Source organism: Salmo salar, chromosome ssa11, assembly GCF_905237065.1.
Source record: "Salmo salar chromosome ssa11, Ssal_v3.1, whole genome shotgun sequence".
Taxonomy (NCBI): Eukaryota; Metazoa; Chordata; class Actinopteri; order Salmoniformes; family Salmonidae; genus Salmo; species Salmo salar.
In genome coordinates, this window is record NC_059452.1 from 45,225,131 (window position 1) to 45,513,488 (window position 288,358).

General features: G+C 40.4%; 2 protein-coding genes and 1 long non-coding RNA gene across 6 annotated transcripts; 2 read left to right on the top strand and 1 right to left on the bottom strand.

Annotated features, from left to right (window-relative positions):
- Positions 1–28,565: 28,565 nt before the first annotated feature.
- Positions 28,566–46,586, top strand: LOC106561751 (uncharacterized). Its single transcript, XR_001318888.2, has 3 exons — positions 28,566–28,838; positions 30,475–30,550; positions 46,197–46,586. It is a non-coding gene; the product is annotated as an uncharacterized lncRNA (long non-coding RNA).
- On the bottom strand, positions 28,578–235,517 carry LOC106561749 (homer protein homolog 2). Of its 4 annotated transcripts, none has more exons than XM_045689657.1 (9): positions 235,275–235,517; positions 205,943–206,099; positions 186,252–186,383; positions 185,446–185,538; positions 55,618–55,757; positions 54,271–54,427; positions 50,300–50,410; positions 39,249–39,329; positions 28,578–28,862 (listed from the first exon to the last, which is right to left on the bottom strand). In XM_045689657.1, coding segments are annotated over exons 1-9 (1,062 nt in total). In that variant the 5' UTR covers positions 235,277–235,517; the 3' UTR covers positions 28,578–28,673. The 4 variants fall into 4 exon arrangements, with proteins under 4 accessions (XP_045545613.1, XP_045545611.1, XP_045545610.1 ...); XM_045689655.1 differs by having other exon boundaries at positions 205,937–206,099; XM_045689654.1 differs by lacking the exon at positions 235,275–235,517 and adding an exon at positions 234,392–234,964 and having other exon boundaries at positions 205,937–206,099.
- A 15-nt stretch (positions 235,518–235,532) lies between these two features.
- LOC106562865 (uncharacterized protein DR_0269) lies at positions 235,533–238,300 on the top strand. The gene is made up of 3 exons (XM_014127905.2): positions 235,533–235,690; positions 235,925–236,095; positions 236,840–238,300. The coding sequence occupies exons 2-3, from the start codon at positions 235,926–235,928 to the stop codon at positions 237,075–237,077; spliced, it is 408 nt and encodes a 135-aa protein (XP_013983380.1). The 5' UTR covers positions 235,533–235,690; position 235,925; the 3' UTR covers positions 237,078–238,300.
- Positions 238,301–288,358: the final 50,058 nt, after the last annotated feature.

A 288,358-nucleotide genomic window follows, 5' to 3' on the forward strand; every position in this document is an offset into this window, starting at 1 on the left:
TCAGGTTATAGAACATGTAACTCGGACTAGGACCCCTAGACACATGTTCACTCAGGTTATAGACCATATAACTAGGACCCCTAGACACATGTTCACTCAGGTTATAGACCATGTAACTAGGACCCCTAGACACATGTTCACTCAGGTTATAGAACATGTAACTAGGACTAGGACCCCTAGACACATGTTCACTCAGGTTATAGACCATATAACTAGGACCCCTAGACACGTTCACTCAGGTTATAGACCATGTAACTAGGACCCCTAGACACATGTTCACTCAGGTTATAGACCATGTAACTAGGACTAGCGCCCCTAGACACATGTTCACTCAGGTTATAGACCATGTAACTAGGACCCCTAGACACATTTTCACTCAGGTTATAGACCATGTAACTAGGACTAGGACCCCTAGACACATGTTCACTCAGGTTATAGACCATTTAACTAGGACCCCTAGACACATGTTCCCTCAGGTTATAGACCATGTAACTAGGACCCCTAGACACGTTCACTCAGGTTATAGACCATGTAACTAGGGCCCCTAGACACGTTCACTCAGGTTATAGACCATGTAACTAGGACCCCTCGACACATGTTCACTCAGGTTATAGACCATGTAACTAGGACCCCTAGACACGCTCACTCAGGTTATAGACCATGTAACTAGGACCCCTAGACACATTCACTCAGGTTATAGAACATGTAACTCGGACTAGGACCCCTAGACACATGTTCACTCAGGTTATAGACCATATAACTAGGACCCCTAGACACATGTTCACTCAGGTTATAGACCATGTAACTAGGACCCCTAGACACATGTTCACTCAGGTTATAGAACATGTAACTAGGACTAGGACCCCTAGACACATGTTCACTCAGGTTATAGACCATTTAACTAGGACCCCTAGACACATGTTCCCTCGGGTTATAGACCATATAACTAGGACCCCTAGACACGTTCACTCAGGTTATAGACCATGTAACTAGGACCCCTAGACATGTTCCCTCAGGTTATAGACCATATAACTAGGACCCCTAGACACATGTTCACTCAGGTTATAGAACATGTAACTAGGACCCCTAGACACATGTTCACTCAGGTTATAGATCATATAACTAGGACCCCTAGACACGTTCACTCAGGTTATAGACCATGTAACTAGGATCCCTAGACACATGTTCACTCAGGTTATAGACCATGTAACTAGGACTAGGGCCCCTAGACACATGTTCACTCAGGTTATAGACCATGTAACTAGGACTAGGGCCCCTAGACACATGTTCACTCAGGTTATAGACCATGTAACTGGGACTAGGACCCCTCGACACATGTTCACTCAGATTATAGACCATGTAACTTGGACTAGGACCCCTAGACATGTTCACTCAGATTATAGACCATGTAACTAGGACCCCTAGACACGTTCACTCAGGTTATAGACCATGTAACAAGGACTAGGGCCCCTAGACACATGTTCACTCAGGTTATAGACCATGTAACTAGGACCCCATAGACACATTTTCACTCAGGTTATAGACCATGTAACTAGGACTAGGACCCCTAGACACATGTTCACTCAGGTTATAGACCATTTAACTAGGACCCCTAGACACATGTTCCCTCAGGTTATAGACCATGTAACTAGGACCCCTAGACACGTTCACTCAGGTTATAGACCATGTAACTAGGACTAGGACCCCTAGACACATGTTCACTCAGGTTATAGACCATGTAACTAGGACCCCTAGACACATGTTCACTCAGATTATAGACCATGTAACTAGGACCCCTAGACACGTTCACTCAGGTTATAGACCATGTAACTAGGACTAGGGCCCCTAGACACATGTTCCCTCAGGTTATAGACCATGTGACTAGGACTAGGGCCCCTAGACACATGTTCACTCAGGTTATAGACCATGTAACTTGGACCCCTAGACACATGTTCACTCAGGTTATAGACCACGTAACTCGGACCCCTAGACACAAGTTCACTCAGGTTACTGAACATGTAACTAGGACCCCTAGACACATGTTCACTCAGATTATAGAACATTTAACTGGGACTAGGACCCCTAGACACATGTTCACTCAGGTTATAGACCATGTAACTAGGACCCCTAGACACGTTCACTCAGGTTATAGACCATGTAACTAGGACTAGGGCCCCTAGACACATGTTCACTCAGGTTATAGACCATGTAACTGGGACTAGGACCCCTCGACACATGTTCACTCAGGTTATAGACCATGTAACTAGGACCCCTAGACACGCTCACTCAGGTTATAGACCCTGTAACTAGGACCCGTAGACACATTCACTCAGGTTATAGATCATATAACTAGGACCCCTAGACACATTTTCACTCAGGTTATAGAACATGTAACAAGGACTAGGACCCCTAGACACATGTTCACTCAGGTTATAGACCATATAACTAGGACCCCTAGACACGTTCACTCAGGTTATAGACCATGTAACTAGGACCCCTAGACATGTTCCCTCAGGTTATAGACCATATAACTAGGACCCCTAGACACATGTTCACTCAGGTTATAGAACATGTAACTAGGACCCCTAGACACATGTTCACTCAGGTTATAGACCATGTAACTAGGACCCCTAGACACATGTTCACTCAGGTTATAGACCATATAACTAGGACCCCTAGACACGTTCACTCAGGTTATAGACCATGTAACTAAGACCCCTAGACACATGTTCACTCAGGTTATAGACCATGTAACTAGGACTAGCGCCCCTAGACACATGTTCACTCAGGTTATAGACCTTGTAACTAGGACCCCTAGACACATTTTCACTCAGGTTATAGACCATGTAACTAGGACTAGGACCCCTAGACACATGTTCACTCAGGTTATAGACCATTTAACTAGGACCCCTAGACACATGTTCCCTCAGGTTATAGACCATGTAACTAGGCCTAGGGTCCCTAGACACATGTTCACTCAGGTTATAGAGCATGTAACTAGGGCCCCTAGACACATGTTCACTCAGGTTATAGACCATGTAACTTGGACTAGGGCCCCTAGACACATGTTCCCTCTGGTTATAGACCATGTATCTAGGGCACCTAGACACGTTCACTCAGGTTATAGACCATGTAACTAGGACCCCTAGACACATTTTCACTCAGGTTATAGACCATGTGACTAGGACTAGGGCCCCTAGACACATGTTCACTCAGGTTATAGACCATTTAACTAGGACCCCTAGACACATGTTCACTCAGGTTATAGACCATGCAATTAGGACCCCTAGACACATGTTCACTCAGGTTATAGACCATGTAACTAGGACCCCTAGACACATTTTCACTCAGGTTATAGACCATGTAACAAGGACTAGGGCCCCTAGAATCATGTTCACTCAGGTTATAGACCATGTAACTGGGACTAGGACCCCTAGACATGTTCACTCAGGTTATAGACCATGTAACTAGGACCCCTAGACACATGTTCACTCAGGTTATAGACCATGTAACTGGGACTAGGACCCCTCGACACATGTTCACTCAGGTTATAGACCATGTAACTAGGACCCCTAGACACGCTCACTCAGGTTATAGACCCTGTAACTAGGACCCGTAGACACATTCACTCAGGTTATAGACCATATAACTAGGACCCCTAGACACATTTTCACTCAGGTTATAGAACATGTAACAAGGACTAGGACCCCTAGACACATGTTCACTCAGGTTATAGACCATATAACTAGGACCCCTAGACACGTTCACTCAGGTTATAGACCATGTAACTAGGACCCCTAGACACATGTTCACTCAGGTTATAGACCATATAACTAGGACCCCTAGACACATGTTCACTCAGGTTATAGAACATGTAACTAGGACCCCTAGACACATGTTCACTCAGGTTATAGACCATGTAACTAGGACCCCTAGACACATGTTCACTCAGGTTATAGACCATATAACTAGGACCCCTAGACACGTTCACTCAGGTTATAGACCATGTAACTAGGACCCCTAGACACATGTTCACTCAGGTTATAGACCATGTAACTAGGACTAGCGCCCCTAGACACATGTTCACTCAGGTTATAGACCATGTAACTAGGACCCCTAGACACATTTTCACTCAGGTTATAGACCATGTAACTAGGACTAGGACCCCTAGACACATGTTCACTCAGGTTATAGACCATTTAACTAGGACCCCTAGACACATGTTCCCTCAGGTTATAGACCATGTAACTAGGACCCCTAGACACGTTCACTCAGGTTATAGACTATGTAACTAGGGCCCCTAGACACGTTCACTCAGGTTATAGACCATGTAACTAGGACCCCTCGACACATGTTCACTCAGGTTATAGACCATGTAACTAGGACCCCTAGACACGCTCACTCAGGTTATAGACCATGTAACTAGGACCCCTAGACACATTCACTCAGGTTATAGAACATGTAACTCGGACTAGGACCCCTAGACACATGTTCACTCAGGTTATAGACCATATAACTAGGACCCCTAGACACATGTTCACTCAGGTTATAGACCATGTAACTAGGACCCCTAGACACATGTTCACTCAGGTTATAGAACATGTAACTAGGACTAGGACCCCTAGACACATGTTCACTCAGGTTATAGACCATTTAACTAGGACCCCTAGACACATGTTCCCTCGGGTTATAGACCATATAACTAGGACCCCTAGACACGTTCACTCAGGTTATAGACCATGTAACTAGGACCCCTAGACATGTTCCCTCAGGTTATAGACCATATAACTAGGACCCCTAGACACATGTTCACTCAGGTTATAGAACATGTAACTAGGACCCCTAGACACATGTTCACTCAGGTTATAGATCATATAACTAGGACCCCTAGACACGTTCACTCAGGTTATAGACCATGTAACTAGGACCCCTAGACACATGTTCACTCAGGTTATAGACCATGTAACTAGGACTAGGGCCCCTAGACACATGTTCACTCAGGTTATAGACCATGTAACTAGGACTAGGGCCCCTAGACACATGTTCACTCAGGTTATAGACCATGTAACTGGGACTAGGACCCCTCGACACATGTTCACTCAGATTATAGACCATGTAACTTGGACTAGGACCCCTAGACATGTTCACTCAGATTATAGACCATGTAACTAGGACCCCTAGACACGTTCACTCAGGTTATAGACCATGTAACAAGGACTAGGGCCCCTAGACACATGTTCACTCAGGTTATAGACCATGTAACTAGGACCCCATAGAAACATTTTCACTCAGGTTATAGACCATGTAACTAGGACTAGGACCCCTAGACACATGTTCACTCAGGTTATAGACCATTTAACTAGGACCCCTAGACACGTTCACTCAGGTTATAGACCATGTAACTAGGACTAGGACCCCTAGACACATGTTCACTCAGGTTATAGACCATGTAACTAGGACCCCTAGACACATGTTCACTCAGATTATAGACCATGTAACTAGGACCCCTAGACACGTTCACTCAGGTTATAGACCATGTAACTAGGACTAGGGCCCCTAGACACATGTTCCCTCAGGTTATAGACCATGTGACTAGGACTAGGGCCCCTAGACACATGTTCACTCAGGTTATAGACCATGTAACTTGGACCCCTAGACACATGTTCACTCAGGTTATAGACCACGTAACTCACCCCTAGACACAAGTTCACTCAGGTTACTGAACATGTAACTAGGACCCCTAGACACATGTTCACTCAGGTTATAGAACATTTAACTGGGACTAGGACCCCTAGACACATGTTCACTCAGGTTATAGACCATGTAACTTGGACTAGGTCCCCTAGACATGTTCACTCAGGTTATAGACCATGTAACTAGGACCCCTAGACACGTTCACTCAGGTTATAGACCATGTAACTAGGACTAGGGCCCCTAGACACATGTTCACTCAGGTTATAGACCATGTAACTGGCACTAGGACCCCTCGACACATGTTCACTCAGATTATAGACCATGTAACTTGGACTAGGACCCCTAGACATGTTCACTTAGATTATAGACCATGTAACTAGGACCCCTAGACATGTTCACTCAGGTTATAGACCATGTAACAAGGACTAGGGCCCCTAGACACATGTTCACTCAGGTTATAGACCATGTAACTGGGACTAGGACCCCTCGACACATGTTCACTCAGGTTATAGACCATGTAACTAGGACCCCTAGACACATGTTCACTCAGGTTATAGACCATGTAACTAGGACCCCTAGACATGTTCCCTCAGGTTATAGACCATGTAACAAGGGCTAGGACCCCTAGACACATGTTCCCTCAGGTTATAGACCTTGTAACTAGGGCCCCTAGACACGTTCACTCAGGTTATAGACCATGTAACTAGGACCCCTCGACACATGTTCACTCAGGTTATAGACCATGTAACTAGGACCCCTAGACACGCTCACTCAGGTTATAGACCATGTAACTAGGACCCCTAGACACATTCACTCAGGTTATAGAACATGTAACTCGGACTAGGACCCCTAGACACATGTTCACTCAGGTTATAGACCATATAACTAGGACCCCTAGACACATGTTCACTCAGGTTATAGACCATGTAACTAGGACCCCTAGACACATGTTCACTCAGGTTATAGAACATGTAACTAGGACTAGGACCCCTAGACACATGTTCACTCAGGTTATAGACCATATAACTAGGACCCCTAGACACGTTCACTCAGGTTATAGACCATGTAACTAGGACCCCTAGACACATGTTCACTCAGGTTATAGACCATGTAACTAGGACTAGCGCCCCTAGACACATGTTCACTCAGGTTATAGACCATGTAACTAGGACCCCTAGACACATTTTCACTCAGGTTATAGACCATGTAACTAGGACTAGGACCCCTAGACACATGTTCACTCAGGTTATAGACCATTTAACTAGGACCCCTAGACACATGTTCCCTCAGGTTATAGACCATGTAACTAGGACCCCTAGACACGTTCACTCAGGTTATAGACCATGTAACTAGGGCCCCTAGACACGTTCACTCAGGTTATAGACCATGTAACTAGGACCCCTCGACACATGTTCACTCAGGTTATAGACCATGTAACTAGGACCCCTAGACACGCTCACTCAGGTTATAGACCATGTAACTAGGACCCCTAGACACATTCACTCAGGTTATAGAACATGTAACTCGGACTAGGACCCCTAGACACATGTTCACTCAGGTTATAGACCATATAACTAGGACCCCTAGACACATGTTCACTCAGGTTATAGACCATGTAACTAGGACCCCTAGACACATGTTCACTCAGGTTATAGAACATGTAACTAGGACTAGGACCCCTAGACACATGTTCACTCAGGTTATAGACCATTTAACTAGGACCCCTAGACACATGTTCCCTCGGGTTATAGACCATATAACTAGGACCCCTAGACACGTTCACTCAGGTTATAGACCATGTAACTAGGACCCCTAGACATGTTCCCTCAGGTTATAGACCATATAACTAGGACCCCTAGACACATGTTCACTCAGGTTATAGAACATGTAACTAGGACCCCTAGACACATGTTCACTCAGGTTATAGATCATATAACTAGGACCCCTAGACACGTTCACTCAGGTTATAGACCATGTAACTAGGATCCCTAGACACATGTTCACTCAGGTTATAGACCATGTAACTAGGACTAGGGCCCCTAGACACATGTTCACTCAGGTTATAGACCATGTAACTAGGACTAGGGCCCCTAGACACATGTTCACTCAGGTTATAGACCATGTAACTGGGACTAGGACCCCTCGACACATGTTCACTCAGATTATAGACCATGTAACTTGGACTAGGACCCCTAGACATGTTCACTCAGATTATAGACCATGTAACTAGGACCCCTAGACACGTTCACTCAGGTTATAGACCATGTAACAGGACTAGGGCCCCTAGACACATGTTCACTCAGGTTATAGACCATGTAACTAGGACCCCATAGACACATTTTCACTCAGGTTATAGACCATGTAACTAGGACTAGGACCCCTAGACACATGTTCACTCAGGTTATAGACCATTTAACTAGGACCCCTAGACACATGTTCCCTCAGGTTATAGACCATGTAACTAGGACCCCTAGACACGTTCACTCAGGTTATAGACCATGTAACTAGGACTAGGACCCCTAGACACATGTTCACTCAGGTTATAGACCATGTAACTAGGACCCCTAGACACATGTTCACTCAGATTATAGACCATGTAACTAGGACCCCTAGACACGTTCACTCAGGTTATAGACCATGTAACTAGGACTAGGGCCCCTAGACACATGTTCCCTCAGGTTATAGACCATGTGACTAGTACTAGGGCCCCTAGACACATGTTCACTCAGGTTATAGACCATGTAACTTGGACCCCTAGACACATGTTCACTCAGGTTATAGACCACGTAACTCGGACCCCTAGACACAAGTTCACTCAGGTTACTGAACATGTAACTAGGACCCCTAGACACATGTTCACTCAGATTATAGAACATTTAACTGGGACTAGGACCCCTAGACACATGTTCACTCAGGTTATAGACCATGTAACTAGGACCCCTAGACACGTTCACTCAGGTTATAGACCATGTAACTAGGACTAGGGCCCCTAGACACATGTTCACTCAGGTTATAGACCATGTAACTGGCACTAGGACCCCTCGACACATGTTCACTCAGATTATAGACCATGTAACTTGGACTAGGACCCCTAGACATGTTCACTTAGATTATAGACCATGTAACTAGGACCCCTAGACACGTTCACTCAGGTTATAGACCATGTAACAAGGACTAGGGCCCCTAGACACATGTTCACTCAGGTTATAGACCATGTAACTGGGACTAGGACCCCTCGACACATGTTCACTCAGGTTATAGACCATGTAACTAGGACCCCTAGACACATGTTCACTCAGGTTATAGACCATGTAACAAGGACTAGGACCCCTAGACACATGTTCCCTCAGGTTATAGACCATGTAACTAGGGCCCCTAGACACGTTCACTCAGGTTATAGACCATGTAACTAGGACCCCTCGACACATGTTCACTCAGGATATAGACCATGTAACTAGGACCCCTAGACACGCTCACTCAGGTTATAGACCATGTAACTAGGACCCCTAGACACATTCACTCAGGTTATAGAACATGTAACTCGGACTAGGACCCCTAGACACATGTTCACTCAGGTTATAGACCATATAACTAGGACCCCTAGACACATGTTCACTCAGGTTATAGACCATGTAACTAGGACCCCTAGACACATGTTCACTCAGGTTATAGAACATGTAACTAGGACTAGGACCCCTAGACACATGTTCACTCAGGTTATTGACCATATAACTAGGACCCCTAGACACGTTCACTCAGGTTATAGACCATGTAACTAGGACCCCTAGACATGTTCCCTCAGGTTATAGACCATATAACTAGGACCCCTAGACACGTTCACTCAGGTTATAGACCATGTAACTAGGACCCCTAGACACATGTTCACTCAGGTTATAGACCATGTAACTAGGACTAGGGCCCCTAGACACATGTTCACTCAGGTTATAGACCATGTAACTAGGACCCCTAGACACATTTTCACTCAGGTTATAGACCATGTAACTAGGACTAGGACCCCTAGACACATGTTCCCTCAGGTTACAGACCATGTAACTAGGACCCCTAGACACATGTTCACTCAGGTTATAGACCATGTAACTAGGACCAGGACCCCTAGACACATGTTCACTCAGCTTATAGACCATGTAACTAGGACCCCTAGACACATGTTCACTCAGGTTATAGACCATGTAACTGGGACTAGGACCCCTCGACACATGTTCACTCAGGTTATAGACCATGTAACTAGGACCCCTAGACACGCTCACTCAGGTTATAGACCATGTAACTAGGACCCGTAGACACATTCACTCAGGTTATAGACCATATAACTAGGACCCCTAGACACATTTTCACTCAGGTTATAGAACATGTAACAAGGACTAGGACCCCTAGACACATGTTCACTCAGGTTATAGACCATATAACTAGGACCCCTAGACACGTTCACTCAGGTTATAGACCATGTAACTAGGACCCCTAGACATGTTCCCTCAGGTTATAGACCATATAACTAGGACCCCTAGACACATGTTCACTCAGGTTATAGAACATGTAACTAGGACCCCTAGACACATGTTCACTCAGGTTATAGACCATGTAACTAGGACCCCTAGACACATGTTCACTCAGGTTATAGACCATATAACTAGGACCCCTAGACACGTTCACTCAGGTTATAGACCATGTAACTAGGACCCCTAGACACATGTTCACTCAGGTTATAGACCATGTAACTAGGACTAGCGCCCCTAGACACATGTTCACTCAGGTTATAGACCATGTAACTAGGACCCCTAGACACATTTTCACTCAGGTTATAGACCATGTAACTAGGACTAGGACCCCTAGACACATGTTCACTCAGGTTATAGACCATTTAACTAGGACCCCTAGACACATGTTCCCTCAGGTTATAGACCATGTAACTAGGACCCCTAGACACGTTCACTCAGGTTATAGACCATGTAACTAGGGCCCCTAGACACGTTCACTCAGGTTATAGACCATGTAACTAGGACCCCTCGACACATGTTCACTCAGGTTATAGACCATGTAACTAGGACCCCTAGACACGCTCACTCAGGTTATAGACCATGTAACTAGGACCCCTAGACACATTCACTCAGGTTATAGAACATGTAACTCGGACTAGGACCCCTAGACACATGTTCACTCAGGTTATAGACCATATAACTAGGACCCCTAGACACATGTTCACTCAGGTTATAGACCATGTAACTAGGACCCCTAGACACATGTTCACTCAGGTTATAGAACATGTAACTAGGACTAGGACCCCTAGACACATGTTCACTCAGGTTATAGACCATTTAACTAGGACCCCTAGACACATGTTCCCTCGGGTTATAGACCATATAACTAGGACCCCTAGACACGTTCACTCAGGTTATAGACCATGTAACTAGGACCCCTAGACATGTTCCCTCAGGTTATAGACCATATAACTAGGACCCCTAGACACATGTTCACTCAGGTTATAGAACATGTAACTAGGACCCCTAGACACATGTTCACTCAGGTTATAGATCATATAACTAGGACCCCTAGACACGTTCACTCAGGTTATAGACCATGTAACTAGGACCCCTAGACACATGTTCACTCAGGTTATAGACCATGTAACTAGGACTAGGGCCCCTAGACACATGTTCACTCAGGTTATAGACCATGTAACTAGGACTAGGGCCCCTAGACACATGTTCACTCAGGTTATAGACCATGTAACTGGGACTAGGACCCCTCGACACATGTTCACTCAGATTATAGACCATGTAACTTGGACTAGGACCCCTAGACATGTTCACTCAGATTATAGACCATGTAACTAGGACCCCTAGACACGTTCACTCAGGTTATAGACCATGTAACAAGGACTAGGGCCCCTAGACACATGTTCACTCAGGTTATAGACCATGTAACTAGGACCCCATAGACACATTTTCACTCAGGTTATAGACCATGTAACTAGGACTAGGACCCCTAGACACATGTTCACTCAGGTTATAGACCATTTAACCTGTTGGGTCTAGGGGGCAGCATTTGCACGTCTGGATAAAAAAAATGTACCCGATTTAATCTGGTTACTAATCCTACCCAGTAACTAGAATATGCATATACTTATTATATATAGATAGAAAACACTCTAAAGTTTCCAAAACTGTTTGAATGGTGTCTGTGAGTATAACAGAACTCATTTGGCAGGCAAAACCCTGAGACATTTTCTGACAGGAAGTGGATACCTGATGTGTTGTATTGACTTTAAACCTATCCCATTGAAAAACACAGGGGTTTAGGAATATTTTGGCACTTCCTATTGCTTCCACTAGATGTCACCAGCCTTTACAAAGTGTTTTGAGTCTTCTGGAGGGAGATCTGACCGAACAAGAGCCATAGAACGATGATGGCCCATTAGACACCTTGCGCGCGAGTTCATCTTGGGTACCCTCGTTCCAATACGTTGTAAAAGAGTATGCATTCGTCCACCTTGAATATTATTCATGTTCTGGTTAAAAAAGGCCCTAATGATTTATGCTATACAACGTTTGACATGTTTGAACGAACGGAAATATATTTTTTCCCCTCGTTCATGACGAGAAGTCCGGCTGGCTTACATCATGTGCTAACGAGACGGAGATTTTTGGACATAAATGATGAGCTTTTTTGAACAAAACTACATTCGTTATGGACCTGTGATACCTGGAAGTGACATCTGATGAAGAGAATCAAAGGTAATGGATTATTTACATAGTATTTTCGATTTTAGATCTCCCCAACATGACGTCTAGTCTGTATCGCAACGCGTATTTTTCTGGGCGCAGTGCTCAGATTATTGCAAAGTGTGATTTCCCAGTAAGGTTATTTTTAAATCTGGCAAGTTGATTGCGTTCAAGAGATGTAAATCTATAATTCTTTAAATGACAATATAATATTTTACCAATGTTTTCTAATTTTAATTATTTAATTTCTGACGCTGACTTGACTGCCGGTTATTGGAGGGAAACGATTTCCTCAACATCAATGCCATAGTAAAACGCTGTTTTTGGATATAAATATGAACTTGATAGAACTAAAAATGCATGCATTGTCTAACATAATGTCCTAGGAGTGTCATCTGATGGAGATTGTAAAAGGTTAGTGCATCATTTTAGCTGGTTTTATGGTTTTGGTGACCCTGTCTTTGACTTGACAAAACATTACACACAACTCTTGTAAATGTACTGTCCTAACATACTCTAAATTTATGCTTTCGCCGTAAAACCTTTTTGAAATCGTAAAACGTGGTTAGATTAAGGAGATGTTTATCTTTCAAATGGTGTAACATAGTTGTATTTTTGAAAAATTTGAATTTTGACATTTATTTGGATTCAAATTTGCCGCTCTTGAAATGCACCTGCTGTTGATGGAGTGCACCACGGGTGGCACGCTAGCGTCCCACCTAGCCCCAAGAGGTTAACTAGGACCCCTAGACACATGTTCCCTCAGGTTATAGACCATGTAACTAGGACCCCTAGACACGTTCACTCAGGTTATAGACCATGTAACTAGGACTAGGACCCCTAGACACATGTTCACTCAGGTTATAGACCATGTAACTAGGACCCCTAGACACATGTTCACTCAGATTATAGACCATGTAACTAGGGCCCCTAGACACAAGTTCACTCAGGTTACTGAACATGTAACTAGGACCCCTAGACACATGTTCACTCAGGTTATAGAACATTTAACTGGGACTAGGACCCCTAGACACATGTTCACTCAGGTTATAGACCATGTAACTTGGACTAGGTCCCCTAGACATGTTCACTCAGGTTATAGACCATGTAACTAGGACCCCTAGACACGTTCACTCAGGTTATAGACCATGTAACTAGGACTAGGGCCCCTAGACACATGTTCACTCAGGTTATAGACCATGTAACTGGCACTAGGACCCCTCGACACATGTTCACTCAGATTATAGACCATGTAACTTGGACTAGGACCCCTAGACATGTTCACTTAGATTATAGACCATGTAACTAGGACCCCTAGACACGTTCACTCAGGTTATAGACCATGTAACAAGGACTAGGGCCCCTAGACACATGTTCACTCAGGTTATAGACCATGTAACTGGGACTAGGACCCCTCGACACATGTTCACTCAGGTTATAGACCATGTAACTAGGACCCCTAGACACATGTTCACTCAGGTTATAGACCATGTAACTAGGACCCCTAGACATGTTCCCTCAGGTTATAGACCATGTAACAAGGACTAGGACCCCTAGACACATGTTCCCTCAGGTTATAGACCATGTAACTAGGGCCCCTAGACACGTTCACTCAGGTTATAGACCATGTAACTAGGACCCCTCGACACATGTTCACTCAGGTTATAGACCATGTAACTAGGACCCCTAGACACGCTCACTCAGGTTATAGACCATGTAACTAGGACCCCTAGACACATTCACTCAGGTTATAGAACATGTAACTCGGACTAGGACCCCTAGACACATGTTCACTCAGGTTATAGACCATATAACTAGGACCCCTAGACACATGTTCACTCAGGTTATAGACCATGTAACTAGGACCCCTAGACACATGTTCACTCAGGTTATAGAACATGTAACTAGGACTAGGACCCCTAGACACATGTTCACTCAGGTTATAGACCATATAACTAGGACCCCTAGACACGTTCACTCAGGTTATAGACCATGTAACTAGGACCCCTAGACATGTTCCCTCAGGTTATAGACCATATAACTAGGACCCCTAGACACGTTCACTCAGGTTATAGACCATGTAACTAGGACCCCTAGACACATGTTCACTCAGGTTATAGACCATGTAACTAGGACTAGGGCCCCTAGACACATGTTCACTCAGGTTATAGACCATGTAACTAGGACCCCTAGACACATTTTCACTCAGGTTATAGACCATGTAACTAGGACTAGGACCCCTAGACACATGTTCCCTCAGGTTACAGACCATGTAACTAGGACCCCTAGACACATGTTCACTCAGGTTATAGACCATGTAACTAGGACCAGGACCCCTAGACACATGTTCACTCAGGTTATAGACCATGTAACTAGGACCCCTAGACACATGTTCACTCAGGTTATAGACCATGTAACTGGGACTAGGACCCCTCGACACATGTTCACTCAGGTTATAGACCATGTAACTAGGACCCCTAGACACGCTCACTCAGGTTATAGACCATGTAACTAGGACCCGTAGACACATTCACTCAGGTTATAGACCATATAACTAGGACCCCTAGACACATTTTCACTCAGGTTATAGAACATGTAACAAGGACTAGGACCCCTAGACACATGTTCACTCAGGTTATAGACCATATAACTAGGACCCCTAGACACGTTCACTCAGGTTATAGACCATGTAACTAGGACCCCTAGACATGTTCCCTCAGGTTATAGACCATATAACTAGGACCCCTAGACACATGTTCACTCAGGTTATAGAACATGTAACTAGGACCCCTAGACACATGTTCACTCAGGTTATAGACCATGTAACTAGGACCCCTAGACACATGTTCACTCAGGTTATAGACCATATAACTAGGACCCCTAGACACGTTCACTCAGGTTATAGACCATGTAACTAGGACCCCTAGACACATGTTCACTCAGGTTATAGACCATGTAACTAGGACTAGCGCCCCTAGACACATGTTCACTCAGGTTATAGACCATGTAACTAGGACCCCTAGACACATTTTCACTCAGGTTATAGACCATGTAACTAGGACTAGGACCCCTAGACACATGTTCACTCAGGTTATAGACCATTTAACTAGGACCCCTAGACACATGTTCCCTCAGGTTATAGACCATGTAACTAGGACCCCTAGACACGTTCACTCAGGTTATAGACCATGTAACTAGGGCCCCTAGACACGTTCACTCAGGTTATAGACCATGTAACTAGGACCCCTCGACACATGTTCACTCAGGTTATAGACCATGTAACTAGGACCCCTAGACACGCTCACTCAGGTTATAGACCATGTAACTAGGACCCCTAGACACATTCACTCAGGTTATAGAACATGTAACTCGGACTAGGACCCCTAGACACATGTTCACTCAGGTTATAGACCATATAACTAGGACCCCTAGACACATGTTCTCTCAGGTTATAGACCATGTAACTAGGACCCCTAGACACATGTTCACTCAGGTTATAGAACATGTAACTAGGACTAGGACCCCTAGACACATGTTCACTCAGGTTATAGACCATTTAACTAGGACCCCTAGACACATGTTCCCTCGGGTTATAGACCATATAACTAGGACCCCTAGACACGTTCACTCAGGTTATAGACCATGTAACTAGGACCCCTAGACATGTTCCCTCAGGTTATAGACCATATAACTAGGACCCCTAGACACATGTTCACTCAGGTTATAGAACATGTAACTAGGACCCCTAGACACATGTTCACTCAGGTTATAGATCATATAACTAGGACCCCTAGACACGTTCACTCAGGTTATAGACCATGTAACTAGGACCCCTAGACACATGTTCACTCAGGTTATAGACCATGTAACTAGGACTAGGGCCCCTAGACACATGTTCACTCAGGTTATAGACCATGTAACTAGGACTAGGGCCCCTAGACACATGTTCACTCAGGTTATAGACCATGTAACTGGGACTAGGACCCCTCGACACATGTTCACTCAGATTATAGACCATGTAACTTGGACTAGGACCCCTAGACATGTTCACTCAGATTATAGACCATGTAACTAGGACCCCTAGACACGTTCACTCAGGTTATAGACCATGTAACAAGGACTAGGGCCCCTAGACACATGTTCACTCAGGTTATAGACCATGTAACTAGGACCCCATAGACACATTTTCACTCAGGTTATAGACCATGTAACTAGGACTAGGACCCCTAGACACATGTTCACTCAGGTTATAGACCATTTAACTAGGACCCTTAGACACATGTTCCCTCAGGTTATAGACCATGTAACTAGGACCCCTAGACACGTTCACTCAGGTTATAGACCATGTAACTAGGACCCCTAGACACATGTTCACTCAGATTATAGACCATGTAACTAGGGCCCCTAGACACAAGTTCACTCAGGTTACTGAACATGTAACTAGGACCCCTAGACACATGTTCACTCAGGTTATAGAACATTTAACTGGGACTAGGACCCCTAGACACATGTTCACTCAGGTTATAGACCATGTAACTTGGACTAGGTCCCCTAGACATGTTCACTCAGGTTATAGACCATGTAACTAGGACCCCTAGACACGTTCACTCAGGTTATAGACCATGTAACTAGGACTAGGGCCCCTAGACACATGTTCACTCAGGTTATAGACCATGTAACTGGCACTAGGACCCCTCGACACATGTTCACTCAGATTATAGACCATGTAACTTGGACTAGGACCCCTAGACATGTTCACTTAGATTATAGACCATGTAACTAGGACCCCTAGACACGTTCACTCAGGTTATAGACCATGTAACAAGGACTAGGGCCCCTAGACACATGTTCACTCAGGTCATAGACCATGTAACTGGGACTAGGACCCCTCGACACATGTTCACTCAGGTTATAGACCATGTAACTAGGACCCCTAGACACATGTTCACTCAGGTTATAGACCATGTAACTAGGACCCCTAGACATGTTCCCTCAGGTTATAGACCATGTAACAAGGACTAGGACCCCTAGACACATGTTCCCTCAGGTTATAGACCATGTAACTAGGGCCCCTAGACACGTTCACTCAGGTTATAGACCATGTAACTAGGACCCCTCGACACATGTTCACTCAGGTTATAGACCATGTAACTAGGACCCCTAGACACATGTTCCCTCAGGTTGTAGACCATGTAACTAGGACGCCCTAGACACATGTTCACTCAGGTTATAGACCATGTAACTGGATAGGGCCCCTAGACACATGTTCACTCAGGTTATAGACCATTTAACTAGGCCTAGGGTCCCTAGACACATGTTCACTCAGGTTATAGAGCATGTAACTAGGGCCCCTAGACACATGTTCACTCAGGTTATAGACCATGTAACTTGGACTAGGGCCCCTAGACACATGTTCCCTCAGGTTATAGACCATGTATCTAGGGCACCTAGACACGTTCACTCAGGTTATAGACCATATAACTAGGACCCCTAGACACATGTTCACTCAGGTTATAGACCATATAACTAGGACCCATAGACACATGCTCACTCAGGTTATAGACCATGTAACTAGGACCCCTAGACTCATGTTCACTCACGTTATAGACCATGTAACTAGGACCCCTAGACAATGCGAGTGCCACAGTATCCATAGGGTAGTTATAGGTTTTGTAACTGTGAGGATGCTTTTCAGCATCATCTTACTTACAGCAGGGCTCTACTGCTCTGTGCCTCGCTACATCCTCTTAGCTGTTAACTGTGTGTGTGTGTGTGTGTATATATATACACACATGCCTCCTGGTGACATCCTGGCACCTCTGGGTGACAGAAGGGACACACACACTCCTCGAGAGGAACTCACCGCAGGTGTTGGGCAAACCCCGACCGAGCTAGCGTCAATGAGAAATCCCGGCTGCCGCCGTAACTATGGCAACAGCGAGTCTCGGCGGTGGCTAGACCACAGTGCCATCTCTGCAATCAAACACATACACACACAATCATGTTTCACCAAGTCGCCCACACACCACCCATCACACATAGATACTGTAGAAAGAGGGGGAGGAGAGAGACAGACCACTAAAAAGAGAGTTAGCTGCTAGTGTAGGTTATGTGTGAAAGCCCTGGCATGAATAGGAGAGGTCAGGGGTCAATGAGAGTGTAATTAGAAACAATGGGCGTAGTGAGGAGAACACTGGTCTACATTATATCCACTGATAGCGTCAGTTAGTGGGACGTAAACATTACTGTACTGATCTGTACTGTACTGATCCACTTCAGGCTAACCCACCTCTACCACCACCACTACTATCACCACCACCACCACTATCACCACCACCACTACCATTACTATCACCACCACTACTATCACCACCACCACTACTATCACCACCACCACCACTACTATCACCACCACCACTACTATCACCACCACCACTACTATCACCACCATCACCACCACTACTATCACCACCACCACTATCACCACCACCACTACTACTATCACCACCACCACTACTATCACCACCACCACCACTATCACCACCACCATTATCACCACCACTACTATCACCACCACTACTATCACCACCACTACTATCACCACCACCACCACCACTACTATCACCACCACCACTACTACTATCACCACCACCACTACTATCACCACCACCACTATCACCACCACTACTACTATCACCACCAACACCACTATCACCACCACCACCACTATCACCACCACCACTATCACCACTACCACTACCATTATTATCACCACCACTACTATCACCACCACCACTATCACCACCACCACTACTATCACCACCACCACCACTATCACCACCACCACCACAATCACCACTACTATCACCACCACCACTACTATCACCACCACTATCACCACTACTATCCCCACCACCACCACCACTACTATCACCACCACCACTACTACTATCACCACCACTATCACCACCACCACTACCATTACCACCACCACTACCATTACCACCACCACTACTATCACCACCACCACTACTATCACCACCACCACTACCACTACAATCACCACCACCTCCACCACCTCCACAACTACAGTGAGGGAAAAAACGTATTTGATCCCCTGCTGATTTTGTACGTTTGCCCACTGACAAATAAATGATCAGTCTATAATTTTAATGGTAGGTTTATTTGAACAGTGAGAGACAGAATAACAACAAAAAAATCCAGAAAAACACGTCAAAAATGTTATAAATTGATTTGCATTTTAGGAGTGTGAAGGTGAACGGAAAGGCTGGAGCAACGAACCGCCCTTGCTATCTCTGCCTTGCCGGTTCCCCTCTTTCCACTGGGATTCTCTGCCTCTAACCCTTTTACAGGGGCTGAGTCACTGGCTTACTGGTGTTCTTCCATGCCGTCCATGGGAGGGGTGCGTCACTTGAGTGGGTTGAGTCACTGACGTGGTCTTCCTGTCTGGGTTGGCGCCCCCCCTTGGGTTGTGCCATGGCGGAGATCGTTGTGGGCTATACTCGGCCTTGTCTTAGGACGGTAAGTTGGTGGTTGGAGACATCCCTCTAGTGGTGTGGGGGCTGTGCTTTGGCAAAGTGGGTGGGGTTATATCCTGCCTGTTTGGCCCTGTCCGGGGTATCATCGGATGGGGCCACAGTGTCTTCTGATCCCTCCTGTCTCAGCCTCCAGTATTTATGCTGCAGTAGTTTATGTGTCGGGGGCTAGGGTCAGTCTGTTACATCTGGAGTATTTCTCTTGTCTTATCCGGTGTCCTGTGTGAATTTAAATATGCTCTCTCTAATTCTCTCTTTCTCTCTTTCTGTCTTTCTCTCGGAGGACCTGAGCCCTAGGACCATGCCTCAGGACTACCTGGTATGATGACTCCTTGCTGTCCCCAGTCCACCTGGCCGTGCTGCTGCTCCAGTTTCAACTGTTCTGCCTGCGGCTATGGAACCCTGACCTGTTCACCGGACGTGCTTGTTGCACCCTTGACAACTACTATGATTATTATTATTTGACCATGCTGGTCATTTATGAACATTTTAACATCTTGACCATGTTCTGTTATAATATCCACCCTGCACAGCCAGAAGAGGACTGGCCACCCCTCATAGCCTGGTTCCTCTCTAGGTTTCTTCCTAGGTTTTTGGCCTTTCTAGGGAGTTTTTCCTAGGGAGTTTTTCCTAACCACCGTGCTTCTTTCACATGCATTGCTTGCTGTTTGGGGTTTTAGGCTGGGTTTCTGTACAGCACTTTGAGATATTAGCTGATGTACGAAGGGCTATATAAATAAATTTGATTTGATTTGATTTAATGAGGGAAATAAGTATTTGACCCCCTCTCAATCAGAAAGATTTCTGGCACCCAGGTGTCTTTTATACAGGTAACGAGCTGAGATTAGGAGCACACTTAAAGGAAGTGCTCCTAATCTCAGCGTGTTACCTGTATAAAAGACACCTGTCCACAGAAGCAATCAATCAGATTCCAAACTCTCCACCATGGCCAAGACCAAAGAGCTCTCCAAGGATGTCAGGGAAAAGGTTGTAGACCTACACAAGGCTGGAATGGGCTACAAGACCATCGCCAAGCAGCTTGGTGAGAAGGTGACAACAGTTGGTGCGATTATTCGCAAATGGAAGAAACACAAAATAACTGTAAATCTCCCTCGGTCTGGGGCTCCATGCAAGATCTCACCTCGTGGAGTTGCAATGATCATGAGAACGGTGAGGAATCAGCCCAGAACTACACGTGAGGATATTGTCAATGATCTCAAGGCAGCTGGGACCATAGTCACCAAGAAAACAATTGGTAACACACTACGCCGTGAAGGGCTGAAATCCTGCAGCGCCCGCAATGATTCAGTGGACAACTGGGTGAAAGTGTTGTGGTCAGATGAGACCAAAATGGAGCTCTTTGGCATCAATTCAACTCGCTGTGTTTGGAGGAGGAGGAATGCTGCCTATGACCCCAAGAACAACATCCCCACCGTCAAACATGGAGGTGGAAACATTATGCTCTGAGGGTGTTTTTCTTCTAAGGGGACAGGACAACTTCACCGCATCAAATCGATGATGGACGGGGCCATGTACCGTCAAATCTTGGGTGAGAACCTCCTTCCCTCAGCCAGGGCATTGAAAATGGGTCGTGGATGGGTATTCCAGCATGACAATGACCCAAAACACACGGCAAGGCAACAAAGGAGTGGCTCAAGAAGAAGGACATTAAGGTCCTGGAGTGGCCTAGCCAGTCTTCAGACCTTAATCCCATAGAAAATCTGTAGGGGGAGCTGAAGGTTCGAGTTGCCAAACGTCAGCCTCGAAACCTTAATGACTTGGAGAAGATCTGCAAAGAGGAGTGGGACAAAATCCCTCCTGAGATGTGTGCAAACCTGGTGGCCAACTACAAGAAACGTCTGACCTCTGTGATTGCCAACAAGGGTTTTGACACCAAATACTAAGTCATGTTTTGCAGAGGGGTCAAATACTAATTTCCCTCATTAAAATGTAAATCATTTTATAACATTTTTGACATGCGTTTTTCTGGATTTTTTGTTGTTGTTATTCTGTCTCTCACTGTTCAAATAAACCTACCATTAAAATTATAGACTGTTAATTTCTTTGTAAGTGGGCAAACGTACAAAATCAGCAGGGGATCAAATACTTTTTTCCCCCTCACTGTATCACCACCACCACTACCACCACCACCACCACCTAGTAGATAATTCTTGATACGCACAGGAAACTGTTGAGCCTGAAAAACCCAGCAGCGTTGCAGTTCTTGACACAAACCGGTGCGCATCTACTACCATACCCCGTTTAAAGGCACTTAAATAGTTTGTCTTGCCCCTTCACCCTCTGAATGGCACACATACACAATTAATGTCTCAAGGCTTAAAAATGCTTATTTAACCTGTCTTCTCCCCTGTATCTACACTGATTGAAGTGGATTTAACAAGCTACATCAATAAGGGATCATAGCTTAGACCTGGATTCACTTGGTGAGTCTGTCATGGAAAGAGCAATATTAATGTTTGGTAGCCAGACGAGGTAGTTTATTATGTAAATCCAGGTGCATGGAGGAATAAAAAAAGTCAATATTTGAGAAAATGTGGAGCATAAAATATTACTGGTGTGCTGCAATTTGTATTTCAAATACTCTTTGCTTAGAACATAACATAACACTTACCTCCCTAGAAGTGTTGGCAATAAAAGAAAAAAGGATTCTGTGTTCTAGGACTGTACAGTTGACCTCCTACACATTTGCCATGACAACACAACCACAACTGACCTCTCCCTGTGTGTTGGAGTGTTGGGGGCAATACAAGGGAAACAAACATCCATGAGTCTAATTTGTTGTGAAAGGATGATTGATTTTCAGAGCTAATTAAATATATCCAAGAGAGGGGGCAGAGAAAGGGAGAGAGAAAGAGGGAGAGCGTGGAGAGGGGGGAGAGAGATCCCTGGACAGAGGTGTCTGTACGACAGTCGATCATTTCCACATAGCCACTTTACAACAAGAGTTAAATCAATACGCGAGTGAGTGGATCAAGTTGCCTAGGCAACCTTTCCTCTGATTCCACCACTGCAACCATTTCCACGATGAGAAGACGTGGGAGAGTAGCTAGGAGCCGCGACCCAGTAATCTAACATGGATCCTCACCTCCTCTACCTGAAGGATCCTCTACCTGAAGGATCCTCACCTCCTCTACCTGAAGGATCCTCTCCTCCTCTACCTGAAGGATCCTCTACCTGAATGATCTTCTCCTCCTCTACCTGATGGATCCTCTACCTGAATGATCTTCTCCTCCTCTACCTGAAGGATCCTCTACCTGAAGGATCTCTCCTCCTCTACCTGATGGATCCTCCACCTGAAGGATCCTCTGCTCCTCTACCTGATGGATCCTCACCTCCTCTACATGAAGGATCCTCTCCTCCTCTACCTGATGGATCCTCTACCTGAATGATCCTCTCCTCCTCTACCTGATGGATCCTCACCTCCTCTACCTGAAGGATCCTCACCTCCTCTACCTGAAGGATCCTCTCCTCCTCTACCTGAAGGATCCTCTACTTGAATAATCTTCTCCTCCTCTACCTGAAGGATCCTCTACCTGAAGGATCCTCACCTCCTCTACCTGAAGGATCCTCTCCTCCTCTACCTGATGGAACCTCTACCTGAATGATCCTCACCTCCTCTACCTGAAGGATCCTCACCTCCTCTACCTGAAGGATCCTCTCCTCCTCTACCTGAAGGATCTTCTCCTCCTCTACCTGTTGGATCCTCTACCTGAAGGATCTTCTCCTCCTCTACCTGATGGATCCTCTACCTGAATGATCTTCTCCTCCTCTAATTAATGGATTCTCTACCTGAAGGATCCTCACCTCCTCTACCTGAAGGATCCTCTACCTGAATGATCCTCTCCTCCTCTACCTGAAGGATCCTCACCTCCTCTACCTGAAGGATCCTCTCCTCCTCTCCCTGATGGATCCTCTACCTGAAGGATCCTCACCTCCTCTACCTGTATCAGTCTGTGAAAGAACTGGATGGGTGAAAGTGACTGCCCTGGTGAGAGACAAGGGAAAAGTAGAGGAAGCTACTGAAGACTTGAGATGAACCCTTGTCTTTCTTGCACTAACACTCACAGGAGGAGAGGGAGAGGAAGCCACTGGAAACGTACAGCGGGACCAAGCTGTGGTAGAGACAGGTACTGTGCTGCAGTACTAAGCTGTGTTACAGTCAGGTACTGTGCAGCGGTACCAAGCTGTGTTACAGGCAGGTACTGTGCAGAGGTACCAAGCTGTGTTAGACAGATACTGTGCAGCGGTACCAAGCTGTGTTACAGACAGATACTGTACAGCGGCACCAAGCTGTGTTACAGACAGATACTGTACAGCGGCACCAAGCTGTGTTACAGGCAGGTACTGTGCAGCGGTACCAAGCTGTGTTACAGGCAGGTACTGTGCAGCGGTACCAAGCTGTGTTACAGACAGATATTGTACAGCGGTACTAAGCTGTGTTACAGGCAGATACTGTACAGCGGTACCAAGCTGTGTTAAAGGCAGGTACTGTACAGCGGTACCAAGCTGTGTTAAAGGCAGGTACTGTGCAGCGGTACCAAGCTGTGTTACAGGCAGGTACTGTACAGCAGTACCAAGCTGTGTTAGAGAGAAGCTGAGTTGTCAGTTTCCATTTTCCTGGAGAGCTTCCAGGTAGGCAGCCTGTAGTTCTATCCCAGCAATAAGATCAGAGTTGGAGAAACCTACTCTAGCTGGTTAGATTTCAGAGTTGATCCGTTTGCTAAGCACAACACAAACAGATCTGGGATCAGGCTAGCTTCACAATGACCAGATGACACAGAATGATTAGTTAGTGTTTATAAACTGGGTGGGTCGAACCCTGAATGCTGAATGCTGATTGGGTATGACAAAACATGTATTTTTACTGCTCTAATTACATTGGTAACCAGTTTATAGTCTGTTCAACCTCTCTTTCGTAACGTCGGAGATCCCCAAAGATTGGAAAGCTGCTGCGGTCATCCCCCTCTTCAAAAGGGGGAGACACTCTCGACCCAAACTGTTACAGACCTATATCTATCCTACCTTGCCTTTCTACGGTCTTCGAAAGCCAAGTTAACAAACAGATCACCGGCCATTTCGAATCCTACCGTACCTTCTCCGCTATGCAATCTGGTTTCCGAGCTGGTCACGGGTGCACCTCAGCCACGCTCAAGGTCCTAAACGATATCATAACCACCATTGATAAAAGACATTACTGTGCAGCCGTATTCATTGACCTGGCTAAGGCTTTCGACTCTGTCAATCACCACATTCTTATCGGCAGACTCAACAGCCTTGGTTTCTCAAATGATTGCCTCGCCTGGTTCACCAACTACTTCTCAGACAGAGTTCAGTGTGTCAAATCGGAGGGCCTGTTGTCCGGACCTCTGGCAGTCTCTATTTGGGTGCCACAGGGTTCAATTCTCGGGCCGACTCTTTTCTCTGTATACATCAATGATGTCGCTCTTGCTACTGGTGATTCTCTGATCCACCTCGACGCAGACGACACCATTCTGTATACTTCTGGCCCTTCTTTGGACACTGTGTTAACTAACCTCCAGATGAGCTTCAATGCCATATAACTCTCCTTCCGTGGCCTCCAACTGCTCTTAAATGCAAGTAAAACTAAATGCATGCTCTTCAACCAATCGCTACCAGCACCTGCCTGTTCTGACCTAGAATATGTGGAAAATTACAAATACCTAGGTGTCTGGCTAGACTGTAAACTCTCCTTCCAGGCTCACATTAAAAATCTCCAATCCAAAATTAAATTTAGAATTGGCTTCCTATTTCACAACAAAGCATCCTTCACTCATGCTGCCAAACATAACCTCGTAAAACTGGACTATCCTACCGATCCTTGACTTCGGCGATGTCATTTACAAAATAGCCTCCAACACTCTACTCAGCAAATTGGATGCAATCTATCACAGTGCCATCCATTTTGTCACCAAAGCCCCATATACTACCCACCACTGCGACATGTATGCTCTCGTTGGCTGGCCCTTGCTTCATATTCGTCGCCAAACCCACTGGCTCCAGGTCATCTATAAGTCTTTGCTAGGTAAAGCCCCACTTTATCTCAGCTCAGTGGTCACCATAGAAGCACCCACCCGTAGCAAACGCTCCAGCAGGTATATTTCACTGGTCACCCCCAAAACCAATTCCTCCTTTGGCCGCCTTTCCTTCCAGTTCTCAGCTGTGTTGCGTCGTATACCACACCTCCTCGAGCATTATTAAGGATACAATATGCTTCAGTGTCTTGTTGAAATGTATGGAGACAGAAGAAACACCGACCACAAAACAGATCTGGGATCAGGCTAGCTTCACAATGACCAGATGACACAGAATGATTAGTCAGTGCGTAAACAATATGCTTCAGTGCCTTGTTGAAATGTATGGAGAAAGAAGAAACATAGACCACATATTTGTAATTAAACTATATTTTAACAACTGTCAATTCTATATGGAACAATATTAACCAGGAGTTACAGAAGTGGAGTCATTTGATTGACAGGAAGGAGAAGGTGCTATATTGATCAGGTTCAGCCTATTGGAAGTCTGTACACACAGAGGATGTAGTGGTTACATGAGGAACAAGGGAAAGCTATATAGTCCATCCGTAGACACACTCCCATCTTGTGAAAACATTTCTCAAAACAGTGATAGAAATATATCCACTTGCATCATGGTGTTACTCACAGATATCCCACAACAAGATGTCTCTGTTGGTGTATCAGTGGCTGTAGTACAATATTCAAATACAGTTCTTCATGGCATGGCTGCGTTCTATAAAAGGTAGACTTCTGTTGTTTTTTTTTTTAAACGGAGGGACTATATAATATCATCACACCATACCCGCTCCCAAAATATTATATTATATAAAAGTTGAGCCCAGAAAAATGGGTCCATATATTATATCTGTAGCGAAACATCCACACGTTAAGGTAATGTCATATATACTGGGGCCATTTCCATAGAGAGAAAGACTAAATGTAATAGGCACAAACAAACACAAAGAAAATCAGCTAAATAACTCACAGGGTTGATTTAAAGACCCAGATCATGTGTTGTTCTCATAAAGTATTCTTTCCCATAGTTCCTAGTTTATAGTTCACCCAGCCAGCAGCAACAACCAAGTCCCCACTAAAATATCCCCACTGACCATACTAACAAAACAAACAGACCAAAGTAGTGGAGGAAGCACATATCCTATATGAACAACAGATTTTAAAGACATACTTCATACTTTTGTTCTCTAAAACTGACAGAAAGCAATCTGAAGTATTATTCATGCAAAATCCTCATTAAACATTGCACTCGTTACAAACAGGTTGTCTAGCATAGTTTAGGGTTTCTCTGCCTCCTCGGACTATAAAGTCCTGGTTTCATCTATTCACATTTCTAAAAGGAGCCTCGTCTTCATTTCTTATGCGCATTACATTACAGTCCTGCAGACTGACTGCAGATTCAAAAGGCTGATGTTTACTGAAACCCTTTAAACCCTTTAAACTTCTGTTATTGAACCAAACATCTGTTCATTCCCTTCACAGTCTCATGTCATCATTATGACATCATCAACATAACTACTTTTTCAAACAAGATTTTTCTCCTTTTTTCTCCTCTTCTTCTTCTTTCTCATTTTGTCCTGTTGTTGTTATTGTCATGTTGTTGACGTTATTGTCCTGTCGTGGATGTTGTCCTGTCGTGGTTGTTGTTGTTGTCCTGTCGTGGTTGTTGTTGTTGTCCTGTCGTGGTTGTTGTTGTCCTGTTGTGGTTGTTGTTGTTGTCCTGTCGTGGTTGTTGTTGTCCTGTCGTGGTTGTTGTTGTCCTGTCGTGGTTGTTGTTGTCCTATCGTGGTTGTTGTTGTCCTGTCGTGGTTGCTGTTGTTGTTGTGGTGGTTGTTGTCCTGTTGTGGTTGTCACACTACTAGGATTCCTTAAATAATGTTTAAACATTTTTAATTTTCATAGCAATATTTAATTAGTGTGTTACTACGGTGATGCATGGTCATCATCCGTCTAGTTTGGCCGGTTCTCCTGAGGCACTTGATGACACCGCCGTGTCATGTATTTGTCGTGTATGCGCATATTAACTAACAAGTAACAAACTGTCTTTAAACACACCTGAGATCGACATGAAGCAACAATATATAAGGACAAGTCTTAAAAAGTATATATCTTCTATATTTCCCTCATGTCATAAAGAGGCCAGTAGGATAACCTGTGATTATTACTTAACTGTTGCTGTACTGCATTAGTTGATGTAGTTTAAATACATGTAGCCCTTTTAAACCCTTTCTTAGTTCAGCCTGTAGAAACAACAGACAGAACTATAGAACCTGTCACCTGTTCTAGAACTGGAACCTGTCCCCCCTCACAGAGACAGAGCAGTAACCAGAGAGAGACTCTAGGTTCTAGTTCCAGAACACTGACTGACTGATACACCAGATGGAACCATCAGGTGATCCCCTGCCTGCCCTGGCCTCTCTCTACCCCCCCTCTCCATCCCTCCCTCCCTCTCTGTACTGTGTAGTGTAGTGTGTTTACAGCTGATTGGTTCAGTGTGGTCTCCACTTTGGGGGAGTGGCGCCACAGAGTCCTGTCCTGAAGGTATTTATAACCCTCCATCACTAACTAGTCATCCCTCCATCCCTCTCTCCTCTCCTCTGTCCCTTCCTCCCTCAGTTATCCACCCCTAGTTTGGACAGGCCCTGCCGGAACTCGTGCAGCTCATCAATCTTCCCATCCAGGACGTCCATGAACTTCTTCAGCTCTCCCTTCACGTTGCCCTGCTTGGACTGGCTGTCCTCGATGTCGGCCTGAAGACCCTCTATCCTATCCTCCAGGTCCTTGTTCTTCACCTCAGCAGCCTAAAGAGACAGAGATTATGGAGTTAGATTACTGATATAATAACGTTTTAAATTCACCTCAGCTGTCTAAAGAGATTGGAAATATGAAGTTAGTTATTTATAAAGTTATGGCAGTATATCACTTTCACCTCAGCCTACAGATAAGAGACAATACCGTATATTAGTCGCTAATTTAGCAAGTTTATTAGGTTGAGAGAATATGGAGGGGGAGAAGGGGAGGAGAGAAAGAGCGAAAGGGAGAGGGGGAGCGAGCGAGAGGGGGAGGGAGAGCGAGGAGGAGGGAGGGAGGAGGAGGGAGGGAGAGGGAGGGGGAGGGAGAGCGAGGAGGAGGGAGGGAGAAGGAGGTAGGGGGAGGGAGCGAGCGAGCGAGAGGGGGAGGGAGAGCGAGGAGGAGGGAGGGAGAGGGAGGGAGGGCGCTAAAATAGGAGGTCTACGCTGGTGCCTGGTGGCATTTCTCAGCTGACTGTTGAAACCTGATCACTGTGTGGGAGACCTGCTTTAAATAGAGAGACCACTGGACCAGACAATACTGATTCTGTCTGGTATAGAGCTAGAGTTAATAGAATGGATATAACCCGCTTTAAATAGAGAGACCACTGGACCAGACACTACTGATACTGTCTGGTATAGAGCTAGAGTTAATAGAATGGATATAACCCGCTTTAAATAGAGAGACCACTGGACCAGACACTACTGATACTGTCTGGTATAGAGCTAGAGTTAATAGAATGGATATAACCCGCTTTAAATAGAGAGACCACTGGACCAGACACTACTGATACTGTCTGGTATAGAGCTAGAGTTAATAGAATGGATATAACCTGCTTTAAATAGCGAGACCACTGGACCAGACACTACTGATACTGTCTGGTATAGAGCTAGAGTTAATAGAATGGATATAACCCGCTTTAAATAGAGAGACCACTGGACCAGACACTGCTGATACTGTCTGGTATAGAGCTAGAGTTAATAGAATGGATATAACCTGCTTTAAATAGAGACCACTGGACCAGACACTACTGCCTGGTATAGAGCTAGAGTTAATAGAATGGATATAACCCGCTTTAAATAGAGAGAGCACTGGACCAGACACTACTGATACTGTTTGGTATAGAGCTAGAGTTAATAGAATGGATATAACCCGCTTTAAATAGAGAGACCACTGGACCAGACACTACTGATACTGTCTGGTATAGAGCTAGAGTTAATAGAATGGATATAACCCCTTCAGACCATGGAGCTTTAGTGTGATACAATACATCCAATATGGTGGAGATGCTAACGTGCGATCATCACGATGGTTGTTACCATTGTTGCTGCATTTGTTTGACAGAGAAGAGAGCAGCATTCTGCGCTGCTCAGTGGTGTTCTGAGCTATTCTGCCATGACAACCACTAGTGAATATTGCTTTGAACAGGAATGTCAGTGCTATTTGAGTCTATGTCTAATAGCTTGCTGAGGGGGTTCTCTGATCCATTGTGTCTAAAGGGAGAGGAGGCATCGGAGCCAAGACATTGTTGGTTTTATTCCCCTCCCTACTCTATCTAGCTGGGTTGGACCTGAAGCTGAAGTATTTGAGGCATGTCATTGTTGGTTTTATTCCCCTCCATAGTCGGGCTACATGCCACCGCACCGATGACAGCTTGGCTGAGGAAATACGCTGTGAGGCTGTCAGATGACCGAGGGAGGTGAGTTACTACCGATATATATATATAACATCATTACTGATATAGCTTCACTACTCATATAGATCACATCAGAACCACAACAACAACACAGCTCCTATCCACACAGCATCACTACCGATACATACAGCTCACATCTCATTCAGAAACATATACTATTACCTTGTCACTACCGATACATACAGCTTCACATCTCATTCAGAAACATATACTATTACCTTGTCACTACCGATACATACAGCTCACATCTCATTCAGAAACATATACTATTACCTTGTCACTACCGATACATACAGCTTCACATCTCATTCAGAAACATATACTATTACCTTGTCACTACCGATACATACTGCTTCACATCTCATTCAGAAACATATACTATTACCTTGTCACTACTGATACATACAGCTTCACATCAGAACCACAAATATATACTATCCATACAGCGTTGCCACCGATACAGCTTTACCCTGTATTACTCAGGTTTACAGCAGCAGTCTAAACAGAAAAGAGTCTGGTTAGATATATTATGTACAGTGCCTTCGGAAAGTATCCAGACCTCTTGACTTTTCCCACATTTTGTTATGTTACAGCTGTACTCTAAAATGTATTAAATACATTTTTCCCATCATCAATCTACACTGTCACGTCCTGACCAGTATAAGGGTTATTTGTTATTGTAGTTTGGTCAGGACGTGGCAGAAGGTGGCAGAAGGTATTTTGTTTATGTGGCTCGGGGTGGTGATTTATTTAGTAGGGTGTTGGTTTAGTTAGTTCCAGGTTTTTGGGGTTATGTTCTATGTTTGTATTTCTATGTGGTCTCTAGTCTTTTGTATTTCTACGTCTAGTTTATTGGGGTTGGACTCTCAATTGGAGGCAGGTGTTTTCTAGTTGCCTCTGATTGAGAGTCCTATATATGGGTATGTGTTTGGTTACGTGTTTGTGGGAGATTGTTCTTGGATTGCTGTGTTGCCTTCAAGACTGTTATTTTGTCGTTCATCGTTTTGTTATTTTTGTATACGTGTTTGTTTGGTTTTTTCCTTCTTTTCCCGTCAATAAAGAAGATGAGTATACATGTCCCGGCTGCGTTTTGGTCCTCTCCTTACGAAAACTATGACATACACACAATACCCCATAATGACAAAGCAAAAATAGGTTTTTAGAAAAGTTTGCTAATTTATAAAAAATAAAATATCACATTTACTTAAGTATTCTGACCCTTTACTCAGTACTTTGTTGAAGCACCGTTGGCAGCGATTTCAGCATCGATTCTTCTTGGGTATGATGCTACAAGCTTGACACACTTGTATTTGGAGAGTTTCTCCCATTCTTCTTTGCAGATCCTCTCAAGCTCTGTCAGGTTGGATGGGGAGCGTTGCTGCACAGCTATTTTCAGGTCTCTCCAGAGATGTTGGATCGGGTTCAAGTCCGGGCTCTGGCTGGAGCACTCAAGGACATTCAGAGATTTGTCCTGAAGCCACTCCTGCATTGTCTTGGCTGTGTGCTTACGGTCGTTGTCCTGTTGGAAGGAGAACCTTTGCCCCAGTCTGAGGTCCTGAGTGCTCTAGAGCAGGTTTTCATCAAGGATCTCTCTGTACTTTGCTCCATTCATCTTTACCTCGATTCTGACTAGTCTCTCAGTCCCTGCCGCTGAAAAACATCCCTACAGCATGATGCTGCCACCACCATGCTTCACCGTAGGGATGGTGCCAGGTTTCCTCCAGATGTGACGCTTGGCATTCAGGCCAAAGAGTTCAATCTTGGTTTCATCAGACCAGAGAATCTTGTTTTTCAAGGTCTGAGTCTTTAGGTGCATTTTGGCAAACTCCAAGTGGGTTGTCATGTGCCTTTTACTGAGGAGTGGCTTCTGTCTGGCCACCCAACCATAAAGGCCTGATTGGTGGAGTGCTGTAATGATGGTTGTCCTTCTGGAAGGTTCATTGGAAACAAGGATGCACCTGAGCTCAATTTTGAGTCTCATAGCAAAGGGTCTGAATACTTACGTAAAGTATTCAGACCCCATAAGTATCTTTAATACATTTGCAAAAATTCCCCAAAACCTGTTTTCGCTTTGTCATTATGGGGTATTGTGATGTCATTATGGGGTATTGTGTGTGGATTGCTGGGGATTTTTATTTATTTAATCCATTTTAGAATAAGGTTGTAACGTAACAAAATTTGGAAAAAGTCAAGCGGTCTGAGTACTTTCCGAAGGCACTGTATATTGCTGATATGATTCCTCTGTCTACATAGCAGCTAATCATGTTCTCTCTACACCGGGGGGTCCAATGAAAAATGATTTCTCCCCAATTTCAATCTTGTTTTATTGCTGCAACTCCCCAACAGGCTCGGGAGGCGAAGGTTGACTCATGCATCCTCCGAAACATGACCCATCAAAACCCCACTTCTTAACACCCGCCCACTTAGGAAACACCGTTCACCTGACGTGCGGCCTGCCACAAGGAGTCGCTAGAGCGCGATGAGCCAAGTAAATCCCCCCCAGGTCAAACCCTCCCCTAACCCGGACGACACTGGGTCAGTTGTGCACCGCCCTATGGGACTCCCGATCACAGCCGGTTGTGATACAGCCTGGGATCGAACCTGAGTCTGTAGTGATGCCTCTAGCACTGCGATGCAGTGCCTTAGACCGTTGTGCCACTCGGGAGGCCCAATCCCAATCAAATTCTAAATCTGGCCCTCCGATATTCTAAATCTGGCCCTCTGATATTCTAAATCTGGCCCTCTGATATTCTAAATCTGGCCCTCCGATATTCTAAATCTGGCCCTCCGATATTCTAAATCTGGCCCTCCGATATTCTAAATCTGGCCTTCCAAGCCAGTCCCGCTGCTCTTTAACTTTTCATTCTTCCCCTCTAATCAGGGACTGATTTAGACCTAGAACACTAGACGGGAGCAAAGAATTATCAGGTACGACAGACAACCAGAAGTAGTCTGGACCTCATAGGGTCAGAGTTCAATACCCCCGTTCTACTATCTGAATGTGCCATAACTCTTTCACCTGGTTGACAGATCTGTCTCTACTGGAGACCAGCTACCATACCACAGAGACCAACGTGCATATCAAGACCATCTCTCAGTAGCACAAGTTTGAGTTCACTTAAGGCAATGGTGTTGGGTTTACATTAACCTTTGCTAGAGGCGGTTAGTTTGATGGCTTTCATGGGTTCTTCAGTCCCTTTAATCTAGCATGATATCTAAAATGATATTGTATTATGGACACTTACATGTAAACAGTACTTATGCACTCAGCGATGAAGAAATAGCAATGGAACATCAGTCATCATAACAAGAACTAGCACTGCCTGGTCCTCAATTTCCTGTTACCCTACCTGCATGCTGAGCACGGGCGGCCCCTGGCTAACCCCTGTTCAACACGGATGCTGGCAACCAATGACAGGATCCTGGAACTCGTCACGGCTCTGGTTCCTTTGTCAGCGTTTGAGGGCCAGGTCTGAGCTATGGGCCGCCCACTCCTGCATCGGCACGGATTCTCAAATCAGTCACGGCTCAAATCGGTCACGGATCAAATTGGTCACGGATGATGAGCCATAATCCTCTACTGCTTACGATGTTACACTCGATTGGAATTCTGAATGTGGAGCCTACATTAGTTCCATCAGTATTGGAATTCTGAGTGTGGAGCCTACATTAGCTCCATCAGTATTGGAATTCTGAGTGTGGAGCCTACATTAGCTCCATCAGTATTGGAATTCTGAGTGTGGAGCCTACATTAGCTCCGTCGGTATTGGAATTCTGAGTGTGGAGCCTACATTAGTTCCATCAGTATTGGAATTCTGAGTGTGGAGCCTACATTAGTTCCATCAGTATTGGAATTCTGAGTGTGGCGGCTACATTAGTTCCATCAGTATTGGAATTCTGAGTGTGGAGGCTACATTAGTTCCATCAGTATTGGAATTCTGAGTGTGGAGGCTACATTAGTTCCATCAGTATTGGAATTCTGAGTGTGGAGTCTACATTAGTTCCATCAGTATTGGAATTCTGAGTGTGGAGTCTACATTAGTTCCATCAGTATTGCTAACATGATCATGATTGTGTCAGCCTAACGTTCCAGTAGCTATGTTGCTTCTGTTCTGCATCGCATCTGATACAGTATATAACACCGGCGCTGCATTTATTTTGCAGGTGGCTGGCTGGGCTCATTGGTCAAATATTCTCATGTACCAAGATGACAGCTCATCTTGCTCAGCAAGGCCACACGTCGGTGCAGCTACAGTATATTGCAGGTGGTTGACTGTGTTCATAGGTAGAATATCCTCATGATCCACCCGACATGATGTCACTATGGCAGGTCGGTTCATACTAGTATATTTCCCATGTTCCAAGAGTGTCATATGGCTGCATTAGCTCACACTACACATAGTATTCACACACTGGCTAGTAGTCAGTCCTGTATGGTAGAATGACCTGGTCTATTGAGAGTCTTAAACAACGCATTCTGACTTCACATAGTTAATTGCCTGGCTTGGGGGATTTGATAGAGCATATCGTCCTCACTGCCTGTAGTTATATTATCATCTTCATATGACGCTTGGTTCTGGCAGTGAGCTACCCTGAAGGAGCAGAGTCCTAACGTCTAACACTTGGTTCTGGCAGTGAGCTACCCTGAAGGAGCAGAGTCCTAACGTCTAACACTTGGTTCTGGCAGTGAGCTACCCTGAAGGAGCAGAGTCCTAACGCCTAACACTTGGTTCTGGCAGTGAGCTACCCTGAAGGATCAGAGCCCTAACGCTTGGTTCTGGCAGTGAGCTACCCTGAAGGAGCAGAGTCCTAACACTTGGTTCTGGCAGTGAGCTACCCTGAAGGAGTAGAGTCCTAACGCCTAACACTTGGTTCTGGCAGTGAGCTACCCTGAAGGATCAGAGCCCTAACGCTTGGTTCTGGCAGTGAGCTACCCTGAAGGAGCAGAGCCCTAATGCTTGGTTCTGGCAGTGAGCTACCCTGAAGGATCAGAGCCCTAACGCTTGGTTCTGGCAGTGAGCTACCCTGAAGGAGCAGAGTCCTAACACTTGGTTCTGGCAGTGAGCTACCCTGAAGGAGCAGAGCCCTAATGCTTGGTTTTGGCAGTGAGCTACCGTGAAGGAGCAGAGTCCTAACGCCTAACACTTGGTTCTGGCAGTGAGCTACCCTGAAGGAGTAGAGTCCTAACGCCTAACACTTGGTTCTGGCAGTGAGCTACCCTGAAGGAGCAGAGTCCTAACACCTAACACTTGGTTCTGGCAGTGAGCTACCCTGAAGTATCAGAGCCCTAACGCTTGGTTCTGGCAGTGAGCTACCCTGAAGGAGCAGAGTCCTAAAGCTTGGTTCTGGCAGTGAGCCACCTGAAGGAGCAGAGTCCTAACACTTGGTTCTGGCAGTGAGCTACCCTGAAGGAGTAGTCCTAACACCTAACACTTGGTTCTGGCAGTGAGCTACCCTGAAGGAGCAGAGCCCTAACACCTAACGCTTGGTTTTGGCAGTGAGCTACCCTGAAGGAGCAGAGTCCTAACACCTAATGCTTGGTTTTGGCAGTGAGCTACCCTGAAGGAGTAGAGTCCTAACGCCTAACGCTTGGTTTTGGCAGTGAGCTACCCTGAAGGAGCAGAGTCCTAACGCCTAACACTTGGTTTTGGCAATGAGCTACCCTGAAGGATCAGATCCCTAACGCTTGGTTTTGGCAGTGAGCTACCCTGAAGGATCAGAGCCCTAACGCTTGGTTCTGGCAGTGAGCTACCCTGAAGGATCTGAGCCCTAACGCTTGGTTTTGGTAGTGAGCTACCCTGAAGGAGCAGAGTCCTAACGCTTGGTTCTGGCAGTGAGCTACCCTGAAGGAGCAGAGTCCTAACGCTTGGTTTTGACAGTGAGCTATCCTGAAGGACCAGAGCCCTAACGCTTGGTTTTGGTAGTGAGCTACCCTGAAGGAGCAGAGTCCTAACGCTTGGTTCTGGCAGCGAGCTACCCTGAAGGACCAGAGCCCTAACACCTAACGCTTGGTTTTGGTAGTGAGCTACCCTGAAGGAGCAGAGTCCTAACGCTTGGTTCTGGCAGTGAGCTACCCTGAAGGAGCAGAGTCCTAACGCTTGGTTCTGGCAGTGAGCTACCCTGAAGGACCAGAGCCCTAATGCTTGGTTTTGGCAGTGAGCTACCCTGAAGGAGTAGAGCCCTAACACCTAACGCTTGGTTCTGGCAGTGACCTATCCTGAAGGATCAGAGCACTAACACCTAACGCTTGGTTTTGGTAGTGAGCTACCCTGAAGGAGCAGAGTCCTAACGCTTGGTTCTGGCAGTGAGCTACCCTGAAGGAGCAGAGTCCTAACGCTTGGTTCTGGCAGTGAGCTACCCTGAAGGACCAGAGCCCTAATGCTTGGTTTTGGCAGTGAGCTACCCTGAAGGAGTAGAGCCCTAACACCTAACGCTTGGTTCTGGCAGTGAGCTACCCTGAAGTATCAGAGCACTAACGCTTGGTTCTGGCAGTGAGCTACCCTGAAGGATCAGAGCCCTAACGCTTGGTTCTGGCAGTGAGCTACCCTGAAGGATCAGAGCCCTAACACCTAACGCTTGGTTTTGGCAGTGAGCTACCCTGAAGGAGCAGAGTCCTAACACTTGGTTCTGGCAGTGAGCTACGCTGAAGGAGCAGAGCCCTAACGCTTGGTTTTGGCAGTGAGCTACCCTGAAGGAGTAGAGCCCTAACACCTAACGTTTGGTTCTGGCAGTGACCTATCCTGAAGGATCAGAGCACTAACGCTTGGTTCTGGCAGTGAGCTACCCTGAAGGATCAGAGCCCTAACACCTAACGCTTGGTTCTGGCAGTGAGCTATCCTGAAGGATCAGAGCCCTAACGCTTGGTTCTGGCAGTGAGCTACCCTGAAGGATCAGAGCCCTAACACCTAACGCTTGGTTTTGGCAGTGAGCTACCCTGAAGGAGCAGAGTCCTAACACTTGGTTCTGGCAGTGAGCTACGCTGAAGGAGCAGAGCCCTAACGCTTGGTTTTGGCAGTGAGCTACCCTGAAGGAGTAGAGTCCTAACGCCTAACGCTTGGTTTTGGTAGTGAACTACCCTGAAGGATCAGAGCCCTAACGCTTGGTTTTGGCAGTGAGCTACCCTGAAGGATCAGAGCCCTAACTCCTAGACATGCATTGTAATCTTTTCTAATGAATGGTTAAACGTACAGGTGGTGTTTCCTTTCTGAAGTAAGTATGTAGCCAGAATGGCTCATAGGGCAGGAGCCCATCTCCTGTTTCTGTAGCATGACGCAGCTTGATGTACCAGTACACCCCCTAGACAGAATGCTAGTCTATCGCAGGGCTTTACCTTCAATCTATCTTCTTAATGCCGAGTGCCAAGCAGAGACGCATCAGGTCCCATTTTTACAATCTTTGGTACGACTCGGCTGGGGATGGAAATCCTAACCTTCCAATCTCAGGACGGACACTAAAACCACAAGGCCACTGAGTAGTGCACTATAAAGGGAATAGGTTGCCATTTGGGATGCGTCCCATGTCTTTATGAGAAGAATGCTCTTCATATTCAAGAGGAGAGATCTGTAATTACAATACTGTGATCAAATAGAACTGTGATCAAATAGAACTGTGATTCAATAGAACTGTGACGCAACAGAACTGTAATCAAATAGAACTGTGATTCAATAGAACTGTGATCAAACAGAACTGTGATTAAACAGAACTGTGATCAAACAGAACTGTGATTCAAATAGTTTCCATTGTTGAAAATGTAACTCTCCACTCTAGTCTATTCTCTAGGAGAGAATACCTTTTAATAACAGTGTGGATCATAGCAACCATTTAACACGATATACAGGACACTCATCATAGTTCTAAATAGAACACTAATGGACCTGTTATTAATACAGAACCATGTGGAACATAATGGACCTGTTATTAATACAGAACCATGCGGAATATAATGGACCTGTTATTAATACAGAACCATGCGGAATATAATGGACCTGTTATTAATACAGAACCATGCGGAATATAATGGACCTGTTATTAATACAGAACCATGCTGAATATAATGGACCTGTTATTAATACAGAACCATGCGGAATATAATGGACCTGTTATTAATACAGAACCGTGCGGAATATAATGGACCTGTTATTAATACAGAACCGTGCAGAATATAATGGACCTGTTATTAATACAGAACATATACATACAAATAAATACATAAATACAGAGAGAGAGAGTGTGTCACTCACAGTTCCAGCTTATTGGCTTAGGGTTCAGTACCTATAGTTTCTCTGTGATACTCTCACACTCTGCCATGAGTTGAGGGGTTAGTGTTTAGGGTGTAGGGGTTAGGGTTCAGTACCTGTAGTTTCTCTGTGATGCTCTCACACTCTGCCATGAGTTGAGGGGTTAGTGTTTAGGGTGTAGGGGTTAGGGTTCAGTACCTGTAGTTTCTCTGTGATGCTCTCACACTCTGCCATGAGTTGAGGGGTTAGTGTTAGGGTGTAGGGGTTAGGGTTCAGTACCTGAAGTTTCTCTGTGATTCTCTCACACTCTGCCATGAGTTGAGGGGTTAGTGTTTAGGGTGTAGGGGTTAGTGTTTAGGGTGTAGGGGTTAGGGTTCAGTTCCTGTAGTTTCTCTGTGATGCTCTCACACTCTGCCATGAGTTGAGGGGTTAGTGATTAGGGTGTAGGGGTTAGGGTTCAGTACCTGTAGTTTCTCTGTGATGCTCTCACACTCTGCCATCAGTTGAGGGATGATCTCTGCTTGCTTCCTCAGGTTCTCCAGTTCCTGGGAGGAACACACATCACATATTAATATCCTCATCAGTCCTACTGTACCTCAGTCCTCATCAGTCCTACTGTACCTCAGTCCTCATCAGACCTACTGTACCTCAGTCCTCATCAGACCTACTGTACCTCAGTCCTCGTCAGACCTACTGTACCTCAGTCCTCATAACCTACTGTACCTCAGACCTACTGTACCTCAGTCCTCATCAGACCTACTGTACCTCAGTCCTCATCAGACCTACTGTACCTCAGTCCTCATCAGACCTACTGTACCTCAGTCCTACTGTACCTCAGTCCTCATCAGACCTACTGCACCTCAGACCTACTGTACCTCAGTCCTCATCAGACCTACTGCACCTCAGACCTACTGTACCTCAGTCCTCATCAGACCTACTGTACCTCAGTCCTACTGTACCTCAGTCCTCATCAGACCTACTGTACCTCAGTCCTACTGTACCTCAGTCCTCATCAGACCTACTGTACCTCAGTCCTCATCAGACATACTGTACCTCAGTCCTACTGTACCCCCAACCCCTCCACCCCTGGCTCAGCCCCCCAACCCCTCCACCCCTGCCTCAGCCCCCCCAACCCCTCCACCCCCTGCCTCAGCCCCCCAACCCCTCCACCCCCCTTCCTCAGCCCCCCAACCCCTCCACCCCTGCCTCAGCCCCCCAACCCTGCCACCCCCTGCCTCCGCCACCCAACCCTGCCACCCCCTGCCTCCGCCACCCAACCCTGCCACCCCCCTGCCTCCGCCACCCAACCCCTCCACCCCCTGCCTCCGCCACCCAACCCTGCCACCCCCTGCCTCCGCTACCCAACCCTGCCACCCCCCTGCCTCAGCCCCCCAACCCCTCCACCCCTGCCTCAGCCTCCAACCCTGCCACCCCCCTGCCTCAGCTTCTCCTTGTCCACTGTGACTGAAGCTACAGATGAACCACAGTGTTATGAACCTCTTCTCTTCTCTCTTCTTGTTACTCTCTTACCCCATCCCTCTCTTGGTCTCTTTCGCTCTCAAACTGACTTATATTCTCTTACTCTCCATATCTTTCTAACATGATCTAGATGTAAAGCATGGATGTGTCTAAACTAGCTGTGAAGATTACAGACACTGTCACGATGCTTCTAAACTAGCCGTGAAGATTACAGACACTGTCATGATGCTTCTAAACTAGCCGTAAAGATTACAGACACTGTCACAATGCTTCTAAACTAGCCGTGAAGATTACAGACTGTCATGATGCTTCTAAACTAGCCGTGAAGATTAGACACTGTCACGATGCTTCTAAACTAGCCGTGAAGATTCAGACACTGTCATGATGCTTCTAAACTAGCCGTGAAGATTACAGACACTGTCATGATGCTTCTAAACTAGCCGTGAAGATTACAGACACTGTCATGATGCTTCTAAACTAGCCGTGAACATTACAGACACTGTCATGATGCTTCTAAACTAGCCGTGAAGTTTACAGATTATCATGATGCTTCTAAACTAGCCGTAAAGATTACAGACACTGTCATGATGCTTCTAAACTACCCGTGAAGATTACAGACACTGTCATGATGCTTCTAAACTAGCCGTGAAGATTACAGACTATCATGATGCTTCTAAACTAGCCGTAAAGATTACAGACACTGTCATGATGCTTCTAAACTACCCGTGAAGATTACAGACACTGTCATGATGCTTCTAAACTAGCCGTGAACATTACAGACACTGTCTTGATGCTTCTAAACTAGACGTAACGATTACAGATTATCATGATGCTTCTAAACTAGCCGTAAAGATTACAGACACTGTCATGATGCTTCTAAACTAGCCGTGAAGATTACAGACACTGTCATGATGCTTTTAAACTAGCTGTGATGATTACAGACAGTCATGATGCTTTTAAACTAGCTGTGATGATTACAGACAGTCATGATGCTTCTAAACTAGCTGTGACGATTACAGACAGTCATGATGCTTCTAAACTAGCCGTGAAGATTACAGACACTGTCATGATGCTTCTAAACTAGCCGTGAAGATTACAGACACTGTCATGATGCTTCTAAACTAGCCGTGAAGTTTACAGACACTGTCATGATGCTTCTAAACTAGCCGTGAAGTTTACAGACACTGTCACGATGCTTCTAAACTCGCCGTGAAGATTACAGACACTGTCACGATGCTTCTAAACTAGCCGTGACGATTACAGACACTGTCATGATGCTTCTAAACTAGCCATGAAGATTACAGACACTGTCATGATGCTTCTAAACTAGCCGTGAAGATTACAGACACTGTCATGATGCTTCTAAACTAGCCGTAACGATTACAGACTATCATGATGCTTCTAAACTAGCCGTGAAGATTACAGACATAGTCATGATGCTTCTAAACTAGCCGTGAAGATTACAGACACTGTCATGATGCTTTTAAATTAGCTGTGAAGATTACAGACAGTCATGATGCTTCTAAACTAGCTGTGAAGATTACAGACACTGTCATGATGCTTCTAAACTAGCTGTGACGATTACAGACAGTCATGATGCTTCTAAACTAGCCGTGAAGATTACAGACACTGTCACGATGCTTCTAAACTAGCCGTGAAGATTACAGACACTGTCACGATGCTTCTAAACTAGCCGTGACGATTACAGACACTGTCACGATGCTTCTAAACTAGCCGTGACGATTAAAGACACTGTCATGATGCTTCTAAACTAGCCATGAAGATTACAGACACTGTCATGATGCTTCTAAACTAGCCGTGAAGATTACAGACACTGTCATGATGCTTCTAAACTAGCCGTAACGATTACAGACTATCATGATGCTTCTAAACTAGCCGTGAAGATTACAGACATAGTCATGATGCTTCTAAACTAGCCGTGAAGATTACAGACACTGTCATGATGCTTTTAAACTAGCTGTGAAGATTACAGACAGTCATGATGCTTCTAAACTAGCTGTGAAGATTACAGACACTGTCATGATGCTTCTAAACTAGCTGTGACGATTACAGACAGTCATGATGCTTCTAAACTAGCCGTGAAGATTACAGACACTGTCACGATGCTTCTAAACTAGCCGTGAAGATTACAGACACTGTCACGATGCTTCTAAACTAGCCGTGACGATTACAGACACTGTCACGATGCTTCTAAACTAGCCGTGAAGATTACAGACACTGTCACGATGCTTCTAAACTAGCCGTGAAGATTACAGACACTGTCACGATGCTTCTAAACTAGCCGTGAAGATTACAGACACTGTCACGATGCTTCTAAACTAGCCGTGACGATTACAGACACTGTCACGATGCTTCTAAACTAGCCGTGAAGATTACAGACACTGTCATGATGCTTCTAAACTAGCCGTGAAGATTACAGACACTGTCATGATGCTTCTAAACTAGCCGTGAAGTTTACAGACACTGTCATGATGCTTCTAAACTAGCCGTGAAGTTTACAGACTATCTTGATGCTTCTAAACTAGCCGTAACGATTACAGATTATCATGATGCTTCTAAACTAGCCGTGAAGATTACAGACTATCATGATGCTTCTAAACTAGCCGTGAAGATTAAAGACACTGTCACGATGCTTCTAAACTAGCCGTGAAGATTACAGACACTGTCACGATGCTTCTAAACTAGCCGTGAAGATTACAGACACTGTCACGATGCTTCTAAACTAGCCGTGAAGTTTACAGACACTGTCACGATGCTTCTAAACTAGCCGTGAAGATTACAGACACTGTCACGATGCTTCTAAACTCGCCGTGAAGATTACAGACACTGTCACGATGCTTCTAAACTAGCCGTGACGATTACAGACACTGTCATGATGCTTCTAAACTAGCCATGAAGATTACAGACACTGTCATGATGCTTCTAAACTAGCCGTGAAGATTACAGACACTGTCATGATGCTTCTAAACTAGCCGTAACGATTACAGACTATCATGATGCTTCTAAACTAGCCGTGAAGATTACAGACATAGTCATGATGCTTCTAAACTAGCCGTGAAGATTACAGACACTGTCATGATGCTTCTAAACTAGCCGTAACGATTACAGACTATCATGATGCTTCTAAACTAGCCGTGAAGATTACAGACACTGTCACGATGCTTCTAAACTAGCCGTGACGATTACAGACACTGTCACGATGCTTCTAAACTAGCCGTGAAGATTACAGACACTGTCATGATGCTTCTAAACTAGCCGTGAAGATTACAGACACTGTCATGATGCTTCTAAACTAGCCGTGAAGTTTACAGACACTGTCATGATGCTTCTAAACTAGCCGTGAAGTTTACAGACTATCTTGATGCTTCTAAACTAGCCGTAACGATTACAGATTATCATGATGCTTCTAAACTACCCGTGAAGATTACAGACTATCATGATGCTTCTAAACTAGCCGTGAAGATTAAAGACACTGTCACGATGCTTCTAAACTAGCCGTGAAGATTACAGACACTGTCACGATGCTTCTAAACTAGCCGTGAAGATTACAGACACTGTCACGATGCTTCTAAACTAGCCGTGAAGATTACAGACACTGTCACGATGCTTCTAAACTAGCCGTGAAGATTACAGACACTGTCACGATGCTTCTAAACTCGCCGTGAAGATTACAGACACTGTCACGATGCTTCTAAACTAGCCGTGACGATTACAGACACTGTCATGATGCTTCTAAACTAGCCATGAAGATTACAGACACTGTCATGATGCTTCTAAACTAGCCGTGAAGATTACAGACACTGTCATGATGCTTCTAAACTAGCCGTAACGATTACAGACTATCATGATGCTTCTAAACTAGCCGTGAAGATTACAGACATAGTCATGATGCTTCTAAACTAGCCGTGAAGATTACAGACACTGTCATGATGCTTTTAAATTAGCTGTGAAGATTACAGACAGTCATGATGCTTCTAAACTAGCTGTGAAGATTACAGACACTGTCATGATGCTTCTAAACTAGCTGTGACGATTACAGACAGTCATGATGCTTCTAAACTAGCCGTGAAGATTACAGACACTGTCACGATGCTTCTAAACTAGCCGTGAAGATTACAGACACTGTCACGATGCTTCTAAACTAGCCGTGACGATTACAGACACTGTCACGATGCTTCTAAACTAGCCGTGACGATTACAGACACTGTCATGATGCTTCTAAACTAGCCATGAAGATTACAGACACTGTCATGATGCTTCTAAACTAGCCGTGAAGATTACAGACACTGTCATGATGCTTCTAAACTAGCCGTAACGATTACAGACTATCATGATGCTTCTAAACTAGCCGTGAAGATTACAGACATAGTCATGATGCTTCTAAACTAGCCGTGAAGATTACAGACACTGTCATGATGCTTTTAAACTAGCTGTGAAGATTACAGACAGTCATGATGCTTCTAAACTAGCTGTGAAGATTACAGACACTGTCATGATGCTTCTAAACTAGCTGTGACGATTACAGACAGTCATGATGCTTCTAAACTAGCCGTGAAGATTACAGACACTGTCACGATGCTTCTAAACTAGCCGTGAAGATTACAGACACTGTCACGATGCTTCTAAACTAGCCGTGACGATTACAGACACTGTCACGATGCTTCTAAACTAGCCGTGAAGATTACAGACACTGTCACGATGCTTCTAAACTAGCCGTGAAGATTACAGACACTGTCACGATGCTTCTAAACTAGCCGTGAAGATTACAGACACTGTCACGATGCTTCTAAACTAGCCGTGACGATTACAGACACTGTCACGATGCTTCTAAACTAGCCGTGAAGATTACAGACACTGTCACGATGCTTCTAAACTAGCCGTGAAGATTACAGACACTGTCACGATGCTTCTAAACTAGCCGTGAAGATTACAGACACTGTCACGATGCTTCTAAACTAGCCGTGAAGATTACAGACACTGTCACGATGCTTCTAAACTAGCCGTGAAGATTACAGACACTGTCGTGATGCTTCGAAACTAGCCGTGAAGATTACAGACACTGTCATGATGCTTCTAAACTAGCCGTAAAGATTACAGACACTGTCATGATGCTTCTAAACTACCCGTGAAGATTACAGACACTGTCGTGATGCTTCTAAACTAGCCGTAAAGATTACAGACACTGTCGTGATGCTTCTAAACTAGCCGTAAAGATTACAGACACTTTCATGATGCTTCTAAACTAGCCGTGAAGATTACAGACACTGTCATGATGCTTCTAAACTAGCCGTGAAGATTACAGACTATCATGATGCTTCTAAACTAGCCGTGAAGATTACAGACTATCATGATGCTTCTAAACTAGCCGTGAAGATTACAGACTATTATGATGCTTCTAAACTAGCCGTGAAGATTACAGACACTGTCATGATGCTTCTAAACTAGCCGTAACGATTACAGACTATCATGATGCTTCTAAACTAGCCGTGAAGATTACAGACATAGTCATGATGCTTCTAAACTAGCCGTGAAGATTACAGACACTGTCATGATGCTTTTAAACTAGCTGTGATGATTACAGACAGTCATGATGCTTCTAAACTAGCTGTGAAGATTACAGACAGTCATGATGCTTCTAAACTAGCTGTGAAGATTACAGACAGTCATGATGCTTCTAAACTAGCTGTGAAGATTACAGACAGTCATGATGCTTCTAAACTAGCCGTGAAGATTACAGACACTGTCATGATGCTTCTAAACTAGCCGTGAAGATTACAGACACTGTCATGATGCTTCTAAACTAGCCGTGAAGATTACAGACACTGTCACGATGCTTCTAAACTAGCCGTGACGATTACAGAATATCATGATGCTTCTCAGAGTAATCATGATCTCATCTCCTGTCTTTGTAGGACTACACCACCCTAGAGACATCATTACAGCCACTCCTGGTTAGCATAATCATCTCTCCATTCAGAGAGAGAGAGAGGAAGTGAGAGAGAAGAGACCACTTAGCAGGAGTCTGATCTGTCAGAATGTTCATCTGACCCAGCAGGACACAGAGGAAAGGACCCACTTACAGCAAAAGCACCTGGGCTGTGTGTGTGTGTGCATCAGACAGGTTCTGTCTCCATCTCTCTGTCATCGCGTACCTCTGAGTTCAATCAGGGTTCATGAAATGATGATCAAAACAGGATCAACAGAAGGAAATAAATCCAAGGTGTAAATCAAACTGGTTTCAGCTTTAAAGTCTTTGTCAGTGTGATTTACTGCCCAAACCAATAGGTTTCTAATAGTCCCACACACACACACGGCTGAATAAATCCCCCTGTCAAGAGCATGAAAGGAAAACACGCTGACAAACCTGCCACCGGAGAGAGAGGGAGAGAGAGAGAGAGAGAGAGCAAGAGAGAGCAGGGTGGAGAGAAAGAGCAAGGGAGAGAGCAAGAGGGAGGGAGACAGGGCGAAAGAGAGAGAGAGAGAGAGAGAGAGCGAGAGGGAGAGAGAGAGCAAGAGAGAGAGCAGGGTGGAGAGAAAGAGCAAGGGAGAGAACAAGAGGGAGGGAGACAGGGCGAAAGAGAGAGAGAGAGAGAGAGAGAGAGAGAGAGAGAGAGAGAGGATAGGGAGTGACCAAGAGAGAGAGAAACCAGACAGACCATCAGCTCTAGAGTGGGAGATTAGAAGGATCCGGGGCAGGGAGGGGGGGGGGTGTAGAAAGAGAGAACAACAGGGTGAGAGAGAGGGAGAGACCAAGAGAGAGAAACCAGACAGTTCCAGGGGAGGGGAGGGGGAGTAGAAAGAGACAGAGAGAACAACAGGGTGAGAGAGGGAGAGACCAAGAGAGAGAAACCAGACAGGTCCGGGGGAGGGGCAGTAGAAAGAGCGGTTTCCATCCAATCGGTGACATATTTTCATGAGAATATTAATAATGAAAATATGCACATTTTCCCACCAGTGGTGTTTCCACCAAACTGACTTGTTGCTGATACAAATCAGTGTGTGATGACGTAGTGCACACAAAATATTTTCATGTACAGAATAAAAATCTAAAAGTTCAATGTGTTTCCATGGCATTCTCAATTCTACCGATAGTTTAGTTAAAAACTGTTGTGTTAAACAGCTCATGTCTCTACTCTGGTCTGGGCACATGTACTCTAGCCAATAGCTGGCAGATACAGGGAGGCTAGTCTACATGATGACATTATTATGGAGAAGAGAGAATATTTTTTATTTGTGAAACTGCAATCAAGCATCTCACCAGAATCAGACCATCAATATTTATTGGAAAGGACCATCACTGTTCACTTTCATCAACCTGTGAAATTCATCAGGCTGCAAGTCATTTAATCTGTAGTCTAATACACTGTGAAGTCATTTAATCTGTAGCCTAATAAACTGTGAAATCATTTAATCTGTAGCCTAATAAACTGTGAAGTCATTTAATCTGTAGTCTAATACACGGTGAAGTCATTTAATCTGTAGTCAAACTGTGAAGTCATTTAATCTGTAGCCTAATAAACTGTGAAGTCATTTAATCTGTAGCCCAATACACTGTGAAGTCATTTAATCTGTAGCCCAATACACTGTGAAGTCATTTAATCTGTAGCCTAATAGACTGTGAAGTCATTTAATATGTAGTCTAATAAACTGTGAAGTAATTTTATCTGTAGCCTAATAAACTGTGAAGTCATTTAATCTGTAGCCTAAGAAACTGTGAAGTCATTTAATCTGTAGCCTAATAAACTGTGAAGTCATTTAATCTGTAGCCTAAGAAACTGTGAAGTCATTTAATCTGTAGCCTAATAAACTGTGAAGTCATTTAATCTGTAGCCTAATACACTGTGAAGTAATTTAATCTGTAGGCTAATAAACTGTGAAGTCATTTAATCTGTAGCCTAATAAACTGTGAAGTCATTTAATCTGTAGCCTAATAAACTGTGAAGTCATTTAATCTGTAGCCTAATAAACTGTGAAGTCATTTCATCTGTAGCCTAAGAAACTGTGAAGTCATTTAATCTGTAGGCTAATAAACTGTGAAGTCATTTAATCTGTAGCCTAATACACTGTGAAGTAATTTAATCTGTAGCCTAATAAACTGTGAAGTCATTTAATCTGTAGCCTAATAAACTGTGAAGTCATTTAATCTGTAGCCTAATAAACTGTGAAGTCATTTAATCTGTAGCCTAATAAACTGTGAAGTCATTTAATCTGTAGTCTAACAAACTGTGAAGTCATTTAATCTGTAGCCTAATAAACTGTGAAGTCATTTAATCTATAGCCTAATAAACTGTGAAGTCATTTAATCTGTAGCCTAAGAAACTGTGAAGTCATTTAATCTGTAGCCTAATAAACTGTGAAGTCATTTAATCTGTAGCCTAAGAAACTGTGAAGTCATTTAATCTGTAGGCTAATAAACTGTGAAGTCATTTAATCTGTAGCCTAATAAACTGTGCCGTTTCCCGGGTCGTAGTGGGAGGACCACACACCACATCATGGCGTGAGACTCCCAAGTTTACTTGAAAATGATGGTTACTATATAAATATTTGTGCATAAATGTGTTTCCACCACCATTCATTTTAGAGACACAAACAGATCCCACCTAAAAGATCCAATTAACAAATGATTTGTCTGCATTTATACAATCCTAGCAAAATGTCCTTTCTATCCCAGCTTTTATATACAGGATGACTTTACTGACATAACTGTGGATGGAAACATGGTTCCAGCTAATGAAATGTGTCTGCAGGCAGAATCAGTATTGATCCATTAATGAACGGAAGTCCTGATCACCACGGCCATGCCGGCTCAAAGCCTCATTGGGACGAACTGGAATAAATGTCAGGGTGCGTATAAACCAGCCATCTTGGGGCCGCAGTTGCTTGGCAGCTGGGCAGAAGTGACATGGGGACGATGTTACTGGCAGACCCAGTGCCTGGGGTTCCTGGTATCATTTAGAATGACTACAGGAGCAGAGAACAGTGGCATTACAGTAACATTATTAATGTGGTCTGAAATAACAGGACCGGGTATAGAGTCAGAGCTGCCATTACCAGAGACATTTTCTATACGCAGTAAATACTATGAATAATACACATTTCTCCCCTTTTCTCTGCGTGTTCTTGAACGAGAAGATAGAATACCTATAAAACACTGAAGTCAGCAATAAACTGATAGATAATAGGTATTGATGTGACATTACACACAGAGAGGAGAGAGAGAGGGTTTATTTCACATGCTGTGCAAATGTAAATGTTTCTCATGCCAATAAATTCCTTTGAACTGAAATTGAATTGAGAGCTGAGAGCTGAGAGACAGAGAGAGAGAGAGAGGAGGAAGAGAGAGAGAAGGAAGAGAGAGAGAGAAGGAAGAGAGAGGAGGAAGAGGGAGAGCGGAGGAAGAGAGAGAAGAGAGAGAGAGAGAAGAGAGAGAGACAGAGACAGAGACAGAGAGAGAGAGAGAGAGAAGGAAGAGAGAGACTAATACTTCCACAGATAATTGTTCTGACATCAAAGGTCCCACAACAATACCCACCTTCTATTGGACTATAATCCCCTCCTTAGGGACAGAGACAGGTAGAGAGGAGGGGTGGAGATTGAGAGAGAGGGGGAGAGAGGTAGAGTGGGGGAGAGACAGGTAGAGTGGGGGAGAGACAGGTAGAGTGGGAAAGAGACTGGTAGAGTGGGAAAGAGACAGGTAGAGTGGGAAAGAGACAGGTAGAGTGGGAAAGAGACAGGTAGAGTGGGAAAGAGACAGGTAGAGTGGGAAAGAGACAGGTAGAGGGGGAGAGAGACAGGTAGAGGGGGAGAGAGACAGGTAGAGGGGGAGAGGCAGAGTGGTAATAGAGATAACATGTCCCTTAGGGATAATGGGGTTGTATTTGCATATTGTCTGTCAGCAAAACTACAGGCTTGTCATATGAGACCGTGTGTGTGTCTGTGGGAGTTTTGTGTGTGTGAGAGCGCATAAGTGAGTGTGTGTGTGTGTGTGTGTGTGTGTGTGTGTGTGTGTGTCCACCTGTTCCTTGTCCTGCAGCTCCATCTCCAGCTCCTGAACTCGTACAGTCAGCTTAGAGTTCCTCTCCTTCTCCACATTGGCCTTTTCACACTGAGACTCCAACTCTGCTATCTACAGGAGAGAGAGGAGGAGGAGATATAGAGCAGGAGGAGATATAGAGGAGGAGGAGAGAGGAGCAGGAGGAGATATAGAGGAGGAGGAGGAGAGAGGAGCAGGAGGAGATATAGAGGAGGAGGAGAGAGGAGGAGGAGAGAGCAGGAGGAGATATAGAGGAGGAGGAGATATAGAGGAGCAGGAGATATAGAGGAGCAGGAGGAGATATAGAGGAGGAGGAGGAGATATAGAGGAGGAGGAGAGAGGAGGAGGAGATATAGAGCAGGAGGAGATATAGAGGAGGAGGAGAGAGGAGCAGGAGGAGATATAGAGGAGGATGAGATATAGAGGAGGAGGAGAGAGGAGCAGGAGGTGATATAGAGGAGGAGGAGAGAGGAGGAGAGAGGAGGAGGAGATATAGAGGAGGAGGAGATGAGGAGGAAGAGATATAGAGGAGGAGGAGAGAGGAGCAGGAGATATAGAGGAGGAGGAGAGAAGAGGAGGAGATATAGAGGAGGAGGAGAGAGGAGCAGGTGGAGATATAGAGGAGGAGGAGAGAGGAGCAGGAGGAGATATAGAGGAGGAGGAGAGAGGAGGAGGAGAGAGGAGGAGGAGATATAGAGCAGGAGGAGATATAGAGGAGGAGGAGAGAGGAGCAGGAGGAGATATAGTAGAGGAGGAGATATAGAGGAGGAGGAGATATAGAGGAGGAGGAGAGAGGAGCAGGAGGAGATAGAGAGGAGGAGGAGATATAGAGCAGGAGGAGATATAGAGGAGGAGGAGAGAGGAGGAGGAGATATAGAGGAGGAGGAGATATAGAGGAGGAGGAGAGAGGAGCAGGAGGTGATATAGAGGAGGAGGAGAGAGGAGGAGGAGATATAGAGCAGGAGGAGATTATAGAGGAGGAGGAGAGAGGAGGAGGAGATATAGAGCAGGAGGAGATTATAGAGGAGGAGGAGAGAGGAGGAGGAGAGAGGAGCAGGAGGAGAGAGGAGCAGGAGAGAAAGGAGGAGATATAGAGCAGGAGGAGAGAGGAGGAGGAGAGAGGAGCAGGGGAGAGAGAGGAGGAGGAGGAGAGAGGAGCAGGGGGAGAGAGAGGAGGAGGGGGAGAGAGGAGGAGGAGGAGAGAGGAGCAGGGGGAGAGAGAGGAGCAGGGGGAGAGAGAGGAGCAGGAGGAGAGAGAGGAGCAGGAGGAGAGAGAGGAGCAAGAGGGAGAGAGAGGAGCAAGAGGGAGAGAGAGGAGCAAGAGGAGCAAGAGGAGAGAGATCGTACATTTTGTGCACAATTGTGTTTACATCCCTGTTAGTGAGCATTTCTCCTTTGCCAAAATAATCCTTCCATCTGACAGGTGTGGCATATCAAGAAGCTGATTAAACAGCATGATCATTACACAGGTGCACCTTGTGCTGAGGACAATAAAAAGACAGTCTAAAATAGGCAGTTTTGTCACATCACAACACCAAAGATGTCTCAAGTTTTGAGAGAGCGTGCAATTGGCATGCTGACTGCAGGAATGTCCAACAGAGCTGTTGTACGAGAATGTAATGTTCATTTCTCTACCATAAGCCGCGTCCAACCTGCCTCACAACCGCAGACCATGTGTAACCACGCCAACCCATGACCTCCACATCCAGCTTCTTCAACTGAGGGATCGTCTGAGACCAGCCACCCAGACAGCTGATGAAACTGTGGGATCATCTGAGACCAGCCACCCGGACAGCTGATGAAACTGTGGGATCATCTGAGACCAGCCACCCAGACAGCTGATGAAACTGTGGGATCGTCTGAGACCAGCCACCCAGACAGCTGATGAAACTGTAGGTTTGCACAACCCGAAGAATTTCTGCAGAAACTGTCAGAAACCGTCTAAGGGAAGCTCATCTGCGTGCTCGTCGTCCTCACCGGGGTTTTGAGCGGACTGCAGTTCGGCGTCGTAACAGACTTCCGTGGGCAAACTGGAGAATCTGCGAGGACCCTACATAGAGCTATCTACATAGACACTATAGAGGACCCTACATAGAGCTATCTACATGGACACTATAGAGGACCCTACATAGAGCTATCTACATGGACACTATAGAGGACCCTACATAGAGCTATCTACATGGACACTATAGAGGACCCTACATAGAGCTATCTACATAGACACTATAGAGGACCCTACATAGAGCTATCTACATAGACACTATAGAGGACCCTACATAGAGACACTACAGAGGACCCTACATAGAGCTATCTACATAGACACTATAGAGGACCCTACATAGAGCTATCTACATAGACACTATAGAGGACTCTACATAGAGCTATCTACATAGACACTATAGAGGACCCTACATAGAGCTATCTACATAGACACTATAGAGGACCCTACAGAGAGCCATCTACATAGACACTATAGAGGACCCTACATAGAGACACTATAGAGGACCCTACATAGAGCTATCTACATAGACACTATAGAGGACCCTACATAGAGCTATCTACATAGACACTATAGAGGACCCTACATAGAGCTATCTACATAGACACTATAGAGGACCCTACGTAGAGCTATCTACATAGACACTATAGAGGATCCTACATAGAGCTATCTATATAGACACTATAGAGGATCCTACATAGAGCTATCTATATAGACACTATAGAGGATCCTACATAGAGCTATCTACATAGAGACACTATAGAGGACCCTACATAGAGCTATCTACATAGAGACACTATAGAGGACAACACATAGAGCTATCTACATAGAGACACTATAGAGGACCCTACATAGAGCTATCTACATAGAGACACTATAGAGGACCCTACATAGAGCTATCTACATAGAGACACTATAGAGGACCCTACATAGAGCTATCTACATAGAGACACTATAGAGGACCCTACATAGAGCTATCTACATAGAGACACTATAGAGGACCCTACATAGAGCTATCTACATAGAGACACTATAGAGGACCCTACATAGAGCTATCTACATAGAGACACTATAGAGGACCCTACATAGAGCTATCTACATAGAGACACTATAGAGGACCCTACGTATAGTAACTATAGTGCAGAAAAGGAATGTGATTTTTGAGTCCAGTAGCCATGCCTCAGCAGCCATGCCTCAGCAGCCATGCCTTAGCAGCATCCCACACTCTGATCTGAAAGTGAAATTAGCTGTAATTGACAGGAGTCCTACTGTTCCCTGCCTCCCTGCAGACAGTACAACAGATCATCATTCTAATGTACAGTTTATCTGTATGGTGGCTTTTGAGACAGTAAGAGAAACTGGAGTTAGATATGTGACCAAAGGAACTAGCTCAGCATGCTAACTGCTATAACTTCTGTTTGGTTTAGAATCAGACATGATTCAGAACATTCTACAACTCCAAAAGCTTCCATTAGAATTATTGGAACTTATATCCATACATTTTCATTCATCAATGTTCTTTTTGAGACAACTAATGAATGTTTTCCCTGTTATTAGTGCTGCTCTATGTAGATCTGTAGCTCTAGATCAGAGGAGATGTGACCTCTATAGTGTCTATGTAGATAGCTCTACGTAGGGTCCTCTATAGTGTCTCTATGTAGATAGCTCTATGGTAGGATCCTCTAGTGTCTATGTAGATAGCTCTATGGTAGGGTCCTCTATAGTGTCTATGTAGATAGCTCTATGGTAGGATCCTCTATAGTGTCTATGTAGATAGCTCTATGGTAGGGTCCTCTATAGTGTCTATATAGATAGCTCTATGGTAGGGTCCTCTATAGTGTCTATATAGATAGCTCTATGGTAGGGTCCTCTATAGTGTCTATATAGATAGCTCTATGGTAGGGTCCTCTATAGTGTCTATATAGATAGCTCTACGTAGGATCCTCTATATTACCTTTTCCCTCAGTGTGTCGCTCTCCTCCTTGCAGGTGCTGAGTTGTTTCTTCCACATCTCTACGTTAGCGGAGGACTCTGTTAGCGCATCTACCAGCCGAGCATTACTGTCCCGTAGAGTCTGGAGTTCTGTCTCCAACTTCTTAGCATTGGTGTTACTGGGGGGGAGATAAAATAGAGAGAGAGAGGGGGGAGAAAAAAGGGGAGAGAAGAGAGGGGAGAGAAGAGAGGGGAGAGAAGAGAAGAGAGAGGGTAGAAAAGAGAGAGAGTTGGGGAGAAGAGAGAGAGTTGGGGAGAAGAGAGAGGTTGGGGAGAAGAGAGAAGAGAGAAAGGGGGAGAAGAGGGAGAGGGGGAGAAAAGAGAGATAGTTGGGGAGAAGAGAGAGGGGGAGAGAAGAGAGAGAAGAGAGAGAGGGGGAGAAGAGAGAGAGGGGGAGAGAGAGAGAGAGAGGGGGAGAGAGAGAGTGGGAGGAGAGAGATTGTTTTCGACATAATTTACAGTCAAAACCTACCAATATGCATATAAAGTCACATGGTTCTTGCTTTGTGAATGGCTGTTTCTTTCAGTGTGCATGGCTGTTTCTTTCAGTGTGCATGGCTGTTTCTTTCAGTGTGCATGGCTGTTTCTTTCAGTGTGCATGGCTGTTTCTTTCAGTGTGCATGGCTGTTTCTTTCAGTGTGCATGGCTGTTTCTTTCAGTGTGCATGGCTGGTTGGTTGGGTTAAATCTAGCTCCATACTAACGAATGCAGACAAACCCGTACCACCGCTTTCTACATCATGTGTCAGATCATTCCCTGGCAGTTGGTTTACGTAACAGAATCTGTCTTCGCTGCTCTAAGCAGTCTGTAGTCCATGGACTAATACCTTCCATCTCTCTGCAGCAAGCTGATGTTGTTAGAGATTTGTAAACTACCTGGAAAGCCTCAAACTTGGCCTTCCATTACCACCACCTACTAGGGTATTGAAGGTCTTTTAACTTCACCTGAACTCAATGTTCTGTGGGTTCTCCACGTTCTATGATGTGTGTTGAACTGTTTACTGACCTCTGTTCCACGGTGGTCTTGAGTCTGTTGGTAACTCCCTACCCCCTCTCCTTACCTACCTCTATCCCTCCCTCCTTATCTACCTCTCCCCCTACCTCCTTACCCCTACCTCCCGCCCTCTCTCCCTCCCTCTTTACCTCTCCCCCTACCCCTCTTTACCTTTCCCCCTCCCTCCCTCCTTCCTTACCTCTCCCCCTCCCCTCCCTCCCTCTATCCTCCCTCCCTCCTTACCTCTCACCCTACCTCCCTCCTAAACTCTCCCACACCCCTTCCTCCCTCCTTACCTCTCCCCCTCCATCCTTACCTCTGTTCCACAGTGGTCTTGAGTTTGTCATTCTCGCTCATCAGCACTGCGGTCTCCGGTCCTCCGTGGGAGATCTTCTCATCGTCCGTCCCGTTGATGCTGGAGGCCTGGGTGGACGAGGGGGTCTCACGACCCGACTCCTGGATGAGGGGGAGGAGAATTTATCATGTCAGATACCAGAGGATGATTCTGCTTCATAGAGCTGAGTCTGACTCCTGCCATCTGTAGTCATAGTAACAGTCAGATAGTAACAGCTAGTTAGTACTGAATAGCTCTGAAACACCATGTAGTTATAGTAACAGTCAGATAGTAACAGCTAGTTAGTACTGAACAGCTCTGAAACACCATGTAGTTATAGTAACAGTCAGATAGTAACAGCTAGTTAGTACTGAACAGCTCTGAAACACCATGTAGTAATCGTAACAGTCAGATAGTAACAGCTAGTTAGTACTGAACAGCTCTGAAACACCTTGTAGTTATAGTAACAGCCAGATAGTAACAGCTAGTTAGTACTGAACAGCTCTGAAACACCATGTAGTTATAGTAACAGTCAGATAGTAACAGCTAGTTAGTACTGAACAGCTCTGAAACACCATGCAGTTATAGTAACAGCTAGTTAGTACTGAACAGCTCTGAAACACCATGTAGTTATAGTAACAGTCAGATAGTAACAGCTAGTTAGTACTGAACAGCTCTGAAACACCTTGTAGTTATAGTAACAGCCAGATAGTAACAGCTAGTTAGTACTGAACAGCTCTGAAACACCATGTAGTTATAGTAACAGCTAGTTAGTACTGAACAGCTCTGAAACACCATGTAGTTATAGTAACAGTCAGATGGTAACAGCTAGTTAGTACTGAACAGCTCTGAAATACCATGTAGTTATGGTAACAGCTAGTTAGTACTGAACAGCTCTGAAACACCATGTAGTTATAGTATAACAGTCAGATAGTAACAGCTAGTTAGTACTGAACAGCTCTGAAACACCATGTAGTTATAGTAACAGTCAGATAGTAACAGCTAGTTAGTACTGAACAGCTCTGAAACACCATGTAGTTATAGTAACAGCTAGTTAGTACTGAACAGCTCTGAAACACCATGTAGTTATAGTAACAGTCAGATGGTAACAGCTAGTTAGTACTGAACAGCTCTGAAATACCATGTAGTTATGGTAACAGCTAGTTAGTACTGAACAGCTCTGAAACACCATGTAGTTATAGTATAACAGTCAGATAGTAACAGCTAGTTAGTACTGAACAGCTCTGAACCACCATGTAGTTATAGTAACAGTCAGATAGTAACAGCTAGTTAGTACTGAACAGCTCTGAAACACCATGTAGTTATAGTAACAGCTAGTTAGTACTGAACAGCTCTGAAACACCATGTAGTTATAGTAACAGTCAGATGGTAACAGCTAGTTAGTACTGAACAGCTCTGAAACACCATATAGTTATGGTAACAGTCAGATAGTAACAGCTAGTTAGTACTGAACAGCTCTGAAACACCATGTAGTTATAGTAACAGTCAGATAGTAACAGCTAGTTAGTACTGAACAGCTCTGAAACACCATGTAGTTATAGTAACAGTCAGATAGTAACAGCTAGTTAGTACTGAACAGCTCTGAAACACCATGTAGTTATAGTAACAGTAAGATAGTAACAGCTAGTTAGTACTGAACAGCTCTGAAACACCATGTAGTTATAGTAACAGCTAGTTAGTACTGAACAGCTCTGAAACACCATGTAGTTATAGTAACAGTCAGATAGTAACAGCTAGTTAGTACTGAACAGCTCTGAAACACCATGTAGTTATAGTAACAGCTAGTTAGTACTGAACAGCTCTGAAACACCATGTAGTTATAGTAAGTCAGATAGTAACAGCTAGTTAGTACTGAACAGCTCTGAAACACCATGAAGTTATAGTAACAGTCAGATAGTAACAGCTAGTTAGTACTGAACAGCTCTGAAACACCATGTAGTTATAGTAACAGCTAGTTAGTACTGAACAGCTCTGAAACACCATGTAGTTATAGTAACAGTCAGATAGTAACAGCTAGTTAGTACTGAACAGCTCTGAAACACCATGTAGTTATAGTAACAGCTAGTTAGTACTGAACAGCTCTGAAACACCATGTAGTTATAGTAACAGTCAGATAGTACCAGCTAGTTAGTACTGAACAGCTCTGAAACACCATGTAGTTATAGTAACAGTCAGATAGTAACAGCTAGTTAGTACTGAACAGCTCTGAAACACCTTGTAGTTATAGTAACAGCCAGATAGTAACAGCTAGTTAGTACTGAACAGCTCTGAAACACCATGTAGTTATAGTAACAGTCAGATAGTAACAGCTAGTTAGTACTGAACAGCTCTGAAACACCATGTAGTTATGGTAACAGCTAGTTAGTACTGAACAGCTCTGAAACACCATGTAGTTATAGTAACAGTCAGATAGTAACAGCTAGTTAGTACTGAACAGCTCTGAAACACCATGTAGTTATAGTAACAGTCAGATAGTAACAGCTAGTTAGTACTGAACAGCTCTGAAACACCATGTAGTTATAGTAACAGCTAGTTAGTACTGAACAGCTCTGAAACACCATGTAGTTATAGTAACAGTCAGATGGTAACAGCTAGTTAGTACTGAACAGCTCTGAAATACCATGTAGTTATGGTAACAGCTAGTTAGTACTGAACAGCTCTGAAACACCATGTAGTTATAGTATAACAGTCAGATAGTAACAGCTAGTTAGTACTGAACAGCTCTGAAACACCATGTAGTTATGGTAACAGGCTAGTTAGTACTGAACAGCTCTGAAACACCATGTAGTTATAGTAACAGTCAGATAGTAACAGCTAGTTAGTACTGAACAGCTCTGAAACACCATGTAGTTATAGTAACAGTCAGATAGTAACAGCTAGTTAGTACTGAACAGCTCTGAAACACCATGTAGTTATAGTAACAGCTAGTTAGTACTGAACAGCTCTGAAACACCATGTAGTTATAGTAACAGTCAGATAGTAACAGCTAGTTAGTACTGAACAGCTCTGAAACACCATGTAGTTATAGTAACAGTCAGATAGTAACAGCTAGTTAGTACTGAACAGCTCTGAAACACCATGTAGTTATAGTAACAGCTAGTTAGTACTGAACAGCTCTGAAACACCATGTAGTTATAGTAACAGTCAGATAGCAACAGCTAGTTAGTACTGAACAGCTCTGAAACACCATGTAGTTATAGTAACAGTCAGATAGTCGCTAGTTAGTACTGAACAGCTCTGAAACACCATGTAGTTATAGTAACAGTCAGATAGTAACAGCTAGTTAGTACTGAACAGCTCTGAAACACCATGTAGTTATAGTAACAGTCAGATAGTAACAGCTAGTTAGTACTGAACAGCTCTGAAACACCATGTAGTTATAGTAACAGCTAGTTAGTACTGAACAGCTCTGAAACACCATGTAGTTATAGCAGTAACAGCTAGTTAGTACTGAACAGCTCTGAAACACCATGTAGTTATAGTAACAGTCAGATAGTAACAGCTAGTTAGTACTGAACAGCTCTGAAACACCTTGTAGTTATAGTAACAGCCAGATAGTAACAGCTAGTTAGTACTGAACAGCTCTGAAACACCATGTAGTTATAGTAACAGTCAGATAGTAACAGCTAGTTAGTACTGAACAGCTCTGAAACACCATGTAGTTATAGTAACAGCTAGTTAGTACTGAACAGCTCTGAAACACCATGTAGTTATAGTAACAGTCAGATAGTAACAGCTAGTTAGTACTGAACAGCTCTGAAACACCATGTAGTTATAGTAACAGCTAGTTAGTACTGAACAGCTCTGAAACACCATGTAGTTATAGTAACAGTCAGATAGTAACAGCTAGTTAGTACTGAACAGCTCTGAAACACCATGTAGTTATAGTAACAGCTAGTTAGTACTGAACAGCTCTGAAACACCATGTAGTTATAGTAACAGTCATCGCTAGTTAGTACTGAACAGCTCTGAAACACCATGTAGTTATATGTAACAGCTAGTTAGTACTGAACAGCTCTGAAACACCATGTAGTTATAGTAACAGTCAGATAGTAACAGCTAGTTAGTACTGAACAGCTCTGAAACACCATGTAGTTATAGTAACAGTCAGATAGTACCAGCTAGTTAGTACTGAACAGCTCTGAAACACCATGTAGTTATAGTAACAGCTAGTTAGTACTGAACAGCTCTGAAACAACATGTAGTTATAGTAACAGTCAGATAGTAACAGCTAGTTAGTACTGAACAGCTCTGAAACACCATGTAGTTATAGTAACAGCTAGTTAGTACTGAACAGCTCTGAAACACCATGTAGTTATAGTAACAGTCAGATAGTAACAGCTAGTTAGTACTGAACAGCTCTGAAACACCATGTAGTTACAGTAACAGCTAGTTAGTACTGAACAGCTCTGAAACAACATGTAGTTATAGTAACAGTCAGACAGTAACAGCTAGTTAGTACTGAACAGCTCTGAAACACCATGTAGTTATAGTAACAGTCAGATAGTAACAGCTAGTTAGTACTGAACAGCTCTGAAACACCATGTAGTTATAGTAACAGTCAGATAGTAACAGCTAGTTAGTACTGAACAGCTCTGAAACACCATGTAGTTATAGTAACAGCTAATAGTACTGAACAGCTCTGAAACACCATGTAGATAGTAACAGCTAGTTAGTACTGAACAGCTCTGAAACACCATGTAGTTATAGTAACAGCTAGTTAGTACTGAACAGCTCTGAAACACCATGTAGTTATAGTAACAGCTAGTTAGTACTGAACAGCTCTGAAACACCATGTAGTTATAGTAACAGTCAGATAGTAACAGCTAGTTAGTACTGAACAGCTCTGAAACACCATGTAGTTATAGTAACAGTCAGATAGTAACAGCTAGTTAGTACTGAACAGCTCTGAAACACCATGTAGTTATAGTAACAGCTAGTTAGCACTGAACAGCTCTGAAACACCATGTAGTTATAGTAACAGCTAGTTAGTACTGAACAGCTCTGAAACACCATGTAGTTATAGTAACAGTCAGATAGTAACAGCTAGTTAGTACTGAACAGCTCTGAAACACCATGTAGTTATAGTAACAGTCAGATAGTAACAGCTAGTTAGTACTGAACAGCTCTGAAACACCATGTAGTTATAGTAACAGCTAGTTAGTACTGAACAGCTCTGAAACACCATGTAGTTATAGTAACAGTCAGATAGCAACAGCTAGTTAGTACTGAACAGCTCTGAAACACCATGTAGTTATAGTAACAGTCGATAGTACAGCTAGTTAGTACTGAACAGCTCTGAAACAACATGTAGTTATAGTAACAGTCAGATAGTAACAGCTAGTTAGTACTGAACAGCTCTGAAACACCATGTAGTTATAGTAACAGCCTAGTTAGTACTGAACAGCTCTGAAACACCATGTAGTTATAGTAACAGTCAAGCAGCTAGTTAGTACTGAACAGCTCTGAAACACCATGTAGTTACAGTAACAGCTAGTTAGTACTGAACAGCTCTGAAACAACATGTAGTTATAGTAACAGTCAGATAGTAATATCTAGTTAGTACTGAACAGCTCTGAAACACCATGTAGTTATAGTAACAGTCAGATAGTAACAGCTAGTTAGTACTGAACAGCTCTGAAACACCATGTAGTTATAGTAACAGTCAGATAGTAACAGCTAGTTAGTACTGAACAGCTCTGAAACACCATGTAGTTATAGTAACAGCTAGTTAGTACTGAACAGCTCTGAAACACCATGTAGATATAGTAACAGTCAGATAGTAAAAGCTAGTTAGTACTGAACAGCTCTGAAACACCATGTAGTTATAGTAACAGCTAGTTAGTACTGAACAGCTCTGAAACACCATGTAGTTATAGTAACAGCGCTAGTTAGTACTGAACAGCTCTGAAACACCATGTAGTTACAGTAACAGCTAGTTAGTACTGAACAGCTCTGAAACACCATGTAGTTATAGTAACAGTCAGATTCAGCTAGTTAGTACTGAACAGCTCTGAAACACCATGTAGTTATAGTAACAGTCAGATAGTAACAGCTAGTTAGCACTGAACAGCTCTGAAACACCATGTAGTTATAGTAACAGCTAGTTAGTACTGAACAGCTCTGAAACACCATGTAGTTATAGTAACAGTCAGATAGTAACAGCTAGTTAGTACTGAACAGCTCTGAAACACCATGTAGTTATAGTAACAGTCAGATAGTAACAGCTAGTTAGTACTGAACAGCTCTGAAACACCATGTAGTTATAGTAACAGCTAGTTAGTACTGAACAGCTCTGAAACACCATGTAGTTATAGTAACAGTCAGATAGCAACAGCTAGTTAGTACTGAACAGCTCTGAAACACCATGTAGTTATAGAGTAACAGCTAGTTAGTACTGAACAGCTCTGAAACAACATGTAGTTATAGTAACAGTCAGATAGTAACAGCTAGTTAGTACTGAACAGCTCTGAAACACCATGTAGTTATAGTAACAGTCAGATAGTAACAGCTAGTTAGTACTGAACAGCTCTGAAACACCATGTAGTTATAGTAACAGCTAGTTAGTACTGAACAGCTCTGAAACACCATGTAGTTATAGTAACAGTCAGATAGTAACAGCTAGTTAGCACTGAACAGCTCTGAAACACCATGTAGTTACAGTAACAGCTAGTTAGTACTGAACAGCTCTGAAACAACATGTAGTTATAGTAACAGTCAGATAGTAACAGCTAGTTAGTACTGAACAGCTCTGAAACACCATGTAGTTATAGTAACAGTCAGATAGTAACAGCTAGTTAGTACTGAACAGCTCTGAAACACCATGTAGTTATAGTAACAGTCAGATAGTAACAGCTAGTTAGTACTGAACAGCTCTGAAACACCATGTAGTTATAGTAACAGCTAGTTAGTACTTAACAGCTCTGAAACACCATGTAGTTATAGTAACAGTCAGATAGTAACAGCTAGTTAGCACTGAACAGCTCTGAAACACCATGTAGTTATAGTAACAGCTAGTTAGTACTGAACAGCTCTGAAACACCATGTAGTTATAGTAACAGCTAGTTAGTACTGAACAGCTCTGAAACACCATGTAGTTACAGTAACAGCTAGTTAGTACTGAACAGCTCTGAAACACCATGTAGTTATAGTAACAGTCAGATAGTAACAGCTAGTTAGTACTGAACAGCTCTGAAACACCATGTAGTTATAGTAACAGTCAGATAGTAACAGCTAGTTAGTACTGAACAGCTCTGAAACACCATGTAGTTATAGTAACAGCTAGTTAGTACTGAACAGCTCTGAAACACCATGTAGTTATAGTAACAGTCAGATAGTAACAGCTAGTTAGTACTGAACAGCTCTGAAACACCATGTAGTTATAGTAACAGCTAGTTAGTACTGAACAGCTCTGAAACACCATGTAGTTATAGTAACAGTCAGATAGTAACAGCTAGTTAGTACTGAACAGCTCTGAAACACCATGTAGTAACAGTAACAGCTAGTTAGTACTGAACAGCTCTGAAACAACATGTAGTTATAGTAACAGTCAGACAGTAACAGCTAGTTAGTACTGAACAGCTCTGAAACACCATGTAGTTATAGTAACAGTCAGATAGTAAAAGCTAGTTAGTACTGAACAGCTCTGAAACACCATGCAGTTATAGTAACAGCTAGTTAGTACTGAACAGCTCTGAAACACCATGTAGTTATAGTAACAGTCAGATAGTAACAGCTAGTTAGTACTGAACAGCTCTGAAACACCATGTAGTTACAGTAACAGCTAGTTAGTACTGAACAGCTCTGAAACAACATGTAGTTATAGTAACAGTCAGATAGTAACAGCTAGTTAGTACTGAACAGCTCTGAAACACCATGTAGTTATAGTAACAGTCAGATAGTAACAGCTAGTTAGTACTGAACAGCTCTGAAACACCATGTAGTTATAGTAACAGCTAATTAGTACTGAACAGCTCTGAAACACCATGTAGTTATAGTAACAGCTAGTTAGTACTGAACAGCTCTGAAACACCATGTAGTTATAGTAACAGCTAGTTAGTACTGAACAGCTCTGAAACACCATGTAGTTATAGTAACAGTCAGATAGTAACAGCTAGTTAGCACTGAACAGCTCTGAAACACCATGTAGTTATAGTAACAGCTAGTTAGTACTGAACAGCTCTGAAACACCATGTAGTTATAGTAACAGTCAGATAGTAACAGCTAGTTAGTACTGAACAGCTCTGAAACACCATGTAGTTATAGTAACAGCAGTAAACGCTAGTTAGTACTGAACAGCTCTGAAACACCATGTAGTTACAGTAACAGTAGATAGTAACAGCTAGTTAGCACTGAACAGCTCTGAAACACCATGTAGTTATAGTAACAGCTAGTTAGTACTGAACAGCTCTGAAACACCATGTAGTTATAGTAACAGCTAGTTAGTACTGAACAGCTCTGAAACACCATGTAGTTATAGTAACAGTCAGATAGTAACAGCTAGTTAGTACTGAACAGCTCTGAAACACCATGTAGTTATAGTAACAGCTAGTTAGTACTGAACAGCTCTGAAACACCATGTAGTTATAGTAACAGTCAGATAGTAACAGCTAGTTAGTACTGAACAGCTCTGAAACACCATGTAGTTACAGTAACAGCTAGTTAGTACTGAACAGCTCTGAAACACCATGTAGTTATAGTAACAGTCAGATAGTAACAGCTAGTTAGTACTGAACAGCTCTGAAACACCATGTAGTTATAGTAACAGCTAGTTAGTACTGAACAGCTCTGAAACACCATGTAGTTATAGTAACAGTCAGATAGTAACAGCTAGTTAGCACTGAACAGCTCTGAAACACCATGTAGTTATAGTAACAGTCATAAGCTAGTTAGTACTGAACAGCTCTGAAACACCATGTAGTTATAGTAACAGTCAGATAGTAACAGCTAGTTAGCACTGAACAGCTCTGAAACACCATGTAGTTATAGTAACAGCTAGTTAGTACTGAACAGCTCTGAAACACCATGTAGTTATAGTAACAGCTAGTTAGTACTGAACAGCTCTGAAACACCATGTAGTTATAGTAACAGTCAGATAGTAACAGCTAGTTAGTACTGAACAGCTCTGAAACACCATGTAGTTATAGTAACAGCCTAGTTAGTACTGAACAGCTCTGAAACACCATGTAGTTATAGTAACAGTCAGATAGTAACAGCTAGTTAGTACTGAACAGCTCTGAAACACCATGTAGTTATAGTAACAGCTAGTTAGTACTGAACAGCTCTGAAACACCATGTAGTTATAGTAACAGTCAGATAGTAACAGCTAGTTAGTACTGAACAGCTCTGAAACACCATGTAGTTACAGTAACAGCTAGTTAGTACTGAACAGCTCTGAAACAACATGTAGTTATAGTAACAGTCAGATAGTAACAGCTAGTTAGTACTGAACAGCTCTGAAACACCATGTAGTTATAGTAACAGAAACAGCTAGTTAGTACTGAACAGCTCTGAAACACCATGTAGTTATAGTAACAGTCAGATAGTAACAGCTAGTTAGTACTGAACAGCTCTGAAACACCATGTAGTTACAGTAACAGCTAGTTAGTACTGAACAGCTCTGAAACAACATGTAGTTATAGTAACAGTCAGATAGTAACAGCTAGTTAGCACTGAACAGCTCTGAAACACCATGTAGTTATAGTAACAGTCATTACAGCTAGTTAGTACTGAACAGCTCTGAAACACCATGTAGTTATAGTAACAGTCAGATAGTAACAACTAGTTAGTACTGAACAGCTCTGAAACACCATGTAGTTATAGTAACAGCTAGTTAGTACTGAACAGCTCTGAAACACCATGTAGTTATAGTAACAGCTAGTTAGTACTGAACAGCTCTGAAACACCATGTAGTTATAGTAACAGCTAGTTAGTACTGAACAGCTCTGAAACACCATGTAGTTATAGTAACAGCTAGTTAGTACTGAACAGCTCTGAAACACCATGTAGTTATAGTAACAGTCAGATAGTAACAGCTAGTTAGCACTGAACAGCTCTGAAACACCATGTAGTTATAGTAACAGCTAGTTAGTACTGAACAGCTCTGAAACACCATGTAGTTATAGTAACAGTCAGATAGTAACAGCTAGTTAGTACTGAACAGCTCTGAAACACCATGTAGTTATAGTAACAGTCGATAGTACAGCTAGTTAGTACTGAACAGCTCTGAAACACCATGTAGTTATAGTAACAGTCAGATAGTAACAGCTAGTTAGTACTGAACAGCTCTGAAACACCATGTAGTTATAGTAACAGCTAGTTAGTACTGAACAGCTCTGAAACACCATGTAGTTATAGTAACAGTCAGATAGTAACAGCTAGTTAGCACTGAACAGCTCTGAAACACCATGTAGTTATAGTAACAGTCAGATGGCTAGTTAGTACTGAACAGCTCTGAAACACCATGTAGTTATAGTAACAGCTAGTTAGCACTGAACAGCTCTGAAACACCATGTAGTTATAGTAACAGCTAGTTAGTACTGAACAGCTCTGAAACACCATGTAGTTATAGTAACAGTCAGATAGTAACAGCTAGTTAGTACTGAACAGCTCTGAAACACCATGTAGTTATAGTAACAGTCAGATAGTAACAGCTAGTTAGTACTGAACAGCTCTGAAACACCATGTAGTTATAGTAACAGCTAGTTAGTACTGAACAGCTCTGAAACACCATGTAGTTATAGTAACAGTCAGATAGCAACAGCTAGTTAGTACTGAACAGCTCTGAAACACCATGTAGTTATAGTAACAGTCAGATAGTAACAGCTAGTTAGTACTGAACAGCTCTGAAACACCATGTAGTTATAGTAACAGTCAGATAGTAACAGCTAGTTAGTACTGAACAGCTCTGAAACACCATGTAGTTATAGTAACAGCAGATAGAAGCTAGTTAGTACTGAACAGCTCTGAAACACCATGTAGTTATAGTAACAGTCAGATAGTAACAGCTAGTTAGTACTGAACAGCTCTGAAACACCATGTAGTTACAGTAACAGCTAGTTAGTACTGAACAGCTCTGAAACAACATGTATTTATAGTAACAGTCAGATAGTAATATCTAGTTAGTACTGAACAGCTCTGAAACACCATGTAGTTATAGTAACAGTCAGTAGTAACAGCTAGTTAGTACTGAACAGCTCTGAAACACCATGTAGTTATAGTAACAGTCAGATAGTAACAGCTAGTTAGTACTGAACAGCTCTGAAACACCATGTAGTTATAGTAACAGCTAGTTAGTACTTAACAGCTCTGAAACACCATGTAGTTATAGTAACAGTCAGATAGTAACAGCTAGTTACCACTGAACAGCTCTGAAACACCATGTAGTTATAGTAACAGCTAGTTAGTACTGAACAGCTCTGAAACACCATGTAGTTATAGTAACAGCTAGTTAGTACTGAACAGCTCTGAAACACCATGTAGTTACAGTAACAGCTAGTTAGTACTGAACAGCTCTGAAACACCATGTAGTTATAGTAACAGTCAGATAGTAACAGCTAGTTAGTACTGAACAGCTCTGAAACACCATGTAGTTATAGTAACAGTCAGTTACAGCTAGTTAGCACTGAACAGCTCTGAAACACCATGTAGTTATAGTAACAGCTAGTTAGTACTGAACAGCTCTGAAACACCATGTAGTTATAGTAACAGTCAGATAGTAACAGCTAGTTAGTACTGAACAGCTCTGAAACACCATGTAGTTATAGTAACAGCTAGTTAGTACTGAACAGCTCTGAAACACCATGTAGTTATAGTAACAGTCAGATAGTAACAGCTAGTTAGTACTGAACAGCTCTGAAACTCCATGTAGTTACAGTAACAGCTAGTTAGTACTGAACAGCTCTGAAACAACATGTAGTTATAGTAACAGTCAGATAGTAACAGCTAGTTAGTACTGAACAGCTCTGAAACACCATGTAGTTATAGTAACAGTCAGATAGTAACAGCTAGTTAGTACTGAACAGCTCTGAAACACCATGTAGTTATAGTAACAGTCAGATAGTAAAAGCTAGTTAGTACTGAACAGCTCTGAAACACCATGTAGTTATAGTAACAGCTAGTTAGTACTGAACAGCTCTGAAACACCATGTAGTTATAGTAACAGTCAGATAGTAACAGCTAGTTAGCACTGAACAGCTCTGAAACACCATGTAGTTATAGTAACAGCTAGTTAGTACTGAACAGCTCTGAAGCACCATGTAGTTATAGTAACAGCTAGTTAGTACTGAACAGCTCTGAAACACCATGTAGTTACAGTAACAGCTAGTTAGTACTGAACAGCTCTGAAACACCATGTAGTTATAGTAACAGTTCAGCTAGTTAGTACTGAACAGCTCTGAAACACCATGTAGTTATAGTAACAGTCAGATAGTAACAGCTAGTTAGTACTGAACAGCTCTGAAACACCATGTAGTTATAGTAACAGCTAGTTAGTACTGAACAGCTCTGAAACACCATGTAGTTATAGTAACAGTCAGATAGTAACAGCTAGTTAGTACTGAACAGCTCTGAAACACCATGTAGTTATAGTAACAGCTAGTTAGTACTGAACAGCTCTGAAACACCATGTAGTTATAGTAACAGTCAGATAGTAACAGCTAGTTAGTACTGAACAGCTCTGAAACACCATGTAGTTACAGTAACAGCTAGTTAGTACTGAACAGCTCTGAAACAACATGTAGTTATAGTAACAGTCAGATAGTAACATCTAGTTAGTACTGAACAGCTCTGAAACACCATGTAGTTATAGTAACAGTCAGATAGTAACAGCTAGTTAGTACTGAACAGCTCTGAAACACCATGTAGTTATAGTAACAGTCAGATAGTAACAGCTAGTTAGTACTGAACAGCTCTGAAACACCATGTAGTTATAGTAACAGCTAGTTAGTACTGAACAGCTCTGAAACACCATGTAGTTATAGTAACAGTCAGATAGTAACAGCTAGTTAGTACTGAACAGCTCTGAAACACCATGTAGTTACAGTAACAGCTAGTTAGTACTGAACAGCTCTGAAACAACATGTAGTTATAGTAACAGTCAGATAGTAATATCTAGTTAGTACTGAACAGCTCTGAAACACCATGTAGTTATAGTAACAGTCAGATAGTAACAGCTAGTTAGTACTGAACAGCTCTGAAACACCATGTAGTTATAGTAACAGTCAGATAGTAAAAGCTAGTTAGTACTGAACAGCTCTGAAACACCATGTAGTTATAGTAACAGCTAGTTAGTACTTAACAGCTCTGAAACACCATGTAGTTATAGTAACAGTCAGATAGTAACAGCTAGTTACCACTGAACAGCTCTGAAACACCATGTAGTTATAGTAACAGCTAGTTAGTACTGAACAGCTCTGAAGCACCATGTAGTTATAGTAACAGCTAGTTAGTACTGAACAGCTCTGAAACACCATGTAGTTACAGTAACAGCTAGTTAGTACTGAACAGCTCTGAAACACCATGTAGTTATAGTAACAGTCAGATAGTAACAGCTAGTTAGTACTGAACAGCTCTGAAACACCATGTAGTTATAGTAACAGTCAGATAGTAACAGCTAGTTAGCACTGAACAGCTCTGAAACACCATGTAGTTATAGTAACAGCTAGTTAGTACTGAACAGCTCTGAAACACCATGTAGTTATAGTAACAGTCAGATAGTAACAGCTAGTTAGTACTGAACAGCTCTGAAACACCATGTAGTTATAGTAACAGCCTAGTTAGTACTGAACAGCTCTGAAACACCATGTAGTTATAGTAACAGTCAGATAGTAACAGCTAGTTAGTACTGAACAGCTCTGAAACACCATGTAGTTACAGTAACAGCGAGTTAGTACTGAACAGCTCTGAAACAACATGTAGTTATAGTAACAGTCAGACAGTAACAGCTAGTTAGTACTGAACAGCTCTGAAACACCATGTAGTTATAGTAACAGTCAGATAGTAACAGCTAGTTAGCACTGAACAGCTCTGAAACACCATGTAGTTATAGTAACAGCTAGTTAGTACTTAACAGCTCTGAAACACCATGTAGTTATAGTAACAGTCAGATAGTAACAGCTAGTTAGCACTGAACAGCTCTGAAACACCATGTAGTTATAGTAACAGCTAGTTAGTACTGAACAGCTCTGAAGCACCATGTAGTTATAGTAACAGCTAGTTAGTACTGAACAGCTCTGAAACACCATGTAGTTATAGTAACAGCTAGTTAGTACTGAACAGCTCTGAAACACCATGTAGTTATAGTAACAGTCAGATAGTAACAGCTAGTTAGTACTGAACAGCTCTGAAACACCATGTAGTTATAGTAACAGTCAGATAGTAACAGCTAGTTAGTACTGAACAGCTCTGAAACACCATGTAGTTATAGTAACAGTCAGTAGGCTAGTTAGTACTGAACAGCTCTGAAACACCATGTAGTTATAGTAACAGTCAGATAGTAACAGCTAGTTAGTACTGAACAGCTCTGAAACACCATGTAGTTATAGTAACAGCTAGTTAGTACTGAACAGCTCTGAAACACCATGTAGTTATAGTAACAGTCAGATAGTAACAGCTAGTTAGTACTGAACAGCTCTGAAACACCATGTAGTTACAGTAACAGCTAGTTAGTACTGAACAGCTCTGAAACAACATGTAGTTATAGTAACAGTCAGATAGTAACATCTAGTTAGTACTGAACAGCTCTGAAACACCATGTAGTTATAGTAACAGTCAGATAGTAACAGCTAGTTAGTACTGAACAGCTCTGAAACACCATGTAGTTATAGTAACAGTCAGATAGTAAAGCTAGTTAGTACTGAACAGCTCTGAAACACCATGTAGTTATAGTAACAGCTAGTTAGTACTTAACAGCTCTGAAACACCATGTAGTTATAGTAACAGTCAGATAGTAACAGCTAGTTAGCACTGAACAGCTCTGAAACACCATGTAGTTATAGTAACAGCTAGTTAGTACTGAACAGCTCTGAAACACCATGTAGTTATAGTAACAGCAGTCCTAGTTAGTACTGAACAGCTCTGAAACACCATGTAGTTACAGTAACAGCTAGTTAGTACTGAACAGCTCTGAAACACCATGTAGTTATAGTAACAGTCAGATAGTAACAGCTAGTTAGTACTGAACAGCTCTGAAACACCATGTAGTTATAGTAACAGCTAGTTAGTACTGAACAGCTCTGAAACACCATGTAGTTATAGTAACAGTCAGATAGTAACAGCTAGTTAGTACTGAACAGCTCTGAAACACCATGTAGTTACAGTAACAGCTAGTTAGTACTGAACAGCTCTGAAACACCATGTAGTTATAGTAACAGTCAGATAGTAACAGCTAGTTAGTACTGAACAGCTCTGAAACACCATGTAGTTATAGTAACAGTCAGATAGTAACAGCTAGTTAGTACTGAACAGCTCTGAAACACCATGTAGTTATAGTAACAGCTAGTTAGTACTGAACAGCTCTGAAACACCATGTAGTTATAGTAACAGTCAGATAGTAACATCTAGTTAGTACTGAACAGCTCTGAAACACCATGTAGTTATAGTAACAGTCAGATAGTAACAGCTAGTTAGTACTGAACAGCTCTGAAACACCATGTAGTTATAGTAACGGTCAGATAGTAAAAGCTAGTTAGTACTGAACAGCTCTGAAACACCATGTAGTTATAGTAACAGCTAGTTAGTACTTAACAGCTCTGAAACACCATGTAGTTATAGTAACAGTCAGATAGTAACAGCTAGTTACCACTGAACAGCTCTGAAACACCATGTAGTTATAGTAACAGCTAGTTAGTACTGAACAGCTCTGAAGCACCATGTAGTTATAGTAACAGCTAGTTAGTACTGAACAGCTCTGAAACACCATGTAGTTACAGTAACAGCTAGTTAGTACTGAACAGCTCTGAAACACCATGTAGTTATAGTAACAGTCAGATAGTAACAGCTAGTTAGTACTGAACAGCTCTGAAACACCATGTAGTTATAGTAACAGTCAGATAGTAACAGCTAGTTAGTACTGAACAGCTCTGAAACACCATGTAGTTATAGTAACAGCTAGTTAGTACTGAACAGCTCTGAAACACCATGTAGTTATAGTAACAGTCAGATAGTAACAGCTAGTTAGTACTGAACAGCTCTGAAACACCATGTAGTTATAGTAACAGCTAGTTAGTACTGAACAGCTCTGAAACACCATGTAGTTATAGTAACAGTCAGATAGTAACAGCTAGTTAGTACTGAACAGCTCTGAAACACCATGTAGTTACAGTAACAGCGAGTTAGTACTGAACAGCTCTGAAACAACATGTAGTTATAGTAACAGTCAGACAGTAACAGCTAGTTAGTACTGAACAGCTCTGAAACACCATGTAGTTATAGTAACAGTCAGATAGTAAAAGCTAGTTAGTACTGAACAGCTCTGAAACACCATGTAGTTATAGTAACAGCTAGTTAGTACTTAACAGCTCTGAAACACCATGTAGTTATAGTAACAGTCAGATAGTAACAGCTAGTTAGCACTGAACAGCTCTGAAACACCATGTAGTTATAGTAACAGCTAGTTAGTACTGAACAGCTCTGAAGCACCATGTAGTTATAGTAACAGCTAGTTAGTACTGAACAGCTCTGAAACACCATGTAGTTACAGTAACAGCTAGTTAGTACTGAACAGCTCTGAAACACCATGTCGTTATAGTAACAGTCAGATAGTAACAGCTAGTTAGTACTGAACAGCTCTGAAACACCATGTAGTTATAGTAACAGTCAGATAGTAACAGCTAGTTAGTACTGAACAGCTCTGAAACACCATGTAGTTATAGTAACAGTCAGATAGCAGCTAGTTAGTACTGAACAGCTCTGAAACACCATGTAGTTATAGTAACAGTCAGATAGTAACAGCTAGTTAGTACTGAACAGCTCTGAAACACCATGTAGTTATAGTAACAGCTAGTTAGTACTGAACAGCTCTGAAACACCATGTAGTTATAGTAACAGTCAGATAGTAACAGCTAGTTAGTACTGAACAGCTCTGAAACACCATGTAGTTACAGTAACAGCTAGTTAGTACTGAACAGCTCTGAAACACCATGTATTTATAGTAACAGTCAGATAGTAATATCTAGTTAGTACTGAACAGCTCTGAAACACCATGTAGTTATAGTAACAGTCAGATAGTAACAGCTAGTTAGTACTGAACAGCTCTGAAACACCATGTAGTTATAGTAACAGTCAGATAGTAACAGCTAGTTAGTACTGAACAGCTCTGAAACACCATGTAGTTATAGTAACAGCTAGTTAGTACTTAACAGCTCTGAAACACCATGTAGTTATAGTAACAGTCAGATAGTAACAGCTAGTTACCACTGAACAGCTCTGAAACACCATGTAGTTATAGTAACAGCTAGTTAGTACTGAACAGCTCTGAAGCACCATGTAGTTATAGTAACAGCTAGTTAGTACTGAACAGCTCTGAAACACCATGTAGTTACAGTAACAGCTAGTTAGTACTGAACAGCTCTGAAACACCATGTAGTTATAGTAACAGTCAGATAGTAACAGCTAGTTAGTACTGAACAGCTCTGAAACACCATGTAGTTATAGTAACAGTCAGATAGTAACAGCTAGTTAGCACTGAACAGCTCTGAAACACCATGTAGTTATAGTAACAGCTAGTTAGTACTGAACAGCTCTGAAACACCTTGTAGTTATAGTAACAGTCAGATAGTAACAGCTAGTTAGTACTGAACAGCTCTGAAACACCATGTAGTTATAGTAACAGTCAGATAGTAACAGCTAGTTAGTACTGAACAGCTCTGAAACACCATGTAGTTATAGTAACAGCTAGTTAGTACTGAACAGCTCTGAAACACCATGTAGTTATAGTAACAGTCAGATAGCAACAGCTAGTTAGTACTGAACAGCTCTGAAACACCATGTAGTTACAGTAACAGCTAGTTAGTACTGAACAGCTCTGAAACAACATGTAGTTATAGTAACAGTCAGATAGTAACATCTAGTTAGTACTGAACAGCTCTGAAACACCATGTAGTTATAGTAACAGTCAGATAGTAACAGCTAGTTAGTACTGAACAGCTCTGAAACACCATGTAGTTATAGTAACAGTCAGATAGTAACAGCTAGTTAGTACTGAACAGCTCTGAAACACCATGTAGTTGTAGTAACAGCTAGTTAGTACTGAACAGCTCTGAAACACCATGTAGTTATAGTAACAGTCAGATAGTAACAGCTAGTTAGTACTGAACAGCTCTGAAACACCATGTAGTTACAGTAACAGCTAGTTAGTACTGAACAGCTCTGAAACACCATGTAGTTATAGTAACAGTCAGATAGTAATATCTAGTTAGTACTGAACAGCTCTGAAACACCATGTAGTTATAGTAACAGTCAGATAGTAACAGCTAGTTAGTACTGAACAGCTCTGAAACACCATGTAGTTATAGTAACGGTCAGATAGTAAAAGCTAGTTAGTACTGAACAGCTCTGAAACACCATGTAGTTATAGTAACAGTCTAATACTAGTTAGTACTGAACAGCTCTGAAACACCATGTAGTTATAGTAACAGTCAGATAGTAACAGCTAGTTACCACTGAACAGCTCTGAAACACCATGTAGTTATAGTAACAGCTAGTTAGTACTGAACAGCTCTGAAGCACCATGTAGTTATAGTAACAGCTAGTTAGTACTGAACAGCTCTGAAACACCATGTAGTTACAGTAACAGCTAGTTAGTACTGAACAGCTCTGAAACACCATGTAGTTATAGTAACAGTCAGATAGTAACAGCTAGTTAGTACTGAACAGCTCTGAAACACCATGTAGTTATAGTAACAGTCAGATTGTAACAGCTAGTTAGTACTGAACAGCTCTGAAACACCATGTAGTTATAGTAACAGCTAGTTAGTACTGAACAGCTCTGAAACACCATGTCGTTATAGTAACAGTCAGATAGTAACAGCTAGTTAGTACTGAACAGCTCTGAAACACCATGTAGTTATAGTAACAGCTAGTTAGTACTGAACAGCTCTGAAACACCATGTAGTTATAGTAACAGTCAGATAGTAACAGCTAGTTAGTACTGAACAGCTCTGAAACACCATGTAGTTACAGTAACAGCGAGTTAGTACTGAACAGCTCTGAAACAACATGTAGTTATAGTAACAGTCAGACAGTAACAGCTAGTTAGTACTGAACAGCTCTGAAACACCATGTAGTTATACTAACAGTCAGATAGTAAAAGCTAGTTAGTACTGAACAGCTCTGAAACACCATGTAGTTATAGTAACAGCTAGTTAGTACTTAACAGCTCTGAAACACCATGTAGTTATAGTAACAGTCAGATAGTAACAGCTAGTTACCACTGAACAGCTCTGAAACACCATGTAGTTATAGTAACAGCTAGTTAGTACTGAACAGCTCTGAAGCACCATGTAGTTATAGTAACAGCTAGTTAGTACTGAACAGCTCTGAAACACCATGTAGTTACAGTAACAGCTAGTTAGTACTGAACAGCTCTGAAACACCATGTAGTTATAGTAACAGTCAGATAGTAACAGCTAGTTAGTACTGAACAGCTCTGAAACACCATGTAGTTATAGTAACAGTCAGATAGTAACAGCTAGTTAGTACTGAACAGCTCTGAAACACCATGTAGTTATAGTAACAGCTAGTTAGTACTGAACAGCTCTGAAACACCATGTAGTTATAGTAACAGTCAGATAGTAACAGCTAGTTAGTACTGAACAGCTCTGAAACACCATGTAGTTACAGTAACAGCTAGTTAGTACTGAACAGCTCTGAAACAACATGTAGTTATAGTAACAGTCAGATAGTAACATCTAGTTAGTACTGAACAGCTCTGAAACACCATGTAGTTATAGTAACAGTCAGATAGTAACAGCTAGTTAGTACTGAACAGCTCTGAAACACCATGTAGTTACAGTAACAGCTAGTTAGTACTGAACAGCTCTGAAACACCATGTAGTTATAGTAACAGTCAGATAGTAACAGCTAGTTAGTACTGAACAGCTCTGAAACACCATGTAGTTATAGTAACAGTCAGATTGTAACAGCTAGTTAGTACTGAACAGCTCTGAAACACCATGTAGTTATAGTAACAGCTAGTTAGTACTGAACAGCTCTGAAACACCATGTCGTTATAGTAACAGTCAGATAGTAACAGCTAGTTAGCACTGAACAGCTCTGAAACACCATGTAGTTATAGTAACAGCTAGTTAGTACTGAACAGCTCTGAAACACCATGTAGTTATAGTAACAGTCAGATAGTAACAGCTAGTTAGTACTGAACAGCTCTGAAACACCATGTAGTTATAGTAACAGCGAGTTAGTACTGAACAGCTCTGAAACAACATGTAGTTATAGTAACAGTCAGACAGTAACAGCTAGTTAGTACTGAACAGCTCTGAAACACCATGTAGTTATAGTAACAGTCAGATAGTAAAAGCTAGTTAGTACTGAACAGCTCTGAAACACCATGTAGTTATAGTAACAGCTAGTTAGTACTTAACAGCTCTGAAACACCATGTAGTTATAGTAACAGTCAGATAGTAACAGCTAGTTAGTACTGAACAGCTCTGAAACACCATGTAGTTATAGTAACAGCTAGTTAGTACTGAACAGCTCTGAAGCACCATGTAGTTATAGTAACAGCTAGTTAGTACTGAACAGCTCTGAAACACCATGTAGTTACAGTAACAGCTAGTTAGTACTGAACAGCTCTGAAACACCATGTAGTTATAGTAACAGTCAGATAGTAACAGCTAGTTAGTACTGAACAGCTCTGAAACACCATGTAGTTATAGTAACAGTCAGATAGTAACAGCTAGTTAGTACTGAACAGCTCTGAAACACCATGTAGTTATAGTAACAGCTAGTTAGTACTGAACAGCTCTGAAACACCATGTAGTTATAGTAACAGTCAGATAGTAACAGCTAGTTAGTACTGAACAGCTCTGAAACACCATGTAGTTACAGTAACAGCTAGTTAGTACTGAACAGCTCTGAAACACCATGTAGTTATAGTAACAGTCAGATAGTAATATCTAGTTAGTACTGAACAGCTCTGAAACACCATGTAGTTATAGTAACAGTCAGATAGTAACAGCTAGTTAGTACTGAACAGCTCTGAAACACCATGTAGTTACAGTAACAGCTAGTTAGTACTGAACAGCTCTGAAACACCATGTAGTTATAGTAACAGTCAGATAGTAACAGCTAGTTAGTACTGAACAGCTCTGAAACACCATGTAGTTATAGTAACAGTCAGATTGTAACAGCTAGTTAGTACTGAACAGCTCTGAAACACCATGTAGTTATAGTAACAGCTAGTTAGTACTGAACAGCTCTGAAACACCATGTCGTTATAGTAACAGTCAGATAGTAACAGCTAGTTAGTACTGAACAGCTCTGAAACACCATGTAGTTATAGTAACAGCTAGTTAGTACTGAACAGCTCTGAAACACCATGTAGTTATAGTAACAGTCAGATAGTAACAGCTAGTTAGTACTGAACAGCTCTGAAACACCATGTAGTTACAGTAACAGCGAGTTAGTACTGAACAGCTCTGAAACAACATGTAGTTATAGTAACAGTCAGACAGTAACAGCTAGTTAGTACTGAACAGCTCTGAAACACCATGTAGTTATACTAACAGTCAGATAGTAACAGCTAGTTAGTACTGAACAGCTCTGAAACACCATGTAGTTATAGTAACAGCTAGTTAGTACTTAACAGCTCTGAAACACCATGTAGTTATAGTAACAGTCAGATAGTAACAGCTAGTTACCACTGAACAGCTCTGAAACACCATGTAGTTATAGTAACAGCTAGTTAGTACTGAACAGCTCTGAAGCACCATGTAGTTATAGTAACAGCTAGTTAGTACTGAACAGCTCTGAAACACCATGTAGTTACAGTAACAGCTAGTTAGTACTGAACAGCTCTGAAACACCATGTAGTTATAGTAACAGTCAGATAGTAACAGCTAGTTAGTACTGAACAGCTCTGAAACACCATGTAGTTATAGTAACAGTCAGATAGTAACAGCTAGTTAGTACTGAACAGCTCTGAAACACCATGTAGTTATAGTAACAGCTAGTTAGTACTGAACAGCTCTGAAACACCATGTAGTTATAGTAACAGTCAGATAGTAACAGCTAGTTAGTACTGAACAGCTCTGAAACACCATGTAGTTACAGTAACAGCTAGTTAGTACTGAACAGCTCTGAAACAACATGTAGTTATAGTAACAGTCAGATAGTAATATCTAGTTAGTACTGAACAGCTCTGAAACACCATGTAGTTATAGTAACAGTCAGATAGTAACAGCTAGTTAGTACTGAACAGCTCTGAAACACCATGTAGTTATAGTAACGGTCAGATAGTAAAAGCTAGTTAGTACTGAACAGCTCTGAAACACCATGTAGTTATAGTAACAGCTAGTTAGTACTTAACAGCTCTGAAACACCATGTAGTTATAGTAACAGTCAGATAGTAACAGCTAGTTACCACTGAACAGCTCTGAAACACCATGTAGTTATAGTAACAGCTAGTTAGTACTGAACAGCTCTGAAACACCATGTAGTTATAGTAACAGTCAGATAGTAACAGCTAGTTAGCACTGAACAGCTCTGAAACACCATGTAGTTATAGTAACAGCTAGTTAGTACTGAACAGCTCTGAAACACCTTGTAGTTATAGTAACAGTCAGATAGTAACAGCTAGTTAGTACTGAACAGCTCTGAAACACCATGTAGTTATAGTAACAGTCAGATAGTAACAGCTAGTTAGTACTGAACAGCTCTGAAACACCATGTAGTTATAGTAACAGCTAGTTAGTACTGAACAGCTCTGAAACACCATGTAGTTATAGTAACAGTCAGATAGCAACAGCTAGTTAGTACTGAACAGCTCTGAAACACCATATAGTTACAGTAACAGCTAGTTAGTACTGAACAGCTCTGAAACAACATGTAGTTATAGTAACAGTCAGATAGTAACATCTAGTTAGTACTGAACAGCTCTGAAACACCATGTAGTTATAGTAACAGTCAGATAGTAACAGCTAGTTAGTACTGAACAGCTCTGAAACACCATGTAGTTATAGTAACAGTCAGATAGTAACAGCTAGTTAGTACTGAACAGCTCTGAAACACCATGTAGTTGTAGTAACAGCTAGTTAGTACTGAACAGCTCTGAAACACCATGTAGTTATAGTAACAGTCAGATAGTAACAGCTAGTTAGTACTGAACAGCTCTGAAACACCATGTAGTTACAGTAACAGCTAGTTAGTACTGAACAGCTCTGAAACAACATGTAGTTATAGTAACAGTCAGATAGTAATATCTAGTTAGTACTGAACAGCTCTGAAACACCATGTAGTTATAGTAACAGTCAGATAGTAACAGCTAGTTAGTACTGAACAGCTCTGAAACACCATGTAGTTATAGTAACAGTCAGATAGTAAAAGCTAGTTAGTACTGAACAGCTCTGAAACACCATGTAGTTATAGTAACAGTCAGATAGTAATATCTAGTTAGTACTGAACAGCTCTGAAACACCATGTAGTTATAGTAACAGTCAGATAGTAACAGCTAGTTACCACTGAACAGCTCTGAAACACCATGTAGTTATAGTAACAGCTAGTTAGTACTGAACAGCTCTGAAGCACCATGTAGTTATAGTAACAGCTAGTTAGTACTGAACAGCTCTGAAACACCATGTAGTTACAGTAACAGCTAGTTAGTACTGAACAGCTCTGAAACACCATGTAGTTATAGTAACAGTCAGATAGTAACAGCTAGTTAGTACTGAACAGCTCTGAAACACCATGTAGTTATAGTAACAGTCAGATTGTAACAGCTAGTTAGTACTGAACAGCTCTGAAACACCATGTAGTTATAGTAACAGCTAGTTAGTACTGAACAGCTCTGAAACACCATGTCGTTATAGTAACAGTCAGATAGTAACAGCTAGTTAGTACTGAACAGCTCTGAAACACCATGTAGTTATAGTAACAGCTAGTTAGTACTGAACAGCTCTGAAACACCATGTAGTTATAGTAACAGTCAGATAGTAACAGCTAGTTAGTACTGAACAGCTCTGAAACACCATGTAGTTACAGTAACAGCGAGTTAGTACTGAACAGCTCTGAAACAACATGTAGTTATAGTAACAGTCAGACAGTAACAGCTAGTTAGTACTGAACAGCTCTGAAACACCATGTAGTTATACTAACAGTCAGATAGTAAAAGCTAGTTAGTACTGAACAGCTCTGAAACACCATGTAGTTATAGTAACAGCTAGTTAGTACTTAACAGCTCTGAAACACCATGTAGTTATAGTAACAGTCAGATAGTAACAGCTAGTTACCACTGAACAGCTCTGAAACACCATGTAGTTATAGTAACAGCTAGTTAGTACTGAACAGCTCTGAAGCACCATGTAGTTATAGTAACAGCTAGTTAGTACTGAACAGCTCTGAAACACCATGTAGTTACAGTAACAGCTAGTTAGTACTGAACAGCTCTGAAACACCATGTAGTTATAGTAACAGTCAGATAGTAACAGCTAGTTAGTACTGAACAGCTCTGAAACACCATGTAGTTATAGTAACAGTCAGATAGTAACAGCTAGTTAGTACTGAACAGCTCTGAAACACCATGTAGTTATAGTAACAGCTAGTTAGTACTGAACAGCTCTGAAACACCATGTAGTTATAGTAACAGTCAGATAGTAACAGCTAGTTAGTACTGAACAGCTCTGAAACACCATGTAGTTACAGTAACAGCTAGTTAGTACTGAACAGCTCTGAAACAACATGTAGTTATAGTAACAGTCAGATAGTAATATCTAGTTAGTACTGAACAGCTCTGAAACACCATGTAGTTATAGTAACAGTCAGATAGTAACAGCTAGTTAGTACTGAACAGCTCTGAAACACCATGTAGTTATAGTAACGGTCAGATAGTAAAAGCTAGTTAGTACTGAACAGCTCTGAAACACCATGTAGTTATAGTAACAGCTAGTTAGTACTTAACAGCTCTGAAACACCATGTAGTTATAGTAACAGTCAGATAGTAACAGCTAGTTACCACTGAACAGCTCTGAAACACCATGTAGTTATAGTAACAGCTAGTTAGTACTGAACAGCTCTGAAACACCATGTAGTTACAGTAACAGCTAGTTAGTACTGAACAGCTCTGAAACACCATGTAGTTATAGTAACAGTCAGATAGTAACAGCTAGTTAGTACTGAACAGCTCTGAAACACCATGTAGTTATAGTAACAGTCAGATAGTAACAGCTAGTTAGTACTGAACAGCTCTGAAACACCATGTAGTTATAGTAACAGCTAGTTAGTACTGAACAGCTCTGAAACACCATGTCGTTATAGTAACAGTCAGATAGTAACAGCTAGTTAGTACTGAACAGCTCTGAAACACCATGTAGTTATAGTAACAGCTAGTTAGTACTGAACAGCTCTGAAACACCATGTAGTTATAGTAACAGTCAGATAGTAACAGCTAGTTAGTACTGAACAGCTCTGAAACACCATGTAGTTACAGTAACAGCTAGTTAGTACTGAACAGCTCTGAAACAACATGTAGTTATAGTAACAGTCAGACAGTAACAGCTAGTTAGTACTGAACAGCTCTGAAACACCATGTAGTTATAGTAACAGTCAGATAGTAAAAGCTAGTTAGTACTGAACAGCTCTGAAACACCATGTAGTTATAGTAACAGCTAGTTAGTACTTAACAGCTCTGAAACACCATGTAGTTATAGTAACAGTCAGATAGTAACAGCTAGTTACCACTGAACAGCTCTGAAACACCATGTAGTTATAGTAACAGCTAGTTAGTACTGAACAGCTCTGAAGCACCATGTAGTTACAGTAACAGCTAGTTAGTACTGAACAGCTCTGAAACACCATGTAGTTACAGTAACAGCTAGTTAGTACTGAACAGCTCTGAAACACCATGTAGTTATAGTAACAGTCAGATAGTAACAGCTAGTTAGTACTGAACAGCTCTGAAACACCATGTAGTTATAGTAACAGTCAGATAGTAACAGCTAGTTAGTACTGAACAGCTCTGAAACACCATGTAGTTATAGTAACAGCTAGTTAGTACTGAACAGCTCTGAAACACCATGTCGTTATAGTAACAGTCAGATAGTAACAGCTAGTTAGTACTGAACAGCTCTGAAACACCATGTAGTTATAGTAACAGCTAGTTAGTACTGAACAGCTCTGAAACACCATGTAGTTATAGTAACAGTCAGATAGTAACAGCTAGTTAGTACTGAACAGCTCTGAAACACCATGTAGTTACAGTAACAGCGAGTTAGTACTGAACAGCTCTGAAACAACATGTAGTTATAGTAACAGTCAGACAGTAACAGCTAGTTAGTACTGAACAGCTCTGAAACACCATGTAGTTATAGTAACAGTCAGATAGTAAAAGCTAGTTAGTACTGAACAGCTCTGAAACACCATGTAGTTATAGTAACAGCTAGTTAGTACTTAACAGCTCTGAAACACCATGTAGTTATAGTAACAGTCAGATAGTAACAGCTAGTTACCACTGAACAGCTCTGAAACACCATGTAGTTATAGTAACAGCTAGTTAGTACTGAACAGCTCTGAAGCACCATGTAGTTATAGTAACAGCTAGTTAGTACTGAACAGCTCTGAAACACCATGTAGTTACAGTAACAGCTAGTTAGTACTGAACAGCTCTGAAACACCATGTAGTTATAGTAACAGTCAGATAGTAACAGCTAGTTAGTACTGAACAGCTCTGAAACACCATGTAGTTATAGTAACAGTCAGATAGTAACAGCTAGTTAGTACTGAACAGCTCTGAAACACCATGTAGTTATAGTAACAGCTAGTTAGTACTGAACAGCTCTGAAACACCATGTCGTTATAGTAACAGTCAGATAGTAACAGCTAGTTAGTACTGAACAGCTCTGAAACACCATGTAGTTATAGTAACAGCTAGTTAGTACTGAACAGCTCTGAAACACCATGTAGTTATAGTAACAGTCAGATAGTAACAGCTAGTTAGTACTGAACAGCTCTGAAACACCATGTAGTTACAGTAACAGCGAGTTAGTACTGAACAGCTCTGAAACAACATGTAGTTATAGTAACAGTCAGACAGTAACAGCTAGTTAGTACTGAACAGCTCTGAAACACCATGTAGTTATAGTAACAGTCAGATAGTAACAGCTAGTTAGTACTGAACAGCTCTGAAACACCATGTAGTTATAGTAACAGTCAGATAGTAACAACTAGTTAGTACTGAACAGCTCTGAAACACCATGTAGTTATAGTAACAGCTAATTAGTACTGAACAGCTCTGAAACACCATGTAGTTATAGTAACAGCTAGTTAGTACTGAACAGCTCTGAAACACCATGTAGTTATAGTAACAGCTAGTTAGTACTGAACAGCTCTGAAACACCATGTAGTTATAGTAACAGTCAGATAGTAACAGCTAGTTAGCACTGAACAGCTCTGAAACACCATGTAGTTATAGTAACAGCTAGTTAGTACTGAACAGCTCTGAAACACCATGTAGTTATAGTAACAGTCACATAGTAACAGCTAGTTAGTACTGAACAGCTCTGAAACACCATGTAGTTATAGTAACAGTCAGTAGTAACAGCTAGTTAGTACTGAACAGCTCTGAAACACCATGTAGTTATAGTAACAGTGATAGTAACAGCTAGTTAGCACTGAACAGCTCTGAAACACCATGTAGTTATAGTAACAGCTAGTTAGTACTGAACAGCTCTGAAACACCATGTAGTTATAGTAACAGCTAGTTAGTACTGAACAGCTCTGAAACACCATGTAGTTATAGTAACAGTCAGATAGTAACAGCTAGTTAGTACTGAACAGCTCTGAAACACCATGTAGTTATAGTAACAGCTAGTTAGTACTGAACAGCTCTGAAACACCATGTAGTTATAGTAACAGTCAGATAGTAACAGCTAGTTAGTACTGAACAGCTCTGAAACACCATGTAGTTATAGTAACAGTCAGATAGTAACAGCTAGTTAGCACTGAACAGCTCTGAAACACCATGTAGTTATAGTAACAGCTAGTTAGTACTGAACAGCTCTGAAACACCATGTAGTTATAGTAACAGCTAGTTAGTACTGAACAGCTCTGAAACACCATGTAGTTATAGTAACAGTCAGATAGTAACAGCTAGTTAGTACTGAACAGCTCTGAAACACCATGTAGTTATAGTAACAGCTAGTTAGTACTGAACAGCTCTGAAACACCATGTAGTTATAGTAACAGTCAGATAGTAACAGCTAGTTAGTACTGAACAGCTCTGAAACACCATGTAGTTACAGTAACAGCTAGTTAGTACTGAACAGCTCTGAAACACCATGAAGTTATAGTAACAGTCAGATAGTAACAGCTAGTTAGTACTGAACAGCTCTGAAACACCATGTAGTTATAGTAACAGCTAGTTAGTACTGAACAGCTCTGAAACACCATGTAGTTATAGTAACAGTCAGATAGTAACAGCTAGTTAGCACTGAACAGCTCTGAAACACCATGTAGTTATAGTAACAGCTAGTTAGTACTGAACAGCTCTGAAACACCATGTAGTTATAGTAACAGTCAGATAGTAACAGCTAGTTAGCACTGAACAGCTCTGAAACACCATGTAGTTATAGTAACAGTCAGATAGTAACAGCTAGTTAGTACTGAACAGCTCTAAAACACCATGTAGTTACAGTAACAGCGAGTTAGTACTGAACAGCTCTGAAACAACATGTAGTTATAGTAACAGTCAGACAGTAACAGCTAGTTAGTACTGAACAGCTCTGAAACACCATGTAGTTATAGTAACAGTCAGATAGTAACAGCTAGTTAGTACTGAACAGCTCTGAAACACCATGTAGTTATAGTAACAGTCAGATAGTAACAGCTAGTTAGTACTGAACAGCTCTGAAACACCATGTAGTTATAGTAACAGCTAGTTAGTACTGAACAGCTCTGAAACACCATGTAGTTATAGTAACAGCTAGTTAGTACTGAACAGCTCTGAAACACCATGTAGTTATAGTAACAGTCAGATAGTAACAGCTAGTTAGTACTGAACAGCTCTGAAACACCATGTAGTTACAGTAACAGCTAGTTAGTACTGAACAGCTCTGAAACACCATGTAGTTATAGTAACAGTCAGATAGTAACAGCTAGTTAGTACTGAACAGCTCTGAAACACCATGTAGTTATAGTAACAGCTAGTTAGTACTGAACAGCTCTGAAACACCATGTAGTTATAGTAACAGTCAGATAGTAACAGCTAGTTAGCACTGAACAGCTCTGAAACACCATGTAGTTATAGTAACAGCTAGTTAGTACTGAACAGCTCTGAAACACCATGTAGTTATAGTAACAGTCAGATAGTAACAGCTAGTTAGTACTGAACAGCTCTGAAACACCATGTAGTTATAGTAACAGTCAGATAGTAACAGCTAGTTAGTACTGAACAGCTCTGAAACACCATGTAGTTACAGTAACAGCGCCGATAGATAGTAACAGTCAGCGTAACAGCTAGTTAGTACTGAACAGCTCTGAAACACCATGTAGTTATAGTAACAGCAACAGCTAGTTAGTACTGAACAGCTCTGAAACACCATGTAGTTACAGTAACAGCTAGTTAGTACTGAACAGCTCTGAAACAACATGTAGTTATAGTAACAGTCCGGTAACAGCTAGTTAGTACTGAACAGCTCTGAAACACCATGTAGTTATAGTAACAGTCAGATAGTAACAGCTAGTTAGTACTGAACAGCTCTGAAACACCATGTAGTTATAGTAACAGTCAGATAGTAACAGCTAGTTAGTACTGAACAGCTCTGAAACACCATGTAGTTATAGTAACAGCTAGTTAGTACTGAACAGCTCTGAAACACCATGTAGTTAAAGTAACAGCTAGTTAGTACTGAACAGCTCTGAAACACCATGTAGTTATAGTAACAGCTAGTTAGTACTGAACAGCTCTGAAACACCATGTAGTTATAGTAACAGTCAGATAGTAACAGCTAGTTAGCACTGAACAGCTCTGAAACACCATGTAGTTATAGTAACAGCTAGTTAGTACTGAACAGCTCTGAAACACCATGTAGTTATAGTAACAGTCAGATAGTAACAGCTAGTTAGTACTGAACAGCTCTGAAACACCATGTAGTTATAGTAACAGTCAGATAGTAACAGCTAGTTAGTACTGAACAGCTCTGAAACACCATGTAGTTATAGTAACAGTCAGATAGTAACAGCTAGTTAGCACTGAACAGCTCTGAAACACCATGTAGTTATAGTAACAGCTAGTTAGTACTGAACAGCTCTGAAACACCATGTAGTTATAGTAACAGCTAGTTAGTACTGAACAGCTCTGAAACACCATGTAGTTATAGTAACAGTCAGATAGTAACAGCTAGTTAGTACTGAACAGCTCTGAAACACCATGTAGTTATAGTAACAGCTAGTTAGTACTGAACAGCTCTGAAACACCATGTAGTTATAGTAACAGTCAGATAGTAACAGCTAGTTAGTACTGAACAGCTCTGAAACACCATGTAGTTACAGTAACAGCTAGTTAGTACTGAACAGCTCTAAAACACCATGAAGTTATAGTAACAGTCAGATAGTAACAGCTAGTTAGTACTGAACAGCTCTGAAACACCATGTAGTTATAGTAACAGCTAGTTAGTAATGAACAGCTCTGAAACACCATGTAGTTATAGTAACAGTCAGATAGTAACAGCTAGTTAGCACTGAACAGCTCTGAAACACCATGTAGTTATAGTAACAGCTAGTTAGTACTGAACAACTCTGAAACACCATGTAGTTATAGTAACAGTCAGATAGTAACAGCTAGTTAGCACTGAACAGCTCTGAAACACCATGTAGTTATAGTAACAGTCAGATAGTAACAGCTAGTTAGTACTGAACAGCTCTGAAACACCATGTAGTTACAGTAACAGCGAGTTAGTACTGAACAGCTCTGAAACAACATGTAGTTATAGTAACAGTCAGATAGTAACAGCTAGTTAGTACTGAACAGCTCTGAAACACCATGTAGTTATAGTAACAGTCAGATAGTAACAACTAGTTAGTACTGAACAGCTCTGAAACACCATGTAGTTATAGTAACAGCTAGTTAGTACTGAACAGCTCTGAAACACCATGTAGTTATAGTAACAGCTAGTTAGTACTGAACAGCTCTGAAACACCATGTAGTTATAGTAACAGCTAGTTAGTACTGAACAGCTCTGAAACACCATGTAGTTATAGTAACAGCTAGTTAGTACTGAACAGCTCTGAAACACCATGTAGTTATAGTAACAGTCAGATAGTAACAGCTAGTTAGTACTGAACAGCTCTGAAACACCATGTAGTTATAGTAACAGCTAGTTAGTACTGAACAGCTCTGAAACACCATGTAGTTATAGTAACAGTCAGATAGTAACAGCTAGTTAGTACTGAACAGCTCTGAAACACCATGTAGTTATAGTAACAGTCAGATAGTAACAGCTAGTTAGTACTGAACAGCTCTGAAACACCATGTAGTTATAGTAACAGCTAGTTAGTACTGAACAGCTCTGAAACACCATGTAGTTATAGTAACAGTCAGATAGTAACAGCTAGTTAGTACTGAACAGCTCTGAAACACCATGTAGTTACAGTAACAGCTAGTTAGTACTGAACAGCTCTGAAACAACATGTAGTTATAGTAACAGTCAGATAGTAATATCTAGTTAGTACTGAACAGCTCTGAAACACCATGTAGTTATAGTAACAGTCAGATAGTAACAGCTAGTTAGTACTGAACAGCTCTGAAACACCATGTAGTTATAGTAACAGTCAGATAGTAACAGCTAGTTAGTACTGAACAGCTCTGAAACACCATGTAGTTATAGTAACAGCTAGTTAGTACTGAACAGCTCTGAAACACCATGTAGTTATAGTAACAGTCAGATAGTAAAAGCTAGTTAGTACTGAACAGCTCTGAAACACCATGTAGTTATAGTAACAGCTAGTTAGTACTTAACAGCTCTGAAACACCATGTAGTTATAGTAACAGTCAGATAGTAACAGCTAGTTACCACTGAACAGCTCTGAAACACCATGTAGTTATAGTAACAGCTAGTTAGTACTGAACAGCTCTGAAGCACCATGTAGTTATAGTAACAGCTAGTTAGTACTGAACAGCTCTGAAACACCATGTAGTTACAGTAACAGCTAGTTAGTACTGAACAGCTCTGAAACACCATGTAGTTATAGTAACAGTCGATAGTAACAGCTAGTTAGTACTGAACAGCTCTGAAACACCATGTAGTTATAGTAACAGTCAGATAGTAACAGCTAGTTAGCACTGAACAGCTCTGAAACACCATGTAGTTATAGTAACAGCTAGTTAGTACTGAACAGCTCTGAAACACCATGTAGTTATAGTAACAGTCAGATAGTAACAGCTAGTTAGTACTGAACAGCTCTGAAACACCATGTAGTTATAGTAACAGTCAGATAGTAACAGCTAGTTAGTACTGAACAGCTCTGAAACACCATGTAGTTATAGTAACAGCTAGTTAGTACTGAACAGCTCTGAAACACCATGTAGTTATAGTAACAGTCAGATAGCAACAGCTAGTTAGTACTGAACAGCTCTGAAACACCATGTAGTTACAGTAACAGCTAGTTAGTACTGAACAGCTCTGAAACAACATGTAGTTATAGTAACAGTCAGATAGTAACATCTAGTTAGTACTGAACAGCTCTGAAACACCATGTAGTTATAGTAACAGTCAGATAGTAACAGCTAGTTAGTACTGAACAGCTCTGAAACACCATGTAGTTATAGTAACAGTCAGATAGTAACAGCTAGTTAGTACTGAACAGCTCTGAAACACCATGTAGTTATAGTAACAGTCAGATAGTAACAGCTAGTTAGTACTGAACAGCTCTGAAACACCATGTAGTTATAGTAACAGCTAGTTAGTACTGAACAGCTCTGAAACACCATGTAGTTATAGTAACAGTCAGATAGTAACAGCTAGTTAGTACTGAACAGCTCTGAAACACCATGTAGTTACAGTAACAGCTAGTTAGTACTGAACAACTCTGAAACACCATGTAGTTATAGTAACAGTCAGATAGTAACAGCTAGTTAGCACTGAACAGCTCTGAAACACCATGTAGTTATAGTAACAGTCAGATAGTAACAGCTAGTTAGTACTGAACAGCTCTGAAACACCATGTAGTTACAGTAACAGCTAGTTAGTACTGAACAGCTCTGAAACAACATGTAGTTATAGTAACAGTCAGATAGTAACAGCTAGTTAGTACTGAACAGCTCTGAAACACCATGTAGTTATAGTAACAGTCAGATAGTAACAACTAGTTAGTACTGAACAGCTCTGAAACACCATGTAGTTATAGTAACAGCTAATTAGTACTGAACAGCTCTGAAACACCATGTAGTTATAGTAACAGCTAGTTAGTACTGAACAGCTCTGAAACACCATGTAGTTATAGTAACAGCTAGTTAGTACTGAACAGCTCTGAAACACCATGTAGTTATAGTAACAGCTAGTTAGTACTGAACAGCTCTGAAACACCATGTAGTTATAGTAACAGTCAGATAGTAACAGCTAGTTAGTACTGAACAGCTCTGAAACACCATGTAGTTATAGTAACAGCTAGTTAGTACTGAACAGCTCTGAAACACCATGTAGTTATAGTAACAGTCAGATAGTAACAGCTAGTTAGTACTGAACAGCTCTGAAACACCATGTAGTTATAGTAACAGTCAGATAGTAACAGCTAGTTAGTACTGAACAGCTCTGAAACACCATGTAGTTATAGTAACAGCTAGTTAGTACTGAACAGCTCTGAAACACCATGTAGTTATAGTAACAGTCAGATAGTAACAGCTAGTTAGTACTGAACAGCTCTGAAACACCATGTAGTTACAGTAACAGCTAGTTAGTACTGAACAGCTCTGAAACAACATGTAGTTATAGTAACAGTCAGATAGTAATATCTAGTTAGTACTGAACAGCTCTGAAACACCATGTAGTTATAGTAACAGTCAGATAGTAACAGCTAGTTAGTACTGAACAGCTCTGAAACACCATGTAGTTATAGTAACAGTCAGATAGTAACAGCTAGTTAGTACTGAACAGCTCTGAAACACCATGTAGTTATAGTAACAGCTAGTTAGTACTGAACAGCTCTGAAACACCATGTAGTTATAGTAACAGTCAGATAGTAAAAGCTAGTTAGTACTGAACAGCTCTGAAACACCATGTAGTTATAGTAACAGCTAGTTAGTACTGAACAGCTCTGAAACACCATGTAGTTATAGTAACAGTCAGATAGTAACAGCTAGTTAGCACTGAACAGCTCTGAAACACCATGTAGTTATAGTAACAGCTAGTTAGTACTGAACAACTCTGAAACATCATGTAGTTATAGTAACAGTCAGATAGTAACAGCTAGTTAGCACTGAACAGCTCTGAAACACCATGTAGTTATAGTAACAGCTAGTTAGCACTGAACAGCTCTGAAACACCATGTAGTTATAGTAACAGCTAGTTAGTACTGAACAGCTCTGAAACACCATGTAGTTATAGTAACAGTCAGATAGTAACAGCTAGTTAGTACTGAACAGCTCTGAAACACCATGTAGTTATAGTAACAGTCAGATAGTAACAGCTAGTTAGTACTGAACAGCTCTGAAACACCATGTAGTTACAGTAACAGCGAGTTAGTACTGAACAGCTCTGAAACAACATGTAGTTATAGTAACAGTCAGACAGTAACAGCTAGTTAGTACTGAACAGCTCTGAAACACCATGTAGTTATAGTAACAGTCAGATAGTAAAAGCTAGTTAGTACTGAACAGCTCTGAAACACCATGTAGTTATAGTAACAGCTAGTTAGTACTTAACAGCTCTGAAACACCATGTAGTTATAGTAACAGTCAGATAGTAACAGCTAGTTACCACTGAACAGCTCTGAAACACCATGTAGTTATAGTAACAGCTAGTTAGTACTGAACAGCTCTGAAGCACCATGTAGTTATAGTAACAGCTAGTTAGTACTGAACAGCTCTGAAACACCATGTAGTTACAGTAACAGCTAGTTAGTACTGAACAGCTCTGAAACACCATGTAGTTATAGTAACAGTCAGATAGTAACAGCTAGTTAGTACTGAACAGCTCTGAAACACCATGTAGTTATAGTAACAGCTAGTTAGTACTGAACAGCTCTGAAACACCATGTCGTTATAGTAACAGTCAGATAGTAACAGCTAGTTAGTACTGAACAGCTCTGAAACACCATGTAGTTACAGTAACAGCTAGTTAGTACTGAACAGCTCTGAAACAACATGTAGTTATAGTAACAGTCAGACAGTAACAGCTAGTTAGTACTGAACAGCTCTGAAACACCATGTAGTTATAGTAACAGTCAGATAGTAACAGCTAGTTAGTACTGAACAGCTCTGAAACACCATGTAGTTATAGTAACAGTCAGATAGTAACAACTAGTTAGTACTGAACAGCTCTGAAACACCATGTAGTTATAGTAACAGCTAATTAGTACTGAACAGCTCTGAAAAACCATGTAGTTATAGTAACAGCTAGTTAGTACTGAACAGCTCTGAAACACCATGTAGTTATAGTAACAGCTAGTTAGTACTGAACAGCTCTGAAACACCATGTAGTTATAGTAACAGTCAGATAGTAACAGCTAGTCAGCACTGAACAGCTCTGAAACACCATGTAGTTATAGTAACAGCTAGTTAGTACTGAACAGCTCTGAAACACCATGTAGTTATAGTAACAGTCAGATAGTAACAGCTAGTTAGTACTGAACAGCTCTGAAACACCATGTAGTTACAGTAACAGTCAGATAGTAACAGCTAGTTAGCACTGAACAGCTCTGAAACACCATGTAGTTATAGTAACAGCTAGTTAGTACTGAACAGCTCTGAAACACCATGTAGTTATAGTAACAGCTAGTTAGTACTGAACAGCTCTGAAACACCATGTAGTTATAGTAACAGTCAGATAGTAACAGCTAGTTAGTACTGAACAGCTCTGAAACACCATGTAGTTACAGTAACAGCTAGTTAGTACTGAACAGCTCTGAAACACCATGTAGTTATAGTAACAGTCAGATAGTAACAGCTAGTTAGTACTGAACAGCTCTGAAACACCATGTAGTTATAGTAACAGCTAGTTAGTACTGAACAGCTCTGAAACACCATGTAGTTATAGTAACAGTCAGATAGTAACAACTAGTTAGTACTGAACAGCTCTGAAACACCATGTAGTTACAGTAACAGCTAGTTATTACTGAACAGCTCTGAAACAACATGTAGTTATAGTAACAGTCAGATAGTAACAGCTAGTTAGTACTGAACAGCTCTGAAACACCATGTAGTTATAGTAACAGTCAGATAGTAACAGCTAGTTAGTACTGAACAGCTCTGAAACACCATGTAGTTATAGTAACCGTCAGATAGTAACAGCTAGTTAGTACTGAACAGCTCTGAAACACCATGTAGTTATAGTAACAGCTAGTTAGTACTGAACAGCTCTGAAACACCATGTAGTTATAGTAACAGCTAGTTAGTACTGAACAGCTCTGAAACACCATGTAGTTATAGTAACAGCTAGTTAGTACTGAACAGCTCTGAAACACCATGTAGTTATAGTAACAGTCAGATAGTAACAGCTAGTTAGCACTGAACAGCTCTGAAACACCATGTAGTTATAGTAACAGTCAGATAGTAACAGCTAGTTAGTACTGAACAGCTCTGAAACACCATGTAGTTATAGTAACAGTCAGATAGTAACAGCTAGTTAGTACTGAACAGCTCTGAAACACCATGTAGTTATAGTAACAGCTAGTTAGTACTGAACAGCTCTGAAACACCATGTAGTTATAGTAACAGCTAGTTAGTACTGAACAGCTCTGAAACACCATGTAGTTATAGTAACAGCTAGTTAGTACTGAACAGCTCTGAAACACCATGTAGTTATAGTAACAGTCAGATAGTAACAGCTAGTTACCACTGAACAGCTCTGAAACACCATGTAGTTATAGTAACAGCTAGTTAGTACTGAACAGCTCTGAAACACCATGTAGTTATAGTAACAGCTAGTTAGTACTGAACAGCTCTGAAACACCATGTAGTTATAGTAACAGTCAGATAGTAACAGCTAGTTAGTACTGAACAGCTCTGAAACACCATGTAGTTATAGTAACAGTCAGATAGTAACAGCTAGTTAGTACTGAACAGCTCTGAAACACCATGTAGTTATAGTAACAGCTAGTTAGTACTGAACAGCTCTGAAACACCATGTAGTTATAGTAACAGTCAGATAGTAACAGCTAGTTACCACTGAACAGCTCTGAAACACCATGTAGTTATAGTAACAGCTAGTTAGTACTGAACAGCTCTGATACACCATGTAGTTATAGTAACAGCTAGTTAGTACTGAACAGCTCTGAAACACCATGCAGTTATAGTAACAGCTAGTTAGTACTGAACAGCTCTGAAACAACATGTAGTTATAGTAACAGTCAGATAGTAACAGCTAGTTAGTACTGAACAGCTCTGAAACACCATGTAGTTATAGTAACAGTCAGATAGTAACAGCTAGTTAGTTCTGAACAGCTCTGAAACACCATGTAGTTACAGTAACAGCTAGTTAGTACTGAACAGCTCTGAAACAACATGTAGTTATAGTAACAGTCAGATAGTAACAGCTAGTTAGTACTGAACAGCTCTGAAACACCATGTAGTTATAGTAACAGCTAGTTAGTACTGAACAGCTCTGAAACACCATGTAGTTATAGTAACAGCTAGTTAGTACTGAACAGCTCTGAAACACCATGTAGTCATAGTAACAGCTAGTTAGTACTGAACAGCTCTGAAACACCATGTAGTTATAGTAACAGTCAGATAGTAACAGCTAGTTAGCACTGAACAGCTCTGAAACACCATGTAGTTATAGTAACAGTCAGATAGTAACAGCTAGTTAGTACTGAACAGCTCTGAAACACCATGTAGTTATAGTAACAGCTAGTTAGTACTGAACAGCTCTGAAACACCATGTAGTTATAGTAACAGTCAGATAGCAACAGCTAGTTAGTACTGAACAGCTCTGAAACACCATATAGTTACAGTAACAGCTAGTTAGTACTGAACAGCTCTGAAACAACATGTAGTTATAGTGACAGTCAGATAGTAACATCTAGTTAGTACTGAACAGCTCTGAAACACCATGTAGTTATAGTAACAGTCAGATAGTAACAGCTAGTTAGTACTGAACAGCTCTGAAACACCATGTAGTTATAGTAACAGTCAGATAGTAACAGCTAGTTAGTACTGAACAGCTCTGAAACACCATGTAGTTATAGTAACAGTCAGAGAGTAACAGCTAGTTAGTACTGAACAGCTCTGAAACACCATGTAGTTATAGTAACAGCTAGTTAGTACTGAACAGCTCTGAAACACCATGTAGTTATAGTAACAGTCAGATAGTAACAGCTAGTTAGTACTGAACAGCTCTGAAACACCATGTAGTTACAGTAACAGCTAGTTAGTACTGAACAGCTCTGAAACAACATGTAGTTATAGTAACAGTCGGATAGTAATATCTAGTTAGTACTGAACAGCTCTGAAACACCATGTAGTTATAGTAACAGTCAGATAGTAACAGCTAGTTAGTACTGAACAGCTCTGAAGCACCATGTAGTTATAGTAACAGCTAGTTAGTACTGAACAGCTCTGAAACACCATGTAGTTACAGTAACAGCTAGTTAGTACTGAACAGCTCTGAAACACCATGTAGTTATAGTAACAGTCAGATAGTAACAGCTAGTTAGTACTGAACAGCTCTGAAACACCATGTAGTTATAGTAACAGTCAGATAGTAACAGCTAGTTAGTACTGAACAGCTCTGAAACACCATGTAGTTATAGTAACAGCTAGTTAGTACTGAACAGCTCTGAAACACCATGTCATTATAGTAACAGTCAGATAGTAACAGCTAGTTAGTACTGAACAGCTCTGAAACACCATGTAGTTATAGTAACAGCTAGTTAGTACTGAACAGCTCTGAAACACCATGTAGTTATAGTAACAGTCAGATAGTAACAGCTAGTTAGTACTGAACAGCTCTGAAACACCATGTAGTTACAGTAACAGCGAGTTAGTACTGAACAGCTCTGAAACAACATGTAGTTATAGTAACAGTCAGACAGTAACAGCTAGTTAGTACTGAACAGCTCTGAAACACCATGTAGTTATAGTAACAGTCAGATAGTAAAAGCTAGTTAGTACTGAACAGCTCTGAAACACCATGTAGTTATAGTAACAGCTAGTTAGTACTGAACAGCTCTGAAACACCATGTAGTTATAGTAACAGTCAGATAGTAACAGCTAGTTAGTACTGAACAGCTCTGAAACACCATGTAGTTACAGTAACAGCGAGTTAGTACTGAACAGCTCTGAAACAACATGTAGTTATAGTAACAGTCAGACAGTAACAGCTAGTTAGTACTGAACAGCTCTGAAACACCATGTAGTTATAGTAACAGTCAGATAGTAACAGCTAGTTAGTACTGAACAGCTCTGAAACACCATGTAGTTATAGTAACAGTCAGATAGTAACAACTAGTTAGTACTGAACAGCTCTGAAACACCATGTAGTTATAGTAACAGCTAATTAGTACTGAACAGCTCTGAAAAACCATGTAGTTATAGTAACAGCTAGTTAGTACTGAACAGCTCTGAAACACCATGTAGTTATAGTAACAGCTAGTTAGTACTGAACAGCTCTGAAACACCATGTAGTTATAGTAACAGTCAGATAGTAACAGCTAGTCAGCACTGAACAGCTCTGAAACACCATGTAGTTATAGTAACAGCTAGTTAGTACTGAACAGCTCTGAAACACCATGTAGTTATAGTAACAGTCAGATAGTAACAGCTAGTTAGTACTGAACAGCTCTGAAACACCATGTAGTTATAGTAACAGTCAGATAGTAACAGCTAGTTAGTACTGAACAGCTCTGAAACACCATGTAGTTACAGTAACAGTCAGATAGTAACAGCTAGTTAGCACTGAACAGCTCTGAAACACCATGTAGTTATAGTAACAGCTAGTTAGTACTGAACAGCTCTGAAACACCATGTAGTTATAGTAACAGCTAGTTAGTACTGAACAGCTCTGAAACACCATGTAGTTATAGTAACAGTCAGATAGTAACAGCTAGTTAGTACTGAACAGCTCTGAAACACCATGTAGTTATAGTAACAGCTAGTTAGTACTGAACAGCTCTGAAACACCATGTAGTTATAGTAACAGTCAGATAGTAACAGCTAGTTAGTACTGAACAGCTCTGAAACACCATGTAGTTACAGTAACAGCTAGTTAGTACTGAACAGCTCTGAAACACCATGAAGTTATAGTAACAGTCAGATAGTAACAGCTAGTTAGTACTGAACAGCTCTGAAACACCATGTAGTTATAGTAACAGCTAGTTAGTACTGAACAGCTCTGAAACACCATGTAGTTATAGTAACAGTCAGATAGTAACAGCTAGTTAGCACTGAACAGCTCTGAAACACCATGTAGTTATAGTAACAGCTAGTTAGTACTGAACAACTCTGAAACACCATGTAGTTATAGTAACAGTCAGATAGTAACAGCTAGTTAGCACTGAACAGCTCTGAAACACCATGTAGTTATAGTAACATCTAGTTAGTACTGAACAGCTCTGAAACACCATGTAGTTATAGTAACAGCTAGTTAGTACTGAACAGCTCTGAAACACCATGTAGTTATAGTAACAGCTAGTTAGTACTGAACAGCTCTGAAACACCATGTAGTTATAGTAACAGCTAGTTAGCACTGAACAGCTCTGAAACACCATGTAGTTATAGTAACAGCTAGTTAGTACTGAACAGCTCTGAAACACCATGTCGTTATAGTAACAGTCAGATAGTAACAGCTAGTTAGTACTGAACAGCTCTGAAACACCATGTAGTTATAGTAACAGTCAGATAGTAACAGCTAGTTAGTACTGAACAGCTCTGAAACACCATGTAGTTACAGTAACAGCGAGTTAGTACTGAACAGCTCTGAAACAACATGTAGTTATAGTAACAGTCAGACAGTAACAGCTAGTTAGTACTGAACAGCTCTGAAACACCATGTAGTTATAGTAACAGTCAGATAGTAAAAGCTAGTTAGTACTGAACAGCTCTGAAACACCATGTAGTTATAGTAACAGCTAGTTAGTACTGAACAGCTCTGAAACACCATGTAGTTATAGTAACAGTCAGATAGTAACAGCTAGTTACCACTGAACAGCTCTGAAACACCATGTAGTTATAGTAACAGCTAGTTAGTACTGAACAGCTCTGAAGCACCATGTAGTTATAGTAACAGCTAGTTAGTACTGAACAGCTCTGAAACACCATGTAGTTACAGTAACAGCTAGTTAGTACTGAACAGCTCTGAAACACCATGTAGTTATAGTAACAGTCAGATAGTAACAGCTAGTTAGTACTGAACAGCTCTGAAACACCATGTAGTTATAGTAACAGCTAGTTAGTACTGAACAGCTCTGAAACACCATGTCGTTATAGTAACAGTCAGATAGTAACAACTAGTTAGTACTGAACAGCTCTGAAACACCATGTAGTTATAGTAACAGCTAGTTAGTACTGAACAGCTCTGAAACACCATGTAGTTATAGTAACAGTCAGATAGTAACAGCTAGTTAGTACTGAACAGCTCTGAAACACCATGTAGTTACAGTAACAGCGAGTTAGTACTGAACAGCTCTGAAACAACATGTAGTTATAGTAACAGTCAGACAGTAACAGCTAGTTAGTACTGAACAGCTCTGAAACACCATGTAGTTATAGTAACAGTCAGATAGTAACAGCTAGTTAGTACTGAACAGCTCTGAAACACCATGTAGTTATAGTAACAGTCAGATAGTAACAACTAGTTAGTACTGAACAGCTCTGAAACACCATGTAGTTATAGTAACAGCTAATTAGTACTGAACAGCTCTGAAACACCATGTAGTTATAGTAACAGCTAGTTAGTACTGAACAGCTCTGAAACACCATGTAGTTATAGTAACAGCTAGTTAGTACTGAACAGCTCTGAAACACCATGTAGTTATAGTAACAGTCAGATAGTAACAGCTAGTCAGCACTGAACAGCTCTGAAACACCATGTAGTTAAAGTAACAGCTAGTTAGTACTGAACAGCTCTGAAACACCATGTAGTTATAGTAACAGTCAGATAGTAACAGCTAGTTAGTACTGAACAGCTCTGAAACACCATGTAGTTATAGTAACAGTCAGATAGTAACAGCTAGTTAGTACTGAACAGCTCTGAAACACCATGTAGTTACAGTAACAGTCAGATAGTAACAGCTAGTTAGCACTGAACAGCTCTGAAACACCATGTAGTTATAGTAACAGCTAGTTAGTACTGAACAGCTCTGAAACACAATGTAGTTATAGTAACAGCTAGTTAGTACTGAACAGCTCTGAAACACCATGTAGTTATAGTAACAGTCAGATAGTAACAGCTAGTTAGTACTGAACAGCTCTGAAACACCATGTAGTTACAGTAACAGCTAGTTAGTACTGAACAGCTCTGAAACACCATGAAGTTATAGTAACAGTCAGATAGTAACAGCTAGTTAGTACTGAACAGCTCTGAAACACCATGTAGTTATAGTAACAGCTAGTTAGTACTGAACAGCTCTGAAACACCATGTAGTTATAGTAACAGTCAGATAGTAACAGCTAGTTAGTACTGAACAGCTCTGAAACACCATGTAGTTACAGTAACAGCTAGTTAGTACTGAACAGCTCTGAAACAACATGTAGTTATAGTAACAGTCAGATAGTAACAGCTAGTTAGTACTGAACAGCTCTGAAACACCATGTAGTTATAGTAACAGTCAGATAGTAACAGCTAGTTAGTACTGAACAGCTCTGAAACACCATGTAGTTATAGTAACAGTCAGATAGTAACAGCTAGTTAGTACTGAACAGCTCTGAAACACCATGTAGTTATAGTAACAGCTAGTTAGTACTGAACAGCTCTGAAACACCATGTAGTTATAGTAACAGCTAGTTAGTACTGAACAGCTCTGAAACACCATGTAGTTATAGTAACAGCTAGTTAGTACTGAACAGCTCTGAAACACCATGTAGTTATAGTAACAGTCAGATAGTAACAGCTAGTTAGCACTGAACAGCTCTGAAACACCATGTAGTTATAGTAACAGTCAGATAGTAACAGCTAGTTAGTACTGAACAGCTCTGAAACACCATGTAGTTATAGTAACCGTCAGATAGTAACAGCTAGTTAGTACTGAACAGCTCTGAAACACCATGTAGTTATAGTAACAGCTAGTTAGTACTGAACAGCTCTGAAACACCATGTAGTTATAGTAACAGCTAGTTAGTACTGAACAGCTCTGAAACACCATGTAGTTATAGTAACAGCTACTTAGTACTGAACAGCTCTGAAACACCATGTAGTTATAGTAACAGTCAGATAGTAACAGCTAGTTACCACTGAACAGCTCTGAAACACCATGTAGTTATAGAAACAGCTAGTTAGTACTGAACAGCTCTGAAACACCATGTAGTTATAGTAACAGCTAGTTAGTACTGAACAGCTCTGAAACACCATGTAGTTATAGTAACAGTCAGATAGTAACAGCTAGTTAGTACTGAACAGCTCTGAAACACCATGTAGTTATAGTAACAGTCAGATAGTAACAGCTAGTTAGTACTGAACAGCTCTGAAACACCATGTAGTTATAGTAACAGCTAGTTAGTACTGAACAGCTCTGAAACACCATGTAGTTATAGTAACAGTCAGATAGTAACAGCTAGTTACCACTGAACAGCTCTGAAACACCATGTAGTTATAGTAACAGCTAGTTAGTACTGAACAGCTCTGAAACACCATGTAGTTATAGTAACAGCTAGTTAGTACTGAACAGCTCTGAAACACCATGTAGTTATAGTAACAGCTAGTTAGTACTGAACAGCTCTGAAACAACATGTAGTTATAGTAACAGTCAGATAGTAACAGCTAGTTAGTACTGAACAGCTCTGAAACACCATGTAGTTATAGTAACAGTCAGATAGTAACAGCTAGTTAGTTCTGAACAGCTCTGAAACACCATGTAGTTACAGTAACAGCTAGTTAGTACTGAACAGCTCTGAAACACCATGTAGTTATAGTAACAGTCAGATAGTAACAGCTAGTTAGTACTGAACAGCTCTGAAACACCATGTAGTTATAGTAACCGTCAGATAGTAACAGCTAGTTAGTACTGAACAGCTCTGAAACACCATGTAGTTATAGTAACAGCTAGTTAGTACTGAACAGCTCTGAAACACCATGTAGTTATAGTAACAGCTAGTTAGTACTGAACAGCTCTGAAACACCATGTAGTTATAGTAACAGCTAGTTAGTACTGAACAGCTCTGAAACACCATGTAGTTATAGTAACAGTCAGATAGTAACAGCTAGTTAGCACTGAACAGCTCTGAAACACCATGTAGTTATAGTAACAGTCAGATAGTAACAGCTAGTTACCACTGAACAGCTCTGAAACACCATGTAGTTATAGTAACAGCTAGTTAGTACTGAACAGCTCTTAAACACCATGTAGTTATAGTAACAGTCAGATAGTAACAGCTAGTTAGTACTGAACAGCTCTGAAACACCATGTAGTTATAGTAACAGTCAGATAGTAACAGCTAGTTAGTACTGAACAGCTCTGAAACACCATGTAGTTATAGTAACAGCTAGTTAGTACTGAACAGCTCTGAAACACCATGTAGTTATAGTAACAGTCAGATAGTAACAGCTAGTTAGTACTGAACAGCTCTGAAACACCATGTAGTTATAGTAACAGTCAGATAGTAACAGCTAGTTAGCACTGAACAGCTCTGAAACACCATGTAGTTATAGTAACAGCTAGTTAGTACTGAACAGCTCTGAAACACCATGTAGTTATAGTAACAGTCAGATAGTAACAGCTAGTTAGTACTGAACAGCTCTGAAACACCATGTAGTTATAGTAACAGCTAGTTAGTACTGAACAGCTCTGAAACACCATGTAGTTATAGTAACAGTCAGATAGTAACAGCTAGTTAGTACTGAACAGCTCTGAAACACCATGTAGTTACAGTAACAGTCAGATAGTAACAGCTAGTTAGCACTGAACAGCTCTGAAACACCATGTAGTTATAGTAACAGCTAGTTAGTACTGAACAGCTCTGAAACACCATGTAGTTATAGTAACAGCTAGTTAGTACTGAACAGCTCTGAAACACCATGTAGTTATAGTAACAGTCAGATAGTAACAGCTAGTTAGTACTGAACAGCTCTGAAACACCATGTAGTTATAGTAACAGCTAGTTAGTACTGAACAGCTCTGAAACACCATGTAGTTATAGTAACAGTCAGATAGTAACAGCTAGTTAGTACTGAACAGCTCTGAAACACCATGTAGTTACAGTAACAGCTAGTTAGTACTGAACAGCTCTGAAACACCATGAAGTTATAGTAACAGTCAGATAGTAACAGCTAGTTAGTACTGAACAGCTCTGAAACACCATGTAGTTATAGTAACAGCTAGTTAGTACTGAACAGCTCTGAAACACCATGTAGTTATAGTAACAGTCAGATAGTAACAACTAGTTAGTACTGAACAGCTCTGAAACACCATGTAGTTACAGTAACAGCTAGTTATTACTGAACAGCTCTGAAACAACATGTAGTTATAGTAACAGTCAGATAGTAACAGCTAGTTAGTACTGAACAGCTCTGAAACACCATGTAGTTATAGTAACAGTCAGATAGTAACAGCTAGTTAGTACTGAACAGCTCTGAAACACCATGTAGTTATAGTAACCGTCAGATAGTAACAGCTAGTTAGCACTGAACAGCTCTGAAACACCATGTAGTTATAGTAACAGCTAGTTAGTACTGAACAGCTCTGAAACACCATGTAGTTATAGTAACAGCTAGTTAGTACTGAACAGCTCTGAAACACCATGTAGTTATAGTAACAGCTAGTTAGTACTGAACAGCTCTGAAACACCATGTAGTTATAGTAACAGTCAGATAGTAACAGCTAGTTAGCACTGAACAGCTCTGAAACACCATGTAGTTATAGTAACAGTCAGATAGTAACAGCTAGTTAGTACTGAACAGCTCTGAAACACCATGTAGTTATAGTAACCGACGATAGTAACAGCTAGTTAGTACTGAACAGCTCTGAAACACCATGTAGTTATAGTAACAGCTAGTTAGTACTGAACAGCTCTGAAACACCATGTAGTTATAGTAACAGCTAGTTAGTACTGAACAGCTCTGAAACACCATGTAGTTATAGTAACAGCTAGTTAGTACTGAACAGCTCTGAAACACCATGTAGTTATAGTAACAGTCAGATAGTAACAGCTAGTTACCACTGAACAGCTCTGAAACACCATGTAGTTATAGTAACAGCTAGTTAGTACTGAACAGCTCTGAAACACCATGTAGTTATAGTAACAGCTAGTTAGTACTGAACAGCTCTGAAACACCATGTAGTTATAGTAACAGTCAGATAGTAACAGCTAGTTAGTACTGAACAGCTCTGAAACACCATGTAGTTATAGTAACAGTCAGATAGTAACAGCTAGTTAGTACTGAACAGCTCTGAAACACCATGTAGTTATAGTAACAGCTAGTTAGTACTGAACAGCTCTGAAACACCATGTAGTTATAGTAACAGTCAGATAGTAACAGCTAGTTACCACTGAACAGCTCTGAAACACCATGTAGTTATAGTAACAGCTAGTTAGTACTGAACAGCTCTGAAACACCATGTAGTTATAGTAACAGCTAGTTAGTACTGAACAGCTCTGAAACACCATGTAGTTATAGTAACAGCTAGTTAGTACTGAACAGCTCTGAAACAACATGTAGTTATAGTAACAGTCAGATAGTAACAGCTAGTTAGTACTGAACAGCTCTGAAACACCATGTAGTTATAGTAACAGTCAGATAGTAACAGCTAGTTAGTACTGAACAGCTCTGAAACACCATGTAGTTACAGTAACAGCTAGTTAGTACTGAACAGCTCTGAAACAACATGTAGTTATAGTAACAGTCAGATAGTAACAGCTAGTTAGTACTGAACAGCTCTGAAACACCATGTAGTTATAGTAACCGTCAGATAGTAACAGCTAGTTAGTACTGAACAGCTCTGAAACACCATGTAGTTATAGTAACAGCTAGTTAGTACTGAACAGCTCTGAAACACCATGTAGTTATAGTAACAGCTAGTTAGTACTGAACAGCTCTGAAACACCATGTAGTTATAGTAACAGCTAGTTAGTACTGAACAGCTCTGAAACACCATGTAGTTATAGTAACAGTCAGATAGTAACAGCTAGTTAGCACTGAACAGCTCTGAAACACCATGTAGTTATAGTAACAGTCAGATAGTAACAGCTAGTTACCACTGAACAGCTCTGAAACACCATGTAGTTATAGTAACAGCTAGTTAGTACTGAACAGCTCTGAAACACCATGTAGTTATAGTAACAGTCAGATAGTAACAGCTAGTTAGTACTGAACAGCTCTGAAACACGATGTAGTTATAGTAACAGTCAGATAGTAACAGCTAGTTAGTACTGAACAGCTCTGAAACACCATGTAGTTATAGTAACAGCTAGTTAGTACTGAACAGCTCTGAAACACCATGTAGTTATAGTAACAGTCAGATAGTAACAGCTAGTTAGTACTGAACAGCTCTGAAACACCATGTAGTTATAGTAACAGTCAGATAGTAACAGCTAGTTAGCACTGAACAGCTCTGAAACACCATGTAGTTATAGTAACAGCAAGTTAGTACTGAACAGCTCTGAAACACCATGTAGTTATAGTAACAGTCAGATAGTAACAGCTAGTTAGTACTGAACAGCTCTGAAACACCATGTAGTTATAGTAACAGCTAGTTAGTACTGAACAGCTCTGAAACACCATGTAGTTATAGTAACAGTCAGATAGTAACAACTAGTTAGTACTGAACAGCTCTGAAACACCATGTAGTTACAGTAACAGCTAGTTAGTACTGAACAGCTCTGAAACAACATGTAGTTATAGTAACAGTCAGATAGTAACAGCTAGTTAGTACTGAACAGCTCTGAAACACCATGTAGTTATAGTAACAGTCAGAAAGTAACAGCTAGTTAGTACTGAACAGCTCTGAAACACCATGTAGTTATAGTAACCGTCAGATAGTAACAGCTAGTTAGTACTGAACAGCTCTGAAACACCATGTAGTTATAGTAACAGCTAGTTAGTACTGAACAGCTCTGAAACACCATGTAGGTATAGTAACAGCTAGTTAGTACTGAACAGCTCTGAAACACCATGTAGTTATAGTAACAGCTAGTTAGTACTGAACAGCTCTGAAACACCATGTAGTTATAGTAACAGTCAGATAGTAACAGCTAGTTAGCACTGAACAGCTCTGAAACACCATGTAGTTATAGTAACAGTCAGATAGTAACAGCTAGTTAGTACTGAACAGCTCTGAAACACCATGTAGTTATAGTAACAGCTAGTTAGTACTGAACAGCTCTGAAACACCATGTAGTTATAGTAACCGTCAGATAGTAACAGCTAGTTAGTACTGAACAGCTCTGAAACACCATGTAGTTATAGTAACAGCTAGTTAGTACTGAACAGCTCTGAAACACCATGTAGTTATAGTAACAGCTAGTTAGTACTGAACAGCTCTGAAACACCATGTAGTTATAGTAACAGTCAGATAGTAACTGCTAGTTACCACGGAACAGCTCTGAAACACCATGTAGTTATAGTAACAGCTAGTTAGTACTGAACAGCTCTGAAACAACATGTAGTTATAGTAACAGCTAGTTAGTACTGAACAGCTCTGAAACACCATGTAGTTATAGTAACAGCTAGTTAGTACTGAACAGCTCTGAAACAACATGTAGTTATAGTAACAGTCAGATAGTAACAGCTAGTTAGTACTGAACAGCTCTGAAACACCATGTAGTTATAGTAACAGTCAGATAGTAACAGCTAGTTAGTTCTGAACAGCTCTGAAACACCATGTAGTTACAGTAACAGCTAGTTAGTACTGAACAGCTCTGAAACAACATGTAGTTATAGTAACAGTCAGATAGTAACAGCTAGTTAGTACTGAACAGCTCTGAAACACCATGTAGTTATAGTAACCGTCAGATAGTAACAGCTAGTTAGTACTGAACAGCTCTGAAACACCATGTAGTTATAGTAACAGCTAGTTAGTACTGAACAGCTCTGAAACACCATGTAGTTATAGTAACAGCTAGTTAGTACTGAACAGCTCTGAAACACCATGTAGTTATAGTAACAGCTAGTTAGTACTGAACAGCTCTGAAACACCATGTAGTTATAGTAACAGTCAGATAGTAACAGCTAGTTAGCACTGAACAGCTCTGAAACACCATGTAGTTATAGTAACAGTCAGATAGTAACAGCTAGTTACCACTGAACAGCTCTGAAACACCATGTAGTTATAGTAACAGCTAGTTAGTACTGAACAGCTCTGAAACACCATGTAGTTATAGTAACAGTCAGATAGTAACAGCTAGTTAGTACTGAACAGCTCTGAAACACCATGTAGTTATAGTAACAGTCAGATAGTAACAGCTAGTTAGTACTGAACAGCTCTGAAACACCATGTAGTTATAGTAACAGCTAGTTAGTACTGAACAGCTCTGAAACACCATGTAGTTATAGTAACAGTCAGATAGTAACAGCTAGTTAGTACTGAACAGCTCTGAAACACCATGTAGTTATAGTAACAGTCAGATAGTAACAGCTAGTTAGCACTGAACAGCTCTGAAACACCATGTAGTTATAGTAACAGCTAGTTAGTACTGAACAGCTCTGAAACACCATGTAGTTATAGTAACAGTCAGATAGTAACAGCTAGTTAGTACTGAACAGCTCTGAAACACCATGTAGTTATAGTAACAGCTAGTTAGTACTGAACAGCTCTGAAACACCATGTAGTTATAGTAACAGTCAGATAGTAACAACTAGTTAGTACTGAACAGCTCTGAAACACCATGTAGTTACAGTAACAGCTAGTTATTACTGAACAGCTCTGAAACAACATGTAGTTATAGTAACAGTCAGATAGTAACAGCTAGTTAGTACTGAACAGCTCTGAAACACCATGTAGTTATAGTAACAGTCAGATAGTAACAGCTAGTTAGTACTGAACAGCTCTGAAACACCATGTAGTTATAGTAACCGTCAGATAGTAACAGCTAGTTAGTACTGAACAGCTCTGAAACACCATGTAGTTATAGTAACAGCTAGTTAGTACTGAACAGCTCTGAAACACCATGTAGTTATAGTAACCGTCAGATAGTAACAGCTAGTTAGTACTGAACAGCTCTGAAACACCATGTAGTTATAGTAACAGCTAGTTAGTACTGAACAGCTCTGAAACACCATGTAGTTATAGTAACAGCTAGTTAGTACTGAACAGCTCTGAAACACCATGTAGTTATAGTAACAGTCAGATAGTAACTGCTAGTTAGCACGGAACAGCTCTGAAACACCATGTAGTTATAGTAACAGCTAGTTAGTACTGAACAGCTCTGAAACACCATGTAGTTATAGTAACAGCTAGTTAGTACTGAACAGCTCTGAAACACCATGTAGTTATAGTAACAGTCAGATAGTAACAGCTAGTTAGTACTGAACAGCTCTGAAACACCATGTAGTTGTAGTAACAGTCAGATAGTAACAGCTAGTTAGTACTGAACAGCTCTGAAACACCATGTAGTTATAGTAACAGCTAGTTAGTACTGAACAGCTCTGAAACACCATGTAGTTATAGTAACAGTCAGATAGTAACAGCTAGTTACCACTGAACAGCTCTGAAACACCATGTAGTTATAGTAACAGCTAGTTAGTACTGAACAGCTCTGAAACACCATGTAGTTATAGTAACAGCACTAGTTAGTACTGAACAGCTCTGAAACACCATGTAGTTATAGTAACAGCTAGTTAGTACTGAACAGCTCTGAAACAACATGTAGTTATAGTAACAGTCAGATAGTAACAGCTAGTTAGCACTGAACAGCTCTGAAACACCATGTAGTTATAGTAACAGTCAGATAGTAACAGCTAGTTAGCACTGAACAGCTCTGAAACACCATGTAGTTATAGTAACAGCTAGTTAGTACTGAACAGCTCTGAAACACCATGTAGTTATAGTAACAGTCAGATAGTAACAGCTAGTTAGTACTGAACAGCTCTGAAACACCATGTAGTTATAGTAACAGTCAGATAGTAACAGCTAGTTAGTACTGAACAGCTCTGAAACACCATGTAGTTATAGTAACAGCTAGTTAGTACTGAACAGCTCTGAAACACCATGTAGTTATAGTAACAGTCAGATAGTAACAGCTAGTTAGTACTGAACAGCTCTGAAACACCATGTAGTTATAGTAACAGTCAGATAGTAACAGCTAGTTAGTTCTGAACAGCTCTGAAACACCATGTAGTTACAGTAACAGCTAGTTAGTACTGAACAGCTCTGAAACAACATGTAGTTATAGTAACAGTCAGATAGTAACAGCTAGTTAGTACTGAACAGCTCTGAAACACCATGTAGTTATAGTAACCGTCAGATAGTAACAGCTAGTTAGTACTGAACAGCTCTGAAACACCATGTAGTTATAGTAACAGCTAGTTAGTACTGAACAGCTCTGAAACACCATGTAGTTATAGTAACAGCTAGTTAGTACTGAACAGCTCTGAAACACCATGTAGTTATAGTAACAGCTAGTTAGTACTGAACAGCTCTGAAACACCATGTAGTTATAGTAACAGTCAGATAGTAACAGCTAGTTAGCACTGAACAGCTCTGAAACACCATGTAGTTATAGTAACAGTCAGATAGTAACAGCTAGTTAGCACTGAACAGCTCTGAAACACCATGTAGTTATAGTAACAGCTAGTTAGTACTGAACAGCTCTGAAACACCATGTAGTTATAGTAACAGTCAGATAGTAACAGCTAGTTAGTACTGAACAGCTCTGAAACACCATGTAGTTATAGTAACAGCTAGTTAGTACTGAACAGCTCTGAAACACCATGTAGTTATAGTAACAGTCAGATAGTAACAACTAGTTAGTACTGAACAGCTCTGAAACACCATGTAGTTACAGTAACAGCTAGTTATTACTGAACAGCTCTGAAACAACATGTAGTTATAGTAACAGTCAGATAGTAACAGCTAGTTAGTACTGAACAGCTCTGAAACACCATGTAGTTATAGTAACAGTCAGATAGTAACAGCTAGTTAGTACTGAACAGCTCTGAAACACCATGTAGTTATAGTAACGTCATATAACAGCTAGTTAGTACTGAACAGCTCTGAAACACCATGTAGTTATAGTAACAGCTAGTTAGTACTGAACAGCTCTGAAACACCATGTAGTTATAGTAACAGTCATAGCTAGTTAGTACTGAACAGCTCTGAAACACCATGTAGTTATAGTAACCGTCAGATAGTAACAGCTAGTTAGTACTGAACAGCTCTGAAACACCATGTAGTTACAGTAACAGCTAGTTATTACTGAACAGCTCTGAAACAACATGTAGTTATAGTAACAGTCAGATAGTAACAGCTAGTTAGTACTGAACAGCTCTGAAACACCATGTAGTTATAGTAACAGTCAGAAAGTAACAGCTAGTTAGTACTGAACAGCTCTGAAACACCATGTAGTTATAGTAACCGTCAGATAGTAACAGCTAGTTAGTACTGAACAGCTCTGAAACACCATGTAGTTATAGTAACAGCTAGTTAGTACTGAACAGCTCTGAAACACCATGTAGGTATAGTAACAGCTAGTTAGTACTGAACAGCTCTGAAACACCATGTAGTTATAGTAACAGCTAGTTAGTACTGAACAGCTCTGAAACACCATGTAGTTATAGTAACAGTCAGATAGTAACAGCTAGTTAGCACTGAACAGCTCTGAAACACCATGTAGTTATAGTAACAGTCAGATAGTAACAGCTAGTTAGTACTGAACAGCTCTGAAACACCATGTAGTTATAGTAACAGCTAGTTAGTACTGAACAGCTCTGAAACACCATGTAGTTATAGTAACCGTCAGATAGTAACAGCTAGTTAGTACTGAACAGCTCTGAAACACCATGTAGTTATAGTAACAGCTAGTTAGTACTGAACAGCTCTGAAACACCATGTAGTTATAGTAACAGCTAGTTAGTACTGAACAGCTCTGAAACACCATGTAGTTATAGTAACAGTCAGATAGTAACTGCTAGTTACCACGGAACAGCTCTGAAACACCATGTAGTTATAGTAACAGCTAGTTAGTACTGAACAGCTCTGAAACACCATGTAGTTATAGTAACAGCTAGTTAGTACTGAACAGCTCTGAAACACCATGTAGTTATAGTAACAGTCAGATAGTAACAGCTAGTTAGTACTGAACAGCTCTGAAACACCATGTAGTTGTAGTAACAGTCAGATAGTAACAGCTAGTTAGTACTGAACAGCTCTGAAACACCATGTAGTTATAGTAACAGCTAGTTAGTACTGAACAGCTCTGAAACACCATGTAGTTATAGTAACAGTCAGATAGTAACAGCTAGTTACCACTGAACAGCTCTGAAACACCATGTAGTTATAGTAACAGCTAGTTAGTACTGAACAGCTCTGAAACACCATGTAGTTATAGTAACAGCTAGTTAGTACTGAACAGCTCTGAAACACCATGTAGTTATAGTAACAGCTAGTTAGTACTGAACAGCTCTGAAACAACATGTAGTTATAGTAACAGTCAGATAGTAACAGCTAGTTAGCACTGAACAGCTCTGAAACACCATGTAGTTATAGTAACAGTCAGATAGTAACAGCTAGTTACCACTGAACAGCTCTGAAACACCATGTAGTTATAGTAACAGCTAGTTAGTACTGAACAGCTCTGAAACACCATGTAGTTATAGTAACAGTCAGATAGTAACAGCTAGTTAGTACTGAACAGCTCTGAAACACGATGTAGTTATAGTAACAGTCAGATAGTAACAGCTAGTTAGTACTGAACAGCTCTGAAACACCATGTAGTTATAGTAACAGCTAGTTAGTACTGAACAGCTCTGAAACACCATGTAGTTATAGTAACAGTCAGATAGTAACAGCTAGTTAGTACTGAACAGCTCTGAAACACCATGTAGTTATAGTAACAGTCAGATAGTAACAGCTAGTTAGTTCTGAACAGCTCTGAAACACCATGTAGTTACAGTAACAGCTAGTTAGTACTGAACAGCTCTGAAACAACATGTAGTTATAGTAACAGTCAGATAGTAACAGCTAGTTAGTACTGAACAGCTCTGAAACACCATGTAGTTATAGTAACCGTCAGATAGTAACAGCTAGTTAGTACTGAACAGCTCTGAAACACCATGTAGTTATAGTAACAGCTAGTTAGTACTGAACAGCTCTGAAACACCATGTAGTTATAGTAACAGCTAGTTAGTACTGAACAGCTCTGAAACACCATGTAGTTATAGTAACAGCTAGTTAGTACTGAACAGCTCTGAAACACCATGTAGTTATAGTAACAGTCAGATAGTAACAGCTAGTTAGCACTGAACAGCTCTGAAACACCATGTAGTTATAGTAACAGTCAGATAGTAACAGCTAGTTACCACTGAACAGCTCTGAAACACCATGTAGTTATAGTAACAGCTAGTTAGTACTGAACAGCTCTGAAACACCATGTAGTTATAGTAACAGTCAGATAGTAACAGCTAGTTAGTACTGAACAGCTCTGAAACACCATGTAGTTATAGTAACAGCTAGTTAGTACTGAACAGCTCTGAAACACCATGTAGTTATAGTAACAGTCAGATAGTAACAACTAGTTAGTACTGAACAGCTCTGAAACACCATGTAGTTACAGTAACAGCTAGTTATTACTGAACAGCTCTGAAACAACATGTAGTTATAGTAACAGTCAGATAGTAACAGCTAGTTAGTACTGAACAGCTCTGAAACACCATGTAGTTATAGTAACAGTCAGATAGTAACAGCTAGTTAGTACTGAACAGCTCTGAAACACCATGTAGTTATAGTAACCGTCAGATAGTAACAGCTAGTTAGTACTGAACAGCTCTGAAACACCATGTAGTTATAGTAACAGCTAGTTAGTACTGAACAGCTCTGAAACACCATGTAGGTATAGTAACAGCTAGTTAGTACTGAACAGCTCTGAAACACCATGTAGTTATAGTAACAGCTAGTTAGTACTGAACAGCTCTGAAACACCATGTAGTTATAGTAACAGTCAGATAGTAACAGCTAGTTAGCACTGAACAGCTCTGAAACACCATGTAGTTATAGTAACAGTCAGATAGTAACAGCTAGTTAGTACTGAACAGCTCTGAAACACCATGTAGTTATAGTAACCGTCAGATAGTAACAGCTAGTTAGTACTGAACAGCTCTGAAACACCATGTAGTTATAGTAACAGCTAGTTAGTACTGAACAGCTCTGAAACACCATGTAGTTATAGTAACAGCTAGTTAGTACTGAACAGCTCTGAAACACCATGTAGTTATAGTAACGGTCAGATAGTAACTGCTAGTTACCACGGAACAGCTCTGAAACACCATGTAGTTATAGTAACAGCTAGTTAGTACTGAACAGCTCTGAAACACCATGTAGTTATAGTAACAGCTAGTTAGTACTGAACAGCTCTGAAACACCATGTAGTTATAGTAACAGTCAGATAGTAACAGCTAGTTAGTACTGAACAGCTCTGAAACACCATGTAGTTGTAGTAACAGTCAGATAGTAACAGCTAGTTAGTACTGAACAGCTCTGAAACAACATGTAGTTATAGTAACAGCTAGTTAGTACTGAACAGCTCTGAAACACCATGTAGTTATAGTAACAGTCAGATAGTAACAGCTAGTTACCACTGAACAGCTCTGAAACACCATGTAGTTATAGTAACAGCTAGTTAGTACTGAACAGCTCTGAAACACCATGTAGTTATAGTAACAGCTAGTTAGTACTGAACAGCTCTGAAACAACATGTAGTTATAGTAACAGTCAGATAGTAACAGCTAGTTAGCACTGAACAGCTCTGAAACACCATGTAGTTATAGTAACAGTCAGATAGTAACAGCTAGTTACCACTGAACAGCTCTGAAACACCATGTAGTTATAGTAACAGCTAGTTAGTACTGAACAGCTCTGAAACACCATGTAGTTATAGTAACAGTCAGATAGTAACAGCTAGTTAGTACTGAACAGCTCTGAAACACCATGTAGTTATAGTAACAGTCAGATAGTAACAGCTAGTTAGTACTGAACAGCTCTGAAACACCATGTAGTTATAGTAACAGCTAGTTAGTACTGAACAGCTCTGAAACACCATGTAGTTATAGTAACAGTCAGATAGTAACAGCTAGTTAGTACTGAACAGCTCTGAAACACCATGTAGTTATAGTAACAGTCAGATAGTAACAGCTAGTTAGCACTGAACAGCTCTGAAACACCATGTAGTTATAGTAACAGCTAGTTAGTACTGAACAGCTCTGAAACACCATGTAGTTATAGTAACAGTCAGATAGTAACAGCTAGTTAGTACTGAACAGCTCTGAAACACCATGTAGTTATAGTAACAGCTAGTTAGTACTGAACAGCTCTGAAACACCATGTAGTTATAGTAACAGTCAGATAGTAACAACTAGTTAGTACTGAACAGCTCTGAAACACCATGTAGTTACAGTAACAGCTAGTTAGTACTGAACAGCTCTGAAACAACATGTAGTTATAGTAACAGTCAGATAGTAACAGCTAGTTAGTACTGAACAGCTCTGAAACACCATGTAGTTATAGTAACAGTCAGATAGTAACAGCTAGTTAGTTCTGAACAGCTCTGAAACACCATGTAGTTACAGTAACAGCTAGTTAGTACTGAACAGCTCTGAAACAACATGTAGTTATAGTAACAGTCAGATAGTAACAGCTAGTTAGTACTGAACAGCTCTGAAACACCATGTAGTTATAGTAACCGTCAGATAGTAACAGCTAGTTAGTACTGAACAGCTCTGAAACACCATGTAGTTGTAGTAACAGCTAGTTAGTACTGAACAGCTCTGAAATACCATGTAGTTATAGTAACAGCTAGTTAGTACTGAACAGCTCTGAAACACCATGTAGTTATAGTAACAGCTAGTTAGTACTGAACAGCTCTGAAACACCATGTAGTTATAGTAACAGTCAGATAGTAACAGCTAGTTAGCACTGAACAGCTCTGAAACACCATGTAGTTATAGTAACAGTCAGATAGTAACAGCTAGTTACCACTGAACAGCTCTGAAACACCATGTAGTTATAGTAACAGCTAGTTAGTACTGAACAGCTCTGAAACACCATGTAGTTATAGTAACAGTCAGATAGTAACAGCTAGTTAGTTCTGAACAGCTCTGAAACACCATGTAGTTACAGTAACAGCTAGTTAGTACTGAACAGCTCTGAAACAACATGTAGTTATAGTAACAGTCAGATAGTAACAGCTAGTTAGTACTGAACAGCTCTGAAACACCATGTAGTTATAGTAACAGTCAGATAGTAACAGCTAGTTAGTACTGAACAGCTCTGAAACACCATGTAGTTATAGTAACAGTCAGATAGTAACAGCTAGTTAGCACTGAACAGCTCTGAAACACCATGTAGTTATAGTAACAGCTAGTTAGTACTGAACAGCTCTGAAACACCATGTAGTTATAGTAACAGTCAGATAGTAACAGCTAGTTAGTACTGAACAGCTCTGAAACACCATGTAGTTATAGTAACAGCTAGTTAGTACTGAACAGCTCTGAAACACCATGTAGTTATAGTAACAGTCAGATAGTAACAACTAGTTAGTACTGAACAGCTCTGAAACACCATGTAGTTACAGTAACAGCTAGTTATTACTGAACAGCTCTGAAACAACATGTAGTTATAGTAACAGTCAGATAGTAACAGCTAGTTAGTACTGAACAGCTCTGAAACACCATGTAGTTATAGTAACAGTCAGATAGTAACAGCTAGTTAGTACTGAACAGCTCTGAAACACCATGTAGTTACAGTAACAGCTAGTTAGTACTGAACAGCTCTGAAACAACATGTAGTTATAGTAACAGTCAGATAGTAACAGCTAGTTAGTACTGAACAGCTCTGAAACACCATGTAGTTATAGTAACAGTCAGATAGTAACAGCTAGTTAGTACTGAACAGCTCTGAAACACCATGTAGTTATAGTAACAGCTAGTTAGTACTGAACAGCTCTGAAACACCATGTAGTTATAGTAACAGTCAGATAGTAACAGCTAGTTAGCACTGAACAGCTCTGAAACACCATGTAGTTATAGTAACAGCTAGTTAGTACTGAACAGCTCTGAAACACCATGTAGTTATAGTAACAGTCAGATAGTAACAGCTAGTTAGTACTGAACAGCTCTGAAACACCATGTAGTTATAGTAACAGCTAGTTAGTACTGAACAGCTCTGAAACACCATGTAGTTATAGTAACAGTCAGATAGTAACAGCTAGTTAGTACTGAACAGCTCTGAAACACCATGTAGTTACAGTAACAGCTAGTTATTACTGAACAGCTCTGAAACAACATGTAGTTATAGTAACAGTCAGATAGTAACAGCTAGTTAGTACTGAACAGCTCTGAAACACCATGTAGTTATAGTAACAGTCAGATAGTAACAGCTAGTTAGTTCTGAACAGCTCTGAAACACCATGTAGTTACAGTAACAGCTAGTTAGTACTGAACAGCTCTGAAACAACATGTAGTTATAGTAACAGTCAGATAGTAACAGCTAGTTAGTACTGAACAGCTCTGAAACACCATGTAGTTATAGTAACCGTCAGATAGTAACAGCTAGTTAGTACTGAACAGCTCTGAAACACCATGTAGTTGTAGTAACAGCTAGTTAGTACTGAACAGCTCTGAAATACCATGTAGTTATAGTAACAGCTAGTTAGTACTGAACAGCTCTGAAACACCATGTAGTTATAGTAACAGCTAGTTAGTACTGAACAGCTCTGAAACACCATGTAGTTATAGTAACAGTCAGATAGTAACAGCTAGTTAGCACTGAACAGCTCTGAAACACCATGTAGTTATAGTAACAGTCAGATAGTAACAGCTAGTTACCACTGAACAGCTCTGAAACACCATGTAGTTATAGTAACAGCTAGTTAGTACTGAACAGCTCTGAAACACCATGTAGTTATAGTAACAGTCAGATAGTAACAGCTAGTTAGTTCTGAACAGCTCTGAAACACCATGTAGTTACAGTAACAGCTAGTTAGTACTGAACAGCTCTGAAACAACATGTAGTTATAGTAACAGTCAGATAGTAACAGCTAGTTAGTACTGAACAGCTCTGAAACACCATGTAGTTATAGTAACAGTCAGATAGTAACAGCTAGTTAGTACTGAACAGCTCTGAAACACCATGTAGTTATAGTAACAGTCAGATAGTAACAGCTAGTTAGCACTGAACAGCTCTGAAACACCATGTAGTTATAGTAACAGCTAGTTAGTACTGAACAGCTCTGAAACACCATGTAGTTATAGTAACAGTCAGATAGTAACAGCTAGTTAGTACTGAACAGCTCTGAAACACCATGTAGTTATAGTAACAGCTAGTTAGTACTGAACAGCTCTGAAACACCATGTAGTTATAGTAACAGTCAGATAGTAACAACTAGTTAGTACTGAACAGCTCTGAAACACCATGTAGTTATAGTAACAGTCAGATAGTAACAACTAGTTAGTACTGAACAGCTCTGAAACACCATGTAGTTACAGTAACAGCTAGTTATTACTGAACAGCTCTGAAACAACATGTAGTTATAGTAACAGTCAGATAGTAACAGCTAGTTAGTACTGAACAGCTCTGAAACACCATGTAGTTATAGTAACAGTCAGATAGTAACAGCTAGTTAGTTCTGAACAGCTCTGAAACACCATGTAGTTACAGTAACAGCTAGTTAGTACTGAACAGCTCTGAAACAACATGTAGTTATAGTAACAGTCAGATAGTAACAGCTAGTTAGTACTGAACAGCTCTGAAACACCATGTAGTTATAGTAACCGTCAGATAGTAACAGCTAGTTAGTACTGAACAGCTCTGAAACACCATGTAGTTGTAGTAACAGCTAGTTAGTACTGAACAGCTCTGAAATACCATGTAGTTATAGTAACAGCTAGTTAGTACTGAACAGCTCTGAAACACCATGTAGTTATAGTAACAGCTAGTTAGTACTGAACAGCTCTGAAACACCATGTAGTTATAGTAACAGTCAGATAGTAACAGCTAGTTAGCACTGAACAGCTCTGAAACACCATGTAGTTATAGTAACAGTCAGATAGTAACAGCTAGTTACCACTGAACAGCTCTGAAACACCATGTAGTTATAGTAACAGCTAGTTAGTACTGAACAGCTCTGAAACACCATGTAGTTATAGTAACAGTCAGATAGTAACAGCTAGTTAGTTCTGAACAGCTCTGAAACACCATGTAGTTACAGTAACAGCTAGTTAGTACTGAACAGCTCTGAAACAACATGTAGTTATAGTAACAGTCAGATAGTAACAGCTAGTTAGTACTGAACAGCTCTGAAACACCATGTAGTTATAGTAACAGTCAGATAGTAACAGCTAGTTAGTACTGAACAGCTCTGAAACACCATGTAGTTATAGTAACATTCAGATAGTAACAGCTAGTTAGTACTGAACAGCTCTGAAACACCATGTAGTTATAGTAACAGCTAGTTAGTACTGAACAGCTCTGAAACACCATGTAGTTATAGTAACAGCTAGTTAGTACTGAACAGCTCTGAAACACCATGTAGTTATAGTAACAGCTAGTTAGTACTGAACAGCTCTGAAACACCATGTAGTTATAGTAACAGTCAGATAGTAACAGCTAGTTAGCACTGAACAGCTCTGAAACACCATGTAGTTATAGTAACAGTCAGATAGTAACAGCTAGTTAGTACTGAACAGCTCTGAAACACCATGTAGTTATAGTAACCGTCAGATAGTAACAGCTAGTTAGTACTGAACAGCTCTGAAACACCATGTAGTTATAGTAACAGCTAGTTAGTACTGAACAGCTCTGAAACACCATGTAGTTATAGTAACAGCTAGTTAGTACTGAACAGCTCTGAAACACCATGTAGTTATAGTAACAGTCAGATAGTAACTGCTAGTTACCACGGAACAGCTCTGAAACACCATGTAGTTATAGTAACAGCTAGTTAGTACTGAACAGCTCTGAAACACCATGTAGTTATAGTAACAGCTAGTTAGTACTGAACAGCTCTGAAACACCATGTAGTTATAGTAACAGTCAGATAGTAACAGCTAGTTAGTACTGAACAGCTCTGAAACACCATGTAGTTGTAGTAACAGTCAGATAGTAACAGCTAGTTAGTACTGAACAGCTCTGAAACACCATGTAGTTATAGTAACAGCTAGTTAGTACTGAACAGCTCTGAAACACCATGTAGTTATAGTAACAGTCAGATAGTAACAGCTAGTTACCACTGAACAGCTCTGAAACACCATGTAGTTATAGTAACAGCTAGTTAGTACTGAACAGCTCTGAAACACCATGTAGTTATAGTAACAGCTAGTTAGTACTGAACAGCTCTGAAACACCATGTAGTTATAGTAACAGCTAGTTAGTACTGAACAGCTCTGAAACAACATGTAGTTATAGTAACAGTCAGATAGTAACAGCTAGTTAGTACTGAACAGCTCTGAAACACCATGTAGTTATAGTAACAGTCAGATAGTAACAGCTAGTTAGTTCTGAACAGCTCTGAAACACCATGTAGTTACAGTAACAGCTAGTTAGTACTGAACAGCTCTGAAACAACATGTAGTTATAGTAACAGTCAGATAGTAACAGCTAGTTAGTACTGAACAGCTCTGAAACACCATGTAGTTATAGTAACCGTCAGATAGTAACAGCTAGTTAGTACTGAACAGCTCTGAAACACCATGTAGTTGTAGTAACAGCTAGTTAGTACTGAACAGCTCTGAAACACCATGTAGTTATAGTAACAGCTAGTTAGTACTGAACAGCTCTGAAACACCATGTAGTTATAGTAACAGCTAGTTAGTACTGAACAGCTCTGAAACACCATGTAGTTATAGTAACAGTCAGATAGTAACAGCTAGTTAGCACTGAACAGCTCTGAAACACCATGTAGTTATAGTAACAGTCAGATAGTAACAGCTAGTTACCACTGAACAGCTCTGAAACACCATGTAGTTATAGTAACAGCTAGTTAGTACTGAACAGCTCTGAAACACCATGTAGTTATAGTAACAGTCAGATAGTAACAGCTAGTTAGTTCTGAACAGCTCTGAAACACCATGTAGTTACAGTAACAGCTAGTTAGTACTGAACAGCTCTGAAACAACATGTAGTTATAGTAACAGTCAGATAGTAACAGCTAGTTAGTACTGAACAGCTCTGAAACACCATGTAGTTATAGTAACAGTCAGATAGTAACAGCTAGTTAGTACTGAACAGCTCTGAAACACCATGTAGTTATAGTAACATTCAGATAGTAACAGCTAGTTAGTACTGAACAGCTCTGAAACACCATGTAGTTATAGTAACAGCTAGTTAGTACTGAACAGCTCTGAAACACCATGTAGTTATAGTAACAGCTAGTTAGTACTGAACAGCTCTGAAACACCATGTAGTTATAGTAACAGCTAGTTAGTACTGAACAGCTCTGAAACACCATGTAGTTATAGTAACAGTCAGATAGTAACAGCTAGTTAGTACTGAACAGCTCTGAAACACCATGTAGTTACAGTAACAGCTAGTTAGTACTGAACAGCTCTGAAACAACATGTAGTTATAGTAACAGTCAGATAGTAACAGCTAGTTAGTACTGAACAGCTCTGAAACACCATGTAGTTATAGTAACCGTCAGATAGTAACAGCTAGTTAGTACTGAACAGCTCTGAAACACCATGTAGTTGTAGTAACAGCTAGTTAGTACTGAACAGCTCTGAAATACCATGTAGTTATAGTAACAGCTAGTTAGTACTGAACAGCTCTGAAACACCATGTAGTTATAGTAACAGCTAGTTAGTACTGAACAGCTCTGAAACACCATGTAGTTATAGTAACAGTCAGATAGTAACAGCTAGTTAGCACTGAACAGCTCTGAAACACCATGTAGTTATAGTAACAGTCAGATAGTAACAGCTAGTTACCACTGAACAGCTCTGAAACACCATGTAGTTATAGTAACAGCTAGTTAGTACTGAACAGCTCTGAAACACCATGTAGTTATAGTAACAGTCAGATAGTAACAGCTAGTTAGTTCTGAACAGCTCTGAACCACCATGTAGTTACAGTAACAGCTAGTTAGTACTGAACAGCTCTGAAACAACATGTAGTTATAGTAACAGTCAGATAGTAACAGCTAGTTAGTACTGAACAGCTCTGAAACACCATGTAGTTATAGTAACAGTCAGATAGTAACAGCTAGTTAGTACTGAACAGCTCTGAAACACCATGTAGTTATAGTAACAGCTAGTTAGTACTGAACAGCTCTGAAACACCATGTAGTTATAGTAACAGTCAGATAGTAACAGCTAGTTAGTTCTGAACAGCTCTGAAACACCATGTAGTTACAGTAACAGCTAGTTAGTACTGAACAGCTCTGAAACAACATGTAGTTATAGTAACAGTCAGATAGTAACAGCTAGTTAGTACTGAACAGCTCTGAAACACCATGTAGTTATAGTAACCGTCAGATAGTAACAGCTAGTTAGTACTGAACAGCTCTGAAACACCATGTAGTTGTAGTAACAGCTAGTTAGTACTGAACAGCTCTGAAATACCATGTAGTTATAGTAACAGCTAGTTAGTACTGAACAGCTCTGAAACACCATGTAGTTATAGTAACAGCTAGTTAGTACTGAACAGCTCTGAAACACCATGTAGTTATAGTAACAGTCAGATAGTAACAGCTAGTTAGCACTGAACAGCTCTGAAACACCATGTAGTTATAGTAACAGTCAGATAGTAACAGCTAGTTACCACTGAACAGCTCTGAAACACCATTTAGTTATAGTAACAGCTAGTTAGTACTGAACAGCTCTGAAACACCATGTAGTTATAGTAACAGTCAGATAGTAACAGCTAGTTAGTACTGAACAGCTCTGAAACACCATGTAGTTATAGTAACAGCTAGTTAGTACTGAACAGCTCTGAAACACCATGTAGTTATAGTAACAGCTAGTTAGTACTGAACAGCTCTGAAACACCATGTACTTATAGTAACAGCTAGTTAGTACTGAACAGCTCTGAAACACCATGTAGTTATAGTAACAGTCAGATAGTAACAGCTAGTTAGCACTGAACAGCTCTGAAACACCATGTAGTTATAGTAACAGCTAGTTAGTACTGAACAGCTCTGAAACACCATGTAGTTATAGTAACAGTCAGATAGTAACAGCTAGTTAGCACTGAACAGCTCTGAAACACCATGTAGTTATAGTAACAGCTAGTTAGTACTGAACAGCTCTGAAACACCATGTAGTTATAGTAACAGTCAGATAGTAACAGCTAGTTAGCACTGAACAGCTCTGAAACACCATGTAGTTATAGTAACAGCTAGTTAGTACTGAACAGCTCTGAAACACCATGTAGTTATAGTAACAGTCAGATAGTAACAGCTAGTTAGTACTGAACAGCTCTGAAACACCATGTAGTTATAGTAACAGTCAGATAGTAACAGCTAGTTAGTACTGAACAGCTCTGAAACACCATGTAGTTATAGTAACAGCTAGTTGGTACTGAACAGCTCTGAAACACCATGTAGTTATAGTAACAGTCAGATAGTAACAGCTAGTTAGTACTGAACAGCTCTGAAACACCATGTAGTTATAGTAACAGCTAGTTGGTACTGAACAGCTCTGAAACACCATGTAGTTATAGTAACAGTCAGATAGTAACAGCTAGTTAGTACTGAACAGCTCTGAAACACCATGTAGTTACAGTAACAGCTAGTTAGTACTGAACAGCTCTGAAACAACATGTAGTTATAGTAACAGTCAGATAGTAACAGCTAGTTAGTACTGAACAGCTCTGAAACACCATGTAGTTATAGTAACAGTCAGATAGTAACAGCTAGTTAGTACTGAACAGCTCTGAAACACCATGTAGTTATAGTAACAGCTAGTTAGTACTGAACAGCTCTGAAACACCATGTAGTTATAGTAACAGTCAGATAGTAACAGCTAGTTAGTACTGAACAGCTCTGAAACACCATGTAGTTATAGTAACAGTCAGATAGTAACAGCTAGTTAGTACTGAACAGCTTTGAAACACCATGTAGTTATAGTAACAGCTAGTTAGTACTGAACAGCTCTGAAACACCATGTAGTTACAGTAACAGTCAGAAATGAACAGCTAGTTAGCACTGAACAGCTCTGAAACACCATGTAGTTATAGTAACAGCTAGTTAGTACTGAACAGCTCTGAAACACCATGTAGTTATAGTAACAGCTAGTTAGTACTGAACAGCTCTGAAACACCATGTAGTTATAGTAACAGCTAGTTAGTACTGAACAGCTCTGAAACACCATGTAGTTATAGTAACAGTCAGATAGTAACAGCTAGTTAGTACTGAACAGCTCTGAAACACCATGTAGTTATAGTAACAGCTAGTTAGTACTGAACAGCTCTGAAACAGCATGTAGTTATAGTAACAGTCAGATAGTAACAGCTAGTTAGTACTGAACAGCTCTGAAACACCATGTAGTTACAGTAACAGCTAGTTAGTACTGAACAGCTCTGAAACAAAATGTAGTTACAGTAACAGTCAGATAGTAACAGCTAGTTAGTACTGAACAGCTCTGAAACACCATGTAGTTATAGTAACAGTCAGATAGTAACAGCTAGTTAGTACTGAACAGCTCTGAAACACCATGAAGTTATAGAAACAGTCAGATAGTAACAGCTAGTTAGTACTGAACAGCTCTGAAACACCATGTAGTTATAGTAACAGCTAGTTAGTACTGAACAGCTCTGAAACACCATGTAGTTATAGTAACAGTCAGATAGTAACAGCTAGTTAGCACTGAACAGCTCTGAAACACCACGTAGTTATAGTAACAGCTAGTTAGTACTGAACAACTCTGAAACACCATGTAGTTATAGTAACAGTCAGATAGTAACAGCTAGTTAGCACTGAACAGCTCTGAAACACCATGTAGTTACAGTAACAGCTAGTTAGTACTGAACAGCTCTGAAACACCATGTAGTTATAGTAACAGTCAGATAGTAACAGCTAGTTAGCACTGAACAGCTCTGAAACACCATGTAGTTATAGTAACAGCTAGTTAGTACTGAACAGCTCTGAAACACCATGTAGTTATAGTAACAGTCAGATAGTAACAGCTAGTTAGCACTGAACAGCTCTGAAACACCATGTAGTTATAGTAACAGCTAGTTAGTACTGAACAGCTCTGAAACACCATGTAGTTATAGTAACAGTCAGATAGTAACAGCTAGTTAGTACTGAACAGCTCTGAAACACCATGTAGTTATAGTAACAGTCAGATAGTAACAGCTAGTTAGTACTGAACAGCTCTGAAACACCATGTAGTTATAGTAACAGCTAGTTGGTACTGAACAGCTCTGAAACACCATGTAGTTATAGTAACAGTCAGATAGTAACAGCTAGTTAGTACTGAACAGCTCTGAAACACCATGTAGTTACAGTAACAGCTAGTTAGTACTGAACAGCTCTGAAACACCATGTAGTTATAGTAACAGTCAGATAGTAACAGCTAGTTAGTACTGAACAGCTCTGAAACACCATGTAGTTATAGTAACAGTCAGATAGTAACAGCTAGTTAGTACTGAACATCTCTGAAACACCATGTAGTTATAGTAACAGCTAGTTGGTACTGAACAGCTCTGAAACACCATGTAGTTATAGTAACAGTCAGATAGTAACAGCTAGTTAGTACTGAACAGCTCTGAAACACCATGTAGTTACAGTAACAGCTAGTTAGTACTGAACAGCTCTGAAACAACATGTAGTTATAGTAACAGTCAGATAGTAACAGCTAGTTAGTACTGAACAGCTCTGAAACACCATGTAGTTATAGTAACAGTCAGATAGTAACAGCTAGTTAGTACTGAACAGCTCTGAAACACCATGTAGTTATAGTAACAGTCAGATAGTAACAGCTAGTTAGTACTGAACAGCTCTGAAACACCATGTAGTTATAGTAACAGCTAGTTAGTACTGAACAGCTCTGAAACACCATGTAGTTATAGTAACAGTCAGATAGTAACAGCTAGTTAGTACTGAACAGCTCTGAAACACCATGTAGTTATAGTAACAGTCAGATAGTAACAGCTAGTTAGTACTGAACAGCTCTGAAACACCATGTAGTTATAGTAACAGCTAGTTAGTACTGAACAGCTCTGAAACACCATGTAGTTACAGTAACAGTCAGATAGTAACAGCTAGTTAGCACTGAACAGCTCTGAAACACCATGTAGTTATAGTAACAGCTAGTTAGTACCGAACAGCTCTGAAACACCATGTAGTTATAGTAACAGCTAGTTAGTACTGAACAGCTCTGAAACACCATGTAGTTATAGTAACAGCTAGTTAGTACTGAACAGCTCTGAAACACCATGTAGTTATAGTAACAGCTAGTTAGTACTGAACAGCTCTGAAACACCATGTAGTTATAGTAACAGCTAGTTAGTACTGAACATCTCTGAAACACCATGTAGTTATAGTAACAGCTAGTTGGTACTGAACAGCTCTGAAACACCATGTAGTTATAGTAACAGTCAGATAGTAACAGCTAGTTAGTACTGAACAGCTCTGAAACACCATGTAGTTACAGTAACAGCTAGTTAGTACTGAACAGCTCTGAAACAACATGTAGTTATAGTAACAGTCAGATAGTAACAGCTAGTTAGTACTGAACAGCTCTGAAACACCATGTAGTTATAGTAACAGTCAGATAGTAACAGCTAGTTAGTACTGAACAGCTCTGAAACACCATGTAGTTATAGTAACAGTCAGATAGTAACAGCTAGTTAGTACTGAACAGCTCTGAAACACCATGTAGTTATAGTAACAGCTAGTTAGTACTGAACAGCTCTGAAACACCATGTAGTTATAGTAACAGTCAGATAGTAACAGCTAGTTAGTACTGAACAGCTCTGAAACACCATGTAGTTATAGTAACAGTCAGATAGTAACAGCTAGTTAGTACTGAACAGCTCTGAAACACCATGTAGTTATAGTAACAGCTAGTTAGTACTGAACAGCTCTGAAACACCATGTAGTTACAGTAACAGTCAGATAGTAACAGCTAGTTAGCACTGAACAGCTCTGAAACACCATGTAGTTATAGTAACAGCTAGTTAGTACCGAACAGCTCTGAAACACCATGTAGTTATAGTAACAGCTAGTTAGTACTGAACAGCTCTGAAACACCATGTAGTTATAGTAACAGCTAGTTAGTACTGAACAGCTCTGAAACACCATGTAGTTATAGTAACAGCTAGTTAGTACTGAACAGCTCTGAAACACCATGTAGTTATAGTAACAGCTAGTTAGTACTGAACAGCTCTGAAACACCATGTAGTTATAGTAACAGCTAGTTAGTACTGAACAGCTCTGAAACACCATGTAGTTATAGTAACAGTCAGATAGTAACAGCTAGTTAGCACTGAACAGCTCTGAAACACCATGTAGTTATAGTAACAGTCAGATAGTAACAGCTAGTTACCACTGAACAGCTCTGAAACACCATGTAGTTATAGTAACAGCTAGTTAGTACTGAACAGCTCTGAAACACCATGTAGTTATAGTAACAGCTAGTTAGTACTGAACAGCTCTGAAACACCATGTAGTTATAGTAACAGTCAGATAGTAACAGCTAGTTAGTACTGAACAGCTCTGAAACACCATGTAGTTATAGTAACAGTCAGATAGTAACAGCTAGTTAGTTCTGAACAGCTCTGAAACACCATGTAGTTATAGTAACAGCTAGTTAGTACTGAACAGCTCTGAAACACCATGTAGTTATAGTAACAGCTAGTTAGTACTGAACAGCTCTGAAACACCATGTAGTTATAGTAACAGCTAGTTAGTACTGAACAGCTCTGAAACAACATGTAGTTATAGTAACAGTCAGATAGTAACAGCTAGTTAGTACTGAACAGCTCTGAAACACCATGTAGTTATAGTAACAGTCAGATAGTAACAGCTAGTTAGTACTGAACAGCTCTGAAACACCATGTAGTTACAGTAACAGCTAGTTAGTACTGAACAGCTCTGAAACAACATGTAGTTATAGTAACAGTCAGATAGTAACAGCTAGTTAGTACTGAACAGCTCTGAAACACCATGTAGTTATAGTAACCGTCAGATAGTAACAGCTAGTTAGTACTGAACAGCTCTGAAACACCATGTAGTTATAGTAACAGCTAGTTAGTACTGAACAGCTCTGAAATACCATGTAGTTATAGTAACAGCTAGTTAGTACTGAACAGCTCTGAAACACCATGTAGTTATAGTAACAGCTAGTTAGTACTGAACAGCTCTGAAACACCATGTAGTTATAGTAACAGTCAGATAGTAACAGCTAGTTACCACTGAACAGCTCTGAAACACCATGTAGTTATAGTAACAGCTAGTTAGTACTGAACAGCTCTGAAACACCATGTAGTTATAGTAACAGTCAGATAGTAACAGCTAGTTAGTACTGAACAGCTCTGAAACACCATGTAGTTACAGTAACAGCTAGTTAGTACTGAACAGCTCTGAAACAACATGTAGTTATAGTAACAGTCAGATAGTAACAGCTAGTTAGTACTGAACAGCTCTGAAACACCATGTAGTTATAGTAACAGTCAGATAGTAACAGCTAGTTAGTACTGAACAGCTCTGAAACACCATGTAGTTATAGTAACAGTCAGATAGTAACAGCTAGTTAGTACTGAACAGCTCTGAAACACCATGTAGTTATAGTAACAGCTAGTTAGTACTGAACAGCTCTGAAACACCATGTAGTTATAGTAACAGCTAGTTAGTACTGAACAGCTCTGAAACACCATGTAGTTATAGTAACAGCTAGTTAGTACTGAACAGCTCTGAAACACCATGTAGTTATAGTAACAGTCAGATAGTAACAGCTAGTTAGCACTGAACAGCTCTGAAACACCATGTAGTTATAGTAACAGCTAGTTAGTACTGAACAGCTCTGAAACACCATGTAGTTATAGTAACAGTCAGATAGTAACAGCTAGTTAGTACTGAACAGCTCTGAAACACCATGTAGTTATAGTAACAGTCAGATAGTAACAGCTAGTTAGTACTGAACAGCTTTGAAACACCATGTAGTTATAGTAACAGCTAGTTAGTACTGAACAGCTCTGAAACACCATGTAGTTACAGTAACAGTCAGATAGTAACATCTAGTTAGCACTGAACAGCTCTGAAACACCATGTAGTTATAGTAACAGCTAGTTAGTACTGAACAGCTCTGAAACACCATGTAGTTATAGTAACAGCTAGTTAGTACTGAACAGCTCTGAAACACCATGTAGTTATAGTAACAGCTAGTTAGTACTGAACAGCTCTGAAACACCATGTAGTTATAGTAACAGTCAGATAGTAACAGCTAGTTAGTACTGAACAGCTCTGAAACACCATGTAGTTATAGTAACAGCTAGTTAGTACTGAACAGCTCTGAAACACCATGTAGTTATAGTAACAGTCAGATAGTAACAGCTAGTTAGTACTGAACAGCTCTGAAACACCATGTAGTTACAGTAACAGCTAGTTAGTACTGAACAGCTCTGAAACAAAATGTAGTTACAGTAACAGTCAGATAGTAACAGCGAGTTAGTACTGAACAGCTCTGAAACACCATGTAGTTATAGTAACAGTCAGATAGTAACAGCTAGTTAGTACTGAACAGCTCTGAAACACCATGAAGTTATAGTAACAGTCAGATAGTAACAGCTAGTTAGTACTGAACAGCTCTGAAACACCATGTAGTTATAGTAACAGCTAGTTAGTACTGGACAGCTCTGAAACACCATGTAGTTATAGTAACAGTCAGATAGTAACAGCTAGTTAGCACTGAACAGCTCTGAAACACCATGTAGTTATAGTAACAGCTAGTTAGTACTGAACAGCTCTGAAACACCATGTAGTTATAGTAACAGTCAGATAGTAACAGCTAGTTAGTACTGAACAGCTCTGAAACACCATGTAGTTATAGTAACAGTCAGATAGTAACAGCTAGTTAGTACTGAACAGCTCTGAAACACCATGTAGTTATAGTAACAGCTAGTTGGTACTGAACAGCTCTGAAACACCATGTAGTTATAGTAACAGTCAGATAGTAACAGCTAGTTAGTACTGAACAGCTCTGAAACACCATGTAGTTATAGTAACAGCTAGTTGGTACTGAACAGCTCTGAAACACCATGTAGTTATAGTAACAGTCAGATAGTAACAGCTAGTTAGTACTGAACAGCTCTGAAACACCATGTAGTTATAGTAACAGTCAGATAGTAACAGCTAGTTAGTACTGAACAGCTCTGAAACACCATGTAGTTATAGTAACAGCTAGTTAGTACTGAACAGCTCTGAAACACCATGTAGTTATAGTAACAGTCAGATAGTAACAGCTAGTTAGTACTGAACAGCTCTGAAACACCATGTAGTTATAGTAACAGTCAGATAGTAACAGCTAGTTAGTACTGAACAGCTCTGAAACACCATGTAGTTATAGTAACAGCTAGTTAGTACTGAACAGCTCTGAAACACCATGTAGTTATAGTAACAGTCAGAAATTAACAGCTAGTTAGCACTGAACAGCTCTGAAACACCATGTAGTTATAGTAACAGCTAGTTAGTACTGAACAGCTCTGAAACACCATGTAGTTATAGTAACAGCTAGTTAGTACTGAACAGCTCTGAAACACCATGTAGTTATAGTAACAGCTAGTTAGTACTGAACAGCTCTGAAACACCATGTAGTTATAGTAACAGTCAGATAGTAACAGCTAGTTAGTACTGAACAGCTCTGAAACACCATGTAGTTATAGTAACAGCTAGTTAGTACTGAACAGCTCTGAAACACCATGTAGTTATAGTAACAGTCAGATAGTAACAGCTAGTTAGTACTGAACAGCTCTGAAACACCATGTAGTTACAGTAACAGCTAGTTAGTACTGAACAGCTCTGAAACACCATGTAGTTATAGTAACAGTCAGATAGTAACAGCTAGTTAGTACTGAACAGCTCTGAAACACCATGTAGTTATAGTAACAGCTAGTTAGTACTGAACAGCTCTGAAACACCATGTAGTTATAGTAACAGTCAGATAGTAACAGCTAGTTAGTACTGAACAGCTCTGAAACACCATGTAGTTACAGTAACAGCTAGTTAGTACTGAACAGCTCTGAAACACCATGTAGTTATAGTAACAGTCAGATAGTAACAGCTAGTTAGTACTGAACAGCTCTGAAACACCATGTAGTTATAGTAACAGTCAGATAGTAACAGCTAGTTAGTACTGAACAGCTCTGAAACACCATGTAGTTATAGTAACAGCTAGTTGGTACTGAACAGCTCTGAAACACCATGTAGTTATAGTAACAGTCAGATAGTAACAGCTAGTTAGTACTGAACAGCTCTGAAACACCATGTAGTTACAGTAACAGCTAGTTAGTACTGAACAGCTCTGAAACAACATGTAGTTATAGTAACAGTCAGATAGTAACAGCTAGTTAGTACTGAACAGCTCTGAAACACCATGTAGTTATAGTAACAGTCGATAGTAACAGCTAGTTAGTACTGAACAGCTCTGAAACACCATGTAGTTATAGTAACAGTCAGATAGTAACAGCTAGTTAGTACTGAACAGCTCTGAAACACCATGTAGTTATAGTAACAGTCAGATAGTAACAGCTAGTTAGTACTGAACAGCTTTGAAACACCATGTAGTTATAGTAACAGCTAGTTAGTACTGAACAGCTCTGAAACACCATGTAGTTACAGTAACAGTCAGATAGTAACAGCTAGTTAGCACTGAACAGCTCTGAAACACCATGTAGTTATAGTAACAGCTAGTTAGTACTGAACAGCTCTGAAACAACATGTAGTTATAGTAACAGCTAGTTAGTACTGAACAGCTCTGAAACACCATGTAGTTATAGTAACAGCTAGTTAGTACTGAACAGCTCTGAAACACCATGTAGTTATAGTAACAGTCAGATAGTAACAGCTAGTTAGCACTGAACAGCTCTGAAACACCATGTAGTTATAGTAACAGCTAGTTAGTACTGAAAAGCTCTGAAACACCATGTAGTTATAGTAACAGTCAGATAGTAACAGCTAGTTAGTACTGAATAGCTCTGAAACACCATGTAGTTATAGTAACAGTCAGATAGTAACAGCTAGTTAGTACTGAACAGCTCTGAAACAACATGTAGTTATAGTAACAGTCAGATAGTAACAGCTAGTTAGTACTGAACAGCTCTGAAACACCATGTAGTTATAGTAACAGCTAGTTAGTACTGAACAGCTCTGAAACACCATGTAGTTAAAGTAACAGTCAGATAGTAACAGCTAGTTACCACTGAACAGCTCTGAAACACCATGTAGTTATAGTAACAGCTAGTTAGTACTGAACAGCTCTGAAACACCATGTAGTTATAGTAACAGCTAGTTAGTACTGAACAGCTCTGAAACAACATGTAGTTATAGTAACAGTCAGATAGTAACAGCTAGTTAGTACTGAACAGCTCTGAAACACCATGTAGTTATAGTAACAGCTAGTTAGTACTGAACAGCTCTGAAACACCATGTAGTTATAGTAAAAGTCAGATAGTAACAGCTAGTTAGTTCTGAACAGCTCTGAAACACCATGTAGTTACAGTAACAGCTAGTTAGTACTGAACAGCTCTGAAACAACATGTAGTTATAGTAACAGTCAGATAGTAACAGCTAGTTAGTACTGAACAGCTCTGAAACACCATGTAGTTATAGTAACAGTCAGATAGTAACAGCTAGTTAGTACTGAACAGCTCTGAAACACCATGTAGTTATAGTAACAGTCAGATAGTAACAGCTAGTTAGTACTGAACAGCTCTGAAACACCATGTAGTTATAGTAACAGTCAGATAGTAACAGCTAGTTAGTACTGAACAGCTCTGAAACACCATGTAGTTATAGTAACAGCTAGTTAGTACTGAACAGCTCTGAAACAACATGTAGTTATAGTAACAGCTAGTTAGTACTGAACAGCTCTGAAACACCATGTAGTTATAGTAACAGCTAGTTAGTACTGAACAGCTCTGAAACACCATGTAGTTATAGTAACAGTCAGATAGTAACAGCTAGTTAGCACTGAACAGCTCTGAAACACCATGTAGTTATAGTAACAGTCAGATAGTAACAGCTAGTTAGTACTGAACAGCTCTGAAACACCATGTAGTTATAGTAACAGTCAGATAGTAACAGCTAGTTAGTACTGAACAGCTCTGAAACACCATGTAGTTATAGTAACAGCTAGTTAGTACTGAACAGCTCTGAAACACCATGTAGTTATAGTAACAGTCAGATAGTAACAGCTAGTTAGCACTGAACAGCTCTGAAACACCATGTAGTTATAGTAACAGCTAGTTAGTACTGAACAGCTCTGAAACACCATGTAGTTATAGTAACAGCTAGTTAGTACTGAACAGCTCTGAAACACCATGTAGTTATAGTAACAGTCAGATAGTAACAGCTAGTTAGTTCTGAACAGCTCTGAAACACCATGTAGTTACAGTAACAACTAGTTAGTACTGAACAGCTCTGAAACAACATGTAGTTATAGTAACAGTCAGATAGTAACAGCTAGTTAGTACTGAACAGCTCTGAAACACCATGTAGTTATAGTAACCGTCAGATAGTAACAGCTAGTTAGTACTGAACAGCTCTGAAACAACATGTAGTTATAGTAACAGTCAGATAGTAACAGCTAGTTAGTACTGAACAGCTCTGAAACACCATGTAGTTATAGTAACAGTCAGATAGTAACAGCTAGTTAGCACTGAACAGCTCTGAAACACCATGTAGTTATAGTAACAGCTAGTTAGTACTGAACAGCTCTGAAACACCATGTAGTTATAGTAACAGCTAGTTAGTACTGAACAGCTCTGAAACACCATGTAGTTATAGTAACCGTCAGATAGTAACAGCTAGTTAGCACTGAACAGCTCTGAAACACCATGTAGTTATAGTAACAGCTAGTTAGTACTGAACAGCTCTGAAACACCATGTAGTTATAGTAACAGCTAGTTAGTACTGAACAGCTCTGAAACACCATGTAGTTATAGTAACAGCTAGTTAGTACTGAACAGCTCTGAAACACCATGTAGTTATAGTAACAGTCAGATAGTAACAGCTAGTTAGTACTGAACAGCTCTGAAACACCATGTAGTTATAGTAACAGCTAGTTAGTACTGAACAGCTCTGAAACACCATGTAGTTATAGTAACAGCTAGTTAGTACTGAACAGCTCTGAAACACCATGTAGTTATAGTAACAGTCAGATAGTAACAGCTAGTTAGCACTGAACAGCTCTGAAACACCATGTAGTTATAGTAACAGTCAGATAGTAACAGCTAGTTAGTACTGAACAGCTCTGAAACACCATGTAGTTACAGTAACAGCTAGTTAGTACTGAACAGCTCTGAAACACCATGTAGTTATAGTAACAGTCAGATAGTAACAGCTAGTTAGTACTGAACAGCTCTGAAACACCATGTAGTTATAGTAACAGTCAGATAGTAACAGCTAGTTAGTACTGAACAGCTCTGAAACACCATGTAGTTATAGTAACAGCTAGTTAGTACTGAAGAGCTCTGAAACACCATGTAGTTATAGTAACAGTCAGATAGTAACAGCTAGTTACCACTGAACAGCTCTGAAACACCATGTAGTTATAGTAACAGCTAGTTAGTACTGAACAGCTCTGAAACACCATGTAGTTATAGTAACAGCTAGTTAGTACTGAACAGCTCTGAAACACCATGTAGTTATAGTAACAGTCAGATAGTAACAGCTAGATAGTTCTGAACAGCTCTGAAACACCATGTAGTTACAGTAACAGCTAGTTAGTACTGAACAGCTCTGAAACAACATGTAGTTATAGTAACAGTCAGATAGTAACAGCTATTTAGTACTGAACAGCTCTGAAACACCATGTAGTTATAGTAACCGTCAGATAGTAACAGCTAGTTAGTACTGAACAGCTCTGAAACACCACGTAGTTATAGTAACAGCTAGTTAGTACTGAACAGCTCTGAAACACCATGTAGTTATAGTAACAGCTAGTTAGTACTGAACAGCTCTGAAACACCATGTAGTTATAGTAACAGCTAGTTAGTACTGAACAGCTCTGAAACACCATGTAGTTATAGTAACAGTCAGATAGTAACAGCTAGTTAGCACTGAACAGCTCTGAAACATCATGTAGTTATAGTAACAGTCAGATAGTAACAGCTAGTTACCACTGAACAGCTCTGAAACACCATGTAGTTATAGTAACAGCTAGTTAGTACTGAACAGCTCTGAAACACCATGTAGTTATAGTAACAGCTAGTTAGTACTGAACAGCTCTGAAACACCATGTAGTTATAGTAACAGTCAGATAGTAACAGCTAGTTAGCACTGAACAGCTCTGAAACACCATGTAGTTATAGTAACAGTCAGATAGTAACAGCTAGTTAGTTCTGAACAGCTCTGAAACACCATGTAGTTACAGTAACAGCTAGTTAGTACTGAACAGCTCTGAAACAACATGTAGTTATAGTAACAGTCAGATAGTAACAGCTAGTTAGTACTGAACAGCTCTGAAACACCATGTAGTTATAGTAACAGCTAGTTAGTACTGAAAAGCTCTGAAACACCATGTAGTTATAGTAAAAGTCAGATAGTAACAGCTAGTTAGTTCTGAACAGCTCTGAAACACCATGTAGTTACAGTAACAGCTAGTTAGTACTGAACAGCTCTGAAACAACATGTAGTTATAGTAACAGTCAGATAGTAACAGCTAGTTAGTACTGAACAGCTCTGAAACACCATGTAGTTATAGTAACAGTCAGATAGTAACAGCTAGTTAGTACTGAACAGCTCTGAAACACCATGTAGTTATAGTAACAGTCAGATAGTAACAGCTAGTTAGTACTGAACAGCTCTGAAACACCATGTAGTTATAGTAACAGTCAGATAGTAACAGCTAGTTAGTACTGAACAGCTCTGAAACACCATGTAGTTATAGTAACAGCTAGTTAGTACTGAACAGCTCTGAAACAACATGTAGTTATAGTAACAGCTAGTTAGTACTGAACAGCTCTGAAACACCATGTAGTTATAGTAACAGCTAGTTAGTACTGAACAGCTCTGAAACACCATGTAGTTATAGTAACAGTCAGATAGTAACAGCTAGTTAGCACTGAACAGCTCTGAAACACCATGTAGTTATAGTAACAGCTAGTTAGTACTGAAAAGCTCTGAAACACCATGTAGTTATAGTAACAGTCAGATAGTAACAGCTAGTTAGTACTGAACAGCTCTGAAACAACATGTAGTTATAGTAACAGTCAGATAGTAACAGCTAGTTAGTACTGAACAGCTCTGAAACACCATGTAGTTATAGTAACAGCTAGTTAGTACTGAAAAGCTCTGAAACACCATGTAGTTATAGTAAAAGTCAGATAGTAACAGCTAGTTAGTTCTGAACAGCTCTGAAACACCATGTAGTTACAGTAACAGCTAGTTAGTACTGAACAGCTCTGAAACAACATGTAGTTATAGTAACAGTCAGATAGTAACAGCTAGTTAGTACTGAACAGCTCTGAAACACCATGTAGTTATAGTAACAGTCAGATAGTAACAGCTAGTTAGTACTGAACAGCTCTGAAACACCATGTAGTTATAGTAACAGTCAGATAGTAACAGCTAGTTAGTACTGAACAGCTCTGAAACACCATGTAGTTATAGTAACAGTCAGATAGTAACAGCTAGTTAGTACTGAACAGCTCTGAAACACCATGTAGTTATAGTAACAGCTAGTTAGTACTGAACAGCTCTGAAACAACATGTAGTTATAGTAACAGCTAGTTAGTACTGAACAGCTCTGAAACACCATGTAGTTATAGTAACAGCTAGTTAGTACTGAACAGCTCTGAAACACCATGTAGTTATAGTAACAGTCAGATAGTAACAGCTAGTTAGCACTGAACAGCTCTGAAACACCATGTAGTTATAGTAACAGCTAGTTAGTACTGAACAGCTCTGAAACACCATGTAGTTATAGTAACAGTCAGATAGTAACAGCTAGTTAGTACTGAACAGCTCTGAAACACCATGTAGTTATAGTAACAGTCAGATAGTAACAGCTAGTTAGTACTGAACAGCTCTGAAACACCATGTAGTTATAGTAACAGTCAGATAGTAACAGCTAGTTAGCACTGAACAGCTCTGAAACACCATGTAGTTATAGTAACAGCAATACCTAGTTAGTACTGAACAGCTCTGAAACACCATGTAGTTATAGTAACAGCTAGTTAGTACTGAACAGCTCTGAAACACCATGTAGTTATAGTAACAGCTAGTTAGTACTGAACAGCTCTGAAACACCATGTAGTTATAGTAACAGTCAGATAGTAACAGATAGTTAGTTCTGAACAGCTCTGAAACACCATGTAGTTATAGTAACAGCTAGTTAGTACTGAACAGCTCTGAAACACCATGTAGTTATAGTAACAGTCAGATAGTAACAGCTAGTTAGCACTAAACAGCTCTGAAACACCATGTAGTTATAGTAACAGTCAGATAGTAACAGCTAGTTACCACTGAACAGCTCTGAAACACCATGTAGTTATAGTAACAGCTAGTTAGTACTGAACAGCTCTGAAACACCATGTAGTTATAGTAACAGTCAGATAGTAACAGCTAGTTAGTTCTGAACAGCTCTGAAACACCATGTAGTTACAGTAACAGCTAGTTAGTACTGAACAGCTCTGAAACAACATGTAGTTATAGTAACAGTCAGATAGTAACAGCTAGTTAGTACTGAACAGCTCTGAAACACCATGTAGTTATAGTAACAGTCAGATAGTAACAGCTAGTTAGTACTGAACAGCTCTGAAACACCATGTAGTTAGAGTAACAGTCAGATAGTAACAGCTAGTTAGTACTGAACAGCTCTGAAACACTATGTAGTTATAGTAACAGTCAGATAGTAACAGCTAGTTAGTACTGAACAGCTCTGAAACACCATGTAGTTATAGTAACAGCTAGTTAGTACTGAACAGCTCTGAAACACCATGTAGTTATAGTAACAGCTAGTTAGTACTGAACAGCTCTGAAACACCATGTAGTTATAGTAACAGTCAGATAGTAACAGCTAGTTAGCACTGAACAGCTCTGAAACACCATGTAGTTATAGTAACAGTCAGATAGTAACAGCTAGTTAGTGCTGAACAGCTCTGAAACACCATGTAGTTACAGTTACAGCTAGTTAGTACTGAACAGCTCTGAAACAACATGTAGTTATAGTAACAGTCAGATAGTAACAGCTAGTTAGTACTGAACAGCTCTGAAACACCATGTAGTTATAGTAACAGCTAGTTAGTACTGAACAGCTCTGAAACACCATGTAGTTATAGTAAAAGTCAGATAGTAACAGCTAGTTAGTTCTGAACAGCTCTGAAACACCATGTAGTTACAGTAACAGCTAGTTAGTACTGAACAGCTCTGAAACAACATGTAGTTATAGTAACAGTCAGATAGTAACAGCTAGTTAGTACTGAACAGCTCTGAAACACCATGTAGTTATAGTAACAGTCAGATAGTAACAGCTAGTTAGTACTGAACAGCTCTGAAACACCATGTAGTTATAGTAACAGTCAGATAGTAACAGCTAGTTAGTACTGAACAGCTCTGAAACACCATGTAGTTATAGTAACAGTCAGATAGTAACAGCTAGTTAGTACTGAACAGCTCTGAAACACCATGTAGTTATAGTAACAGCTAGTTAGTACTGAACAGCTCTGAAACACCATGTAGTTATAGTAACAGTCAGATAGTAACAGCTAGTTAGTTCTGAACAGCTCTGAAACACCATGTAGTTACAGTAACAGCTAGTTAGTACTGAACAGCTCTGAAACAACATGTAGTTATAGTAACAGTCAGATAGTAACAGCTAGTTAGTACTGAACAGCTCTGAAACACCATGTAGTTATAGTAACCGTCAGATAGTAACAGCTAGTTAGTACTGAACAGCTCTGAAACACCATGTAGTTATAGTAACAGCTAGTTAGTACTGAACAGCTCTGAAACACCATGTAGTTATAGTAACAGCTAGTTAGTACTGAACAGCTCTGAAACACCATGTAGTTATAGTAACAGTCAGATAGTAACAGCTAGTTACCACTGAACAGCTCTGAAACACCATGTAGTTATAGTAACAGCTAGTTAGTACTGAACAGCTCTGAAACACCATGTAGTTATAGTAACAGTCAGATAGTAACAGCTAGTTAGTACTGAACAGCTCTGAAACACCATGTAGTTATATAACCAGTAACAGCTAGTTAGTACTGAACAGCTCTGAAACACCATGTAGTTATAGTAACAGCTAGTTAGTACTGAACAGCTCTGAAACACCATGTAGTTATAGTAACAGTCAGATAGTAACAGCTAGTTAGTACTGAACAGCTCTGAAACACCATGTAGTTATAGTAACAGTCAGATAGTAACAGCTAGTTAGTACTGAACAGCTCTGAAACACCATGTAGTTATAGTAACAGTCAGATAGTAACAGCTAGTTAGTACTGAACAGCTCTGAAACACCATGTAGTTATAGTAACAGCTAGTTAGTACTGAACAGCTCTGAAACACCATGTAGTTATAGTAACAGCTAGTTAGTACTGAACAGCTCTGAAACACCATGTAGTTATAGTAACAGTCAGATAGTAACAGCTAGTTAGCACTGAACAGCTCTGAAACACCATGTAGTTATAGTAACAGTCAGATAGTAACAGCTAGTTAGTTCTGAACAGCTCTGAAACACCATGTAGTTATAGTAACAGTCTAGTTAGTACTGAACAGCTCTGAAACACCATGTAGTTATAGTAACAGCTCAGATAGTAACAGCTAGTTAGTACTGAACAGCTCTGAAACACCATGTAGTTATAGTAACAGTCAGATAGTAACAGCTAGTTAGTTCTGAACAGCTCTGAAACACCATGTAGTTATAGTAACAGCTAGTTAGTACTGAACAGCTCTGAAACAACATGTAGTTATAGTAACAGTCAGATAGTAACAGCTAGTTAGCACTGAACAGCTCTGAAACACCATGTAGTTATAGTAACAGCAATTCAGCTAGTTAGTACTGAACAGCTCTGAAACACCATGTAGTTATAGTAACAGCTAGTTAGTACTGAACAGCTCTGAAACACCATGTAGTTATAGTAACAGCTAGTTAGTACTGAACAGCTCTGAAACACCATGTAGTTATAGTAACAGCTAGTTAGTACTGAACAGCTCTGAAACACCATGTAGTTATAGTAACAGTCAGATAGTAACAGCTAGTTAGCACTGAACAGCTCTGAAACACCATTTAGTTATAGTAACAGTCAGATAGTAACAGCTAGTTACCACTGAACAGCTCTGAAACACCATGTAGTTATAGTAACAGCTAGTTAGTACTGAACAGCTCTGAAACACCATGTAGTTATAGTAACAGTCAGATAGTAACAGCTAGTTAGTACTGAACAGCTCTGAAACACCATGTAGTTATAGTAACAGTCAGATAGTAACAGCTAGTTAGTACTGAACAGCTCTGAAACACCATGTAGTTACAGTAACAGCTAGTTAGTACTGAACAGCTCTGAAACACCATGTAGTTATAGTAACAGCTAGTTAGTACTGAACAGCTCTGAAACACCATGTAGTTATAGTAACAGTCAGATAGTAACAGCTAGTTAGTACTGAACAGCTCTGAAACACCATGTAGTTATAGTAACAGTCAGATAGTAACAGCTAGTTAGTACTGAACAGCTCTGAAACACCATGTAGTTATAGTAACAGTCAGATAGTAACAGCTAGTTAGTACTGAACAGCTCTGAAACACCATGTAGTTATAGTAACAGCTAGTTAGTACTGAACAGCTCTGAAACACCATGTAGTTATAGTAACAGCTAGTTAGTACTGAACAGCTCTGAAACACCATGTAGTTATAGTAACAGTCAGATATTAACAGCTAGTTAGCACTGAACAGCTCTGAAACACCATGTAGTTATAGTAACAGTCAGATAGTAACAGCTAGTTAGTTCTGAACAGCTCTGAAACACCATGTAGTTACAGTAACAGCTAGTTAGTACTGAACAGCTCTGAAACACCATGTAGTTATAGTAACAGTCAGATAGTAACAGCTAGTTAGTACTGAACAGCTCTGAAACACCATGTAGTTATAGTAACAGTCAGATAGTAACAGCTAGTTAGTACTGAACAGCTCTGAAACACCATGTAGTTACAGTAACAGCTAGTTAGTACTGAACAGCTCTGAAACACCATGTAGTTATAGTAACAGTCAGATAGTAACAGCTAGTTAGCACTGAACAGCTCTGAAACACCATGTAGTTATAGTCGTATAGTAACAGCTAGTTAGTACTGAACAGCTCTGAAACACCATGTAGTTATATACAGTCAGTAGTAACAGCTAGTTAGTACTGAACAGCTCTGAAACACCATGTAGTTATAGTAACAGTCAGATAGTAACAGCTAGTTAGTACTGAACAGCTCTGAAACACCATGTAGTTATAGTAACAGCTAGTTAGTACTAAAGCTCTGAAACACATGTAGCCTATAGTAACAGCTAGTTAGTACTGAACAGCTCTGAAACACCATGTAGTTATAGTAACAGTCAGATAGTAACAGCTAGTTAGTACTGAACAGCTCTGAAACACCATGTAGTTATAGTAACAGTCAGATAGTAACAGCTAGTTAGTACTGAACAGCTCTGAAACACCATGTAGTTATAGTAACAGCTAGTTAGTACTGAACAGCTCTGAAACACCATGTAATTATAGTAACAGTCAGATAGTAACAGCTAGTAAGTTCTGAACAGCTCTGAAACACCATGTAGTTACAGTAACAGCTAGTTAGTACTGAACAGCTCTGAAACAACATGTAGTTATAGTAACAGTCAGATAGTAACAGCTAGTTAGTACTGAACAGCTCTGAAACACCATGTAGTTATAGTAACCGTCAGATAGTAACAGCTAGTTAGTACTGAACAGCTCTGAAACACCATGTAGTTATAGTAACAGCTAGTTAGTACTGAACAGCTCTGAAACACCATGTAGTTATAGTAACAGCTAGTTAGTACTGAACAGCTCTGAAACACCATGTAGTTATAGTAACAGCTAGTTAGTACTGAACAGCTCTGAAACACCATGTAGTTATAGTAACAGTCAGATAGTAACAGCTCGTTAGCACTGAACAGCTCTGAAACACCATGTAGTTATAGTAACAGTCAGATAGTAACAGCTAGTTACCACTGAACAGCTCTGAAACACCATGTAGTTATAGTAACAGCTAGTTAGTACTGAACAGCTCTGAAACACCATGTAGTTATAGTAACAGCTAGTTAGTACTGAACAGCTCTGAAACACCATGTAGTTATAGTAACAGCTAGTTAGTACTGAACAGCTCTGAAACACCATGTAGTTATAGTAACAGTCAGATATTAACAGCTAGTTAGCACTGAACAGCTCTGAAACACCATGTAGTTATAGTAACAGTCAGATAGTAACAGCTAGTTAGTTCTGAACAGCTCTGAAACACCATGTAGTTACAGTAACAGCTAGTTAGTACTGAACAGCTCTGAAACACCATGTAGTTATAGTAACAGTCAGATAGTAACAGCTAGTTAGTACTGAACAGCTCTGAAACACCATGTAGTTATAGTAACAGTCAGATAGTAACAGCTAGTTAGTACTGAACAGCTCTGAAACACCATGTAGTTATAGTAACAGCTAGTTAGTACTGAACAGCTCTGAAACACCATGTAGTTATAGTAACAGTCAGATAGTAACAGCTAGTTACCACTGAACAGCTCTGAAACATCATGTAGTTATAGTAACAGCTAGTTAGTACTGAACAGCTCTGAAACACCATGTAGTTATAGTAACAGCTAGTTAGTACTGAACAGCTCTGAAACACCATGTAGTTATAGTAACAGTCAGATAGTAACAGCTAGATAGTTCTGAACAGCTCTGAAACACCATGTAGTTACAGTAACAGCTAGTTAGTACTGAACAGCTCTGAAACAACATGTAGTTATAGTAACAGTCAGATAGTAACAGCTAGTTAGTACTGAACAGCTCTGAAACACCATGTAGTTATAGTAACCGTCAGATAGTAACAGCTAGTTAGTACTGAACAGCTCTGAAACACCATGTAGTTACAGTAACAGCTAGTTAGTACTGAACAGCTCTGAAACAACATGTAGTTATAGTAACAGTCAGATAGTAACAGCTAGTTAGTACTGAACAGCTCTGAAACACCATGTAGTTATAGTAACAGTCAGATAGTAACAGCTAGTTAGTACTGAACAGCTCTGAAACACCATGTAGTTATAGTAACAGTCAGATAGTAACAGCTAGTTAGTACTGAACAGCTCTGAAACACCATGTAGTTATAGTAACAGTCAGATAGTAACAGCTAGTTAGTACTGAACAGCTCTGAAACACCATGTAGTTATAGTAACAGCTAGTTAGTACTGAACAGCTCTGAAACACCATGTAGTTATAGTAACAGTCAGATAGTAACAGCTAGTAAGTTCTGAACAGCTCTGAAACACCATGTAGTTACAGTAACAGCTAGTTAGTACTGAACAGCTCTGAAACAACATGTAGTTATAGTAACAGTCAGATAGTAACAGCTAGTTAGTACTGAACAGCTCTGAAACACCATGTAGTTATAGTAACCGTCAGATAGTAACAGCTAGTTAGTACTGAACAGCTCTGAAACACCATGTAGTTATAGTAACAGCTAGTTAGTACTGAACAGCTCTGAAACACCATGTAGTTATAGTAACAGCTAGTTAGTACTGAACAGCTCTGAAACACCATGTAGTTATAGTAACAGCTAGTTAGTACTGAACAGCTCTGAAACACCATGTAGTTATAGTAACAGTCAGATAGTAACAGCTCGTTAGCACTGAACAGCTCTGAAACACCATGTAGTTATAGTAACAGTCAGATAGTAACAGCTAGTTACCACTGAACAGCTCTGAAACACCATGTAGTTATAGTAACAGCTAGTTAGTACTGAACAGCTCTGAAACACCATGTAGTTATAGTAACAGTCAGATAGTAACAGCTAGTTAGTACTGAACAGCTCTGAAACACCATGTAGTTATAGTAACAGTCAGATAGTAACAGCTAGTTAGTTCTGAACAGCTCTGAAACACCATGTAGTTACAGTAACAGCTAGTTAGTACTGAACAGCTCTGAAACACCATGTAGTTATAGTTAAAGCTCGTTAGTACTGAACAGCTCTGAAACACCATGTAGTTATAGTAACAGTCAGATAGTAACAGCTAGTTAGTACTGAACAGCTCTGAAACACCATGTAGTTATAGTAACAGTCAGATAGTAACAGCTAGTTAGTACTGAACAGCTCTGAAACACCATGTAGTTATAGTAACAGTCAGATAGTAACAGCTAGTTAGTACTGAACAGCTCTGAAACACCATGTAGTTATAGTAACAGCTAGTTAGTACTGAACAGCTCTGAAACACCATGTAGTTATAGTAACAGCTAGTTAGTACTGAACAGCTCTGAAACACCATGTAGTTATAGTAACAGTCAGATAGTAACAGCTAGTTAGCACTGAACAGCTCTGAAACACCATGTAGTTATAGTAACAGTCAGATAGTAACAGCTAGTTAGTTCTGAACAGCTCTGAAACACCATGTAGTTACAGTAACAGCTAGTTAGTACTGAACAGCTCTGAAACACCATGTAGTTATAGTAACAGTCAGATAGTAACAGCTAGTTAGTACTGAACAGCTCTGAAACACCATGTAGTTATAGTAACAGTCAGATAGTAACAGCTAGTTAGTACTGAACAGCTCTGAAACACCATGTAGTTATAGTAACAGCTAGTTAGTACTGAACAGCTCTGAAACACCATGTAGTTATAGTAACAGTCAGATAGTAACAGCTAGTTACCACTGAACAGCTCTGAAACACCATGTAGTTATAGTAACAGTCAGATAGTAACAGCTAGTTAGTACTGAACAGCTCTGAAACACCATGTAGTTATAGTAACCGTCAGATAGTAACAGCTAGTTAGTACTGAACAGCTCTGAAACACCATGTAGTTATAGTAACAGCTAGTTAGTACTGAACAGCTCTGAAACACCATGTAGTTATAGTAACAGCTAGTTAGTACTGAACAGCTCTGAAACACCATGTAGTTATAGTAACAGCTAGTTAGTACTGAACAGCTCTGAAACACCATGTAGTTATAGTAACAGTCAGATAGTAACAGCTAGTTAGCACTGAACAGCTCTGAAACACCATGTAGTTATAGTAACAGCTAGTTAGTACTGAACAGCTCTGAAACACCATGTAGTTATAGTAACAGTCAGATAGTAACAGCTAGTTAGTACTGAACAGCTCTGAAACACCATGTAGTTATAGTAACAGTCAGATAGTAACAGCTAGTTAGTTCTGAACAGCTCTGAAACACCATGTAGTTACAGTAACAGCTAGTTAGTACTGAACAGCTCTGAAACACCATGTAGTTATAGTTACAGCTCGTTAGTACTGAACAGCTCTGAAACACCATGTAGTTATAGTAACAGTCAGATAGTAACAGCTAGTTAGTACTGAACAGCTCTGAAACACCATGTAGTTATAGTAACAGTCAGATAGTAACAGCTAGTTAGTACTGAACAGCTCTGAAACACCATGTAGTTATAGTAACAGTCAGATAGTAACAGCTAGTTAGTACTGAACAGCTCTGAAACACCATGTAGTTATAGTAACAGCTAGTTAGTACTGAACAGCTCTGAAACACCATGTAGTTATAGTAACAGCTAGTTAGTACTGAACAGCTCTGAAACACCATGTAGTTATAGTAACAGTCAGATAGTAACAGCTAGTTAGCACTGAACAGCTCTGAAACACCATGTAGTTATAGTAACAGTCAGATAGTAACAGATAGTTAGTTCTGAACAGCTCTGAAACACCATGTAGTTACAGTAACAGCTAGTTAGTACTGAACAGCTCTGAAACACCATGTAGTTATAGTAACAGTCAGATAGTAACAGCTAGTTAGTACTGAACAGCTCTGAAACACCATGTAGTTATAGTAACAGTCAGATAGTAACAGCTAGTTAGTACTGAACAGCTCTGAAACACCATGTAGTTATAGTAACAGCTAGTTAGTACTGAACAGCTCTGAAACACCATGTAGTTATAGTAACAGTCAGATAGTAACAGCTAGTTACCACTGAACAGCTCTGAAACACCATGTAGTTATAGTAACAGTCAGATAGTAACAGCTAGTTAGTACTGAACAGCTCTGAAACACCATGTAGTTATAGTAACCGTCAGATAGTAACAGCTAGTTAGTACTGAACAGCTCTGAAACACCATGTAGTTATAGTAACAGCTAGTTAGTACTGAACAGCTCTGAAACACCATGTAGTTATAGTAACAGCTAGTTAGTACTGAACAGCTCTGAAACACCATGTAGTTATAGTAACAGCTAGTTAGTACTGAACAGCTCTGAAACACCATGTAGTTATAGTAACAGTCAGATAGTAACAGCTAGTTAGCACTGAACAGCTCTGAAACACCATGTAGTTATAGTAACAGTCAGATAGTAACAGCTAGTTAGCACTGAACAGCTCTGAAACACCATGTAGTTATAGTAACAGCTAGTTAGTACTGAACAGCTCTGAAACACCATGTAGTTATAGTAACAGTCAGATAGTAACAGCTAGTTAGTACTGAACAGCTCTGAAACACCATGTAGTTATAGTAACAGTCAGATAGTAACAGCTAGTTAGTACTGAACAGCTCTGAAACACCATGTAGTTACAGTAACAGCTAGTTAGTACTGAACAGCTCTGAAACACCATGTAGTTATAGTACACAATACAGCTCGTTAGTACTGAACAGCTCTGAAACACCATGTAGTTATACTAACAGTCAGATAGTAACAGCTAGTTAGTACTGAACAGCTCTGAAACACCATGTAGTTATAGTAACAGTCAGATAGTAACAGCTAGTTAGTACTGAACAGCTCTGAAACACCATGTAGTTATAGTAACAGTCAGATAGTAACAGCTAGTTAGTACTGAACAGCTCTGAAACACCATGTAGTTATAGTAACAGCTAGTTAGTACTGAACAGCTCTGAAACACCATGTAGTTATAGTAACAGCTAGTTAGTACTGAACAGCTCTGAAACACCATGTAGTTATAGTAACAGTCAGATAGTAACAGCTAGTTAGCACTGAACAGCTCTGAAACACCATGTAGTTATAGTAACAGTCAGATAGTAACAGATAGTTAGTTCTGAACAGCTCTGAAACACCATGTAGTTACAGTAACAGCTAGTTAGTACTGAACAGCTCTGAAACACCATGTAGTTATAGTAACAGTCAGATAGTAACAGCTAGTTAGTACTGAACAGCTCTGAAACACCATGTAGTTATAGTAACAGTCAGATAGTAACAGCTAGTTAGTACTGAACAGCTCTGAAACACCATGTAGTTATAGTAACAGCTAGTTAGTACTGAACAGCTCTGAAACACCATGTAGTTATAGTAACAGTCAGATAGTAACAGCTAGTTACCACTGAACAGCTCTGAAACATCATGTAGTTATAGTAACAGCTAGTTAGTACTGAACAGCTCTGAAACACCATGTAGTTATAGTAACAGCTAGTTAGTACTGAACAGCTCTGAAACACCATGTAGTTATAGTAACAGTCAGATAGTAACAGCTAGATAGTTCTGAACAGCTCTGAAACACCATGTAGTTACAGTAACAGCTAGTTAGTACTGAACAGCTCTGAAACACCATGTAGTTATAGTAACAGCTAGTTAGTACTGAACAGCTCTGAAACACCATGTAGTTATAGTAACAGCTAGTTAGTACTGAACAGCTCTGAAACACCATGTAGTTATAGTAACAGTCAGATAGTAACAGCTAGTTAGCACTGAACAGCTCTGAAACACCATGTAGTTATAGTAACAGTCAGATAGTAACAGCTAGTTACCACTGAACAGCTCTGAAACACCATGTAGTTATAGTAACAGCTAGTTAGTACTGAACAGCTCTGAAACACCATGTAGTTATAGTAACAGTCAGATAGTAACAGCTAGTTAGTACTGAACAGCTCTGAAACACCATGTAGTTATAGTAACAGTCAGATAGTAACAGCTAGTTAGTTCTGAACAGCTCTGAAACACCATGTAGTTACAGTAACAGCTAGTTAGTACTGAACAGCTCTGAAACACCATGTAGTTATAGTAACAGCTAGTTAGTACTGAACAGCTCTGAAACACCATGTAGTTATAGTAACAGTCAGATAGTAACAGCTAGTTAGTACTGAACAGCTCTGAAACACCATGTAGTTATAGTAACAGTCAGATAGTAACAGCTAGTTAGTACTGAACAGCTCTGAAACACCATGTAGTTATAGTAACAGTCAGATAGTAACAGCTAGTTAGTACTGAACAGCTCTGAAACACCATGTAGTTATAGTAACAGCTAGTTAGTACTGAACAGCTCTGAAACACCATGTAGTTATAGTAACAGCTAGTTAGTACTGAACAGCTCTGAAACACCATGTAGTTATAGTAACAGTCAGATAGTAACAGCTAGTTAGCACTGAACAGCTCTGAAACACCATGTAGTTATAGTAACAGTCAGATAGTAACAGCTAGTTAGTACTGAACAGCTCTGAAACACCATGTAGTTATAGTAACAGTCAGATAGTAACAGCTAGTTAGTACTGAACAGCTCTGAAACACCATGTAGTTATAGTAACAGCTAGTTAGTACTGAACAGCTCTGAAACACCATGTAGTTATAGTAACAGTCAGATAGTAACAGCTAGTTACCACTGAACAGCTCTGAAACACCATGTAGTTATAGTAACAGCTAGTTAGTACTGAACAGCTCTGAAACACCATGTAGTTATAGTAACAGCTAGTTAGTACTGAACAGCTCTGAAACACCATGTAGTTATAGTAACAGTCAGATAGTAACAGCTAGTTACCACTGAACAGCTCTGAAACACCATGTAGTTATAGTAACAGCTAGTTAGTACTGAACAGCTCTGAAACACCATGTAGTTATAGTAACAGTCAGATAGTAACAGCTAGATAGTTCTGAACAGCTCTGAAACACCATGTAGTTACAGTAACAGCTAGTTAGTACTGAACAGCTCTGAAACAACATGTAGTTATAGTAACAGTCAGATAGTAACAGCTAGTTAGTACTGAACAGCTCTGAAACACCATGTAGTTATAGTAACCGTCAGATAGTAACAGCTAGTTAGTACTGAACAGCTCTGAAACACCATGTAGTTATAGTAACAGCTAGTTAGTACTGAACAGCTCTGAAACACCATGTAGTTATAGTAACAGCTAGTTAGTACTGAACAGCTCTGAAACACCATGTAGTTATAGTAACAGCTAGTTAGTACTGAACAGCTCTGAAACACCATGTAGTTATAGTAACAGTCAGATAGTAACAGCTAGTTAGCACTGAACAGCTCTGAAACACCATGTAGTTATAGTAACAGTCAGATAGTAACAGCTAGTTACCACTGAACAGCTCTGAAACACCATGTAGTTATAGTAACAGCTAGTTAGTACTGAACAGCTCTGAAACACCATGTAGTTATAGTAACAGCTAGTTAGTACTGAACAGCTCTGAAACACCATGTAGTTATAGTAACAGTCAGATAGTAACAGCTAGTTAGCACTGAACAGCTCTGAAACACCATGTAGTTATAGTAACAGTCAGATAGTAACAGCTAGTTAGTTCTGAACAGCTCTGAAACACCATGTAGTTACAGTAACAGCTAGTTAGTACTGAACAGCTCTGAAACAACATGTAGTTATAGTAACAGTCAGATAGTAACAGCTAGTTAGTACTGAACAGCTCTGAAACACCATGTAGTTATAGTAACAGCTAGTTAGTACTGAACAGCTCTGAAACACCATGTAGTTATAGTAACAGTCAGATAGTAACAGCTAGTTAGTACTGAACAGCTCTGAAACACCATGTAGTTATAGTAACAGTCAGATAGTAACAGCTAGTTAGTACTGAACAGCTCTGAAACACCATGTAGTTATAGTAACAGCTAGTTAGTACTGAACAGCTCTGAAACACCATGTAATTATAGTAACAGTCAGATAGTAACAGCTAGTTAGTACTGAACAGCTCTGAAACATAATGTAGATATAGTAACCGTCAGATAGTAACAGCTAGTTAGTACTGAACAGCTCTGAAACACCATGTAGTTATAGTAACAGCTAGTTAGTACTGAACAGCTCTGAAACACCATGTAGTTATAGTAACAGCTAGTTAGTACTGAACAGCTCTGAAACACCATGTAGTTATAGTAACAGCTAGTTAGTACTGAACAGCTCTGAAACACCATGTAGTTATAGTAACAGTCAGATAGTAACAGCTAGTTAGCACTGAACAGCTCTGAAAAACCATGTAGTTATAGTAACAGTCAGATAGTAACAGCTAGTTACCACTGAACAGCTCTGAAACACCATGTAGTTATAGTAACAGCTAGTTAGTACTGAACAGCTCTGAAACACCATGTAGTTATAGTAACAGTCAGATAGTAACAGCTAGTTAGTTCTGAACAGCTCTGAAACACCATGTAGTTACAGTAACAGCTAGTTAGTACTGAACAGCTCTGAAACACCATGTAGTTATAGTAACAGCTAGTTAGTACTGAACAGCTCTGAAACACCATGTAGTTATAGTAACAGTCAGATAGTAACAGCGAGTTAGTACTGAACAGCTCTGAAACACCATGTAGTTATAGTAACAGTCAGATAGTAACAGCTAGTTAGTACTGAACAGCTCTGAAACACCATGTAGTTATAGTAACAGTCAGATAGTAACAGCTAGTTAGTACTGAACAGCTCTGAAACACCATGTAGTTATAGTAACAGCTAGTTAGTACTGAACAGCTCTGAAACACCATGTAGTTATAGTAACAGCTAGTTAGTACTGAACAGCTCTGAAACACCATGTAGTTATAGTAACAGTCAGATAGTAACAGCTAGTTAGCACTGAACAGCTCTGAAACACCATGTAGTTATAGTAACAGTCAGATAGTAACAGCTAGTTAGTTCTGAACAGCTCTGAAACACCATGTAGTTACAGTAACAGCTAGTTAGTACTGAACAGCTCTGAAACACCATTTAGTTATAGTAACAGTCAGATAGTAACAGCTAGTTAGTACTGAACAGCTCTGAAACACCATGTAGATATAGTAACAGTCAGATAGTAACAGCTAGTTAGTACTGAACAGCTCTGAAACACCATGTAGTTATAGTAACAGCTAGTTAGTACTGAACAGCTCTGAAACACCATGTAGTTATAGTAACAGTCAGATAGTAACAGCTAGTTACCACTGAACAGCTCTGAAACATCATGTAGTTATAGTAACAGCTAGTTAGTACTGAACAGCTCTGAAACACCATGTAGTTATAGTAACAGCTAGTTAGTACTGAACAGCTCTGAAACACCATGTAGTTATAGTAACAGTCAGATAGTAACAGCTAGATAGTTCTGAACAGCTCTGAAACACCATGTAGTTACAGTAACAGCTAGTTAGTACTGAACAGCTCTGAAACAACATGTAGTTATAGTAACAGTCAGATAGTAACAGCTAGTTAGTACTGAACAGCTCTGAAACACCATGTAGTTATAGTAACCGTCAGATAGTAACAGCTAGTTAGTACTGAACAGCTCTGAAACACCATGTAGTTATAGTAACAGCTAGTTAGTACTGAACAGCTCTGAAACACCATGTAGTTATAGTAACAGCTAGTTAGTACTGAACAGCTCTGAAACACCATGTAGTTATAGTAACAGCTAGTTAGTACTGAACAGCTCTGAAACACCATGTAGTTATAGTAACAGTCAGATAGTAACAGCTAGTTAGCACTGAACAGCTCTGAAACACCATGTAGTTATAGTAACAGTCAGATAGTAACAGCTAGTTACCACTGAACAGCTCTGAAACACCATGTAGTTATAGTAACAGCTAGTTAGTACTGAACAGCTCTGAAACACCATGTAGTTATAGTAACAGTCAGATAGTAACAGCTAGTTAGTTCTGAACAGCTCTAAAACACCATGTAGTTACAGTAACAGCTAGTTAGTACTGAACAGCTCTGAAACAACATGTAGTTATAGTAACAGTCAGATAGTAACAGCTAGTTAGTACTGAACAGCTCTGAAACACCATGTAGTTATAGTAACAGTCAGATAGTAACAGCTAGTTAGTACTGAACAGCTCTGAAACACCATGTAGTTATAGTAACAGTCAGATAGTAACAGCTAGTTAGTGCTGAACAGCTCTGAAACACCATGTAGTTATAGTAACAGTCAGATAGTAACAGCTAGTTAGTACTGAACAGCTCTGAAACACCATGCAGTTATAGTAACAGTCAGATAGTAACAGCTAGTTAGTACTGAACAGCTCTGAAACACCATGTAGTTATAGTAACAGCTAGTTAGTACTGAACAGCTCTGAAACACCATGTAGTTATAGTAACAGTCAGATAGTAACAGCTAGTTAGTACTGAACAGCTCTGAAACACCATGTAGTTATAGTAACAGCTAGTTAGTACTGAACAGCTCTGAAACACCATGTAGTTATAGTAACAGTCAGATAGTAACAGCTAGTTAGTACTGAACAGCTCTGAAACACCATGTAGTTATAGTATCAGCTAGTTAGTACTGAACAGCTCTGAAACACCATGTAGTTATAGTAACAGTCAGATAGTAACAGCTAGTTAGTACTGAACAGCTCTGAAACACCATGTAGTTATAGTAACAGCTAGTTAGTACTGAACAGCTCTGAAACACCATGTAGTTATAGTAACAGTCAGATAGTAACAGCTAGTTAGTACTGAACAGCTCTGAAACACCATGTAGCTATAGTAACAGTCAGATAGTAACAGCTAGTTAGTAGTGAACAGCTCTGAAACACCATGTAGTTATAGTAACAGCTAGTTAGTACTGAACAGCTCTGAAACACCATGTAGTTATACTAACAGTCAGATAGTAACAGCTAGTTAGTACTGAACAGCTCTGAAACACCATGTAGTTATTGTAATAGCTAGTTAGTACTGAACAGCTCTGAAACACCATGTAGTTATAGTAACAGCTAGTTAGTACTGAACAGCTCTGAAACACCATGTAGTTATAGTAACAGTCAGATAGTAACAGCTAGTTAGTACTGAACAGTTCTGAAAAACCATGTAGTTGTAGTAACAGTCAGATAGTAACAGCTAGTTAGTACTGAACAGCTCTGAAACACCATGTAGTTATAGTAACAGCTAGTTACTACTGAGCAGCTCTGAAACACCATGTAGTTATAGTAACAGTCAGATAGTAACAGCTAGTTAGTACTGAACAGCTCTGAAACACCATGTAGTTATAGTAACAGCTAGTTAGTACTGAACAGCTCTGAAACACCATGTAGTTATAGTAACAGCTAGTTAGTACTGAACAGCTCTGAAACACCATGTAGTTATAGTAACAGCTAGTTAGTACTGAACAGCTCTGAAACACCATGTAGTTATAGTAACAGTCAGATAGTAACAGCTAGTTAGTACTGAACAGCTCTGAAACACCATGTAGTTATAGTAACAGTCAGATAGTAACAGCTAGTTAGTACTGAACAGCTCTGAAACACCATGTAGTTATAGTAACAGTCAGATAGTAACAGCTAGTTAGTACTGAACAGCTCTGAAACACCATGTAGTTATAGTAACAGTCAGATAGTAACAGCTAGTTAGTACTGAGCAGCTCTGAAACACCATGTAGTTATAGTAACAGCTAGTTAGTACTGAGCAGCTCTGAAACACCATGTAAATATAGTAAGAGTCAGATAGTAACAGATATGTAGGACTGAACAGCTCTGAAACACCATGTAGTTATAGTAACAGCTAGTTAGTACTGAACAGCTCTGAAACACCATGTAGTTATAGTAACAGTCAGATAGTAACAGCTAGTTAGTACTGAAAAGCTCTGAAACACCATGTAGTTATAGTAACAGTCAGATAGTAACAGCTAGTTAGTACTGAACAGCTCTGAAACACCATGTAGTTATAGTAACAGTCAGATAGTAACAGCTAGTTAGTACTGAACAGCTCTGAAACACCATGTAGTTATAGTAACAGTCAGATAGTAACAGCTAGTTAGTACTGAACAGCTCTGAAACACCATGTAGTTATAGTAACAGTCAGATAGTAACAGCTAGTTAGTACTGAGCAGCTCTGAAACACCATGTAGTTATAGTAACAGCTAGTTAGTACTGAGCAGCTCTGAAACACCATGTAAATATAGTAAGAGTCAGATAGTAACAGATATGTAGGACTGAACAGCTCTGAAACACCATGTAGTTATAGTAACAGCTAGTTAGTACTGAACAGCTCTGAAACACCATGTAGTTATAGTAACAGTCAGATAGTAACAGCTAGTTAGTACTGAAAAGCTCTGAAACACCATGTAGTTATAGTAACAGTCAGATAGTAACAGCTAGTTAGTACTGAACAGTTCTGAAAAACCATGTAGTTGTAGTAACAGTCAGATAGTAACAGCTAGTTAGTACTGAACAGCTCTGAAACACCATGTAGTTATAGTAACAGCTAGTTACTACTGAGCAGCTCTGAAACACCATGTAGTTATAGTAACAGTCAGATCCTAACAGCTAGTTAGTACTGAACAGCTCTGAAACACCATGTAGTTATAGTAACAGCTAGTTAGTACTGAACAGCTCTGAAACACCATGTAATTATAGTAACAGTCAGATAGTAACAGCTAGTTAGTACTGAACAGCTCTGAAACACCATGTAGTTATAGTAACAGTCAGATAGTAACAGCTAGTTAGTACTGAACAGCTCTGAAACACCATGTAGTTATTGTAACAGCTAGTTAGTACTGAACAGCTCTGAAACACCATGTAGTTATAGTAACAGCTAGTTAGTACTGAACAGCTCTGAAACACCATGTAGTTATAGTAACAGTCAGATAGTAACAGCTAGTTAGTACTGAACAGCTCTGAAACACCATGCAGTTATAGTAACAGTCAGATAGTAACAGCTAGTTAGTACAGAACAGCATTGAAACACCATGTAGTTATAGTAACAGCTAGTTAGTAATGAACAGCTCTGAAACACCATGTAGTTATAGTAACAGTCAGATAGTAACAGCTAGTTATTACTGAACAGCTCTGAAACACCATGTAGTTATAGTAACAGCTAGTTAGTACTGAACAGCTCTGAAACACCATGTAGTTATAGTAACAGTCAGATAGTAACAGCTAGTTAGTACTGAACAGCTCTGAAACACCATGTAGTTATAGTAACAGCTAGTTAGTACTGAACAGCTCTGAAACACCATGTAGTTATAGTAACAGTCAGATAGTAACAGCTAGTTAGTACTGAACAGCTCTGAAACACCATGTAGTTATAGTAACAGCTAGTTAGTACTGAACAGCTCTGAAACACCATGTAGTTATAGTAACAGTCAGATAGTAACAGCTAGTTAGTACTGAACAGCTCTGAAACACCATGTAGTTATAGTAACAGTCAGATAGTAACAGCTAGTTAGTACTGAACAGCTCTGAAACACCATGTAGTTATAGTAACAGCTAGTTAGTACTGAACAGCTCTGAAACACCATGTAGTTATAGTAACAGTCAGATAGTAACAGCTAGTTAGTACTGAACAGCTCTGAAACACCATGTAGTTATAGTAACAGTCAGATAGTAACAGCTAGTTAGTACTGAACAGCTCTGAAACACCATGTAGTTATTGTAACAGCTAGTTAGTACTGAACAGCTCTGAAACACCATGTAGTTATAGTAACAGCTAGTTAGTACTGAACAGCTCTGAAACACCATGTAGTTATAGTAACAGTCAGATAGTAACAGCTAGTTAGTACTGAACAGCTCTGAAACACCATGCAGTTATAGTAACAGTCAGATAGTAACAGCTAGTTAGTACAGAACAGCATTGAAACACCATGTAGTTATAGTAACAGCTAGTTAGTACTGAACAGCTCTGAAACACCATGTAGTTATAGTAACAGTCAGATAGTAACAGCTAGTTATTACTGAACAGCTCTGAAACACCATGTAGTTATAGTAACAGCTAGTTAGTACTGAACAGCTCTGAAACACCATGTAGTTATAGTAACAGTCAGATAGTAACAGCTAGTTAGTACTGAACAGCTCTGAAACACCATGTAGTTATAGTAACAGCTAGTTAGTACTGAACAGCTCTGAAACACCATGTAGTTATAGTAACAGTCAGATAGTAACAGCTAGTTAGTACTGAACAGCTCTGAAACACCATGTAGTTATAGTAACAGCTAGTTAGTACTGAACAGCTCTGAAACACCATGTAGTTATAGTAACAGTCAGATAGTAACAGCTAGTTAGTACTGAACAGCTCTGAAACACCATGTAGTTATAGTAACAGTCAGATAGTAACAGCTAGTTAGTACTGAACAGCTCTGAAACACCATGTAGTTATAGTAACAGCTAGTTAGTACTGAACAGCTCTGAAACACCATGTAGTTATAGTAACAGTCAGATAGTAACAGCTAGTTAGTACTGAACAGCTCTGAAACACCATGTAGTTATAGTAACAGTCAGATAGTAACAGCTAGTTAGTACTGAACAGCTCTGAAACACCATGTAGTTATAATAACAGTCAGATAGTAACAGCTAGTTAGTACTGAACAGCTCTGAAACACCATGTAGTTATTGTAATAGCTAGTTAGTACTGAACAGCTCTGAAACACCATGTAGTTATAGTAACAGCTAGTTAGTACTGAACAGCTCTGAAACACCATGTAGTTATAGTAACAGTCAGATAGTAACAGCTAGTTAGTACTGAACAGCTCTGAAACACCATGCAGTTATAGTAACAGTCAGATAGTAACAGCTAGTTAGTACTGAACAGCTCTGAAACACCACGTAGTTATAGTAACAGCTAGTTAGTACTGAACAGCTCTGAAACACCATGTAGTTATAGTAACAGCTAGTTAGTACTGAACAGCTCTGAAACACCATGTAGTTATAGTAACAGCTAGTTAGTACTGAACAGCTCTGAAACACCATGTAGTTATAGTAACAGTCAGATAGTAACAGCTAGTTAGTACTGAACAGCTCTGAAACACCATGCAGTTATAGTAACAGTCAGATAGTAACAGCTAGTTAGTACTGAACAGCTCTGAAACACCATGTAGTTATAATAACAGTCAGATAGTAACAGCTAGTTAGTACTGAACAGCTCTGAAACACCATGTAGTTATTGTAATAGCTAGTTAGTACTGAACAGCTCTGAAACACCATGTAGATGAGGATACCCTAGGATAGGGGGCGCCACAGCGCATTTTGAAAAAAAATCGTTCCCATTTTCAACGGCCTACTAATCAAACTCAGAAGATAGGGCATGCATATACTTATTATATATGGATAGAAAACACTCTAAAGTTTCTAAAACTGTTTGAATGGTGTCTGTGAGTATAACAGAACTCATTTGGCAGGCAAAACCCTGAGACATTTTCTGACAGGAAGTGGATACCTGATGTGTTGTATTGAGTTCTAACCTATCCCATTGAAAAACACAGGGGTTTAGGAATATTTTGGCACTTCCTATTGCTTCCACTAGATGTCGCCAGTCCTTTCACAGTGGTTTGAGCCTTATAGAGTCAAAACTCAGTGAATGACAGGAGTTTGAAATTGGTCACAGGGGATGGGCCATCACCATTATGACGCCGGCGGCCATGTCTGCCCCCACCTTTGGAAACGGTTTTAAAGGCAATGAAATCATCCCCCTCGAATCTTATTGGCTCTCTTGGTGTTAGTGGCCCTGAACATTTATTTTATACAACGTTTGACATGTTTGAACGAACCTACATGCGCGAGGATTGCTTTCAGTATGAAGTGCAGAGCTGCGTTTGGAGAGAGCCATAGGACGCGCTACCAACATCAGGCTAATGGAACGTGAAGTATGGACTTTTTGACCGAAAATACATCTGTTGTGGACCTGGGATGCTTTCTGATGAAGACAACTAAAGGTAGGCGATTATTGACAATATTATTGAAGATGAGATGGTTCATACTGTTGCATCCAAGATGGCGCCGAGCACTGTATATTAGCTGATTTTCTGAGTATCGCATCTCCTTTTATCGCAAAGTGTGATTACCCAGTAAAGTTAATTTAAAATCTGGTATGACGGGTGTTCTCAAGAGATATTCATCTATAAATGTTAGATTGACAATATACATTTAAAAAATCGTTATAGTATAGCAATTTATTGAAACGTAGCATTGTTTACCGGGACGCTTTTGAGGGGAAATTAGGTAGTCAACGTCAGACAGAGATGTAAAATGCTGTTTTTATATATAAATATGACCTTTATTGAACAAAAGAATGCATGCATTGTATAACATGATGTCCTAGGGGTGCCATCTGATGAAGTTTGTAAAAGGTTAGTGCTACATTTAGCTGTTTATTGATAATATGTGATGGAAGTGGTTGGTCGGAAAATGGCTATGAAGCTGCTTTTTACGATGGACTCATCTAATATAATCTAATGATTTGCTTTTCCTGTAAAACCTTTTTGAAATCGGACGACGTGGGTCGATTCAGGAGAGGTGTATCTATAAAAAAAAAAAAAAAATATTTTTTATTTTTGTAAAAAATTATGATAATTTTTTAATGCTAATTGGCGATATGATTTTTCGCTGGATTTTGATCCCGCTAACGGGATCAGATGCTCAAGAGGTTACTACATGGTGTTTCAGAGCTGTTCAGTGGTAACTAGCTGTTACTATCTGACTGTTACTATAACTACATGGTGTTTCAGAGCTGTTCAGTGCTAACTAGCTGTTACTATCTGACTGTTACTATAACTACATGGTGTTTCAGAGCTGTTCAGTACTAACTAGCTGTTACTATAACTACATGGTGTTTCAGAGCTGTTCAGTACTAACTAGCTGTTACTATAACTACATGGTGTTTCAGAGCTGTTCAGTACTAACTAGCTGTTACTATAACTACATGGTGTTTCAGAGCTGTTCAGTACTAACTAGCTGTTACTATCTGACGGTTACTATAACTACATGGTGTTTCAGAGCTGTTCAGTACTAACTAGCTGTTACTATAACACACATGGTGTTTCAGAGCTGTTCAGTACTAACTAGCTGTTACTATCTGACTGTTACTATAACTGCATGGTGTTTCAGAGCTGTTCAGTACTAACTAGCTGTTACTATCTGACTGTTACTATAACTACATGGTGTTTCAGAGCTGTTCAGTACTAACTAGCTGTTACTTTAAAGTAACAGCTAGTTAGTACTGAACAGCTCTGAAACACCATGTAGTTATAGTAACAGTCAGATAGTAACAGCTAGTTAGTACTGAACAGCTCTGAAACACCATGTAGTTATAGTAACAGTCAGATAGTAACAGCTAGTTAGTTCTGAACAGCTCTGAAACACCATGTAGTTACAGTAACAGCTAGTTAGTACTGAACAGCTCTGAAACACCATGTAGTTATAGTTACAGCTCGTTAGTACTGAACAGCTCTGAAACACCATGTAGTTATAGTAACAGTCAGATAGTAACAGCTAGTTAGTACTGAACAGCTCTGAAACACCATGTAGTTATAGTAACAGTCAGATAGTAACAGCTAGTTAGTACTGAACAGCTCTGAAACACCATGTAGTTATAGTAACAGTCAGATAGTAACAGCTAGTTAGTACTGAACAGCTCTGAAACACCATGTAGTTATAGTAACAGCTAGTTAGTACTGAACAGCTCTGAAACACCATGTAGTTATAGTAACAGCTAGTTAGTACTGAACAGCTCTGAAACACCATGTAGTTATAGTAACAGTCAGATAGTAACAGCTAGTTAGCACTGAACAGCTCTGAAACACCATGTAGTTATAGTAACAGTCAGATAGTAACAGATAGTTAGTTCTGAACAGCTCTGAAACACCATGTAGTTACAGTAACAGCTAGTTAGTACTGAACAGCTCTGAAACACCATGTAGTTATAGTAACAGTCAGATAGTAACAGCTAGTTAGTACTGAACAGCTCTGAAACACCATGTAGTTATAGTAACAGTCAGATAGTAACAGCTAGTTAGTACTGAACAGCTCTGAAACACCATGTAGTTATAGTAACAGCTAGTTAGTACTGAACAGCTCTGAAACACCATGTAGTTATAGTAACAGTCAGATAGTAACAGCTAGTTACCACTGAACAGCTCTGAAACATCATGTAGTTATAGTAACAGTCAGATAGTAACAGCTAGTTAGTACTGAACAGCTCTGAAACACCATGTAGTTATAGTAACCGTCAGATAGTAACAGCTAGTTAGTACTGAACAGCTCTGAAACACCATGTAGTTATAGTAACAGCTAGTTAGTACTGAACAGCTCTGAAACACCATGTAGTTATAGTAACAGCTAGTTAGTACTGAACAGCTCTGAAACACCATGTAGTTATAGTAACAGCTAGTTAGTACTGAACAGCTCTGAAACACCATGTAGTTATAGTAACAGTCAGATAGTAACAGCTAGTTAGCACTGAACAGCTCTGAAACACCATGTAGTTATAGTAACAGTCAGATAGTAACAGCTAGTTACCACTGAACAGCTCTGAAACACCATGTAGTTATAGTAACAGCTAGTTAGTACTGAACAGCTCTGAAACACCATGTAGTTATAGTAACAGTCAGATAGTAACAGCTAGTTAGTACTGAACAGCTCTGAAACACCATGTAGTTATAGTAACAGTCAGATAGTAACAGCTAGTTAGTTCTGAACAGCTCTGAAACACCATGTAGTTACAGTAACAGCTAGTTAGTACTGAACAGCTCTGAAACACCATGTAGTTATAGTTACAGCTCGTTAGTACTGAACAGCTCTGAAACACCATGTAGTTATAGTAACAGTCAGATAGTAACAGCTAGTTAGTACTGAACAGCTCTGAAACACCATGTAGTTATAGTAACAGTCAGATAGTAACAGCTAGTTAGTACTGAACAGCTCTGAAACACCATGTAGTTATAGTAACAGTCAGATAGTAACAGCTAGTTAGTACTGAACAGCTCTGAAACACCATGTAGTTATAGTAACAGCTAGTTAGTACTGAACAGCTCTGAAACACCATGTAGTTATAGTAACAGCTAGTTAGTACTGAACAGCTCTGAAACACCATGTAGTTATAGTAACAGTCAGATAGTAACAGCTAGTTAGCACTGAACAGCTCTGAAACACCATGTAGTTATAGTAACAGTCAGATAGTAACAGATAGTTAGTTCTGAACAGCTCTGAAACACCATGTAGTTACAGTAACAGCTAGTTAGTACTGAACAGCTCTGAAACACCATGTAGTTATAGTAACAGTCAGATAGTAACAGCTAGTTAGTACTGAACAGCTCTGAAACACCATGTAGTTATAGTAACAGTCAGATAGTAACAGCTAGTTAGTACTGAACAGCTCTGAAACACCATGTAGTTATAGTAACAGCTAGTTAGTACTGAACAGCTCTGAAACACCATGTAGTTATAGTAACAGTCAGATAGTAACAGCTAGTTACCACTGAACAGCTCTGAAACATCATGTAGTTATAGTAACAGCTAGTTAGTACTGAACAGCTCTGAAACACCATGTAGTTATAGTAACAGCTAGTTAGTACTGAACAGCTCTGAAACACCATGTAGTTATAGTAACAGTCAGATAGTAACAGCTAGATAGTTCTGAACAGCTCTGAAACACCATGTAGTTACAGTAACAGCTAGTTAGTACTGAACAGCTATGAAACACCATGTAGTTATAGTAACAGCTAGTTAGTACTGAACAGCTCTGAAACACCATGTAGTTATAGTAACAGCTAGTTAGTACTGAACAGCTCTGAAACACCATGTAGTTATAGTAACAGTCAGATAGTAACAGCTAGTTAGCACTGAACAGCTCTGAAACACCATGTAGTTATAGTAACAGTCAGATAGTAACAGCTAGTTACCACTGAACAGCTCTGAAACACCATGTAGTTATAGTAACAGCTAGTTAGTACTGAACAGCTCTGAAACACCATGTAGTTATAGTAACAGTCAGATAGTAACAGCTAGTTAGTACTGAACAGCTCTGAAACACCATGTAGTTATAGTAACCGTCAGATAGTAACAGCTAGTTAGTACTGAACAGCTCTGAAACACCATGTAGTTATAGTAACAGCTAGTTAGTACTGAACAGCTCTGAAACACCATGTAGTTATAGTAACAGCTAGTTAGTACTGAACAGCTCTGAAACACCATGTAGTTATAGTAACAGCTAGTTAGTACTGAACAGCTCTGAAACACCATGTAGTTATAGTAACAGTCAGATAGTAACAGCTAGTTAGCACTGAACAGCTCTGAAACACCATGTAGTTATAGTAACAGTCAGATAGTAACAGCTAGTTACCACTGAACAGCTCTGAAACACCATGTAGTTATAGTAACAGCTAGTTAGTACTGAACAGCTCTGAAACACCATGTAGTTATAGTAACAGTCAGATAGTAACAGCTAGTTAGTACTGAACAGCTCTGAAACACCATGTAGTTATAGTAACAGTCAGATAGTAACAGCTAGTTAGTTCTGAACAGCTCTGAAACACCATGTAGTTACAGTAACAGCTAGTTAGTACTGAACAGCTCTGAAACACCATGTAGTTATAGTTACAGCTCGTTAGTACTGAACAGCTCTGAAACACCATGTAGTTATAGTAACAGTCAGATAGTAACAGCTAGTTAGTACTGAACAGCTCTGAAACACCATGTAGTTATAGTAACAGTCAGATAGTAACAGCTAGTTAGTACTGAACAGCTCTGAAACACCATGTAGTTATAGTAACAGTCAGATAGTAACAGCTAGTTAGTACTGAACAGCTCTGAAACACCATGTAGTTATAGTAACAGCTAGTTAGTACTGAACAGCTCTGAAACACCATGTAGTTATAGTAACAGCTAGTTAGTACTGAACAGCTCTGAAACACCATGTAGTTATAGTAACAGTCAGATAGTAACAGCTAGTTAGCACTGAACAGCTCTGAAACACCATGTAGTTATAGTAACAGTCAGATAGTAACAGATAGTTAGTTCTGAACAGCTCTGAAACACCATGTAGTTACAGTAACAGCTAGTTAGTACTGAACAGCTCTGAAACACCATGTAGTTATAGTAACAGTCAGATAGTAACAGCTAGTTAGTACTGAACAGCTCTGAAACACCATGTAGTTATAGTAACAGTCAGATAGTAACAGCTAGTTAGTACTGAACAGCTCTGAAACACCATGTAGTTATAGTAACAGCTAGTTAGTACTGAACAGCTCTGAAACACCATGTAGTTATAGTAACAGTCAGATAGTAACAGCTAGTTACCACTGAACAGCTCTGAAACATCATGTAGTTATAGTAACAGCTAGTTAGTACTGAACAGCTCTGAAACACCATGTAGTTATAGTAACAGCTAGTTAGTACTGAACAGCTCTGAAACACCATGTAGTTATAGTAACAGTCAGATAGTAACAGCTAGATAGTTCTGAACAGCTCTGAAACACCATGTAGTTACAGTAACAGCTAGTTAGTACTGAACAGCTTTGAAACACCATGTAGTTATAGTAACAGCTAGTTAGTACTGAACAGCTCTGAAACACCATGTAGTTATAGTAACAGCTAGTTAGTACTGAACAGCTCTGAAACACCATGTAGTTATAGTAACAGTCAGATAGTAACAGCTAGTTAGCACTGAACAGCTCTGAAACACCATGTAGTTATAGTAACAGTCAGATAGTAACAGCTAGTTACCACTGAACAGCTCTGAAACACCATGTAGTTATAGTAACAGCTAGTTAGTACTGAACAGCTCTGAAACACCATGTAGTTATAGTAACAGTCAGATAGTAACAGCTAGTTAGTACTGAACAGCTCTGAAACACCATGTAGTTATAGTAACAGTCAGATAGTAACAGCTAGTTAGTTCTGAACAGCTCTGAAACACCATGTAGTTACAGTAACAGCTAGTTAGTACTGAACAGCTCTGAAACAACATGTAGTTATAGTAACAGTCAGATAGTAACAGCTAGTTAGTACTGAACAGCTCTGAAACACCATGTAGTTATAGTAACAGCTAGTTAGTACTGAACAGCTCTGAAACACCATGTAGTTATAGTAACAGTCAGATAGTAACAGCTAGTTAGTACTGAACAGCTCTGAAACACCATGTAGTTATAGTAACAGTCAGATAGTAACAGCTAGTTAGTACTGAACAGCTCTGAAACACCATGTAGTTATAGTAACAGCTAGTTAGTACTGAACAGCTCTGAAACACCATGTAATTATAGTAACAGTCAGATAGTAACAGCTAGTTAGTTCTGAACAGCTCTGAAACATAATGTAGATATAGTAACCGTCAGATAGTAACAGCTAGTTAGTACTGAACAGCTCTGAAACACCATGTAGTTATAGTAACAGCTAGTTAGTACTGAACAGCTCTGAAACACCATGTAGTTATAGTAACAGCTAGTTAGTACTGAACAGCTCTGAAACACCATGTAGTTATAGTAACAGCTAGTTAGTACTGAACAGCTCTGAAACACCATGTAGTTATAGTAACAGTCAGATAGTAACAGCTAGTTAGCACTGAACAGCTCTGAAAAACCATGTAGTTATAGTAACAGTCAGATAGTAACAGCTAGTTACCACTGAACAGCTCTGAAACACCATGTAGTTATAGTAACAGCTAGTTAGTACTGAACAGCTCTGAAACACCATGTAGTTATAGTAACAGTCAGATAGTAACAGCTAGTTAGTTCTGAACAGCTCTGAAACACCATGTAGTTACAGTAACAGCTAGTTAGTACTGAACAGCTCTGAAACACCATGTAGTTATAGTAACAGCTAGTTAGTACTGAACAGCTCTGAAACACCATGTAGTTATAGTAACAGTCAGATAGTAACAGCGAGTTAGTACTGAACAGCTCTGAAACACCATGTAGTTATAGTAACAGTCAGATAGTAACAGCTAGTTAGTACTGAACAGCTCTGAAACACCATGTAGTTATAGTAACAGTCAGATAGTAACAGCTAGTTAGTACTGAACAGCTCTGAAACACCATGTAGTTATAGTAACAGCTAGTTAGTACTGAACAGCTCTGAAACACCATGTAGTTATAGTAACAGCTAGTTAGTACTGAACAGCTCTGAAACACCATGTAGTTATAGTAACAGTCAGATAGTAACAGCTAGTTAGCACTGAACAGCTCTGAAACACCATGTAGTTATAGTAACAGTCAGATAGTAACAGCTAGTTAGTTCTGAACAGCTCTGAAACACCATGTAGTTACAGTAACAGCTAGTTAGTACTGAACAGCTCTGAAACACCATTTAGTTATAGTAACAGTCAGATAGTAACAGCTAGTTAGTACTGAACAGCTCTGAAACACCATGTAGATATAGTAACAGTCAGATAGTAACAGCTAGTTAGTACTGAACAGCTCTGAAACACCATGTAGTTATAGTAACAGCTAGTTAGTACTGAACAGCTCTGAAACACCATGTAGTTATAGTAACAGTCAGATAGTAACAGCTAGTTACCACTGAACAGCTCTGAAACATCATGTAGTTATAGTAACAGCTAGTTAGTACTGAACAGCTCTGAAACACCATGTAGTTATAGTAACAGCTAGTTAGTACTGAACAGCTCTGAAACACCATGTAGTTATAGTAACAGTCAGATAGTAACAGCTAGATAGTTCTGAACAGCTCTGAAACACCATGTAGTTACAGTAACAGCTAGTTAGTACTGAACAGCTCTGAAACAACATGTAGTTATAGTAACAGTCAGATAGTAACAGCTAGTTAGTACTGAACAGCTCTGAAACACCATGTAGTTATAGTAACCGTCAGATAGTAACAGCTAGTTAGTACTGAACAGCTCTGAAACACCATGTAGTTATAGTAACAGCTAGTTAGTACTGAACAGCTCTGAAACACCATGTAGTTATAGTAACAGCTAGTTAGTACTGAACAGCTCTGAAACACCATGTAGTTATAGTAACAGCTAGTTAGTACTGAACAGCTCTGAAACACCATGTAGTTATAGTAACAGTCAGATAGTAACAGCTAGTTAGCACTGAACAGCTCTGAAACACCATGTAGTTATAGTAACAGTCAGATAGTAACAGCTAGTTACCACTGAACAGCTCTGAAACACCATGTAGTTATAGTAACAGCTAGTTAGTACTGAACAGCTCTGAAACACCATGTAGTTATAGTAACAGTCAGATAGTAACAGCTAGTTAGTTCTGAACAGCTCTAAAACACCATGTAGTTACAGTAACAGCTAGTTAGTACTGAACAGCTCTGAAACAACATGTAGTTATAGTAACAGTCAGATAGTAACAGCTAGTTAGTACTGAACAGCTCTGAAACACCATGTAGTTATAGTAACAGTCAGATAGTAACAGCTAGTTAGTACTGAACAGCTCTGAAACACCATGTAGTTATAGTAACAGTCAGATAGTAACAGCTAGTTAGTGCTGAACAGCTCTGAAACACCATGTAGTTATAGTAACAGTCAGATAGTAACAGCTAGTTAGTACTGAACAGCTCTGAAACACCATGCAGTTATAGTAACAGTCAGATAGTAACAGCTAGTTAGTACTGAACAGCTCTGAAACACCATGTAGTTATAGTAACAGCTAGTTAGTACTGAACAGCTCTGAAACACCATGTAGTTATAGTAACAGTCAGATAGTAACAGCTAGTTAGTACTGAACAGCTCTGAAACACCATGTAGTTATAGTAACAGCTAGTTAGTACTGAACAGCTCTGAAACACCATGTAGTTATAGTAACAGTCAGATAGTAACAGCTAGTTAGTACTGAACAGCTCTGAAACACCATGTAGTTATAGTATCAGCTAGTTAGTACTGAACAGCTCTGAAACACCATGTAGTTATAGTAACAGTCAGATAGTAACAGCTAGTTAGTACTGAACAGCTCTGAAACACCATGTAGTTATAGTAACAGCTAGTTAGTACTGAACAGCTCTGAAACACCATGTAGTTATAGTAACAGTCAGATAGTAACAGCTAGTTAGTACTGAACAGCTCTGAAACACCATGTAGCTATAGTAACAGTCAGATAGTAACAGCTAGTTAGTAGTGAACAGCTCTGAAACACCATGTAGTTATAGTAACAGCTAGTTAGTACTGAACAGCTCTGAAACACCATGTAGTTATACTAACAGTCAGATAGTAACAGCTAGTTAGTACTGAACAGCTCTGAAACACCATGTAGTTATTGTAATAGCTAGTTAGTACTGAACAGCTCTGAAACACCATGTAGTTATAGTAACAGCTAGTTAGTACTGAACAGCTCTGAAACACCATGTAGTTATAGTAACAGTCAGATAGTAACAGCTAGTTAGTACTGAACAGTTCTGAAAAACCATGTAGTTGTAGTAACAGTCAGATAGTAACAGCTAGTTAGTACTGAACAGCTCTGAAACACCATGTAGTTATAGTAACAGCTAGTTACTACTGAGCAGCTCTGAAACACCATGTAGTTATAGTAACAGTCAGATAGTAACAGCTAGTTAGTACTGAACAGCTCTGAAACACCATGTAGTTATAGTAACAGCTAGTTAGTACTGAACAGCTCTGAAACACCATGTAGTTATAGTAACAGCTAGTTAGTACTGAACAGCTCTGAAACACCATGTAGTTATAGTAACAGCTAGTTAGTACTGAACAGCTCTGAAACACCATGTAGTTATAGTAACAGTCAGATAGTAACAGCTAGTTAGTACTGAACAGCTCTGAAACACCATGTAGTTATAGTAACAGTCAGATAGTAACAGCTAGTTAGTACTGAACAGCTCTGAAACACCATGTAGTTATAGTAACAGTCAGATAGTAACAGCTAGTTAGTACTGAACAGCTCTGAAACACCATGTAGTTATAGTAACAGTCAGATAGTAACAGCTAGTTAGTACTGAGCAGCTCTGAAACACCATGTAGTTATAGTAACAGCTAGTTAGTACTGAGCAGCTCTGAAACACCATGTAAATATAGTAAGAGTCAGATAGTAACAGATATGTAGGACTGAACAGCTCTGAAACACCATGTAGTTATAGTAACAGCTAGTTAGTACTGAACAGCTCTGAAACACCATGTAGTTATAGTAACAGTCAGATAGTAACAGCTAGTTAGTACTGAAAAGCTCTGAAACACCATGTAGTTATAGTAACAGTCAGATAGTAACAGCTAGTTAGTACTGAACAGCTCTGAAACACCATGTAGTTATAGTAACAGTCAGATAGTAACAGCTAGTTAGTACTGAACAGCTCTGAAACACCATGTAGTTATAGTAACAGTCAGATAGTAACAGCTAGTTAGTACTGAACAGCTCTGAAACACCATGTAGTTATAGTAACAGTCAGATAGTAACAGCTAGTTAGTACTGAGCAGCTCTGAAACACCATGTAGTTATAGTAACAGCTAGTTAGTACTGAGCAGCTCTGAAACACCATGTAAATATAGTAAGAGTCAGATAGTAACAGATATGTAGGACTGAACAGCTCTGAAACACCATGTAGTTATAGTAACAGCTAGTTAGTACTGAACAGCTCTGAAACACCATGTAGTTATAGTAACAGTCAGATAGTAACAGCTAGTTAGTACTGAAAAGCTCTGAAACACCATGTAGTTATAGTAACAGTCAGATAGTAACAGCTAGTTAGTACTGAACAGCTCTGAAAAACCATGTAGTTGTAGTAACAGTCAGATAGTAACAGCTAGTTAGTACTGAACAGCTCTGAAACACCATGTAGTTATAGTAACAGCTAGTTACTACTGAGCAGCTCTGAAACACCATGTAGTTATAGTAACAGTCAGATCCTAACAGCTAGTTAGTACTGAACAGCTCTGAAACACCATGTAGTTATAGTAACAGCTAGTTAGTACTGAACAGCTCTGAAACACCATGTAATTATAGTAACAGTCAGATAGTAACAGCTAGTTAGTACTGAACAGCTCTGAAACACCATGTAGTTATAGTAACAGTCAGATAGTAACAGCTAGTTAGTACTGAACAGCTCTGAAACACCATGTAGTTATTGTAACAGCTAGTTAGTACTGAACAGCTCTGAAACACCATGTAGTTATAGTAACAGCTAGTTAGTACTGAACAGCTCTGAAACACCATGTAGTTATAGTAACAGTCAGATAGTAACAGCTAGTTAGTACTGAACAGCTCTGAAACACCATGCAGTTATAGTAACAGTCAGATAGTAACAGCTAGTTAGTACAGAACAGCATTGAAACACCATGTAGTTATAGTAACAGCTAGTTAGTACTGAACAGCTCTGAAACACCATGTAGTTATAGTAACAGTCAGATAGTAACAGCTAGTTATTACTGAACAGCTCTGAAACACCATGTAGTTATAGTAACAGCTAGTTAGTACTGAACAGCTCTGAAACACCATGTAGTTATAGTAACAGTCAGATAGTAACAGCTAGTTAGTACTGAACAGCTCTGAAACACCATGTAGTTATAGTAACAGCTAGTTAGTACTGAACAGCTCTGAAACACCATGTAGTTATAGTAACAGTCAGATAGTAACAGCTAGTTAGTACTGAACAGCTCTGAAACACCATGTAGTTATAGTAACAGCTAGTTAGTACTGAACAGCTCTGAAACACCATGTAGTTATAGTAACAGTCAGATAGTAACAGCTAGTTAGTACTGAACAGCTCTGAAACACCATGTAGTTATAGTAACAGTCAGATAGTAACAGCTAGTTAGTACTGAACAGCTCTGAAACACCATGTAGTTATAGTAACAGCTAGTTAGTACTGAACAGCTCTGAAACACCATGTAGTTATAGTAACAGTCAGATAGTAACAGCTAGTTAGTACTGAACAGCTCTGAAACACCATGTAGTTATAGTAACAGTCAGATAGTAACAGCTAGTTAGTACTGAACAGCTCTGAAACACCATGTAGTTATTGTAACAGCTAGTTAGTACTGAACAGCTCTGAAACACCATGTAGTTATAGTAACAGCTAGTTAGTACTGAACAGCTCTGAAACACCATGTAGTTATAGTAACAGTCAGATAGTAACAGCTAGTTAGTACTGAACAGCTCTGAAACACCATGCAGTTATAGTAACAGTCAGATAGTAACAGCTAGTTAGTACAGAACAGCATTGAAACACCATGTAGTTATAGTAACAGCTAGTTAGTACTGAACAGCTCTGAAACACCATGTAGTTATAGTAACAGTCAGATAGTAACAGCTAGTTATTACTGAACAGCTCTGAAACACCATGTAGTTATAGTAACAGCTAGTTAGTACTGAACAGCTCTGAAACACCATGTAGTTATAGTAACAGTCAGATAGTAACAGCTAGTTAGTACTGAACAGCTCTGAAACACCATGTAGTTATAGTAACAGCTAGTTAGTACTGAACAGCTCTGAAACACCATGTAGTTATAGTAACAGTCAGATAGTAACAGCTAGTTAGTACTGAACAGCTCTGAAACACCATGTAGTTATAGTAACAGCTAGTTAGTACTGAACAGCTCTGAAACACCATGTAGTTATAGTAACAGTCAGATAGTAACAGCTAGTTAGTACTGAACAGCTCTGAAACACCATGTAGTTATAGTAACAGTCAGATAGTAACAGCTAGTTAGTACTGAACAGCTCTGAAACACCATGTAGTTATAGTAACAGCTAGTTAGTACTGAACAGCTCTGAAACACCATGTAGTTATAGTAACAGTCAGATAGTAACAGCTAGTTAGTACTGAACAGCTCTGAAACACCATGTAGTTATAGTAACAGTCAGATAGTAACAGCTAGTTAGTACTGAACAGCTCTGAAACACCATGTAGTTATAATAACAGTCAGATAGTAACAGCTAGTTAGTACTGAACAGCTCTGAAACACCATGTAGTTATTGTAATAGCTAGTTAGTACTGAACAGCTCTGAAACACCATGTAGTTATAGTAACAGCTAGTTAGTACTGAACAGCTCTGAAACACCATGTAGTTATAGTAACAGTCAGATAGTAACAGCTAGTTAGTACTGAACAGCTCTGAAACACCATGCAGTTATAGTAACAGTCAGATAGTAACAGCTAGTTAGTACTGAACAGCTCTGAAACACCACGTAGTTATAGTAACAGCTAGTTAGTACTGAACAGCTCTGAAACACCATGTAGTTATAGTAACAGCTAGTTAGTACTGAACAGCTCTGAAACACCATGTAGTTATAGTAACAGCTAGTTAGTACTGAACAGCTCTGAAACACCATGTAGTTATAGTAACAGTCAGATAGTAACAGCTAGTTAGTACTGAACAGCTCTGAAACACCATGCAGTTATAGTAACAGTCAGATAGTAACAGCTAGTTAGTACTGAACAGCTCTGAAACACCATGTAGTTATAGTAACAGTCAGATAGTAACAGCTAGTTAGTACTGAACAGCTCTGAAACACCATGTAGTTATTGTAACAGCTAGTTAGTACTGAACAGCTCTGAAACACCATGTAGTTATAGTAACAGCTAGTTAGTACTGAACAGCTCTGAAACACCATGTAGTTATAGTAACAGTCAGATAGTAACAGCTAGTTAGTACTGAACAGCTCTGAAACACCATGCAGTTATAGTAACAGTCAGATAGTAACAGCTAGTTAGTACTGAACAGCTCTGAAACACCATGTAGTTATAGTAACAGCTAGTTAGTACTGAACAGCTCTGAAACACCATGTAGTTATAGTAACCGTCAGATAGTAACAGCTAGTTAGTACTGAACAGCTCTGAAACACCATGTAGTTATAGTAACAGCTAGTTAGTACTGAACAGCTCTGAAACACCATGTAGTTATAGTAACAGCTAGTTAGTACTGAACAGCTCTGAAACACCATGTAGTTATAGTAACAGTCAGATAGTAACAGCTAGTTAGCACTGAACAGCTCTGAAACACCATGTAGTTATAGTAACAGTCAGATAGTAACAGCTAGTTACCACTGAACAGCTCTGAAACACCATGTAGTTATAGTAACAGCTAGTTAGTACTGAACAGCTCTGAAACACCATGTAGTTATAGTAACAGTCAGATAGTAACAGCTAGTTAGTACTGAACAGCTCTGAAACACCATGTAGTTATAGTAACAGTCAGATAGTAACAGCTAGTTAGTTCTGAACAGCTCTGAAACACCATGTAGTTACAGTAACAGCTAGTTAGTACTGAACAGCTCTGAAACACCATGTAGTTATAGTTACAGCTCGTTAGTACTGAACAGCTCTGAAACACCATGTAGTTATAGTAACAGTCAGATAGTAACAGCTAGTTAGTACTGAACAGCTCTGAAACACCATGTAGTTATAGTAACAGTCAGATAGTAACAGCTAGTTAGTACTGAACAGCTCTGAAACACCATGTAGTTATAGTAACAGTCAGATAGTAACAGCTAGTTAGTACTGAACAGCTCTGAAACACCATGTAGTTATAGTAACAGCTAGTTAGTACTGAACAGCTCTGAAACACCATGTAGTTATAGTAACAGCTAGTTAGTACTGAACAGCTCTGAAACACCATGTAGTTATAGTAACAGTCAGATAGTAACAGCTAGTTAGCACTGAACAGCTCTGAAACACCATGTAGTTATAGTAACAGTCAGATAGTAACAGATAGTTAGTTCTGAACAGCTCTGAAACACCATGTAGTTACAGTAACAGCTAGTTAGTACTGAACAGCTCTGAAACACCATGTAGTTATAGTAACAGTCAGATAGTAACAGCTAGTTAGTACTGAACAGCTCTGAAACACCATGTAGTTATAGTAACAGTCAGATAGTAACAGCTAGTTAGTACTGAACAGCTCTGAAACACCATGTAGTTATAGTAACAGCTAGTTAGTACTGAACAGCTCTGAAACACCATGTAGTTATAGTAACAGTCAGATAGTAACAGCTAGTTACCACTGAACAGCTCTGAAACATCATGTAGTTATAGTAACAGTCAGATAGTAACAGCTAGTTAGTACTGAACAGCTCTGAAACACCATGTAGTTATAGTAACCGTCGATAGTAACAGCTAGTTAGTACTGAACAGCTCTGAAACACCATGTAGTTATAGTAACAGCTAGTTAGTACTGAACAGCTCTGAAACACCATGTAGTTATAGTAACAGCTAGTTAGTACTGAACAGCTCTGAAACACCATGTAGTTATAGTAACAGCTAGTTAGTACTGAACAGCTCTGAAACACCATGTAGTTATAGTAACAGTCAGATAGTAACAGCTAGTTAGCACTGAACAGCTCTGAAACACCATGTAGTTATAGTAACAGTCAGATAGTAACAGCTAGTTACCACTGAACAGCTCTGAAACACCATGTAGTTATAGTAACAGCTAGTTAGTACTGAACAGCTCTGAAACACCATGTAGTTATAGTAACAGTCAGATAGTAACAGCTAGTTAGTACTGAACAGCTCTGAAACACCATGTAGTTATAGTAACAGTCAGATAGTAACAGCTAGTTAGTACTGAACAGCTCTGAAACACCATGTAGTTACAGTAACAGCTAGTTAGTACTGAACAGCTCTGAAACACCATGTAGTTATAGTTACAGCTCGTTAGTACTGAACAGCTCTGAAACACCATGTAGTTATAGTAACAGTCAGATAGTAACAGCTAGTTAGTACTTAACAGCTCTGAAACACCATGTAGTTATAGTAACAGTCATAGTAACAGCTAGTTAGTACTGAACAGCTCTGAAACACCATGTAGTTATAGTAACAGTCAGATAGTAACAGCTAGTTAGTACTGAACAGCTCTGAAACACCATGTAGTTATAGTAACAGCTAGTTAGTACTGAACAGCTCTGAAACACCATGTAGTTATAGTAACAGCTAGTTAGTACTGAACAGCTCTGAAACACCATGTAGTTATAGTAACAGTCAGATAGTAACAGCTAGTTAGCACTGAACAGCTCTGAAACACCATGTAGTTATAGTAACAGTCAGATAGTAACAGATAGTTAGTTCTGAACAGCTCTGAAACACCTGTAGTTACAGTAACAGCTAGTTAGTACTGAACAGCTCTGAAACACCATGTAGTTATAGTAACAGTCAGATAGTAACAGCTAGTTAGTACTGAACAGCTCTGAAACACCATGTAGTTATAGTAACAGCTAGTTAGTACTGAACAGCTCTGAAACACCATGTAGTTATAGTAACAGTCAGATAGTAACAGCTAGTTACCACTGAACAGCTCTGAAACATCATGTAGTTATAGTAACAGCTAGTTAGTACTGAACAGCTCTGAAACACCATGTAGTTATAGTAACAGCTAGTTAGTACTGAACAGCTCTGAAACACCATGTAGTTATAGTAACAGTCAGATAGTAACAGCTAGTTACCACTGAACAGCTCTGAAACATCATGTAGTTATAGTAACAGCTAGTTAGTACTGAACAGCTCTGAAACACCATGTAGTTATAGTAACAGTCAGATAGTAACAGCTAGATAGTTCTGAACAGCTCTGAAACACCATGTAGTTACAGTAACAGCTAGTTAGTACTGAACAGCTCTGAAACAACATGTAGTTATAGTAACAGTCAGATAGTAACAGCTAGTTAGTACTGAACAGCTCTGAAACACCATGTAGTTATAGTAACCGTCAGATAGTAACAGCTAGTTAGTACTGAACAGCTCTGAAACACCATGTAGTTATAGTAACAGCTAGTTAGTACTGAACAGCTCTGAAACACCATGTAGTTATAGTAACAGCTAGTTAGTACTGAACAGCTCTGAAACACCATGTAGTTATAGTAACAGCTAGTTAGTACTGAACAGCTCTGAAACACCATGTAGTTATAGTAACAGTCAGATAGTAACAGCTAGTTAGCACTGAACAGCTCTGAAACACCATGTAGTTATAGTAACAGTCAGATAGTAACAGCTAGTTACCACTGAACAGCTCTGAAACACCATGTAGTTATAGTAACAGCTAGTTAGTACTGAACAGCTCTGAAACACCATGTAGTTATAGTAACAGCTAGTTAGTACTGAACAGCTCTGAAACACCATGTAGTTATAGTAACAGTCAGATAGTAACAGCTAGTTAGCACTGAACAGCTCTGAAACACCATGTAGTTATAGTAACAGTCAGATAGTAACAGCTAGTTAGTTCTGAACAGCTCTGAAACACCATGTAGTTACAGTAACAGCTAGTTAGTACTGAACAGCTCTGAAACAACATGTAGTTATAGTAACAGTCAGATAGTAACAGCTAGTTAGTACTGAACAGCTCTGAAACACCATGTAGTTATAGTAACAGCTAGTTAGTACTGAACAGCTCTGAAACACCATGTAGTTATAGTAACAGTCAGATAGTAACAGCTAGTTAGTACTGAACAGCTCTGAAACACCATGTAGTTATAGTAACAGTCAGATAGTAACAGCTAGTTAGTACTGAACAGCTCTGAAACACCATGTAGTTATAGTAACAGCTAGTTAGTACTGAACAGCTCTGAAACACCATGTAATTATAGTAACAGTCAGATAGTAACAGCTAGTTAGTTCTGAACAGCTCTGAAACATAATGTAGATATAGTAACCATAGTAACAGCTAGTTAGTACTGAACAGCTCTGAAACACCATGTAGTTATAGTAACAGCTAGTTAGTACTGAACAGCTCTGAAACACCATGTAGTTATAGTAACAGCTAGTTAGTACTGAACAGCTCTGAAACACCATGTAGTTATAGTAACAGCTAGTTAGTACTGAACAGCTCTGAAACACCATGTAGTTATAGTAACAGTCAGATAGTAACAGCTAGTTAGCACTGAACAGCTCTGAAAAACCATGTAGTTATAGTAACAGTCAGATAGTAACAGCTAGTTACCACTGAACAGCTCTGAAACACCATGTAGTTATAGTAACAGCTAGTTAGTACTGAACAGCTCTGAAACACCATGTAGTTATAGTAACAGTCAGATAGTAACAGCTAGTTAGTTCTGAACAGCTCTGAAACACCATGTAGTTACAGTAACAGCTAGTTAGTACTGAACAGCTCTGAAACACCATGTAGTTATAGTAACAGCTAGTTAGTACTGAACAGCTCTGAAACACCATGTAGTTATAGTAACAGTCAGATAGTAACAGCGAGTTAGTACTGAACAGCTCTGAAACACCATGTAGTTATAGTAACAGTCAGATAGTAACAGCTAGTTAGTACTGAACAGCTCTGAAACACCATGTAGTTATAGTAACAGTCAGATAGTAACAGCTAGTTAGTACTGAACAGCTCTGAAACACCATGTAGTTATAGTAACAGCTAGTTAGTACTGAACAGCTCTGAAACACCATGTAGTTATAGTAACAGCTAGTTAGTACTGAACAGCTCTGAAACACCATGTAGTTATAGTAACAGTCAGATAGTAACAGCTAGTTAGCACTGAACAGCTCTGAAACACCATGTAGTTATAGTAACAGTCAGATAGTAACAGCTAGTTAGTTCTGAACAGCTCTGAAACACCATGTAGTTACAGTAACAGCTAGTTAGTACTGAACAGCTCTGAAACACCATTTAGTTATAGTAACAGTCAGATAGTAACAGCTAGTTAGTACTGAACAGCTCTGAAACACCATGTAGATATAGTAACAGTCAGATAGTAACAGCTAGTTAGTACTGAACAGCTCTGAAACACCATGTAGTTATAGTAACAGCTAGTTAGTACTGAACAGCTCTGAAACACCATGTAGTTATAGTAACAGTCAGATAGTAACAGCTAGTTACCACTGAACAGCTCTGAAACATCATGTAGTTATAGTAACAGCTAGTTAGTACTGAACAGCTCTGAAACACCATGTAGTTATAGTAACAGCTAGTTAGTACTGAACAGCTCTGAAACACCATGTAGTTATAGTAACAGTCAGATAGTAACAGCTAGATAGTTCTGAACAGCTCTGAAACACCATGTAGTTACAGTAACAGCTAGTTAGTACTGAACAGCTCTGAAACAACATGTAGTTATAGTAACAGTCAGATAGTAACAGCTAGTTAGTACTGAACAGCTCTGAAACACCATGTAGTTATAGTAACCGTCAGATAGTAACAGCTAGTTAGTACTGAACAGCTCTGAAACACCATGTAGTTATAGTAACAGCTAGTTAGTACTGAACAGCTCTGAAACACCATGTAGTTATAGTAACAGCTAGTTAGTACTGAACAGCTCTGAAACACCATGTAGTTATAGTAACAGCTAGTTAGTACTGAACAGCTCTGAAACACCATGTAGTTATAGTAACAGTCAGATAGTAACAGCTAGTTAGCACTGAACAGCTCTGAAACACCATGTAGTTATAGTAACAGTCAGATAGTAACAGCTAGTTACCACTGAACAGCTCTGAAACACCATGTAGTTATAGTAACAGCTAGTTAGTACTGAACAGCTCTGAAACACCATGTAGTTATAGTAACAGTCAGATAGTAACAGCTAGTTAGTTCTGAACAGCTCTAAAACACCATGTAGTTACAGTAACAGCTAGTTAGTACTGAACAGCTCTGAAACAACATGTAGTTATAGTAACAGTCAGATAGTAACAGCTAGTTAGTACTGAACAGCTCTGAAACACCATGTAGTTATAGTAACAGTCAGATAGTAACAGCTAGTTAGTACTGAACAGCTCTGAAACACCATGTAGTTATAGTAACAGTCAGATAGTAACAGCTAGTTAGTGCTGAACAGCTCTGAAACACCATGTAGTTATAGTAACAGTCAGATAGTAACAGCTAGTTAGTACTGAACAGCTCTGAAACACCATGCAGTTATAGTAACAGTCAGATAGTAACAGCTAGTTAGTACTGAACAGCTCTGAAACACCATGTAGTTATAGTAACAGCTAGTTAGTACTGAACAGCTCTGAAACACCATGTAGTTATAGTAACAGTCAGATAGTAACAGCTAGTTAGTACTGAACAGCTCTGAAACACCATGTAGTTATAGTAACAGCTAGTTAGTACTGAACAGCTCTGAAACACCATGTAGTTATAGTAACAGTCAGATAGTAACAGCTAGTTAGTACTGAACAGCTCTGAAACACCATGTAGTTATAGTATCAGCTAGTTAGTACTGAACAGCTCTGAAACACCATGTAGTTATAGTAACAGTCAGATAGTAACAGCTAGTTAGTACTGAACAGCTCTGAAACACCATGTAGTTATAGTAACAGCTAGTTAGTACTGAACAGCTCTGAAACACCATGTAGTTATAGTAACAGTCAGATAGTAACAGCTAGTTAGTACTGAACAGCTCTGAAACACCATGTAGCTATAGTAACAGTCAGATAGTAACAGCTAGTTAGTAGTGAACAGCTCTGAAACACCATGTAGTTATAGTAACAGCTAGTTAGTACTGAACAGCTCTGAAACACCATGTAGTTATACTAACAGTCAGATAGTAACAGCTAGTTAGTACTGAACAGCTCTGAAACACCATGTAGTTATTGTAATAGCTAGTTAGTACTGAACAGCTCTGAAACACCATGTAGTTATAGTAACAGCTAGTTAGTACTGAACAGCTCTGAAACACCATGTAGTTATAGTAACAGTCAGATAGTAACAGCTAGTTAGTACTGAACAGTTCTGAAAAACCATGTAGTTGTAGTAACAGTCAGATAGTAACAGCTAGTTAGTACTGAACAGCTCTGAAACACCATGTAGTTATAGTAACAGCTAGTTACTACTGAGCAGCTCTGAAACACCATGTAGTTATAGTAACAGTCAGATAGTAACAGCTAGTTAGTACTGAACAGCTCTGAAACACCATGTAGTTATAGTAACAGCTAGTTAGTACTGAACAGCTCTGAAACACCATGTAGTTATAGTAACAGCTAGTTAGTACTGAACAGCTCTGAAACACCATGTAGTTATAGTAACAGCTAGTTAGTACTGAACAGCTCTGAAACACCATGTAGTTATAGTAACAGTCAGATAGTAACAGCTAGTTAGTACTGAACAGCTCTGAAACACCATGTAGTTATAGTAACAGTCAGATAGTAACAGCTAGTTAGTACTGAACAGCTCTGAAACACCATGTAGTTATAGTAACAGTCAGATAGTAACAGCTAGTTAGTACTGAACAGCTCTGAAACACCATGTAGTTATAGTAACAGTCAGATAGTAACAGCTAGTTAGTACTGAGCAGCTCTGAAACACCATGTAGTTATAGTAACAGCTAGTTAGTACTGAGCAGCTCTGAAACACCATGTAAATATAGTAAGAGTCAGATAGTAACAGATATGTAGGACTGAACAGCTCTGAAACACCATGTAGTTATAGTAACAGCTAGTTAGTACTGAACAGCTCTGAAACACCATGTAGTTATAGTAACAGTCAGATAGTAACAGCTAGTTAGTACTGAAAAGCTCTGAAACACCATGTAGTTATAGTAACAGTCAGATAGTAACAGCTAGTTAGTACTGAACAGCTCTGAAACACCATGTAGTTATAGTAACAGTCAGATAGTAACAGCTAGTTAGTACTGAACAGCTCTGAAACACCATGTAGTTATAGTAACAGTCAGATAGTAACAGCTAGTTAGTACTGAACAGCTCTGAAACACCATGTAGTTATAGTAACAGTCAGATAGTAACAGCTAGTTAGTACTGAGCAGCTCTGAAACACCATGTAGTTATAGTAACAGCTAGTTAGTACTGAGCAGCTCTGAAACACCATGTAAATATAGTAAGAGTCAGATAGTAACAGATATGTAGGACTGAACAGCTCTGAAACACCATGTAGTTATAGTAACAGCTAGTTAGTACTGAACAGCTCTGAAACACCATGTAGTTATAGTAACAGTCAGATAGTAACAGCTAGTTAGTACTGAAAAGCTCTGAAACACCATGTAGTTATAGTAACAGTCAGATAGTAACAGCTAGTTAGTACTGAACAGTTCTGAAAAACCATGTAGTTGTAGTAACAGTCAGATAGTAACAGCTAGTTAGTACTGAACAGCTCTGAAACACCATGTAGTTATAGTAACAGCTAGTTACTACTGAGCAGCTCTGAAACACCATGTAGTTATAGTAACAGTCAGATCCTAACAGCTAGTTAGTACTGAACAGCTCTGAAACACCATGTAGTTATAGTAACAGCTAGTTAGTACTGAACAGCTCTGAAACACCATGTAATTATAGTAACAGTCAGATAGTAACAGCTAGTTAGTACTGAACAGCTCTGAAACACCATGTAGTTATAGTAACAGTCAGATAGTAACAGCTAGTTAGTACTGAACAGCTCTGAAACACCATGTAGTTATTGTAACAGCTAGTTAGTACTGAACAGCTCTGAAACACCATGTAGTTATAGTAACAGCTAGTTAGTACTGAACAGCTCTGAAACACCATGTAGTTATAGTAACAGTCAGATAGTAACAGCTAGTTAGTACTGAACAGCTCTGAAACACCATGCAGTTATAGTAACAGTCAGATAGTAACAGCTAGTTAGTACAGAACAGCATTGAAACACCATGTAGTTATAGTAACAGCTAGTTAGTAATGAACAGCTCTGAAACACCATGTAGTTATAGTAACAGTCAGATAGTAACAGCTAGTTATTACTGAACAGCTCTGAAACACCATGTAGTTATAGTAACAGCTAGTTAGTACTGAACAGCTCTGAAACACCATGTAGTTATAGTAACAGTCAGATAGTAACAGCTAGTTAGTACTGAACAGCTCTGAAACACCATGTAGTTATAGTAACAGCTAGTTAGTACTGAACAGCTCTGAAACACCATGTAGTTATAGTAACAGTCAGATAGTAACAGCTAGTTAGTACTGAACAGCTCTGAAACACCATGTAGTTATAGTAACAGCTAGTTAGTACTGAACAGCTCTGAAACACCATGTAGTTATAGTAACAGTCAGATAGTAACAGCTAGTTAGTACTGAACAGCTCTGAAACACCATGTAGTTATAGTAACAGTCAGATAGTAACAGCTAGTTAGTACTGAACAGCTCTGAAACACCATGTAGTTATAGTAACAGCTAGTTAGTACTGAACAGCTCTGAAACACCATGTAGTTATAGTAACAGTCAGATAGTAACAGCTAGTTAGTACTGAACAGCTCTGAAACACCATGTAGTTATAGTAACAGTCAGATAGTAACAGCTAGTTAGTACTGAACAGCTCTGAAACACCATGTAGTTATTGTAACAGCTAGTTAGTACTGAACAGCTCTGAAACACCATGTAGTTATAGTAACAGCTAGTTAGTACTGAACAGCTCTGAAACACCATGTAGTTATAGTAACAGTCAGATAGTAACAGCTAGTTAGTACTGAACAGCTCTGAAACACCATGCAGTTATAGTAACAGTCAGATAGTAACAGCTAGTTAGTACAGAACAGCATTGAAACACCATGTAGTTATAGTAACAGCTAGTTAGTACTGAACAGCTTTGAAACACCATGTAGTTATAGTAACAGTCAGATAGTAACAGCTAGTTATTACTGAACAGCTCTGAAACACCATGTAGTTATAGTAACAGCTAGTTAGTACTGAACAGCTCTGAAACACCATGTAGTTATAGTAACAGTCAGATAGTAACAGCTAGTTAGTACTGAACAGCTCTGAAACACCATGTAGTTATAGTAACAGCTAGTTAGTACTGAACAGCTCTGAAACACCATGTAGTTATAGTAACAGTCAGATAGTAACAGCTAGTTAGTACTGAACAGCTCTGAAACACCATGTAGTTATAGTAACAGCTAGTTAGTACTGAACAGCTCTGAAACACCATGTAGTTATAGTAACAGTCAGATAGTAACAGCTAGTTAGTACTGAACAGCTCTGAAACACCATGTAGTTATAGTAACAGTCAGATAGTAACAGCTAGTTAGTACTGAACAGCTCTGAAACACCATGTAGTTATAGTAACAGCTAGTTAGTACTGAACAGCTCTGAAACACCATGTAGTTATAGTAACAGTCAGATAGTAACAGCTAGTTAGTACTGAACAGCTCTGAAACACCATGTAGTTATAGTAACAGTCAGATAGTAACAGCTAGTTAGTACTGAACAGCTCTGAAACACCATGTAGTTATAATAACAGTCAGATAGTAACAGCTAGTTAGTACTGAACAGCTCTGAAACACCATGTAGTTATTGTAATAGCTAGTTAGTACTGAACAGCTCTGAAACACCATGTAGTTATAGTAACAGCTAGTTAGTACTGAACAGCTCTGAAACACCATGTAGTTATAGTAACAGTCAGATAGTAACAGCTAGTTAGTACTGAACAGCTCTGAAACACCATGCAGTTATAGTAACAGTCAGATAGTAACAGCTAGTTAGTACTGAACAGCTCTGAAACACCACGTAGTTATAGTAACAGCTAGTTAGTACTGAACAGCTCTGAAACACCATGTAGTTATAGTAACAGCTAGTTAGTAATGAACAGCTCTGAAACACCATGTAGTTATAGTAACAGCTAGTTAGTACTGAACAGCTCTGAAACACCATGTAGTTATAGTAACAGTCAGATAGTAACAGCTAGTTAGTACTGAACAGCTCTGAAACACCATGCAGTTATAGTAACAGTCAGATAGTAACAGCTAGTTAGTACTGAACAGCTCTGAAACACCATGTAGTTATAATAACAGTCAGATAGTAACAGCTAGTTAGTACTGAACAGCTCTGAAACACCATGTAGTTATTGTAATAGCTAGTTAGTACTGAACAGCTCTGAAACACCATGTAGTTATAGTAACAGCTAGTTAGTACTGAACAGCTCTGAAACACCATGTAGTTATAGTAACAGTCAGATAGTAACAGCTAGTTAGTACTGAACAGCTCTGAAACACCATGCAGTTATAGTAACAGTCAGATAGTAACAGCTAGTTAGTACTGAACAGCTCTGAAACACCATGTAGTTATAGTAACAGCTAGTTAGTACTGAACAGCTCTGAAACACCATGTAGTTATAGTAACAGCTAGTTAGTACTGAACAGCTCTGAAACACCATGTAGTTATAGTAACAGCTAGTTAGTACTGAACAGCTCTGAAACACCATGTAGTTATAGTAACAGTCAGATAGTAACAGCTAGTTAGTACTGAACAGCTCTGAAACACCATGTAGTTATAGTAACAGTCAGATAGTAACAGCTAGTTAGTACTGAACAGCTCTGAAACACCATGTAGTTATAGTAACAGCTAGTTAGTACTGAACAGCTCTGAAACACCATGTAGTTATAGTAACAGTCAGATAGTAACAGCTAGTTAGTACTGAACAGCTCTGAAACACCATGTAGGTATAGTAACAGTCAGATAGTAACAGCTAGTTAGTACTGAACAGCTCTGAAACACCATGTAGTTATAGTAACAGTCAGATAGTAACAGCTAGTTAGTACTGAACAGCTCTGAAACACCATGTAGTTATAGTAACAGCTAGTTAGTACTGAACAGCTCTGAAACACCATGTAGTTATAGTAACAGTCAGATAGTAACAGCTAGTTAGCACTGAACAGCTCTGAAACACCATGTAGTTATAGTAACAGCTCGTTAGTACTGAACAGCTCTGAAACACCATGTAGTTATAGTAACAGCTCGTTAGTACTGAACAGCTCTGAAACACCATGTAGTTATAGTAACAGTCAGATAGTAACAGCTAGTTAGTACTGAACAGCTCTGAAATACCATGTAGTTATAGTAACAGCTAGTTAGTACTGAACAGCTCTGAAACACCATGTAGTTATAGTAACAGTCAGATAGTAACAGCTAGTTAGTACTGAACAGCTCTGAAACGCCGTAGTCTACATCCCAAATGGCACCCTATTCCCTATATAGTGCACTACTTTAGACCAGGGTCTATGGGGAATAGGGTTCCATTTGGGACACATATATAGTAACAGTTAGACAGTACTGAGCAGACCTGGCAGGCTAAGGCTGGCTGGGTGAGAGGCTAGAGAAACACCTCTCAAACCCTCTGCATCCCGAATGGCACCCTATTCCCTATATAGCGCACTACTTTGACCAGGGCCAATAGGGAGCCATTTGGGACACATCTTGGTTACCACCAAAATAAAGGAAACACCAACATAAAGTGTCTTAATAGGGTGTTGATGGTGGTGGAAAACACTGTCTCAGGCAGCGCTCCAGAATCTCCAATAAGTGTTCACTTGAGTTTGGCTCTGGTCAAAAGTAGTGCACTATATATGGAATAGGGTGCTATTTAGGACACAGCCATCCTCTCCTCTCTGTGCCATGTGTTGCAAGGGTTTTATCAGTTAAACCAGCAATATATTAATGAATACAACCATCTCGGTTAACCCAGAACTAAAGTCTCACGTAATTGGTCAGCTACTCGATTCATTTCTGGGTCCATAGCTGAGGGGATTAAGAGATGCTAGAACGAGGAGCTCCACCCTCTCTCAACAAATTATGGGCCGAAAGTCCCCTTCAAAAATGTGAAAGATGCTAACACGTGCGAAATCGTGATTTGTCCAAATAACCAGTGATGAAATACCCAAACACAGGAACTACTGCTGCTCGTTAGCCCACGCATTCCCATTCCTTCCCCACAGATTCTAAAAGGTACCAGTTATGTTTACGTAGCTCTGTCGAAGAGAGATTATAAATCCAAAAACAATCAACTACTGCTAATTAATGAAGGAAGATATTATCATTACAGCCCAGTACAGCACATATTAAATAATTATCTATGCAAATTAAAAAGCCTATTCAACTTTATCTAATAAATGGAGAGTAATAGAGTCCAGTTTCCTCTGAATATGAACGTGATTAAACGATCTGATGTCTGACTAAATAAAGAGAACACATGCTACGGTTGTCATGGGCTCTGGTCAAAAGTAGTGTACTACATAGTGGATAGGGTTCCATTTGGGCCTCAACCAATACATCCAGAGAGTTTAGGGGCTTAAATAGGGAGCGTACACAGTCAGAATACTAATGAGATGACATGTTAGAATAGAACTGACAGTCAGAATACTAATGAGATGACATGTTAGAATAGAAGTGACAGTCAGAATACTAATGAGATGACACGTTAGAATAGAAGTGACAGTCAGAATACTAATGAGATGACACGTTAGAATAGAACTGACAGTCAGAATACTAATGAGATGACACGTTAGAATAGAACTGACAGTCAGAATACTAATGAGATGACACTTTAGAATAGAAGTGACAGTCAGAATACTAATGAGATGACACGTTAGAATAGAACTGACAGTCAGAATACTAATGAGATGACACGTTAGAATAGAACTAACAGTCAGAATACTAATGAGATGACACGTTAGAATAGAACTGACAGTCAGAATACTAATGAGATGACACGTTAGAATAGAACTGACAGTCAGAATACTAATGAGATGACACGTTAGAATAGAACTGACAGTCAGAATACTAATGAGATGACATGTCAGAATAGAACTGACAGTCAGAATACTAATGAGATGGATGACATGTTAGAATAGAACTGACAGTCAGAATACTAATGAGATGGATGACATGTTAGAATAGAACTGACAGTCAGAATACTAATGAGATGGATGACATGTTAGAATAGAACTGACAGTCAGAATACTAATGAGATGACATGTTAGAATAGAACTGGCAGTCAGAATACTAATGAGATGGATGACATGTTAGAATAGAACTGACAGTCAGAATACTAATGAGATGACATGTTAGAATAGAACTGGCAGTCAGAATACTAATGAGATGATATGTTAGAATAGAACTGGCATTCAGAATACTAATGAGATGACATGTTACAATAGAACTGGCAGTCAGAATACTAATGAGATGACATGTTAGAATAAAACTGGCAGTCAGAATACTAAGAGATGACATGTTAGAATAGAACTGGCAGTCAGAATACTAATGAGATGACATGTTAGAATAGAACTGGCAGTCAAAATACTGTCCTCAGGCTGTTGATGAGATATTATGTAACACATACAGCAGACTTTTTACAGCTCTGACCCGTCACATTACAGCCTCTCTCCCTCCCTCCCAGGGTAGATTATGTGTCTGTTTGGCGGCTGGAAGAAGATAAGTGACTCCCTGTCACCTTTGACCCCCAAGTATGACTTTACTACATCTAGTCACTCATTACTGAGTGTGTGTATGTACATTTAAAGTCAGAAGTTTACATACACCTTAGCCAAATACATTTAAACTCAGTTTTCACAATTCTTGACATTTAATCCTAGTAAAAATTCCCTGTTTTAGGTCAGTTAGGATCACCATTTTATTTTAAGAATGTGAAATGTCAGAATAATAGTAGAATGATTTATTTCAGCTTTTATGTCTTTCATCACATTCCCAGTGGGTCAGAAGTTTAGATACACTCAATTAGTATTTGGTGGCATTGCCTTTAAATTGTTTAACTTGGGTCAAACATTTCATGTAGCCTTCCACAAGCTTCCCACAATAAATTGGGTTCATTTTGGCCCATTCCTCCTGACAGAGCTGGTGTAACCGAGTCAGGTTTGTAGGCCTCCTTGCTTGCACACGCTTTTTCAGTTCTGCCCACAAATTTTCTATGGGACTGAGGTCAGGGCTTTGTGATGGCCACTCCAATACCTTGACTTTGTTGTCCTTAAGCCATTTTGCCACAACTTTGGAAGTATGCTTGGGGTCATTGTCCATTTGGAAGACCCATTTGTGACCAAGCTTTAACTTCCTGACTGATGTCTTGAGATGTTGCTTCAATATATCAACATAATTTTCCTACCTCATCATGCCATCTATTTTGTGAAGTGCACCAGTCCCTCCTGCAGCAAAGCACCCCCACAACATGATGCTGCCACCCCCGTGCTTCACGGTTGGGATGGTGTTCTTCGGCTTGCAAGTCTCCCCCTTGTTCCTCCAAACATAATGATGGTCATTATGACCAAACAGTTCTATTTTTGTTTCATCAGACCAGAGGACATTTCTCGAAAAAGTACAATCTTTGTCCCCATGTGCAGTTGCAAACCGTAGTCTGTCTTTTTTATGGCGGTTTTGGAGCAGTGGCTTCTTCCTTGCTGAGCGGCCATTCAGGTTATGTCGATATAGGACTCCTTTTACTGTGGATATTGATACTTTTGTACCTGTTTCCTCCAGCATCTTCACAAGGTCCTTTGCTGTTGTTCTGGGATTAATTTGCACTTTTTGCACCAAAGTACATTCATCTCTAGGAGACAGAATGCGTCTCCTTCCTGAGCAGTATGACGGCTGTGTGGACCCATAGTGTTTATACTTGTGTACTATTGTTTGTACAGATGAACGTGGTACCTTCAGGCGTTTGGAAATTGCTCCCAAGGATGAACCAGACTTGTGGAGGTCTATAGGTCTTGGGAAAATCAAAAGAAATCAGCCATGATGTCAAGCAAAGAGTCACTGAGTTTGAAGGTAGGCCTTGAAATACATCCACAGGTACACCTCCAATTGACTCAAATGATGTCAATTAGCCTATCAGAAGCTTCTAAAGCCATGACATAATTTTCTGGAATTTTCCAAGCGGTTTAAAGGCACAGTCAACTTAGTGTATGTAAACATCTGACCCATTGGAATTGTTATACAGTGAATTATAAGTGAAATAATCTGTCTGTAAACAATTGTTGGAAAAATTACTCATGCACAAAGTAGATGTCCTAACCGACTTGCCAAAACTATAGTTTGTTAACAAGAAATTTGTGGAGTGGTTGAAAAACGAGTTTTAATGACTCCAACCTAAGTGTATGTAAACTTCCGACTTCAACTGTATGTATGTATCTGTGCACATGCGTGTGTGCGCATGCATTCGTGCTACTGACCGTGTATGTATGTGTGTGTGTGCAATTCACCACTTCCTTACATGTTATTATGGGTGTGTGTGTGTGTTTGTGCATGTGGGTGACCATGTGTCTGTGTGCGTGCCTCTGTGTGTGTGCCCGTATGTTACCTGGGAATTGTTACTCGATGTCTCCATCTTCTCCTGTGACTTGTCCCTGGCTAGCTTCGCTGCTTCCTTCACTTCCTGGAACTTCTCAGCAAACTGAAACAAGATGAGAAAAATAAACAAAGAAAAAGATTGATTAATACAAGTTCAAATGAAAATATAAAAACACATCACTGGATACAAGCGATGTGTGTGTCGCTTAATGATGATGTAATCACATGTCCCAAATGGAGCCTGATCAAAAATACTGCACCATTGTCCTATAGGCCTTAGTCAAAAGTAGTGCACCATTGGCCCTATAGGCCTTAGTCAAAAGTAGTGCACTATTGCCCTATAGGCCTTAGTCAAAAGTAGTGCACCATTGCCCTATAGGCCTTAGTCAAAAGTAGTGCACTATAGAGGGAATCGGGTGCCATTTGGGATGTAACCATGGTGTAGATGAGGTGAGTTACTCTGACATGATGAGCTCAGGGACAGAGAGACAAACTAGACTACCTAATATTTATTCATTGTAAAATATGTGAAGGATAAAATCCCATGAGATAATTAATCATCTCATATCCAAGGTGGTTCCCAAACAACAACAACAACAACAAATACTGGACCAAAGAAACACACAGACAGGTACAATCCAAACACAGCGGTAGTGACGGAACGGCTTTATGTTGCCGGTAGTGACGGAACGGCTTTATGTTGCCGGTAGTGACGGAACGGCTTTATGTTGCCGGTAGTGACGGAATAGCTTTGTCTTTTTAAAATCATAACAGAAAACAATCAATCAATCAATCAATCAATCAATCAATCAGTACCTTGGCCAGCTGCTGCTCGGAGGCGAACCCCAGTCCGAACACTGTGTTGGCTCTGCTGTCAGCCCATTGGCCAAACTTCTGGGAGGTCTTGGTGAAGGTCATGTTGGGGGTGATGGTGCTGTTGATGATCACCTGAAGAGAGACAGGAAATGACACGTTAGTAAGAGATGCGGTGGTGCCCCTGGAGCAGCTTGAGGGGGTTAGTGCCTTGCTGGGCCACTGGGACATGGAAAAGGGTCAAAGCACAAACAGTTTGGGAAACCTCAGTGGGCCACAGTTTTGCACCTGGGGTGTAATAATCATCAGTCCAAACACTAAAACAAGAGTTTCTATTGGACAAATTCAGGTAGACCCCTCCCTATTTCATTCCATTGACAAAACTTTTTGCAACAGAATAAGCCCCTGAAGTCCTTTGGTTTTCGCCAGACATAATGGGACCCATCTCATCCAAAAAGTTGACTCCAGTTTGTCGAAAAGCACCTGAATGATCATCAAGACTCTTGGAAGAGTGTTCTACGGACAGATGAGTTAAAAGTATAACTTTTTGGATGTCATGGGTCCAATTATGCCTGGCGAAAACCAAACAATGTATTCCCCAGAACCTCATACCAACGGTCAAGCTGGTGGTGGTAGTGAGATGGTTTGGGGATGCTTTGCTGCCTCAGGACCTGGACGACTTTCCTTAATAGAAGGAACCGTGAATTCTGCTCTGTATCAGATCATTCTCCAGGAGAATGTCAGACCATCTGTCTGTGAGCTGAAGCACAGCTGGGCCATGCAGCAAGACAATGATCCAAAACATCAAGTCTACATGAAAATGGCTAAAAAGCAAAACACATTTGAAGTTTTGGAATGGCCTAGTCAAAGTCCAGACCTAATCCCAACTGAGATGTTGTGGCAGGACTTGAAACGAACAGTTCATGCTTGAAAACCCAAAAACGTCACCGAGTTACAGCAGTTCTGCATGGAAGAGTGGGCCAAAAAACCCTCCACAGCGACGTGAGAGACTGATCAAGAAACTACAGGAAGCGTTTGGTTGGAGTCATTGCAGCTGAAGGTGGCACCAGTTATTGAGTGTCCTTGGGGGCGATTACTTTTACACACTGGGGCATTGAGTGTTGCATAACTTTGTTCATCAAATAAATTAAATAAGTATGCAAATTGTTGTGTTATTTATTCACTCAGGTTCCCTTTATCTAATATTAGGTTTTGGTTGAAGATCTGACAACATTCCAGTATAAAGAAATATGCAAAAGTAGAGAAAATTAGAAAGGGGGGCCAATATTTTGTCACGGCACTGTATTATATTACTGTTGGTTCTGGCTGGGACTGGGCTGGCCAAGACACACATTATCCCACTGTGCAGAACAACATGGATCTGTGTGTATCAACCTCTGTGCTCTCCATGGAAAAGATGAGCAGAAGTGCTCCTATTGACAAATAGAAAATATAGTTTGTTTTTTTCTCAAGGCTTTCAGTTTCAGTTTCCTGTTTGTTGTTGTTGACACAAGCCACAACTTATTTTGTTCTCAGAACATCTAAAATAATCATCTTGTACAAGATTTAGAAGTGAAGCTAACCATTTAGCTTCTACAATACAACTCTGGCCAAAGATCAAGCCCTTATACAGCACCAGAAATTAAGTAAATGTGAAATAACTAAATTGTTTTTTTTGAAGAAAAAATAAACTAAAATAAACCCCACTTCTGCTAACAGTCTCCTTCCCTTCTGAACTCCAGAGAAAGAAAGACAAAATCAATTTCCATAATGACAAGAGAAAGAGCTTGAGGCTTTATGTAATCTGAAGAGGAACAGAGTAATATCAGGACAATTAGATTGGTTTCCTTCGGAGTCTCTGCCGCACACTCACACACACACACCCTGCCTCCAACTATGTCCAGTATGCACGTATCCACACAGCCCACTGACCCCTATAATGGTCATTATAACTCCCAAGTCCGTATCCCAAAAGGCACCTTATTCCCTATATAGTGGCCTACTCTTGACCAGAGCCTATAGAACTCTGGTCTAAAGTAGTGCACAATGCAGGGAATAGGGAGTCATTTGGGACACAGACCTTCTCAGTTACAGTGTAGTCCAGCTGTTATACTAGTAGCTGTTTAACAGGCCTGTTACTGTAGCATGATTACATTACATGTATTAATAGTATAATGATAGACTGCATCCTAAATGGTCCTAAGGGCCCTGGTCTAAAGTAGTGCACTATACAGGGAATAGGGTGCTATTTGGGACGTGGTCTGTAATAGACAGAGCCAGTGTTTCCGGGAGAGAAGTGAGTCACTGAGACTGTGATATGGTAAGGAGCGTGATTGATGAAACTGATATACAGTGGGGGGAAAAAGTATTTGATCCCCTGCTGATTTTGTACGTTTGCCCTCTGACAAAGAAAGGATCAGTCTATAATTTTAATGGTAGGTTTATTTGAACAGTGAGAGACAGAATACCAACAAAAATATCCAGAAAAACGCATGTCAAAAATGTTATAAATTGATTTGCATTTTAATGAGGGAAATCAGTATTTGACCCCCTCTCAATCAGAAAGATTTCTGGCTCCCAGGTGTCTTTTATACAGATAACGAGCCCAGATTAGGAGCACACTCTTAAAGGGAGTGCTCCTAATCTCAGCTTGTTACCTGTATAAAAGACACCTGTCCACAGAAGCAATCAATCAATCAGATTCCAAACTCTCCACCATGGCCAAGACTAAAGAGCTCTCCAAGGATGTCAGGGACAAGATTGTAGACCTACACAAGGCTGGAATGGGCTACAAGACCATCGTCAAGCAGCTTGGTGAGAAGGTGACAACAGATGGAAGAAACACAGAAGAACTGTCAATCTCCCTCGGCCTGGGGCTCCATGCAAGATCTCACCTCGTGGAGTTGCAATGATCATGAGAACGGTGAGGAATCAGCCCAGAACTACATGGGAGGATCTTGTCAATGATCTCAAGGCAGCTGGGACCATAGTCACCAAGAAAACAATTGGTAACACACTACGCCGTGAAGGACTGAAATCCTGCAGCGCCCGCAAGGTCCCCCTGCTCAAGAAAGCACATATACATGCCCGTCTGAAGTTTGACAATGAACATCTGAATGATTCAGAGGACAACTGGGTGAAAGTGTTGTGGTCAGATGAGACCAAAATGGAGCTCTTTGGCATCAACTCAACTCGCCGTGTTTGGAGGAGGAGGAATGCTGCCTATGACCCTAAGAACACCATCCCCACCGTCAAACATGGAGGTGGAAACATTATGCTTTGGGGGTGTTTTTCTGCTAAGGGGACAGGACAACTTCACTGCATCAAAGGGACGATGGACGGGGCCATGTACCGTCAAATCTTGGGTGAGAACCTCCTTCCCTCAGCCAGGGCATTGAATTGGGTCGTGGATGGGTATTCCAGCATGACAATGACCCAAAACACACGGCCAAGGCAACAAAGGAGTGGCTCAAGAAGAAGCACATTAAGGTCCTGGAGTGGCCTAGCCAGTCTCCAGGCCTTAATCCCATAGAAAATCTGTGGAGGAGCTGAAGGTTCGAGTTGACAAACGTCAGCCTCGAAACCTTAATGACTTGGAGAAGATCTGCAAAGTGGAGTGGGACAAAATCCCTCCTGAGATGTGTGCAAACCTGGTGGCCAACTACAAGAAACGTCTGACCTCTGTGATTGCCAACAAGGGCTTTGCCACCAAGTACTAAGTCATGTTTTGCAGAGGGGTCAAATACTTATTTCCCTCATTAAAATGCAAATCAATTTATAACATTTTTGACATGTGTCTTTCTGGATTATAAACCTACCATTAAAATTATAGACTGATAATTTCTTTGTCAGTGGGCAAATGTACAAAATCAGCAGGGGATCAAATACGTTTTTCCCCTCACTGTAGATGTGAATAATCTACTGGTAAGGAGAAGGGCCCTAGGGTATGTATGACAACACAGAAACCTCCAGAGTTGTGGACTCGAGTCACATGACTTGGACTTGAGTCTGACTCGAGTCACACATTCGATGACTTGAGATTGGACTTGGAGACTCAAGACTCGGGACTCTACTTTCACTTGACACTGATGACTTGAAATTCTGTGGCCAGGTTTTGTAACATTTTGTCACTCATTTTGTGGCACACAGTCTTGAGGATTACTCTCCACACAGCCAGAGACAGTAGCCGCTGCATTGCACATTGCAACATTTTTATTTTTAAACGTGCAACAGATTGACTAGTGAAATGCACAGTCGGCCCTCTGATTGGACCAGCAAACTGTCAATCAATACAGATCAGGTGACCTAGCTCAGTGCTTCTCAAAGTGGGTCACGAGTATGAAACTGAACGGGAATTCTTATCCATACTTTAATTGTCTACAGACACCACACACACACACCTTAGCCTATTTGCTCTGGTTTCCTACGGTATCACACCATATTATAGTCTAAAAGAACAACTCATCTGTGTCTCAGAATCAACTAGTTGCGCGTCTTGACTGTTGACCAAGGACCAGTGATCGGCATTAGCTGCCCAAAGGTGGGCACAAATATCCAGATGAGTCTCCAGATAGCATATCCAGATGAGTCTCCAGATAGCATATCCAGATGAGTCTCCAGATGAGTCTCCAGATAGCAGATCCAGATGAGTCTCCAGATAGCAGATCCAGATGAGTCTCCAGATAGCAGATCCAGATGAGTCTCCAGATGAGTCTCCAGATAGCAGATCCAGATGAGTCTCCAGATAGCAGATCCAGATGAGTCTCCAGATAGCAGATCCAGATGAGTCTCCAGATAGCAGATCCAGATGAGTCTCCAGATAGCAGATCCAGATGAGTCTCCAGATAGCAGATCCAGATGAGTCTCCAGATAGCAGATCCAGATGAGTCTCCAGAAAGCAGCTCGTTTCATTTTCTCCAATAGGCCTACGTTTAAATGACCCATATATAAGGAAAGTTATCCATACCATTCATTTTCTCCAATAGGCCTTCGTTTAAATGACCCATATATAAAGAAAGTTATCCATATCATTCATCTTCTCCAATAGGCCTACGTTTAAAGAAAGTTATCGATACCGTTTATCAATCCACTACGGACACGACTTGGCCAGAACGATAACGTTAGGCTACCCGGCTATTTCATTGATCATGTTTATATTTCAGACAGACCTAGTTTGGCTGGTTACTGTCTGAAGACAGCTGTAACATCACACTAACGTCACAGCTTCAATATTATAGGATGAAGATGTAACATTCTGGTCAATTCATTCTGGTATTTGTGAGGAAGAAAGTGGCTACCCAGTTGGCAACAAGCTGCAGGCAGGCAGGCAGGCAGGCAGGCAGGCAGGCAGGCAGGCAGGCAGGCAGGCAGGCAGGCCCTCCAAAGTGACAGGCAAGTTGCAGAGAGACCGTGCTTTCCTTGTCTTTCAATCTCCCCTGCATACAGGTAAGGTAGGGCGTATTATCCTGTTGGACCCCAGAGAAATGACATGATATCCCTAGTTGATATTGGCTGCTAACATGAATGACTTTCATCTCAAAATGTAGGAGGGTGTAAAAGGCAGTTTACATCGGTGTCTTGCAGTTTGAAAATGCGTCACTGTTTATGGCTGCAATGACATTTGGGCAGCGATTGTGCACGGGGGTTGCGAGCTTGAAACCACCCCTTTTCGGGGGTGAGGGTGGGTGGGTGGGGGTCAGGGGTTGCAGGTCAAGAAGTTTGAGAACAACAGAGCTAGCGAACAGATTGCTGATTTACAGCTATAGGATCTGGTGCAGCACAAATGTCAATTGTAGGGAGAGATGATTGGCATAGTAACTACGCAGCTCCAAAACCTGTTGGGGATCCAGAATATAAACTGTTCACCTTGAAGCTCAGCAGCAATGAGGCAATTAGCAACAATTACTAGAACAGGCCGACTGGTCTTTCAGTATGAAATGTATATGAAGCTGAATTTGGAATTTGTTGAAATGTATTGTGACATAATCAAAATATGTTGTAGACAAAATAATGAAAATGTCTGTCTGGTAGCATCAATAAATAGACAAAGACGTGTAATTGAACAAGCTATTGTATGTGTAGTTTATTTGACTTGAAAAACGTACGACTTGGACTCGACTGGAGACTCTGACCGTTCTAGTCGGGACTCGACTGGAGACTCTGACCGTTCTAGTCAGGACTCGACTGGAGACTCTGACCGTTCTAGTCAGGACTCGACTGGAGACTCTGACCTTGTGACTGGAATAATAGTGACTTGGTCCCACCTCTGGAAACCTCCAAGTGAAATCAAATCAAACACACACACACACACACACACACACACACACACACACACACACACACACACACACACACACACACACACACACACACACACACACACAACAAGCAAGAACACCCACCCACAAACACTCCAAAACAAAGAAAACATTCTCTGTCCCTCTCTCTGTCTCGGAGCAGCACAGAGAACTGATCCCAACAATTAAGAGACAACACAAGACATGTTAATTACTATGCACCCCTTGTCTCATAGCAACATGGTCCTGCTTCCAGAATTAGGACTAGGAATAACTGACAACCACTCTCCTCCTCTCATTCTTCCTCTACCTCCTCCTCCTCCCTCTCTCTCCTCCTCTTCCTCCCCCTTCTCACCCGTCTTCCTCTTTCCCCTCCATCTCTTCCTCAACCCCCATCTCTCCCTGCCTCATCCTCCTGTCTCTCTTTACCTCTCCCTCATGTCTTTCTCCCTGCCTCATTCTCCTGTCTCTCCCTGCCTCTCCCTCATCCTCCTGCCTCTCATCCTCCTGCCTCTCCCTCATCCTCCTGCCTCTCCCTCATCCTCCTGTCTCTCCCTCATCCTCCTGTCTCTCCCTGCCTCTCCCTCATCCTCCTGCCTCTCCCTCATCCTCCTGCCTCTCCCTCATCCTCCTGCCTCTCCCTCATCCTCCTGCCTCTCCCTCATCCTCCTGCCTCTCCCACATCCTCCTGCCTCTCCCACATCCTCCTGCCTCTCCCACATCCTCCTGCCTCTCCCACATCCTCCTGCCTCTCCCACATCCTCCTGCCTCTCCCACATCCTCCTGCCTCTCCCTCATCCTCCTGCCTCGCCCTCATCCTCCTGCCTCTCCCTCATCCTCCTGCCTCTCCCTCATCCTCCTGCCTCTCCCTGCCTCTCCCTCATCCTCCTGCCTCTCCCTCATCCTCCCTCATCCCCCTGCCTCATCCCCCTGCCTCTCCCTCATCCTCCTGCCTCATCCTCCCTCATCCTCCTGCCTCTCCCTCATCCTCCTGCCTCTCCCTCATCCTCCTGCCTCTCCCTCATCCTCCTGCCTCTCCCACATCCTCCTGCCTCTCCCACATCCTCCTGCCTCTCCCACATCCTCCTGCCTCTCCCACATCCTCCTGCCTCTCCCACATCCTCCTGCCTCTCCCTGCCTCTCCCTCCTTTTTATATTTCCCTCACCACCCCATCTCCCTCTCTGCTAAGGAGCTGTCTAACACTTATCTTTTTAGCCAGAGCTCAGACCTCACACAGAGACCTCACACCCTCACACCTCACTGAGAGCCCAGAACACTGTCCAAACCAGACATGCATGACAAATCCCCAGAGCATTGTATTTCCAATAAAAGGCTCTGTAAAACACTACGTCAGACAAGAGAACTAGAAAAGATGGGGAGTTACACAACAACCTTTACTGACATGCTTTAGAGACACAGCTTAGCTTGTTGTCAAGGTTATCTAGAGGTGACTGTTGCTAGGGGTCGAAGAAGACTTTTCTGAGAGGTAAAAAAAATTGAAATTCGCATGTATGTTTTCTATGCATGCACACAACCATCCTTCTCCCTCCTATCCTACCCCCTATGGTTCCCTGGTTCCCTACCCCCTATGGTTCCCTGGTTCCCTGGTTCCCTACCCCCTATGGTCCCTGGTTCCCTGGTTCCCTACCCCCTATGGTTCCCTGGTTCCCTACCCCCTATGGTTCCCTGGTTCCCTACCCCCTATGGTTCCCTGGTTCCCTGGTTCCCTACCCCCTATGGTCCCTGGTTCCCTGGTTCCCTACCCCCTATGGTCCCTGGTTTCCTACCCCCTATGGTTCCCTGGTTCCCTACCCCCTGTGGTTCCCTGGTTCCCTACCCCCTATGGTCCCTGGTCCCCTGGTTGTGGCTCATCCTATATAACATATAACTACTGCTGTACACATTTTTGTATTAATATACTGCCCACACTGTCTGTCTGTCTGTCTGTCTGTCTGTCTGTCTGTCTGTCTGTCTGTCTGTCTGTCTGTCTGTCTGTCTGTCTGTCTGTCTGTCTGTCTGTCTGTCTGTCTGTCTGTCTGTCTGTCTGTCTGTCACACACACACACACACACACACCGACTCTGACATGGCTCGTTCTGATATTTCTTCATTTTAATTCTGGGGGTTTGCATGTATTACTGCACTGTTGGAGCTAGAAACACCAGCATTACGCTGCACCTGTGATAACATCTGAGTGGCGCAGCGGTCTAAGGCACTGAATCTCAGTGCAAGAGGTCTCACTATAGTCCCTGCTTCGAATCCAGGCTGTATCACATCCGGCCGTGATTGGGAGTCCCATAGGGCGGCACACAATTGGCCCAGCGTCGTCCAGGTTTTAGCCGGAGTAGGCCGTCTTTGAAAATAAGAATTTGTTCTTAACTGACTTGCCTAGTTAAATAAAAAAAAATGAAATAGGTACGCGACCAATAAAATGTGATTTTGAAGTAGTGCACTAAATAGGGAATCGGGCGCCATGTGGGACTCATCCCAAGTCCCTGTAGGAAGACCGGTACATTCACAGGGAACAAAGGAGGTTCAGTCTTCAGTATGTGTCTAAGATCTCTCTGACTTGTCATGGTTGTATGTGTTAATGTAAATAACTGGAGTCGTCTGTCTCAGTTATTCACACTGTGACAAACCTGATCACACACATGCAGGGAGAGAGAGAACATCCTCCTATCTTAGCCTCCCTACACAGTTGAAATGAGAAACTATCTCAGAGGGATACAGTATTAACTTATTCCCAAATCTGAAATCACCCACCCACACAGAGACACACACACAGAGAGAGAGAGAGAGAGAGAGAGAGAGAGAGAGAGAGAGAGAGAGAGAGAGAGAGAGAGAGAGAGAGAGAGAGAGAGAGAGAGAGAGTTTGGTGTGTGATGACTCAAACCCTGTTCATCCTCTTCATATGAAGGGATGAAGAGATGAAAGGAGGAAGAGGAGGAGGGAGACAGAGAGAAGGGAAATAAAAAGGAGTGAGAGACGGAACAAGGAAACAGAATGAGGAAAAGAGAATATGAACTCTGCCAGTCATGTGATGTGTAGGATAAATCAGCCAGGAAGATATAATCCCCTTTACACCACTACACACACACACACACACACCCCAACTGTCAGCGTTCCACTGAGATCTGTAAACAGCTTATTGATCTCAGTAGCTGTACCTGGAGGTCGTCGCTTGGCTGTGTGTTTGCCAGTTACGAGGAAATGGAAAACGGTTGGTGTTGGTAGTGAAGACTATCCACAACCCAAATGGCAACCTATTTGCTACAGAGTGCACTAGTGTACACCTGACAGGGCCCTAAAGTAGTGGTGTATATAGGGAATAGGGTGGCATTGGGACGCAGCTGCAGCATGTTAAATGAAGCAGGTCTCAGGAGGATAGTGGCACCAGCAGTGATGTGATGTCATCAACAACACCCTCCTAGCTTAACCTCCCTGCACAGTTGAAATGAGAAACTATCTCAGTACTGCATCTCTCTAACGTCTTCCCTAGTCTAAAATCACCCACAGAGACAAAGAGAGAGAGAGCTGTGTAACCTGGTAACTCATTGAAACCAGCAGACGCTGAGCTGTGTAACCTGGTAACTCATTGAAACCAGCAGACGCTGAGCTGTGTAACCTGGTAACTCATTGAAACCAGCAGACGCTGAGCTGTGTAACCTGGTAACTCATTGAAACCAGCAGACGCTGAGCTGTGTAACCTGGTAACTCATTGAAACCAGCAGACGCTGAGCTGTGTAACCTGGTAACTCATTGAAACCAGCAGACGCTGAGCTGTGTAACCTGGTAACTCATTGAAACCAGCAGACGCTGAGCTGTGTAACCTGGTAACTCATTGAAACCAGCAGACGCTGAGCTGTGTAACCTGGTAACTCATTGAAACCAGCAGACGCTGAGCTGTGTAACCTGGTAACTCATTGAAACCAGCAGACGCTGAGCTGTGTAACCTGGTAACTCATTGAAACCAGCAGACGCTGAGCTGTGTAACCTGGTAACTCATTGAAACCAGCAGACGCTGAGCTGTGTAACCTGGTAACTCATTGAAACCAGCAGACGCTGAGCTGTGTAACCTGGTAACTCATTGAAACCAGCAGACACTGAGCTGTGTAACCTGGTAACTCATTGAAACCAGCAGACGCTGAGCTGTGTAACCTGGTAACTCATTGAAACCAGCAGACGCTGAGCTGTGTAACCTAGTAACTCATTGAAACCAGCAGACACTGAGCTGTGTAACCTGGTAACTCATTGAAACCAGCAGACGCTGAGCTGTGTAACCTGGTAACTCATTGAAACCAGCAGACACTGAGCTGTGTAACCTAGTAACTCATTGAAACCAGCAGACACTGAGCTGTGTAACCTGGTACAGTATGAAGGAAAGAAGAGATTCCCAGGAATACCCAGCCCACTGTAGCCCTACATCATGTCCTACCACAGACAGACAGAGACATCATGTCCTACCACAGACAGACAGAGACATCATGTCCTACCACAGCCAGACAGAGACGTCATGTCCTACCACAGACAGACAGAGACGTCATGTCCTACCACAGGCAGACAGAGACGTCATGTCCTACCACAGACAGACAGAGACATCATGTCCTACCACAGCCAGACAGAGACGTCATGTCCTACCACAGACAGACAGAGACATCATGTCCTACCACAGACAGAAAGAGACGTCATGTCCTACCACAGACAGACAGAGACATCATGTCCTACCACAGCCAGACAGAGACATCATGTCCTACCACAGCCAGACAGAGACGTCATGTCCTACCACAGCCAGACAGAGACGTCATGTCCTACCACAGACAGACAGAGACATCATGTCCTACCACAGACAGAAAGAGACGTCATGTCCTACCACAGACAGACAGAGACATCATGTCCTACCACAGCCAGACAGAGACATCATGTCCTACCACAGACAGACAGAGACGTCATGTCCTACCACAGACAGACAGAGAATAGCACTATCCATCAGGGATGACCAATGACATGCCAGTTTGGAGTCAGTGAATAGCCAGCTACAGCAGTCCGACCCCCAGCAGTCCTCTCTCTCAGTCGCCCTCTCCTCTGTGTAAGGACAGGAGCAGTTGTCAGTCAGTGTGTGTGTGTGTGGGGGGAGGGGGTTTACATAGAACAGGCAGACTTCCAGGACCAGAGAGAGAGCGCATGCAGACTAAGGGACCTTCAAGGGACTGGGATAAACGGTATGTGTTTTTCTGGAGGTAGAGAGGGACTGGGGAACTGGTAAACAGACTGTAGAAGCCTTGAAGTGCCAACTCAGATAGGATCTCATGAGGCTCACAGAGTTAAGGTCAAATTTTGTTCTGGCCCCAGATGGTAGAAGGAAATCAAAAAAACTTTACTTTGCTTTCTGAGGTTAATACAACAATCTCATCAAACCAAATAAATTGCAGTATGTTTGGAGCAAAACGATGAAAAGTAAAACCCATAAAAGATAATTAATAGACTAAAGAGAGTGTTTTGAAAGTATGCCCAGAAATTGTATCTGCTGAGTTCAATTCGGAGCTCAGCTGGGGTTGATGAAATCTCTCTCTGTGAACTAGTCTTCCTGTTCAGAAGACCTCTATGAGCTCAACACTAAAACACCTGATACACAGACAGGCATTAGCTTACATACCCTGGCTAGTAGTGCACTATGTGGGGAAAAGGGGGAAACTTGGGACGCACCCCTAAAATCAAACAGATGAGCCTTTCAGCCTTGTGTCTATGCAAAGAAAATCACGTCTGGTTTTCGGTAGAAATAAATGTCTGCTTCCATTGGAGAGCTGAGATGATTCTGTTGAGTTGGAACACTTCCTTCCATTGGAGAGCTGAGATGATTCTGTTGAGTTGGAACACTTCCTTCCATTGGAGAGCAGAGATGATTCTGTTGAGTTGGAACACTTCCGTCCGTCAACCCTGACGTTGATAATGTCAGAGTCAATAGGTTGATGTCTACACACCGTAGAGAAGAGTATGTATGTGGGCAACGTGATGCGTCTGGTTTGTGCCAGGTGTACAGGTGGAAACCAAGACATGGATGTCACAGCAAACCCAATCCACGGAGACAGGTAATGTTCAGTAGCTAGGGGGAGGTGGGTGGAAGCCTGACACAATCCACAGAGACAGGTAATGTTCAGTAGCTAGGGGGAGGTGGGTGGAAGCCTGACACAATCCACAGAGACAGGTAATGTTCAGTAGCTAGGGGGAGGTGAGTGGAAGCCTGACACAATCCACAGAGACAGGTAATGTTCAGTAGCTAGGGGGAGGTGGGTGGAAGCCTGACACAATCCACAGAGACAGGTAATGTTCAGTAGCTAGGGGGAGGTGGGTGGAAGCCTGACACAATCCACAGAGACAGGTAATGTTCAGTAGCTAGGGGAGGTGGGTGGAAGCCTGACACAATCCACAGAGACAGGTAATGTTCAGTAGCTAGGGGGAGGTGGGTGGAAGCCTGACACAATCCACAGAGACAGGTAATGTTCAGTAGCTAGGGGGAGGTGGGTGGAAGCCTGACACAATCCACAGAGACAGGTAATGTTCAGTAGCTAGGGGGAGGTGGGTGGAAGCCTGACACAATCCACAGAGACAGGTAATGTTCAGTAGCTAGGGGGAGGTGGGTGGAAGCCTGACACAATCCACAGAGACAGGTAATGTTCAGTAGCTAGGGGGAGGTGGGTGGAAGCCTGACACAATCCACAGAGACAGGTAATGTTCAGTAGCTAGGGGGAGGTGGGTGGAAGCCTACGTGGTGGATCTGTTCTCTGCATCATGCTCAGTGGGGTTTCACTGTCAGAGAGGAGATAGGAGCCAGCATCAAGCTGATCTTCATTTAGACACTGTAGCTGTTGGCAGGATGAGGGGTGACAGTCTCACAGTATATGTCAGACAGACAGGCAGACAGAGAGACAGAGAGACAAGCGAGAGAGCGAGACAGACAGACAGACAGACAGACAGACAGACAGACAGACAGACAGACAGACAGACAGACAGACAGACAGACAGACAGACAGACAGACAGACAGACAGACAGACAGACAGACAGACAGACAGACAGACAGACAGTGTAAATATGGTGTGTGGGTGGGGTGCTCCAGGAGTTGCCCTTTAAAGGTTCTTCTCCTAGCCGTCACTCCCCCCCCCACCCCTTTCCCTCACATCACCCAGTGACAACACATCAGGGGGGGTCGTCCCCTCCTCACCCTCTCATAGCCTCAGCAGACTCTCTGGGGAAAATACTAATTACCCCTCTATCCAACACACACACACACACACACACCAATTCGTTGAGAGTAGACCCCATTTAGTCGACTGGTCAATGGGCAGTTGGTCAACAGATTTCTTTAGCTGAATAGTAGTAAAATATATATATAATAATATCATGGTGTACAAGACACCTGTCTGATTGGACTGATCCATTGTGGAGGCCGTGGGGATGGAACAGTCCATCTCTAAGACATGTGCTACTGAAATTCTATATGGTTATATTACATAAGAACAATGGTGCAACACTAATAAAAATATTATTTTATAACAAATGTGCTTGGATAGCGGTCGCTGTCCGCGGTTCTGAAACATCAGTGCGCTGTTGAATTGGCGCCTTTTCCTAAACCATGTTGCTATGTGGATAATAGCAAAGTTAACCAGCATATTGGTGTTGAGAACAATACGGCGGAGACAGCAGCGGATTTAGGAGACGAGAAAACAGCACTTGCCTTTAATTGTTTAACAAAATTGAGGAGCAAGGAAACGACAACTTAATTTGGTCTATAATCAATAGCCTAACTGTTAAATGTGCCTGGCTTTAATAAATCATCCATTTATACACTACATATACACAAAAGTATGTGGACACCTCTTCAAATTAGTGGATTTAGGCTATTTCAACCAGACCCATTGCTGACAGGTGTATAATATCAAGCACACAGCCATGTAATCTCCATAGACAAACATTGGCAGTCGAATGGTCTTACTGAAGAGCTCCGTGACTTTCAACGTGGCACCATCATAGGAAGCCACTTTCCCAACAAGTCAGTACGTCAAATGTCTGCCCTCCTAGAGCTGCCCCGGTCAACTGTAAGTGCTGTTATTGTGAAGTGTAAACGTCTAGGAGCAACAACGGCTCAGCTGCGAAGTGGTAGGCCACACAAACTCACAGAATGGGACTGCAGAGCGTTGAAGCACGTAGCGTGTAAAAATTGTCTGTCCTCAGTTGCAACACTCACTACCAAGTTCCAAACTGCTTCTGGAAGCAACGTCAGCACAAGAACTGTTTGTTCGGAAGCTTCATGAAATGGGTTTCCATGGCCGAGCAGCTGCACACAAGCCTAAAATCACCATGGGCAATGCCAAGAGTCGGCTGGAGTGGTATAAAGCTCGCCGCCATTGGACTCTGGAGCAGTGGAAACGCGTTCTCTGGAGTGATGAATCACGCTTCACCATCTGGCAGTCCAATGGACGTATCTGGGTTTGGGGGATGCCAGGAGAACGCTACCTGCCCGAATGCACAGTGCCAACTGTAAAGTTAGGAGGTGGAGGAATAATGTTCTGGGGCTGTTTTTCATGGTTCAGGCCCCTTAGTTCCAGTGAAGAGAAATCTTAATGCTACAGCATACAATGACATTCTAGACGATTCTGTCCTTCCAACTTTGTGGCAACAGTTTGGGGAAGGCCCTTTCCTGTTTCAGCATGACAATGCCCCCCATGCACAAAGCAGAAATGGTTTGTTGAGATCGGTGTGGAAAAACTTGACTGGCATGCACAGAGCCCTGATCTCAACCCCATTGAAGACCTTTGGGATGAATTGGAACGCTGACTGCGAGCCGGACATCAGTGCCCGACCTCACTAATGCTTGTGGCTGAACACAATCAATTCCTCGCAGCAATGTTCCAACATCTAGTGGAAAGCCTTCCCAGAAGATTACAGGCTTTTATAGCAGCAAAGGGGGGACCAACTCCATATTAATGCCTATGATTTTGGAATGAGATGTTTGACGACCAGGTGTCCACATACTTTTGGTCATGTTTGAGTGTTTGTTTAATAGCCTACTGATTCCGTGAGCACCAAGCAACCACAACATATCAGATAAACTATTTCACAAATGCGTGCGTTTTTAATCTTTCCTATACTGTAATAAGGCCTGTCTTCTACTACTTATTTAGTGTGGTTTACACTTCAAATTGTCAGAAATATTACATTTATTATAATAATAACCCTCCCTTTTCTTGATCTCCTTGTTGTTATGATAATTATCATTATTATAATAATAAATGTCGTTATCATTAGTAGGCTTAGTATGGCAGTCTTGTATAACCACCACCAAGAGAGCATCCTGTTTAGTCTTAAAACCGTCACTTAGGCCTATATTTCAATACTTATATAGGTGACTGTATCAATCAATCATTCATTCATTCATTCATTCATTCATTCATTCATTCATTCATTCATTCATTCATTCATTCATTCATGTCATCACACAGCATACAGGGAGGCAGGTAGCCTAGTGGTTAGAGTGTTGGGCAAGTACCCAGCAGGTAGTCTAGTGGTTGGAGAGTTGGGCCAGTAACCAGCAGGTAGTCTAGTGGTAAGAGTGTTGGGCCAGTAACCAGCAGGTAGCCTAGTGGTTAGAGCGTTGGACCAGTAACCAGCAGGTAGCCTAGTGGTTAGAGTGTTGGGCTAGTAACCAGCAGGTAGTCTAGTGGTTAGAGTGTTGGGCTAGTAACCAGCAGGTAGCCTAGTGGTTAGAGCGTTGGGCCAGTAACCAGCAGGTAGCCTAGTGGTTAGAGCGTTGGGCCAGTAACCAGCAGGTAGCCTAGTGGTTAGAGCGTTGGGCCAGTAACCAGCAGGTAGCCTAGTGGTTAGAGTGTTGGGCCAGTAACCAGCAGGTAGCCTAGTGGTTAGAGTGTTGGACTAGTAACCAGCAGGTATCCTAGTGGTTAGAGCGTTGGGCCAGTAACCAGCAGGTAGCCTAGTGGTTAGAGTGTTGGGCCAGTAACCAGCAGGTAGCCTAGTGGTTAGAGTGTTGGACTAGTAACCAGCAGGTATCCTAGTGGTTAGAGCGTTGGGCCAGTAACCAGCAGGTAGTCTAGTGGTTAGAGTGTTGGGCCAGTAACCAGCAGGTAGCCTAGTGGTTAGAGTGTTGGGCCAGTAACCAGCAGGTAGCCTAGTGGTTAGAGTGTTGGACTAGTAACCAGCAGGTATCCTAGTGGTTAGAGTGTTGGGCCAGTAACCAGCAGGTAGCCTAGTGGTTAGAGTGTTGGGCCAGTAACCAGCAGGTAGCCTAGTGGTTAGAGTGTTGGGCCAGTAACCAGCAGGTAATCTAGTAGTTAGAGTGTTGGGACAGTAACCGAAAGGTTGCTGGATCGAATCCCCGAGCTGACAAAGTAAAAATCTGTCGTTCTGCCCCTGAACAAGGCAGTAAACCCACTGTTCCTAGGCTGTCATTGTAAATAAGAATTTGTTTTAACTGACTTGCCTAGTTAAATAAAGGTTAAATAATATGAGTCATTCATGAATTGAAATGCAATCAAGCATTTTATTTTTAAAAGAAAATAAGTCGACCCTTGAATGATTAGCGTAAACAATTAATAATAAAGGCTTTACAAAAGCAGAACTCTGGTTTGCTTATCATTTATTTAGTGCTGTTTACATTGTTCCAAACGGTCAGAAAAAATATATTGTAATCTAACAGCACCTGTTCTGCAAATAACATCCACGCATCGCTTGCTCCTTACCTAATTTTTCTTGATCTCCAGTATTTTCCACAACTCGTCACATTTATTCCACACGTCTGACTTCCCCTTCAGCTCCTGAGCAACCAGTAAACATTACCCCGTTTCCAGTTCATTTGTCACGTCCTCTGCATCCATTTTGCCGTCACGTGTTCAGAGTTTGTTATAACCAATTTATTGCTGTGATTATGCTACGCTACGCTACAGGTCAGGTCCTATTGGTCACGTGCATGTGATGCATACATGTGTCACGTAAAGAGAGCAAGGGATGAGGGAATGTTTTTCCTAAACAAAATTAGGGATTTGAGTAACAGAACTTTTCAGTCAGAAATGGCAACGTGGACAGCGTGATAAACACTTGAAGTTCTCTGTGGTCGATGCAGCAGGGAGGAGAGAGAGATAACGAGTGCTAATCACACAGTCACTCGCTGTAGAAAAATGATTATTAACACAGTGCAGCAAGTCTGAGCACAATCAAATCAATTGCGGTCGGACTCCCTCTACTCATTCGTGTGTCTTAAATGATTTCATCAAACAGTTCGCTTAAAGCATCAGACAAACTCAGTGAATATAGTTGATTTGATTAAAACACAGAGGATGTGCCTATATATGGTTGCCTAAGATAGGGTTGGACGGCTGGCAACAAACTGTTCCATGTGACGCAGCCAGCCATCCAACCCTGTTCCACGTAACGCAGCCAGCCAGCCGTCCAACCCTGTTCCACGTGACGCAGCCAGCCAGCCGTCCAACCCTGTTCCACGTGACGCAGCCAGCCAGCCAGAGACGTCCGTCCGTCCAGCCAGAGACGTCCGTCCGTCTAGACAGACAGACAGAGACGTCCGTCTAGACAGACAGACAGAGACGTCCGTCCGTCCAGACAGACAGACAGAGACGTCCGTCCGTCCAGACAGACAGACAGAGACGTCCGTCCGTCCAGCCAGAGACGTCCGTCCGTCTAGACAGACAGACAGAGACGTCCGTCCAGACAGACAGAGACGTCCGTCCGTCTAGACAGACAGACAGAGACGTCCGTCCAGACAGACAGACAGAGACGTTCGTCCGTCCAGACAGACAGACAGAGACGTCCGTCCGTCCAGACAGACAGACAGAGACGTCCGTCCGTCCAGACAGACAGACAGAGACGTCCGTCCGTCCAGACAGACAGACAGAGACGTCCGTCCGTCCGTCCAGACAGACAGAGACGTCCGTCCAGGCAGACAGAGACGTCCGTCCGTCCGTCCAGACAGACAGAGACGTCCGTCCGTCCGTCCAGACAGACAGAGACGTCCGTCCGTCCGTCCAGACAGACAGAGACGTCCGTCCGTCCAGACAGACAGAGACGTCCGTCCGTCCAGACAGACAGAGACGTCCGTCCGTCCGTCCGTCCAGACAGACAGAGACGTCCGTCCGTCCGTCCGTCCAGACAGACAGAGACGTCCGTCCGTCCGTCCGTCCAGACAGACAGAGACGTCCGTCCGTCCGTCCAGACAGACAGAGACGCGTCCGTCCGTCCGTCCAGACAGACAGAGACGTCCGTCCGTCCGTCCGTCCAGACAGACAGAGACGTCCGTCCGTCCGTCCAGACAGACAGAGACGTCCGTCCGTCCGTCCAGACAGACAGAGACGTCCGTCCGTCCGTCCAGACAGACAGAGACGTCCGTCCGTCCGTCCGTCCAGACAGACAGACAGAGACGTCCGTCCGTCCAGACAGACAGACAGAGACGTCCGTCCGTCCAGACAGACAGACAGAGACGTCCGTCCGTCCAGACAGACAGACAGAGACGTCCGTCCGTCCGTCCGTCCAGCCAGACAGACAGAGACGTCCGTCCGTCCAGACAGAGACGTCCGTCCGTCCAGACAGAGACGTCCGTCCGTCCGTCCGTCCAGAAAGAGACGCCCGTCCGTCCGTCCGTCCGTCCAGAAAGAGACGTCCGTCCGTCCGTCCGTCCAGAAAGAGACGCCCGTCCGTCCGTCCGTCCAGAAAGAGACGTCCGTCCGTCCGTCCGTCCAGAAAGAGACGTCCCGTCCGTCCGTCCGTCCAGAAAGAGACGTCCGTCCGTCCGTCCGTCCAGACAGAGACGCCCGTCCGTCCGTCCGTCCAGACAGAGACGTCCGTCCAGACAGACAGAGACGTCCGTCCGTCCGTCCAGACAGACAGAGACGTCCGTCCGGACAGACAGACAGAGACGTCCGTCCGGACAGACAGACAGAGACGTCCGTCCGGACAGACAGACAGAGACGTCCGTCCGGACAGACAGAGACGTCCGTCCGGACAGACAGACAGAGACGTCCGTCCAGACAGACAGACAGAGACGTCCGTCCAGACAGACAGAGACGTCCGTCCAGACAGACAGAGACGTCCGTCCAGACAGACAGAGACGTCCGTCCAGACAGACAAAGACGTCCGTCCAGACAGACAGAGACGTCCGTCCAGACAGACAGAGACGTCCGTCCAGACAGACAGAGACGTCCGTCCAGACAGACAAAGACATCCGTCCAGACAGACAGAGACGTCCGTCCAGACAGACAGAGACATCCGTCCAGCGTCCGTCCAGACAGACAGAGACGTCCGTCCAGACAGACAGAGACATCCAGACAGAGACATCCGGACACGTCCTCCCAACCCTAACCCACACACTCACTCACCCCTACCTTGGATCCATCTACACTGATGATGCGGTAGCTGTTGCGTGTGGAGTCGTAGAAGTAGGACACGGTGACTGCCTGTTTGCTGGCTGGGACCCAGTTCTTCTTGGTGGTCGGGTCAATCTGGAACACATGGGCCCTGGTGGTGAAGATTGGCTGCTCCCTGCCCGAGACGAGGAAGAGAGGGAGAGAAGGAAAGAGGAGGAGGAGAGAGAGGGAAAGAGGATGAGGAGCGAGAGAGGGGGAGAGGGATGAGAAGGAGAAGATTAGGAGACCTCTAGTTAGTAATTAATGGTTTGGGGTGTTAGAAACTCCCATTTATTCTATTGGTCAGTCTAAGAACACATGCATTAGTGTGCAAATAATGAAAGTAACAGGAGTCAAAAACACATAAGAACTAGACGACAGCTAGTCAGGTTGTGTGGTGTGAGTTGAGTCCTGGGACAGATCCAGGTCAGTAGTCCTGTCTGCTGCAGCATAACATATTCCTGTGGTAGTCACCTGGGATGCCAGATCCTCAGTTTCCCTCCCAGTGGAGAGCAGGTGTTAATGTAACACTAACCCAAATGTCACCTGGCAACCCGCAGCTATTAGCACTTCATCAGCTCAAGCCTCTCACAGGAGGGAAGGAAAACACACAGGCACTACACTAGGCCTATCAAGTTATAGGGAGAAGAAACACCACCACACAGTCTCAGGTGCTCACTGGGTATCAGAGTCCTCCTGGTCAACTGTTTTAATACACGGCTGCATTAAGACTAGGGCTGGTAATTGCCCAGGACATCACGATTCCATATCATCACCATACTTAGCTGCGATTCTCACAATTCTCAACCAAGATTCTATTGCGATTTCATGTTCCAAACATATTGCTCACTATATGTCTGCTGCAGAGAGAAGAGATATGAGAAAACTAATGTTGATCAGTCAGGGAAATAAAAGTGTTGAAAACACATTGGCTCACTATTTAAAAGATGGAGAACAAGCTATAGGATGAAAAATACCTGTGTTGGTGCAGGGTCAGACTATTAGAGCTAGCTAACGCTACCTAGCAAAAATTAACCTATAGGATGTAAAATACCTGTGTGTTGGTGCAGGGTCAGACTATTAAAGCTAGCTAACGCTACCTAGCAAAAATTAGCCTATAGGATGTAAAATACCTGTGTGTTGGTGCAGGGTCAGACTATTAGAGCTAGCTAACGCTACCTAGCAAAAATTAGCCTATAGGATGTAAAATACCTGTGTGTTGGTGCAGGGTCAGACTATTAGAGCTAGCTAACGATACCAAGCAAAAATTAACCTAGAGGATGTAAAATACCTGTGTGTTGATGCAGGGTCAGACTATTAGAGCTAGCTAACACTACCTAGCAAAAATTAACCTATAGGATGAAAAATACCTGTGTGTTGGTGCAGGGTCAGACTATTAGAGCTAGCTAACGCTATCTAGCAAAAATTAACCTATAGGATGAAAAATACCTGTGTGTTGCTAGCTAACGCTACCTAGCAAAAATTAACCTATAGGATGAAAAATACCTGTGTTGGTGCAGGGTCAGACTATTAGAGCTAGCTAACGCTACCTAGCAAAAATTAGCCTATAGGATGTAAAATACCTGTGTGTTGGTGCAGGGTCAGACTATTAGAGCTATCTAACGCTACCTAGCAAAAATTAACCTATAGGATGTAAAATACCTGTGTTGGTGCAGCGTCAGACTATTAAAGCTAGCTAACGCTACCTAGCAAAAATTAACCTATAGGATGAAAAATACCTGTGTTGGTGCAGGGTCAGACTATTAGAGCTAGCTAACGCTACCTAGCAAAAATTAGCCTATAGGATGTAAAATACCTGTGTGTTGGTGCAGGGTCAGACTATTAAAGCTAGCTAACGCTACCTAGCAAAAATTAACCTATAGGATGAAAAATACCTGTGTTGGTGCAGGGTCAGACTATTAGAGCTAGCTAACGCTACCTAGCAAAAATTAGCCTATAGGATGTAAAATACCTGTGTGTTGGTGCAGGGTCAGACTATTAGAGCTAGCCAACGCTACCTAGCAAAAATGAACCTATAGGATGAAAAATACCTGTGTGTTGGTGCAGGGTCAGACTATTAGAGCTAGCTAACGCTACCTAGCAAAAATGAACCTATAGGATGTAAAATACCTGTGTGTTGGTGCAGGGTCAGACTATTAGAGCTAGCTAACGCTACCTAGCAAAAATTAACCTATAGGATGAAAAATACCTGTGTGTTGCTAGCTAACGCTACCTAGCAAAAATTAACCTATAGGATGAAAAATACCTGTGTTGGTGCAGGGTCAGACTATTAGAGCTAGCTAACGCTACCTAGCAAAAATTAACCTATAGGATGAAAAATACCTGTGTTGGTGCAGGGTCAGACTATTAGAGCTAGCTAACGCTACCTAGCAAAAATTAGCCTATAGGATGTAAAATACCTGTGTGTTGGTGCAGGGTCAGACTATTAAAGCTAGCTAACGCTACCTAGCAAAAATTAACCTATAGGATGAAAAATACCTGTGTTGGTGCAGGGTCAGACTATTAGAGCTAGCTAACGCTACCTAGCAAAAATTAACCTATAGGATGAAAAATACCTGTGTGTTGCTAGCTAACGCTACCTAGCAAAAATTAACCTATAGGATGAAAAATACCTGTGTTGGTGCAGGGTCAGACTATTAGAGCTAGCTAACGCTACCTAGCAAAAATTAACCTATAGGATGTAAAATACCTGTGTTGGTGCAGGGTCAGACTATTAAAGCTAGCTAACGCTACCTAGCAAAAATTAACCTATAGGATGTAAAATACCTGTGTTGGTGCAGGGTCAGACTATTAGAGCTAGCTAACGCTACCTAGCAAAAATTAACCTATAGGATGAAAAATACCTGTGTTGGTGCAGGGTCAGACTATTAGAGCTAGCTAACGCTACCTAGCAAAAATTTACCTATAGGATGTAAAATACCTGTGTGTTGGTGCAGGGTCAGACTATTAGAGCTAGCTAACGCTACCTAGCAAAAATTAACCTATAGGATGTAAAATACCTGTGTGTTGGCGCAGGGTCAGACTATTAGAGCTAGCTAACGCTACCTAGCAAAAATTACACACACACCCAGTGCCTTCGGAAAGTATTCAGACCCCTTGACCTTTTCCAAATTTTGTTACGTTACAGCCTTATTCTAAAATGGAAGGTGAAGCTTCGCCTCAGTCTGAAGTCCTGAGTGCTCTGGAGCAGGTTTTCATCAAGGATCTGTCTGTACTTTGCTCCGTTCATCTTTCCCCTCATTCCTGACTAGTCTCCCAGTCCCTGCTGCTGAAAAACATCCCCATAGCATGTTGACGTCACCACCATGCTTCACCGTAGGGATGATGCCAGGTTTCCTCCAGACGTGACGCTTGGTATTCAGGCTAAAGAGTTCAATCTTGGCTTCATCAGACCAGAGAATCGTGTTTCTCATGTTCTGAGTCCTTTAGGTGCCTTTTGGCAAACTCCAAGATGGCTGTTAGTGCCTTTTACTGATGAGTGGCTTCCGTCTGGCTACTCTACCATAAAGGCCTGATTGGCGGAGTGCTGCAGAGATTGTCCTTCTGGAAGGTTCTCCCATCTCCACAGAGGAACTCTAGAGACCATCAGGTTCTTGGTCACCTCCCTGACCAAGGCCCTTCTCCCCTGATTGCTCAGTTTGGCTGGGCGGTCAGTTCTAGGAAGAGTCTTGGTGGTTCCAAACATCTTCCATTTAAGACTGATGGAGGCCAGCTGTGTTCTTGGGGACCTTCAATGCTGCAGACATTTTTTGGTACCCTTCCCCAAATCTGTGCCTCGACACAATCCTGTCTCGGAGCTCTATGGACTATTCCTTCAACCTCATGGCTTGGTTTTTGCTCTGACATGCACTGTCAACTGTGGGACCTTATATAGACAGGTGTGTGCCTTTCCAAATCATGTCCAAAAAATTGAATTTACCACAGGTGGACTCCAATCAAGTTGTAGAAACATCTCAAGGATGATCAATCGAAACAGGACGCACCAGAGCTCAACTTCGAGTCTCATAGCAAAGGGTCTGAATACTAATGTAAATAAGGTATTTCTGCTTAAAAAAAATATAAAATATGCAACAAAAAAAATGGGAAAACCTGTTTTTGCTTTGTCATTATGGGATATTATGTGTAGTTGCTGAGGAATTTGTTTTAATCAATTTTAGAATAAGGCTGTAACGTAACAAAATGTGGAAAAAGTCAAGTGGTCTGAATACTTTCGGAAGGCACAGTATATCTAAATATATATATATCTATATATATATATATATAAAGCTCCCCCACCCAAAGCACATCCAGCAAACGGCAGGCCAGTGGTTGAAAACGGGTTATTGATGAAAGATGACAAAGGAGGCGGACACGAATTGTGCAGCGCAACAGACAGGCTACAGTTAGTCAACTGACAGACCAGCACAACAAAGCGAATTGTGCAGCGCAACAGACAGGCTACAGTTAGTCAACTGACAGTCCAGCACAACAAAGCGAATTGTGCAGCGCAACAGACAGGCTACAGTTAGTCAACTGACAGTCCAGCACAACAAAGCGAATTGTGCAGCGCAACAGACAGGCTACAGTTAGTCAACTGACAGTCCAGCACAACAAAGCGAATTGTGCATAAAATAACACACAACTCGTAGTACCTTGACACGAATGTGGTATGGCAGCCGACAACCTTACAGAGTTCCACTTCTGAGAGAATGCCAATATTTGTTTAACACTTTTTTGGTTAATACATGATTCCATATGTGTTATTTCATAGTTTTGATGTCTTCATTATTATTCTACAATGTCGAAAATAGTAAAAATAAAGAAAAACCCTTGAATGAGTAGGAGTGTCCAAACTTTTGACTGGTACTGTATGTACATAAACATTTTGTTTTTTTACAAATCCATATTTGGAGTCAAATATCAATATAATATCATTCAAAAATATTACGATATGTCTATCAACTTCCCCCCCATCAATAATTAAGACAGTTTAAACCTCTGCAGTCCCCTGTTCCCTGTGTGTGTACTGTCGTCGTCTGGTGGACATCTGTTAGGAAGATTATCAACTGTGCTTCTTGCATTTCAGACATCATCAAGGACGTAGGCAACGAGGACGTAGGCAACGAGGACGTAGGCAACGAGGACGTAGGCAACGAGGACGTAGGCAACGAGGACGTAGGCAACAAGGACGTAGGCAACGAGGACGTAGGCAACGAGAACGTAGGCAACGAGGATGTAGGCAATGAGGACGTAGGCAACAAGGACGTAGGCAACGAGGACGTAGGTAACGAGGACGTAAGATTTACATGTCAAAGGCTACATATTCCACTGCCTAACAGAGGGGAAAAAATGACTTTTCTACATCAGTAGACTTTTCATATCAATGGGAAAATGGGTATTAAATAGCATCTAGATGACCCAGATTGGATTATAATGCCATTTGAAGGATACAGCTACAGGCATCTCTCCCAGCATCACTACTTTGCATTAGGACAAATTAACTCACAACCTCTCTGTTATTCAGGAACCATTTGAACAATGACTAAAACGAGGGACAATCACAGCGACACACACACATTTAAAATGTCCTCTTAGATCGACCGTCTGTTCAAAATGTCGCTTGCCAGAGTAACACAGTCATCATTCCCAGGACTACATTAGGCCACATTAACTCAACCTCTGTCTTGGACAATCACACACACTTTTAAAATGCACTCTTAGTACCATAGGAGTCCACAGGCTTGGTTATCACTAGATGTTATAAAGGACCACAGGCTTGGTTATCACTAGATGTTATAAAGGACCACAGGCTTGGTTATCACTAGATGTTATAAAGGACCACAGGCTTGGTTATCACTAGATGTTATAAAGGACCACAGGCTTGGTTATCACTAGATGTTATAAAGGACTACAGGTTTGGTTATCACTAGATGTTATAAAGGACCACAGGCTTGGTTATCACTACAGGCTTGGTTATCACTAGATGTTATAAAGGACCACAGGCTTAGTTATCACTAGATGTTATAAAGGACCACAGGCTTGGTTATCACTAGACGTTATAAAGGACCACAGGCTTGGTTATCACTAGACGTTATAAAGGACCACAGGCTTGTCACTAGATGTTATAAAGGACCACAGGCTTGGTTATCACTAGATGTTATAAAGGACCACAGGCTTGTCACTAGATGTTATAAAGGACAAAGTGGCAGTAAAGTGGCAATATAATTGAAACAGATATGAGCCATTTCCTGTCTGTCAGAGTGAGCCGTCAGAGACAGCCAATAAGACAGACCAGTCTTTTCTCTTCTTCTCTCCTCCTGTCCTATTCTCAGAGGGCTCTGTACGTGTGTGTGTGTGTGGGGGGGGGGGGTTGACACACTCATGCAGAAAGCAAGATGTGTGTGGGTGTGGCCACGCTCCCATCTCCCAGTAGACAGTTAGTGTTCAGTAAACACACAGGCTGAACACGCAGTGCAGAGTCAGTCAGTCGTCAGTCAGTCAGTCTGTCTATCCTCACTTGGTCCTGCCACAATACAACACCACCTTTCCATCCCTTCCTGTTACCACACTCTCTGTGGTTATATTTACATACTTGATTTTTTAAAATTCAAACCAGGAAATCAAACCAATGTAAAATGCAGCATGTGTGCAGTATGTGACTGTAGTGTGGTTTTGTGTGTGTGGAACCCGTAGGACTCCGTGTGGAAGAGTGCACGTGCACACACACACACACACACACACACACACACACACACACACACACACACACACACACACACACACACACACACACACACACACACACACACACACACACACACACACACACACACCCCTTTCCGATAGGCATCGCTCCACAGGGCAGCAGAGATGTATTGTTTTCATATTCCATCCCTACTAAGGTATCCTAGCAGGACATAGATCTATACTAGGAGGTATCCTAGCAGGACATAGATCTATACTAGGAGGTATCCTAGCAGGACATAGATCTATACTAGGAGGTATCCTAGCAGGACATAGATCTATACTAGGAGGTATCCTAGCAGGACATAGATCTTTACTAGGAGGTATCCTAGCAGGACATAAATCTGTACTAGGAGGTATCCTAGCAGGACATTGATCTATACTAGGAGGTATCCAAGCAGGACATAGATCTATACTAGGAGGTATCCTAGCAGGACATAGATCTTTACTAGGAGGTATCCTAGCAGGACATAGATCTATACTAGGAGGTATCCTAGCAGGACATAGATCTATAATAGGAGGTATCCTAGCAGGACATAGATCTATACTAGGAGGTATCCTAGCAGGACATAGATCTGTACTAGGAGGTATCCTAGCATGACATAGATCTATACTAGGAGGTATCCTAGCAGGACATGTACAGTGGTGTGTGTTAGTTAGTTAGTTAAAGGAGGACAGGCTCATTGTAATGGCTGGAATGGAACAGAGTCCATATGTCTGATACCTTGCCATTTACTCCATTATAATGAGCCCGTCCTCCTATAGCTCCTCCCACCAGCCTCCTCTTTTTTTGTGTGTGTGTGTGTGTGTGTGTGTGTGTGTGTGTGTGTGTGTGTGTGTGTGTGTGTGTGTGTGTGTGTGTGTGTGTGTGTGTGTGTGTGTCCAAGCAGGGAATGTCCAGTTGCCAGTAAAGCCAACTCTTCTGTTCGTTATAATGTGTAACAGTAGGAAGCTAATGCTGCTGTTATTTTGAGGGCATATCTCATGGCTTTGATCTGCCTCCCAGCGATATGGAGCGTTCTGGGTGTGTGTCTGTTCCTCACAGCTTTCTGGGTGTGTGTGTGTGTGTTCTGTCTATGGCTCTAGCGTACAGTGCTGATTATGTGTGTCTGTAGCTCACAGCAGAGGGCTGAGCAGTGAAAACATTCTTAGGTAAGATGAAAGAGCAGAATTAGACATCTTATTAAACTTTCATGATCTGGTCTGACAAATCAGTGTGGAAACCCTGCTCCTCCTCTTAAAACACACAGTTCCTGTTCATACACACGCTCACAAATGCACCACACACAAACCTCTTATGTTAGATCTGTGAAGCACGCACACTTCCTCACATTCACACACTACAGTACTCACACACCCTTCACACTAAATCTGTCAACAGTCGGTTCAGAGAATACTAGTTCAGTTGGCTAGATTAATGCATTCACTGAATCTCTCCTCACTCGCTTTCCTTACGTCCCCGCTTCCTCTCGCCCCCTCTTCCTCTAGCCCCCTCTTCCTCTCGTCCCAGTTCTAGTACTACAAAACATTAAAGTTAAATACACAAAGTCCTAGAGCAACTGCAGACGAACCGCTAGGACAGATGAACTGCTAAGACAGACGAACCGCTAGGACAGACGAACCGCTAGGACAGACAGACGGACCGCTAGGACAGACAGACGGACCGCTAGGACAGACAGACGGACCGCTAGGACAGACAGACGGACCGCTAGGACAGACAGACGGACCGCTAGGACAGACGGACCGCTAGGACAGACGAACCGCTAGAACAGACGGACCGCTAGGACAGACGAACCGCTAGGACAGAAAGACAGACGCTAGGACAGACGAACCGCTAGGACAGACGGACCGCTGGGACAGACGGACCGCTAGGACAGACGGACCGCTAGGACAGACGGACCGCTAGGACAGAGAGACAGACGCCAGGACAGACGAACCGCTAGGACAGACGGACCGCTAGGACAGAGAGACAGACGCTAGGACAGACGCTAGGACAGACAGACAGACGCTAGGCAGGACAGACAGACAGACGGACCGCTAGGACAGACCGACGGACCGCTAGGACAGACAGACGAACCGCTAGGACAGACAGACGGACCGCTAGGACAGACAGACGGACCGCTAGGACAGACAGACGGACCGCTAGGACAGACAGACGGACCGCTAGGACAGACAGACGGACCGCTAGGACAGACGGACCGCTAGGACAGACGGACCGCTAGGACAGACGGGCCGCTAGGACAGACGGGCCGCTAGGACAGACGGACCGCTAGGACAGAAAGACAGACGCTAGGACAGACGAACCGCTAGGACAGACGGACCGCTGGGACAGACGGACCGCTAGGACAGACGGACCGCTAGGACAGACGGACCGCTAGGACAGACGGACCGCTAGGACAGAGAGACAGACGCTAGGACAGACGAACCGCTAGGACAGACGGACCGCTAGGACAGAGAGACAGACGCTAGGACAGACGCTAGGAGACAGACAGACAGACGCTAGGCAGGACAGACAGACAGACAGACGGACCGCTAAGACAGACAGACGGACCGCTAGGACAGTCGGACAGACAGACGCTAGGACGGACAGCAATGGGCCATTGAGCTAATAATGTCATCAGGATTACGGTCCTCAAAGAAATGAAAGCCTTCCTAATAAATTCACTGTTCCCATAATCCTAATCTGAACTGTAATCTGCTTGGAAAAATACCCTTTATGCAGATCACTGTTGTGCCGTTTTCAACAGGTGCGGGCGCACAGACACAGAAAGACCTGACCTTTTGAACAAGATGGTGCTGACAAACACAGAAAGACCTGACCTTTTGACCAAGATGGTGCTGACAGACACAGAAAGACCTGACCTTTTGAACAAGATGGCGCTGACAAACACAGAAAGACCTGACCTTTTGACCAAGATGGTGCTGACAGACACAGAAAGACCTGACCTTTTGAACAAGATGGCGCTGACAGACACAGAAAGACCTGACCTTTTGAACAAGATGGCGCTGACAGTCTCCCTGTTGCTATCTCCTAGCCAACTCCCTAGAAGCATCTCTCTGCACCTGCTGTAACATCTGATAGACAGTGTACACCACCAATACACTTTGATTTAGCATTCAGTCTGGCTGGACCCAGATATAGCACACACACACACACACCTGACCTTTTACATTACCTATAATAGACATTACCTCTGTCTGGAGCCAGCTATAATAGACATTACCTCTGTCTGGAGCCAGCTATAATAGACATTACCTCTGCCTGGAGCCAGCTATAATAGACATTACCTCTGCCTGGAGCCAGCTATAATAGACATTACCTCTGTCTGGAGCCAGCTATAATAGACATTACCTCTGTCTGTACAGCCACATGTTATCCATGCCCACAACATTCAAAACACAGAGCAGACATGGAGCTAAATAAGATGAAGTACAGTAGTCTCTCAACACAGCCACACCACATCAGTCAGATGGGCAGAGAACAGTGTAATATATAGGAGCAGAACAATTACAAGACAGGTGACAAGAGGAGCTAAACCTTAGGCTTTCACATGGAGGGTTTTCTGATCTCTCTCTCTCCCCCATCCGGTGCGGCTGCATATAAATCATTTACAGGTGAGTGGGTAATGAGCTCTCCTCTAGAGAACCAGGACCGTCTGTCTGTCTCTCCTCTAGAGGACCAGGACCAGGACCGTCTGTCTGTCTCTCCTCTAGAGAACCAGGACCGTCTGTCTGTCTCTCCTCTAGAGAACCAGGACCGTCTGTCTGTCTCTCCTCTAGAGAACCAGGACCGTCTGTCTGTCTCTCCTCTAGAGGACCAGGACCAGGACCGTCTGTCTGTCTCTCCTCTAGAGAACCGGGACCGTCTGTCTGTCTCTCCTCTAGAGGACCGGGACCGTCTGTCTGTCTGTCTCTCCTCTAGAGGACCGGGACCGTCTGTCTGTCTGTCTGTCTCTCCTCTAGAGGACCGGGACCGTCTGTCTGTCTGTCTGTCTCTCCTCTAGAGGACCGGGACCGTCTGTCTGTCTGTCTCTCCTCTAGAGGACCGGGACCGTCTGTCTGTCTGTCTCTCCTCTAGAGAACCGGGACCGTCTGTCTGTCTGTCTCTCCTCTAGAGAACCAGGACCGTCTGTCTGTCTCTCCTCTAGAGAACCAGGACCGTCTGTCTGTCTCTCCTCTAGAGAACCAGGACCGTCTGTCTGTCTGTCCTCTAGAGGACCAGGACCATCCATCCGTCAGTGTAATATGTGACTTCACACATCCATCCAGTGATGAGTTGAGCCCACAGTGAGAGCCGCATGGCTGTGAATGTGTTAGAGTGTCGTGCTCACATCTGTAGTCCAGCAACAGCACTATGATAGCGTGTCGTGCTAACCTCTGTGGAGCAGCAGCACCGTGTTGGGTCAGTTAGCATGTCGTGCTAACCTCTGTAGAGCAGCAGCACCGTGTTAGGGTCAGTTAGCGTGTCGTGCTAACCTCTGTAGAGCAGCAGCACCGTGTTAGGGTCAGTTAGCGTGTCGTGCTAACCTCTGTAGAGCAGCAGCACCGTGTTAGGGTCAGTTAGCGTGTCGTGCTAACCTCTGTAGAGCAGCAGCACCACCGTGTTAGGGTCAGTTAGCATGTCGTACTAACCCCTGTAGAGCAGCAGCACCGTGTTAGGGTCAGTTAGCGTGTCGTGCTAACCTCTGTGGAGCAGCAGCACCGTGTTAGGGTCAGTTAGCGTGACGTGCTAACCCCTGTAGAGCAGCAGCACCGTGTTAGGGTCAGTTAGCGTGTCGTGCTAACCCCTGTAGTGCAGCAGCACCGTGTTAGAGTCAGTTAGCGTGTCGTGCTAACCTCTGTAGAGCAGCAGCACCGTGTTAGGGTCAGTTAGCGTGTCGTGCTAACCTCTGTAGAGCAGCAGCACCGTGTTAGGGTCAGTTAGCGTGTCGTGCTAACCTCTGTAGAGCAGCAGCACCGTGTTAGGGTCAGTTAGCGTGGCGTGCTAAACTCTGTAGAGCAGCAGCACCGTGTTAGGGTCAGTTAGCGTGTCGTGCTAACCTCTGTAGAGCAGCAGCACCGTGTTAGGGTCAGTTAGCGTGTCGTGCTAACCTCTGTAGAGCAGCAGCACCGTGTTAGGGTCAGTTAGCGTGGCGTGCTAACCTCTGTAGAGCAGCAGCACCGTGTTAGGGTCAGTTAGCGTGGCGCGCTAACCTCTGTAGAGCAGCAGCACCAGGCATTAGCTACCTCAGAGGAATAAGAAACAGGCAGGAAGGCAGTAATGTTAAGTAATGCATGAATAAGCTTCATCCTCTATCTGGTCTTTACTCTCAAGTCTTGTTCATGTTTTAGTTGACTCACCACTCACGCCATGTTCTCCATACAGTACATAACATGGAGAGATCAGCCAGGAGCATATTCCCCATACAGTACATAACATGGAGAGATCAGCCAGGAGCATATTCCCCATACAGTACATAACATGGAGAGATCAGCCAGGAGCATATTCCCCATACAGTACATAACATTGAGCGATCAGCCAGGATATTTCAGAGAGCGTTAGCTTGATGAACTAATAGAGGATCCAACTGCTCAGGGAGCAAGACAGTTTCAGGACGTTGTGTTTAGTTGGATTAGACTATGTTCTAAGTATATGACTATATCAAGGAGAGAGAGAGACTCCCAGCCATATATATTAAGCAGCATATGGGGCTGGAACTGTGATATAGCATAAAGACTTTCAGGCATGTCATATTTGTATTCTGTAGAGGCAATCAATGCACATTACATACCTGTACAAATACAATCCCTGTATTGACCATTGATAGGTCAATAGGGTTATTAGCTGGTGGTTTTAGGTCTGTTTGCTGTCTAGCAGTGTGTCAGTTAGAGAACAACCTGACCTACATTCTACAATCTAGATTAGAACCTTGAACCATTCTAAAGTGATTCCAGAACCATTCCAGTTGCGTTCCTAAAAAACACCATCAGATTACACACCCCATTTAACACTGTCACTGTAAATGAGTTGCTGCTGTTGCAATATATAATCTGTAAGTTTAAAGGTGAGCTCTGACTGCTGGCGGCACAGTTCAATGTACCAACAGTTCAACAATACCTGTACTGAAGTCATAAAATAGATTCATCAGAACTTTACGTGGCTGAGTTGACAGGCAGCCTGGAACATTCCTTAAATACCTGACGAGAGGGAACTATTTATGAAATGTTGCTGTACCTGTTCCAGATATGAAAACACTGGTCACTGTGCATTCACACACACACACACACAGTGCACACACACACACAGTGCACACACACACACAGTGCACACACACACACACAGGTCTGTCTTGTTCAATTCTACAGTAGGTTTCTGTGTTTGGTTCATTTCCTCCCTTTGTCTTAGGCAATACCCCCAATTATGCAAAACCTCTCCACTTCTTTGAACATTATGCTTCTAAACTTTTACTGCTTTTCAATCCATACAATCGCCTCATTCAGTTCTAACCTACACAAACTCACAGCCATAACCTACAAACTCTGATTCAGCACTTGATTCAGCAGCCCCAGCGGTGGGAAGGCAAAGTGTTCCCATGTTGAACCATTTCCTGTGTCTGAAGGTAGAACTCTGGCTAGCCGGCAGACCCAGAGAGCAAATCAAGTGCACCTACAGGCCTACCGCTGGCCAATCAGATAGCTCCGATACCCGTGTCTGCACAGTTTCCTCAAACCACAGACTGTAGAAAGAAACCTCGAACGCACAGCAACGTTGGTAATACTGTGAGATTTAAAAACTTTTAAAACCATGACGAGAGAGACTCAACGAATACAGCAAAGAGCTGCTGTTTTTATGAGTGAGTTCATGATTAAGTTGTTATTCAGCACCATCAACACTTTTATAGCCATACTTCCTACTTCCACTCACGCTACATCCAGCACTGACCTGTAATTAATGCGTATAGAAAAGTGTTCCTATAAGCTTGAGTTGTTTATTATCTGCTTGTCTCTTTTTTAATATCAAGGAATATTTCACTTTCTATGGTCATAGGATTAACAACATGAATTGGTGCATGAGTTTCGCCATCAGCTGGAAGACTGTGTCCACTTTTTCTCAGCGGCGGGAAGGAGAGTGGAGGGACGGGGTGTCTGGTGAGAGGCTGCCTCATCGTCGCTCCCTCCCTCTCCTCAGACTGACCAACAGACGCAGGCCATCAGTCCAGTAATAAATAAACAGTTATACTCACTCAGCTGTGCCTCATACAAATGATCTTTTACCAGTGTGATCATATACCTCATTTGTTATACATATCATTTCAAAAATGATCTGAGAAGAACAACATTGGCAGGGCAATTCAAGCATAGCCAATATGTAGTGATAATGTATTGGGCCAATACCCTCTAGCCTACTGCAGAAACCTCACTGCTACAATACTGTTTTCAATTGGTTAATGTTGCATAGGCTTACGTTTTTAAGTCATGTTAATGAGAAGTCTGAGCGGTAGCTCTCAGCTTGCATTTTGACTCAGAAAGTGATCTTGACTCAGAAAAGGTTGGTGACCACTGACCTCCCCAAACGCAGTGCCGTAACCTCCCCAAACGCAGTGCCGTAACCGCCCCAAACGCAGTGCCGTAACCGCCCCAAACAGAGGTTGTTTCCTGACCTGCAGCCACTACTATGAGACCTTGTTCTACACAGGAAGTTCTCTGTTGGACTAAGCATTGTACTGTCGTCAGGCACACACACTCCCTTGATTTCAGCTGCTCTCACTCTGAAGTCGAGAGAGAGAGAGAGAGAGAGAGAGAGAGAGAGAGAGAGAGAGAGAGAAAAAAAATGCCACAAGACTGGAGCTGGATGTACAAGCTAGAATGAACGTCCCCTCACCGTTTGCTGTTACGTTTAATAACGCTTTATTGAGTCAATAGCAACAGTTGTTTTTTTTCCCCTGATGAAAAACAGTCAGGACCAGACGAGGAGAGATTGTTGACACTGCTGTTTCTCAAGACATGGACAAGTTGGCATGAGCAGAGACAGGCTGGCACCCAGCCTACGCTCCATCCAGTTTAACTACGCTTAAAAAGGTCACAAAATCAGTCCGGAGCACTTTAACAAACAGGATATATTTGTACTGGGATATGTTGAGTGCTCTAGTGACAGTGGCTGATGAAATGCGTGACAAACCTGCTGCAGGGGGAGAAAGCAGAGCTTTCCTCGCTCCTTTTCACATTGACGATAGCACAGGGACATTTTGAGAGGTTCTCCAGGGACAATACTGTTGTATAAACTTCCCAAAAAATGATGACGTCTCGAGTGCTAACTACGGAGGTGGTGCATGACCCTCCCCCTGACAGCTGCCCCCCCCCCTCTAAGCAGGACGGTGTAAACAGAATCGTCTCGTTCAGCCCAACACTCCTACAGTATAAATGGTAATAGCAGAGCAATGGGTGTTTTTTTAAATAGCTGACATGTAGACATTTTCCTAATATTTTACACTTGTTTTATTGAGTTCTTACCTGAAATTGCACCAACAGCCTGTTACATTCTGGCCTAGCTGCCGCCTGTCGGCTACACTGAGCCATGCGAAACTATGGAAACCCTTTCCCGCCACCATTTTTTAAAACGTTCGATACTTTCGCAAAAAAAATTGATATGCGCAAGTCAAACTATGTAAGTAAAACATTTTAGATAGTAGATGATACAAATAGAATATGTTTTCTCATTTGTAACATTATGTGGTGATTTCAGAGGTGGCACCACAGGTCCCAGAGTGGTGGGGGGGATTGTTTTCCTGGGGACCAGAGTTTTTCCTGGTCTGGTAGGCTACCCTAACCACGTACAACTCTGGGTATGACAGAGTAATAAATCAGCTGTAAATGGGTTTTATATGTGCTATGATGGGACCAGATGTGTCTAAATCAGAACATATGATTCAAAAACAACTCCTGGAAAAACTCCTGGCTCTAGGGAGGATGAAAATATTAAAACCCAGTCAAACAAATCATGAGGCCAATCAGTCTAAACGATAGTACTTTGTCCCCCTTTTCAACGTATCTCAATATTTGTTATTAAACCAAATCCAAAGTGCTGGGGGCAAATGCCAGCTTGCCACCAGTTGCTGGCAGCCCTGTTGTGCTGATCTCTGCAATGTGGAGAGATGAAAATAACCTCACAACACTACAAATAAAGAAACAGAACCTATATATGATCTATATGTATTTTATTTATTTTGGGGGTGGCGGGAATGAGCTTCCATATAAAACAACTCCTCGGTGAATTATACCCACGTTTTCAGTCACAATTAGCTTTTAGCACATGTAGCCTAACGATTAGCATGATATTGATCAAAATGAAGCATGGTTTGTTGTAATGTTGTAAGGTAGGCCTACTGAACTTTATATTCGTATTAGAGGGATAAGCATGAATTTTCAGTAGGCTAACATTACTTATGCTTTTGTATATAAGATAAAAGATTTGAAAATAAAGCCTTTGTCTGCACATGTTTGTGAATTGTTGCGCTATTCAAGAATGAAATATGGTTTGGTTGTAATTATTAATAGTGTAATATGGTTTGGTTGTAATAATTAGGAGTTATATTGTAGGGGCATGAAGAGTTGCTTGCTTAACCTTAACTAGTAGCTAGCTAGTCAGTAGAATAGTTTGCAATGCTTTGCCTCCTGGCTATTGGCTACTGTGACATTTTTGAGCTGAAACTCAAGAACGTCAGCCGAACCCTCTCTCGGCTCGTAAACATTCCAGTTGCTAATGTGAATTGAAAGTGTATGTACTGTACTTCACCCCTCTCGCCCTTCCCCCTCCCCCTCACCCCTCTCGCACTTCCCCTCACCCCTCTCGCCCTCACCCTCACCCCTCTCACCCTTCCCCTCACCCCTCTCGCCCTCACCCCTCTCGCCCTCCCCCCTCTCGCCCTTCCCATCCCTCACTTCTTTACTTCTCCCCTCACCCTCCCACTCTTCCCATCTTTCTCTCATTTCTCTTCTGGCTGTACTGATAAGAACACATTGGAACTGACTTCTGTATGTGTAGCACCTCTAAAGGATGAATGAACAAAGGGCTGTTTTATCCCAAATATCCCGGAAAAGAGAAAAAGAGAGGTACGAGGCTGTGAACAACAGAGACGGGTCACTCACTGAAGAGAGGTATGAGGTTGTGAACAACAGATCTGGGTCACTCACTGAAGAGAGGTACGAGGCTGTGAACAACAGAAACGGGTCACTCACTGAAGAGAGGTACGAGGCTGTGAACAACAGATCTGGGTCACTCACTGAAGAGAGGTACGAGGCTGTGAACAACAGATCTGGGTCACTCACTGAAGAGAGGTACGAGGCTGTGAACAACAGATCTGGGTCACTCACTGAAGAGAGGTACGAGGCTGTGAACAACAGATCTGGGTCACTCACTGAAGAGAGGTACGAGGCTGTGAACAACAGATCTGGGTCACTCACTGAAGAGAGGTACGAGGCTGTGAACAACAGATCTGGGTCACTCACTGAAGAGAGGTACGAGGCTGTGAACAACAGATCTGGGTCACTCACTGAAGAGAGGTACGAGGCTGTGAACAACAGATCTGGGTCACTCACTGAAGAGAGGTACGAGGCTGTGAACAACAGATCTGGGTCACTCACTGAAGAGAGGTACGAGGCTGTGAACAACAGATCTGGGTCACTCACTGAAGAGAGGTACGAGGCTGTGAACAACAGATCTGGGTCACTCATTGAAGAGAGGTACGAGGCTGTGAACAACAGATCTGGGTCACTCACTGCAGAGAGGTACGAGGCTGTGAACAACAGATCTGGGTCACTCACTGAAGAGAGGTACGAGGCTGTGAACAACAGATCTGGGTCAATCACTGCATATATTTGGACATAATAAAAAATAAAAAACATGTCCCGTTTTTTGGAACACATTCATTATTCAACAGTAATTATTTTTAAGCCGACACCAAACAGCACCTTACTATCTGAAAAAATACAGATCATTCAGCTTTTTGGAACACATTGACTGACACAGCTGAGTCATTTCTCGTCTGTGACCGAGGAACAGTGAACAAAGAATTACAGCTCTCTGTTAATCAAATCAATAATTGAAATGAATTATCATTAGTGAAATGAATAGAGATCGTCAGACAGATGAGGGAAGTCTTTCTGGTCTGTTACTGCCGCCTGAATGAGCAGCTTGTGTGTGTGTGTGTGTGTGTGTGTGTGTGTGTGTGTGTGTGTGTGTGTGTGTGTTAGTCTGACAGTTGGTGTGTAGCCAGGCAGCAGATCCCAGTTCACTGGGATAACAGTGATACCACCACCTGTGTGTTAATCAAAACAACTGCTCTGTTTCACTAATGATGTCATGGGGTCAGAGGGTAGGTTTGAGTCCCAAATTAATCCCTATTCCCTACATAGTGCACTATTTACAACAAGCGCTCTATGGGCCCTGGTCAAAAGTGCACTATATAGGGAATAGGGTGCAATTTTGGGATGCGTAGATTCAGATAGAAATGTATTGTATAGAACAGACATGATTATGTTGTCATATAGAATAGACAATCTGCCATCTCTACACGAGACATTTCTATCTGTTCCAACGTTGTAAAAGTGGCAGCATCTTGACTCAATAAGTCCCTGGTGAGATGAGTCAGCTAGAGATCACAGGGTTCATGTTTTGGTGATTTGATGTTTACTTACTGCATCCCTTGTGGTCACTGGTAGAAAAGAGAAGAGAAAGGGAGGAGCGGAGGAGAGAGGAGAAGAAGGGGAACGTGAGTGGAGGAGAAGAGAGAGGAGAGGAGAAAGGGAAGAGAGGAGAAGAGAAAGGGAAGAGCGGGGGAGAGAGGAGAACGGGAGGGGAGGAGAAGAGAGAGGAGGAGAGGGGAACGGAGGAGAGGGCAGTTCCATGGCAGCATCAAGCCATCCCAGATGGCCCAAACCCCTCAGCCATCTGGTGGGGAGCCGTCTCTCCATCAGTCTGTCCCCTTTCATTTAGTAGTCATGGAGTTCTCTCTCTCTCTCTCTCTCTCGACCCTAACACTTCAGCCCTGTCTCTCCCTCTCTCTCTCGACCCTAACACTTCAGCCCTGTCTCTCCCTCTCTCTCTCTCTCCACCATGACCCTAACACTTCAGCCCTGTCTCTTCCCTTAGCCCTGTCTCTCCCTCTCTCTCTCGACCCTAACACTTCAGCCCTGTCTCTCCTTTTTTGCTCAGCCCTGTCTCTCCCTCTCTCTCTCTCTCCCAGACCCTAACACTTCAGCCCTGTCTCTCCCTCTCTCTCTCACTTCAGCCCTGTCTCTCCCTCTCTCTCTCTCTCCACCATGACCCTAACACTTCAGCCCTGTCTCTCTCTCTCTCTCTCTCTCTCTCTCTCTCCCACCATGACCCTAACACTTCAGCCCTGTCTCTCTCTCCACCATGACCCTAACACTTCAGCCCTGTCTCTCTCTCTCTCAGACAGACACACGTCACATGTCCTCTCTTGGACAGTATCTTTCCACATCCTCCTTTCTAGCAGGTTCCAGCAGCTATGGTGGATGTGGAATCAGGCCAGACCAGTTCAGCTTGGTAGTGTGAAGAGTGTTAGGGGTGTGTGAGTACTGGGTAGACAACAGCACAGCCACAATGCCTCCTTGTCACAGAGCCTAGTCAATGACAAGAAGCCCTTTAACTGCTCTTACTTACAGTCTATCTGGCTGGGGCAGGAGATTAGAATCTAGTTAACCCTGGACACATAGGGTCACAGTCCTGTCAGCTGGTCAACCCTGTATCGGGGTCACGGCCCTGTCAGCTGGTCAACCCTGTATCAGGGTCGCGGCCCTGTCAGCTGGTCAACTCTGTATCAGGGTCACGACCCTGTCAGCTGGTCAACCCTGTATCCGGGTCACGACCCTGTCAGCTGGTCAACCCTGTATCAGGGTCACGACCCTGTCAGCTGGTCAACCCTGTATCCGGGTCACGACCCTGTCAGTGAGGGCTTAGTTTAAATAGAGAGATCTTCCTCTCTCTAGTGATATCTCTCTCTGTCTCACACTCTCGCAGTCCCACACACTATCCCTAGTAATCTCTCCATGTGTCTCCCTCTCTCTCAATCTGCGTCTCTCTCTCCTTCAATCTCTTTCCGTCCCTCTGCTGATTGTGTCTGCTGTCTGTCTGTCCTCTCAGCCTGACCAGGTCAGGAGGTCAGATAGAAACCAGATGCACCATCCGGCTGGTTTCCAGGACAACACAGCATCACACTACACAGCTTTTCATCTGCAGTCATTTCCACTACAACTAATGTGACTGTGGTGTTTATGAGTGGCTGATTGGATTCCTATTGTCAATCATAGTCTGTCTATACCTTAGGGCCGTATTGCCAATCAGTCTGTCTATACCTTAGGGCTGTACCACCAATCAGTCTGTCTATACATTAGGGCCGTACCGCCAATCAGTCTGTCTATACATTAGGGCCGTACCGCCAATCAGTCTGTCTATACATTAGGGCCGTACCGCCAATCAGTCTGTCTATACATTTGGGCCGTACCGCCAATCAGTCTGTCTATACCTTAGGGCCGTACCGCCAATCAGTCTGTCTATACATTAGGGCCGTACCGCCAATCAGTCTGTCTATACCTTAGGGCCGTACCACCAATCAGTCTGTCTATACATTAGGGCCGTACCGCCAATCAGTCTGTCTATACATTAGGGCCGTACCGCCAATCAGTCTGTCTATACATTAGGGCCGTACCACCAATCAGTCTGTCTATACATTAGGGCCGTACCGCCAATCAGTCTGTCTATACATTAGGGCCGTACCGCCAATCAGTCTGTCTATACATTAGGGCCGTACCGCCAATCAGTCTGTCTATACATTAGGGCCGTACCGCCAATCAGTCTGTCTATACATTAGGGCCGTACCGCCAATCAGTCTGTCTATACATTAGGGCCGTACCGCCAATCAGTCTGTCTATACATTAGGGCCGTACCGCCAGAGACGTATGGAATAGACACGGGTCAACACCAGTATCGATACTCGTTAGTATCATGACAATGGAAAAGAAACACAAAGTGGATTTAGCTTCTTTAGGAAAATATCCCGATGATGGAAACAGACGTTTTGTTGTTGTCATCCAGAGACCCATTTGTTTATTTTCCATCTACAGCACACAATACTATACATACAGCAGGTTTACTACCAGGCTATATCACACAATACTATACATACAGCAGGTTTAGTACCAGGCTATATCACACAATACTATACATACAGCAGGTTTACTACCAGGCTATATCACACAATATGTTACATACAGCTGGTTTAGTACCAGGCTATATCACACAATATGTTACATACAGCAGGTTTAGTACCAGGCTATATCACACAATACTATACATACAGCAGGTTTAGTACCAGGCTATATCACACAATACTATACATACAGCAGGTTTACTACCAGGCTATATCACACAATACTATACATACAGCAGGTTTAGTACCAGGCTATATCACACAATATGTTACATACAGCAGGTTTAGTACCAGGCTATATCACACAATATGTTACATACAGCAGGTTTAGTACCAGGCTATATCACACAATACTATACATACAGCAGGTTTAGTACCAGGCTATATCACACAATACTATACATACAGCAGGTTTACTACCAGGCTATATCACACAATACTATACATACAGCAGGTTTAGTACCAGGCTATATCACACAATATGTTACATACAGCAGGTTTACTACCAGGCTACATCACACAATACTATACATACAGCAGGTTTAGTACCAGGCTATATCACACAATATGTTACATACAGCAGGTTTACTACCAGGCTATATCACACAATACTATACATACAGCAGGTTTAGTACCAGGCTATATCACACAATATGTTACATACAGCAGGTTTATTACCAGGCTATATCACACAATACTATACATACAGCAGGTTTAGTACCAGGCTATATCACACAATATGTTACATACAGCAGGTTTAGTACCAGGCTATATCACACAATACTATACATACAGCAGCTTTCTGAAGGACCAAAGAGTTGTCTGCTTTGTGTTTTCATCACCATACGATATCGTCACAGCCCTACTCACCATACGATATCGTCACCATGCTGGTATCGTCACAGCCCTACTCACCATACGATATCGTCACAGCCCTACTCACCATACGATATCGTCACCATACTGGTATCGTCACAGCCCTACTCACCATACGATATCATCACCATACTGGTATCGTCACAGCCCTACTCACCATACGATATCGTCACCATACTGGTATCATCACAGCCCTACTCACCATACGATATGTATTGCCATTCTCATGATTCTATAAGTATTGTGATTCGATACTGTGATTTTATTGGGATGATGTTCCAAACATATTACTGACTATATATCTGCCGCAGAGAGACCAGAGAGACATGAGAAAATGAGTTTTGATCAGTCAGGGAAATAAATAAAAGTGTTGAAAACAAGTTGGCTCACTATTTAAAAATATGGAGAAAAAGCTTTGGTGCAGGTACAGCCGGCTAGCGCTAGCTAACACTACCTAGTAAAAATAAATACAAGTATCAAAGTATCGATATAATATCGTCCAAAATAATATTGCGATATGTAACTATCGATTCCCCTCCATCACTACTATATATAGTTTACTGTAGTGCAAAACATGAAACACACTGAATATGACACAGAGACACACAGACACAGAGAAACACAGAGACACACAGAGACACACAGAGACACACAGAGACACACAGAGACACACAGAGACACACAGACACAGAGAGACACACAGACACAGAGAGACACAGAGAGACACAGACACACACAGAGAGACACAGAACACAGACAGACACAGAGAGACACAGAGAGACACAGAGAGACACAGACAGACACAGAGAGACACAGAGAGACACAGAGACACACAGAGACACACAGAGAGAGAGGCACCGTAGTTAATCTACAACCCCAGCCTGAAGGGGAAACCAGCACTACTAAAGATCAATATGTCCACACTCATCTACCCCCTTATCAACAGTCATCTGAACACTATCAATACTGTCAATAATTCATCTATTGTATCATTTCATTATGATTCATGACATTACAAGGCTGTGCTCCATGCCTGGTTCACACATTCAACTGTAAAAAGGCACAATCTGTAGTTGAATTTATTTTTTAAAGTATTGAATAGGCAGGACTGAGCTGTACTCTGACTGGCTGAAATGGAACTGTTTGTTCCATGTGTTTTGTTTGAGAAGTTACAGATATACCCTTTAAAATGTATCTCCAAGCTTCCCTACTGACACCAGTATCAAACTAGATTGTCCAAGGTATTGAGCTTCCCTACTGACACCAGTATCAAACTAGATTGTTTCCCCTCCAGATCCTGACTACTTTGAACAGGAAATGTTTAATAATACATTCCTGAACCTGACAGACTATGAATTACAAGGAGAACAGGTGGAACAGACTCTTTATTTAACCAGGTAGGAAAGTTGAGAACAAGTTATCCTTTACAACTGCGACCTGGCCAAGATGAAGCAAAGCAGTGCTACACAAACAACACAGAGTTACACATGGAGTAAAACAAATATACAGTCAATAATACAGTAGAAAAGTTCTATACAGTTTGTGCAAATGAAGTAGGTTAAGGGAGGTAAGGCAATAAATAGGCCATGGTGGCGAAATAATTACAATATAGCAATTAAAACTCTGGAGTGATAGATGTGCAGAAGATGAATGTGCAAGTAGAGATACTGGGGTGCAAAGGAGCAAAATAAAGAAATAACAGTATGGGGATGAGGTAGTTGGATGGGCTATTTACAGATGGGCTATGGACAGGTGCAGTGATCTGTGAGCTGCTCTGACAGCTGGTGCTTAAAGCTAGTGAGGGAGATATGAGTCTCCAGCTTCAGTGACTTTTGCAGTTCGTTCCAGTCATTGGCAGCAGAGAACTGGAAGGAAAGGCGGCCAAAGTAGGAATTGGCTTTGGGGCTACATATTGACAAGGTGTGAGGATGACTAGGAATTACAAGGAGAACTGAGACTATACACTGAGTGTACAAAACATTAGGAACACCTCTACAAGGTGTCAAAAGCATTCCATAGGGATGCTGGCCCATGTTGACTCCAATGCTTCCCACAGTTGTGTCAAGTTGGCTGGATGTCCTTTGGGTGGTGGACCAAACTGTTGAGCGTGAAAAACCCACCAGAGTTGCAGTTCTTGACACAAACCGACGCGCCTGGCACCTACCACCATACCCTGTTCAAAGGTACTTCAATATTTTGTCTTGTCCATTCATCCTCTGAATGGCACACATACACAATCCATGTCTCAATTGTCTCATGGCTTAAAAATCCTTCTTTAACCCATCTACTCCCCTTCATCTACACTGATTTGAAGTGGAATTAACAAGTGACATCAATAAGGGATCACAGCTTTCACCTAGTCAGTCTATCATGGGAAGAGTTCCTAATGTTTTGTACACTCAGTGTATAATAAGGTGTGGAGACTGAATTCCAAGGGAGACAGGTGGAATTCAAACTATGGTAAGAAGGTGTGATGAACGATAAGGAAGAGAGGAATCAACAGGAGAGCGGTGGTGCGACCTTCCTCCAGGTCTGTGTTATGATGACGTTTCAGTAGGGTAGTTTCAGCAACCACTCTGTGGGGCCCCGCTTGGAAAGTAACTGCTAGGTGAAACACTGACACAGAATGCCTAGTTCCTATAGCCCAGACTGGTTGGGTGAGTTGGTACAGTACTGTGTCTTGAGTATGACTCAGATGTGCTAGACTGGTTCCTTACACATTCCAAGACTGCCCTCATGACAATCTCTGAAGAGAAAACAGAGCAACATTCTTCTCCTTTCACTGAGCACGGAAACTCAATCATGAACTGAACCTTCTCACGTCACACAGCATCCAAACAGATCGGATTCAGTCATTGTTATATGAAATACTGTTTGATATGTTAGCCTAGGTACTAATTCAATGCAACAACCCAAACACACACATTTATAATCTGGTGACTGTGTCTAGTCACGATGAAATGTCAACACTAGTCGTTGCAGCCGCATGGCTTCATATTAAGTGTTTTGACATGTTTGATTCAGATGCCTTGCCAACAGACAGCTATTTGGTGTGAGGAGGTAAAGGTCAGATGCCTTGCCAACAGACAGCTGTTTGGTGTGAGGAGGTAAAGGCCAGATGCCTTGCCAACAGACAGCTGTTTGGTGTGCGGAGGTAAAGGTCAGATGCCTTGCCAACAGACAGCTGTTTGGTGTGAGGAGGTAAAGGCCAGATGCCTTGCCAACAGACAGCTGCTTGGTGTGAGGAGGTAAAGGCCAGATGCCTTGCCAACAGACAGCTGTTTGGTGTGAGGAGGTAAAGGCCAGATGCCTTGCCAACAGACAGCTGCTTGGTGTGAGGAGGTAAAGGCCAGATGCCTTGCCAACAGACAGCTGTTTGGTGTGAGGAGGTAAAGGCCAGATGCCTTGCCAACAGACAGCTGTTTGGTGTGAGGAGGTAAAGGCCAGATGCCTTGCCAACAGACAGCTGTTTGGTGTGAGGAGGTAAAGGCCAGATGCCTTGCCAACAGACAGCTGCTTGATGTGAGGAGGTAAAGGCCAGATGCCTTGCCAACAGGCAGCTGCTTGATGTGAGGAGGTAAAGGCCAGATGCCTTGCCAACAGACAGCTGCTTGATGTGAGGAGGTAAAGGTCAGATGCAGAAGGAGACCAAGATAAAACATTCAATATGATTTGACATTTTCCTCTCTGGGATTTATAAAGTAGCCTACCTATCCATCTAAATATGCATGTATTTATTTATATATTATCTATATGAATACTTCAATATAGTAGCCTAACATTATCAAGATAATTGCATCTGAATGCTCAGACCACAAAATAAAAAGCTTCAGAGTAAAACAGTTGAGATGACTGATATCAGATGAGAAAGGCCGGGGTCGTTGTAATCATGAAGCTAAACAATGACAACAACCCTACGTCAACACATCTATTACAGAGCCTTCACATAGTGTTCCCACCCCTTGACCTTCCACATTTTGTTGCGTTACAGTCTGAATGTAAAATGGATTCAATTGGAATACATAAATGTCAAAAGTGGAATTGTGTTTTTAGACATTTTTACTAATTCATTAAAAAGTTAAAAGCAGAAATGTCTTGAGTCAATAAGTATTTAACCCCTTTTTTGCCAAGTCTAAATATGTTCAGGAGAAAAAATGTGCGTAACAAGTCACATAATAAGTTGCATGGACTCAGTCTGTGTACATTTAATAGTGTTTAACATGATTTTTGAATGACTACCTCATCTCTGTACCCCACACATACAATTATCTGTAAGGTCCCTCAGTCAAGCAGTGAATTTCAAACACAGATTCAACTACAAAGACCAGGGAGGTTTTCCAATGCCTTGCAAACAAAGGCATATATTGGTAGATAAAGCAGACACTGAATATCCCTTTGAGCTTGGTAAAGGTAATCAACACACCCAGTCACTACAAAGATACAGCCGTCCTTCCTAACTCAGTTGCTGGAGAGGAAGGAAACCACTCAGGGATTTCACCATGAGGCCAATGGTAACATTGAAACAGTTACAGAGTTTAATGGCTGTGATTGTAGAAAACTGAAGACAGCTCAATGACACTGTAGTTACTCCACAATACTAACCTAATCAACAGAGTGAAAAGAAGGAAGCATGTACATAATTAAATATTCCAAAACATGCATCCTGTTTGCAACAAGGCACTAAAGTAAAACTGCAAAAAATGTGGGAAAGCAATTAACTATTTGTCCTGAAAACAAAGTGGTACGTTTGGGGCAAATCCAATACAACACATTACTGACTACCACTCTCCATGTTTTCAAGCATAGTGGTGGCTGTGTCATGTTACGAGTATGGCTTGTAATTGTTAACAAGTGGGGAGTTTTTCAGGATAAAAAAGAAACGGAATGGAGCTAAGCACAGGCAAAATCCTAGAGGAAAACCTGGTTCAGTCTGCTTTCCACCAGACACTGGGAGATGAATTCACCTTTCAGCAGTACAATAATCTCAAACACAAGGCCAAATATACAGTAGAGTTGCTTACCAAGACGACATTGAATGTTCCTGAGTGGCATACTTACAGTTTTGACTTAAAATAGGTTTGAAAAATCTATGGCAAGACTTGACAGAGCTTGAATAATTTGTTTACCAACATCTCCAATGTACAGACCTGTATAGGAGGAGACTCCCTCTATGCCGGTGGGCATCACACACACACACACTGCCCCCCCCCCCCCCCCACCCCCACCCCCTCTCTCACTGTATCTCTAATGTACAGACCTGTATAGGAGGAGACTCCCTCTATCCCTGTGGGCATCACATCACATCCCACTCTCTCACACACACACACACACACACACACACACACACACACACACACACACACACACACACACACACACACACACACACACACACACACACACACACACACAGCCCCTCCACCCCCTCTCTCTCTGTTTGCTTTGCGGCGGCTTGTTCATGCGTGGGCACAGTTGACTCTGGCACCTCTATTCTCCCACAGCAGAACAGAGCTGGAGAGAATGACGGGGAAGATTCCACCTGCCTAGTCCAGCCAGGCTAGCTGAGCCAGCCGCGTGAAGGCATCCATCCCTCCTCACACAGATCTCATCTGACTGGAGGATTCCACCTGCCTAGTCCAGCCAGGCTAGCTGAGCCAGCCGCGTGAAGGCATCCATCCCTCCTCACACAGATCTCATCTGACTGGAGGATTCCACCTGCCTAGTCCAGCCAGGCTAGCTGAGCCAGCCGCGTGAAGGCATCCATCCCTCCTCACACAGATCTCATCTGACTGGAGGATTCCACCTGCCTAGTCCAGCCAGGCTAGCTGAGCCAGCCGCGTGAAGGCATCCATCCCTCCTCACACAGATCTCATCTGACTGGAGGATTCCACCGTCGGCCACTTCTCTTACTGACATAACTGTGTTTGCACTATAAAGTAAATACTGTAAAATAGGGCTGAAAATAACATCAGACAGAATTAAGTGCCTATGCAGTATGCACTTCCATATAGGATGACCTCTCCTATAGGTCTATGGCACATTAGGCAATATGTTTGGTGTAGCAAATAACTGTGAGGAAAGTAACATGCATCTTGTTCATTTCTAAGAGGTTGAAAATAGTAATATTTGTCATTAGCCTATAGGCTTCCTAGGAAATCAAAATATGTCAATCATAAAGTGACATTGCTTGGCTTTTTTTGTTGTTGACATAATTCTACATGGGAAGCAGTTCTGCACCTTGTCCTGGTAAACTGTAAAATGTGCGTCTCTCTCTGGCACAAGACTCGTATGCTATCAGACACGTTTTGAAGATAAGCTATCACGCTGAATGGTTTGGAGAGGGAGGCATTCTCCACCGTATAACCTCGGGCGAGCCGTGCGCGCACAAAGCGCGCAGGGACGCTTTCCATGCCAAGACAAGCTTTTGAAACGATTATTGTTACGATTAATTATTCACCCATTATATTCTAGCCCCCCTCCCCCAACAAGTGTAGGGTAGCCTATGCATACAGATCAAACACATAACTGACATTTTAGATAGTCAGAAAGCAGGTGTCATAACATTACATGCGCTCCAGAGGACAGCCGTTTCTGTACTTACCCCATTACCGCGGAGTTTTGGGACAACCCTTCAATTATAAAAACGTTAGAAGAAGCGAACTTTAAAAAAACGCAGTGTCTTTAAAAACAATGTTATTAAAATAGATCCAGTCTTGGCATTAGCTATTGGATAAGTCCATTCCAGGTCCTAGGCTGCGAGCAAGTAATGTGATCACAGAGAGTAGAGAAATATGATCCCTGCACTCCCTCACGAGCTGAGCGGCGTTTCGATTCTCCTGATAGTCAAGCGTTCACTCTGGCGACCACAGAAAAACCTAATGCCATTTCATTAGCCTAACTTATTTATTCAGACGAGGTGACAAATTATGATCCCACCCGTTCCGTGTCTTCTATCCGCAGCCGCAAGGCTGATAAACGCTGTGCTTTCAAAAAAACTAAGTTGTGATGTTCGCTGAATATTCCTTGACTGCGGCGCTGGAGTTGCCTTGCCTCGGATCTGCGCTCTCAGCTCTCTCCCCAATGGGTTAGTGTTTCGTGAGCGGCAGGCAGAGAGCAGCAGTAGCGACACGGTGCGGCTTCCACCTGCTCTCAACAGTCCTACCTCCCACACACACACATCTCCTTTCTACAGCTTTCTAACAGCCTGGGATATGAAGTTACACTGTGGGCTATTTCATAACCCATTCTCAGGAGAAACGTGAGAGAGAAACGTGGACTTTTGGCCTATTTGTGACATGCAATTAAATATGCTCTTCACAAGAAACAATATGCGTTTATTTCAAACTGTGCAAATACCCTAGGCTAAACGGGTTGCATTGATTTGATGTAATTCTGCAGTGATAGACCTAGGTCCAAAATTACAATATAATGCAGGTAGGCATAGGCTAATTAATAGGCAATAACCTACTATTCTCGGCACTTACATGTCGTATAGATGAAGACGAGACTGGTTTTTGGCTGTCTTGTTCTGATTCAGGCCTTGTTGAACTGTGCCCCACCTCAAGTCACATTCCACACCAACTTACAACTTCAGGTGGCAGCTGCTTGACTTGATTCTCTGCAACCATCATGGGTTCAATATCAAGTTTTTATTATTTGACCTACCTCTGATCATGTCGATTGTTCACACTTAAGTAATATGTGGAAAAGGTTTGTTTGCTAATAGTTTGCGAAATCTCTAAATAAAATGTGTTGACTATTTCTGGGAAAAAGGCCTGAGATCCGGAACCAATGATATCGGTAGCGTGTTCTTAGAGGGACGTTTTTGCCATGGCACTGTTGTCAACATTTGTCCAGTCGTACATGTCGAAGCTGTCTGCTGAATAAATACAATTTACAGGTAATTGCTTACATTTAGTCTTCACAGGTTCCTATTGTATGTCATACTTAACTGCGATGTAACCAACAGTTTTTACAACAATGTCAAAACTAAAGTTATCTTGGCTGCATCGCAGCTATGCCATACTCGGATATATCTAGCTAGCTACATAGCCTTTTTTAGAAAAGCGGCCTTTTCACGGTATTTCCAAATATGTAAAAACGTAGTGAGTATCTGGTATTTCTCTCATTGTAGAATGACAGATGGTCCAGAAACGCCGCCTAACTATGATGAGCAGTTTGCCCACCGGTTTTCTCTCGAGGACCGGGAGTACCAGCAGTACGTGAGTCGCCCCGCCAACCCCCCGCCACTGGTAGAGGACTGGGGGGGGCGTGGAGGCGGAAACAACCGGGGCAGAGACAGCAGGTAAACAACAACGACCTTAGCTAACTGGGTTCGTTCAGCTCATTAAACGTTTTGCTACATTGCGTGACGGTTTGTACTGAACAACATGTTTCCTCCACAATTTGAGGTATGGTTTCTCTAGTTTTGTGAGTGTGGTGCGGTGTGACCACTTAATCTCAAAGCTAGTGCAGCACACCTTACAGTAGACCTGGCCAACTCCAGTCCTCAGGGAGCCTTATTGGTGTCTCACTTCCCCCCATCCCTAGAAACACACCTGATATAAACAAATTGCATTCTAAACTGAAGATCATAAGTACTTGATTATTGGAGTCAGGTGTGTTAGCTGGGGATGGGGAAAAAGTGTGACCCCAATCAAGCCCCCCGAGGACTGGAGTTGCCCAGACCTGCCTTACACACTCTCCTACTGCGCTACCACAACCATGTGGTTCTTCAACTGGGTCGTTCAGAACACCACTGTTTCTGTTCAGTCAAACGTTGCACACCGTTTTGATCTGCTGAATGCAGCCCTGGCTTGTCTCCTCATCATTAATATCTTTAACACAGTATTGGACTGCTAACTACTACCGTATTATTCTGTGCCATAATAAGAACAGGACATTTCCAGAAGTGTTTCTGCACAACAATAGCAGCTGGTCTGATATGTCATTCTACAGTTTGCTGGGATGGATAACATGTTCATTTGGTTGATATGTTTTTTTTCTTCCCACATCTCTTTCTCTCTCTCTTCCTCCCTCTGTTCTTCAGATCCCAGGACCGTGGCGGGTACAGGGGTTGGGGAGGGGACAGGGACCGCGGGGGGGACAGGGACCGCGGGGGGGACAGGGACCGCGGGGGGGACAGGGACCGCGGAGGGGACAGGGACCGCGGAGGGGACAGGGACCGCGGGGGGGACAGGGACAGGCGTTACGGCCAGGGCGGTGGGCATCAGTCTGGAAGATACAACTCCTACAACCAGAGACCATCACATTACGACCGCTACTGAACTCCTCTTACTGTGGAGTGACCCCGTTCACACCACCCCAGGGCTCTCCAACACTGTTCCTGTAGAGCTACCCTCCTGTAGGTTTTAACTCCAACCCTGTTCCTGGAGAGCTACCCTCCTGTAGGTTTTAACTCCAACACTGTTCCTGGAGAGAGACCCTCCTGTAGGTTTTAACTCCAACACTGTTCCTGTAGAGCTACCCTTCTGTAGGTTTTAACCCCAACACTGTTCCTGGAGAGCTACCCTCCTGTAGGTTTTAACTCCAACACTGTTCCTGGAGAGCTACCCTCCTGTAGGTTTTAACTCCAACCCTGTTCCTGGAGAGAGACCCTCCTGTAGGTTTTAACTCCAACCCTGTTCCTGGAGAGCTACCCTCCTGTAGGTTTTAACTCCAACCCTGTTCCTGGAGTTTAAACCTACAGGAGTTTAAACCTACAGGACGGTCTCTCTCCAGGAACAGGGTTGGGGTTAAAACCTACAGGAGGGTCTCTCTCCAGGAACAGGGTTGGAGAACCCTGCATTACACACATAGACCTGACTGACACACACTGTGGCCGTAGCAGGTCAATCTGATCTCTCACCTCTCCCAGATTGAATATTGTATTGATCAGTGATGTCATGCTCTAATCCACACGGAACAGGATTACAAAAGTGGTATTGGTTATTCCAGCCAGTAGTCTGGGCATAGAGACAAACTATTTTCTCTATAGGCCCTTTTCTAAAGTAGTGCACTATATGGGGAATATGGCCCTGTTCAAAAGTAGTGCACTATATAGGGAATAGGTTTCCATCAGTGCAGCAGAGTCAATAGAGATGGTTACAACGTGAACTGCAGGACAGGAAAAATGAGTTGGACTGTTCTTCAACTACCTACCGTCAAATGTAACATTTAAGATGCTCATCTTTGCTACTAGTGTGATGAACTGCATTGATAGGCATGTGGTGTATTGTGGGGTGGCGTGGTTCTCTTGTTTTCATTTAGTTTGTTTCTCTTGACTCCTAAGACAACATTCAGCTGGTCTGGATGTTGATACAATGTTATTGATTCAATCTAAAAATTTGTAATTAATGAAACCACATTTGAACCGTCAATGTCATCTATTTTCTTATGTCACAAATATGCTTATTCTTTCCAGTTTAATATGTGACTTGAAATTGTAACCAGTAACACAATTTTTTTTTTCTTGTCTGAAAAATACAAATATAAAATTGTTCTTTGTCTCTCTCTCTCTCCCTCTTCCATTTTCTTGAGCCTTTTGAAATATGGGATTTGGAAGCCTTTTAAACATGCTTTATGTCCAGGGGCTGTATTCATTTGTTTTCCACTGTAGCAAAGTATTTTGCAACTGGAATCGTTTTAACTCCGAACATAAAAACCTTTTATGCAATGAAAATGAGAGTTTCTATTGGACGAATTCAGCTAGGTCCCTCCCTGTTTTATTTCTGTTATGGGATGTTGAACCCCTTTGAACATGCTGTCTAGTCCAATAGTAGCATTGACTTAATCTGGGTCCTCACAACCACCACTCAGTGTTGGGATGTTAGTATGCTGCTGCTATTCTTAAGGTTAGGGTCAGAGCCCTGGTCAGAAGTAGTGCTCTATATACGGAATGAGGGGGTGTCATTTGGGACACATCATCCGTCTGTTGCATTATATAATGAATGACGACCTGCAGTAGGGAGGGTGTAGAGCACTACATAGTGGGTGGCACGTCTCTTTAAACCCTACTTAACACCGGTGACTAATGGCTAATACTGCACCAGGCACAGATCTAGGATCAGCTTTCCGTTCCCAAATCAGAACCATTAGCTGGAGAGTAACATAAAACTGACCTTAGATCAGTCTAGCCTGTTAGGGCCAACGTCACCCTGATATGAGTGGAGAGTTAGTCTCCTTCGTCCTAATTATGAATGACTCATCATGGCTGCTACTGTATCACTATGAGCCAAGATGGCTGTCTGTGGTTGTCCACTCCAATTAAAGTGGTATTTAGAGCAGAGAGCTGAGATTCTCAGGCCTCCTCGACTGCTGCTGCTGCTGTATGAGGTCACCCACTGCCCTGCAGCAGCCCACTCACGTCCTGTCATGTAACCACAGAGCTCCAGTTCTTTTCTGTTTATTGTAGTGTGAATATACGGTGGAGGCAATACAAATCATTAAAACTACAGCACAGCAGCTTTATCTTACAACATCTGTGTACGTTTAATGGTCTGTGTTGTTTCCATACGGCCAGAACTAATGCAGAGGATAATATGAAGGAAAAACAACTGTTAATAAATCCCAACTTTTCCCTGCGCTGTGGTGTGGCGATGAGAGGAGCTGAAAGATGCATGGATGTTATCACGGTTTGGCTACAGGCATTAGACAGCTAGGACCTCTCCTGTCACCCAATAGGAAACGAGGCATAACGTAGCTCACACTATTCTTCACTGACTGTCTGGTTTACTTAGTTGAGTGGGTGAATCAGATGTGTTAGTACTGGGTTGGAATAAAAGCCTGCACACCCTGAGACTGAGGAGCTCCAGGAACATGGTTGAAAAAAAAGATATGTCGTTACTAAATACACCTATTATTTCACTAAATATATCTCTGCGGGAGTGAAACTTGATTCATAAAATCAAGGGCTTGATGAGCAGTTGATTAGTTAATTAGATTGGATGTGGAACAAAACGTGTTGACTCCCAGTGAGGCCAAGGGCCCCCTGTAATCCACAAAGCATCTCAGAGTAGGAGTGCAGATCTAGGATCTGTCCATATTGATCTGATTCATTATGATCCTGCAGACAAAACTGATCTTAGATCAGAACTCCTACTCTGAGACTCTGTGGATTACGGGGCCCTTGGTCTGCGTATTAAACGGCACCCTATACCCTTTATAGTGTACTATTTTAGTTTTAAACAGGGCTAAAATGTGGAGAGGAAAGGGTTAACGGTTGGCCCGAGTGGTGCTCTGCAAAGAGAGGTGCAATCAGCTGTGATGATAGGAAGACAGGGAGGGAGGGATGAGGAGAGAGGGATTCTGGAGCGCAGCGGGGGGGAGGGCTGCTGTCACTACAGTAATCAGTTCAGATTAGCCTAACTTCACCTTAGCCCTGGCTACAGCATCCTCAGAGAGGGAGGAGGGGAAAGACAAGGGGAGAGAGAGACTGACTTGAGAGATGGACCAAAGGAGGAGATGAAAGGGGACAGAGAGAACTACAGACAAAGAGGGAGAGACAGAAAGACAGAGATGATGACATATAGTTAAAGAGAAACGAGAGACCAAAACAGGTCTCTAAGAAACGGATGAACGGGGGCGAGAGAGAGAGGATTAGAAGAATTAGTACAGCTGCTTAGCTCTGACTGTCTCATCCTAAACGATGTCTTCACTGCTCGAAGAAAGTTTTCCTTCAGAGAAGTTAGGGATTTTATTTTGGGGTTTAAACTAGAGGACAGGAGTACGTACTGCTGCTGCCACTAATATAGACAACACAACTAGGCCACCCTGAAATGTTCATGTTAACATCTCCATTAGTGGTAATTGGACATTTTAACGTTGGCCGAGTGTGTTCAGGATTATCCCCCAGTACAGATGTAGGATCTTAATTTGAACCAGTTTGCTACAGCAGGAAAATAATCCTGCAGCAACAGGAAATGTGAATTATTATTAATGGACATTTGTGTAGGGGTTGATACATTTTTCATTAGGGCAAATCAAATCTGACTTTTCAAAGTTTAAATAACTCACTTTAGAAGCCTTTTTAAAACTCAAATACACTACAAGTTTGCATTTTCCTGCTACAGCAGGAACATTCTCAGTAGCAACAGGACTGTCAAGAGATACTGCTTGATTCTTCATGTAGGAGTTATAAGATGTTAATGTCCTATAAGAAGTAGAAAAGTATTTAAGAAGTATTACAGGGAAGCAATCAACATAAATTTGACACAGAGCTCAGTGGCTCTCTCTGAATCCTGCCCACACCCACATATCACTGCATAAGTATTTAAGTCATTACATTATGGAGGTGTTGGAGAGAGCTGGTGGTATAGGAGGTGAGGAGGAGGGAGAGGGAGTGGTGGAGTGACACAGAGATAAAGGTAGAGAAAAAGAGGGTGAGGCAAAGATAGACAGCTTTACCATAGCAAGAAAGACAGAGGGAAAGAGAGAAAGAAAGAGAGACAGAGAGATGCACGAGAGAGAGAGAGGGACATGACTCAGAGAGAGACATGAGCTACAGAGAGAGAGAGGAAAAGAGAGATATACAGAGAGAGGAAGAGAGAGATATATAGAGTGAGGGAGATATATACAGAGAGAGGGAGAGATATACAGAGAGAGGGAGAGATATACAGATAGAGGAAGAGAGAGATATACAGAGAGAGGGAGGAAGAGATATACAGAGAGAGGGATGGAGAGATATACAGAGAGAGGGAGGGAGAGATATACAGAGGGAGGGAGAGAGAGATATACAGAGAGAGGGAGGGAGAGATATACAGAGAGAGGGAGGGAGAGATATACAGAGAGAGGAAGAGAGAGATATACAGAGAGAGGGAGGGAGAGATATACAGAAGGAAGGAGGGAGGTATATACAGAGAGAGGGAGGGAGAGATATACAGAGAGAGGAAGAGAGAGATATACAGAGAGAGGGAGGGAGAGATATACAGAAGGAAGGAGGGAGGTATATACAGAGAGAGGGAGATATATACAGAGGGAGGGAGAGATATACAGAGGGAGGGAGGGAGAGATATACAGAGGGAGGGAGAGATATACAGAGAGAGGGAGAGAGAGATATACAGAGGGAGGGAGGGAGAGATATACAGAGAGAGAGAGGGATGGAGAGATATACAGAGAGAGGAAGAGAGAGATATACAGAGAGAGGGAGGGAGAGATATACAGAGGGAGGGAGGGAGGGAGAGATATACAGAGAGAGGGAGGGAGAGCTATACAGAGGGAGGGAGAGATATACAGAGGGAGGGAGAGATATACAGAGAGAGGGAGGGAGAGATATACACAGGGAGGGAGAGATATACAGAGAGAGGAAGAGAGAGATATACAGAGAGAGGGAGGGAGAGATATACAGAGGGAGGGAGGGAGAGATATACAGAGAGAGGGAGGGAGGGAGAGATATACAGAGGGAGGGAGGGAGAGATATACAGAGAGAGGGAGGGTGGGAGAGATATACAGAGGGAGGGAGAGATATACAGAGGGAGGGAGAGATAGAGAAGGAAGGAGGGAGGTATATACAGAGAGAGGGAGATATATACAGAGGGAGGGAGAGATATACAGAGAGAGGGAGGGAGAGATATACAGAGGGAGGGAGAGATATACAGAGGGAGGGAGGGAGGGAGGGAGAGATATACAGAGGGAGGGAGATATATACAGAGAGGGAGAGAGAGATATAGAGAGAGGGAGAGATATAGAGAGAGATATAGAGAGAGGGAGAGATACAGAGAGATATAGAGAGAGGGAGAGATAGAGAGCGATATAGAGAGAGGGAGAGATATAGAGAGCGGGAGAGATACAGAGCGATATAGAGATATAGAGAGCGGGAGAGATACAGAGCGATATAGAGAGAGGGAGAGATACAGAGAGAGATATAGAGATATAGAGAGAGGGAGAGATACAGAGAGAGGGAGAGATACAGAGAGATATAGAGAGAGGGAGAGATACAGAGAGATATAGAGAGAGGGAGAGATAGAGAGATATAGAGAGAGATACAGAGCGATATAGAGAGAGGGAGAGATATAGAGAGAGATATAGAGAGAGGGAGAGATACAGAGAGAGATATAGAGATATAGAGAGAGGACATTTCTGTGGTTAAGGAGGCTCTGTGTCTGGTCTAGTGGGTTGTCAGGACTCATGGAGTGTGTTTGTGGCGATCTGATGTGACAGAGAGGTAGTCTATACTGGCGTGCGTCGCTCTCTCTCTCTCTCTCTCTCTCTCTCTCTCTCTCTCTCTCTCTCTCATCCCCCATGTCCCCCTGCAGCACTAAGTGACCTACATCTCGTGTCAGGGGGCGTTTCTGTCTGTGTGTGTGTGTGTGCAGGCGGGGGCTAAGGGTTGTGTAGGTCATTGGAGCGTTGTAACATGTGACTTATGGGGCTAAGGGTTGTGTAGGTCATTGGAGCGTTGTAACATGTGACTTATGGGGCTAAGGGTTGTGTAGGTCATTGGAGCGTTGTAACATGTGACTTATGGGGCTAAGGGTTGTGTAGGTCATTGGAGCGTTGTAACATGTGACTTATGGGGCTAAGGGTTGTGTAGGTCATTGGAGCGTTGTAACATGTGACTTATGGGGCTAAGGGTTGTGTAGGTCATTGGAGCGTTGTAACATGTGACTTATGGGGCTAAGGGTTGTGTAGGTCATTGGAGCGTTGTAACATGTGACTTATGGGGCTAAGGGTTGTGTAGGTCATTGGAGCGTTGTAACATGTGACTTATGGGGCTAAGGGTTGTGTAGGTCATTGGAGCGTTGTAACATGTGACTTATGGGGCTAAGGGTTGTAGGTCATTGGAGCGTTGTAACATGTGACTTATGGGGCTAAGGGTTGTGTAGGTCATTGGAGCGTTGTAACATGTGACTTATGGGGCTAAGGGTTGTAGGTCATTGGAGCGTTGTAACGTGATTTATGGGGCTAAGGGTTGTGTAGGTCATTGGAGCGTTGTAACGTGACTTATGTGAGTGGAGTGCTCTGCTCTCTGTAGGATTTAGTGCTGAGCAATAAAGTCTACATTTCGGGTATTTCTTGGAGTTCAATTGTTTGGGTTAGTGTGTGTGTGTGTGTGTGTGTGTGTGTGTGTGTGTGTGTGTGTGTGTGTGTGTGTGTGTGTGTGTGTGTGTGTGTGTGTGTGTTCTGATGTTGGGTGTGTGTGAGTGTTCTGATGTTGGGTGTGTGTGTGTGTTTATTCTGATGTTGGGTGTGTGTGTGTGTGTGTGTGTGTGTGTGTGTGTGTGTGTGTGTGTGTGTGTGTGTGTGTGTGTGTGTATTCTGACATTTGGATCTATTCCCATCTATTTATAAGTCAGAGCAATAATCTCTCTGTCTCCGCCCCGGGCTGGGACTGACATGGTGTCTGTGTCAATAACAACACACCACAATGTTATTTGTGTGTGTGAGTGTGTGTCTGAGCATGTACATGTGTTTGTGAGAGAGAGAGAGCGAGAGAGAGAGAGAGAGAGAGAGAGAGAGAGAGAGAGAGAGAGAGAGAAAGAAACATGTGTGAGTAGATTTAAGATGAAATAGCCCTGTGTTGTAAAACCAGCAGTAACAGTAATGTGATGTGTTCCAGTGTTCTTTTACAATGGATTCTGAAGACATTCCCATTCTAGAACCAGCTCCTGTCTCATTATATATATAACAGTAATGTGATGTGTTCCAGTGTTCTTTTACAATGGATTCTGAAGACATTCCCATTCTAGAACCAGCTCCTGTCTCATTATATATATAACAGTAATGTGATGTGTTCCAGTGTTCTTTTACAATGGATTCTGAAGACATTCCCATTCTAGAACCAGCTGTCACGTCCTGACCATAGTAAGATGTTATTTTCTATGGTAGAGTAGGTCAGGGCATGACAGGGGGTGTTTTGTGTTTTTCTATGTTTTCTATATCTATGTTTAGTTCTAGTTTTCTATTTCTATGTTGTTGTTTTTTGGGATGATCTCCAATTAGAGGCAGCTGGTTCTCGTTGTCTCTAATTGGAGATCATATTTAAGTAGGGGTTTTTTCTTCCTGGGTTTGGTGGGTGATTTAATTTTGAGTAGTGTTTGTTCTCCTCTGTGTCATGGTTTGTTGTTTGTGTCTATTCAGTTATTTTGATGTATTGCATGAGCTTCACAGAGTAAATAAAATACAGAACTACCCACCACGACTGGATCAAGCAGCGTGCCCGGGAGGAGATGGATTCCTGGTCTCTGGAGGAGAGGCTAGAGAGGGTAAACTGGACTTGGGGCCAAGTACTGGACAGATATAGAAGCCTGCCGGGGAGGCACGAGAGGCTACAGAAACCCAAATAAAAAAATTGGGGGGGGGGCACATGGAGCAGTCGGCGGAGCCGAGGAGTAAACCAGAGCCAATCCGGGAGAAGAGGGAAAATTTGGAGAGGGGAGAAATGGGAGAGTTATTGAGTTGGTGGAGGACGCACAAGTATTTCCCAAAGGAACGTGTCGTCAGTTTGGTGCCACCTGAGTCAGCTCCCCGTACTCGTCCTGAGAAGTGTGTGGAAGTTCCGGAACAAGTGATACCGGCTATACACACCAGGTCTCCAGTACGTCTCAACAGCCCGGTACGTCCTGCGCCTGCTCCTCGCATTCGCCCTGAAATGCGTGTCACCAGTCTGGTGCCACCTGTCCCGGCTCCACGCACTAGGCCTTCAGTGCGCCTCCAGCGGCGCTCCCCAGCCCGGAGCCTCCAGCGGCGCTCCCCAGCCCGGAGCCTCCAGCGGCGCTCCCCAGCCCGGAGCCTCCAGCGGCGCTCCCCAGCCCGGAGTCTCCAGCGGCGGCCTGCAGCCCGGAGTCTCCAGTGATGATCTACAGTCCGGTTCCTTCGACAACGATCCACGGGTGGAGCGGGGGTTACGCCCCGAACCGGAGTCGCCTCCTCTGCTGGAGGATAAAGTTATGTGGACTGCACTAGAGCCGCCATAAACGGGTGTTACCCACCCTACCCTCCCTTTTTTGTTTTTGTTTTTTTAGGAGCATTCCGAGTCTACACCTTTGGGGGGCACCAATGGATTCTGAAGACATTCCCATTCTAGAACCAACTGTCACGCCCTGACCATAGTAAGATGTTATTTTCTATGGTAGAGTAGGTCAGGGCGTGACAGGGGGTGTTTTGTGTTTTTCTATGTTTTCTATATCTATGTTTAGTTCTAGTTTTCTATTTCTGTTTTTTTGGGGGATGATCTCCAATTACAGGCAGCTGGTCCTCATTGTCTCTAATTGGAGATCATACTTAAGTAGGGTTTTTTTCCACCTGTGTTTGTGGGTAGTTGTCTTCTGTTTATTCTATGTACCTGACAGAACTGTGCACTTTCGTTTTTCTCTTTGTTATTTTTTCCTTTAGTGGTTTGAGTTATAATAAACATTCATCATGAGTAATCAACACGCTGCGCTTTGGTCCCCTCTCTACGACAGCCGTTACACCAGCTCCCGTCTCATTATATATATATATATATATATATATATATATAATGTGATGTGTTCCAGTGTTGATTATGCCTGGCTCGCAGTCTGCATTACAATTCATCCCAAAGGTGTTCAATGGGGTTGTGGTAAGGGCTCTGTGCAGACCAGTCAAGTTCTTCCTCACCGATCTTGACAAACCATTTCTGTATGGACCTTGCTTTGTGCACTGAAACAGGAAAGGGCCTTCCCCAACTGTTGCCACAAAGTTGGAAGGACAGAATCGTCTAGAATGTCATTGTATGCTGTAGCGTTAAAATTTCCCTTCACTGGAGTTAAGGGGCCTAGCCTGAACCATTAAACAGCCCCAGTCCATTATTCCTCCACCACCAAACTTTACAGTTGGCACTATGCATTGAGGCAGGTAGCGTTCTCCTGGCATCCACCATACCCAGATTCCTCCGTCAGACTGCCAGATAGTGAAGCATGATTCATTACTCCAGAGAATGGGTTTCCACTGCTCCAGAGTCTGATGGCGGTGAGCTTTACACCACTCCAGCCGACGCTTGGCATTGCGCATGGTGATTTTAGGTGTGTGCGGCTGCTCGGCCATGGAAACCAATTTCATCTTTATTTAACTAGGTAAGTCAGTTAAGGCCAAACCAGGACGACGCCAGGCCAATTGTGCACCGACCTATGGACACCCAATCATGGCCGGTTGTGATACAGCCTGGATTCGAACCAGGGTGTTTGTGAAACGACAGTCCATTACTTTGTCAGTCAGTCAATATAGAAAATGTCAAGAACTTTGAAAGTTTCTTCAAGTGCAGTCGCAATGATGAAACTGGCTCTCATGAGGACCGCCATAGGAAAGGAAGACCCATAGTTACCTCTGCTGCAGAGGATAAGTTCATTAGTTGCCAGCGTCAGAAATTGCAGCCCAAATAAATGCTTCAGAGTTCAAGTAACAGACACATCCCAACATAACTACAATGTTGATCCATCCTCAGCTTTCTCCAATGACAGCCATTAAACTCTGTTTCAATGTTATCCTTGGCCTCATGGTGAAATCCCTGAGCGGTTTCCTTCCTCTCTGGCAACTGAGTTAGGAAGGACGCCTTTATCTTTGCAGTGACTGGGTGTATTGATACACCATCCAAAGTGTAATAACTTCACCACGCTCAAAGGGATATTCAGTGTCTGCTTTTTTATTTTACCCATCTACCAATAGATGCCCTTTGTATCAGGTATCAAGGTAAGTCTGACTGTGTGAAGTAACAATGTTTATTGTAACAGAGGCAGGCAAATGACAGGTTAAGGCATGCAGGGGTCAAAATCCAGAGTAGGAGCAAAGGTACAGGACGGCAGGCAGGCTCAGGGTCAGGCAGTGTTCAGTAATCCAGAGGTGGAGCAAAGGTACAGGCTCCGGCAGGCAGGCTCTGGCAGGCAGGCAGACTCCGGCAGGCAGGCAGACTCCGGCAGGCAGGCAGACTCCGGCAGGCAGGCAGGCTCCGGCAGGCTCAGGCAGGCTCCGGCAGGCTCAGGCAGGCTCCGGCAGGCTCAGGCAGGCAGGGTCAGGCAGGCTCAGGCAGGCTCAGGCAGGGACAGGCAGGCTCCGGCAGGCTCAGGCAGGCAGGGTCAGGCAGGCTCAGGCAGGCTCAGGGTCAGGACAGGCAAGGGTCAAAATCCAGGAGGACGAGAAAAAGAGAGGCTGGGAATAGACAGGAGCTGACAGGACAACGCTGGTAAGATTGACAAACTGGCACAGACAGAAAACACAGGTATAAATACCCAGAGGATAAGTGGGGAAGATGGGCGACACCTGGAGGGGGTGGAGACAAGCACAAGGACAGGTGCAACAGATCAGGGTGTGACACTTTGCAAGGCATTGGAAATCCTACAGATATATAATATAACACTAGAGTGGTCAATAACCTACAGAGATGTAATATAACACTAGAGTGGTCATAAACCTACAGATATGTAATATAACACTAGAGTGGTTATAAACCTACACTACAGAGATGTAATATAACACTAGAGTGTTCATAAACCTACACTACAGATATGTAATATAACACTAGAGTGGTCATAAACCTACACTACAGAGATGTAATATAACACTAGAGTGGTCATATCCTACACTACAGATATGTTATATAACACTAGAGTGGCATAAACCTACAGAGATGTAATATAACACTAGAGTGGTCATAAACCTACACTACAGATATGTAATATAACACTAGAGTGGTGATAAACCTACAGAGATGTAATATAACACTAGAGTGGTCATACACCTACACTACAGATATGTAATATAACACTAGAGTGGTCATAAACCTACACTACAGAGATGTAATATAACACTAGAGTGGTCATAAACCTACACGATATGTAATATAACACTAGAGTGGTCATAAACCTACACTACAGATATGTAATATAACACTAGAGTGGTCATAAACCTACACTACAGATATGTAATATAACACTAGAGTGGTCATAAACCTACAGAGATGTAATATAACACTAGAGTGGTCATACACCTACACTACAGATATGTAATATAACACTAGAGTGGTTATAAACCTACAGATATGTAATATAACACTAGAGTGGTCATAAACCTACACTACAGAGATGTAATATCACACTAGAGTGGTGTTAAACCTACACTACAGATATGTAATATAACACTAGAGTGGTCATAAACCTACACTACAGATATGTAATATAACACTAGAGTGGTCATAAACCTACAGAGATGTAATATAACACTAGAGTGGTCATACACCTACAGATATGTAATAAAACACTACAGTGGTCATAAACCTACACTACAGAGATGTAATATAACACTAGAGTGGTCATAAACCTACACTACAGAGATGTAATATAACACTAGAGTGGTCATAAACCTACACTACAGAGATGTAATATAACACTAGAGTGGTCATAAACCTACACTACAGATATGTTATATAACACTAGAGTGGTCATAAACCTACACTACAGATATGTAATATAACACTAGAGTGGTCATAAACCTACAGAGATGTAATATAACACTAGAGTGGTCATACACCTACACTACAGAGATGTAATATAACACTAGAGTGGTCATAAACCTACACTACAGAGATGTAATATAACACTAGAGTGTTCATAAACCTACACTACAGAGATGTAATATAACACTAGAGTGGTCATAAACCTACACTACAGAGATGTAATATAACACTAGAGTGGTCATAAACCTACACCGAATGTAATATAACACTAGAGTGGTCATAAACCTACACTACAGAGATGTAATATAACACTAGAGTGTTCATAAACCTACACTACAGAGATGTAATATAACACTAGAGTGGTCATAAACCTACAGAGATGTAATATAACACTAGAGTGGTCATAAACCTACACTACAGAGATGTAATATAACACTAGAGTGGTCATAAACCTACAGAGATGTAATATAACACTAGAGTGGTCATACACCTACAGATATGTAATAAAACACTACAGTGGTCATAAACCTACACTACAGAGATATAATATAACACTAGAGTGGTGATAAACCTACACTACAGAGATGTAATATAACACTAGAGTGGTCATAAACCTACGCTACAGAGATGTAATATAACACTAGAGTGGTCATAAACCTACACTACAGATATGTTATATAACACTAGAGTGGTCATAAACCTACACTACAGATATGTAATATAACACTAGAGTGGTCATAAACCTACAGAGATGTAATATAACACTAGAGTGGTCATACACCTACACTACAGATATGTAATATAACACTAGAGTGGTCATAAACCTACACTACAGAGATGTAATATAACACTAGAGTGTTCATAAACCTACACTACAGAGATGTAATATAACACTAGAGTGGTCATAAACCTACAGAGATGTAATATAACACTAGAGTGGACATAAACCTACACTACAGATATGTAATATAACACTAGAGTGGTCATAAACCTACAGAGATGTAATATAACACTAGAGTGGTGATAAACCTACAGACATGTAATATAACACTAGAGTGGTCATACACCTACACTACAGATATGTAATATAACACTAGAGTGGTCATAAACCTACACTACAGAGATGTAATATAACACTAGAGTGTTCATAAACCTACACTACAGATATGTAATATAACACTAGAGTGGTCATAAACCTACACAGATATGTAATATAACACTAGAGTGGTCATAAACTACACTACAGAGATGTAATATAACACTAGAGTGGTCATAAACCTACACTACAGATATGTAATATAACACTAGAGTGGTCATAAACCTACACTACAGATATGTAATATAACACTAGAGTGGTCATAAACCTACAGATATGTAATATAACACTAGAGTGGTCATAAACCTACACTACAGATATGTAATATAACACTAGAGTGTTCATAAACCTACACTACAGATATGTAATATAACACTAGAGTGGTCATAAACCTACACTACAGAGATGTAATATAACACTAGAGTGGTCATAAACCTACACTACAGAGATGTAATATAACACTAGAGTGGTCATAAACCTACACTACAGAGATGTAATATAACACTAGAGTGGACATAAACCTACGCTACAGAGATGTAATATAACACTAGAGTGGTCATAAACCTACACTACAGATATGTAATATAACACTAGAGTGGTCATAAACCTACACTACAGATATGTAATATAACACTAGAGTGGTCATAAACCTACACTACAGATATGTAATATAACACTAGAGTGGTCATAAACCTACACTACAGATATGTAATAAAACACTACAGTGGTCATAAACCTACACTACAGAGATGTAATATAACACTAGAGTGGTCATAAACCTACACTACAGAGATGTAATATAACACTAGAGTGGTCATAAACCTACACTACAGATATGTAATATAACACTAGAGTGGTCATAAACCTACACTACAGATATGTAATATAACACTAGAGTGGTCATAAACCTACACTACAGAGATGTAATATAACACTAGAGTGTTCATAAACCTACACTACAGAGATGTAATATAACACTAGAGTGGTCATAAACCTACAGAGATGTAATATAACACTAGAGTGGTCATAAACCTACACTACAGATATGTAATATAACACTAGAGTGGTCATAAACCTACACTACAGATATGTAATATAACACTAGAGTGGTCATAAACCTACAGATATGTAATATAACACTAGAGTGGTCATAAACCTACACTACAGATATGTAATATAACACTAGAGTGGTCATAAACCTACACTACGGAGATGTAATATAACACTAGAGTGGTCATAAACCTACGCTACAGAGATGTAATATAACACTAGAGTGGTCGTAAACCTACACTACAGATATGTAATATAACACTAGAGTGGTCATAAACCTACAGATATGTAATATAACACTAGAGTGGTCATAAACCTACACTACAGATATGTAATATAACACTAGAGTGGTCATAAACCTACACTACAGAGATGTAATATAACACTAGAGTGGTCATAAACCTACACTACAGAGATGTAATATAACACTAGAGTGGTCATAAACCTACACTACAGATATGTAATATAACACTAGAGTGGTCATAAACCTACACTACAGATATGTAATATAACACTAGAGTGGTCATAAACCTACATGAGATGTAATATAACACTAGAGTGGTCATAAACCTACACTACAGATATGTAATATAACACTAGAGTGGTCATAAACCTACACTACAGAGATGTAATATAACACTAGAGTGGTCATAAACCTACACTACAGAGATGTAATATAACACTAGAGTGGTCATAAACCTACACTACAGAGATGTAATATAACACTAGAGTGTTCATAAACCTACACTACAGATATGTAATATAACACTAGAGTGGTCATAAACCTACAGAGATGTAATATAACACTAGAGTGGTCATAAACCTACACTACAGATATGTAATATAACACTAGAGTGGTCATAAACCTACACTACAGATATGTAATATAACACTAGAGTGGTCATAAACCTACAGATATGTAATATAACACTAGAGTGGTCATAAACCTACACTACAGATATGTAATATAACACTAGAGTGGTCATAAACCTACACTACAGATATGTAATATAACACTAGAGTGGTCATAAACCTACACTACAGAGATGTAATATAACACTAGAGTGGTCATAAACCTACACTACAGAGATGTAATATAACACTAGAGTGGTCATAAACCTACACTACAGATATGTAATATAACACTAGAGTGGTCATAAACCTACACTACAGAGATGTAATATAACACTAGAGTGGTCATAAACCTACAGAGATGTAATATAACACTAGAGTGGTCATAAACCTACACTACAGAGATGTAATATAACACTAGAGTGGTCATAAACCTACACTACAGATATGTAATATAACACTAGAGTGGTCATAAACCTACACTACAGATATGTAATATAACACTAGAGTGGTCATAAACCTACACTCAGATATGTAATATAACACTAGAGTGGTCATAAACCTACACTACAGATATGTAATATAACACTAGAGTGGTCATAAACCTACACTACAGATATGTAATATAACACTAGAGTGGTCATAAACCTACACTACAGATATGTAATATAACACTAGAGTGGTCATAAACCTACACTACAGAGATGTAATATAACACTAGAGTGGTCATAAACCTACACTACAGAGATGTAATATAACACTAGAGTGGTCATAAACCTACACTACAGATATGTAATATAACACTAGAGTGGTCATAAACCTACACTACAGAGATGTAATATAACACTAGAGTGGTCATAAACCTACACTACAGATATGTAATATAACACTAGAGTGGTCATAAACCTACAGAGATGTAATATAACACTAGAGTGGTCATACACCTACACTACAGATATGTAATATAACACTAGAGTGGTTATAAACCTACAGATATGTAATATAACACTAGAGTGGTCATAAACCTACACTACAGAGATGTAATATAACACTAGAGTGGTCATAAACCTACACTACAGATATGTAATATAACACTAGAGTGGTCATAAACCTACAGATATGTAATATAACACTAGAGTGGTCATAAACCTACACTACAGATATGTAATATAACACTAGAGTGGTCATAAACCTACACTACAGATATGTAATATAACACTAGAGTGGTCATAAACCTACACTACAGATATGTAATATAACACTAGAGTGGTCATAAACCTACACTACAGATATGTAATATAACACTAGAGTGTTCATAAACCTACACTACAGAGATGTAATATAACACTAGAGTGGTGATAAACCTACACTACAGAGATGTAATATAACACTAGAGTGGTCATACACCTACACTACAGATATGTAATATAACACTAGAGTGGTCATAAACCTACACTACAGAGATGTAATATAACACTAGAGTGTTCATAAACCTACACAACAGAGATGTAATATAACCCTAGAGTGGTCATAAACCTACATAAGAGATGTAATATAACACTAGAGTGGTCATAAACCTACACTACAGAGATGTAATATAACACTAGAGTGGTCATAAACCTACACTACAGAGATGTAATATAACACTAGAGTGGTCATAAACCTACAGAGATGTAATATAACACTAGAGTGGTCATACACCTACACTACAGATATGTAATATAACACTAGAGTGGTTATAAACCTACAGATATGTAATATAACACTAGAGTGGTCATAAACCTACACTACAGAGATGTAATATAACACTAGAGTGGTCATAAACCTACACTACAGAGATGTAATATAACACTAGAGTGGTCATAAACCTACACTACAGAGATGTAATATAACACTAGAGTGGTCATAAACCTACACTACAGAGATGTAATATAACACTAGAGTGGTCATAAACCTACAGATATGTAATATAACACTAGAGTGGTCATAAACCTACACTACAGATATGTAATATAACACTAGAGTGGTCATAAACCTACACTACAGAGATGTAATATAACACTAGAGTGGTCATAAACCTACACTACAGAGATGTAATATAACACTAGAGTGGTCATAAACCTACACTACAGATATGTAATATAACACTAGAGTGGTCATAAACCTACAGATATGTAATATAACACTAGAGTGGTCATAAACCTACACTACAGATATGTAATATAACACTAGAGTGGTCATAAACCTACAGATATGTAATATAACACTAGAGTGGTCATAAACCTACACTACAGAGATGTAATATAACACTAGAGTGGTCATAAACCTACACTACAGAGATGTAATATCACACTAAAGTGGTGTTAAACCTACACTACAGATATGTAATATAACACTAGAGTGGTAATAAACCTACACTACAGATATGTAATATAACACTAGAGTGGTCATAAACCTACAGAGATGTAATATACCACTAGAGTGGTCATACACCTACACTACAGATATGTAATATAACACTAGAGTGGTTATAAACCTACAGATATGTAATATAACACTAGAGTGGTGATAAACCTGCGCTACAGACATGTAATATAACACTAGAGTGGTCTTAAACCTACACTACAGAGATGTAATATAACACTAGAGTGGTCATAAACCTACAGATATGTAATATAACACTACAGTGGTCATAAACCTACTGATATGTAATATAACACGAGAGTGGTCATAAACCTACAGATATGTAATATAACACTAGAGTGGTCATAAACCTACACTACAGAGATGTAATATCACACTAAAGTGGTGTTAAACCTACACTACAGATATGTAATATAACACTAGAGTGGTAATAAACCTACACTACAGAGATGTAATATAACACTAGAGTGGTCATAAACCTACACTACAGAGATGTAATATAACACTAGAGTGGTCATAAACCTACAGAGATGTAATATAACACTACAGATATGTAATAAAACACTACAGTGGTCATAAACCTACACTACAGATATGTAATATAACACTAGAGTGGTCATAAACCTACAGAGATGTAATATAACACTAGAGTGGTCATACACCTACAGATATGTAATAAAACACTACAGTGGTCATAAACCTACACTACAGATATGTAATATAACACTAGAGTGGACATAAACCTACAGAGATGTAATATAACACTAGAGTGGTCATACACCTACACTACAGATATGTAATATAACACTAGAGTGGTCATAAATCTACACTACAGATATGTAATATAACACTAGAGTGTTCATAAACCTACACTACAGAGATGTAATATAACACTAGAGTGGTCATAAACCTACAGAGATGTAATATAACACTAGAGTGGACATAAACCTACACTACAGATATGTAATATAACACTAGAGTGGTCATAAACCTACAGAGATGTAATATAACACTAGAGTGGTCATACACCTACACTACAGATATGTAATATAACACTAGAGTGGTCATAAACCTACACTACAGAGATGTAATATAACACTAGAGTGTTCATAAACCTACACTACAGATATGTAATATAACACTAGAGTGGTCATAAACCTACACTACAGAGATGTAATATAACACTAGAGTGTTCATAAACCTACACTACAGAGATGTAATATAACACTAGAGTGGTCATAAACCTACAGAGATGTAATATAACACTAGAGTGGCTTAAACCTACACTACAGAGATGTAATATAACACTAGAGTGGTCATAAACCTACACTACAGATATGTAATATAACACTAGAGTGGTCATAAACCTACAGATATGTAATATAACACTAGAGTGGTCATAAACCTACACTACAGATATGTAATATAACACTAGAGTGGTCATAAACCTACAGAGATGTAATATAACACTAGAGTGGTCATAAACCTACACTACAGAGATGTAATATAACACTAGAGTGGTCATAAACCTACACTACAGAGATGTAATATAACACTAGAGTGGTCATAAACCTACACTACAGAGATGTAATATAACACTAGAGTGGTCATAAACCTACAGAGATGTAATATAACACTAGAGTGGTCATAAACCTACACTACAGATATGTAATATAACACTAGAGTGGTCATAAACCTACACTACAGAGATGTAATATAACACTAGAGTGTTCATAAACCTACACTACAGAGATGTAATATAACACTAGAGTGGTCATAAACCTACACTACAGAGATGTAATATAACACTAGAGTGTTCATAAACCTACACTACAGATATGTAATATAACACTAGAGTGGTCATAAACCTACAGAGATGTAATATAACACTAGAGTGGTCATAAACCTACACTACAGAGATGTAATATAACACTAGAGTGGTCATAAACCTACACTACAGAGATGTAATATAACACTAGAGTGTTCATAAACCTACACTACAGAGATGTAATATAACACTAGAGTGGTCATAAACCTACACTACAGAGATGTAATATAACACTAGAGTGTTCATAAACCTACACTACAGAGATGTAATATAACACTAGAGTGGTCATAAACCTACAGAGATGTAATATAACACTAGAGTGGTCATAAACCTACACTACAGAGATGTAATATAACACTAGAGTGGTCATAAACCTACACTACAGATATGTAATATAACACTAGAGTGGTCATAAACCTACATGATATGTAATATAACACTAAAATGGTCATAAACCTACACTACAGATATGTAATATAACACTAGAGTGGTGATAAACCTACATAGATATGTAATATAACACTAGAGTGGTCATAAACCTACACTACAGAGATGTAATATAACACTAGAGTGGTCATAAACCTACACTACAGAGATGTAATATAACACTAGAGTGGTCATAAACCTACACTACAGATATGTAATATAACACTAGAGTGGTCATAAACCTACAGAGATGTAATATAACACTAGAGTGGTCATACACCTACACTACAGATATGTAATATAACACTAGAGTGGTCATAAACCTACACTACAGATATGTAATATAACACTAGAGTGGTCATAAACCTACACTACAGAGATGTAATATAACACTAGAGTGGTGTTAAACCTACACTACAGATATGTAATATAACACTAGAGTGGTCATAAACCTACACTACAGATATGTAATATAACACTAGAGTGGTCATAAACCTACACTACAGATATGTAATATAACACTAGAGTGGTCATAAACCTACACTACAGAGATGTAATATAACACTAGAGTGGTCATAAACCTACACTACAGATATGTAATATAACACTAGAGTGTTCATAAACCTACACTACAGAGATGTAATATAACACTAGAGTGGTCATAAACCTACAAGAGATGTAATATAACACTAGAGTGGTCATAAACCTACACTACAGAGATGTAATATAACACTAGAGTGGTCATAAACCTACACTACAGATATGTAATATAACACTAGAGTGGTCATAAACCTACACGATATGTAATATAACACTAGAGTGGTCATAAACCTACACTACAGATATGTAATATAACACTAGAGTGGTCATAAACCTACATGATATGTAATATAACACTAGAGTGGTCATAAACCTACACTACAGAGATGTAATATAACACTAGAGTGGTCATAAACCTACACTACAGATATGTAATATAACACTAGAGTGGTCATAAACCTACACTACAGAGATGTAATATAACACTAGAGTGTTCATAAACCTACACTACAGAGATGTAATATAACCCTAGAGTGGTGATAAACCTACAGAGATGTAATATAACACTAGAGTGGTCATAAACCTACACTACAGATATGTAATATAACACTAGAGTGGTCATAAACTCCTACAGATATGTAATATAACACTAGAGTGGTCATACACCTACAGATATGTAATAAAACACTACAGTGGTCATAAACCTACACTACAGATATGTAATATAACACTAGAGTGTTCATAAACCTACACTACAGATATGTAATATAACACTAGAGTGGTCATAAACCTACACTACAGAGATGTAATATAACACTAGAGTGTTCATAAACCTACGCTACAGAGATGTAATATAACACTAGAGTGGTCATAAACCTACACAAGAGATGTAATATAACACTAGAGTGGTCATAAACCTACACTACAGATATGTAATATAACACTAGAGTGGTCATAAACCTACACTACAGATATGTAATATAACACTAGAGTGGTCATAAACCTACAGATATGTAATATAACACTAGAGTGGTCATAAACCTACACTACAGATATGTAATATAACACTAGAGTGGTCATAAACCTACAGACATGTAATATAACACTAGAGTGGTCATAAACCTACACTACAGAGATGTAATATAACACTAGAGTGGTCATAAACCTACACTACAGAGATGTAATATAACACTAGAGTGGTCATAAACCTACACTACAGAGATGTAATATAACACTAGAGTGGTCATAAACCTACACTACAGAGATGTAATATAACACTAGAGTGGTCATAAACCTACAGAGATGTAATATAACACTAGAGTGGTCATAAACCTACACTACAGATATGTAATATAACACTAGAGTGGTCATAAACCTACACTACAGATATGTAATATAACACTAGAGTGTTCATAAACCTACACTACAGAGATGTAATATAACACTAGAGTGGTCATAAACCTACACTACAGATATGTTATATAACACTAGAGTGGTCATAAACCTACACTACAGATATGTAATATAACACTAGAGTGGTCATAAACCTACACTACAGAGATGTAATATAACACTAGAGTGGTCATACACCTACACTACAGATATGTAATATAACACTAGAGTGGTCATAAACCTACACTACAGAGATGTAATATAACACTAGAGTGTTCATAAACCTACACTACAGAGATGTAATATAACACTAGAGTGGTCATAAACCTACAGAGATGTAATATAACACTAGAGTGGTCATAAACCTACACTACAGAGATGTAATATAACACTAGAGTGTTCATAAACCTACACTACAGAGATGTAATATAACACTAGAGTGGATATAAACCTACAGATATGTAATATAACACTAGAGTGGTCATAAACCTACACTACAGAGATGTAATATAACACTAGAGTGTTCATAAACCTACACTAGAGATGTAATATAACACTAGAGTGGTCATAAACCTACACTACAGAGATGTAATATAACACTAGAGTGGTCATAAACCTACACTACAGAGATGTAATATAACACTAGAGTGGTCATAAACCTACACTACAGAGATGTAATATAACACTAGAGTGTTCATAAACCTACACTACAGATATGTAATATAACACTAGAGTGGTCATAAACCTACAGAGATGTAATATAACACTAGAGTGGTCATAAACCTACACTACAGAGATGTAATATAACACTAGAGTGGTCATAAACCTACACTACAGATATGTAATATAACACTAGAGTGGTCATAAACCTACACTACAGAGATGTAATATAACACTAGAGTGGTCATAAACCTACACTACAGATATGTAATATAACACTAGAGTGGTCATAAACCTACAGATATGTAATATAACACTAGAGTGGTCATAAACCTACACTACAGATATGTAATATAACACTAGAGTGGTCATAAACCTACATAGAGATGTAATATAACACTAGAGTGGTCATAAACCTACACTACAGATATGTAATATAACACTAGAGTGGTCATAAACCTACACTACAGAGATGTAATATAACACTAGAGTGGTCATAAACCTACACTACAGAGATGTAATATAACACTAGAGTGGTCATAAACCTACACTACAGAGATGTAATATAACACTAGAGTGGTCATAAACCTACAAGAGATGTAATATAACACTAGAGTGGTCATAAACCTACACTACAGATATGTAATATAACACTAGAGTGGTCATAAACCTACACTACAGATATGTAATATAACACTAGAGTGGTCATAAACCTACACTACAGATATGTAATATAACACTAGAGTGGTCATAAACCTACACTACAGAGATGTAATATAACACTAGAGTGGTCATAAACCTACACTACAGATATGTAATATAACACTAGAGTGGTCATAAACCTACACTACAGATATGTAATATAACACTAGAGTGGTCATAAACCTACACTACAGATATGTAATATAACACTAGAGTGGTCATAAACCTACACTAAGAGATGTAATATAACACTAGAGTGGTCATAAACCTACACTACAGATATGTAATATAACACTAGAGTGGTCATAAACCCTACAGAGATGTAATATAACACTAGAGTGGTCATAAACCTACACTACAGAGATGTAATATAACACTAGAGTGGTCATAAACCTACACTACAGATATGTAATATAACACTAGAGTGGTCATAAACCTACACTACAGATATGTAATATAACACTAGAGTGTTCATAAACCTACACTACAGAGATGTAATATAACACTAGAGTGGTCATAAACCTACATACAGATATGTAATATAACACAAGAGTGGTCATAAACCTACACTACAGATATGTAATATAACACTAGAGTGGTCATAAACCTACAGAGATGTAATATAACACTAGAGTGGTCATAAACCTACACTACAGATATGTAATATAACACTAGAGTGGTCATAAACCTACACTACAGAGATGTAATATAACACTAGAGTGTTCATAAACCTACACTACAGATATGTAATATAACACTAGAGTGGTCGTAAACCTACACTACAGAGATGTAATATAACACTAGAGTGTTCATAAACCTACACTACAGAGATGTAATATAACACTAGAGTGGTCATAAACCTACAGAGATGTAATATAACACTAGAGTGGTCATAAACCTACACTACAGAGATGTAATATAACACTAGTGTGGTCATAAACCTACACTACAGATATGTAATATAACACTAGAGTGGTCATAAACCCTACAGATATGTAATATAACACTAAAATGGTCATAAACCTACACTACAGATATGTAATATAACACTAGAGTGGTCATAAACCTACACGAGATGTAATATAACACTAGAGTGGTCATAAACCTACACTACAGAGATGTAATATAACACTAGAGTGGTCATAAACCTACACTACAGAGATGTAATATAACACTAGAGTGGTCATAAACCTACACTACAGAGATGTAATATAACACTAGAGTGGTCATAAACCTACACTACAGAGATGTAATATAACACTAGAGTGGTCATAAACCTACAGATATGTAATATAACACTAGAGTGGTCATAAACCTACACTACAGATATGTAATATAACACTAGAGTGGTCATAAACCTACACTACAGAGATGTAATATAACACTAGAGTGTTCATAAACCTACACTACAGAGATGTAATATAACACTAGAGTGGTCATAAACCTACACTACAGATATGTAATATAACACTAGAGTGTTCATAAACCTACACTACAGAGATGTAATATAACACTAGAGTGGTCATAAACCTACACTACAGAGATGTAATATAACACTAGAGTGTTCATAAACCTACACTACAGATATGTAATATAACACTAGAGTGGTCATAAACCTACACTACAGAGATGTAATATAACACTAGAGTGTTCATAAACCTACACTACAGAGATGTAATATAACACTAGAGTGGTCATAAACCTACACTAAGAGATGTAATATAACACTAGAGTGGTCATAAACCTACACTACAGATATGTAATATAACACTAGAGTGGTCATAAACCTACACTACAGATATGTAATATAACACTAGAGTGGTCATAAACCTACAGATATGTAATATAACACTAGAATGGTCATAAACCTACACTACAGATATGTAATATAACACTAGAGTGGTGATAAACCTACACTGATATGTAATATAACACTAGAGTGGTCATAAACCTACACTACAGAGATGTAATATAACACTAGAGTGGTCATAAACCTACACTACAGAGATGTAATATAACACTAGAGTGGTCATAAACCTACACTACAGAGATGTAATATAACACTAGAGTGTTCATAAACCTACACTACAGAGATGTAATATAACACTAGAGTGGTCATAAACCTACACCAGAGATGTAATATAACACTAGAGTGTTCATAAACCTACACTACAGATATGTAATATAACACTAGAGTGGTCATAAACCTACATGAGATGTAATATAACACTAGAGTGGTCATAAACCTACACTACAGAGATGTAATATAACACTAGAGTGGTCATAAACCTACACTACAAATATGTAATATAACACTAGAGTGGTGATAAACCTACAGATATGTAATATAACACTAGAATGGTCATAAACCTACACTACAGATATGTAATATAACACTAGAGTGGTATTAAACACCTACAGACATGTAATATAACACTAGAGTGGTCATAAACCTACACTACAGAGATGTAATATAACACTAGAGTGGTCATAAACCTACACTACAGAGATGTAATATAACACTAGAGTGGTCATAAACCTACACTACAGATATGTAATATAACACTAGAGTGGTCATAAACCTACACTACAGAGATGTAATATAACACTAGAGTGGTCATAAACCTACAGATATGTAATATAACACTAGAGTGGTCATAAACCTACAGACATGTAATATAACACTAGAGTGGTCATAAACCTACACTACAGATATGTAATATAACACTAGAGTGTTCATAAACCTACACTACAGAGATGTAATATAACACTAGAGTGGTCATAAACCTACACTACAGAGATGTAATATAACACTAGAGTGTTCATAAACCTACACTACAGATATGTAATATAACACTAGAGTGGTCGTAAACCTACACTACAGAGATGTAATATAACACTAGAGTGTTCATAAACCTACACTACAGAGATGTAATATAACACTAGAGTGGTCATAAACCTACAGAGATGTAATATAACACTAGAGTGGTCATAAACCTACACTACAGAGATGTAATATAACACTAGAGTGGTCATAAACCTACACTACAGATATGTAATATAACACTAGAGTGGTCATAAACCTACAGATATGTAATATAACACTAAAATGGTCATAAACCTACACTACAGATATGTAATATAACACTAGAGTGGTCATAAACCTACACTACAGATATGTAATATAACACTAGAGTGGTGATAAACCTACAGACATGTAATATAACACTAGAGTGGTCATAAACCTACACTACAGAGATGTAATATAACACTAGAGTGGTCATAAACCTACACTACAGAGATGTAATATAACACTAGAGTGGTCATAAACCTACACTACAGAGATGTAATATAACACTAGAGTGGTCATAAACCTACACTACAGAGATGTAATATAACACTAGAGTGGTCATAAACCTACAGAGATGTAATATAACACTAGAGTGGTCAAAAACCTACACTACAGATATGTAATATAACACTAGAGTGGTCATAAACCTACACTACAGAGATGTAATATAACACTAGAGTGTTCATAAACCTACACTACAGAGATGTAATATAACACTAGAGTGGTCATAAACCTACACTACAGAGATGTAATATAACACTAGAGTGTTCATAAACCTACACTACAGAGATGTAATATAACACTAGAGTGGTCATAAACCTACACTACAGATATGTAATATAACACTAGAGTGTTCATAAACCTACACTACAGATATGTAATATAACACTAGAGTGGTCATAAACCTACACTACAGAGATGTAATATAACACTAGAGTGTTCATAAACCTACACTACAGAGATGTAATATAACACTAGAGTGGTCATAAACCTACAGAGATGTAATATAACACTAGAGTGGTCATAAACCTACACTACAGAGATGTAATATAACACTAGAGTGGTCATAAACCTACACTACAGATATGTAATATAACACTAGAGTGGTCATAAACCTACAGATATGTAATATAACACTAAAATGGTCATAAACCTACACTACAGATATGTAATATAACACTAGAGTGGTGATAAACCTACAGACATGTAATATAACACTAGAGTGGTCATAAACCTACACTACAGAGATGTAATATAACACTAGAGTGGTCATAAACCTACACTACAGAGATGTAATATAACACTAGAGTGGTCATAAACCTACACTACAGAGATGTAATATAACACTAGAGTGTTCATAAACCTACACTACAGAGATGTAATATAACACTAGAGTGGTCATAAACCTACAGAGATGTAATATAACACTAGAGTGTTCATAAACCTACACTACAGAGATGTAATATAACACTAGAGTGGTCATAAACCTACAGAGATGTAATATAACACTAGAGTGGTCATAAACCTACACTACAGAGATGTAATATAACACTAGAGTGGTCATAAACCTACACTACAAATATGTAATATAACACTAGAGTGGTGATAAACCTACAGATATGTAATATAACACTAAAATGGTCATAAACCTACACTACAGATATGTAATATAACACTAGAGTGGTATTAAACCTACAGACATGTAATATAACACTAGAGTGGTCATAAACCTACACTACAGAGATGTAATATAACACTAGAGTGGTCATAAACCTACACTACAGAGATGTAATATAACACTAGAGTGGTCATAAACCTACACTACAGAGATGTAATATAACACTAGAGTGGTCATAAACCTACACTACAGATATGTAATATAACACTAGAGTGGTCATAAACCTACAGAGATGTAATATAACACTAGAGTGGTCATAAACCTACACTACAGATATGTAATATAACACTAGAGTGGTCATAAACCTACACTACAGAGATGTAATATAACACTAGAGTGTTCATAAACCTACACTACAGAGATGTAATATAACACTAGAGTGGTCATAAACCTACACTACAGAGATGTAATATAACACTAGAGTGTTCATAAACCTACACTACAGAGATGTAATATAACACTAGAGTGGTCATAAACCTACACTACAGAGATGTAATATAACACTAGAGTGTTCATAAACCTACACTACAGATATGTAATATAACACTAGAGTGGTCATAAACCTACACTACAGAGATGTAATATAACACTAGAGTGGTCATAAACCTACACTACAGAGATGTAATATAACACTAGAGTGGTCATAAACCTACAGAGATGTAATATAACACTAGAGTGGTCATAAACCTACACTACAGAGATGTAATATAACACTAGAGTGGTCATAAACCTACACTACAGATATGTAATATAACACTAGAGTGGTCATAAACCTACAGATATGTAATATAACACTAAAATGGTCATAAACCTACACTACAGATATGTAATATAACACTAGAGTGGTGATAAACCTACAGACATGTAATATAACACTAGAGTGGTCATAAACCTACACTACAGAGATGTAATATAACACTAGAGTGGTGTTAAACCTACACTACAGAGATGTAATATAACACTAGAGTGGTCATAAACCTACACTACAGAGATGTAATATAACACTAGAGTGTTCATAAACCTACACTACAGAGATGTAATATAACACTAGAGTGGTCATAAACCTACAGAGATGTAATATAACACTAGAGTGTTCATAAACCTACACTACAGAGATGTAATATAACACTAGAGTGGTCATAAACCTACAGAGATGTAATATAACACTAGAGTGGCATAAACCTACACTACAGAGATGTAATATAACACTAGAGTGGTCATAAACCTACACTACAAATATGTAATATAACACTAGAGTGGTGATAAACCTACAGATATGTAATATAACACTAAAATGGTCATAAACCTACACTACAGATATGTAATATAACACTAGAGTGGTATTAAACCTACAGAGATGTAATATAACACTAGAGTGGTCATAAACCTACACTACAGAGATGTAATATAACACTAGAGTGGTCATAAACCTACACTACAGAGATGTAATATAACACTAGAGTGGTCATAAACCTACATGAGATGTAATATAACACTAGAGTGGTCATAAACCTACACTACAGAGATGTAATATAACACTAGAGTGGTCTTAAACCTACACTACAGAGATGTAATATAACACTAGAGTGGTCATAAACCTACACTGATATGTAATATAACACTACAGTGTTCATAAACCTACTGATATGTAATATAACACTAGAGTGGTCATACACCTACAGATATGTAATATAACACTAGAGTGGTCATAAACCTACACTACAGATATGTAATATAACACTAGAGTGGTCATAAACCTACAGAGATGTAATATAACACTAGAGTGGTCATACACCTACACTACAGATATGTAATATAACACTAGAGTGGTCATAAACCTACACTACAGATATGTAATATAACACTAGAGTGTTCATAAACCTACACTACAGAGATGTAATATAACACTAGAGTGGTCATAAACCTACAGAGATGTAATATAACACTAGAGTGGTCATAAACCTACACTACAGAGATGTAATATAACACTAGAGTGGTCATAAACCTACACTACAGATATGTAATATAACACTAGAGTGGTCATAAACCTACAGAGATGTAATATAACACTAGAGTGGTCATACACCTACACTACAGATATGTAATATAACACTAGAGTGGTCATAAACCTACACTACAGAGATGTAATATAACACTAGAGTGTACATAAACCTACACTACAGATATGTAATATAACACTAGAGTGGTCATAAACCTACACTACAGAGATGTAATATAACACTAGAGTGTTCATAAACCTACACTACAGAGATGTAATATAACACTAGAGTGGTCATAAACCTACAGAGATGTAATATAACACTAGAGTGGCTTAAACCTACACTACAGAGATGTAATATAACACTAGAGTGGTCATAAACCTACAGAGATGTAATATAACACTAGAGTGGTCATAAACCTACAGATATGTAATATAACACTAGAGTGGTCATAAACCTACACTACAGATATGTAATATAACACTAGAGTGGTGATAAACCTACAGACATGTAATATAACACTAGAGTGGTCATAAACCTACACTACAGAGATGTAATATAACACTAGAGTGGTCATAAACCTACACTACAGAGATGTAATATAACACTAGAGTGGTCATAAACCTACACTACAGAGATGTAATATAACACTAGAGTGGTCATAAACCTACAGAGATGTAATATAACACTAGAGTGGTCATAAACCTACACTACAGATATGTAATATAACACTAGAGTGGTCATAAACCTACACTACAGAGATGTAATATAACACTAGAGTGTTCATAAACCTACACTACAGAGATGTAATATAACACTAGAGTGGTCATAAACCTACACTACAGAGATGTAATATAACACTAGAGTGTTCATAAACCTACACTACAGAGATGTAATATAACACTAGAGTGGTCATAAACCTACACTACAGAGATGTAATATAACACTAGAGTGTTCATAAACCTACACTACAGATATGTAATATAACACTAGAGTGGTCATAAACCTACACTACAGAGATGTAATATAACACTAGAGTGGTCATAAACCTACACTACAGATATGTAATATAACACTAGAGTGGTCATAAACCTACAGATATGTAATATAACACTAAAATGGTCATAAACCTACACTACAGATATGTAATATAACACTAGAGTGGTGATAAACCTACATAGACATGTAATATAACACTAGAGTGGTCATAAACCTACACTACAGAGATGTAATATAACACTAGAGTGGTCATAAACCTACACTACAGAGATGTAATATAACACTAGAGTGGTCATAAACCTACACTACAGAGATGTAATATAACACTAGAGTGTTCATAAACCTACACTACAGAGATGTAATATAACACTAGAGTGGTCATAAACCTACAGAGATGTAATATAACACTAGAGTGGTCATAAACCTACACTACAGAGATGTAATATAACACTAGAGTGGTCATAAACCTACACTACAGATATGTAATATAACACTAGAGTGGTGATAAACCTACAGATATGTAATATAACACTAAAATGGTCATAAACCTACACTACAGATATGTAATATAACACTAGAGTGGTATTAAACCTACAGACATGTAATATAACACTAGAGTGGTCATAAACCTACACTACAGAGATGTAATATAACACTAGAGTGGTGTTAAACCTACACTACAGAGATGTAATATAACACTAGAGTGGTCATAAACCTACAGAGATGTAATATAACACTAGAGTGGTCGTAAACCTACGCTACAGACATGTAATATAACACTAGAGTGGTCTTAAACCTACACTACAGAGATGTAATATAACACTAGAGTGGTCATAAACCTACAGATATGTAATATAACACTACAGTGTTCATAAACCTACTGATATGTAATATAACACTAGAGTGGTCATACACCTACAGATATGTAATAAAACACTAGAGTGGTCATAAACCTACACTACAGATATGTAATATAACACTAGAGTGGTCATAAACCCTACAGAGATGTAATATAACACTAGAGTGGTCATAAACCTACACTACAGATATGTAATATAACACTAGAGTGGTCATAAACCTACACTACAGATATGTAATATAACACTAGAGTGGTCATACACCTACACTACAGATATGTAATATAACACTAGAGTGGTCATAAACCTACACTACAGAGATGTAATATAACACTAGAGTGTACATAAAACTACACTACAGATATGTAATATAACACTAGAGTGGTCATAAACCTACACTACAGAGATGTAATATAACACTAGAGTGTTCATAAACCTACACTACAGAGATGTAATATAACACTAGAGTGGTCATAAACCTACAGAGATGTAATATAACACTAGAGTGGCATAAACCTACACTACAGAGATGTAATATAACACTAGAGTGGTCATAAACCTACACTACAGATATGTAATATAACACTAGAGTGGTCATAAACCTACAGATATGTAATATAACACTAAAATGGTCATAAACCTACACTACAGATATGTAATATAACACTAGAGTGGTGATAAACCTACAGACATGTAATATAACACTAGAGTGGTCATAAACCTACACTACAGAGATGTAATATAACACTAGAGTGGTCATAAACCTACACTACAGAGATGTAATATAACACTAGAGTGGTCATAAACCTACACTACAGAGATGTAATATAACACTAGAGTGGTCATAAACCTACAGAGATGTAATATAACACTAGAGTGGTCATAAACCTACACTACAGATATGTAATATAACACTAGAGTGGTCATAAACCTACACTACAGAGATGTAATATAACACTAGAGTGTTCATAAACCTACACTACAGAGATGTAATATAACACTAGAGTGGTCATAAACCTACACTACAGAGATGTAATATAACACTAGAGTGTTCATAAACCTACACTACAGAGATGTAATATAACACTAGAGTGGTCATAAACCTACACTACAGAGATGTAATATAACACTAGAGTGTTCATAAACCTACACTACAGATATGTAATATAACACTAGAGTGGTCATAAACCTACACTACAGAGATGTAATATAACACTAGAGTGTTCATAAACCTACACTACAGAGATGTAATATAACACTAGAGTGGTCATAAACCTACAGAGATGTAATATAACACTAGAGTGGCATAAACCTACACTACAGAGATGTAATATAACACTAGAGTGGTCATAAACCTACACTACAGATATGTAATATAACACTAGAGTGGTCATAAACCTACATGATATGTAATATAACACTAAAATGGTCATAAACCTACACTACAGATATGTAATATAACACTAGAGTGGTGATAAACCTACAGACATGTAATATAACACTAGAGTGGTCATAAACCTACACTACAGAGATGTAATATAACACTAGAGTGGTCATAAACCTACACTACAGAGATGTAATATAACACTAGAGTGGTCATAAACCTACACTACAGAGATGTAATATAACACTAGAGTGTTCATAAACCTACACTACAGAGATGTAATATAACACTAGAGTGGTCATAAACCTACAGAGATGTAATATAACACTAGAGTGTTCATAAACCTACACTACAGAGATGTAATATAACACTAGAGTGGTCATAAACCTACAGAGATGTAATATAACACTAGAGTGGCATAAACCTACACTACAGAGATGTAATATAACACTAGAGTGGTCATAAACCTACACTACAAATATGTAATATAACACTAGAGTGGTGATAAACCTACAGATATGTAATATAACACTAAAATGGTCATAAACCTACACTACAGATATGTAATATAACACTAGAGTGGTATTAAACCTACAGACATGTAATATAACACTAGAGTGGTCATAAACCTACACTACAGAGATGTAATATAACACTAGAGTGGTCATAAACCTACACTACAGAGATGTAATATAACACTAGAGTGGTCATAAACCTACACTACAGAGATGTAATATAACACTAGAGTGGTCATAAACCTACACTACAGAGATGTAATATAACACTAGAGTGGTCATAAACCTACAGAGATGTAATATAACACTAGAGTGGTCAAAAACCTACACTACAGATATGTAATATAACACTAGAGTGGTCATAAACCTACACTACAGAGATGTAATATAACACTAGAGTGTTCATAAACCTACACTACAGAGATGTAATATAACACTAGAGTGGTCATAAACCTACACTACAGAGATGTAATATAACACTAGAGTGTTCATAAACCTACACTACAGAGATGTAATATAACACTAGAGTGGTCATAAACCTACACTACAGAGATGTAATATAACACTAGAGTGTTCATAAACCTACACTACAGATATGTAATATAACACTAGAGTGGTCATAAACCTACACTACAGAGATGTAATATAACACTAGAGTGTTCATAAACCTACACTACAGAGATGTAATATAACACTAGAGTGGTCATAAACCTACAGAGATGTAATATAACACTAGAGAGGCATAAACCTACACTACAGAGATGTAATATAACACTAGAGTGGTCATAAACCTACACTACAGATATGTAATATAACACTAGAGTGGTCATAAACCTACAGATATGTAATATAACACTAAAATGGTCATAAACCTACACTACAGATATGTAATATAACACTAGAGTGGTGATAAACCTACAGACATGTAATATAACACTAGAGTGGTCATAAAACTACACTACAGAGATGTAATATAACACTAGAGTGGTCATAAACCTACACTACAGAGATGTAATATAACACTAGAGTGGTCATAAACCTACACTACAGAGATGTAATATAACACTAGAGTGTTCATAAACCTACACTACAGAGATGTAATATAACACTAGAGTGGTCATAAACCTACAGAGATGTAATATAACACTAGAGTGTTCATAAACCTACACTACAGAGATGTAATATAACACTAGAGTGGTCATAAACCTACAGAGATGTAATATAACACTAGAGTGGCATAAACCTACACTACAGAGATGTAATATAACACTAGAGTGGTCATAAACCTACACTACAAATATGTAATATAACACTAGAGTGGTGATAAACCTACAGATATGTAATATAACACTAAAATGGTCATAAACCTACACTACAGATATGTAATATAACACTAGAGTGGTATTAAACCTACAGACATGTAATATAACACTAGAGTGGTCATAAACCTACACTACAGAGATGTAATATAACACTAGAGTGGTCATAAACCTACACTACAGAGATGTAATATAACACTAGAGTGGTCATAAACCTACAGAGATGTAATATAACACTAGAGTGGTCATAAACCTATGCTACAGACATGTAATATAACACTAGAGTGGTCTTAAACCTACACTACAGAGATGTAATATAACACTAGAGTGGTCATAAACCTACAGATATGTAATATAACACTACAGTGTTCATAAACCTACTGATATGTAATATAACACTAGAGTGGTCATACACCTACAGATATGTAATAAAACACTACAGTGGTCATAAACCTACACTACATATATGTAATATAACACTAGAGTGGCATAAACCTACAGAGATGTAATATAACACTAGAGTGGTCATACACCTACACTACAGATATGTAATATAACACTAGAGTGGTCATAAATCTACACTACAGATTTGTAATATAACACTAGAGTGTTCATAAACCTACACTACAGAGATGTAATATAACACTAGAGTGGTCATAAACCTACAGAGATGTAATATAACACTAGAGTGGCGTAAACCTACACTACAGAGATGTAATATAACACTAGAGTGGACATAAACCTACACTACAGATATGTAATATAACACTAGAGTGGTCATAAACCTACAGAGATGTAATATTACACTAGAGTGGTCATACACCTACACTACAGATATGTAATATAACACTAGAGTGGTCATAAACCTACACTACAGAGATGTAATATAACACTAGAGTGTACATAAACCTACACTACAGATATGTAATATAACACTAGAGTGGTCATAAACCTACACTACAGAGATGTAATATAACACTAGAGTGTTCATAAACCTACACTACAGAGATGTAATATAACACTAGAGTGGTCATAAACCTACAGAGATGTAATATAACACTAGAGTGGCTTAAACCTACACTACAGAGATGTAATATAACACTAGAGTGGTCAGAAACCTACACTACAGATATGTAATATAACACTAGAGTGGTCATAAACCTACAGATATGTAATATAACACTAAAATGGTCATAAACCTACACTACAGATATGTAATATAACACTAGAGTGGTGATAAACCTACAGACATGTAATATAACACTAGAGTGGTCATAAACCTACACTACAGAGATGTAATATAACACTAGAGTGGTTATAAACCTACACTACAGAGATGTAATATAACACTAGAGTGGTCATAAACCTACACTACAGAGATGTAATATAACACTAGAGTGGTCATAAACCTACAGAGATGTAATATAACACTAGAGTGGTCAAAAACCTACACTACAGATATGTAATATAACACTAGAGTGGTCATAAACCTACACTACAGAGATGTAATATAACACTAGAGTGTTCATAAACCTACACTACAGAGATGTAATATAACACTAGAGTGGTCATAAACCTACACTACAGAGATGTAATATAACACTAGAGTGTTCATAAACCTACACTACAGAGATGTAATATAACACTAGAGTGGTCATAAACCTACACTACAGAGATGTAATATAACACTAGAGTGTTCATAAACCTACACTACAGATATGTAATATAACACTAGAGTGGTCATAAACCTACACTACAGAGATGTAATATAACACTAGAGTGTTCATAAACCTACACTACAGAGATGTAATATAACACTAGAGTGGTCATAAACCTACAGAGATGTAATATAACACTAGAGTGGCATAAACCTACACTACAGAGATGTAATATAACACTAGAGTGGTCATAAACCTACACTACAGATATGTAATATAACACTAGAGTGGTCATAAACCTACAGATATGTAATATAACACTAAAATGGTCATAAACCTACACTACAGATATGTAATATAACACTAGAGTGGTGATAAACCTACAGACATGTAATATAACACTAGAGTGGTCATAAACCTACACTACAGAGATGTAATATAACACTAGAGTGGTCATAAACCTACACTACAGAGATGTAATATAACACTAGAGTGGTCATAAACCTACACTACAGAGATGTAATATAACACTAGAGTGTTCATAAACCTACACTACAGAGATGTAATATAACACTAGAGTGGTCATAAACCTACAGAGATGTAATATAACACTAGAGTGGCGTAAACCTACACTACAGAGATGTAATATAACACTAGAGTGGTCATAAACCTACACTACAGATATGTAATATAACACTAGAGTGGTGATAAACCTACAGATATGTAATATAACACTAAAATGGTCATAAACCTACACTACAGATATGTAATATAACACTAGAGTGGTATTAAACCTACAGACATGTAATATAACACTAGAGTGGTCATAAACCTACACTACAGAGATGTAATATAACACTAGAGTGGTCATAAACCTACACTACAGAGATGTAATATAACACTAGAGTGGTCATAAACCTACAGAGATGTAATATAACACTAGAGTGGTCATAAACCTACGCTACAGACATGTAATATAACACTAGAGTGGTCTTAAACCTACACTACAGAGATGTAATATAACACTAGAGTGGTCATAAACCTACAGATATGTAATATAACACTACAGTGTTCATAAACCTACTGATATGTAATATAACACTAGAGTGGTCATACACCTACAGATATGTAATAAAACACTACAGTGGTCATAAACCTACACTACAGATATGTAATATAACACTAGAGTGGACATAAACCTACAGAGATGTAATATAACACTAGAGTGGTCATACACCTACACTACAGATATGTAATATAACACTAGAGTGGTCATAAATCTACACTACAGATATGTAATATAACACTAGAGTGGTCATACACCTACACTACAGATATGTAATATAACACTAGAGTGGTCATAAACCTACACTACAGAGATGTAATATAACACTAGAGTGTACATAAAACTACACTACAGAAATGTAATATAACACTAGAGTGGTCATAAACCTACACTACAGAGATGTAATATAACACTAGAGTGGTCATAAACCTACACTACAGAGATGTAATATAACACTAGAGTGGTCATAAACCTACAGAGATGTAATATAACACTAGAGTGGTCTTAAACCTACACTACAGAGATGTAATATAACACTAGAGTGGTCATAAACCTACACTAGATATGTAATATAACACTAGAGTGGTCATAAACCTACATAGATATGTAATATAACACTAAAATGGTCATTAACCTACACTACAGATATGTAATATAACACTAGAGTGGTGATAAACCTACATGACATGTAATATAACACTAGAGTGGTCATAAACCTACACTACAGAGATGTAATATAACACTAGAGTGGTTATAAACCTACACTACAGAGATGTAATATAACACTAGAGTGGTCATAAACCTACACTACAGAGATGTAATATAACACTAGAGTGGTCATAAACCTACAGAGATGTAATATAACACTAGAGTGGTAAAAAACCTACACCACAGATATGTAATATAACACTAGAGTGGTCATAAACCTACACTACAGAGATGTAATATAACACTAGAGTGTTCATAAACCTACACTACAGAGATGTAATATAACACTAGAGTGGTCATAAACCTACACTACAGAGATGTAATATAACACTAGAGTGTTCATAAACCTAAACTATAGAGATGTAATATAACACTAGAGTGGTCATAAACCTACACTACAGAGATGTAATATAACACTAGAGTGTTCATAAACCTACACTACAGATATGTAATATAACACTAGAGTGGTCATAAACCTACACTACAGAGATGTAATATAACACTAGAGTGTTCATAAACCTACACTACAGAGATGTAATATAACACTAGAGTGGTCATAAACCTACAGAGATGTAATATAACACTAGAGAGGCATAAACCTACACTACAGAGATGTAATATAACACTAGAGTGGTCATAAACCTACACTACAGATATGTAATATAACACTAGAGTGGTCATAAACCTACAGATATGTAATATAACACTAAAATGGTCATAAACCTACACTACAGATATGTAATATAACACTAGAGTGGTGATAAACCTACAGACATGTAATATAACACTAGAGTGGTCATAAACCTACACTACAGAGATGTAATATAACACTAGAGTGGTCATAAACCTACACTACAGAGATGTAATATAACACTAGAGTGGTCATAAACCTACACTACAGAGATGTAATATAACACTAGAGTGTTCATAAACCTACACTACAGAGATGTAATATAACACTAGAGTGGTCATAAACCTACAGAGATGTAATATAACACTAGAGTGGTCATAAACCTACACTACAGATATGTAATATAACACTAGAGTGGTGATAAACCTACAGATATGTAATATAACACTAAAATGGTCATAAACCTACACTACAGAGATGTAATATAACACTAGAGTGGTATTAAACCTACAGACATGTAATATAACACTAGAGTGGTCATAAACCTACACTACAGAGATGTAATATAACACTAGAGTGGTCATAAACCTACACTACAGAGATGTAATATAACACTAGAGTGGTCATAAACCTACAGAGATGTAATATAACACTAGAGTGGTCATAAACCTACACTACAGAGATGTAATATAACACTAGAGTGGTCTTAAACCTACACTACAGAGATGTAATATAACACTAGAGTGGTCATAAACCTACATAGATATGTAATATAACACTAGAGTGTTCATAAACCTACTGATATGTAATATAACACTAGAGTGGTCATACACCTACAGATATGTAATAAAACACTACAGTGGTCATAAACCTACACTACAGATATGTAATATAACACTAGAGTGGTCATAAACCTACATAAGAGATGTAATATAACACTAGAGTGGTCATACACCTACACTACAGATATGTAATATAACACTAGAGTGGTCATAAACCTACACTACAGATATGTAATATAACACTAGAGTGGTCATAAACCTACACTACAGAGATGTAATATAACACTAGAGTGGTCATAAACCTACAGAGATGTAATATAACACTAGAGTGGCGTAAACCTACACTACAGAGATGTAATATAACACTAGAGTGGTCATAAACCTACACTACAGATATGTAATATAACACTAGAGTGGTCATAAACCTACACGAGATGTAATATAACACTAGAGTGGTCATAAACCTACACTACAGACATGTAATATAACACTAGAGTGGTGATAAACCTACACTACAGAGATGTAATATAACACTAGAGTGGTCATAAACCTACACTACAGAGATGTAATATAACACTAGAGTGGTCATAAACCTACACGAGATGTAATATAACACTAGAGTGGTCATAAACCTACACTACAGAGATGTAATATAACACTAGAGTGGTCTTAAACCTACACTACAGAGATGTAATATAACACTAGAGTGGTCATAAACCTACAGATATGTAATATAACACTAGAGTGTTCATAAACCTACTCGATATGTAATATAACACTAGAGTGGTCATACACCTACAGATATGTAATAAAACACTAGAGTGGTCATAAACCTACACTACAGATATGTAATATAACACTAGAGTGGTCATAAACCTACAGAGATGTAATATAACACTAGAGTGTTCATAAACCTACACTACAGAGATGTAATATAACACTAGAGTGGTCATAAACCTACAGAGATGTAATATAACACTAGAGTGGTCATAAACCTACACTACAGAGATGTAATATTACACTAGAGTGGTCATAAACCTACACTACAGATATGTAATATAACACTAGAGTGGTCATAAACCTACAGATATGTAATATAACACTAAAATGGTCATAAACCTACACTACATATATGCAATATAACACTAGAGTGGTGAAAAACCTACAGACATGTAATATAACACTAGAGTGGTCATAAACCTACACTACAGAGATGTAATATAACACTAGAGTGGTCATAAACCTACAGAGATGTAATATAACACTAGAGTGGCATAAACCTACACTACAGAGATGTAATATAACACTAGAGTGGTCATAAACCTACACTACAGATATGTAATATAACACTAGAGTGGTAATAAACCTACAGATATGTAATATAACACCAAAATGGTCATAAACCTACACTACAGATATGTAATATAACACTAGAGTGGTGATAAACCTACAGACATGTAATATAACACTAGAGTGGTCATAAACCTACACTACAGAGATGTAATATAACACTAGAGTGGTCATAAACCTACATGAGATGTAATATAACACTAGAGTGGCATAAACCTACACTACATAGATGTAATATAACACTAGAGTGGTCATAAACCTACACTACAGATATGTAATATAACACTAGAGTGGTCATAAACCTACATGATATGTAATATAACACTAAAATGGTCATAAACCTACACTACAGATATGTAATATAACACTAGAGTGGTGATAAACCTACAGAGATGTAATATAACACTAGAGTGGTCATAAACCTACACTACAGAGATGTAATATAACACTAGAGTGGTCATAAACCTACACTACAGAGATGTAATATAACACTAGAGTGGTCATAAACCTACAGATATGTAATATAACACTACAGTGTTCATAAACCTACTGATATGTAATATAACACTAGAGTGGTCATACACCTACAGATATGTAATAAAACACTACAGTGGTCATAAACCTACACTACATATATGTAATATAACACTAGAGTGGCGTAAACCTACAGAGATGTAATATAACACTAGAGTGGTCATACACCTACACTACAGATATGTAATATAACACTAGAGTGGTCATAAACCTACACTACAGATTTGTAATATAACACTAGAGTGTTCATAAACCTACACTACAGAGATGTAATATAACACTAGAGTGGTCATAAACCTACAGAGATGTAATATAACACTAGAGTGGCATAAACCTACACTACAGAGATGTAATATAACACTAGAGTGGACATAAACCTACACTACAGATATGTAATATAACACTAGAGTGGTCATAAACCTACAGAGATGTAATATAACACTAGAGTGGTCATACACCTACACTACAGATATGTAATATAACACTAGAGTGGTCATAAACCTACACTACAGAGATGTAATATAACACTAGAGTGTACATAAACCTACACTACAGATATGTAATATAACACTAGAGTGGTCATAAACCTACACTACAGAGATGTAATATAACACTAGAGTGGTCATAAACCTACACTACAGAGATGTAATATAACACTAGAGTGGTCATAAACCTACACGAGATGTAATATAACACTAGAGTGGCTTAAACCTACACTACAGAGATGTAATATAACACTAGAGTGGTCAGAAACCTACACTACAGATATGTAATATAACACTAGAGTGGTCATAAACCTACAGATATGTAATATAACACTAAAATGGTCATAAACCTACACTACAGATATGTAATATAACACTAGAGTGGTGATAAACCTACAGACATGTAATATAACACTAGAGTGGTCATAAACCTACACTACAGAGATGTAATATAACACTAGAGTGGTCATAAACCTACACTACAGAGATGTAATATAACACTAGAGTGGTCATAAACCTACACTACAGAGATGTAATATAACACTAGAGTGGTCATAAACCTACAGAGATGTAATATAACACTAGAGTGGTCATAAACCTACACTACAGATATGTAATATAACACTAGAGTGGTCATAAACCTACACTACAGAGATGTAATATAACACTAGAGTGTTCATAAACCTACACTACAGAGATGTAATATAACACTAGAGTGGTCATAAACCTACACTACAGAGATGTAATATAACACTAGAGTGTTCATAAACCTACACTACAGAGATGTAATATAACACTAGAGTGGTCATAAACCTACACTACAGATATGTAATATAACACTAGAGTGTTCATAAACCTACACTACAGATATGTAATATAACACTAGAGTGGTCATAAACCTACACTACAGAGATGTAATATAACACTAGAGTGTTCATAAACCTACACTACAGAGATGTAATATAACACTAGAGTGGTCATAAACCTACAGAGATGTAATATAACACTAGAGAGGCATAAACCTACACTACAGAGATGTAATATAACACTAGAGTGGTCATAAACCTACACTACAGATATGTAATATAACACTAGAGTGGTCATAAACCTACAGATATGTAATATAACACTAAAATGGTCATAAACCTACACTACAGATATGTAATATAACACTAGAGTGGTCATAAACCTACAGACATGTAATATAACACTAGAGTGGTCATAAACCTACACTACAGAGATGTAATATAACACTAGAGTGGTCATAAACCTACACTACAGAGATGTAATATAACACTAGAGTGGTCATAAACCTACACTACAGAGATGTAATATAACACTAGAGTGTTCATAAACCTACACTACAGAGATGTAATATAACACTAGAGTGGTCATAAACCTACAGAGATGTAATATAACACTAGAGTGGTCGTAAACCTACACTACAGAGATGTAATATAACACTAGAGTGGTCATAAACCTACACTACAGATATGTAATATAACACTAGAGTGGTGATAAACCCTACAGATATGTAATATAACACTAAAGTGGTCATAAACCTACACTACAGATATGTAATATAACACTAGAGTGGTATTAAACCTACAGACATGTAATATAACACTAGAGTGGTCATAAACCTACACTACAGAGATGTAATATAACACTAGAGTGGTAATAAACCTACACTACAGATATGTAATATAACACTAGAGTGGTCATAAACCTACACGAGATGTAATATAACACTAGAGTGGTCATAAACCTACGCTACAGAGATGTAATATAACACTAGAGTGGTCTTAAACCTACACTACAGAGATGTAATATAACACTAGAGTGGTCATAAACCTACAGATATGTAATATAACACTACAGTGTTCATAAACCTACTGATATGTAATATAACACTAGAGTGGTCATACACCTACAGATATGTAATATAACACTAGAGTGGTCATAAACCTACACTACAGATATGTAATATAACACTAGAGTGGTCATAAACCTACACTACAGAGATGTAATATAACACTAGAGTGGTCATAAACCTACACTACAGAGATGTAATATAACACTAGAGTGGTCATAAACCTACACTACAGATATGTAATATAACACTAGAGTGTTCATACACCTACACTACAGATATGTAATATAACACTAGAGTGGTCATAAACCTACACTACAGAGATGTAATATAACACTAGAGTGTTCATAAACCTACACTACAGATATGTAATATAACACTAGAGTGGTCATAAACCTACACTACAGAGATGTAATATAACACTAGAGTGGTCATAAACCTACACTACAGAGATGTAATATAACACTAGAGTGGTCATAAACCTACAGAGATGTAATATAACACTAGAGTGGCATAAACCTACACTACAGAGATGTAATATAACACTAGAGTGGTCATAAACCTACACTACAGATATGTAATATAACACTAGAGTGGTCATAAACCTACAGATATGTAATATAACACTAAAATGGTCATAAACCTACACTACAGATATGTAATATAACACTAGAGTGGTGATAAACCTACAGAGATGTAATATAACACTAGAGTGGTCATAAACCTACACTACAGAGATGTAATATAACACTAGAGTGGTCATAAACCTACACTACAGAGATGTAATATAACACTAGAGTGGTCATAAACCTACACTACAGAGATGTAATATAACACTAGAGTGGTCATAAACCTACAGAGATGTAATATAACACTAGAGTGGTCATAAACCTACACTACAGAGATGTAATATAACACTAGAGTGTTCATAAACCTACACTACAGAGATGTAATATAACACTAGAGTGGTCATAAACCTACAGAGATGTAATATAACACTAGAGTGGTCATAAACCTACACTACAGATATGTAATATAACACTAGAGTGGTGATAAACCTACAGATATGTAATATAACACTAGAGTGGTCATAAACCTACACTACAGATATGTAATATAACACTAGAGTGGTATTAAACCTACAGACATGTAATATAACACTAGAGTGGTCATAAACCTACACTACAGAGATGTAATATAACACTAGAGTGGTCATAAACCTACACTACAGAGATGTAATATAACACTAGAGTGGTCATAAACCTACAGAGATGTAATATAACACTAGAGTGGTCATAAACCTACACTACAGAGATGTAATATAACACTAGAGTGGTCTTAAACCTACACTACAGAGATGTAATATAACACTAGAGTGGTCATAAACCTACAGATATGTAATATAACACTACAGTGTTCATAAACCTACTGATATGTAATATAACACTAGAGTGGTCATAAACCTACAGATATGTAATATAACACTAGAGTGGCGTAAACCTACACTACAGAGATGTAATATAACACTAGAGTGGACATAAACCTACATACGATATGTAATATAACACTAGAGTGGTCATACACCTACACTACAGATATGTAATATAACACTAGAGTGGTCATAAATCTACACTACAGATATGTAATATAACACTAGAGTGTTCATAAACCTACACTACAGAGATGTAATATAACACTAGAGTGGTCATAAACCTACAGAGATGTAATATAACACTAGAGTGGCGTAAACCTACACTACAGAGATGTAATATAACACTAGAGTGGCCAGAAACCTACACTACAGATATGTAATATAACACTAGAGTGGTCATAAACCTACAGAGATGTAATATAACACTAGAGTGGTCATACACCTACACTACAGACATGTAATATAACACTAGAGTGGTCATAAACCTACACTACAGAGATGTAATATAACACTAGAGTGGTCATAAACCTACACTACAGAGATGTAATATAACACTAGAGTGGTCATAAACCTACAGAGATGTAATATAACACTAGAGTGGTCATAAACCTACGCTACAGACATGTAATATAACACTAGAGTGGTCTTAAACCTACACTACAGAGATGTAATATAACACTAGAGTGGTCATAAACCTACAGATATGTAATATAACACTACAGTGTTCATAAACCTACTGATATGTAATATAACACTAGAGTGGTCATACACCTACAGATATGTAATAAAACACTACAGTGGTCATAAACCTACACTACAGATATGTAATATAACACTAGAGTGGACATAAACCTACAGAGATGTAATATAACACTAGAGTGTTCATAAACCTACACTACAGAGATGTAATATAACACTAGAGTGGTCATAAACCTACAGAGATGTAATATAACACTAGAGTGGCATAAACCTACACTACAGAGATGTAATATTACACTAGAGTGGTCATAAACCTACACTACAGATATGTAATATAACACTAGAGTGGTCATAAACCTACAGATATGTAATATAACACTAAAATGGTCATAAACCTACACTACATATATGCAATATAACACTAGAGTGGTGAAAAACCTACAGACATGTAATATAACACTAGAGTGGTCATAAACCTACACTACAGAGATGTAATATAACACTAGAGTGGTCATAAACCTACAGAGATGTAATATAACACTAGAGTGGCATAAACCTACACTACAGAGATGTAATATAACACTAGAGTGGTCATAAACCTACACTACAGATATGTAATATAACACTAGAGTGGTGATAAACCTACAGATATGTAATATAACACCAAAATGGTCATAAACCTACACTACAGATATGTAATATAACACTAGAGTGGTGATAAACCTACAGACATGTAATATAACACTAGAGTGGTCATAAACCTACACTACAGAGATGTAATATAACACTAGAGTGGTCATAAACCTACAGAGATGTAATATAACACTAGAGTGGCATAAACCTACACTACAGAGATGTAATATAACACTAGAGTGGTCAGAAACCTACACTACAGATATGTAATATAACACTAGAGTGGTCATAAACCTACAGATATGTAATATAACACTAAAATGGTCATAAACCTACACTACAGATATGTAATATAACACTAGAGTGGTGATAAACCTACAGACATGTAATATAACACTAGAGTGGTCATAAACCTACACTACAGAGATGTAATATAACACTAGAGTGGTTATAAACCTACACTACAGAGATGTAATATAACACTAGAGTGGTCATAAACCTACACTACAGAGATGTAATATAACACTAGAGTGGTCATAAACCTACAGAGATGTAATATAACACTAGAGTTGTCATAAACCTACACTACAGATATGTAATATAACACTAGAGTGGTCATAAACCTACACTACAGAGATGTAATATAACACTAGAGTGTTCATAAACCTACACTACAGAGATGTAATATAACACTAGAGTGGTCATAAACCTACACTACAGAGATGTAATATAACACTAGAGTGTTCATAAACCTACACTACAGAGATGTAATATAACACTAGAGTGGTCATAAACCTACACTACAGAGATGTAATATAACACTAGAGTGTTCATAAACCTACACTACAGATATGTAATATAACACTAGAGTGGTCATAAACCTACACTACAGAGATGTAATATAACACTAGAGTGTTCATAAACCTACACTACAGAGATGTAATATAACACTAGAGTGGTCATAAACCTACAGAGATGTAATATAACACTAGAGAGGCATAAACCTACACTACAGAGATGTAATATAACACTAGAGTGGTCATAAACCTACACTACAGATATGTAATATAACACTAGAGTGGTCATAAACCTACAGATATGTAATATAACACTAAAATGGTCATAAACCTACACTACAGATATGTAATATAACACTAGAGTGGTGATAAACCTACAGACATGTAATATAACACTAGAGTGGTCATAAACCTACACTACAGAGATGTAATATAACACTAGAGTGGTCATAAACCTACACTACAGAGATGTAATATAACACTAGAGTGGTCATAAACCTACACTACAGAGATGTAATATAACACTAGAGTGTTCATAAACCTACACTACAGAGATGTAATATAACACTAGAGTGGTCATAAACCTACAGAGATGTAATATAACACTAGAGTGGCTTAAACCTACACTACAGAGATGTAATATAACACTAGAGTGGTCATAAACCTACACTACAGATATGTAATATAACACTAGAGTGGTGATAAACCTACAGATATGTAATATAACACTAAAATGGTCATAAACCTACACTACAGATATGTAATATAACACTAGAGTGGTCATAAACCTACAGAGATGTAATATAACACTAGAGTGGTCATAAACCTACACTACAGAGATGTAATATAACACTAGAGTGGTCATAAACCTACACTACAGAGATGTAATATAACACTAGAGTGGTCATAAACCTACAGAGATGTAATATAACACTAGAGTGGTCATAAACCTACGCTACAGACATGTAATATAACACTAGAGTGGTCTTAAACCTTCACTACAGAGATGTAATATAACACTAGAGTGGTCATAAACCTACAGATATGTAATATAACACTACAGTGTTCATAAACCTACTGATATGTAATATAACACTAGAGTGGTCATACACCTACAGATATGTAATAAAACACTACAGTGGTCATAAACCTACACTACAGATATGTAATATAACACTAGAGTGGACATAAACCTACAGAGATGTAATATAACACTAGAGTGGTCATACACCTACACTACAGATATGTAATATAACACTAGAGTGGTCATAAATCTACACTACAGATATGTAATATAACACTAGAGTGTTCATAAACCTACACTACAGAGTTGTAATATAACACTAGAGTGGTCATAAACCTACAGAGATGTAATATAACACTAGAGTGGCGTAAACCTACACTACAGAGATGTAATATAACACTAGAGTGGACATAAACCTACACTACAGAGATGTAATATAACACTAGAGTGGTCATAAACCTACAGAGATGTAATATAACACTAGAGTGGTCATACACCTACACTACAGATATGTAATATAACACTAGAGTGGTCATAAACCTACACTACAGAGATGTAATATAACACTAGAGTGTACATAAACCTACACTACAGATATGTAATATAACACTAGAGTGGTCATAAACCTACACTACAGAGATGTAATATAACACTAGAGTGTTCATAAACCTACACTACAGAGATGTAATATAACACTAGAGTGGTCATAAACCTACAGAGATGTAATATAACACTAGAGTGGCATAAACCTACACTACAGAGATGTAATATAACACTAGAGTGGTCAGAAACCTACACTACAGATATGTAATATAACACTAGAGTGGTCATAAACCTACAGATATGTAATATAACACTAAAATGGTCATAAACCTACACTACAGATATGTAATATAACACTAGAGTGGTGATAAACCTACAGACATGTAATATAACACTAGAGTGGTCATAAACCTACACTACAGAGATGTAATATAACACTAGAGTGGTTATAAACCTACACTACAGAGATGTAATATAACACTAGAGTGGTCATAAACCTACACTACAGAGATGTAATATAACACTAGAGTGGTCATAAACCTACAGATATGTAATATAACACTAAAATGGTCATAAACCTACACTACAGATATGTAATATAACACTAGAGTGGTGATAAACCTACAGACATGTAATATAACACTAGAGTGGTCATAAACCTACACTACAGAGATGTAATATAACACTAGAGTGGTCATAAACCTACACTACAGAGATGTAATATAACACTAGAGTGGTCATAAACCTACACTACAGAGATGTAATATAACACTAGAGTGGTCATAAACCTACACTACAGAGATGTAATATAACACTAGAGTGGTCATAAACCTACAGAGATGTAATATAACACTAGAGTGGCTTAAACCTACACTACAGAGATGTAATATAACACTAGAGTGGTCATAAACCTACACTACAGATATGTAATATAACACTAGAGTGGTCATAAACCTACAGATATGTAATATAACACTAAAATGGTCATAAACCTACACTACAGATATGTAATATAACACTAGAGTGGTGATAAACCTACAGACATGTAATATAACACTAGAGTGGTCATAAACCTACACTACAGAGATGTAATATAACACTAGAGTGGTCATAAACCTACACTACAGAGATGTAATATAACACTAGAGTGGTCATAAACCTACACTACAGAGATGTAATATAACACTAGAGTGGTCATAAACCTACAGATATGTAATATAACACTAAAATGGTCATAAACCTACGCTACAGACATGTAATATAACACTAGAGTGGTCTTAAACCTTCACTACAGAGATGTAATATAACACTAGAGTGGTCATAAACCTACAGATATGTAATATAACACTACAGTGGTCATAAACCTACTGATATGTAATATAACACTAGAGTGGTCATACACCTACAGATATGTAATAAAACACTACAGTGGTCATAAACCTACACTACAGATATGTAATATAACACTAGAGTGGACATAAACCTACAGAGATGTAATATAACACTAGAGTGGTCATACACCTACACTACAGATATGTAATATAACACTAGAGTGGTCATAAATCTACACTACAGATATGTAATATAACACTAGAGTGTTCATAAACCTACACTACAGAGATGTAATATAACACTAGAGTGGTCATAAACCTACAGAGATGTAATATAACACTAGAGTGGCATAAACCTACACTACAGAGATGTAATATAACACTAGAGTGGACATAAACCTACACTACAGATATGTAATATAACACTAGAGTGGTCATAAACCTACAGAGATGTAATATAACACTAGAGTGGTCATACACCTACACTACAGATATGTAATATAACACTAGAGTGGTCATAAACCTACACTACAGAGATGTAATATAACACTAGAGTGTACATAAACCTACACTACAGATATGTAATATAACACTAGAGTGGTCATAAACCTACACTACAGAGATGTAATATAACACTAGAGTGTTCATAAACCTACACTACAGAGATGTAATATAACACTAGAGTGGTCATAAACCTACAGAGATGTAATATAACACTAGAGTGGCTTAAACCTACACTACAGAGATGTAATATAACACTAGAGTGGTCAGAAACCTACACTACAGATATGTAATATAACACTAGAGTGGTCATAAACCTACAGATATGTAATATAACACTAAAATGGTCATAAACCTACACTACAGATATGTAATATAACACTAGAGTGGTGATAAACCTACAGACATGTAATATAACACTAGAGTGGTCATAAACCTACACTACAGAGATGTAATATAACACTAGAGTGGTTATAAACCTACACTACAGAGATGTAATATAACACTAGAGTGGTCATAAACCTACACTACAGAGATGTAATATA

Bases quoted from the DNA above. Each gene is read 5' to 3' on its own strand.
- LOC106562865 (XM_014127905.2), top strand. From the start codon at position 235,926: ATGACAGATGGTCCAGAAACGCCGCCTAACTATGATGAGCAGTTTGCC. The intron at 236,096-236,839 runs GTAAACAACAAC...TCTGTTCTTCAG, and splicing joins AACCGGGGCAGAGACAGCAG to ATCCCAGGACCGTGGCGGGT.
- LOC106561749 (XM_045689654.1), bottom strand. The intron at 55,758-185,445 runs GTAACATACGGG...CCCCTCATCCAG, and splicing joins CATCGAGTAACAATTCCCAG to GAGTCGGGTCGTGAGACCCC. The intron at 39,330-50,299 runs GTGGACACACAC...TGTTCCTCCCAG, and splicing joins AGCTGCAGGACAAGGAACAG to GAACTGGAGAACCTGAGGAA.